A 288,358-nucleotide genomic window follows, 5' to 3' on the forward strand; every position below is an offset into this window, starting at 1 on the left:
CTCCCTCTTGATACACAGGGACCAACTTTTCAAACCAAAATTCTAAATCCTTCGCTCTCTTCTCCATCACTTTCTTCTCCTCCTCCGATGGAAAGGTGTTAATGCACGCATTCTTTGCATAGCCCCAGGTCACCAATTTGACATTGAAGTTGTCACTATGTATTACCTTTTGGATAAACTCCAATTCAACAGTGGATTTGAGAATACCTGTATATGACAGCTTAATCCACTCCCTTTCTTCCATAGGTATGAACATGTTCAGAGGACTCTTTACCTCCCCATCACCATTCTTCTTCCTTCATCACCCGTTTGATCCTTCTTAATTCCCATCAATGACACTTTATAAGATCTATCATAAAAAACTCGTTAAAAGATGTCGATTTATCTATTTCCCTCCTTGGAACGACTCCTAAAATCCTCGGCACATCCTCGTTACCCCCCTCTTTTCCTTTTGCGCTTCTCTTTTCTGATACTTCGCCACCGCAACAATTATCCTTTTCCTATCAATCGTAGCATTATTAAGCTTCTCAATGGCCTAGAGCATATCCACCTTGGTTTTGAAATGGACGAAAGCGAACGTCGCATCTCTGTACTTTGGCCTTCTATTAACAACAGGAATAAACACTCTATTAATCTTGCCATGGTGCTTAAACCGCTCCCATAAGGCACTCCTCGACACTCTTCTACTCAGATTATCAATGAAAACACCCCACTTTGCTCTAGTGGGAGCGAAGCGTCAGTAGCACTCATATTCCTCCAAAGGAAAATTAGTTCAAAACCAATTCATATTACAAAAGTTATTCAAGCATTTGTCTTCGAACAAGAGATTATCAGAAGAGTAGGATAACAAAAGCAAAAATAAAGGCACGTTCAATGTGTAATATAATGAAGAGAATAGGATAAAAATATCTCTATCCCACTATTAATGTTCACCTGATGAGCAATAGGATGAGAAATAGATCACCTATTATTCTTTTTCTAATAAGTAATTGGGTTTCATTAAAAAAAACCCTTCATAATCAACATCAAACCTTAGCTCGATGTCGGACAGCGAAAGGAGGAAAAGAGTACCCCAAATTTTATTATCACAATCCAACATTACGAGAGTTTAAATCACATTAATGCATCTAACTAGGAACTTACTTGACATCTATCTTAACAAGTTTAACGCCACGAGCATGTAAATCAGCTTCCTTATTGTCAAAAAATCCTTCAGGAAGAGCTCCCTTTACTTGCTTGGTTTCTGGAGCACTAGCCTCCTCTGATGCCTGTGTATTCTCCCTAGGAGGCTTCATAACATTCATAGGTAAGTTGGTATCATCTTTATCATAGAAGTCATCAGGAAGATATCCTTTCATTTGCTTAGTTTTGGTTTCTGGAGCACTAGCCTGCTTTGGTTCTGGTTTATTTTCCATAGGAAGCTTCATAACATTGATTGGTAACTTGGTTTCATCCTTATCAAAGAAGCCATCAGGAAGAGATCCTTTCACTTTCTTGCTTTCTAACTGTGTGACCTGTCTTGACTCAGGAGGCTGAGTCATCTTTGTTTGAATGGCACTACGTTGAGGAAAACTATCCTCCTCAGTCTCCGAATATAAAGACTCCTTTACACGAGTTTGCGCTGAAATTCCAGGCTTTTTGTTTGAATCAGGATCTGGAAAGATTGCAATGTCAAGTTACAAAAGTTAATTAGTTAAGTCAAGTCCAATTACCTATTATATTACCACAAATTACAATAATAAAAATGGCTTCTAAATATTTCGGAAACTAAAGTGCAAAACCAATGCCTAAAGTTGAGTCATGTCAATTTAGAAACAATAATTATTCTGAGAATACTTTAAAACCATAAATAGGAGCTTAAATTAAGTGGGTTCCAATTTAGTGTAATTAGCCTTGTGTTGACAAATTCTGATTTTTTTTATTCTTTGGCATACTGCATTAGAGGCATGTCTATATCAAACAAGGATATGGCACATTCGTGCTTCATAGAGCAAGCACCACAAACAATTAAGCAGATTAGAACATCCCCAAGAAAACACCCGTTACACCCCTACTTCTCTCATTCTCATGTATTTATATCTTTTCTGTAGATAACAAGATAAAGTAAAGCTTGACACTATTATCAAAAGTCAAGAAGCTACGAACATACATTTTCATTAGAGAATCAATCTAAATGCAGTAAAAAAACAAAGCAAAATCATAATGAATAGCTCTTACAAGATTTTCCCTTCTCTGTCCCATGATTATAAAAAAAACCTGAAGGCAGCCCAGATTGTGTATTGTTAGCCTGAGTACGCTTAGCTTTCAAGGTATTAATTGCCTGCTCCAAGATAAAGCCTCTGATAAGTATATTCAAATAAGATGGATAAAAGTATAAGTATGGCAGCAAAGAAATCACGGAACAAATAATCAATGAGAAATGAAAATACAGACCCTAGGACTAAAACCCAGCAAAAATGAATTAAAATAGCTATAACAAAATAACACAACTGCAGTATTTGAAGCTAAATGCCATCGCCAAAAATTGGATAAATACAGAAACAAAAGAGAGAGAAAAAGTTATTGTAGATTAAAAATTGGATAGAAATTGTAGAAAGTAAGGATTTAGGAACAGAGATCAAAGTGATACTCTGAATTTCTTGATTAATTAGAAGGGAAGTACAAGCCTCATTTAAATAGACTGAGTAGAAGAGTTTAAATATAACCACAATTACTCCTAGATAAGGTTCTATCCTATTTAGAAAATAAAAGGATAAAGTTATAGTTAATTATAACTAGAGAACACGTGTGCGATAGGAAGATAAAAAAAACAGTGCATGTTCTAGCTTTAATGTACTTGAACTTTTCCTCAACCTTGCCAAAGTGCACCAATATTTTGGCAACATAGATCAGATATCAGCTAATCCAACAAAAGTAATTCCTTAAACTTCAAAGATTATTTAAAAAGAACATGGCATATATATTTCAAATTAACAAAAAAGAAGTAATATCAACAACCTTTGTTATGTTGAACCATTTTTACAACCCCTATAAACAAGACTTATGGTTAATTGTCTCCGAGACTTAATCAATTACCTAAAGACTGCTCTCAAAGGCACTCAACATCATTACACATGTCAGGATTCTGAGTGTCATACACAAGGGGAGAGATTACCTCATGATGTTTACGAGAAGCTTGGTGTGCATCCCAATGGGATACAGATTTCAAAACAACATCACAGACCCGGCAGACAGGTTGGTCAGATTCATTGTACCTTCATGTGCAAAAGAAATTAAAGAGAAATTACTTTAGGAAAATAAGTTATAACTAGATATAGCAATAAACTTTTAGAAGATGAAAACCAAAACTGACATGAACCCTATATACATAGAGCAATGAGGCATATCGAAAGAAATTAAATCAAAAGAAATACCAATGCACGTCATATTTTCATCCATTCACGTGGTGCACTACACTTAATGAAAGTATAGGATTTACTCAAAGCTCCAAAAACATAGAAGCAATATCCTCAAGAAAAATTATTGAATTCTAGAAAATAAACATGATAATAACCATAACACTAAGAATCAAATAAACATTATGAAAAGCAAGACAAATTCCAATGCAAGCATGAAAAAAAAATTCCCCACACAAAATCCCTCCAAGTTCCAAAAGGCTGTATTTCAGACCAATCCTTTGGAAAACAGACACTAAAAAGCTAGCCCAAGACACTTCAAACAATTAAAAAATATATATACATTGCTAGAACAATAATACATTCATTTCATGGCTATAGTATATGGTAGTGAAGGGATAAATTTACTTGATAAGGGGATTATCCATGCGCTTTTCCTTCTTTTGTGCATTCAATTTGGCGCGAAACACCGCCTTGTTCCTCCCTTGGGCATCCATTTCCTCCTCGCAACCTTAACAACCAATAAACAAATTATTCTCCAAAAAATGCAAATAATTACTTCCTGAGAAAATAAATTTTATAATCAGTGTTATAAAAGCATAGATTGCCATAAAACATTGAGAGAAAGCAAACAAATAAGACAACAACAATAACAACAAAACACTATTCCCATATGTAATGGGGTTAAGGGGAGGTAGAGTAGTAGGTTGCACAACGCCAGATTGAGAGCAACTTCCGTGAATACCTCCGGCAAAGCAAAGAAATAAGACAGAAAGAACCAAAAAAAGGGGGGGGGGGCTAAATTAACCTGACTGGAAGTATAACTAGTGGGTTCAAATCCGATCTAATTCCCTATTTAATTTGAAAAAAAAAAATTCATAAAACGAAAAAATGAAAACCAGAGACGGAAGCGTATCAGAAATATGAAATATAAAACCAAATAATACAAAGAAGTAAACAAATTAATTCTAAAAGGCAGCTGAAAATGAAAAAAAAATCAATATAGAACAACGAAGAAAGAGTACCTGGCCTCTAGAGAAGTTGAAAAATGAGATATAGAGAACACGGAGAAGCAAGTGAAGTGTGAGCAATGAAGAAGAGGTAGATAAGTTGCGAGTAGAAAGAGAAGAGAAAGCTGCAGGTTAGGGATTGTGTTTTTTTTCATCTCAAAAATAAAATAAAATAGAGTTAATTGCAGATATAGTCCCCAAACTATGATCACATTCTAATTTTGTTCTTAAAATTTAAAATATTTTCCATCACTCCTTAAACAATCAATATCATATCATTTCATTTTAATCCATTCTCGTTAAGGTATCGTTAACCCTACAGACTTTTTAAGTTCCAAAAAATTGAACGCGTCATCTAAAAATATTTAATCTATTTTTGAAGGTCCTAAGTTCGACAACTACTAGAAGACGATGAATGTTGGTCCATTAATAGCTGAAGTTATAGCAGGAACAAGTTGCACTCAAGGTAATTCGACATCTCGAAAACTTCCATCAGAGCGCAATCTGAGTCCACAACCAGTAATAGGACATCGGATCAAGGAGCTAGAATGTGCAGCAATGGCGACAACAAGTACAACGCATGTTTCCTTCTTAGAAGAGTTTGATATATTTGAATGTCCCTTGTTGAAAAGTGTTCCACTAATGGGACAATGCTCTTCTCCTGGAAAGCTTCATATTTCCAGCCCAGTTGTACACAATGAAGCAAGATTGGAGATGGACCGTCAACCTCCACTTGTCTCGAAGGGTTATTTCTGTATCAGTGCCCATCTAGAAGGATTTCCCTGTCTACGAAATCGACCACTTGATAGCTGCAACACATTGGAAGTTCTCCCAAAAGCAGGAAGATGTTCATCCCTTGAAAAACTGGTTAGCAAATAATAATTTCTTATGGTCACTTTTCCTATCACTTTATGTTGCATCTTACTTTGCATCTTACTCACCTTACAGATGAAGAACTGGTTCAGCCATCAACTAGCTTCATTTATAAACCCTTTTTTCCCAAACTTTTTTCTATCGAATTTGACAATCGTATATTATAAACCGAGAATCAAAATTTATACTACCAGAGTCTAGTGCCTGCGAATTTGACAATCGTATATTATAACCTGTTGGAATAATTTAAAAAAGTCATTTTACAGCATGTCTCAATGTTGTTTCAACAGATAAAAGACCGTTTCAGGTCTGGGGCCAGTCATAATGCTATGTATTTTCGAAGCTTTTACAGTTCCCTTCTAATATCTTATTCGCACATAAAAAAAAATGATCAAACCTAAAAAAAACAATTGCCAAATTCCAGCAGGAACTTTACAATGACTTGCCTATCATGGAGCTCACATGGCTTGACAGGAAAAGCAAATACATATAAATTGTGTATATTTATATCTAAAGAAACAAATGGCATCAAGAAAGGCAATAGATTGAGCATTCTAAATTACCTTCTACTTTTGTTTTGTATTTTCTTTGATTTCCCGCACTCGCCAAACAATGAAAATTGTCTTGTTCTGCTAGATCGAACAGGTGTTCCCTTTACCTGTTAAAAGAAAAAATGAAACGTCTTTTCGCATAGTCTCGAAATCAATCTTGCAGGTTTTATATGTTGAGAGAAAGAAAAGCGTGAGTGTGGTGTGTGGGGGGGGAGGTCGCTGCAACGGCCTACCTTCGCCCTTTTAGGAGGCTTTGAGGTGTTCCAACAGAAAATCCCACTGCATCCTCTGGCTCCTGACCCTGATTCATATCCACTAAGAAAAAACCATGAATGAGCACGATGCATACATCACGAGAACAAATCGTAGTCTATTTCTTTACTCAGAGAAGAAAATAAATACCATCCAACCAGTGCTAACATTTTGATGGATGAAAATACTTCGGTCGGTTCGAACAAACAAAAAACAAATCCCTTAGTCTTACTACCACTTATGGAATAGTAAAAATGATTCAAGTTAAATACAAAGTCAAAGACTTGGGAGCAAGATCATTCCTGGATAGTTAAGCAAATAAGAAAATGTACAGTGGCCATCCGTTGCCTTCTAAAGCAAACCTTTGGATCAATTTCAACCAGATATCAAATAATGAATTAAAAAAAAACTTAATTCCAGAACACGTTGAAAAATAAACCATATATAAATGATTTAACTAAATTGAAAAGTTAGAAGTACAGCAACTGTTAGACATGATTCTGGTTTTAAGAGAAGTCAAAACCTTGTAAATTATTTTACCAAAGGACACTAAATAGTATTGGCTTCTAGCTATGATTATGGCCCTTTTCTTTTTCATTTTTAAAAAAAAAAAAGTCATTGCATCAATCTAACTAAACAGAAGTCTTTGAATCAACGTTTAATACTTGACGAGAAGGATTTGCTAAAGGGTGAAAATAATAGGCAAAACCAGTAATGGTATCAGACAAACTCACAGGTTCTCTTTGCTTAAGTTGCTATTGTGCAGCAAGCTGGGAGACTTGGGATAATAATCATCCCTTCTACCTATCTGGTCCTTCTGAAACTCTTGTCCGACATTTGTTTTCAAATTTTTAAGCTCCCGGTTTAGTTCCTCATCCCGTTGCTGAGACGAGAATGCCAACGAATTCACTGATCCCAAATTACTTTGACGATACACCTCTTGAGGCAGAACCTGATTCTTTTCGGGCTTCAACTGACTTAATGATCCAGGAGTGCCTTTTTCAGCAGCTTGTAACCAGGCGGTTTCTAACCTTTGCTCACGTATAATGGATTCAATTCTCTGCATTGGAATCTCTTGCCTACTCTCCTTTGAGCTATCAAGGTCATCTTTGCCTTCAGCTAGGAACTCAGGTGTTCTCACCATAGATTGTGATGAATAATTAGAATAATCTTGTACTCCTCTCAGTTTACCTTCCAAATCACTAAAACTTCCCTTGGATGCTTTAAGCAAATCCCGATGCAAGTCTAAACTAGATAAACCATCTAGCACATTCTTAGGAATGGCTTTTCTATCACTCCCCATTCCGGATGCAGTTTCGACCTGCTGCAGACTTTCCGGCATCTCAGCTGGATTTGTATGATTTAGAGAAACCCCAACGTCAGCCAAGAGAATTATTCGAACTTCTACATTACGTCTCATCACTAGTTCAATAGAGTTTGTAATACTGCTTAAAAACCTCTCAGCTCTAGACTTGATATCTCCATCCGCAAATGCGAGATAGGCAATTAGAACACCTGCCAGGAGAAAAAGAAAAAGTAATAAATAAATGAATAACATAAATTCTCTACATATTACAGACTATCTTGGTTGGATTTTATATCCATTCAACTTTCAGATCTGTTATAAGGCGTAGCAAAATTTCAAAGACTAGAAAGCCGAGGATTTCCCCCCGAAGGAGATGCATAAAACAGTTCATAGCCCGTGTAACATGAGTTACAGATCACCACATTGGTGATCTACCAGTTAATCCCTCTAAGTTGGACTACAATGTTATTTTAGAAAACCATTTTAAAAATTTGAAGCATGGTATATCAAATAGAAAATTTTACCCCAAAAAAACAATAAACCTTTAGTGGGGCTACAACAATGCTTGGAACATTGGACCCAAGACACCATTAATTCTCGTGTACAGAAAATTCATCAAATAAACTTCTTAAACTTTGAAGCGTATCCAATGCTTGATTGCTTTTAGGGTGTATTTCAAAATGAAAATGTATCATGAGATAAAATAAGTAAAACCATCAGTAAAATATATATACTCACATCTCAACATATGAGAGCACAAGTTCTAGGAATGCCGTCAGTAGAATAAAACTATACATGTGCGAGCATCCCGTTAAGAAATTTCCATCTCTTTGGTGTTGCATTAACAATTTATGCATCGTAGACCTTTATGGTCTCTCTCACAAATACATTTTTCACAGACAACAGGAAGATTGACATCACAGATTTGGTGTAACTTTATCAAGAATACTTGTCTCATTCGGTAAAATGCAAAATTACAAAAATAATCTCAAGTTTATAGCTTACCTTCCTTTTCAGAAAGAGACAAAAGCCTCCCATGTGCATGTAGCAGCTGTCTCAATGTCTTTGAGTGACACTTGTTAATACATTTTGCCCAGATGTCATCTAATTTTTCAGAATTTCTGCAGGCAAGTATCATACTTCCATTCAAATTATTGTCATGTGCAGAAGGAAATGCCCCGCCATCCATATATTGACCGTATGAAGTTCTGGAATTGGAACTATAACCATCAATCCTTGACACTAATTCTCCCTGAGGATTGGAATTTCCATTCACAGATTTGTGTAAGGATGCAGAAGTTGATCTCCAAGGCACACAATGAGTTCTGGACTTCAGCTTGTAAGCTATAGCTTCCCTTGAAATGCTTTGCAGTTCATCCTCAGTTGTCTTGGAGCTCTGCCTCCGGCTGCTGCCTAACTGAGTTAGATCTGGCGAAGGCAATGAACCAAGCTGCAACAGAGCAGCTGTAAACCATGTTGCGCGTTCACTTGAAACCCTTAGTTGTTTCTCAGCTTCGGAAAGAAGCTTTAAAGCATCTTTTAATCTCTCCACTTCTGCTTCAGTCACTGCAGCAGACACCAAAGATCAACATGTATATATTTCAAAATAATAAGAATAATGTAAGAATAAAAATAAATACGTAAAGCATTGCAAAAAAATTAGCACTCGAAGAAAATGCAATAGGGGCATCATCTTGATACAAGAGTATCATCTCTTTTACATCTTCACTACCATTGAATATTACCCAGGAAGTACATACACATACTGGCTACATGAAGCCAGCATGCCATTCTCATAGCTGCTGCATTCAATCACTCAGGTTTTTGGGTACAGTTTTTTAACTTTTACCTAAGCGATCGAAAACAATAATAGAGTGAGTGATGCACATTGGATCAAGCACGCGCCTTAGCACCAAGGCATGCTTTTTTTAAGGGCAAAACTAAAACTTACCTGATTGAAGTTCTCTTAATTTATTTTATTTTTACTTATTTCATTAACGGTGATTTTAAAAGAAGAAAAAAAAAAGGCCAAAATATTTGACATTTTTCCTGTAAAGAAGCTTTCTTTGGTAGAAGCTTTCTTTGCTGCCAAAGAAACAATAACAAAGTCATTGAATGATACTCACAAGCTCTTCCACCAAAGTGTGAGCTGCTGTACTTAGAATCAGTAATATTGTATGTTCCAGCAATGATGTCCATAATAAGGCTGGCCAATTGAGAGATCAAAATCATCGGATCAACCCCCGATTCCATCAATTCTCTAGCTCTTTTTACTGTTTCTGTCGTGTCAGATGACATTGCTAATTCCAGAAGTTCCAATAACTTCTCATCTGAAACAACCCCTACCTGCAGGGAGAAAGTTATGTAAACAATTCAAACTGTTAATATGTCAAAAAAAATGTTATATTTTAAAAAAAAAATAGTTCTTATTGCCGGGACTTGTCAAACATGTGATATAATATATTCCAATTTGTTATTAAACTAACCATAACTTTATAACATTCATGAAGTGACTAACTAAAACCTGAAAACGAAGTAACCATTCCTAGAAAGTATTTTCAAGCATACTCACAAGTTCATTTACAAGGGATGCAGTGATTCTTTTACCCAACAAACGTAGCTGGTCTAGCATTGTTTCTGCATCTCGAAGTGAACCATCTGCATTCAATACAATTAAATCTAATGCATCCGATTCAAGCTCAAGATTCTCATCGGTAGACATCTTCCTCAACCTTGCCATGATATCAACATCTTTTATTTTGTTGAAGAGATACTTCTGACACCGTGATTGCACAGTACGTGGAACATTGTCGAGATCAGTTGTAATGAATATGAACAAGAGACGTGGTGGAGGATCTTCATGGAATTTTAGCAATGCCAACCATATTTTGGAGGGCAACAAATGACACTCATCAATAACAAAAACCTTGTAACATGATGAGCTTGATAGGAGACCTGTTGACAGGCTTTTCAAAAGGTACCTAACTCTATCAATTCCTCTTTTATTGGTGGTATCAAATTCCCAAAACTCCTTGTGTTTCCCGGAAACAAACTCGGTGCATTCTGTACAATAGCCACAAGGCTTAGCATCTTCGGTAGTCTGACAATTCAAAGCAGCAGAGAAAATTCTGGCAGCTGATGATTTTCCAGTCCCTCGGGGACCTTGGAAAAGATAAAAGGGGACAATTCTTCCCTTCGAAACAGCATTCATAAGGGATTGTACCACAATATTTTGCCCAATCAGTTCATCAAAGAACATTGGTTTGTATTTCTGACTTAAGCACTTAATATTTTCTGGTGTACCCTCCTCCTCTGGTTCTCCATTAAGAGCTACAATCTCTAACCCATCTTGACTCCTACAGCTCGATGACCATCTCCTTCCATCCAATCTATTGAGGGCCTCTAAATCACGCTCTCCAAAATTTGTGGAGAGCTCATCATCACTACATCCGGTTCCAATGGATGACTTGCCTCTTCCATCAGCACTATTGCTAAGCAGCGGACGAACACCTTGAGCACTTCTCAAAGAAATTTTCCGCTTATTGGAAAGCGAGAATGATCGTCTATGTCTATGGTACATGGATTGACCACTGCAGAGAATGCTACTTCCTTTCCTTCTTAAAGTATCAGATAGAGAAGGAGAATAACAACTCCGATAAACCCCTCTATGCTTTGGGGTCCTCTTTGGCCAATAGCAAGGAATCCCACATCCTTGCTGACCTGGCAAATCCAAAGGGTCATCCACCTCGTCATACTCATCATTCAATGAAGTTGTGGTCGCATCCCATGAGCCAACAACGCTTGGATTGCAGTTGAAATACTTCTTATAAGAACTAGTTGACAGCGCAGGAGTACTATAGGAATAAGAAGAATCGTCCTTTCTGTCAGTTCTCAACAATCTAGAAGACGAATGTGACCAGTTCTTACGCTTGAGTTTGAGAAGCAGTGGGGATGCCCCCGAAATCTTGCGGAAATCCTCGGAATTACTATAATCTTCAGCGTCATCAGATTGATCAACAGGCTCATCCCTTCCTAAACCTAAAGCCAATGCAGGATGAGCCTTGAGTAATTTCCTCGAGTAAACCGAATACCTATTAACATCATTCTTTTTCGGTTCATATCTAGAAAAACCATCAAAATTAGAACTATTCTTCTTACTATTCTTGTTGAACCCCAACATTCTTTTGGCATCTCTACACCTGAACACCACCGACGCAGATCGACTCTCGCCTAAACAGGTATCGCACTTCGAATCCCCACACTTCCTAGCGTCGCTCAAGCTATTTTCATCCACACTACATTGAATCCAAGACGAAGACTTATCCCCATCATCCCCATCCTCATCGTCATCATCCACATTCACGGATGAAGATTTCTGACTCCTCCAATTATAAAGGAAACCCCTCTTATCTTTCTCACTCACGTTGGCATTCCCATTAGCAACACTACGACCATGATGACTGTTGCTTTCAACTCTAAAGGGTAACAAAGACAAATCCAAATAAGCATTACCATTTGACGTATTGAAACTTACACTACCTAAATGATTCCTCGAAGCAGTACAAGTAGAAGTCGAGCCTGCACCTGCTGCTGCTACAGATCTAGAGTGATTGATCGGCGATTTCCACGAAGAAGTGGTCCCTGGATCTCGCAAAACCCGGGCAGCTTTCCGGATTTGAGTCAGCTCCTTCTTCAAATGCAACCTGCTCGGATCAGCCATTCTCACATCCGACATTTTTTTTGCTTCTGGGGTCTCGAATCAACTGAAGAAGAATCACCCCAGAGCTACAGAATCTCTAAAGATTGTACATTTCACTCCCATTCATTGCATCCATGAATACATATGCAAAACTGAAGGGTAATAACTAATAAAAAGGAAATCTTTTTTAAAGAGATAATTATTACAAAGGCAAGGGAGATATGCGAAAAAAGTGGATCGAATAGTTATTAGTAGTTGATATATAGTGTTACCGTTGTCTTCCTTTTGGCTCTGTCAATAATGTTCTGTAAGATAACGAAAATGAAAACTGGAATTCTTTTAGGGTAAACGATATAAATAGTCCCCAAATTTTAAACATATTTCATTTTGGTCATCAAATTGGAAAACTTTTACTTAAAGTCACTAGATCATTAAACCATTAACAACAGTTAACATGAAACCTTAAAAATTTAACAATCATTGCTCCTCCTTTCCTCGTAATTTTTATTATCATTTTATAGTTTTCTAATAAAAAATATAATCGAGTTCTTCTTCTTCTTCTTCTCATCATTTATTTTTCTTTCTTTCGATTTAAATTCATAAAAAGAAACTTCTAATCTCCTCAAATCCTAATTGAAATTTAAAGATAAAACTTTGTAATTGGCTATCATCAATCATTAGATCAACTTGAAATTAAATTATATTAATCTTCTGATCTAATAGAGCCTTCCTACAATTGGAATTAATCGACAACTGTAACTTGGCCTTTACAATGGGTGTCAACTTGAAATCTTAATTTTTTTTTATAAGAAGACTTTTATCATCTTTTGCTAATGACAACTAATGATAACAACTGTAATAAAAAAATTAAAACTTTAGTGACTGTCATATATTTTTTACAAGTTTGATAGTCAAAGTGAAAGTATCATAAATATTTAGTGACATCAGTGTTGTTTATCTTTTTATGTTATTTTCTCTTTTATTACTATTTTCTAAGCACTTTCCAGTTTCCAGGGTTTTTTGTCGCCTTTCTGTTGGCGCCCCCTTTTAAATTTTATTTTGCTCGTCTTTTTGCTCTTTCTATGAAATGACTGATTATCTTGCTTTTAGTTTGGTCAAATTTTATATAAGGCTCTAGTATTATGCACTTTTTACAAATATAATCCCTCTGTTATAATTTAAGCTTTCAAAGTCTATTTGAATTTTGAAATATGTGTTTTCAGCCTATAGTTCAACTCTTTCTCTCGGGCTAAAATTGAATCATAAATTTCACGGGACTCAAATTGCAATAAAATAATTATCATTTTAAGGAGTTATAATATAATTTTATCATACACTAACTTATGTTCTTCTTTAATTTTAAATAATATTTTTTGCACAATTTTACCATTTTAGTAGGTCAAGACACATGTTGATTCCATAGCGCTCGTTCTTATTGAGGTAAATTAAACCTGTGACTGCTTAATTATCATTCATTTTTTTATTTTAATTATTAATCTTTTAATTTTGTCAATTAAATTACTTAACTATTAAGTATGGTCAATCAAGTCATTGACCGTTAACATTCAACGGAGGAACTGACGTGATTATTAAAAAATTAATATAATTGCACGTTTAGTTTTTAATATTTACACATTTCGTACACAATTTGAATTCGAAAATTTACTCAAATAAATAAATTATAACTTAAAAATTGATTTTTTTTCCATATAGAATCATATTTTTCTCCCCTTAAACTATATTAACCTCGGGTGCAACATCGATCTCTAATACCACTCCGAACAAAATTATTTCTAAAACAATAAATTAATAGGATTATAATAATTTTTTTTTTATTTTCTATATTTTATCATTTATAATTTTGCAGGCAAAAGTAAATACGCGGAAATATAAATTACAGAAATAATTTAATTACAATCGATCGCACCTTCCTTTCCAGATCTTTAGAAAGTGGTTATAATCTAATCTTGAAAATGACAACAGCTTTATCTCAAGTGTCTTATTCAGACATGATTGGATCATGTCCGAACTTATCCTCAAAGATTAAGACATGTTTGGACCATATCCAAACCATGTCTTAAACTTTTCCAAATCTTAATATTAATTTAATTTGGTCCTCCAATTAGATAAGTATTACATGATCCGATCCCAAGCTTAATCCAATAACAGTGCCTATTGTCGACCTATATAAAATGGTGGCAATAAGTTGATAAGCAATACGTTTTAGTAGGGTTTTAAATAAATCAAATCTAAAAGAATAAATTTTAGATGTTTGAATATTAATTTAGTTTAGACTCACGGTGTCGAGGTGAAGTGACATATGAAATTTGAGATTCGAACGATCATCATCTACGACGGTCGACGGTTATGTTTGGTCATATTCTATTTTTATTTTATATTTTAAATTATATTACATTAAATAAAAAAATTACCACATCATATGAAATAATAATAAAATAATTTAAAGTGATCAAAAAATGACTAATTCAAAAGTTCAGTGACTAATTCGCAGAGTTTATAAACGATAGTATTGTACATCTTATTAAACATATCTTTTGAGAAGAGAATAATGATTTATTGTAATTACTACTGGAATAATGAGTGGAGTGTAATAACTTGTACTCAAATTGATTCATTTTGTGGGATAAAAACCCGCACTGGAACTAATTCGACAAAAATATATAATTTTAAAAATACTATCTTCGTTAGGTGAAATAGAGACCTAATTGAAAATTTTTAAGAAATATAATTGTAATTATCTTTAATTATATAAAAATAGTTATACTATTTTGTCGAGTCTCAATAAGCTTTTTCATCCTAAATTCAAATTCAATTCGGCCTTATCTTTTTTTAAAATCTCCGACTCAAATACAAAATTTCAACAATAATAAAACAAAACAATCTTATAAAATCAGATCGAAACCATAGATTAAGTCAAATACCCATTTCCCACCCCTATGCAGATGAGTAATTTCATAGGGGTGAAGACCCATTAATTATTTTTTAAGTATTAATTAATATTAAATATATATATATATATATATATATATTTTTTGAAAAGAAAACTACCAACCATCAATTAAAAACTATAATTATAAAAAATAAAAAAAATATTTTAACCTTGTTATAATAAATTCTTAGTTTCATCTATGTCTATATCCATGATCAATGTCTTAAGAAAAGTAACTTACGCCGACGTCTGGTCTATTTAAGATCTTATACTCTTTTATGAAAATAGCCATCTTGTTGCTTGCTTTACAATGTTTGTAATTTTCTATGTGATACGTGCATGTTGCATATAAATTATTACAAATATAATCACTCTCATTCTACAATATTTTATCGATTCTTAAAAATTTTGAATTATCATATATTTAAAAATAATAATAATTTATTTTCTTACTTCTAAAAATTTAAAAAAAATCACTCTCTTCTAATATAAAATATTAAGTCCATCCGTACAACTCGTGCTACCATCTTAAAGTGGATTTATGAAGAACTTCCTCGTGAGATCTAGGATAGGATGTAAGTCATTTACTTTATACACCTGGGCTTCATTCAAGGCTTGTTTTTGCCTCTTGCTCGATTTTATTTTCTGATTAAAGTATCTCGTTATATAAAGATAATGAGTTATTATAAATGTTATTGAGTTCTTTTGATGTTGGTCTTCATTTTTAAGAGAGAATATTTTGTTTTTCTTCTTATCTTTTATGTTTAATATTTGTGTTTTTGGATAAAAATTTTGGTGACTATTGTCATCAATTTTCTCTCTATGTTTATGTTATTGTAAATCTTATTTGTTTCATTATTTTTTATTAATGAAACCCAATTGTTATCGTTAAAAAATGCTTAATACCAAAATAAGTGTTAAAATTATACATCTTTTTCCAAATAGGCACCTAAACTATTTTTTACTCATCTCAATGACTAACGTTATCAACATTACCCGTTTAGGTATCCGGTACATCAACGGTGTTAATTCATCTGTTAAGTGTCACGTGTCACAACTAGGGGTGTTAAAAAATACTCGACCCAGTTTACCCAACACGATGACCCGATGACCATAACTAAAAAAACTGGGTATTTATCTAAAAAAATTACATTGGGTTGAGCTCGGATAACAAAATTAGATTTTTTTCAGGTACCCATTTACTTTTTTTATAACTCATACATCCTTATGATATGGTATAGGGTTAATTACCTCATACATCCTTATGATACGGTCTAGATTTTAAATCATTCTCTAAACTTTGAAAACATTCAAAAACACCATCAAAGTATCAACATCATACTCTATTGATCAAGTCTTTTTCACATGAGATAAAGAAGTAATGAAAATTAGACACAACTAATTATCATTAATTAGAATATGATTCATAAAATTAAAAGTAATTATGAAAAATTATAAAAAAATGACTAAATTAATAAAAAAATATATACTTACATGTTGTTTTTAGATTGTTGGTAAAATAAAAAAAGAATTGGGTACCCGATTACCCGAATTACAGATACCCGCAAAATTTGGCTACATGAAAATCGAGTACCCAGATTTGAACACCCCTAGTTACAACCTAGTAATTTAAAAAAATAAAATAAAATTTTATATATATATATATAAGAAAACACAAATCTTGAAATAAATTCAAAACTTTGAAAACCTTCATTTCAACCCCTAAACCCAAGCCGACCGCCAGCTTTTGCTGTCGACAAAGCTCCACCCGGACTCTTATCCCCCGACGACAAAAACCCCCATGAAATCATGACCGATCGACGACGAATCAACATTTTATACCCTGCGAACCTTAAGAAGAAAATCGTAATTTCACACTATTCCGACAGCCAGTTGACGAGAACTAGGACGACGTATGAGTAGGAGGATAATAGGGACTATGTCGGTGGTCGTGGTCGTGACCGGAAAGGGCGGCGACGGTGGATTAAGGTTATGATTTGGGATTTTGGGTTGTTTTATAATATAAGAAAAATTAGTGTTTATTTTTCTTCATAATATTTTCAATATTTTTTAAAATAAATTTTAAAATCACCAGTTTGTGACATTTGTCACTTAACGTGGAAGATTAACGCTATTGACGGCCCAAGCACCTAAATGAGTAACGTTTGTAACATTAGGTATCTAGATGAGTTAAAAAATAGTTTAAGTACCTATTTAGGAAAAGCGGTATAGTTTGGACACTTATTTAGTATTAAGCCTTAGAAAAATAAGTTACTTTTAATCGGAGAACAAAGTTTCTTCAGCGCTATTTTGTTCTCATCCTCTTAAACACCAATTGGTAGATTAAGCATCCTACTTGGTGATGTTAAAGGTCATACCAACGAGAAGAAATAAAGAAGGGAGAGGTTGAAATCCCTGAATATGTGCCAAAACATGGCGAAGTTCTTGAGCACCGACCCATAACAGATTATGGCATTGAACCAGATCCCTCCACTTAACATAATTATCTACCACTGCCTACCTTTTTTTTTAATTGAAATAAGCCTAAAACAGTAGGATATGCGCGTATACTCTTATCAGTTTGCTGCGCAACAACATCGTCTAAAGCTAGGAGGTCTGCTAGCTCATCCAGGGGGAATCAAAATGAACCAAGTTGTAGTGTTGTCGTGAAGCTAGCTTTGCCATCCTATCGACAATATTGTTTCCATTCCTGCTAATCTATTGGATTTTTGTCACCCAGCATCCCGACTGTCAAAGTTTCAGAATTGCGCGAAGCAACAAAATATGGCTATCGATTGATCTACTTTCTCTTACCAATTTGACTGCTCTGCTGCAGTCAGACTGGATCCATAGCCTGTGAATGCCCAAGTTTATTGCAATGAGTAGACCTTCATAAATGCTCCAAAGTTCGTCGTGAAGTATCGATGTTGTGCCTACATTCTTTGTGAAACCTGCAATCCATTCTCCGTTAGAGTTACGAATAACACCACCAATTGAGTCTCGCTCATCAAGTGTCGTCACTGCACCATCCGTGTTCAAGCACATCCATCCTCGGGGTGGTGAAGACCACGTTGGATTTGTCACATGTTGTACCAGATATATGACATGGACTTTGGAGCTATTTGCATAGCATTTTGCCCAGTTATAGCTATGTAGAATCTGTTTTGTAAGTGGCACCCTTAAAAACATAGTCATTCATTTTTTCTAGATGTGCCAAATAAGAGCAGAAAAAATGAAGACCAAGGAGGATTGCTATCATTTACAGGTTGTTGCTTCTGAATATTTTGTGTGATCCATGATTGAAGATCAATCTCGAAGAAGCTAGCATATGAGGAATGTGGAATAACACGCAACCACAGGTTTCAGTTGGGTGGGTAATCACGCAACACATGAATTACAGATTCCATGGCTGCGCCACAAATCGCATAGGAGCAGTCATTTGTCAGCATTCGCCTTCCGCGTTCATAGTTTGTCATGATCTTTTCTTTATAAGCAAGCCATATAAACATGCAGACTCGTTGAGGAGCGGTGATTGACCAAATATTTTTTCAAACATTATTCTTTCTCTTCCATGAGAAAAGCGTAGGCCGATTTGATCGTAAAGTGATGTTCAGGATCCCATTTCCAGACCAGGGCATCGGATATATCGGTAGCCTCAGGCGGCCGAATGTTAAGCACATGAGGGATAGCAGCTAGAACAAGAACTTGGGATAGCACCTCCACGTCCCAATGATTTTATTCATCAATGAAATTGTGCAGCTTCTGAGTTGGGTGCACATGTGTGTCAGCTCATGCATAACCACATAATGGCCCCAAATGTGGTACCCATGCATCATTCCAAAACTTTTATTCTATAAAGTAATTCTTTTACATAAACATATTTAAAACCTTAACAGACTCTGTCAGAGCGTACATATATGTCATGACTTGGTTACATGCCAACATACTAAATTATATGACAATACATACTTTACAAAATATTTCTGATCTGAACTTTGTGCGGAGATATGCTGCTCTACGGATCTGAAGCTTGATCTTCTGACTGTTCACACCTACGTGTAAAACACTTACACGCTAAGTCATAGACTTAGTGAGACATGTAAATACATAAAGTAAACTAACAAATGCATGAACATTCCATATAACACATGTTATACTTATATACCTATTAAACCCATCACTTGCCGGTTTATCCTTACTTATTTCCTTATCATTGATTCAATTCCATCATATGAGCATATATTGAACATAAACATATAACATCACTTCAACCACAACAATAATTACTTATGATCATATCATACATAATCATATCACATCTCATATCACTATTACGCATATACACTTGTTACCATTATTATCATATAATCCTAACTTATCACTTATACATATCGCATATCACATATACCATTTCACGAGAAACACACATATCATTATATCAAATTATGGTTTTTTTTCAAAGCCCATGCACACTATTGAGAACTTAAGGTACGTGAGTACATAGAGGTTGTGCACTATACTGTCACCACAGCTCGTATAAATCCCACTAGGGGCACGTAGAATTTGACCCGAAGGACCACATAGATGTCCCGAAGGATCACATAGACCCTCGACTCTTGGCATGCCAACTATACCTATAGCTCTCATAACACATGACATTTGCATTATCTTTTACCTCATTACACATTCACATATTATGTAACATCCCAAACTATGAGTTAGTGACTAAATGATAAAGTTCCAGAAATTTGGTGATTAAAGTAGAAGAATTGATTAGTTCAATGATTTATCTAGAAATAAATCCTAAAAGTTGTTAGTAATTATCAAATAAAGTAGAGGCAAAATGGTCATTTGACTAATAAAGGAATTAAAAATAGATATGATAAGGATATATATGTTGAGGGGATAAGGATGAAGAGATATTCTCTTAATCTTCTTCTTCATGTACGAGAGAAATAAAGAGCCAAGCTTGCAAAGGTAAGATTCCTTGTTAGCTGATTATTTGTTAATTTTAAGAGTGAGTTTTGATCATTAGGTAATACTTAAGCTTATGGAAAGCTTAAGTTGTTCTAAAATCAAAAGATAAAGAAGTTATGAAAGATTAAAGAAAATGAGTTTCTTAAGGAAATTCTGGAAAAGAGTTAGTAAGTGAATTTTGAGGAATTTGACTTGTCATCAATCTAATTAAGGAATATGGAGTGTTAGAATTAGATTTAAAACATGTTAAAAATCTTGTATGATTCTTGAAGTTAATAAAGAGGATAGGATATTAAGGTTAAAGACGAGATAATTGATTATAAATGAGTTTAAACATGTATATGAAAGTTAGGAATATGAAAGGGGATGAAATATGAAGCATTTGAGTGAAGAGTTGATGATTTTCGGGTTCAAAAAGAGGTTATGGGCAGAGTGCATCAATGCACATTCATAGTGCATCGATGCATCAAGGTTAAAACCCAGAAATCGTTTGAAGGTATATCGATGCACAGGAAGTGCATCGATGCACTATTTTAAAATAAATACATCTAATGCAATTCGTGCATCGATGCATCCCAGTAATAATACAACATCGAATGCATTTTATGCACCGATGCATCAGTAGTTCATCGATGCATACTTTCATTGAAAGATGAAATTGTCATTTTTCTTAGTCTAAGGAGTGAACCATTAGAGTATATTAGCTATAATACTAATATAGATCTATGTATGATGATGTAGATGTAGAACGTGATCCCGTTCCGGATCAATTGAAGGATTATAATCGAATCAAAGCAAAGCTAAGGTGAGTGCAATTTAACTTGTACTTATATTATTGAATAAACATTTGGCTTGTGATGAGCCAGTGATGGAGTTACTATGGTAAGAAGTAACTCCTAAAATGTTATTTGATTGGTGATCAATGTTATGATTTGTGTGATTATGAGATATATGTTTACACATACATATGGTATGTGACCGAAGAGAATGAATATGTGATTATAAGATCAATGATTACACGTACATTTGGTACGTGACTGAAAAGAAAAGATATATGTTCATAAGAGAAAGGATATGAATAAGTAAATTGAACTGTTATGAATGTTAATGCCCATGTTATGTGATAAGAGAGCTAGTGGTATAGTTGGCATGCCAAAGGTCGAGGGTTTACCTATGTTCTTCGGGACATATGGATTGTTTACCTATGTTCTTCGGGACATATGGACTGTTTACCTAGGTTCTTCGGGATCTATAGACTGGTCCTTTGGGACGAATACTGAACTAAGGTTCGGTGCCCTATGAGGGAATTGATACGAGCTGTGGTGACAACATTAGTGCACAACCTCAATGTACTCACATACCTTAAGTTCTCAAATGTATACATGGGCTAATGCAAGGGCTTTAAAGATAATAAATAACTTGTTATGATACTATATATATGCTTTGTTGTGAAATAACATGGATACTCGATGGTGAGTATAGAAAGGTTCAATATATGCTTATATGATAGAAATAAATTAGTAATAATGATATGAGTACTGATAAGTATATTAATGATATATGTATAAGTATGCATTATGTTATATGAAATGGTTTATGGTTTTATTATATGTTTTATATGCCTCACTAAGTCAACGACTTAGCGTGTAAGTGATTTACACGTAGGTATGGAGAAGAGTAAAGAGCGATGTGGAGTAAGACAGGTCAGTTCTCCTTACTCAATGTCAGATCAGAAAAGAGGTGATTAATATGTACTTTAATATATAAAGTTCTAGTTGGCATGTATTCAAAAGAATATATTGTATAAACTCTGAATAGTTTTGTAAACGTTTTGAATAAGTTGAATGTTATAAAAGTTTTTAAATTACTCAATATTTTATACGAATAAATGTTTGAAAAGTCAATGTGACACTTCAGACTCGTATCTGGGTCGGATACGGGTTGGGGGTGTTACATATTCATATCACATAGTTCTTTCACATAGCTCTTTATCACATTTCATATGATCACATAGTCACGTAGTATTTTCCATTAAATTCACATTATCCATCCTTTTTACACATGATCACATCACATACCTTTTTCTCATATGCATATAACATATTATTTATTATCTTTTAACATATATTACATATGTATATAATCTTATGTCATATTATCAATATCTAATATATTTTATTATACTAGCCTACCATATAACATTTTAATAGAAGCATATATGGGTCATATTATTTTCATATATATGTTTTATCATATATTTCATGATCACATGACTTATTATCATAATACAAGCATTTACATAGTTCACACATAAAAATGCATTCAACAATCAAACATATGCATTTACTCATATATCATACATCTAACACCATATCACTACATGTTTATGCTTTAATACTTATATCATATAATATCGGAATTGGACTCATCGCAAGTCTTAATTCCTTAACATAACGTACACTTACTATCATGTACTCACCTGATCTCAATGAACCCTCTTAAACTCTTATTTCCGTTGCGTATCTTACTCTGTCGACCTATCCGAACTTTGCTTTCGATCGATGTCTACATAATCATGCATTGATACTATCATTATCTAATTAATATACTTTAATCTATCATTTCATAGACTGAATAACGATTTATTTCATTTCCCATTGAAGTGCATCGGTGCATTCTTTAGTGCATCGATGCATTCTTTAACATGTGCATCGATGCACTACAATGCATCGATACACAATTTACATTCGATGTTTCCATTTTAAGGGGATGCATCGATGCACTCCTCATGCATCGATGCACCAACTATACTCAATTTTTATTTATTTGAGAGTGCATCGATGCACATTGAAGATGTATCGATGCACACAACCCATAAAATACATTTTGAGCCCGAAAATTCTTACTTTGACCTCAAATTCTACTTATTATCCCTCCTTATGCCTTAAAACTTATCTATACATGTATCAACCTTCTTATAACACTATAAAACTTTACCATCTCTCATAATCCACCTTAATTCTTGAATCAAAGAATTTCATTAAATTTTCAATGTGTTCTAAATTCAATTCTATCACCTTTAACTTCTTAATTAACCCATTGACAAGTCAAATCCATCTTTAAAACTTAAAAAACATATTTATATCAAGAATTCATTTCTCAACCCTTAATCAAATTTCTTTTCTAATTATCTCATTTTGGTGTTTTAAACTTATATAAGCTTTCCTTAAGCTTATATAACACTCATGAAATAAAACCCAACTTAAACATTCAAGAATTAATCATAAAATCAAAACTCACCTTTGAGGTTTGAGCTTTAACCCACGAGAAGAAGAAATGAAGAAGGAAAAGAAGAGTTCTAGATCACTCTTCATATCCCACGTGTTTCATTCTTAATAAGGGAAAGAAACTATCTTTTTAAACTAATTACCATAATGCCCTCCATAATTATGATTTAATCCAATATTGAAATAATCCTATTTAAATTCTTGAACTTTCAATTTCCTTAAATTGATCCTCAAATTCCAAAAATTCTTATTTTAGTCACTAACCCGAATTTCGAGATGTTACATAAACCCAACCCTCCTCTATCAATAGGAGTGCATACCGTAGGTCAATTAACTAAGGATATTTTCTTTCTGAATAGTTCAGAACCCCAAATAAAGCGCCTAGTTATAGATTCTATCTCGTCACAGACCCTTTTTTAGAAAGACATGACTTGCATAAAATAAGTCGGTATGGATGAAAAGACCGATTTAGCCAGAGTAACACGCCCTGCCAACGAAAGAGTTTGAGCTGCCCAACCATTTAATTTACCCCTGAATTTATCGAAGATGAAGTCAAAATACGCAGCTTTCATACGACTATGAAGAACTGGCACGCCAAGATATTTGCCCATATGGTTAACTTCTTGGAACCCAAGACATGAAAGGATGGATGTTTTCGTTTCTGTGGTAGTGTTAGGCGAGAAGTATATATGAGTCTTTCATTTACTGACTTTGTGTCCTGTTTGAAATATTTGACCATTCATATATTTTTGAAGGCATTGTACTTGAACTGAAACTTCAAAAGATAATAATAATATCTTAACCATTGAAGTGATTTAGTTCATGCTACCATTGCATATTCATTGGGAAGTTCTGCTGTATGTCAGCCTAATTTAAAGTTAAGAAACAACATAGAATAGGTGCACCAAAAAATGTTATAAAAAACATAACATTATCAGTTAAACACAACCTAAAATATTAACTTTTTACATTTTCGATAGAATAAAAATGTTACGAAGAAAATTACATTAGAAAGATGTACAATAAAAATATATTAAAATAATTGACATTTTATGTTACGTCAAACTAAAAATATTATAATTTTATAATATTTTCGGTTGCATCATTCTCTATCATTTTTTAAACTTAAATACGTTAGACATTCCCCTTCACATTAGACGCGTCAGGAATTATCAGGCAAATCAAGAATTGTGTACAAGTCTTTATGTCGTGTACCTTGCCCTCATAGAAATCTCTATTCTCCTTTGAATCCTGTGCAGCCTGGTTTTGCCGTTTTAATTGGTTTATCTGGTTTCAAGTTCTGTATCCATTTTAAATGAGAGACGTTAACAATTCAATTAGTTGTTTAAGACTGCTAAAAATGATTCACCATGAAATGTGTTTTGAACTGTGTAATTAATTTCGTTGAAGATTCTACAGATATAAACAAATATCAAACCCATAAATTATACGTAATGTTTATGTTCCAAAGAAACTTCGTCCAAGCTAACAAAATGGAAGATCAAAATCAATCCCTTAAACTCCAAAAGCAGCAACCTTTAGATAGCGTGTTCAAAGAACAACCAAAGCTAAGGATAAAGCTCAAATCGACGTCGATTGCACGAATTAGGAACCCACCTTGCATATGCATCAGTTCACTTTAGTTCACTCTGAGCTCGTCTGCAACTGAATCTGAATCATATGTGTGAAATTGTAAGATGCGTTTTAAAGGATGATTAAAAAAATACTAACTTTTTGAAACAGTCTTGACTCGAAGCTGATGTATTTTCTTTTCAGTTTCTTCAAATCTCTTGCATCTTGAATTTTGGGTTGAATTGCCTGGAAAGAAACGATATTGAAGTTGATACTTTTTAAGAGACAGATTAGAAGCTTCGATGGGGGAGTTTGATTTTGAGTGAAATGGGTTTAAGACTTTTATTAAATTTATATTTTTTATTATTATTTTATTTCGATGGTCTGGATGAACCCTATTTTTTATCTAAAGGTTGCAATACAATTTACTAAAGTAGTGTTTGTTTTTACTGTGTAAGGTCTGCAAAGCTCTTATGTCTGCGCATCGCAGACCACGCACAGATATTAGGCTTTGCAGACCATTTGTTTTTTAGAAGATAGAAGCTCTTTTAACGTTTGCGCGGTGTAGACATGATCTTATATCTGCAGACGTATTCTAACCTTTTCAAAGAGGTTTTATATTTAATTTAATTATATTTGATTTTAATTTTAATATTAATTTTTTAAATAAATTAAATATTAATTTTTAATATTATATTATAGATATTTAATTTTATATCATATAAATTATTTTATATATTATTAAAACTTTATATTTATTTTAATTATTTTGATTTAAGTTTAAATATAATATTTTTTAAATTTGTTATTTTTAAATTATATTTAAATTTTTTATACAAAATGTAAGTATTTAAACCACATTGTTTAATAAAAAATGATTTCATTGTTTGATAATTAAGATTTTAAAATATAAAAAATTATAAATTATGTTTTTAAAATTTTAAAATATAATCACAATTAAATAAAAAATAATCATAAAATAATTTGATAAATTAAAAAATATTTTCTAAAAATATCATATAATTATAAAAATAAATTATGAATATATATTTAAAAAAATTAAAAGTATTACATAAAAAATCATATAATTTAATAATCATTTATAAATTTTATTCTATAAAACTTATAAAACTAATAATACATGTGATTATGTGAGATTTAATAGAATTAATAAGGTGGTGTTTATTTTTCTAAAAAATTATTATTGTAGTTTTATAAATTATTTAAATTTTAGTATTGTAAAACTAAAATTATTTAAATCTCAATATTACAAAACTCTTTTAAGTTTAAAAAATCAATTTATTTATATTTCAATTTATTTTAGCAGTCTACAGACATTAAAAAATAAACAGTCTTTTTCTTATAAACTACAGACTTTTGATCCACCCCTTCTATTATAAATGCTTGTAGATATGATCTATAAACTACAAACCTTTTACCTCTAAAAAAAAAAAAAAAATAACACCACCTAAGTTGCCCAGGAAACTTCGTGGAAACGTCCCAGTGGAAAGATGTTTTTTAAGGTCTCAGTGGAGCGATGACTCGTATGGGATATCAACGCAAATCCCTTGCCGGCCGTCGTCGTTTCGTTCAAAACTCAAGCCATCGGTGGTGGGATTTCCCCCCGCTTTTCTGGTAAAAGCCAAGCATCTAACCTTCTTTTGTTTTTTCGTTTGTTATTCTTCTTCTTCTTCTCGATTCTCAGCGTTTTACTCATTGCAAAAAAAAAATGAAGATCGATTTGGCCGTACCCGTACAAAATAAAGAATTAGGCATTTCTTGTTACTGTGACAGAATGATATTGGCAGCAAAGTCCTCCGCATTTTCTGGATTCTTCTCTAATACATATTCCTCCCTTGATCCTGTACGGTTTGCTGGTGTTTTGATTTTGTTTTTTTTCGTTTTTTTTCCGTTTTTTGTTTTCTAGTTTCGGAAACTAAAGAAGTTGAGGGGGAAAAAAGGAGTATAAATATTTGGGTTTGCTTCTGAATTCTGATAACATTAGGGTTCTTCTTTCTGTATTGCAGGTGGCACACCTTTGTATAAGGGGATTGTGCTGTTGTGGTCGGTCAGCCTGCCATCTCCCTTGCGACATTATTTCTGTTGAATTGTGATCGTCGTCATCAACATGACTGGCACTTCATCAGGAAATGGTCTCGTCCGCCTTAATGATTTGGAGGCTGGCCGTTCCAAGGACAATGATGATCTCGACAATCACTTTGATCCTGATGCCGACCCTTCCGATCCCTTTGACATTTCTCAAACTAAGAATGCTCCCCCCGAGACTCTCAAACGCTGGAGGGTAACCTCTTTTTCTCCTCCTGTAAAATTGTCTCCATCTGTTTTTCATCTCTCATTGTAATTGTAATACAAGTATTATATAGGATTTAGTAGCTATTAAACGAACTACATTTTCACTTGTGTGTTTAAGCTGTTTCTCTATTGTTGTCTTGTTATTCATTTTACGGGATGAGGGGGATTTATTTGATGATGCTTTCAATGTTTAAACGCAAGCTCAGAATGATCGCATTTCAAATTGTTATATCTTATTTAATGCTTGCTTGTACTAACATCAGAATGGAGGATTCGTTATGTCTGTGCTTTGTGGGGAACTTTTACCCAAGTTGCCATCATGTTATAAATATGCAAGCAGCCAGAATGGACTGAACTGAAGGATGGGTGAAATATTTAGCTGTTTTCGGCTATAATGCTGCATTCTTTGCCTTAACCACTGTAATGAGTAGGTGGTTTCCAATTAAGTGTAATGTAAGGTCTGAAAATGGCAGCTCTACATTTAGGTGTTCTTTTCAGGATAATTGCAACATCAATTATCCAAAGAAAGCATAATGCCTTGTTACAAAATTAAACCATTCAGCAAAAGTATTGCTACAAACAGGATACAAATTGAGAGGCTTTTCTTGCAATCCTCTGTTTCTTTCCCTCCAAAATATGTAGTGACCATGCTAGATTTAATATTGGGATGCTGTTGCAATTTAACCTCAATTTATCCTTTTCTGGATTTTATTGTTTTAAAGTATGATTCTAAAGCTAAAGCGTATTTGGGATTATGTTTGTTTAATCATCCGGAATTCAATTATAATGAGAACCGATTATGTGGTGGTAAGTTGGAACTTGATGTGTTAAAATCTCATTATGATTTAGATGCTCGCTGAATTAAATGCATGGAGTGCTTCTAAACTGATCACCTTTTCCTTTTGACCAAGTTTTGCAAATTTCATTTTATTTTTTTATTTGCAATCCCATGTTCAATTCATGGTTATATATAAATATGTTAATTGTCTGTTTGTTGTGATCTATTTGTCAGATGAGGAGTGGGGTTCTTATTTATCTTGGAGCTTGGACTGATCTATTTAATTTTCTTTTACAGCAAGCGGCACTTGTTCTAAATGCTTCTCGTCGATTTCGCTACACATTGGACTTGAAAAAGGAAGGAGAAAAAGAGCAAAGAAAGAGGATGATAAGAGCTCATGCGCAAGTCATCAGAGTAATTTTAAATATTTTAATCAACCTTTTAGTTTGATATTTTTGTTCCAGTAATGTTGAACTGATGTTTTTTGTTGCTCCAGGCAGCATTGCTTTTCAAATTGGCTGGGGAAAATGAATTTGGTATGCTACTTTTCCAACATTTTTACTTTAGTTTTTCTCACAATTCTGTTTTTGAGGACTTTCTTTGCTTTTGCTTTTTTCCCAATATCCAATTTCAGTAAATAGTGGAAATATCTTGAATTCATTCTCACAGACCTTGAAGTAGTTATTTTGGTTTTATTCTGATTATCTCGTGCAGAATAAGTAGTGCTTTCCTTAATCCAAACGTGCCTTGCAGCTATGGAGGCACACTCATCATTTATCCATTCATGGATTGGAAGTGCCATACCCCCTCACTGATAGTACTGCCCTTTATTGTTCTTTTTCTATAGGATACCATTTTATTTTTTATTTTCTCAATTATTAGGCATTTGATGAATAACTTAATTTAGTTTTATTCTGGTCGTATTATATTCCTGTTGAATAATTACCACTTCCATAAGCCAAATGAGCTTTATAGCTATGGAGGCTCGCTTCATCATTTATCTATTCATGATCGGGAAGTGCCATACCCCCTCATTGGTAGTACTGTTTTTTTTTATAGGATACCATTTTATTTTTATTGTCTCAATTATTACTCATAAGAAAGTTTGACACTTCCAGCTGGATATTCCAACAAAATGAATGTTTTATAGTTTTATTTGATGAAAACAGTGTTGTTATGAAGATGTAGATTGTTTGAATGTGCTAATATTCATTTTCTCTGCTGGGTCTCTTAACTTAAAAGCTGGTTTTAAATTTTTTTTTGATGTGTTATCTTATTGATTGCTTTATTTTGTATTGTTTGTTATGAAGGAGCTTGTTCTCAATTCTAAGACTGTTTTTCTTTTCCAGCTATTCCTTATTTTTTTGTATTCATGTTAACATATCTGTGCTATTCCAGTGTCAGATGCACCAGTTGCATCACCAGTTGATGGCGGTGATTACGCAATTGGACTAGAACAACTTGCATCAATGACCCGTGATCATAAGTTACCTGTACTTGAACAATATGGCGGAGTAAGTTACCTATCAATGCAACTTTCTTGTTTTACCTGGTGCTTTGTTTATTGTTCCTGCCTGTTGTTCATAGTGAATTCCTTCATCAGGTTAAAGGCTTGTCAGGTATGTTGAGAACAAATTTAGAGAAAGGAATTAATGAGGATGAGGCTGATTTGTCAAACCGGAGGAATGCATTTGGATCAAATACATATCCACGGAAAAAGGGTCGAAGTTTCTGGGTAAATTATTATTTTAGTCATTTTTTTCCAACTCTTGCAATTTGGTAGAAAATTTACTGATTGCTGATATTATCTGTGCTGGTCTGTAGATGTTCCTCTGGGAGGCGTGGCAGGATTTGACCCTTATTATATTGATTATAGCAGCCGCTGTGTCGCTGGGGTTGGGAATAAAGACAGAGGTAAAACTTCTTTTCTTTGAATTTTCTAATAGCATGTTTAGATTAGGGGGATGGAAGGGAAAGAAAGGAAAAGAGGGGATACTGGGAAAGTTTTCTCTTCATTTGGGTTTGCACTTGAATAAAAGGAAGGAAAGTGATGGGTGCTTTTTAGCTCTCCATTTTCTTTCCTTTCCCTTCCCCAAAATTTAGGTGAATTGACAAATATGGCCTCCATTTCTCTTAAAACTCCCATTTTTTAGTTCCATAAATTTGGAGAAAGAAGTAGGGAATGGAAAGGATTAATATTTTAAAAGCTTGATATTACTGTTATGTCCTTATTGTTTGCTCCAATCTTTTACTTCACATTGATTTTACTTTTTCTTTGTTCCTTGTTTCTTCTCCTATTGTCCTAATTGGTAATTGTTTTAATTGATATCCTTTACAGGGTTTGAAAGAAGGATGGTATGATGGGGGTAGCATTTTCTTTGCTGTTTTTATTGTTATACTTGTTACAGGTATAAAATTCATTATGTCTTCATAAATAGAATGGAATCATCTAAGTTCTACTGCAGCTTCCTATAATTACAATTTGGCTTGAGTTGTATAATTTTTTAGTGCTTTTATGACCAATGTTATTGTTATACTGTAGGAAGATCTATATCTAATTTTTTTTTATAAAATTATCAGCTACTAGTGATTATCGTCAATCTCTTCAATTTCAAAATCTAAATGAGGAAAAGCGAAATATACAACTTGAGGTATGTTTTACTTCTTGCAGTATGATGACATCCATTTCTATGGGCACCTTAAATTTGGTAAATTTTTTCAATACCTCTTCAGGTCATCAGAGGAGGTAGAACTGTGAGGGTTTCAATATATGATCTTGTTGTTGGTGATGTTGTCCCACTAAATATTGGTGATCAGGTGTGTCACTCAGTTTTTTCTTCAGGGCATTGATGATCATGTGCACACAGACTAAATATGGTTTGATGCTTTGGTTAGGTCCCCGCTGATGGAGTTTTAATCACTGGCCATTCTCTAGCAATTGATGAATCCAGCATGACTGGAGAGAGCAAGATCGTAAGTGGATTGTTTGATAATGCATTTATCTAATATGCAGGCTTTGTTGTTTTAAACGCTAGGTTTCTTGTAGGTTCACAAGAATAAAAAAGAACCATTTCTAATGTCTGGCTGCAAAGTTGCTGATGGTTTTGGTACCATGCTGGTATGTATCTTGCTCCTTTCCTTTCCTTTGATGTTCCTTGTTGAAAAATATGATGATCTCTGGTAATTTATTAGTTCTATCTGGTGATGTTTGCTATGTACACTGAGCTTTTGTCTTTCTTGCTATGGAGATTGTGGAGAAATATTGATCTGTGTTTTTGTTTTGACATTGCACTTATGTTTCTAATTATTGTTTGACCCGTCAATTATACGGTGACGTGTTTTATAGAGAAGCTGTGATAGCTGGTTTAATGCTCAAACTATCATGTATGTTTCAATTATTGTCTGATATGATTCTCATACAGAGGTAGTAGTTTGAGAAAGATTGGCAGTATTTCTTTATAAGTGGCAACTACATTTTGATTTGTTATATACATGTTAGTGAAATGTTCTTTGTTGGATTTGAAAAAAGTTATTTTTGATCTGCCAAAAAGTGTAAGGCGTACAGGATGAGTAATTTTTTTCAAGGCAAGAACTGAAAATTTTTGATGAACTTAATTTGGTATGCTCAACATTGTGACACTCGATTGTCTGGACACTACTTTTTGCACCTTACTATGGAGTTCATCTTGAGAAGAAATAAGACTTCTATAGATTCTGATCTTCATTTTCTGTTTCTTCTATATATTTGATCTTTCTTTAACGTCTTGGATAGTTTAGACCGGTTTGCTTTTTCACTCCCAAACCATTGACAAGTCATCTTTCTTAAATTATTTGTAGGTGACTGGCGTTGGAATAAATACCGAGTGGGGACTATTAATGGCAAGTATCTCCGAGGATAATGGTGAAGAGACCCCTTTGCAGGTTTCAGCTTAGTGCACCTTAACAATACCTACTTCCAATTCTTAAGTTGCATCCTAATCATTTTTAACACACTGTAGGTACGGCTAAATGGAGTTGCAACTTTTATCGGCGTAGTTGGGCTTTCAGTAGCTGTTTTTGTGCTTGCTGTTCTTTTGGCAAGGTACGCTAAGAGTCAATAAATTATTACTTATGCTAGATGAATTGCATCCCTCCTAACTTCTTACTTTTGGTTGGTTTCTAGATACTTCACTGGAAATACTGAAGATCCAGATGGAACCACACAATTTATTAAAGGACGAACTAGTTTTGATGACGCATTTAATGATGTTGTTAAAATTTTTACGATTGCAGTAAGTACACCGTAGTCCCTTAGATCATGTTTGGTATAGAGGGGAATGAGATTGTAATTATTAAGGAATATAATAGTGAGACTAAAATGGAATGGCTTATTACAGAGGTTGACTCGTTTAAAAAGAAATATATCTATAACTGTGTATGTTGTCACAAGTTAAGCGACACCAACTTGTTGAATTACAAAAAAAAAAGAAAAAAGAAATAATAGGTGGAAAGAAGTAAGAATATAACTGTTATTTTACCATCCTATAAATGAGGATTTGAGTCTCAAATTTTAATTGATTCCCCCCTGTAAATTTCATAATTCCACATGCAAAAGTAAACATAAAAACATGAATGACTTTTTGGTCTGAAATAGCACCGGAATAGAATGGTTAATTCCCATGAAGCAAAGGTGATGTTAATATCTTAATGTTCATTTAGTACAAAGTTTTCTCACTCTATAGTTGTGCAGGTTACAATCGTTGTCGTTGCAGTGCCTGAAGGGCTTCCTTTGGCTGTTACCTTGACGTAAGTTTAAGTCGTAGCTTTTGGTTTCTGTGCACTAGCAAATTTTTTTTTGGATAAGTATTGGCCCCATTAAAAACCCCCTTTATAATTATTGTGTTTTGAAACACAGTAATTATGGAAAGGGGAAAAGGGTGCCCAAAATTTTATTACCAAACATAAGATTACAACCAAACCAAATAAACCTTTTAGTACAATAAACTCATGCTTTGAATATAATTTATTCTTCTTTTCCTACTTATTGATTCATGGCACTGTTCTCTGCCTGAACTTTCAGTCTTGCATACTCGATGCGGAAGATGATGGCGGATAAAGCTTTGGCAAGTTCATTAACACTAATTTTTAAATGTTTTACTTCCATGACTGTAGTGTTTTGGTTTATTACCATCTTTATTTAAGAGGCATAGATTTACAGGTTCGTCGACTTTCAGCATGTGAAACAATGGGCTCTGCAACAACAATTTGCAGTGATAAGACTGGCACATTGACTTTAAATGAGGTTAGTTCTATGTGATTTTTGTTATACCACTATGATTTTGTGCTTTCTGTCTTATGATTTTAGCTAAACCATTGACAAGTCCTTGTGTCTTATCTCTCTTTTTTTCCTCTCTTTTTTTCTTAATGCTATATTTCCATCGAGGTTGCTCTTGTTCAGTCAATGTTTTTCACATGGTCATGTTTTTCACATGGTTTTAGAAGATGTTGGGTTTTTTAAAATTTGTTTAGCTGTTCAATTTTTCATCCTGCTGTTTGAAAGCTATAGATATCAGTCTGATTAACTAGTACCACAGATGACTGTTGTTGAAGCTATTGTTGGGAAAAAGAAGATAAATCCACCTGTAGATTCTTCCCTGTTGCACCCATCGGTCGTGTCTCTGTTGAGTGAAGGAGTTGCTCAGAATAGCACAGGGAATGTTTTTGTGCCTAAGGTAAGATTATTTCTGTTGTTCAACAAATTCATTATGCTAAGGTCAATAGATAAATAATTGTCAGGCATGAGAAAATGTGTTCTTGTCTAAGCTTAAATGTTTTGCATAGTAAATGACTTTTGCTTCTGACTTATCAATTGGTTCTGCTAATTACAGTTTTTCTTCTTCATAAGTCGCAGTGGAATCTCATTGAATTACATTCATTTTTCCAGGATGGTGGTAATGTTGAGATTTCTGGATCTCCTACAGAAAAAGCTATCCTTTCTTGGGCAATAAAAGTACCCCCAGAACTTGGGCCCTCATCTACTTCTGATTTATTTTTGTTTGCACACGCTAATCATTGAAAATTGTATTGCAGTTGGGGATGGAATTTGATGCTATCAGATCAGAATCCACTATTCTTCATGTTTTCCCTTTCAACTCTGAGAAAAAGCGTGGTGGTGTTGCAGTACTACAGGTAGTGGCTTCAGTATAACTTCCTAATAGTTTCTTATTTTGTTGATGTTAGTATATTGGGAGACTTAAAATGCAGTTATCACAAGTAACTGAAAGAACTAATGGCTCTTTGATGATTTCTCTCCTAGGATTACTGACATGATTGTGCGTGATAATGTTGCATTTGATTCATATTTGGTATTTTAACAGAAGCATGGCTGTTTCCTCAATTTTCCTTTTTCTTTTCTTTTCTTTTCTTAGGAAGATAAAACTGGTCAAACTTTTGATAGACAAGCTTCTTAGGTGGGAATTAGAATAAACACATTTTCTCCACCTACAACAGTACAGCACCTGTTTCTGCTTCAAGCATATCAAAGCATGATTTGGGTTTTAAGGGTGACTAAGAATAAACTCTATTAACTGCATTGAACGAACATTCAACCAAATCTTGTGAAATTAGAACACTTCAATTTCAATTTATAATTGATATTGTTACTTGATTATAGGACTGGAGTAAGAATATGAATGAAAGAAATATCTGTTGTCCAGGCCTTCATGACTAGGTAATGCAGGCTTGGCTGGTGGATCGGGAAATAAGTTGGCTAAACATAGAATGTTTTATATTTTGTGTTTTGTTGTTGTAATCAAAAGTGGAAAGCAAGTCCTTCAAAAAATTAGAGAGAATCTGGGAAGGGGGGAAGAGGAGAGAAATCTCTATGGGAATACTAATCCGGCACCCCACCATGCCGAACTGTGCTGGGTAGAGCTTAATCAGCTTTCTCCTGCTGTGCCAAAGGAGGCAGGAGCCTCATCTTGGCTAACTTGGCATATGGGATTGGAGGGATAAAGAAAGGAAAAATGAAAATAAGTTTATGGGGTTTTGGGCTATCTATGGGAAAAAAGTGATTCCTTCTCAGGTCTCTTTTTACTTGATCAAGTCTTTTCAGTTGATGGAATTAAAACTGAACTGCTGAAGTGCTCAGGTTCAAGTGCTTTTCAGTAGTATTTAGCTAAAGTGTTGCAGAACATTTAAAAAAGCAGCCTTTTTGCCTAATATTTTCAACTGGCAATACTGTTGATATTAATAATTTAGACAATGCCATTTAATATATATGTTTTCCTATGGCAGTCTGATTCTGAAGTTCATATACACTGGAAGGGAGCAGCTGAGATGGTTTTGGCCGCATGTTCTGGATATCTTGATTCAAACGGTTGCCTTCAATCCATGAATGAAGACAAGGTTAGTGATTATGTATATTTACACACAAACGCAAAAAAAAAAAATGCAGTACTGAAAGGTCTCCTGGGTAAAAAAGTAAAGGGAATTTCCTTCTCATTTGATCTCCATAATTATAAGTCTTTTTAGTTTTTACCAGTTGTAGGTTGACTCAGTGCTTTAGTAATAAGTATCTGATGATGTGCAGACTGATCATTAATTTATGGAAACCATATGTTTTGACTTGATGGCTGTTACCGATTTATGGAAACCATGTGAAAACATATGTTTTGACTTAATGCCTGTTCATTAGAAACTGTAGCTCGTGTTTAATACATTAGGAAAGAAAATTAAATTGCTCACTTTATGTCAAGTCTATAATTTAGTATTGCATGATTGAAAAATGGACTTTCTTTGTTTCTGATTCCTAAATCCTAGCATGATTTGATCAGCATATGCTTCCAACTTTTATTTTTCACCACCTTTCTGCAGGAATTTTTTGAGGCTGCTATTGATGAAATGGCTGCAAGTAGCCTGCGCTGCGTTTCCCTTGCATACAGATCGTATGAACAGGAAAAAGTTCCTAGTGATGAAGAGAGTTGTAATGATTGGGTCTTACCTGAAGATAACCTTGTTTTGCTTGCAATTGTTGGTATTAAGGTAAACATTTTTAGCAAGGATTTCCCACTTTTTACCTAATGGTATTTCCACATAAATGGTTGTTAAATCTATTAGTAGCTTGACTATCTTTTTTAGCTTTGACTTTGTGTTTGATGTTAACAAATTTATGCAATGCTGCGCTGAATGTTAATGTGAAGCTTTGTTTATGAAAGAAGGAAACTGCTCTTTCCCAAATTAAGTGCAACACTTTTATGAGATATATCACGAAACAAAGTGTTACACGCATGCACATCCAAGCAAATTGATCTGTTGTTGGAAACAAATTTGATATTTTTGTTGTCAAAATTCTAGTGTTTGTGTTTACCTGTATACAAATACAGTTTGGAAGTGTTTCTTCTGTTTTTATATGCCATTGAGAAAAAGTGGTCTTTGGGGGAGTTGCCATTTTGTTCGATTATTTGAATTGATCATATGATTATTCTTGTTTTATCTCTGTGCAGCCGCTACCTCTATTAACTAATAGAATCCTCCTTTTCAGGATCCTTGTCGCCAAGGTGTTAAAGATGCTGTGAAAATATGTATGGATGCTGGTGTTAAGGTAATTTTGTTGGCTTCGTAAGATTTGTTTTAGAAGTTATTATACTGTGTGTAGGATGCTACTTTTATATAGTTCATATTGAATGGTGTGGATTTCGTTTATTTTTCAAAGATTTTTAATTACTATAATTTAGAACAAATACTTGTAATTTTTAATTATCCTTATATATGACTTAAGTTTTTTAATATTTAGGTACGTATGGTCACCGGAGATAATATCCGAACAGCCAAAGCAATAGCTTTGGAGTGTGGGATACTTAGTTCTGCACAAGATGTTACTGAGCCTACCATCATTGAAGGAAGGGTATTCCGAGATTTATCTGAAAAAGAAAGAGAACAAATGGCTCAGAAAATAACGGTATCTATTACGTTTCTTGATTGTATTGCCTTTAGATCCTGATATTATTCTCAAGTGTCCAAACATATTTTGTTGATTAAAGCACGAAAGAGTGGCTAATGTAGAAAAAAGGTATTTTTGGTAAAGAGAATCATACAGTAATTAACAGTAAATAAAATACTTGTATTTACATGACTCCAATCTACATCTAATTGAGAGTTTATGCAGGTAATGGGGAGATCTTCTCCAAATGACAAGCTTTTGCTCGTTCAAGCCTTGCGTAAGGGAGGGGATGTTGTGGCTGTGACTGGAGATGGTACCAATGATGCTCCTGCACTTCACGAGGTTTGTTTTTGTGGTTAACTTCATTAGATTTATTTATTTTTCTTGTGATGATAGTGTTTTACGATGCATATTAGCTGTGGTAAGCATTGGCTTATGGTGTGTTTGATAAACTACTGGAAGTTAAAATTTTGAACGGTTTTATTTTTTCTGTATTTTAGGCAGATATAGGTCTGTCTATGGGCATTCTAGGGACAGAAGTCGCAAAAGAAAGTTCAGATATAATTATATTGGATGATGATTTTGCTTCAGTTGTGAAGGTTAGCATGCTTTTTTCTCTTTCACATGGATATTATTGTTTCCATTTTTACAATATCCTACTGCTGAATTTGAGGTAAGGCTCTTATCGAATTTCCAGAAATTGTATCTCAACTTTGTATCCTTAATGTAGGTTGTTCGCTGGGGTCGTTCTGTTTATGCCAATATTCAGAAGTTTATACAATTCCAGCTTACTGTGAATGTTGCAGCACTTGTAATCAATGTCGTGGCAGCAGTATCCTCCGGTGATGTTCCTTTAAATTCAGTGCAGGTACTGCTCTCTCTACTCTCATATTGCCCCTAGGTCTTGTATCGAATTTCTGACGAGAGGAAATGACAGCGGGGTAGAATTCAGTTTTATCTAATTTTCTGGATTATGATCTCGGGGTGCTGGGCCATGAATTATGGAACAGTTCACTGATAACGTTTTTTTCATTCCGACTATGTGGTGATTGCACTTAAAAACTAGTGTGTTTGCGAGTAGAATATACTCCAAAACTCATGTTTCTGTTGGGGTAGAGAAAGGAGAAAGCTGGTGGGATAAGTTTATGATGAGTTGAGGACAAAAAAATTGAATGCAAGTTCTTTTTCTACAGTTACTATGGGTTAACCTGATCATGGATACTCTTGGAGCACTTGCATTGGCCACTGAGCCTCCAACAGACAACCTTATGCATAGGACCCCGGTTGGCCGAAGGTCTGAATCCTTTTCTCATGTGAATACTGTGTACTTGGACTCATAGCACTCTAGTTCTATGTATTGATCATTAGAAATGGCTGAACTTATCAAGTTGATGTTTAATTGGCTTCTTGTATTGATCTAAATGTTTTATTTTCCCAGAGAACCTCTAATTACAAACATCATGTGGAGGAACTTACTCATACAGGTATCCGTTTCCCTCGGTCTTCACCATATGATTTTCACCCGTTAACATTTTACATGTCTTAGCTAGTGTTTTGCAATATTATTTGACCGAGAATTGTTAACTTGGACAGTCTGGGAATATAGTACAATGGTTCTATATCTTGTAATGTTTTCACATTTCATTTCAGGCTTTATATCAAGTTACTGTTCTCCTCGTGCTCAACTTCTCAGGCTTGACCATTCTTGGTTTGAAGGATGATGGTGACAAGGCTCATGCTCATGAAGTGAAGAATTCTTTGATATTCAATGCTTTTGTCATGTGTCAAGTAAGTACTTGATATTAGTGGTAAGTTGAGATTCCGGGGTCTATTTTTTTACATTTATCGTAAAGCTTAAAATTCGACAACTCTTCAAATCACAGATATTCAATGAGTTCAATGCTAGAAAGCCTGAAGAAATCAATTGCTTCAAAGGAGTGACTAAAAACTACCTATTTATGGGAATAGTTGGATTTACTCTCATACTTCAGGTGAACAAACCTCATCCTTTTTCATTTTCTCCATGCAATATTCGGCTTTCTTAGTGGTCATCATTTGTACTTGGTCTACTCATGATACTATTTCCAACTATTTCATAGATAATCATCATCGAGTTCCTTGGAAAATTTACCTCGACAGTACGACTCGATTGGCAGCTGTGGCTTGTATCCGTTGGCATCGGCATTATCAGGTAGGGCCTCTGGCTTTCATCACTTTTAGCCTCCAATAACCTTCATAGATCGTTGGGTTGCCGGTATTATTATTTACATGAAACTTCATCGACTGCTATTATATTTTTGAAGCTGGCCTCTTGCAATCGTGGGGAAGCTGATTCCAGTTCCGAAGACTCCGGCTTCGGCATTCTTCGTAAAGCCATTTCGACAATGCAGAAGGGCCAGGGATGATGCATGAATGGGGTATTTCTGCAATAAGTAAAAATTTGCTATCAAATCAAAGAATTTTCCAAATGTGTATATAGAAAGAGGCGGGCGGTTGCTTAAATCCTTTTTCTACACAAAAGGCAACAATTATGCTTGGCTGAGTCAAACTAAATTTATGTATTTTAGAAGGCTTTGGTGAAACTGAAACCTCAAGGATTTGCTTCATTTTATGGAGGCACGTGTACTTATGAAGCAATTTCTCATAGAATTTGAAAAATTAACGACACTAATGAAAATGTTTAGGAAATCAAGATCCAAATTCCCGATTAATTCACACAATTTTCAGAAAGCATAAATTCCAGAGCGAATCTCTCGAATGGCTACAGTATTACTTTAAAGAAAAACGAAATTCCCTAGGAAATGCAATAATAGTGTCTTACAAGAAAGACAAAATTCCATAGGAAGCAAACGATTCCACGGTCACTTTCATGCAATCGATGTGTGATCTGCCATTTTTTTATTATGGATTTTATTGTTTAGGAACTTCAGATTGTGATCTTCAGAATGGGGGAAGAAGAAAAGGTCAAAGACGAAGCCTTTTTTTTATATAGAGATCGACCAAAAATATTAATTAATGTTTTGTGAATCATTGAAATTAGGTGATTAGGTACAATATTAAAAAGTATATTCGATATTTTATTAAATGATTATTTTTATTTTTAAAGTATTTTAATTCTCAGATTTTCATTTTGGATTAGAATACTTTTTCTATGAATAAAATAGTATTAATTAAATAGTGATTAATATTATAAGATGATAATATTAAGGACACGTCAATAGAAAAAAAAATTAATTTTATAATAATGCTTCCGCATAAAATGTCGAGAGTAGGAGGGAAAAAACATGGGAGAATAGACTGGCCAGAATGAACAGATACTACTTCTCTGTTCCATTAGTACGAAGATACTGATTCTGAATTAACAATAAGAACTGTGCATCAACATGAACAGGCACAGCAGCAGAACAAACTCAAGCTCTATTCTTACTGGAGGAGCTCCTGCTCCTTCCGCATCAGAGTCGCCCTTAACCTCAGAGGTACCTTCCCTTTTCCCCCTTCTTCTTCTGGGTTTTTTTTAATCACTTAATTAGTAATTTCTTTTGGTTTCTGGTTTTTTTTGACAGGTCTGGATTATCAGTACATACCCGTTAACTTGCACAAGGGGGAGCAGTTCAGTCCTGGTCAAAAAATTTTAGAATTTTCTGGGTTTATTAATTTGTATCTAATTCATTAATAATTCAAATTAAAAACTTTGTTGAAAATTGGGAAATGGGTAGAATTCCAAAAGCTGAATCCTATTGATATGTACCGGTGCTGGTGGACGGTGACGTTGTCGTTTCAGACTCTCTTGCAATTTTCATGGTGATATTTTTTCTGTTTCCCCTTTCTTCTTTTCATTCGATTCAATTCTATTGTATTCATTGCTTAGCTTGATTTGTATGCTTTTAACGAATGTGAAATTAAACCAACTGTGTCTGGAGGAGAAATACCCTCAAATCCCCTTATTGCCATCTGATCTTGTTAAATAGGCACTCAATATCCAGGTCTCTGATGTCCTCCATTTCTTTTTTGTTTATGTTTCTTGTCACTATGTTAGATACAGTAATGAGTACTCACGCACTGTTTTATAGGCCGCGAATATCGTTTCCTCAAGCATTCAGCCTCTTCAGAATCTAGCTGTGCTGGTTTGTCTCCAAGTGAATTAGTTATGCCTTCGTTTTCGTTTTTGATGGGATCATTGAAAGATGCAGGGATTGTGTTTGATTTGCTGGTTTTGCCTTTGCAGAAGTACATTGAGGAAAAAGTAGAGTCCGGATGAGAAAATCCCTTGGGTAAAATTTCATGTAGGATAAATTACGTATTTAATACCTAAATTATCAGTGTTGGTTCATTTTAGTATCTAAACTTTTAATTTTTCAAATTCATACATAATATTTAGTTTTTGTTTTGTTTTCGTTCCCCATTGTTAAAATTTTGATGCGTTTAGTATCTAAACTATCAATTTTGGTCCGTTTTAATACATAATCTTTCAAAAAAAAAATTCAAAATTTAACGTTAAATTTTGAATAGAGGTATTAAAATGAAATAAAAATTAAACTTTAGGTATAATTTTGAAAAATTGAAAGTTAGGTATTAAAACAGATTAAAATTAATAGTTTGGGTGCTAAACACGTAATTTACCCATTAATGTGTTAAAGTCATATGTTTTGCGACTTGAGCATTAATTTAATTTTCTATAAAATTGAATCAATCTAGGGAAAAAGTATCAATCTTGTTAAGTTAATGCCCTAAAATTTAAATATTGGTACTAAATACGTAATTGCACCACATGTTCTCAAAGAATCAAATTGAATAAATCGAGGGAAAAAGTATCAAATTAATTTAATAGTTTACGTACTAAACACATAATTACATCACATGTGCTCAAAGTAGGAGCTTTATTTTAAATTGATCTTTAAACTTTTAAATATTTTAATGTCATCCCTAAACTATGATTATTATTGTACATTAGTCCTTGAACTTTTGATAAGTTTCATCCCCAAAATATGGCCTTCATTCTAAATTGGTTCCCAAGCTTTTTGAACATTTCAATTTCATCCCAAACTATACGTATATACTAATCAAACCCCTTGTTAATAAAATCGTTAGTCCAAATTATATTATTATATGTTAAAAACAATATTTAGGTTAAATTATGGTTGGAATTAACTACATATTTGGGGATGAAATTGAAATGTTCAAAAGTTTGGGGACCAAATTAGAAAGAGGGACATAATTTAGAGATGAAATTAGAATATTAAAAAAATTGAGGATCAATTTAGAAAGAGTGACATAATTTAAGGGTGAAATTAAAATATTCAAAACTTTAAAGACTCGTTTATAATGAGATTTATAATTTTAAGACATGTAATACAATTAACTCCGGTTATTTTGTTATTAACCTTTTCGCGTACAAAACCAAATCAAAAATAAAATATTCAAATTATTGAAAATGTAAAAGGAATTATAAAATTGAAAAAAAAAGAATAAAAATATTTGACATAAAGCTTAATAGGTTTGTTATCTTTTTTAGAATCGCAATAATCAAAGTCGATTTCAGTTAGATTAAATAAAGCTTAGCAGGTTTGTTATCTTTTCTAGGTAATTGACTAAAAGCTATGAAATGATAATCGAAGTAATTAAAGTTATCAACGGGGTTGATTTAAATGGTAAACAGTTTGATATTGTTTAAGTAAGATTTTCGGTTCGAGTTTTTGTGTATACATAAAATCTCCGTTGGAAGACTCACCCACCAAAATCAAGTGTGCGACTCGGATCAGTCCAAATTAGTTAGGACTAATCCTTGGAAGTGAAAAAAAAAATCAAAGTCGATTTCAATTAGATTAAATAATATTATTAACAGATGAGTTAACAATATTCCATCTTCTCTTAAATAGAATTTGATTTCAATTAGAGTAATTAATATTTGAAATTCAAAGACTTAACTGCATGGACCACCCTGCTTAGTTCTAAAAAGGAGAGGCAGCGTCCTCAATGAATATGCGGTTATTCTCCTCTCTCAATTAAACATGTTAAACATATATATAATCATTTTAATACATAATTTATATTTTAATCATATATTTCGGGTGAGTCTGGAATTGGGATTTGACTTAAATAAAACACGTTAGAGTCGCCACCGATCATTTTAAAAAAATATTTAGATTGATCTGATACCATCTTACATGATTTGCGTTTTTCCAGAAATATATCGGATTCGGGAGTCTGTTATAGTCAAGGAAGGACTAGCACCCTTGAATTGTCCTTTCGGTACCATTTTAATTTATCGGTTGTCTTAATTGCCAAAATTAAAAATTAAATCGAGATTTAAAAATTCGATTCAAATTTCTTACATTTGATCGATTAAAATTGTCCTAAAAATCAAATTATTGTTAAATAATAGAAGAAAATAAAATAAAGTGAAAAGAAAAAAAATAAAAAATATTGAAGAGATTAATGATTAAATTGAAGTTAATTGAAGGCTGTAAAGAGAAAAAAACAAAGCTTAGGGTACCAATTTAAAGTAAACAAAGAAATAATAAAGCGAATTAAATTGAAATAAAAATAAAATTTATGGACCAGATTGAAAATAGTGACCAAAATGATTTACATATCAAAATAGCAGGAACGACAGACAAAATTTAAGATTCTGCTAATTGCAAAATGGCCCTCGATATATAAATGTGCAAAACCCCCCATTTTCTCTTATTCTATGATTTCCCTCAAAACCAACTCTCCCCCTTTCTCCGAATTCTCTCAACCAACCCGATCGTCCCATGGTCAGCCACCCCCCAACGAAGCTCCTCCGCCGCCAGCTCCTCCGCCGCCAGTAGTCATGTCGGCTGCTCTGGCGGTTGAAAAAACTCCAAACCGTACTTAAAAGACTCTCCTTTACTCTCTGATACTGAAACCAAACCCCAAACCTCCAATAACACCACAAAAGATGTAGATCTAGGATTGAAGCTTCGGTTTTACCTAGTGACTTTTTGTACTCTGGTGTTTTTGACTCATCGCGATCACTCTTCCCTTATGTTTTTCTCACTGTTGTGGCTTGATTGTTTAGTGCTCTTTTTGTGTTGTTGTTCTGTGTTTGTAGCCCGTATGTTCTCGCTTGTGTTTTGTTTTCTTCTCAATAGATTGGTGAGGGTATTTATACCCCCACCAACGGTAGTTGTTTCCCGATCAAACTAGGATAGTGCATTCTCTATCCCCGTTTTTTTGGGTTATTTTCTGTTCGTGGCTTTTTGGTGTTATGGTTGTGGTCGGAGATCTTGGCTAGTTGTTGCAAGGTTCTTTGACTTTGGCCATTGGATTGGGTGCAGATCCAACGACCCAGGCTTGACTGCAACTAGATGGTACTTTGGGGTTTAGCAAACCCTAGTTTCCTGGCCGTTGATCTTCCCTTAATATAACGATCCTCACTTATGCGGTGCTTTCTCCTAATGCTAAACCCTAATTTGATTTGGACCTGAGCTAGGTCAGGCCTGCTGGTTCGATTGGGTTCAACTTGGACCCTTGGATTCGGACCTGGACCAAATTAAAATAAAAAATAAAGATAAAAATAATTAAATGAAATAAATAAGTAAATACAATGTAAATAAAAATCATATACTAAAAATTTACTTATTTCAAAACCCATATACAAATTTTCGAAAACGTTTTAAAAACATTTTCAAAATATTATATATTTTCAAAAAGGTTTTCAAAAACTATATATATATATATATATATATATATATGTGTGTGTGTTTCAAAAACTATATTATATATATATATATATATATATATATATATATATCAAAACATTTTTAAAAACTATATTTATATATTTTCAAAATATTTTCAAAAACTATATATATATATATATATATATATATATATATATATTCAAATGTTTTCAAAAACTATATATTATATATATTTTCAAAATATTTTCAAAAAACTATATATTATATATATTTTCTCAAAACGTTTTAAAAATCTATATCAAAATTTTATTAAATAGCACTCTGAGCGAAAATGAATGCCTACAATTATTATAAAATAGTATTTATTTATAATTTTTCTTAATTATGACAATGCGTATACACCCTATGAACACTACTCAAAACGGAAACACCTAAAAAGAACAATATTTCGCTTAATCACATTGATTGGTTTTATATTTTAGTTATATTATATAAGCACACAAACATGTTTTCACATTAAAAGTGTTTCATTTAGTTCAAATATCATATGATAACACAATCAACTTATCATATAGATATAATATGTACATGTAATATATAAACAGAAAGACAAATTAAAAAAATTCATAATAGTTGAATCAACAAAACTAACATATTTTTAACTTAATAAATATATTATGTCAAAAAATTAATAAATATATCAACAATCACTATACATTATACACATTATACACTTTTATCTTATACATATAAATAAGCATACATGAATTGTCTGTCCAGCTCAGTTGGTAGAGTGCAAGGCTCTTAACCTTGTGGTCGTGGGATCGAGTCCCACGGTGAGCAATTCATAATTCAGAAGTCTCCCACGGAAGCTGCTCTTAACCTGGTGTTGGGGCAGCCTACTATCCTACCCCCTTTACTCCATTACATATGAGAATAAGGGTTAGTTAATTTTTATATATATAAGCATACTAAACATATTTTCATTATCATACATTTAAATCATCAAAATTTATAGAAATTATTCTTACTAGATTAGTTGAGACTTAAGAATTTTAGATCCGAAATAAAATCTATTACAATATTTGGTATTTTATTCGGTTTTTATTTTAATTTTTAATAAAAATTTCTTTTGTCTAACTTTTTACTTGTCACATATTTTGCGCATGTTCGTCTACCTTTTTAGCACGTTTTAATTCCGTTCTTGTGTCTTGCTTTCTTTATCTTATGACACATTGTTCGTCAACCTTTGTGGTGTATTTACGATCGTGTAGTGATTCTAACATTGCTCGTATTTGATTTGTGATTGTTGGTGTGGTCTTTTAGTGATTAGATTTTCTTTTATGGTTGTTTGTCAATATATTCAGTTCTATTTTTGCGAAATAGCATGTAAATTTATTTTGGTTTTGTTCACCATTCCTTCGTCACCTCTAAATTAAACATTTAGTTTGACAGACAAAAAAAAGTATTACTGACGATTACAAGATTACTATGAGACGATGTAGATCAGATTCAAGGTTGTTTTGATTGCAATTGGATTGGGGAAATACATAATGGCTTTTAATTTCTTCCAATTCTAACACTATATATGACATGTTAAACTAAATGTATTCCTTTAGTTGGGTTGCAGCCTCACCCTACAACATATCTACCTAAACAGCAGCAACAAATAATCACTCTAAAGGAATAAGACCACCTCTACAGATTAGTAGTAATACATATAGTTTATATCTATATATATGTAGCAGCGGCGCCTACTTAAAAGGGTTGTTACCTTCCGGGATCGGATTCCACTCCCAAAGCCTGTCCAACAAGGTCATCGGGCTCGGTTGTGTCGCTTGTAGGACGTTCAGAGAAAGCTGTTGTGCCTGTGATTGTGCTGTCAGAGTCGAAAACTCCGGTTGCTGTTGTTGTTGATGATTATGGAGATGGACATGATTTGGATTGTAGTATTGCTGCTGGTTCAATGTAGGTTGTCGGAAGCTTACTTGCAGGTGGAGATCATCGACGAGGATGTTCGGCGGGACGGAAGAAGGGCCTAGTGGAAAGTGAGTGGTGGGATTGGGGAGTAAAGAGCAGCAGCCTTGCCTGGTTTGGTGGTTTGACAACATTCCTTCACCTTCCATTCCAGATGGTAATCCGAGTGTTGTGCTGATCGGAGGAGGAGCCATCGGACGGTATACGTTCCGCTTCGAGAGTCCGATAGTTGTTGTAACATCAGAGGCACTTGTGCTATTGCTTCCTTCGGTTTCACTTATTTTTTCCATGGTTTGTTGAGCTGCTGCTGCCTCTTGGGGATATCTCCTCTCCATCGATATTTGTCCCCTGGAAGAATCCGACGGCCGCCGCGTCGGAAGACAACGGGGTAGCGACGGGTGATCCTCCACGCCGGGTCTCTTGTACACCCGGCAAAGAGATATTTCCGCCTAAATGTTTTGTGGACATTGAGTGTAGGTTACAGTTATGATTCTCGTGACTGGAAGTAATAGTAGTATTGAATACATGTAAGGGTTCTTTTGGGGGTCATCGAATCCAAAGCTCATGCAGATACAGTAAAGAAATCAATTCATAACATCAAGACTAGAAGAAAAACCTTGCAATCATGAATTTTTCAAAAGAGAAATTAGGGTTTGGTGAAAGAAAAACATATACCAAGATCGTATCCAATTAGAATTTTTATCGGTCATTAACTACACTATGTAGATTCAGCTGATTAGACTCTACTTTGATCAACGTGAGATTTGGTGCATCAAATTATAAGTGGAAATAATATACCTTTCTGTAGCGTTCGGTTTCGTGGTGAGGCAGTCGATACTCGTTCATAATCCAACTGGATCGGATTCCCTTGGGAGCTTTACCGGAGTAGAAGACTAGGGTTTTTTTGAGACCAATGGATCGAGAGTTCTCGCCTCGAATCATACGGTCTGCTCCGGTTGCCTTCCAGTAACCGGACGTCGTAACACGATTCGGTCGATCCCCGTTTCTGTACTTCCGGTCTCTCGGCACGTAGAAGAACCATTCTTTCTCCCCAATTGCAGCCAAGGCTGAGATGTTCCGCACAAGAATTCAAACAAAAGATATACACATATATGTGTGTGTGCGTGTGCGTGTGATAGAGAGGAGAAGAAGGAAAGAAATGAAGAGGCAAACAATCAGAAGGATTTGCAGTTTTTTACCAGGAAGCTCCCAGGGGTCATAGCTATAAAGATCAAGGAAAGTGATGAGCTCGACATTGAAACGCTTGCCCTCGACCTTACGTCGAAGGTAGAACTCCACGAGTTCTTCCTCGGTGGGGTGGAATCGAAAACCAGGCATCACCACGTCGTGCTCGTGCTCATCTTCGCCGATGCTGCTGATGCTGATGTCCTGGTTGCTGTCGTCGTCCACTACGTTAATATTGGTATTATTATTATCGTTGCTCATGATTGCTGCTTCCGGTATTACTACTGCCATAAACTAATTAACCATCAAACTATCATGACTCATAACATACATATATACATATACATATACATTTATATGTATGTATGTATGTATCAGATCTGAGATATATGGAATTGGCCTCAAATGAAGTGGTAGGTTTAATTTTTCGTGGCTCTTTTAAAATGGAGGAGAAGAAGAATGAATGAATGAAGAAAACTAAAGAGAGCAAATTTCAAAGGGGGAGATTTAAAAAGATGAAGATAGCTTCGAGGGCCTACACTAATGGGAAGGGTACGCCCAGAGGCTGATTAAGACGAGACAGTGACATGTCAAAAAGACGACAGGTTGGCCATCACCATTAGAGCTTTGCGGTGCCCTTGGACCCTTCTTCCCTTTCCTCCATTCAATTTTTTTTTTTTAATTTCATCCATATTAACCACATTAAAAATTATGGTAATAAATGAATGTATCTAATTTAATGATCGATTAATTCAGAGATGAACTCGACATTCTCAATCTAATTTGTTCCATTAATAAATGTAAGGATTCAAACTCTTGATTTTATTTAAGAAATCTAATATCTTATGACCGATTGATTGTTAGTACATTCGTAAATTTTAAAATAATATATGGTTATTTTTCTTCCACTTATGATTAACATTAGAGTCGCCGTTATTATTAAATTCGAACATATATCTCACTATTAATTTTAATATTGCTGTCCTAATAATTAATTTCATTATATATATTTTTTAATCTGATCGAAATCAATTTGGACTCTTAATTAACAAATGTGGGACTTGAACCCATTAAACTCGAAGATATATCTTCCCTTTAGTCAAAGTTTTCAATTACCTCAATTTTGTATGAAGAAAAGTCTAATATTTTTCTTGATTACTTTAAAGCATTCCCCCACATGGAATGAACTTTCAAATAATAAATGTCCTCTTTATTTAAAAAAATGCAATTTCTATTTTATGATTTGTACGATTTTTTAATTCGCAGATCATTTTCTTGTATAAATTACATGTCTTTTACTAATTTAAGAGTAAATAAAAACTATTTTCTTGTAAAATGGGATCCTATGAACTTATTTTGTCCTAGGATAATAATAAGCTCCTTTGTTTTTTTTGTTGCCCTTTCAGTTCTCAGTCATCGTCTTAATTAATCTAGATCGACTCGGATTGCACACCTGACTTTAGTAGGTAGGTCTCCCTACATAGATTTTTTGCATGCATAAGAACTCAAACCTGAGACCTTACATAAGCGATATCAAACTGTTTACCACTTGAATCAACCTGGTTGTTATCTCCTTTGTTCTTTTACTATGTGAATAAATGTCTTTCTTTAATGTTTTTTTTCTTAACTTCTTAACTAAAAATCGTAATACATTAAGAAAATTATATATTTGAGTCTTCTACAATAGTAACACATTTGGGGATAAGAATTTAGAAATGTGCTAAAGGAATCGTAGAAGAATTTAAATCTACTTAAATTGTCACTAAAGGGAAGATTTGTCGATAAGGATGAATCGAAGAGGTTGGCGGGAGCGGTTGTCTCTCTTGAAAATTTTAAATTCTCGTATAATTTAGACATTTTATTTATGTTTTCTATTCATAATCTGTTTTCATTCCCTAAAAATCTATAAGTTTGTTCCCTAACATAAAATCTTACATGTGTTGATAATACAAAAAAAAAACATATTATCAACAAAAAATATTTCTATTATTCTACGAAAATGTTACAAACAAACATAATGGACGGCGTTCGTGGATAACTTCAACAAAAGGGTTTTCTGATAATGGACAACGTGTGTGGATAACTCAACAAACGGTGAATGATAAAAATAGAACAAAAATGTAACATTGTGTATGATTTTGAGAAAAAAAAGTAGTTGAGAGACTAAAAAACTAAATAATATGTGGGTGACCAAATAGGTAATTTACTCTTTCTAATAAGGGTATGCAAAACGCTTGACTCATTATACCTATATATATTAGTGAATTTTAGGTATACTGATGTATTATATTTAAAATAAATAAATTTAAATGTTAAAAATTATATTATTAAAAGAGATTATATTAAATGTAAATTACAAAAAAAATATTAAAAACATCAAAATTATGTACTTATACTATATATTATAAATAAACGTGGGTTATTAAAAACATAGACATAATAAATTTTATGTTATAAAAAATAAATAAATAAATAAACAAACAATAATAATTGCATCATACGTCCCCAATCTATGACTCTCATTTAAAATTGGCCCCTAAACTTTTAAACATTTTAATTTTATCCTTAAACTATGATTATCATTCTAAATTAGTCCTCAAACTTTTGAATATTTCATTTCCATCCCTAAATTGTGATCTTCATTCTAAATTGGTCCCAAACTTTTTGAATATTTCAATTTTATCCTAAATTAAATGTATATACTAATAAAATCTTTTGTTAATAAAATCATTAGGCCAAGTTGTATTATTAAATGTTTGAAAAAAATAAAATTTAGGTTAAACTATGGTTGAAATGGATTACATATTTGGACGGATTTAGGGATGAAACCGGAAGATGCAAAAGTTTAGGGACCGATTTAGAATGAGATTCTTAGTTTGGGGATGAAAATGGAATATTCAAAATTTTAGAACTAATTTAGAATGATGATCATAGTTCAAGGATAAAATAAAAATGTTTAAAAGTTTACGGATCAATTTAAAATGAAAGTCATAGTTTAGGAACGTACTATGCAATTAACTCAATAAATAAATAAACAATAATAATTGATGAGTAGGTAGGTGGAGATTGAGAAATAGAATGGTCAAGAGAAACCCGTGACCTCTCCTGTCTTTCTCCATTACTACACCCATTTTCTTTTACGTCCAAATCTTCAAACTTCATTCAAACCGATCCTCTATCTGCAGGAGAAACGGAAATTTGCAGAAACTTTCTGAGTAACAATGAGAAATGACCATCCAACTCAGTTGGTAGAGTACAAGGTTCTTAATCTTGGGGTCGTGGGATCGAGTCCCATGAAGGGCATTTCATAATTCGGAGGTCTCCTACGGAAGCTGTTCTCAACCTGGTATTGGGGGTAGCCTACTATCTTACCTATCTCTTACCCCATTACATATGGGAATAAGGGTCAGCTAAATTTTTTTCTGAGTAACAATGAAAGCATGTCTACCTCATTCTCTTTGTTAGACGAACATCACATGGCGACAAAATGGGGAGAAAGGCAGTGGTCGGCTTCGTTTTCTTTCGGCGGCGGAATTTGGTCACAAAGTTTGGGGGTTAATTTAAAATTTTCAAAAATTTAGAGTTTTAAATTAAAATTTTCAAAATTTTTGATGTGTTCAATTTATATATATTTTTTTTAAAAAATTTGGGGTCTCACTAATTTTTTTAATTGAGACTTAATGAGGATTTTTAAAAACTATTGGAGGGGTTTAACTAAGAATATTAAAAAAATTAAAACTTAATATGAATCTATAAAAAATCTGTGGGGCCAAATTAATAACTTTTAAAATTTTAAGAGTCTAAAATTAAATATTTCAAATTTTTGCGAGGCCATGACCCCACTATGTTTTGCCATTGTTTTCTTCGACATAGAAACGTGTCCTATTAAAACAAAAGGCATAATGACAAAATTAATTCTCAATATTTGTACAAATTATCACTTCACTTTTCATTCTTTTTAGAGTATTTTAAATCTTGACGCTTCAAATATTTTGGATGAAAACTATTAATTGATTAAAAATCAAATCAAATTAATGACATGATATTTTCTTTTCATGGTGACATGACATGTTAGGTGACAGAATACATATCACATTTTAATTTTATAATAATGTGATATGATACGTACCACATTAACAATTAACCACACGTGAAAATATCTAGTCAACAACTTATATACTTAGAATTTGTTTCGTGTTTGGTTGTGATCAAATTTGATTAAGTCAATTTTGTGTATCAGTGTATTGAGTTAGATATATACCAATTGAGTTTCTTATTTGACGTGAAATTAAACAATTAAAAAGTTATTTTCATTCTACGTGTTATGAGATTATTATTATCTTCTAAATAAGACGTGTATGATATGATATGGTTGTACTACCACTTTTTAATTTTAGCTTCTCTTTTTTTTTCCTTTCATTTTTGATGCGAAACTAATGTTTCTTTATCTCTTTAAACGTGACACGAATATCAAATATTAAAAAATTATTATCAACATATACTATTATCAATAAAAGGCACGACTGTTCAAGACAAAGATTTTGTGTATAATTATATCAAACTTGTTAATTATCACGTCTCTCTTTCTGTTAAATATTAACGAATAATGATTTGATTGACATCGTTTAAATAATTAAATAATTTGATTAATAAAAAAAAATTGTTAGTTAGATTAGAATCTTGTTTACCTTGATTTTTAACTTATTTAAGTTGAAACCAAACGTATTAGTTTAACAATGAAAGGGAGAGGCTAAATTCGGTGTACCCAAGAATCATAAGTAAACTCGTCATTTAGTGAAAATATCCAAAGAATTATGACGAAATTATCGGAAGAGATAAGATGAGAGGGGCCACCTCCGTAGGGTAGAATGATTTATTTGGTTTTTGTATTTTTTTAATAATTTAATATAAGTATAGGATAATATATGTTTAAAATAAATTTTAATTATATAACATTAAAATATTTTTTATACTCGAACTCGAGACCTTAAAAAATTAACAATAATTTATTTATCACTGAGATCGTTCGACTAGTGAAAAATCGTAACAGGTTGATTTCATAGGAAAGGGAGTGATGTTGAGGCGCGTCTGTCCTATTGCAACTAGTGGCTTACACTCTTTGGGCGGTTCTCAAAGTCCGAAATCATTGCAATTTGCAACTCATCACAATATCTCAAATCCCAGTTTCTGTGTCTCAGATATACAGAAGAAGATTCTTGTGAACACATACGATTATGGTACAAAACAAAAAGAAACCCAGTGATAAAATCACAAAATTTAATGCCGAAGAGAAGATGAGAGTGGACCCATACGGCTTCTGGGGGGTGCAGCCAGTCACCGACCTATGGAGGGCTCTCGAGCCGTCCAACCAATGTTGTGAGCCTCTTGAGCCCACGTCCCGACACGGCTCAACTTTTTGTCATTATTGCCCCCCACAAAACTACAAAAACCTGCTTTCTTCTTGTTCTTCCTACTGCAGCATGTGTGATTGGGATGACCATATGGACTTATCCCCCCTTTCCCAATCTCTATATGAGTCGATTTCATATATAATCCCTAAACTTGTGGCCGTCGTCTAATTTTACTCGTTACATAACTTTTCTAAATGAAAAATCTTTTTCTAAATGAAAAATGAGATTATGATATTTTTATACGTGCCATTTATTTCTTTTGATTTAAATAGAGAATTACGATTAATAATTCTATGAAGGGAATTAAGATAAAATAGATTGACCGAAGACAACGATGAACATTCATCTTAAGAGATGTAATAAGGGCTCCCGAAGAAAAGAGACCCCACTCTTTTCACGAGTCTTACATGATGACTTAAACAATAACTCTAAGTGTTGTCAAACATGAAATTATAATTGATTATTTATAGGTTGACTGATAAAATAAATATAATTGTCATACATTATATATTGATGGCCTAAATCTGTCAGAAGTCACTTGATGGTTCAGTCGGTGGCACCGACCTGTTGAGGACTATGTGACCGTGTAGTCTTGCTCTAGAGCCGGCCAAACCATTGGTGTTAGCCATTAAACGTTACAATCTAAAATTCATTGCCATCAAACTACAAAAACCTACTTTTTTTTATTCATCCTACGCAAAGCAGGTGTAAGAAATGACCATGAATCTATATGTGTCAGATTCATGTATGATCCCTAGGCAAGTGGCTCTTGTCTAATTTTGGCAAGACTAGAGAATGTCAAATTTTTCCGTACAACTCTTGGAATTTTCTCATGATTTTTAATCTCGAGGAATATATGTGTGCCAACATTTGAACCACTGTTTTGAAAAACAGATTGGATCGGTCGGTTCAACCGGTTTAATTGAGAATCGTTGTCTAGTCCGGTTCAATCTACACCGGTTGAACTGTTGCTAGTGAACTGGTCAGAACCGTTGAACCGTTCGAACCAGACCGGCTAAAAACCGAAAAAAATCAGAAAAAACCGCCATTTTTTTAATTAAACCAAACGACGTCGTTTGTTAAACGAGCCAAGTCGAACTCGAGTATTGCTGAGCTCGACTCGAACTTGAAAACTTTAAAAGTAAGCTCAACTCGACTCAAACTCACGAGCTAAAAATTATCAAGTTCAACTCGAACTCGAAATATAATATTGAAACTTGAACTCGAAAAGGCTTGAACTCAAAAAAAATTTAGAAGCTCGATTGAAGCCTAAAATTCGAGCTTGATTGAAGTGAAAGAATAGTTCACTCAATGCTCACCAAAAGGCTTCATGATTTTGAGTACCAAATTACATCTATTATTTATAGAAGTTAGTTGGGATGCTCTTCTATGTTTCTTAGCCATGTGTGATTGTTTTGTTTCATATTTTTACTCTTTAGACTTTTGGGATGCTCTTCTATGTTTCTTAGCTATGTGAGATTGTTTTTTTAAAAAATTAAACCAAACAATATCATTTTGTTATGATTTTTTAGCCCCAAATTTATTTTTTAATTATAGTTATATAATTATATTTATTATTTAATATGTTTTACCTTAAATATTATGTTGTAGTTAATTTGAATCATTTTGTTTCATTTGATTTTATGGTTTTTAACTTATATATGTTATGACTTGCTTTGAATATGACTTGTGATATAAAAAATTATTTTTTATTAAATATTTTTTGTATTTTTATTTAATTTTTTAAATAATTATGACGTCGTCCGGTTCTTCTGACCGGTCGGACCGGTTGGACCGGTTGAACCGGTGAACCAGTAGCATGGCCGGTTCGCTAACCGGTCCGGTTCTGAAAACCATGATTTGAACTAATTTATTAACTTCATAAAATACGAAGATACGAAGAGTAGAGGTACTTAACCAGCTGAGCAACTCGAATTCGAATAAGTCAAAGTTCGTTAAATATTTGATTCAAGCTCGAGTTCGAATTGAGACCTTAACGAGTTGAGTCGAACAAAGTTCAACTCGACTCGATAAGCTTACGAGCAGCTCGTTAATTTTCCATATATAATTTCAATGAGCTTAACGTAAGTTTGTGAGCAGCTCGTTAATTTTTCATATATAATTTAAATGAGCTTAACGAACAATGAGGCGAGCAATGAGAATCTAGCTTAACGGGTAACAGGCTTAATGAGCAATGAGTTTAACAAAGCAACGAGTCGAGCAACAAGTTTTCTTAACGAGCACGAATCGAACAAAATTTTAACGAGCTTAAAAAGCAACGAGTCGAGTAAAATAACAAATTTTTTTAACAAGCACGAGTCAAACACTACCCAACTCGTGATCGATAGACTCGTTCGATAAGCACCCTTAATAAGGATCAAGTTTTTACTATCCTAAAAGTTCTTTTTTTTTTATCTCAAGTTGTTATACCTCTTCCAAAGTTACTCCATGTTAGATAAAATGGTTAATCCGAGACATAAAATAATAATATTAAATAAATATTATTATATAATCGGACGAAGCAAATTAAATAAATAATTAAAGTAAAGAAATGAAATTGTTTATTTGTATTTTGACATGAAATCGGATGAGCGGAGTTAGATAAACAGAAGATGATCAATTTTGTTGAGGCTTGTATGTACAGTTTCCTTAAGACAGATTCGTTCTCTCATCGGTGCTTTTAGTAACATTGGATATCGGTCTCCCAGGATACAATAACAAACGATCACAACAGTAAGCCCAAGCGTAGTGATCAATTAAACACAATCTTGTCTTTCTCTATCACCGAAAAGAACGAATTTAGAAAGAATTTTCTAAGTGATTTTCTATTCCAAAGTTCTAGACTTGCATTTTGTAATTTGTGTCATGTGTCTCTAAGATTTGTGCCTTAACTATCCTATATATAGAGGAGAGTAAATTAATCAAAAGATTATGATCTTTTGATGAAAAGTTAAGACCAATTAAGGAAGAGATTTGTTGAAAAGTTAATAGGTATAATTAAATGTATGCAACTTTAAACCAAATAATAAGTTTATTCATCAAGTGACATAACTTATTATAAATGACATCAATTTTATTCAATTATTTATTATTTTTTTCAACACTCCATTCTTAACTTGTCCGACAGTTGAAGTCTCTAAAGTAAAAAAAAATGCCTCCAAAAGTTCTTTTGGTTGACTATAGACCCTAGGAGTTTGACACAATCCGATTAATCATCTTCTCTTGACAAGACTTTTGGTATATCCACATGATATGTTAGAATCAAATATATTGTCATATTATCGTATATATTCAACCAATTATGAGCATAGGCCTGACACTGAAAGTAAGGGTCACTATAAAACCTATCGATCAAGACTGAGAAAATGGACTTCTTCAACTTCTTTTCGCGCTCTCTCTCACAGTCTTCATATTTTCTAAACTAGGTAACATTGGCATACTTTAATTTCACCATGGACCACCGGTTGTGACTTTTCGTCTATACCAAAAAGGGTGAAAAATACCTATAGCTGCCACAATCCCAAATGTTACCATCAACAATGATATGGTGATCGAGCGCGAAGACATCTCTCGATAAAAAAAAAATCAATACGAATCTAAAAGTAAAATAATTAATCCTACTCCGTTAGAGGGTACAAGTTTTTGGATCGAAAATATGATCTTGTTCTCATGATCTTATAGTCTAAATCACACAATAAAGAAGTCCACTCATAAATTAAACTTATTGGTTAGTCTCATGATTATACGAGACGAAACACACTTTAGACGAGACGGGCTTAAAGTGCAAATAAACGAGATAATCTCAAAAAATGATGAAATGCGATCACATTATTTATTTTAACGAGTTTATACCATTCATAATATTAAAATTCAAATGTTTGATCTTGTTTTAAAAAATAGGTTTAAATATATGAAAGGTGTTCAACCTATGGCTTTGGTTCCAGTTTAGTGCCTAACGTTTATTTCGTTTCAGTTTGGTGCCTAACGTTTCATTCCGTTACTCATTTAGGTGCCCGGGCCGTCAACGACATTGATTTCTCCTTTAAGTGACACGTGTCACAACATGGTAATTTTAAAAATATTTAAAATTAAAAAATTAAAATTATATATATATTAAAAAGAAACCGCAAATTTTGAAATAAACCCAAAACTTTGAAAACTTTCATTTCAACCCCTAAACCCAAGCCGACAGCCGCCTTTTGCCATCGATGAAACTCCACCTGACCTTCCCTCCCCTCGGAGACCAAAACCCCCATGAAATTGTGATCGATCGACAGTAGATCGACCGTCGGAATCGCGTAGGATCGCGATTTTCATCCTAGGGATGTATCACCAAGGCATGCACAATTGACCAATCCTTTGAAGTGAGGAATAACAAGAAGGCATTGAAGAACGTTCTACCGAGCTTTGAAGGAGGAAACCTAGTTGCTTCGGAGTTGTCTCGACAATCAACTACTCAGACTTTCCAAACAGTTGTCACACCACTAATCACGATAACCTGACCTGCTCTCTCGCTTGATATTGGTATACTTTTATTTACTTGTTCATTTATTTTATTTGTTTATTCACTCTCCTACTATTACCAGTTTATTTCTTCTTAACAGTGCAAGAAGTTAGAATACAGAGTTATATCAATCTCTGTGGAGACGATATTTTTTATATACTATAACTTGCGACGTGTACACTTGCACCAATTGCGAAGCACTTAAATCACGCAACAGTCGACGACAAAAGTCGTCAGCCGACGTAGGTTTAGGGGTTGAAATGAAGATTTTTAAAGTTTTTGGTTTATTTCAAAATTTGTGTTTTCTTTTTAAAAAATATATATAATTTTAATTTTTTAATTTTAAATAAGGTTTTTAAAATTACAAGATTGTGACACATGTCACTTGACGGTTCGTTACGGCTTGACCCATTTTAATTAACGAAATAAAACGTAGACACTAAGCTAGAACGAAATAAACGTTAGATACTAAATTTAAACCAAAGTCATACATTATGCATCTTTTATATATTTAAACCTAAAAAATATATAATGTCTCATATTGAATATCACTAGACAAATAAAAAACTTAGTTAAATGATGGGGAGGGAGAGGTGAAGTTGCTGAAGTCATAATTGCAAAAGCAAGGTTTGGTGCAGTCAACCCTAGAATAATAGTACATCATCGAAGTGAATGTGGTCAGTCGCAGGCCACTCCTTTTATCAAATTCCCTCAACTACAACCTGTCAGTTATATGAAGATAAAACAAAATTATGAAAAAAAACAAAACATATTCTCCATTATTTTTCTGTGTTAGTTGAAGATATGTTGTTGCAGACTCATAATTGCAGATGGAATGCAGTATAAAAGAGGGCAGTGAACATTACATTGCGTTTTTGTAGTTTCTGGTAGTAAAACGACAAAGCAAACACACACACACAGTGGACAAGGTGTATCATCATTAATCATGGATCAAAAGAACATGGAGAATGGGATTTGGGAGGCCCACACCCACCGTTGGATTTTAATGGAGAAGTCAAAGTTTTGACCGTCAGATCAGACAAGACAGCAATGTTGACTCTCAGAAGATTTTGTTCCATTCATCTGTGGGTACAAAACTTTGTTTTGTGCATTGAATGTATGGGGGGCTGACATGAAAATTTTGTACTGTGCGTTATTGGTGGTGTTGTAGTGAGGAAGAAAGCAGGGTTAAGATAATGTTTGTAATACTAAAAGTAAATTATAGATTGTGATGATAATGTTCTTTTCTTTAATATATATATATATATGGTCTATCCATCCTTCGATTCATTCCTGATTATCTCCGATGATGGCGACAACTTCATATTAGGGTTTATTATCATTAATTTGCAACACATCTTCCATTGATGTTTATCCATGGAAACAATAAAAGAGCATCATAACAAAGGTTTCACCATCATAGGAAAGAACATCGATTTGTGTGATCACTAGTGGCAGAACTCACTCTTATTTACTGGGATTCCAATGCAAAATTTATCAGTTTTTTTTTTAAATATGTTATATTTGTCCTAAATTATAATCGGTAATTAATTTAAATTTTATTATAATTATAGTGGTTAAAGATTACTTGGTAATTAGATTTATTTAATAAAATAAATATTTTTAACCCAAAGTAAATATTTATTTTAAGATTACCCTTTGAGGGTAAGAATAATTATACATCTGTGACATATTTTACGTCTTCTTTTTCGGTCATTTGATCACTTCTTTTATTTTATGTTTTCTCAAAGTTGAATTTAACGACGTCGCAATTGATCAAAATAACGCTTATTTTTAATCATGTTGATCTTCTTCACTTTGGACAATCGGATTAAATTTGAATTAACAACTTTGCGTTTGTGGATAGTTTCTTATGACGTTAAGCTCTAATTTACAGTTTTTAATGGTCTTATAATAATTTAATCCCCTTTTGTGATTCATTTGTCGATATAACTAGATTTGTTTATATCTATTTTTGATTCGAGTCTTTTGCTGAGTTTCTTAGCTTTTCCATGTATGATCATTGTTTCGTATTCGAAGGATCACAACCTGAATGCTACTTCTATTCACCAGTCTAATAATTAATTAAACCACCAGACTTTTACTACTGCAGGTTGTTCCATTGCTCATCTCCTCTCTTGCCCTTTGAACTACTTTCCCTTTAATGGTCATTGAGGTGCCAAAAATATACTTCCAGAACACGAACTGGAAGCAGATAATGGATCAAAATGCATAGTTATGGCTTCCAAGGTGCCGGAGGTGGCGGTGGTGTGGGGAGCATAGGTGGAACTGCAGAAAACATGGTATTCTTGTCAATCCCGGTAGATTTGTCGCCGGACAATGCCACGAGTGCCGCAACCAAACCGGCGTTGCCTGCGAGAGTCGGCTCTGTGTAGTTGTAGTTGGTGCGAACGTCGTGAAATCCATCGTACCTGTCGGGTCCAGCAACCATGGCTCCCACGAGTGTGTTCGGGTTTGGCTTTTTCGAATCCCTCCATTTCCATCCCCCTTTACAGCTATATCTGATTTTGTTCTTGGGGATAGATGCACCTCTATGGTGAACATGTTTTGGGTAATGGTTACCGAAACCCACAACATAGCTCATTTTCCGAGGATTTTTGCCGATAATGTAATCAATCTGCAAAGTAACAATCGAAGAAACAAAATCATTGGCCACCGGCCTCGGTATGATTCACGGTTTAGTGGCCTGAACCGTTTAGCCTCGACTATCTTTCAGGGAAAAGAACCAACAACATACCTGGGTTTTCGCAAATTCACGCAAGACTTCAATTGAATAGAAATTTGGACCACAATACCATCCAGGAGTATCAGCAGCATCAAGATAATCACTGAACAATGTGGCTAAGAAGGCTGCATTGACAACATACTGCAGAGGCTGAGGCCTACCATGGTTTAACTGAATCAAACCTCCTGTGGGAATGTCCAAAGTTATAAAGGTCAAAACAAAAATATATAGCCAACACATTTAAGCATGACACGGTAAAAAAAAATAGGACATTTTACCTTTAGTTCTGTTAAAAGTAGTAAAAACTGGAAGGTATGAGCACATAACTATGCTGGTTTGGTTGTGAAACGTTCTCAATATTTCCTCGTACGGATATCCAGGACTCAAAAACAATCTCAACCGGCTCAAAAGCACCTAAACCACAAAACATTGGTTATATCAGTGAATATAAAAGATACTTCCACAAGGCTCTATCTTTAGACAATGAAAAAAGTGATTAAACCTTATATGGGCAGATTGTAACAGGTAGTAAATGTACAACTTGTTACCGCAAACAAAACACACTAACAAAATTTTATACGTCTAAGAAGTATAATTAGCAACTTTAACAGCCTTGAAGCTAGCTAAATCTGATCCAGGAAATAAATAATCAATGGTTAATTAACTACAGTGGAGACTGCCTGATATAGAAGACAAACAATGACAAAGAAACAAGAACTGGGATGTACATTTACTACAATGAACTAGGAGAGAAAACTGGAAGAAAATTTTCCAGATGGTAGACACAAATCTAATTGATTCTATCGAGAAAATTAATCCTAATTGCATTTGAATATCAGAGTGCAGCAAACCAAACCTAACATATAAATTCAGAGCAAACTTTCACCAAAAAAAGCCTTACATCAAATAACTAAACAGCAACAGAAGGTGCAAACTAGCAGACAAACAGCATAAAGTTACCTGAGCACCAGCAAGCTTGTTATCCCAGCTAAGAACGCCATAATCCGGGCCTCCCCAGAAAGCACCAGCATGCTTGGCAAGTTGAGGTTTAGTAGCCAACTTCAGGTACGTTATATTTCCAGTGGCATAGTATAACCAGGCTCCACCCCAAACAAACTCGTCCCAGTAACTGGAAGAGTTATAAAAGTGGGCAGGGTCAGAACCACCAGCACTATATCTGCCTCTTTGATCCCTGGAAAACTCAAAGAGGGTCCGTGCACCATGAACAAGCTTTTGAGAGTATGCCCTGTTGTCTTTGAAAACAACAGAAGCTGACGCCAAAGCAGCAGCCATTTCGGCAGCAAGATCAGAGCAGCTGTGACATTCGTAGACAGGACGCGGGTAATCAATGTCTTCAGGGCGCATCCAACAGTAATGATCGTTTGGTGTGGTACTGCCCCCAGATGTATCTCCTGCCCCAACCTACGAATTTATAACATAACAATTAGCATAGAGGATTGACAAAGAAAAGTGAAATAGGGAATAGTACCAGCATAACCATACCTGCGCCGCAATCTTATCTATTTTATCAGCTGAATTGTTGAAGGTCGTGAGCAGATAATCAGTACCCCATTTGATAATATCCTTAACATGATCAAGTTCCCCGGCAGCCTCGTATTTCGCACTGTACTCAATGACACTCCAGCTCAGCATGGTCATGGCAAAAGATGCAGGGAAGTTGAACTTGATAGCATCTCCAGCGTCGTAGTAACCGCCGACCAGATCCTTAATTGTAGAGGAGCCATCAGATTTTCCATCATGGAGGCAAGAATTTCCTCTCCACGACACATTATTATGCTTGGGAAGCTTCCCCGCTACAGTGCAATTTATAAAGTAGAGTATTACCATGATTATTATATATTTAACACTATTACAATATTAAACTCTAAAAAGCATGGATTTAATCATATCTAACCAATAAACAACAATTCTATATAGTTGAAATATTTTCTTTAAATCTTTTAATAATAAACCAATTTCGCAACTCTTAGCATTTTGTAATTTCAGAACACCTCAATTTCTGATATAATCAGAATAAAATCTTGCCTCCGTGCTAAAACTGAAATATAAACTTACAACGCTGAGCATTGAAGAACATGAGCGCCTTGTGAAGTGCGAGAGTGTAGTTATCGGGGGGAGGCTTGCCGTGGTGATGACGCGGAACCGTTTTCACGATTAAGGTGATGAATCCGGCGAGAAAGCCGGAGACGAGCAAGGTCCCAACCGTCCAAACAAAGATCTTGCGGCTGACGATGATGCACCCGAGATCGACGTACCTCTTCTTCTTCTTCTGCTCGCTGGGGCCAAGCAGCCAGCTCTGCTGCGTCTCGTCCAAGGGACGAGACAGCGCGGCCCTGTCCACGTCGTGCAGACTCCTGCTCCTGTCATCGTCGGTGGCGGAATCCGCCGCGTTTATTTCCAACGGACCTCCCCACGGATCTCTACCGTACATGCTCGCCTTGATGAACTCTTTCCACAGTGACAACAATGGCAGTGGCAGCACCGACAGATCCGATTCAAAATGAGAGGAAGATGGCGATTGATTAAAAAGGAACGGATGTAGTAAGTTGGGAGTGGCCGATTTTGGTTTCATCTTCTGTGCTTTATTGCTTTTCATGAGTCGAAAAGGTGGACTCAGATTGGATGCTAAGCTAACGCTGAGCTGGCTCGGATATTCCCGACTCCAAACATAGTAACATAATTTTCTATCTTGGTTCAATTCAATAAAACATCCTTATACTATGTTCTTTTTTGGATTTAGTCCTTGTTATAATGCGACCATTTCTTGTATTGCTACTTTTCTAAAATTGTATTTTCAATTCTGAAGAGTGGGGTTTCCCGTTTTTTCCGTGTAGATTTGAACTTCTCAAAAACAAATTATTTTTTGTATTTCGCGTTACAATCAGAGTTTTACAGGGGAGTTTTTATACAAGTATTTGTAAAGAGTTTATGATAGACTAGGGACTGTATTATCTACAAATTAGGATTCTAGAGTTAGGGGTTGTTTGTTTATTTCAGAATGATTAAGTGTTGAATGATTCAAATACTGAATGATTCAGAGGCTCTAGATGAATTAGCTCTGAATGTGACATGTTATTTGTTTATTGGCTCTGAATCATTCAGAATGTACTTCTGTGCTGAATCATTCAACATTGTTTTACTGAATCAGTCAGCACTGAATCATTTAGAGGTGCGAAACAAACGCGCTGAATGCTGAACGGTTCAGCATTCAGCGCTGAATGGTTCCATTAAGAGGTAAACAAACAGCCCCTTAGGGTACGTTTGGTTCACGGAATGTAAGATTACCAGGGAATAGGATTACTGAGAATGTTGTATTTTGTGTTTGGTTGGTTTAGCATGAATGTAAGATTACCATGTTTTGTTAAATGAATAAAAGATTATTGGAATGTATATTTGACCAAATTGTCCTTATTATATATTTGTATAATATTACAAATTGTAAAATATTTATATATTTTCTTTAAAAAATTAAATTCATAATATTTATATAATTTTTTTACAAAATTAAAAATATAAAAAAAGTTTAATGAAAGGGTAAAATTTTTTTTTATAAAATTTTAACCCCTAAACTTTATATAAAATTTTAATTATAGATTTTTTTTGTAAATCTAAAATAATTTAAGGATAAATTTGTAATTTAACCTTCGTAGAATTTTTATTATTCAATGACATAAGAAGGATATTTTTGAAAAAAATAAAAATTTAAGGGCATTTTAGTCCAAAATACCGGTAATGTTACAATACTTAAGGGAATGAAGGTAATGACATTCCCGGTAATATACCAAAATCTACTATTTGTAATAAAACATTACCGGGAATGAGATTCCCGGCCAACCAAACATGAGAATGTGGGATTCTACAATCCTTGAACCAAATAGCCCCTTAGTGTTAAAGTAGAAAACTAATATTTACATCTAACCATAACTCACAAAAAAATCCCTTCACATGCTCGTTGAAAAACACACACACACACAAGTTTTGACTACACAACATCATCTTAATGCATTTTGATGACTAAGTATAAGTTTTAGAATGTGGGATTTCAAAAATAGATTTCAAGTATGCTATACATTGTACTCTTTTCTTGTTTCCAGTCCCCTTAAATTTATCAAAATGTATACCAAGTATATGGAAGAAAACGATTGCTCATGTATTTGGGCAACCAACCAGATATGTAACCAACTTCAGGAGTTCTAATTTTGGGGTTGAAGATTTATTTTTTGGGGTGGGGGGATAACTTATCCTTCCACAATCAGTAACTCTATTCACGTGAAGGGCTTTTTATAGAGTTTCACAAGATGAGTTGAGTATGGCTGCATGGTAAGATACAAGCCTTCCAGAATCAGTCCTCTGAAGATTGATGTTTGAATTTACTTTTATTGAGATGAGAAATAGAAAATATATTTATTGAATGGGCTGATATTTGGACTCGATGTATTTATAAGCTGTTGCAAGTTTATCACATAATTTACCATGTGGCAGGCAAGTATTCATCCTCTGCAGGTTTCTTCCACCCTGTCCATGGAAAACTTTGCAACTTTACACAAGTGCATCAAGGAGGTAACCGACTAACCATTGACCCATCTTATATAACAATAACAATAACAACAAAACTCTATTCCCATATGCAATGGGGTAAGGGTAGGTAGGGTAGTAGGCTGCCCCCAACGTCAAGTTGAGAGCAGTTTCCGTAGAAGACCTCCGGCCGTCAGAAAAATAAAAATAAAGATAAAATGCATATATAAATAAATATATAAATACATAGTTGAACAGTCGTTATATGTAGTCTTTATATACGCGTTTGTAATGGGAAGTAATCCCTGCAAATGAGTCTCTGCGTAAAAATCTCTGCATATAGACAGAAACGTAAGACCTGACAAAATTTAAAAAGAGGAAACATGACAAGAAGGATACACAGAAGTGAAGTCAACGATAGCAAGTAACGAGAAAGAATAAAGTCAAATGGGTTAAAACCTAATCTAAGACAACACTACTCCGCTACCCTACATTCCAATTACAGAGACGTATAAAAAGTAGTAGTCATGGAAATTACTACAAATGTATTAAAATAAGACATAGAAGATACACTCTATGGATGTGACACGCACTATTTAGCTACCGTAATCTTAAGTCTTCATATTTTCCTATTAGAGGTCATGCCCTCGGTAAGGGCTAAATCCTTAAAATCAGATGTCAAGTAGTCTTCCCACTTTCTCCTTGGTCGTCCTCTCTTTCTAACACGGTCGACTGTAATCGACTCTACCCTCCTGACTGCATCCGACGATTGTCGCCTAAGAACATGCCTAAACCACCGTAGTATACCCATCTTGTGGTTGGTAAAAATGTTTGTTATAATTATGCATTCTTCATGGAAAATATAAGGCTAATAAATATCTGTAGGTTATTCAGTATGCTGTCGAAGTCGACGATGACAGCTGCCGTTTTCCTATTGATTGGTTGTTTCATTTTCGGTGGGGTAAAAAGTCTGGAAAAATTAACGGTAAGATACCTCTCAAACTGATAATCATGCGAAAAAAAATGATTTTACAGGTTATTGAAACAGCAGTTGAAGTTGGGACAGATAGTAATCAGTTCCCTAGTAATTGGATATTTCATTCTCGCGAAAAGAAGCCCGGCAAGGCTTTTGCTGATGGTCTGGCTCCTGAATTTTATGTGTCGTCTAGCATTATCTATTATCTCCTTTCATTGGATAAACTGGTAACTTCCTTCTAAATGCATGTGTCAGCTTTTATGCGTGCACAACATGCATGTTATTAGTGTTCATCTATTTCTTGATTTTATGTTGGCTATGTAAAAAGATATTTTCAGTCGTTAAACAGTGTGACTGTTTTCTGATTGATATCAATTTATGAACATTTCCATTCATGTTTATCAGGCATTACCTTTTATTTTTTAAAATTAATTTTTTTCCTAGAAAATAATATGGACTTCCTTCTAATGACAGGGAAGAAAATAGATTTTATCAAAGCTGGTGGCAGGGTAGGTCATTCTAAAATAGAATCCGTCGGTCCATCAATTGCTTTTTAACTGTTTCATGTTTCTGGTATAGACATCAGCGTATCTGCCGGAGTTTCTGAAGTTGAGTGGAACATCAGCTTCAAAAGCAGCAGGTAAACCTAGAAAGCAGGCTTTAAAGAGAAAAAGAGGTAAGGCCAAGGATAATGATGAAGATGAAGAAGAAGAAGGCGCTGGCAACGAACCTACGAGTGAGTAAGAGGAAACCACTAAAATTACCAAATCTAGAAGGGGGGAATCCTAAAGGTCGTGGTAAAAAACCTACCGTAAAAAGAAAACCCAAGGAGAGTGATGACGACGACGATGATGATTGTAGTGGTCAAGACTAAAGATGATTCTGTCAGTGGAGAGGATGATCAATATCCGAAAGAGAAAGCCGGGAAGGTAAAAAATAGAGCCAGTAACAAACGAGCAAAGGCTGCAAAGACATCCAAGCAAGCAGTGGGCAGCCAAAATGGTAAGAAGCCGAAGAGAGCAAAGTAAGTAGCTGATTAAACATCATTTAACAGCTCCGGAAATGCCTGACCGAGTTTTGTAAGAATGAAAGGGCAGTGTGTTGTTTTATTGTAAGGAGTATGCTTGTTCAGCCCTGTGTTTATTATTACAATCAGCTTTAATTCCGAACCGGGGCTACCTTGCCGGTGGGTATGTTGAAGGATGGTATTTGATTTGCTAGTTTCATTTATAAATTTTAAAGCACTACTACATATCCTATGCATGGCCTAGTTGCTGCTACGCCGGATCACGTACTTGCGATACCTTATCCATCTAGTCGGCATTAGTGGAGAATCAAGATGTTGGATAACGGAAAATTTAGAGCCCAGAATTTGAAGTCATTATTTCAATGTAAATATAATACAATAATATTAATAACGATGTATTTAATAATTTTAAGGATTATTATTAGGCGAACCTGCACCATAATTTTTTTCTTCACAAGTGAGATTAAAATGATAAATATTTCAACTTCTTTCACATCTTTTAACTTTTAAATTTACAATGACATTTGTCATGGTTTTATTGGTTGTCAAAAAAATTCTGATTTGCAAAAAGAAATTAATGAATTAAGATCAAAATCAACTAAGACTTCATGTAGAGCAAAACTCAATTTAATATGATCATCTTATAAACCCAACATGTTTTTATAACACAAAAATGGGCTTAAAAGTGTGTTCTTTTAGGCCTAAAAGTTTTTGTTTGACCTATAAAACGATGGTGACAAATAGTTGATCTGCACGACTCCCCACAAACGCTGCGTTGGGAGACGTGAAACCTCAACCATAAACTGATTAGAAACAAGTAATGGAGGAAGCAAAAGGAGTTGTGAAGCACATATTGTTGGCGAAGTTCAAAGATGACATAACACCTGGGAAGATCGAAGAACTCATCAAAGGCTATGCCAATCTTGTTAACCTCATTGAACCCATGAAAGCTTTCCACTGGTATGCTCTGCTGATGCTATCCCTTTTCACTCACTGGGTTTCTTTTTCATTTGATACCCCATCAAACCATTTATTTTTAATTTTAATTCTGGGTTTTGTTATAGATAAGTTTCAGATCCACTGCAGCAAGTGGTTTTGCTTTGGATCTTAGTCCCTTGAAACCCCTTGCCAGAACTTCTGGTTTTAGCCATTTCTCTAGTTGTAATTGATATGATCCAGAGTCTTAGGGGTGCTTATTGGGTAAGTTGATCCTGAGATGAGTAGTGTTTGACTTGTGCTCGTTAAAAAAGATTTTGTTGCCAGGTAAGTTCACTAAAATTTTGTTCGACTGTGTTTATTAAAAAAATTACTCCTCATCTCGTTGCTAGTTAAGCTCACCAAAATTTTTATCTGTTCTTTGAACCATAAGTAAAATTTACTTTCTTTTTATTTATTAGAAAATTAATAGTAATAATTAATCATTAATTTATTATCTTTCTTATTATCTATTAGTAATTATTAATTAGACCCGCTTTTTTAATTGAATAATTTTTTTAAGGTTACTACTAAAAATTTATATATAAAAAATTAACGAATTGTTTGCGAATTTATCGATTCGAGTTAGACATTGCTCAACTCAACTCGTTAAGATCTCAAGTCGGGTCAACCAAAATCAAGTATTGACTGAATTTGACCAAGTTCGAACAACTCACGAGTTACTCAACACATTAAGCACCCCTACATAGACTTAAACCTTCATGTGTGGACTTTACAAATAATAAGATACTGGCTGGTGTGGTGCTAAGATAATCATTTCAACTGAAACAGGGGCAAGGATGTTAGTATTGAGAACATGCATCAAGGTTTCACTCATGTGTTTGAATCCACATTTGAGAGTACCGAAGGGGTTGCAGAATACATAGCTCATCCTGCTCATGTGGAATTTGCAAACTTGTTCCTGCCCACCTTGGACAAGGTCATTGTATTTGACTACAAGCCCACTATTGTTCGTTTCTAACTTGAAAAACATAAAGATTATTGTCTGGATTTGGTATTTGTCCTGCATTGTTGTTTCCGAATCTGGTTCGTTTTTATGTTTCTGGTATCATGTCTGGGTCTGTTGAATAAGAGAGACATATGGAGATCTTGTGTGATATGCATATCGATTTAGGCTGGTTCTGTTCTAAAAGCACATGATTATTTTGTTGCAATCGTCTTTCGATGGTTACGCTAGATTCACCGAAGCAAGAGGAAGATCGACTTCGAGCTCGGCCTTTACACCAAGTTTCCACTTTCGATCTATTTACAAAGTGATATGAACAAAGTTTAATATAGACGTCAAAATCTATATAATGTGAACTGTTTGGGTGTGTAATTATATCTATTAACTTGACAATTATGAATTTTAAAGTTCGGTACGAAATTAAGGTTCAAGTTTTACAACATCAAGCTCCCAACCCAAACTAACCTAACACCAAGACAAAATCACAATTCAAGCATCAATAGGAACAAAAGCAGGGTTAGCTAGACAAACTAACTTGACACTTCTGAAAGACTGCAAGTGAAAACTGCAACAGCATCCTGTAAATGGGTTGATCGAAGGTCTTCCGGGATGGGGGGGCGCTGAAGACAGTATCATAGCAGTTTAACTGGTCATCACGCGTTTGACTTCCACTAGTATCGGAAAGCAGCAAATTGCATATCTCATCCGCCATCTTTGAATAAGCCACCCTGCACCAGAGTTTCACATAAACAGGTATCCAATCACACTACAGATCAAGACCCCAGAGTGTAAAATATATCGATCTAGTACATAAAAAAAAAAAAGAATACTGACCCTTCCGTGATGATACCTGGAACATGACATTAATAGGAAGTAAAGGGGGGGGGGGGGCTATTAACCGATTTAAGGTTAGTAACAAAATCAAGGAAATTTCGGATTTTGAAAGGAAAAAAGAGCAGGTAATTGAGATTTCTACATTCAAAATGAATAACACCAAGGTGGCAGAAACCAAGTTAGTCATTTGATATAAGGAGGCACATAGAACACCTATCAATGGCAAATGATCCAACTAAGCAGTTGATTCAACAGGGAATTGGGGTTTTAACTAAGCTAGTCATTTGATATATTCACACTCATAAGAAGAGATATCAACATAAATACCTCGCATCAACATGTAAATTGCCACCCCAAACTGCTGCAGACTCATTCAAACGGCCAAGAAAGTCCTTACAAGCTGCATTTTTGCTGTCAAGGGAATCCTGAAAAATTCACAAACATTCACTTGTAAAGGAAATACAAAAATCAAGTGTGCTGATATTCCACAAATTTGGTTCAACAGCTTAAGGGGGGCAATTACTTAATCTATTACGAAGCGAGCAGGAAGATGCAGGGGGAAAAAAGAAAAAGAGAAACATTCCAAGAAAAATGGCAACATTATATCCCAGCCGGTTCCAAATGTTGAAAAGTAAATCATGATTTAATTACACAGTCAATGATTAGCAATATTTTCTCGCCTGACAAGCTTTAAACTTTTCCACCATTTATGTTAATAGAATTAATATTTTGCATGCAACTTAGTTTAACAGCAATGCAGCTTTCAAGCAAATTCTTCCAAAAGCATTTAAGGATAGCATTCAGCATGACCACATGACCAGGAAGCGGTGTTCACAATAACAGCAATGATATGGTTCACTAATAAATGAAGCATCCAACAAGCTATACAGTTTATATTCAGATCCAGATTTTATGGCCATAATAAATTGCACGATTTTCTTACCAATTCAGCCATAGTATTGTTATCCTCCTGTAATGAGCTTCTTAGCACATAGAATGAAATATAAATTCCAGCTCCCAAATCCCAATTTTCGATTTCTGACTTGTGGTTCTCCATTGATGTTGCAATCCTCCATGTCTCTGAGTCATTGGCTGCATTGAAGAAAAAACATAAGACGTTGATTAACTATATCAACTGTATTTGACTCATCAATTCTTCGGTGACCCAAAATTGTGCATTACATTCTTCAATCCAACATTGGTACTTCCCCCAACTCCCCATACCACCAAATGAAGGAAAAGGAAGAAAAAAGTCGAGTGGTTTTTGAAACAAATTTAAACGACTAAAATTGACCCTAAGTGTTAGTCATAATTAGCATGCATAATCTACATGATTCTCAGTCTCAAAATAGTAAAGAGTATAGCGAGTCACCCACCTCCCACGTGATAAGACATATCAATGCATGGACAAGGGATTTTGTGCTCTAATATATTAATATGAAAATTCATAGAATGAATTACTATACTCCCTTGATTGCATAACTTAATCAGAATGATAAAGTTTTTCAAGAATAACCTATTTTCCCCTTAAAACATCATTTTACTGGTAGTATCAGAACTTTCTTTTAGTAAATGTTTTACAACACTGAATGGAAACTCTTAGAGGTGGGAAGAAGTAACTGTATATATAGATAGAAATAAAGATTCCTAGGTAATTCTGTCCTGCTATGAAATATTGTGTTTCACCATATCCATAATATACATAAAATTCCATTGAGGTCTAAACCAAATAAATTCAGGAGGTCGCATCATCGTTAAATTTTCGATGTGGTATAATTTATATCATGCTTTTTTTTTATGTTTTTTACTGGGGAAAAGTAAAGTGAAGACCATGATTTTGATTTCAAGTTACATCCACAAGGCAATAGAAAAGGAAAATGATAACAGGATAAACACTCACAAGGCATATATGAATTACTTAATTTGCAAGATCATACCAGACAAGAACAACGCATGAGCAACTGAAGTCATGAAAATAGAATGAGCCTTTTGCCAATTTTCACATTCCAGAAAGTGCTCAAGAGCCCTTGGCAGATCTCCATGGTAATTGAAATAAACTGCCTGCATCATAAGAGGAAAATTTTCTCAATTGGAAAACAACACTTGAGTTCCAAAGAATCATTCAGAGCTCTCTCCCTCTCTGTCATATCATACATCCACATCTAGACACAAATACATAGATGAGAATGCAGCAGGAAAAATCCAAAGTGCTAGTTATTTAAAAGGAGTTAATCAAAGAAAAATATGATATTTAAAGAAAACACCCAACATTTCAGAGCTCTAAATAACCATCTCCCCTCTCTCTCTCTCCATTCATGCATCTACACATGGACACATACAGAATCAAGCATACAGCAGGACAATCGAGATGACTAGCAATTCTAAAAGGAGTTCATCTTCAAAAAAGAAAAAGAAAGTAAGAAGAAAGAAAAGAAAGGATGAGATTCAAAGATCCTTTCCAACCGGAATGCTGACAATATGCCACTATGCAAAGAACCTAAATTAATGATAGATCTAACCCAAATAGAGCACCTAATCTACCAGAAAAGCTCCAAATTTTAGCATAGAATACCACTCAGGATAGACCAACAAGAAGAGAAATACAAAGGCTTCAGATGCACAAAGAACAAATCATCAAGAAAACCAATAACATACCATAGCTTCATGCAACCATTGCAATGGAATACCCAAGTCCTCGATAAATTGGCGCTGTGATTCTTGTGAACTCCATGATTCACAATACTGGAACAAAATTTCCCTGATAAGAATAGCTTGAAGGTAAGGATAATCATCACGGTAGGACTTGTGAAGGGCTACATAGATAGCCCAATGACACTGCTCCTGACATGGTAACTGGGATATAAGTCCCATGTCAAGAGCTTGAAGATCATTAGAATTGAAAGCATCAACAGCTTCCAAGATAGCACGCTGATGCCATATCATATGGTAGTCAAGTGGATCATGTGTTGAAGAGAAGGTGCTAAACATCGTTTTCAGAGAGCATAATTGACTATCTTCACTGGCATGCAGAAGCAAAAGACAGTATTTTTTTTTTATAGGAATAACAGGCCTCATTACAAACCTCCTCCTTGATTAACGGAGTCTGATAATCAGCTCCTTAATCTGCAGAGGGAGGAAGAGTGCCTTAAAACTTTTATTACTCATACGAACTTACATAATGTTTAACAAAAACTCCAATCTGAAAAACACAACATACTTAACCACTCAAGTAACAACCAAAAACCGAAAAACTCAAACAATAAAACCCACTGATAATGCCTAAAAATCAACCAATTCCCATCTTTGCTAAACTATCAGCCTCCCCATTACACGCCCTTGGAATCCATCTAACTGAGTGCACCCTATCCGAGAAGAGTGATGAAATCTCCTTAACTAAAGGTAAGATAAAGACAGTATGAAAGATCAAATATTTTCACTCTGCTCAAATTTGCTTTCTCTTCAACTGATCCTTCATCAATATAAATTGGAACGGGGAATGGAGCTTTTTCATCATCAAGAAGGTGCTGATAAGTTCGAAAAACAACAGGCAATGCAGTGTCTGAAGGTAGGTGATACCACATTAACAATCCTAAGAATCTCTTCCAGTCAATGTTAATACCACACAAAGCACCATGAATATTACCAGCAAGCAACTCATAAAGCCGAATCCTTTCCTTCTCAATGAAATTGAAGTCCAGACCATTACGTCTCCAAATATCAAGCAGTCCTGCAACATCAGAACGATGAACTTTTGATCCACCAGCCTGGCCCAGTAAACAAGCCAGTCTAACATCTCCTTTAGAAGCTGCCAGCTCCACAGCTGCATCAAGTTGTCTCCCAGTCAAGAGAAAGAATAAGTGTTCCAAGTAACCTGAATCATTCACTGAGCTTACTTCTTGTACATGATGACATACACTTTCTTGCAGCCAACAACTAAACTGAGCCCTCCTAATAAGAGAAAGTGCTTCCAAGTCAACTTCTGGAGGACCTTCCTTGATATCCTGCATCATATCTTCCTCAATATCAGCATCCATGGATTTCAGTTGACCAGTAGTTTCCCTTTCTGAAAAAAGAACTTTTATCAATTCCCATACCATCACCTAATGCATCAAAACCAAGCGAGCAGAAGAAGATAAACCAGGAACATCCAGCTGCCTCTCAATAATGTCTATATAGCTCCTACAAATGTCAGAAAGCTCTACGCGATTAGAAACAACCTTCAGAAGTTTCAATTGAAAGGATTCAACTTCCACTGCTTTTTCTTCATAATTTAGAGCTTTGTGAAGATTCAATGGGGAATCAAAAGAAAAGTCAACAAGTTCTTTCTTTATTTTACTATTTTCATCTCTAACTACTTTATCAATTGCCACTTTTCTACATTGATTACAGAAGATAATCTCTCTGGGCATCATTACTACCTACAGGTGCACCAGAGTGAACAAGAATGTCACCTGGGCCCCAACCTACACGAAATGACCTACCCATGAACAATGCTGCATCAACTATATTGTGAGAATGGCTTCCGGTGACAGGTGTCTCTTGTTTGATGTCCAGCTTGAAACCTTCCCTTTTAGTGATCTTTAGTGGCAAACACTTATTTTATTGTGTCATCAGAACGGTTCTAGATGAGCTTGAATCAAAAGTACCAGAGTTATACACAAGTAAAGCAACAGGGGTTTTCCGCACAACAGGTGGACTAGATTTATTGGCCATCTTCAGGTTAGAGTTATTCAAAGAGGACTTTATATATTCTTTCACAAGGCATTGTTTCTGATTAGAACCTGTCCCTCTAAAATCCTCAAGCTCCTCGTCTTTGTCAGCAGGAAACATCAACATTCTCATTTCTTTCATCTTCACAGGGTCCAGCCCGAGATGTGCAGGAAGAAAATGAGAAAGCAATGATCCATTACTATCCAATTGCATATCTTCATTAACCTCAGTATTCCCACCATCATCCATTATCCCAGGATCTTGTACAGCTCCTGTTGCACCGTCCATAATAATATCTTCCTCATCATCTTCACTCAACCCAAATCTGCTGAAATGGTTGACCAAGAATTTCCAATCACCATTTGTAGGGGCAAATGCAATGAATTGTGCCCCTTGACTCCTCTGTCTTAATTTCTTAACAATAGCATCTACTTCCTGCTTACCCAAGTGGCCAAGTCTAAATTTTTAATTTGAAGTCTCAAAGTTACCTCAGCAGTCTTGTTAAGCCCTTGACCAACCATGGGCTTGTTGCTTTCATCTTCATATACAATCACCTCATGCCTATGGAATTTCACAATTTGATCCAAGTCCAACCCTCTTACATCAGTTTTCCCAAAGAATTTTACACACCCATAACCAAATCTTCCAACCACAAAATCCGAAACTCGGCTGCAATAACCAGGATACAAGAGTTCCATTCTCACTGTATATTTCAAGCAAGGTTCCATATAATAATCAGGGGAATGTAAACTAGGTAAAGATTCTTCTATCCTTCTCAAAACATATGGCAAAAAATCAGAAATTGAAGATATCCTTCTCTTCTTGTACAGCGATGTAACCTGTAAATCACAATCTTCTGTGTTGAGATCTCTCCCACTCCTAGAAATTTCACTTGCAGTACCACGAGTTTCACACAAAGTCCCTGCAGATACAACTCAGATATTGAGTAAATTCACATAAATTAACTACCAAATCTAATTAGCTAAAAGATATTAACAGAAAAAAACAAGAAAACAAATGCAATAAATCCATTCTAAAATTACTAATCCACGTAGAACAAACACAAACATATGATTAATACCTACATAAAACTTTTAAACCAACAAAAACTGGGTATCAAACAGACAAGACCTAGAAACTAAATAGCTCATCGAAAACACAAGAACACCAAAAAAAAAAAGAAACCTTGAACTCTAAAAACCAAATGAAAGTAAAGTATTTTCATCCAAGGTGCAGGAATTCGATTTGGACTAATCCCAAATTCAAAACCCAGATACATTTTGAAAAGAAAAGAAAAGGAGAGGAAAATACCTGAAGCGGAAGCCATAACTGCAGAGTGTGGGTTTATTGAGGGGTTTTGGGTTCAGCAGCAGTAATAAATCCTTGGGAGTTCAATCACCAAAAGGGGAAGGTAGTGAAGCAAATGAAGAGAATGAGAAGTAGAAGGATATTGAAGAGAGAGAGAAGGATATTGAAGAGAGAGAGAAGGATATTGAAGAGAGAGAGAAGGATATTGAAGAGAGAGAGAAGAATGGGAAGGAAAGATTTTGGTGTTTTAAGAATTTAGAGAGTGAAGCAGTGGAGTGGAGGCTGAGGGGTTCGAGTTTCCGAATTCTGATTACATAGTCAAACCGAAGTGACAATGACCGGGTTTGGTCCATGAGTGTTTACGTTGGATCGGGTCGACCATTTTTAGGGTAAATTTCGCTTTAGTATTTAAACTATCAGTTGTAGTCCGTTTTAGTACCTAAAGTTTGATTTTTTTAAAACCATACCTAACATTTAGTTTTTGTTTCATTTTAATACATCGTTGTTAAAAACTTAATAGCATTGCATTTTATGGGTAAAGCACATCATTTTTCAATTAATTATCTTCTCACTCTTATTTTGGTGCTAAAGTTTAAAAGTTTTCGATTTAACTCAACTTTCAAATTGTTCTTATTTTAATCACTCTATTCTATTTGATTAATTTTTTTACATTACTCTGTTATTATTATTTTATTAATATATAATTAAAATAATAAAAAAATAAATTTGAAAGTTAGAGTGATTGAAATTTGAAAAATAAGATATTAAATTAAAAAATTTAAACTTTAGTGACCAAAATAAGAGTGAGAAGATAGTTGAGTGATTAATGATGCAATTTACCCATAAAAAGGTGTCACGTGCAAATCACCCGTTAAGTTTTTAACGGCGAGGTACTAAATCGAAACAAAAACTAAATGTTAGGTATAGTTTTGAAAAAAATTGAAAGTTTAGGTACTAAAACAAACCAAAACTAATAATTTAGGTACTAAATGCATAATTTATCCATTTTTATTAAACTAAGATGATTATAAAGTAATATACGTTTTAAATACTCAATCACGTTACTGTAGTAGTTGATACTCGAACAAGTGACCTCTAGGAATAACAATGATTCTTTTAACCACTTAGGTAAGTTGGTTCATGCTTAATTTTTATGTTGGTTTCTGACTATTGGTATTTTCTATTTTTTGTTAAATTTAAAATTATGAAGGATTTACGAGATATTTTAACAAAATCCATCATGAAAAACGATTAAAGCTATTGTTAAAATCTTTGCTCATAATTTTCTCAGCTATTTTCTCAAGAACTAAACGAATTTTTTTTACTTCGAACGAAAATGTCGTTAGGATACAAATGTTATACATAAACAGGCCTAGATGACATTTATGTGTGGGTCTCCTATATTTTATGACCATGTGACATATCACATGCTATACTTCTCATTGGACGGCTCGAGAGACACTATTTGTTGACATTCATACACTATGTTCATATAAAGTAGATTTAAAAAATAATAATTTAGGGTGATAATATTTACACATCATTGATAATATTTATTTAGATTTTTTTAATTTATTAATAATAAATGCACATATATTAGAGACGCAACTCCTATTATACTTAACAAGAGACCTCTAAAAATAGCTATACTTATTTTAACATTACACATTTCTTGAATACTTTTAGAGAAAAACAAAAGAAAATTGACCCCTTGATAATGGCTTAAGAAAAACGTGGGTAAAAGACAAGGTGATAGCCGAAGTACCTGGGCAGCGTCGACCAAGAGAGTCCCGCTCCTTCTCTCATTTACACTCAATATTCCCACAATTCTAATATTACATATATTACATCCCAACACTCACAATCAATCTTTCATCTTCTCCATGTACATTTTGTACTATACCAACCTAACTCATCAACTTCTTTACAGATTATTCACCAAAAAAAGGTAAAATTTGAGCTGTTCTTCATCTCATTTCCCTTGAATACTAACAAGGATTCAAGTAGCAGAACGTAGGGATAACACTTTACAACGTACTTTTTGCTTTGCATGCATGTACGCATGTATGCATGTATGCATGTATGCATGTATGTATGTATGTGGGTTGCATTTCAGGAGCGGATTCCTGTTGAAGAAGTGTTTCAAAAGTTGAAATGCAGCAGAGATGGTCTATCGAGCGAGGAAGGCCAAAAGAGGCTCCATATCTTTGGTCCAAACAAGCTTGAAGAGAAGCAGGAAAGCAAGCTTTTGAAGTTCTTGGGATATGTGGAATCCTTTGTCATGGGTGATGGAGATTGCAGCAATTATGGCCATTGCTTTGGCTAACGGAGGAGTATATATGTTCATCTCTCTTTTCTTTTTCTCTTCTGTTCTTCAATTAATAGACTTGTGGAATCCCTATAATTCCATGAATCGAATTCAGGGCAAGCCCCCGGATTGGCAAGACTTCATCGGTATCGTGGCGTTGCTGTTTATCAACTCGACGATTAGCTTCATCGAAGAGAACAATGCCGGCAATGCTGCTGCTGCAGCTCTTATGGCTGGTCTTGCCCTAAAACCAAGGTGTTTATGACTTGTTTCGAATGTTCTTTTAATGACGGTGATCGATGTCTCTAACCATTTGTGCATGTTTGAATGATTGAAGGTATTAAGGGATGGGAAGTGGAGCGAGCGAGAAGCTTCAATCTTGGTGCCTGGAGACATCATCAGCTTTAAGTTGGGAGATATTGTCCCGGCAGATGCACGTCTCCTTGAAGGCGATTCACTCAAGATCGATCAATCGGCCCTTACCGGCGAGTCTTTGCCTGTAAACAAGAATGCAGGGGACGAGGTATTCTCCGGTTCTACTGTCAAGCAAGGTGAGATCAAGGCTGTTGTCATTGCCACCAGCGTCCACACCTTCTTCGGTAAAGCCGCTCACCTCGTTGACAGCACCAACAACGTAGGGCACTTCCAGCAGGTAATTACTATACTTTTGTACTCTGTCTGATAGCATGTCTGGATATGAGTATTGAGATATGACCCTCAAAAGGACGTTTCAAATATATACAATGGAAAAAAACTTGAAAATACTCGTGTCCGACATATATTCGTTTCTCGTTCAAACACCCGAGTATGAGTAACATAGATTGTGCCTGATGTGGACCGAATGATGATTATTTCTTTAGGTGTTGACAGCAATTGGAAACTTCTATATATGTTCAATCGCGGCAGGGATGCTTATTGAGATAGTGGTGATGTATCCGATAAGTACAGAGATGGGGTTGATAATCTCTTGGTGCTTCTCATCGGGGGGATTCCGATTGCCATGCCGACAGTTTTATCCGTGACTATGGCCATTGGATCTCACCGGCTTTCACAACAAGGAGCTATCACAAAGAGAATGACAGCTATTGAAGAAATGGCTGGAATGGATGTACTCTGCAGTGATAAAACTGGGACACTATCTCTCAACAAGCTTACCGTAGACAAGTCCTTAATTGAGGTTGGTCCTAGAATTGAAGTTGAAACTAATTATGGATAAATGATGCAGTTAATCTCATCACCGGAACAGTCTTGTGAGATTTCAGGTGTTTGCGAGAAATGTCGACAAGGACATGGTTCTTCTACTCGCCGCAAGGTCTTCGAGGGTCGAGAATCAAGATGCTATTGATGCATGTATTATTGGAATGCTAGGAGACCCCAAGGAGGTTAGTGAAGATTGACAAAAGGGAATCCCTTTCATTATGCTTTCACTCTTCGGCCTTTAATGTCGGACAAGGATCTCTTTTGATTGATTTGCAGGCTAGAGCAGGTGTTACCGAGGTCCATTTCTTTCCCTTTAATCCGGTAGACAAGCGTACAGCCATGACATATATTGAGCCTGATGGTAGTTGGCATCGAGTCAGCAAAGGTGCTCCGGAGCAGGTAAAAGGATCGACTTGCATTTTACTAATGCTTTTCTTATCATATCCGGGATTTTAAATTACGGTCACGATTGTAACTTGTTACTTGACATCTCGACTAGATTATCGACCTATGCAATCTGCGAGGTGGTGCAAGGAAGAGAGCTCATGAAATCATCGCTACATTTGCTGACCGAGGGCTTCGATCTCTTGCTGTAGCTAGACAAGTAACGTTTTGTGTTTCTTTCTCCGGAACATAATTTGAATAAACGAAAGGTTATTATAAGATGAGTATTTTGATATTGTAGACTGTTAAAGAGAAAAGCAAGGATGCCCTGGGAGAACCTTGGGAATTTGTTGGTATATTGCCACTGTTTGATCCTCCTAGGCATGATAGTGCAGAAACAATTCGTCGGGCTCTGAATCTCGGTGTCAATGTCAAGATGATCACTGGTGATCAACTAACCATCGGAAAAGAAACCAGTCGTAGGCTCAGCATGGGAACAAACATGTATCCATCATGTGCTATCCTTGGTCAAAATAAGGGTGATATAATCGATACAATTGGCGCCGATGACCTTATCGAGAAGGCTGATGGCTTTGCAGGCGTTTTCCCGGGCAAGCTCAATAGCAATATTTTTTGGGTATAGTTCGATGCTCTTTGAATAACCAACAGTATTTTCCTAATTCAGAGCACAAATATGAGATTGTTAGTAGGCTACAAGCAAGGAAACATATTTGTGGCATGACCGGAGATGGTGTGAATGATGCACCGGCACTTAAGAAGGCAGACATCGGCATTGCAGTGGACGATGCGACCGATGCTGCTCGAAGTGCATCAGATATAGTACTAACAGAACCAGGACTGTGTGTCATTGTGAGTGCTGTTCTAACAAGTAGAGCCATTTTTCAAAGAATGAAAAATTATACCATCTACGCCGTCTCCATTACGATCAGAATCGTGTTGGGTTTCATGCTGCTCGCACTTATTTGGAAGTTCAATTTCTCGCCTTTCATGGTTTTGATCATTGCCATACTCAACGACGGAACCATTATGATCATTTCCAAGGACAGAGTGAAGCCATCTCCCATGCCTGACATATGGAAGCTCAAGGAGATTTTTGCCACCGGTATCGTCCTTGGTACCTATCTTGCTGTCATGACTGTCATTTTCTTCTGGGCGGCTAACGACACGAACTTCTTTTCGGTAAGAAAAAAATTTAAACACTCTTTACGTTCTTAAAACCATAACAGGAGACTTCTAAAAGTTGGTACTAAATGCAGGATAAGTTTAGAGTAAGATCCATTAGGTACAATCAAGATGAACTTACCGCTGCTGTATACCTTCAAGCCAGTACAGTGAGTCAGGCACTTATTTTTGTCACTCGTTCTCGGAGTTGGTCTTTCATTGAACGTTCCGGTCTCCTGCTCGTGGTTGCCTTCGTTTTGGCACAACTCGTAAGTTAAAATATAAAAAAATAGCTTTAGTTGGCTAGAATATAATGTATTGTTCTCGAGTTATAAAGTTTTCTGTTTTGGATTCAACATTTTAGGTAGCTACACTACTTGCTGTTTAAGCAAACTGGGGATTTGCAAGAATCAAAGGCATCAGCTGGGGTTGGGCTGGCGTTATCTGGCTCTATAGTCTAGTCTTCTACTTCCCACTCGATGTACTCAAGTTCGGAATTCGCTACTCTTTGAGCGGAAAGGCTTGGAACAATTTACTTGAAAATAAGGTATCTAATCACTTCTTTCGGTATTAACTTGTTATGTACGTAATCACGAAAAACACAATACCACCAAATGACATTGATTTTGTTCGTACATTCAATTCATAGACTGCCTTCAAAACAAAGAATGATTATGGAAAAGGTGAGAGGGAAGCACAGTGGGCTTTAGCTCAACGCACCATTCATGGCTTGACACCGCCCGACATCACAAACAAGGCGAGCAACCACAAAGAACTATCAGAGATTGCCGAACAAGCCAGGAAGTGTGCCGAAGTTGCGAGGTGATACATACATAAAATCCTTTGACATCTGAAACCAAAGATCTTATTTAAAACCTCTTGTGTCTTACCAGGTTGAGGGAACTTCATACGCTCAAAGGACATGTTGAATCCGTAGTTAAGCTCAAAGGACTGGATATTGACAGCATCCAACAGCACTACACGTTTTGAGGAGGGAAACAGGTGGAACTGGGGGGTTATTCTAATGCCATGAGACGAGGGTTCCGAAATCAGGCAGCCATCCTATTATGATATTGTTTTGTAGTAGGTTTAAGGCATGGTAATGGAGTAATGTTTTGACTAATTCAGTATCAGAGATTGTTGTATAGCTAACTCAGACAATCCTTGGCTGGAAACATGACAAGAATTTCGTTACACGGTTCGGTTTTTTCTCTTCAAAATCTTTCGTACCTGCAAGATTGTTGTACATTTTACATGCATTACAATGAATTAATGCTGGTCACTAAAGTGAGAGAAGCTTTTCTCTCACCTAAACCTTCCATCCAAAAAAGTAAAATGGATCCAGATGATAGATATTTGAAAAGTTATCCACGCCAATCCCGAATCCATCGCAGAAAATAACAGTATATGAGTCTAAATATCAGCTAAATCTATAATATCTGATTCTATATAAAAAAATAAATCAAATATCCATGATCATCCAAATCCGCATCTACAAGAGTATGATACACTATCAATTGGCTTCGTTAAGCCTCAAACATGGAGAACGAAAGCATACATAAAATAGCTAGCTGCTTATTGAAAATAAACTGTTCCTAATACCATTTCCAATGGTCAATCCCATGACTCTACTAACTCATTCTTTTCGATATAGAATAAATCAGAGATTGTCTTGTCCTGTATTTCTCTACACAAAACGAATTGCACCTCATAGTCGGTCAAGCTTCTGATGCTATAGAAATGTCGTTTCCATGTATTTCTTTGTCGAAGGCTCGAAGCCATTTGAGAGCAAGTTCTACATCAGAGGCCTTGTATGTGTTAATGTTATGTTAGTTGAATCCATACATAATAGGCTACCCTTTGCACTCAATATCAGGAGCAGATTAACTCCATCATTGTGCGACCAATCCTATCAGATGTACCTCTTCAAGTGCCAAAATTTCATAAACCGCTTTGCTATCAGTAATTTTGTATCACCAGTAGCCTCTGCAGGAGCAGGATCCATTCTTGAAATGATGGAATCGACTTGAGTCCCTTAATATGATTTCATTATCAATGATCATGGATATGTAAGTAATGGCATTATGGCAATCTCCACAGACATGCAAGTTCTTGGTTATATGGATAGGCGCCCCAGGAGTAGAGACTAAAATGCCATAAGCTAGAGCTAACTTCTCACTATGTTCAGATAGAAGATCACCTTTCTCTTATTCGTTCACATCATGAAGTGCACAGTTCGTCTCAGGAACATACCCAATTGCCTTAATGCGTTGAATTAAGTCCACAAGAAGCTCATATATTTGTTCAAATTGTGGATGAGACCTGTCACCCACATAGAAGATAGCAGTGCCTTTCTTTCCTTGAACCCAGCTGCAGCCCGGTCTCTTTTTAACCCCTGAATACTTCATCAAAGATCGGACCCTGGCCACATCTCTCCAACGCCTAGCATTAGCATAAATGTTTGAAAGCAATGTATATGACCCATCATTCTCTGAACCCAGTTCCCGAAGCTTGGCTGCAGCATATTCCCCAAGTTCCACATTTCCATGGATCCTACAACCACTAAGTAATGCAATCCATACAATTGTGGTTGGCTCCATGGGCATGTCATGAATAAGTTTAAGAGCTTGATCAAACCGACCAGCACGGCCTAAGAGATCAACCATACAAGCATAATGTTCCAATCCAGGGATAACATCATACTAGCTGTGCATGCTTTCAAAGAATCTGATTCCCTGATCAACCATTCCTGAATGGCTGCAGACATAGAGTAAAACAAGAAAGGTAATACCATCAAGAACAAAACCTGCTGTTTTCATATCATCCAACACCTTGATAGCTTCTTCTCCATAGCCATGCATGCCATAACCAGTTAGCAAGGATGTCCAAGAAACTGAATTTCTGTGTTGCATATTGTCAAACACAACTCTAGCAGCATGTATGTCACCAGATTTGGAATACATGTCTATGAGACAATTTTCCATAAACAACGTTACAGATTCGTATTGATTGCGTAATATGTAAGCATGGATCTGTTTACCAAACCTTAAGGCAGCCAAATGTGCACAAGCCATCAAGGCACAACATATGGTAAAAGTATTTGGCTTCATAGACTTACCATCTTGGAGCATTTCAGAGAAAAGCTTCAGTGCACCATTCGCTTCTCCACGCTGCGCATATCCACCGATCATGGCAGTCCAAGTCACGACATTCCTATTACTTGGTGCAACCAAATCAAACATGATACGAGCTACATTTGTACTTTTGCACTTAGCATACATGTCAATTAGACCATTAATCACCATGAGATCTTCTCCTGGATCATTCCAATCATAGTTCAAAACACTTTTGATGGCATAACCGTGAATTTCCTTCCCCTGAATTAATGCTGCAATAGAAGCACAGCCTGAAAGAACGGACACAAGTGTGACAACGTTAGGTTTGGAACCACAAAATTGCATTTCCCTGAATACACTCAATGCTTCATAACCGTGATCCTTTTGAGCATAGCCTGCAATCACAGTACTCCAAGTCACAACATCCAACTCAAATTTCTCTTCTCTCATCTTCTCAAACAAACCCAGAGCCTCCTCAAACCTACCAGCCTGAGAATACCCAGTAACCATTGCATTCCAAGAAACAACATCCTTCACCTTCATCCTTTCAAAAACCTTATTTGCCTGCTCAATCATCCCACATTTTGCATACATATCCATCAAAGCATTAGCAACAAAAACATCCTCGAATAAACCTCTCCTCACTGCAAAACCATGCAGTTGCATACCGTGTAAAGACGTGCCCAGAGATCCACAAGCAGGTAGCACATTGACGGGGCTAACAACATCCGGGCGGATTTCCAAATCAGAGGTCATTCTTCGGAACAACTCCACCGCACTTTTCGCATCCCTGCTTTGTATATAAGCAGCCACAATAGAATTCCAGGAGACAATATCACATATCTCTCTCTCACGCATTTCCTCGAACACCTGTCGCGCATCGTCCAACTCACCACAACAAGCGTACATTGCTACCAGCGCATTACAAACAAAGACACTCGAGTCCAAACCAAGGGTAGAAATAACCCCATGAACATATAATCCACTTCTGAAGGACGGAAGCACGCCACAGGCCTTGAGAACAAAAGGGAAGGTGTAATGGTTAGGAGCAAACCGGAGCCTCAGCATCCTACGGAAGAGAGAAAGAACGTCACAGTAGAACCCGAGGTGAAGGGAGCGTCGGATAAGAGTGTTCCAGCAGAAGACAACAGAGGCAGAAGAGGGCAAGCGTTCGAGAATGGAGATGTAATAAGAAAGGGCGTCGTGAGTGATGTAAGCGCAAACGAGGCGGGTAGTGAAATCTCGGTAGAGGCCTTGTACGAGGAGCTGTTGATGGATGAGTTTGGCTTGGGCAAGAGATCTGCATTTTTGGAGGAGTGTAGTGGCAATGGTGGTGACTGAGATTTGATCACGAGCATCGGAGGAAGAGAAGAGGCCGGGCCTTGGTGTGTTGGCACGGGAAAAGGAGCGGAGCATGCTCAGCTCCACCCGATGTGATGAAATTGGGAGTGGCGGGTTGATGATAGATGCAGAAAAAAAAAATAGAAGACGAAGCTGTTAGGAAATAGAACGAGAACAAGTAATTTTTCTATAGTCATATTAGTGAGAATACGAAATAAAAGTGGAAAATAATACTCGAAAAATTGATAACGGAGTTCAGCCAATGTGCTTACGTCTCCGGACTGCTGCAGATCTTTTACTGAAGAGAAAAATTACAAGTGTTTACAAAACACACTTGAGAGAGAACTAGAAGATTTTGGGATGATTTTGAAGCTAAATGAGCTAGGGTATTTATAGTTGAAACTTAGGGACTAATCTTTGAAAATACCCTAAAGTACAATGACTAAATGTGTGATTTACCCTTGCCCAAATTCAACAAAACACAACAGTCTCTATTTTTGAATTCAATCGGCTACCATCTAGAATGACAGCCATCTAGAATTTCAACAATCTCCCACTTGAAGACTGATTTTAATCTGTCTTCACACCTTGATCGATGCAGCAGTATTTCTGGTCTTTTATTCTAGCATGCCAACTGAAGCTGAACACAACTTCAATTTGTCCGTTGTCACCGTCTTTGTCAACATGTCTGCCGGATTTTGAGCTCCACTGATCTTTTCAAGTTTCAAAATCCCATCTTCCAGAAGAGACCGGATAAAATGATATCGCAATTGTATATGCTTTGTCCTGGAATGAAAAGACGGATTCTTCGCTAGATGGATAGCACTTTGACTGTCGCAATACAAGACATTGTTTTCTTGTTTCTTGCCTAACTCTTCCAAGAAACTTTGGAGCCAAACCATCTCCTTGCTGGCTTCCGTAACAGCGACATATTCTGCTTCGGTTGTGGAGAGAGCAACTATCTTCTGTAGTTGAGAAACCCAACTCACTGCAGTTCCTCCTAGAGTATAAACATACCCTGTAGTGCTTCTTCTGATGTCGACATTTCCGGCTAAGTCAGCATCTACATAGCCTGTCAGTATCGTATCTCCACCTTTGAAACAAAGTGCTTTGTTTGTAGTACCCCGCAGATATCTGATGATCCATTTGACTGCTTCCCAGTGTACCTTGCCCGGATTATTCATGTACCTGCTAACAGCTCCCACTGCTTGAGCAATATCTGGTATGGTACAAACCATGGCATACATCAGACTTCCAATTGCTGAGGCATACGACACCTTCACCATGTGTGCACGTTCTTCCTCCGTCTTTGGTGACTGTCCTTTGGAGAGTTTAAAATGAACACCTAAAGGTGTACTTACTGGTTTAGAATCTTGCATGTTGAATCTGGAGAGTACTTTGTTGATGTACTCAGCCTGTGATAACATCAAAGTCCCCGACTTTGTGTCTCTCTTGATCCTCATCCCAAGAATCTGCTTTGCAGCGCCCAGATCTTTCATTGCAAATTGCTTCGACAATTTTTGCTTCAAGTTTATGATCTCTTGCATGTTTGAGCCTGCAACGTGCATATCATCAACGTACAACAATAAAATAATGAAGCTATTGTCGAACCTCTTGATGTAGCAACAATGATCTGCTTGACATCTGGTAAAACCACTGCTACCCATGAAGTTATCGAACTTCTTGTACCACTGTCTAGGAGCTTGTTTTAAACCATACAAGCTCTTCTTCAACCTGCATACTAGGTTTTTCTTGCCTGCCTCTATGAAGCCTTCTGGCTGCCTCATATAGATTTCTTCCTCCAAATCACCATGAAGGAAAGCTGTCTTTACATCTAACTGCTCAAGATGTAAATTCTCTGCAACTACAATTTTCAACACCAGTCTGATTATAGACAGTTTTACGACTGGAGAGAAAACTTCATTGTAGTCAATACCTTCTTTTTGCTGAAAACCTTTGACTACCAATCTTGCTTTGTAGCGTTTGCTCCCATCGTTGTAACATCCTCCATGTCGGGTAAGTGATTAATTTGCAAAGTTTCAACATTTGGTGATTAAAGTAGAATAATTATATAGTTTAAAAAGTAAGGTTAGTAAATATGAAATTAAGGTGGGGACCAAATGGTCATTTGCAAGGATTTTTAATTAAAATAAAATATTATGGGGTATATAGGATACCCACGTGTGATTTAGATTCCAGAACCTCCCATTTCTTCTTCATTCTTCCTTATTTTCTTCTCCTCCTTCTCTCAACGTTGGGCTTGCAATTAAGGTAAGAATCTGAACTTGGTAGTTTCTTTGATGTTTTAAGATTGGAAATGAAAGCTTGGATGTTATATAAGCTAAAGGAAAGCTTATATGACATTAAAACAACAAGATAAGTGATTTAGAGAAGGATTTGGAAAATGAGTTTTTAGATGAAATTTTGATATGGATGAGTTTTTGATGTTTGAATCAGATTTTTGACTTGTCAATAAGATAACTAAGAAGTATGAGGTGTTAGAATTCAAATTAGAACATATTGAGAATTGGGTTGGATTCTTAAATTCTACATGGAGAATTAGATTTCTAAGTTTTAGAGGTATTTAATGGATAATAATTAGTTTAAGTAAGTGTATGAGAGCTAAGAGTAGTAAAGGGATTGAAATATGTATGTTTGAGTTGAAATTAGATGATTTTCGGGCTAAAAATAGGATTTCTGGGTTAGGGGAATCGGTACCCATTCAAGGGGAACCGATACCCCTTCAACAAATATGATTTCCAGAATGCTAGAGGGGAATCGGTACCCCCAGGGGGGGGAACCGATACCCCCTCATCGTATATGAAATTCCAGACTGCTTGAGGGGAATCGATACCCCTAAGGGGGGGAACCGATTCCCCCATGAGAAAAAGAAGAAGAAAGAAAAGAAAGCAAGACTAAACTATTAATTCTTTAAGTTAGTAAGCTATTAAAGCTTAATTGCAAGACATAGACATCTGATGATCATATTAAAAATTATGTTTATGTAGATACCGAGCCTACTCGAGTTCGGGAACAATCTACAAGTAGAATCGATCGAGGAAAAGGCAAAGAAGTATAGGTGAGTGCATATGCATAGCATGAATATAGTAGTATGTTCAGTTCTAGACTTGTGATAAGTCTAGATTCCATATTTTGACATATGATTACATTCCATATTATGATACATGACATGAATTTGTATTAAATGTATTACATGACATGAATTCATATTATACGTATTACTTGACATGAATATGCAGAAAAAGTTATATGCACTATGTGATAAAGGTATGTAAATGATATGCCTATGTGTTAAAGTTATGGAAATACTATGTCTACGTGATATGAACTACGGGAAATGTATAAGCCCATGTTATGTAGATGAGAACTATAGGTATAGTTGGCATGCCAAGGGTAGAGGGTATACTCGGTTCTTTAGGACACATATATCCTTTGGAACCTGTGTGAAGTCTTGAAAGACACATACTTGATCCATAGTATATGTATATGATTCTTAAGGAATTCTACGTGGTCCTTATGGACATAATTCTACGGGCACTTCGGTGCAATTCTACGGGCACTTCGGTGCAATTCTACGGGCACTTCGGTGCATTTATACGAGCTGTGGTGACAGCATAGTGCACAACCTCACATTACTCAAATACCTTAGGTTCTCAATATGCTATCATGGGCCAATAAACTTATTAATACTGAATAATGAATGTTACAGTCATACGCTTACAGGTATGGATATTGATAAAGTATACTATATTGATTAAGTACATGTTTGCATCGCATCTCATATGATCCTGACATTTTCATTACATTACATTGCCTTATTATTATTGCCTCACTAAGTCGATGACTTAGCGTGTGAGTGTTTCACACGTAGGATCCGGGAAATTAGAAGTGACAGGTGAAGCAGCTTGACAGTATTACTCCTGCAACCATCAGATCAGAAGCAACTTATCAGTAGGTTATTTTGTTATGTAAATAGCAGTTGGCATGTAATTAAAGAGTTAAGTTGTGTATGCTCTGAATATTTTTTGTAAACTTATATTACAGTATGTATATTATTGTATTTTCTTAATACAAGTCCCAATATTTTACTATTATTTATTAAGAGTTGTGTTTTAAAGTCAATGTAGTATCTCTGACTCATATCCGGGTCGGGTATGGGTTGGGGGTGTTACATTTAATGGTATCAGAGCTATGGTTTAGCCGATTCTAGGCATAAACCAGAGTCTATGGAGTCTTTAAATGGAATACATGCCAACAAATAGTGAGAAATACTGATCTGGTATAGTATGAGTATGATGTTTTGCTAATAGGATAATGTGTCTATTCTTATTAGATGTCCGGACATAATAGCTCCCGAAGTGAAGCGGGAGAAGAGGCATGCTGAAAGCAGTAATTCACCTGCCCTGGCCAGGCAAGGTGAAGAACAGGCATCTCAAGGAGTGCCTGTGCAAGATCAAGATACGTTCTTCAGAACGTTAGACGCTATTCTGACGCGTCTTCAACCTCCTGCTCCACTAACTCCCAGAATTAATGTAGCAAAAGAATTGAGAAGTTTAGGAGCTCCCGAATTTAAGGGAGAAGCTGAGGAAGGTCCGGTGTCAGCGGATCTTTGGTTGAATGATTTGAAAATCATGTTAGATGGTCTCCACTGTTCCGAAGTGGAGAAATTAGATGGAGCTGTGTCTTTACTAAGGGGTCAGGCGAGGATATGGTGGACGAACGTCACCATGAGGATGTCAACCGACCAGTTGACTTGGTCTTTGTTTTTAGATGAATTTAAAAGCAAGTATATTGGAGATCAGTTTATCCGCCAAATGAAGCAGGAATTTATGAGTTTGAAGCAGATGAGCCGCTCTGTGTATGAGTACGAATGTGAGTTTAATAAGCTGAGCAGGTTTGCAGCTGAACTGGTGCCTACTGAAAAAGATGCTTGCGAGTGGTTCGTGGAGGGCTTGCGCCCTAGACTTAAGGAAATGTTGATAGTATTAAACCTGTCCTCGTTCCAGGAGGTGATCAATCGTGCAAAAGCTCTTGAAAGGGCTCAGAATGAAAGATTTGGGGACTCGAGAGTTCAGACATCAAAGAGGACGACTACTTATTCTGGTTCAACACCAGCAAAAAGGGGAAGAGACTCGGGATTTCGATCACAAGCTAGATCAGAATCAGTTGCATCGTCTGCTAGGGGAGCAAGTCAGGCAAGACCTAGACAGACGCAGTCAGTGGAATCTGGTGTTGGGAGATCTACTCCGGGTCAAGGGAGACAGTGTCAGCAGTGTGGGAAAAACCATTATGGAACTTGTCGTATGGCAGCTGGGACTTGTTTCCGATGTGGAGAGGCCGGACATTTTGTCCGTGATTGTCCATTGATTATTGGTGAGCCGGCACCATCTGGAAGAGCTGGTTCTTTCTCACAAAGAGGACGAGGAAGAGGCAGAGGAAGGAACCCGTCTGAATTCTCTGCTCAACCTGAAGTTCGATCCACTGCTCGAGTATACAACCTAAAGACAAGTGAAGACCGTGATGACCCTGATATTATAGCAGGTACTTTTCAGTTGTATGATAAATTAGTATTGGTACTGATTGATTCGGGTTCTAATTATTCTTATATTACAAGTAAGTTAGTAAAGGAGTTGGGGATTCCCTTAGAAGCTACGAGTAATGAGATTATAGTAACGACTCCGTTAGGCCAAAGTGCCAGGGTGAATAAAGTTTGTAAGGGGTGTCCCATAAAGATTCAGGGAATTGAATTCCCTGCTAATCTGATGGAATTACCCTTTGACGAGTTTGAAGTGATTCTGGGAATGGATTGGTTGTTCCGGTATTATGGAGATGTTAGTTGCAGATTGAAAAAGGTAACTCTGAAAAGTCCAGACGGAATAGAGATAAGTGTGAACAGTGAAAAGTTTAATCCGTTAGCGAATGTAATATCAGTGATGTCTGCCAAGAAATTATTGCTACAAGGATGTCAAGGTTTTCTGGCAAATGTGATTGATTCAAGAGCTCAAGAGAAAAGGTTAGAGGAAATTCCAATAGTTCGAGAGTTCCCTGATGTTTTTCCTGCTGAATTGCCAGGATTACCTCCGGATAGAGAGGTAGAATTCCAAATTGAAATAATGCCGGGAACAGCTCCGATTGCAATGGCACCTTATCGGATGGCTCCGAAAGAATTGCAAGAGTTAAAGAATCAATTACAAGAATTGCTAGAGAAGGGATTTATCCAACCAAGTGTATCGCCTTGGGGAGCTCCGGTGTTATTTGTTAAAAAGAAGGATGGATCAATGCGCCTTTGCATTGACTATCGACAGCTCAATAAGGTGACCATTAAGAACAAGTATCCCCTTCCGCGCATTGATGACTTGTTTGACCAACTAAAAGGAGCTTCGGTATTTTCAAAGATTGATCTACGTTCGGGTTATCATCAATTGAAGATCCAGGAGAAAGATACTCCGAAGACAGCTTTCAGAACGAGATATGGTCATTATGAATTCATCGTAATGCCATTCGGAGTAACGAATGCACCTGCTGCTTTCATGGATCTTATGAACAGGATTTTTCAGCCCTACTTGGACCAGTTTGTTGTTGTCTTTATTGATGACATACTGGTGTACTCGAAATCCCATGAAGAGCATAGCACACATCTGAGGATCGTCTTGCAAATTTTAAAAGATAAAAAGTTGTATGCCAAATTGTCCAAATGTGAGTTCTGGTTAAGGGAAGTAATTTTCCTGGGGCATGTGATCTCGGCAGTTGGGATTAGAGTAGACCCTCAGAAAGTTAAAGCTATAATGGATTGGGAAATTCCTAAGAATGTGTCTGAAGTTCGGAGTTTTCTTGGACTTGCTGGTTATTATCGAAGATTCGTTAAGAATTTTTCTATGATTGTGCTGCCTCTAACAAAGCTAATGAGAAAGAACGTACCATTTGTTTGGACTTCTGAATGTCAAGAAAGTTTCGAAGCTTTAAAGAGAATTCTGACGGAAACTCCGATATTGGTTCAACCAGAATCTGGCAAGAATTTTGTAGTATACAGTGACGCATCCCATAACGGGTTGGGGTGTGTACTAATGCAAGAAGGAAAAGTGGTAGCATACGCCTCGAGACAGTTGAAACCACATGAAAGGAATTACCCCACACATGATCTAGAAATGGTTGCTGTAGTATTCGCTCTCAGGATTTGGCGTCATTATCTTTATGGGGAGCGTTGCTACTTATATACGGATCATAAGAGCCTGAAGTACCTGATGACTCAAAAAGAATTGAATTTGAGGCAACGTAGATGGGTAGAGTTCTTAAAGGATTACGATGTGATAATTGACTATCATCCCGGAAAGGCTAATGTGGTAGCAGATGCTCTGAGTAGAAAGACGTTTGCAGCTTTACGAGCTATGGATGCAAGATTATCTTTAACGGGAGATGGTGGTCTTTGTGCAGAATTAACCCTTAAACCAGCATGGGTGGAACGAATAGGAGAATTGCAAGGTAAAGATGAAATGTGTTTGAAAAGAATTGAGCAAGTAAAGAACAAAGAGATTAAAGACTTTGAGATTAAGTCAGATGGAAATCTATATTGTAAAGGAAGAATTGTAATACCCGACAATGAAGACTTGAAGAAAGAAATATTAACAGAGGCTCATTGTAGTCCGTTAACGATGCACCCGGGTGGAACCAAGATGTATATGGATTTGAAGGATCGATTTTGGTGGTCAGGGATGAAGCGAAGCATTACAGAATTTGTGTCTAAGTGTTTGATATGTCAACAAGTCAAAGCCGAGCATCAAGTTCCATCAGGATTATTGCAACCGCTTTTCATTCCTCAATGGAAGTGGGAAAATGTTACGATGGATTTTGTTTCGGGGTTACCCTTGACTCCGAACAAAAGAGAATCAATCTGGGTAATTGTTGATCGATTAACTAAGTCCGCGCATTTCCTCCCTGTTAGAACGGATTTCTCTATGGAAAAGTATGCAGAGCTGTATATTAGAGAAGTTATTAGATTGCATGGAGTACCTGTTTCCATAGTCTCTGATCGGGACCCTCGATTCACTTCTAGATTCTGGAAATCTTTGCATGGAGCGTTGGGGACTCGTTTAAACTTTAGTACGGCTTTTCATCCTCAGACTGATGGGCAATCAGAGAGAACTATTCAGATATTGGAAGATATGTTGAGAGCGTGCGTAATGGAATTTAAAGGATCATGGGAAAAGTATTTACCGCTGGCAGAGTTCGCTTACAACAATAGTTATCAGTCTAGTATAAAGATGGCCCCCTATGAAGCATTATATGGAAGAAAATGTCATACTCCATTAAATTGGTATGAACTCAAAGACCGAAGTGTTCTTGGTCCGGATTTAATTCAAGATGTAGAACAGAAAGTTCGAGAAATTCAGCATAACCTCAAAGTGGCCTCTGATCGGCAAAAGTCCTATTCTGATCTTAAGAGGAAAGAAATTGAATTTCAAGTTGGAGATAAGGTGTTTTTAAAAGTGTCTCCGTGGAAGAAGGTGTTGAGATTTGGTCGGAAAGGAAAATTGAGTCCTCGGTTTATTGGACCTTATGAGATTGTAAAGAGAGTAGGACCAGTAGCATATCAGCTAATTTTACCACATGAGATGGAAAAGATACATGATGTTTTTCACGTTTCAATGTTTCGAAGATATAGATCTGACCCTTCTCATATCGTGACACCAGAAGAGATTGAGGTTCGTCCTGACTTGACATATGAGGAAGAACCGATTCAAATCTTAGCACATGAAGTTAAGCAATTGAGGAACAAGACCATTCCTTTGGTCAAAGTGTTGTGGAGAAATCACAAAGTAGAAGAAGCAACGTGGGAGCGTGAAGAGGATATGCGACATCAATACCCTCATTTGTTCGTGCAATGAAAATTCGAGGACGAATTTTCTTAAGGGGGAGAGATTTGTAACATCCTCCATGTCGGGTAAGTGATTAATTTGCAAAGTTTCAACATTTGGTGATTAAAGTAGAATAATTATATAGTTTAAAAAGTAAGGTTAGTAAATATGAAATTAAGGTGGGGACCAAATGGTCATTTGCAAGGATTTTTAATTAAAATAAAATATTATGGGGTATATAGGATACCCACGTGTGATTTAGATTCCAGAACCTCCCATTTCTTCTTCATTCTTCCTTATTTTCTTCTCCTCCTTCTCTCAACGTTGGGCTTGCAATTAAGGTAAGAATCTGAACTTGGTAGTTTCTTTGATGTTTTAAGATTGGAAATGAAAGCTTGGATGTTATATAAGCTAAAGGAAAGCTTATATGACATTAAAACAACAAGATAAGTGATTTAGAGAAGGATTTGGAAAATGAGTTTTTAGATGAAATTTTGATATGGATGAGTTTTTGATGTTTGAATCAGATTTTTGACTTGTCAATAAGATAACTAAGAAGTATGAGGTGTTAGAATTCAAATTAGAACATATTGAGAATTGGGTTGGATTCTTAAATTCTACATGGAGAATTAGATTTCTAAGTTTTAGAGGTATTTAATGGATAATAATTAGTTTAAGTAAGTGTATGAGAGCTAAGAGTAGTAAAGGGATTGAAATATGTATGTTTGAGTTGAAATTAGATGATTTTCGGGCTAAAAATAGGATTTCTGGGTTAGGGGAATCGGTACCCATTCAAGGGGAACCGATACCCCTTCAACAAATATGATTTCCAGAATGCTAGAGGGGAATCGGTACCCCCAGGGGGGGAACCGATACCCCCTCATCGTATATGAAATTCCAGACTGCTTGAGGGGAATCGATACCCCTAAGGGGGGGAACCGATTCCCCATGAGAAAAAGAAGAAGAAAGAAAAGAAAGCAAGACTAAACTATTAATTCTTTAAGTTAGTAAGCTATTAAAGCTTAATTGCAAGACATAGACATCTGATGATCATATTAAAAATTATGTTTATGTAGATACCGAGCCTACTCGAGTTCGGGAACAATCTACAAGTAGAATCGATCGAGGAAAAGGCAAAGAAGTATAGGTGAGTGCATATGCATAGCATGAATATAGTAGTATGTTCAGTTCTAGACTTGTGATAAGTCTAGATTCCATATTTTGACATATGATTACATTCCATATTATGATACATGACATGAATTTGTATTAAATGTATTACATGACATGAATTCATATTATACGTATTACTTGACATGAATATGCAGAAAAAGTTATATGCACTATGTGATAAAGGTATGTAAATGATATGCCTATGTGTTAAAGTTATGGAAATACTATGTCTACGTGATATGAACTACGGGAAATGTATAAGCCCATGTTATGTAGATGAGAACTATAGGTATAGTTGGCATGCCAAGGGTAGAGGGTATACTCGGTTCTTTAGGACACATATATATCCTTTGGAACCTGTGTGAAGTCTTGAAAGACACATACTTGATCCATAGTATATGTATATGATTCTTAAGGAATTCTACGTGGTCCTTATGGACATAATTCTACGGGCACTTCGGTGCAATTCTACGGGCACTTCGGTGCAATTCTACGGGCACTTCGGTGCATTTATACGAGCTGTGGTGACAGCATAGTGCACAACCTCACATTACTCAAATACCTTAGGTTCTCAATATGCTATCATGGGCCAATAAACTTATTAATACTGAATAATGAATGTTACAGTCATACGCTTACAGGTATGGATATTGATGAAGTATACTATATTGATTAAGTACATGTTTGCATCGCATCTCATATGATCCTGACATTTTCATTACATTACATTGCCTTATTATTATTGCCTCACTAAGTCGATGACTTAGCGTGTGAGTGTTTCACACGTAGGATCCGGGAAATTAGAAGTGACAGGTGAAGCAGCTTGACAGTATTACTCCTGCAACCATCAGATCAGAAGCAACTTATCAGTAGGTTATTTTGTTATGTAAATAGCAGTTGGCATGTAATTAAAGAGTTAAGTTGTGTATGCTCTGAATATTTTTTGTAAACTTATATTACAGTATGTATATTATTGTATTTTCTTAATACAAGTCCCAATATTTTACTATTATTTATTAAGAGTTGTGTTTTAAAGTCAATGTAGTATCTCTGACTCATATCCGGGTCGGGTATGGGTTGGGGGTGTTACAATCGTGCTCTTCTTTGATCCTGTAAATCCACTTGTTATGGAGCGCTTTCTTGCCTTGTGGTAATTCAGCTAATTCCCATGTCTGATTTGACATAAGCGAGTCCATCTCATCTTTCATGGAAGACTCCCACTTGACTGAATCCTCCACTTGCATTGCTTCATCATAGCACTCTGGTTCACCATTGTCAGTTAGCAACAAGTAGTGCAAAGAAGGAGAATACCGTTGGGTTGGTTTAGGAATTCTGGAGGAGCGTCTCAGTTCTGGTGTGCTTGGTTCTTCTTGAACTGCTTCAGGATTGATTTGAACATCATTTCCAGGAATCTCCTCAAACTCAGCAAATTCCTTTGTTTCAGCTTTGGTATTTGAACTACTTGATTCTACAATTGACATGCCTTTGTACATCACATTCTCATTGAAAATGACATCTCTGCTTCTGATGATCTTCCGATTTTCATAGTCCCAAAACCGGTAACCAAACTCATCACCGCCATAACCAACAAAGGCACATTTGTTGGACTTAGCATCAAGCTTACTTCTTTCAGCAGAGTCTATGTGTACATAAGAAATACAACCAAACACTCTTAAGTGTGAAAGGTTTATTTCTTTCTTGCTCCAAACTTCCTCTGGTATTCTGCCATCCAAAGGAACTGAGGGCCCACGGTTGATCAAGTAAGCTGCAGTGTTGATTGCTTCAGCCCATAGAAATTTGGGCAAGCCGACATGTATCCTCATACTTCTGGCACGTTCATTCAGAGTTCTGTTCATGCGCTCTGCTACACCATTATGTTGCGGTGTCTTGGGATCTGTTGTCTCCATCTTGATCCCATTATTTGCGCAGAAATCTCTGAATCTACTGTCTCTGTACTCTCCTCCATTGTCAGACCTCAACCACTTGACTTTCAAACCAGTCTCATTTTCCACCATGGCCTTCCATTTTCTGAAGATATCGAAGACTTCTGATTTCTTCTTCAGAAAATAAACCCACACCTTCCTTGTTGAATCATCGATGAAGGTGACATAATATAGTGAGCCTGCAAGAGATGGAACTGGGGATGGTCCCCATACATCAGTATGAACCAATTCTAACCTTTCTGCCTTAGGTGTCTTGCCAATCTTTGCAAAACTGACTTTCTTTTGTTTGCCAAAGATGCAATCCTCGCATAGTCCGACATCTACATTCTTTAGATCCGGCAGCTTCCCTTTTGACAGAAGTATCTTCATTCCTTTCTCGCTCATATGGCCAAGCCTTTGGTGCCATAGGTTTGATTTTCCATCAGCATCTACTGCAACAATGATATTCTCTAAGTTTGAGGTTACATAGAGAGTACCACTCTTCTTACCACGAGCAATGATGAGTGCTCCTTTTGTAATCTTCCATTCACAGTCTGAAAAGGTTGTACTGTATCCTTCTCCATCAAGCTGTCCAACAGAAATCAGATTTCTTTTGAGGCCAGGAATATGTCTCACTCCTGTCAGCTTCCAGGTGGTCTGGTTTGGCAGCTTTAGTCGGATATCTCTTTTTCCGACGATCTTCAAGGTTTCATCATCAGCAAGATGAACCTTCCCAAAATCACCACTGACATAGTTCTCCATGATTTCTTGGCATGGGGTGGAGTGGAAAGATGCCCCTGAATCCAAGATCCATGATTCAATCGGACTGTTGACGCTTAGAATCATGGCATCACCTGTCTCCTCTGTCACGTTGGCAGATTCCTGTGCACTGGTATCTTTCTTCAGTGCTCGACAATCTCTTTTAAAGTGACCTTTCTTGCCACAATTATAACAGGTAAAATCTTTCTTTCCCGTTCTGGATTTTTCCCGTCTAGATTTTGATCTGCCACGATTTGAATATCTTTCTGAAGTTCTTCCTCTAGACTCCGTGTGCAAGGCTGAGGAGGTTGATGCTTCACCCGATTCTCTCCGTCGAATTTCTTCACTCAATACCATATCCCGAACATCGTCGAATTTCAATTTGCTGTTTCCCGACGAGCTGCTGACTGCTGTAACAGTAGCATTCCAACTGTCTGGTAAAGATGATAAGAGAATTAAAGCTCGAACTTCATCATCGAATTCAATTTCCACTGAACTCAACTGGGTTGTGATTGTGTTGAGTTCATTTAGGTGTTGTGCCATCGATGCCCCTTCCGTCATCCGCAAATTAAATAATCGCCTCATCAAATGAACTTTGTTTGAGGCCGATGGCTTCTCATACATACTGGAGAGAGCCGCCATAAGACCCGCCGTGGTCTTTTCCTTTGCTATGTTGAAAGCAACATTGCGGGATAACGTCAGTCGGATAACTCCGAGGGCTTGTCTGTCGAGAAGAGCCCAATCTTCATCCTTCATGCCCTCTGGTTGCTTTCCTGAGAGGGGTTGATATAGATTTTTCTGGTACAGAAAATCTTCGATCTGCATCTTCCAAAAGCCAAAGTCCGCACCATCGAACTTTTCAATTTTCACCTTCCCTTCGTCTGCAGCCATCGCTCCCACTCGAATATGGCTTCTTTGAATCGTTTTTGACAATTTATGCGAACCGCCATGTATTTGAACACATCCGTCGACAAATTCGTATCGCCGACAAAATTTCACTATTCACGAAATTCACTATTCACGTGAATAGTAACCCCACAGAAAAATTGGCAAAATTCACAACCAAAAGCTCATGATACCAGTTGTTAGGAAATATAACGAGAACAAGTAATTTTCCTATAGCCAGATTAGTGAGAATACGAAATAAAAGCGGAAAATAATACCCGAAAAATTGATAACGGAGTTCAGCCAATTGTGCTTACGTCTCCGGACTGCTGCAGATCTTTTACTGAAGAGAAAAATTACAAGTGTTTACAAAACACACTTGAGAGAGAACTGGAAGATTTTGGGATGATTTTGAAGCTAAATGAGCTAGGGTATTTATAGTTGAAACTTAGGTACTAATCTTTGAAAATACCCTAAAATACAATGACTAAATGTGTGATTTACCCTTGCCCAAATTCAACAAAATACAACAGCCCCTATTTTTGAATTCAACCGGCTGCCATCTAGAATGGCAGCCATCTAGAATGGCAGCCATCTAGAATGGCAGCCATCTAGAATGGCAGCCATCTAGAATTTCAACAGAAGCTGAATCAACAAGTTGATGGCTTTGCAATTTGCAAATGGGTTTTATTGTTTTCCCTCCATCAAGCTGAAGCTAATAATTTCCATCACTCCATATATATATACCTGTTTTCTTTATTAATTATTAAATATCATTAAAAAGATTAGAGTAAAGCATGAACTAAAGTGAGCTCTGTAGTAAAAGAAATGTTGTTATATATTGAGGACTCATGTTTGAATACTATAGATACTAAAAATGTTAAAAAATTAAAAATTTAAGTACTAAAATGAATTAAAACTGATAATTTAGATACTAAACGCTTAATTTACCCAAAAGATTATGTTAATTATTTAATCTCACCTATACAATTAAATAGAACATAATAATAAAATTAGTCCTAACGTTGACACATATAATAAATTTAATTTTTATTTATTTTTTGAAATATTTTAACCACTATCATTGCAGTTTTTCTGTTAAAATTGACCATGTTGTAATTTACTAACAATTTAACACGTGTTGTTAATATAAAATTTTTCCATGTGTTTAGTTGATGTATTATGCTACTCAAATTGATTATATAACATTAATTTTATCATTTAAATTGATGATGTAACGTATGTCATATTACTTAAATTGACGACTTAACATGTATCAGACTAAGGGTGTTTATCTAGCGAGTCAATCGCTAGTTGGACAATGCTCGATTAATACTTGTTAAAAAAATTTATTGTTCGACTCGACTGGTTGGTTGTTAAACTCATTAAAAAAATTTATTGTTCGAGTGTTTTGTTTTAGGGTTTTTAACATTTTCCTTCTTTAGTCCTTATACGATCTAGGTGGCTAATTTTTACCTCGATGATAATAGAAAAATGCATAATTATATTTTAAGTTTACAGTTATACTTATAAATTTTTATTGTAATATTAAATATTTTCTATTTTTAATAAAACTAACCACTTTTTATATATAAAAAAAAACTCAAATATAATATTTGAGTAATTTTACCATAATTCAAGTTTCAGAATAAGCCCTTTCGTGGCTATCGTGCGTCTGCACCACCGATATCGTATGAAAGCATATCGGCTGATGATCTGCATATTGCTGAAAACGTTGAACAACGGCTCACTACCCCTTTATGGCCTCAAGGAAACACAAGCTTTAGATACAAACTACAAAGGATTTTTCTTTCTTCATTTGAATAGTCTGGCGATAGTATCCGTTCAAAATTATATCGTTTGATCTTGTTTTGCTCTGGATTTTGCAGTAAAACATTGGTATCATTCGCTCAGCTAGTGATGGAACTAGAGAAGAAAATTATGAGGATGATTTCAGAGAGTTTTGGGGTTGAAAAATACGTGGATGAGCTCATTAACTCCACAAAATATCAGCTTATGAAGCGTCCAACACCAGCAAGCCAACCGCCGGGCTAGTTGAGCACCATGACCAGAATATGCTGACTCTCTTGTAGGGCTGTAAAATCAGGTAATCGGACATGTTTCAGTCGAATCTTGACAGGTCGGGTAAAATCGGGTACATATCAACTTAGGTTGATTTAACATCAGATTCAGATCGGGTTCAGGTCAGGTCAAATTAGTTCGGGTTATTTTCAGGTTGATTTGACACCAGATCCAGATCGTGTCATTTTCAGTTCGGATCGATGTCAGTTCAGGTAAAAACAACTCAGGTCTGAAGCAGATAAAGACCAGGTTAATTCAGGTTCGAGTGGACTTCAGTCGGATCTCGTTCAGATTGGGTCACATCATTGACAGATAAAATTCAGGTCGGATGTTTATCGGATACGGATTGAGTTCAGGTCGGGTCGTTTTTATTTTTTGGATTAATTATTTTGTCATATTTTGTGATTGTTGAATCGCAAGTTGTAATTGTATATGATTTCGAGTAAATTAAGAGAAAAATAAATGTTCATGATCAATTTTGTAAAAAATATAAATTTAATGACAAAATTGAAGAAATGTAAAATTACAAATAAAATCTTAAAATATAAATTAAACAACACACATAGGTAAGAGACTAAATCAAAATAAATTTAAAATGTGAGGTTTAAATTAATATAAAAAAGACTAAATTAAAAACATTTAAAAAATTATGGGCCAATTACAAAAATATAAATAAATAACAACTAACAATGGAATATGTAAATATAAATTTAAGGACTAAATTGAATACATATAAAAGTGAAAGACTTAAAATTTAAATAAATTAAAAAACATAAAAGGATTAAATCGAAATAAATGCACAATATGAAGAAAAAATGAAAAATATACTAACTTGCATTCATTTAAAAAATTAAAAAAATATAATATATACATATAATATAAAATTATATATAAACTATATTTATATTATAAATTATATATATAAATTATATTTATGTGAACTATATATATAAACTATGTATATAAAATTATAACTATATTTATATTATAAACTATATAATTATTATAAGCTATATATATAAATTATGTTTATGTGAACTATATATATAAATTATGTATATAAACTATATATGTATAAACTATAAAAAGTATATAGTTTATAAAATATTATTTATATTTATATTAATATAGTGTATATATATATATAAACTATATATGTATAAACTATATAAAACATATAGTTTATATGTTATAATTTATATTAATATAGTATATATATGTATGCATTAGTCTATTTAGGGTTTAGGGTTTCTATAAACTATATACTTTATTACTTTATATAGTTTATGCATAGTATTTCTATAAACTATATAAGTAATTTACTTTATATAGTTTATATATATATATATAGGTATATATATATATATATATAGTTTATATATACTATACATGGTTTATACATACATTAAGGTTTAGGATTTAGAGTTTATGGTTAGGGTATGCTTTAGGGTTTAAGGTTTATATAAACTATATACTTTATTACTTTATATAATTTGTGCATAGTATTTCTATAAATTGCATCGAATTGAAAATTTAAGAAGATATTTACAATTAAACTATGACTAAAATGAAAGAAATTAAAAATCAAATACAAGTGAAAAAATGATGATTGTTGGAGGAGCATGAGTCTAATTAGCCCAAAATATCTTGTTGGACACTATATTACGCCAACTTTCTAAATTTTTTTATTCCCTCTAAATTCATAGTTTTCCTATATTCTCAAAATTTCCTAATTTTCCTCTAAATTCCCAAATAAAATCAAAATTTTTCACAATAAAATCTTTCTTTTAAAAATTTTCTCCTACCACTCACTTGAATAATATATATATATATATATATATAAGTGTATACATAAATATATATATATATAATTAAACATAAGTGACTAAAATAAAAGATTCTAAAATTAGCATTAACATTTAATAATTAAGCACATTAAAGAAAGAAGGAAAAATTAAAAATAATTAGAATTTATATATAAGATGTTAATGAAGCTTGAAGTTTTCTTGGAGAAGACAAATCTTGGCCATTGGATATACTTTTGATCCAAGGGTTGGATTTTGTTGATACATTTAGCCATGAAACAGTGACATCACATAACCTAAAAGGTTAGGCTAACATTTAGTGCTTTATATTCTTTCAAAAACCAAAGTCAAAATTTTTTCCTCCTACGCCACACAAAACGGACGGCTAGGAGTTGTTTAGGTTTTTTTGATTTTATTTGGGAATTTATAGGAAAATTAAGAAATTTTGAGAATATAGGGAAATTAGGAATTTAGAGGGAAATTGAGAATTTAGAGGGAATAGAAAAATTTGGGAAGTTGACGCCAAATATAGTGTCCAACAAGATATTTTGAGTTAATTAGGCTCATGCTCCTCTAACAATCATAATTTTTTCACTTGTAATTGATTTTTAATTTCTTTCATTTTAGTCATGGTTTAATTATAAATATCTTCTTAAATTTTCAATTCGATGCAATTTATAGAAACACTATGCATAAACTATATATAAACTATATAAAGTAATAAAGTATATAATTTATTATAAACGATATAGTTTATACTTATATTATTTTTCATTTATGTTATAATTGTTAGATAATTTTTTGTACAAAAATTAAGCGGTATAGTTTATATTTATATTTTAGATAATTAATCACGTTTAATACTAATATTCATTTATTATCAAATTAATTATTATTTTATTGCCAAAATTATTTATATTATTAATGTAAACCATTAACATATATTACATAATAAATACTTTTATTATTAATATTATTTTTTCTTTATATAAATTAAACTATATTAATTTTCCCTTGCATTATTAATAATGTTTTATCTAATTTACATTTAAATAATTTTATTAATTTTATTAAATAATTTTATATTATAGGTAAATTTATTAATATAATTATCATAATAAATATTTTATTATAACATTTAAAAAGTAATCATATTAATATTTTAATTATATCATAAGTTAAAAAACTGATAATTTATAAGATTTCCATGGTAATATATAAGTCAAATAAATATTAGATCAGGTCATTAACAAGTCGGATCATTTACAGGTCAGGTTGAAAACAGGTCGGGTAATACCAGTTATTTACCAGGTCAATCTCGGGTTCGAGTACATATCAGTCGGATGCAGTTCTGGTTCGGGTATCATATTTTCGGTTCAATTCGGGTTCAGGTCGTTCTCAGGTCGGATGCAGGTCGAGTTCGGATCCACAATTTTCAGGTCCAAATCGGGTTCATGTCAACACCAATTCCGACTTGAGTCGGTTTCAGATCGCCACAGTACAGGTCAAAAACAATTTTGACTCGAGTCAGTTTCAGTCAGTTTTACAGGTCGGGTAAGCTTTTTACATCCTTACTCTCTTGTATCAAAACGAGGTCGATGGATTGGAGATCCAAAGCAAAGATGGGAAATGAATGAATATAAGCCCTTCACCCAACTCTCTAATTGTGATCATCGGAGAATCCCTTAGTGTAAGTCTTTTGTCATGACATAACAGATACGGTTTAAGATAGAGAGAACAAATGATGTATTTTTTCTTAATATATATTAAAAATGTTTTTGAATCCGTCGTTGTAGGTATGGCGAAATGGTCGATTGTCTTCGCCTCATCATCGGGTGATGATGACGGAAAACAAGGCCAGATATACTGTCGGAGTGTTTGCATGGACGGAAGGAGGCTACCTAGTGAAGACTTAAAATTCAATACTAATAATTACTTCATAATAAACTATATAAACGTAATTCCAATTCAATAGGGTAAAAAGCATGCTTCTTAATGCTGTTAATTACTTGGTATTTAACTCAAAAAACTGAGCGCCACCAATGCAACAACACTGAAACCAAAAGAAAAAGGAATAGTTGCATAATCCTAGTGCTACAGTTTTGAGCTGCATCAATGATAATAATAATTCAGGTCACAATGAATCCAATACGAGCCCCCATGGCCGTTCAGCCCTCCAACCTACATGATAGATTCAAACCGCTGGAATTATCTACTTGTAGTCTGTGAGTGTGTGACCGTAATTTGCTCCCGCCATAGGGTGTGTGAGTTGTACCAAAAAAGAAAAAGGCACAATGAAAAATCAGTTTCTAATATTTGTCTAAATGATCATTTTGGCATTTTAGCTCATGACATTTCAATTTGTTCTTACCGTATTTTTCTAATGCTTGTAGTAGTGATGTGGCATTCGCCGCATCACCAATTAAACACACGTATAAATGTCATGTCAACAATATGAATCGTTTGTTAATCAATTAACGGTTTTTATCCAATATGAGGTATTTTGACTGAAAATTAAAACGTTGGGAGCTAAAATACTCCATAAAAAAACGAATATGTACCAAAATGACGTTTAGACAAACATTAGAGACTGATTTTGTAATAATAAAAAACAAACTTACCAAGGCTGAAATGTTCACAAATCAAGATGACATGGCACCCTGTCTTGCCTTGAGCACTACTTCTTCAGTGGTCACACCAATTATATCATTAGCACGCGCTAATCCCACACAGGCATATTTCCCAGTATGATCCTGCATTTCATACACCATTTTATACATTCATCAACTTAGACCAAAACCAACGAATACCGTCTGTCTATCTATCTATCTATGTAAAACCATCTAGTCTGTGTGAACCTTAGTAAGAACTTTCAAGTTCTGTAGCTTTGCAAGTGCATCATCCACATCAAAGTTACAGCTCTCGCCAAACTCCTCTTTTAGTAGTTCCTCACACCTCTGATCCAATTCCTACATCCATATATCAGGCACATTATGCAATAAACTTCTTTACCTCTTCAAGTCGATCCTCATGCCCTATATGCATCGTACCTTGGCGGTGGCTTTGCCTTGCTCCATTAGTATAAAGAATGCAATGATCACCTCTTTCACCTGCACACAACATTATGTACATGGACTATGTTATGTTCATTGGTTTTGACAGGCAAATCTAGTTGAAATTGAGAGAAAGAAATCAGCTTACTTCCTGTTGGATCACATCATCACACAAGTGAAGCAAAGTTCCCCTTCCGCTGTCGAGTTGCTTTTCGTACATGGACTGTGTTATTAGGTTCTGATATGCAGCCATGTTCGCTTCGAACCTGTACGGCGATACAAGAAACAATCAAGCAAGGCCCCTGATGCTTTAACGTGTATACGATTTAATCGAAGATGGACGAAAATCGTACGTTAAGTAAGTCTTCGCACAGTAACCAACCACTGTTGACAGAATAGCAAAAATGACCCACAGATCAGCTTTAGGCGTTTCAAGAGAAGTGATCACTGCAACCTGTGGAATAGAGCTTTCCATTTCAATATAAATACAGTAAGAAACAGTGGGGCCTAAGATGAAACGAGCAAGAACGATAATTGCTTAACTGACCAGCCCCACTACAGCAGAGGCAATGAATGTGACCCAATCCATAGGAGTTAATCCAGGATTCTTCTTTTCAGGCTGTTAAAAAAGCATACAAAATGTACAATGATGCACAATATCACCATGTCGTATAACGACTTCGAGTCGCAAAAGAGCTAATAAGGGAGACTCACAAGGACTATTTCCAGATCTGCCATAGGAATATGTTTGAAATGCTTTACATGTATGCCCCGATCCTTTTCCTGTCCTTGACTCGATTTCCTGGAAGTTCACCATACTTTTTAGATGCAATTGGAAACCTGTATGATAAGATGCAATGGAAGTACCTGTAAACAACAATTATCCTCTCGAACGTCGGTTCCTGAATCGTAGTCTTGGTGATCAAGTTCCGAATGCTGAAAGAAGAAAGTTACAACACCAGAAGCATATAAAGATTTAAAGCAAATTTCAAGATTCTCATGAAAGACACTAGGCTCCAGATAATATGGTACATAGTGTTCATGAATGAAAACTGTTTTGCCAAGATAACAACCTTAGTTCCATTTTATCGAGACCGATGCGCTCGACATAGAATTCTTCACTAAGGTCCTCATCCTTCTTTGGCATTTCCTTATGCGCCCTTCTTGATTTTCTGCAGAAAATGTTGCCCAACCTGCAAGGAACACTTCCAAAAGTCTTCAGACTTACATCAAAGCAACAGAATGGAAAGATACATTCACCAAGAATAAGCCATAAACACTGATATAAGGAGATGACTGTCCATTACATACTCACCGAGTTTTCTTCATAAGAAGTGCCCAAAGCTGTGCAAGGATTATGTCTACCTTCTCCATGTAGAAAAAATTAGTTGTTCGATCAATTCCGATCCCACGTCTGAAGATGATGTACTAGACACAAAAGAATCATACTTAGCCTGACAAAGACAGTGTTCAAGCTGAATACTTGGAAATCAAATATGGTACTACTGAATAGTCTTTGCATTTCGAATATGTTCGATTTTATCGAGAATGATGCGATTCACAACCTTATCAGCAAAATCTGGAAGGTTATCTCGGGGATGATCAGCAAAATATTTCCTTAGAAGTGTATTGTCAATCTGAATTCAGTAAGAAAAAAACATGATGTAAGAAAAGAGAATACACATTGCAGTATTTCAAATGAAAGATTAATAATTTGAGCAGACAATTTGCATAACACATGAAGTTGCAGATGACCTTTGTTTCATCAACTGTTATGGGGAGATTAAGAAGATATTGGCCAGCAGTGGCAAGATCAATCTCATCGTCTGAAACTATCTTAAAATTGCTCTTTTCCATAACCTGTACACCAAACCAAGGGAATTTCAAGAATTTGTGCAATTTCATTTTTGTTCCAATAGAAGCAAGAAGAATACCTGAAATAAATATGTCAAGAAATTCTGCTCAAGTAGATCAATTTCAGCAGGAGTTAAATTCTGCTGCTGCAACTTTTGAGCCCCATGTACAGGGTCGAAGAGGGAGAATAATTGCTAAAAAACAAAATTCCAACTGAAATCAGAACATAAAGACATACAAGTAAGGTTGTAAATGAACTTGAGCTTGAACCAACCAAGTTATAATCGTGTTTGTTTGATTGTTTTTGGAAGAGTTTATGTTTGTTTAAACTTTTTAGTATCGTGTTTGTGTTCATTTATTTATTTTTGAAAGTGTTTGTGTTTGTTCGTTTGTTCGTAACAGAAAAGGAGACCCGTAAACGAGCTAATAAACGAGTTTGTTTGTGAACATAAACAATCGAACGCACCTCTGTTCTTGTTCGTTTATTAAATGAATATAAAATTTTTGTTCATACTCGTTTATTTAACATAATAAACAAACGTAAACTAAAGTTATACAAAATGGTTGAAGGTTTATGTTACCATCAAATCCTCAAACTGAAGAAGATACCAAGCTCGAACCGTGTACTCGACTCGCTTGCAGAACTTCACAAACTCAGCCCGATCTGTACTATGTTCTGCAACACGTGAAAAGAAAAAAAAACAGTAGTTTGAATCTCAAAGATGATTCCATTAAACGTGTCGATTACAAGAGAATGTAGGTACGTACGAATGAGATTGGACAAAGTCATGATGATTTTAGGCTTGAGAGTGGGAATAACGGATTCACGCTCCAAGCGAACCACTTCCTTCTTGATGTCATTGGCCCTGGCCTTGAACATGTTGCTGCAGATTGAACAAGTGAGCAAAAACCAGAAAAGAAAATGGTGGAACAAACTAGAGAAGTGGCAATGGCAGTTTTATTATGAAAATTGTTTCATTGCAAGGGGCGTAAGCCAAGGCTTGGAGGTCGGGTCCTTTCGTAAGACTCGGAACCAACATTGTAATAATAATAATAAGGGTAAACTATACTGGATACCACTAAACTAGGGTCAAAAGTCAATGTGATCACCGAACTATTTTTTGTCTCGATCAGACCACCAAACTATTTAATTGATTCAATCAAACCAACGGTCGTTAATTTTTAACAGAGTTGGTGACGTGTCCATTAATAAAATTAGCATAATTATATATTTAGTCTTTAATATTTACATATTCTATCAATTTAGTCACTATTTTAATTCAATTAAATAAATTTAACTATCTAATTATACCATGACACGTGTCAATACATGATTGTAATATTTTATTTATGAATTTTAAATTATTTAATTAAATGATTTTTTAACCAATCAGGTGGTGACACGTGTCACCACCAAATTGAAATGGAAAATAGAAGAACAACGATGCGCACAAAGAGATTCGAACCTGCGTCTGAGGGGGAGAAGAGTAACCAGGCACGGTGCATAGGCCGCGCCTTCTTGCGAAAGGTGTTAGATCGGTAAATAAAGATGAAAGAATGTCAAACAAGTAAATAAAGTTGGCCAGGTGATTTTTGGGAAAAATCGCCCATGATCTCATAAACAATTTCCCCACTGTCCTTTGATCATCCTGCGACAACGTTCTGACGTGCCATGCATGCTCATCCATCCCGCCCATTTCTGTTATGGTGATACCGAACCAACTCTATTAGGAGCAGGAATTTACAGATGCATATGAGACTATGATCTATACGCGATAGTCATGTTGAGATCGGAAGATCATTTGCTGTGTAATTGATGGGAATTGTATAACACCGAATTTTCCTTTTTATATTAGTACCCAATTACTATTATAACACTGAGTGTTATTATTATATGATGTATGCAATGTATATGATGATGCATGGCTTCCGCATTATTGAGACTAGAAATCATAATATATTTATGACTAGGACTAAATAGAAATAATTATTTATATACACAATATTTCAATGTAAAGTGATAGTACTAATTTTATTAATTTATGAATATATCATATAAAATTAGAATTCATATGCTATATTGCACCTTTGACTTAAAAGTTCATGTGTAATTTTGATATTTATCAAAAATAAAAATTAAGAGATGAGAAGGGTATTGAAGTAATTTTACAGTATACAAATCTGGATTCGGTCAAGATGTGGTAGATTCTCTTACTTTGCCGAATGGGATTTGGAGCAGAAATAATAATGTGATGCGTGAAAAGGCCGTAGGTTAAATACGCAAAAACAATCGCCGAGCAACACACGCTCCCACATATCCCCCCAAAGCGAAGCTCTGAAGATTTTCATGTCCATCTTGCCCTCACAAGCTCAAGGTTCCAAAGCGTCTTCTTCCTCTCAACCTGTCCCTCAAAACGCTTATCCCAATCATGACAACAGCCCCCAATCCTCTCCTCCTTCCGCTCTTCCCATCCCCTTCGGATCTCTGCACATCTCCGATCCTCCTCCCTTGTCTCTCTCAACGTCCCCTCCAGGTATTCCCCTCCTTCAATTTTCCCTTCGTTTGAGTTCTTCCTCGGATCCTAATCTGGGTTTCTCGTTTTATGTTGTTTTAGTGCTGTACTAGGTCGTAATAGAACTTCGTATTGAAATCTGAAGCTTCTAATCATAAAATTTGCTTCTTCTTTTTTTATTATTATGGCAGGCACCTTGGATTCCGATGCACACGTTTCAGCTGGACCCTCCAAAGGGGTAAAATTTTCATACTAAAGCTTTTGGATCCCTTTTTTACCCTCCTGAATGCTGTTTCTGTTACGAAAGTTGGTGATAAATGGTGCAACTTTACAACTGTTTTGTATGCGCCTTTGTTAACTATTTGGGAACTCAGCACATGAAATATTGGAATCGAAGATATATGATGTTTGAGATGTAAAAGTTTCTTTCTTTATTTCTAGTAAGTTAAAATTGACCTTCTTTTCTGCTAGGGTCAGCTGAGTGAAGTAGACACGTCCAATGCTAAGAGGACTTCAGTACACAGAAACAGGAGGACTAATTCTCATTCTAGAGGGAAAATGTCCGAAGACATGGTTTCTACTCGAAATCAAGGCACTGTGGCTCATGAGGGTACTACACATCCGGCAGGAAAAAGAACTCAGATGACGAATTTTAACGACTTGCTGAATTTTCATTATGACCCTATTGTCCGCTCTCGTCCGCAAATACGGGGACCTCCCCCGAGAAGGCAGCGAAAGATTAAGCCTTATAACAAAGATTTATTCCTTCAGGCAAATTTTAAGTTTGTTGTGTTGGATACTGGAAATTACGCACCTGAACCTGAACTGATGGATCCAGATAAGAATTTACTATGGGAGGATATTGTTTGTGTGAGGTATTCGACCCCATTTCCGGTGCAGTGCCCAATTTGTTTGGAACATCCCCAATGCCCACAAATAACTTCATGCGGTCATATTTTTTGCTTCCCGTGTATTCTGCAATACTTGTTCATGGGCGAGGAGGATCAGAAACGCGAGTGCTTCAAAAGGTGCCCTTTATGTTTTGTAATGGTATCCCAGAAGGATCTTTACACCATCTATATTGAGAATGTTAGAGAATGTTGCGTGGGCAATACGATAGAGTTTATGCTTCTATCGCGGCAAAAAGATTCATTTGTGCCATCTCAGAAAAGTAAAAAAGAGACAAGCATCATGCAGTGTGGTGAAGAGGACATGTATGATCCATTTTCAAAGTTTATATTTACTTCAGATGTTGATCTGTCGGTCAGACAAGCTATATCAGATTTAGACAGCTGGCTGGCTAGAGCAGATTCAGGGCTTGTTGATGATTTGGAGAAGCTTCCGTATGTTTGTGCTGCAATGGAACAATTAGAACAGAGGAAGAAGTACTGGAAGGAGCACCGAGCCACTGATAGCAATAAAGCTAGTATAAACACTGTTTGTAAGGTGGAGTCTGATAGATTTACTTTAAATGCTTCCAAAGCTACTGGTAATATGCACAGTTCTGGAGGGAGAACGTTATCTTCTGGGGATGATGAGAACAATATGTGTATCTTTAACTCAAAAACAGATGGGTCAAACGGAGGGAATGGTTTGAATGAAAGTGCTGTTGTAGTTGAATCTGTAGAAGTCGAAGACTCATCTTTATCAAATGAAGAAAGCAAGAATTTGCAAGTGTGCTTAGAAGGTTCCAAAGATGCAAAGAACAACGACTATTACAATTTCTACCAGGTGACTATAATTTAAGATGGTAGTTTTAATTCTTTATTTCTCCTTTCTTATTGCAATTTCATATTTTCTGGGAAAGGAAGCTAGTTTAGTTGTGAATCAGTTAACGGGAGTTCACTACTTGGCCATTTTCCTGTTCAATAAAGTAGGAAATGACTTTTTATGGTCTTTTTCTTTTAATCATATAAAATCATATACAATTATTATGCTGTTTTAGAGATCTTCTGTAGTAATTAGCTTGCATAGGTTTGGTTTATTTCCATGTGTTGCCTTCTTGACTGTTAGCTTTTGCCTCGTTTGGTACTGCTGATAGTGAACGATGGCATAAGTCCTAGCCACTTTAGTTCTAAATATTTACCTGTTCAAGGCACTGTACTTATGAATTATTTTGTTGGAGTTAAGCCTGTGGCCACTTTCCTATTCAATTAAGCAGGAAATGACATTTTATGGTCCTTTTTAGTAAAGTACAATATATATATTAGTTATTATTCTCTCTGAGGGATTTTTTGTTCTAATTAGCTTGATTAGGTTTTACTTTTTCTATGATGTTGCCCTCTTGAAAGCTTAAGCATTTGTATCTGCTTATACCAGTGATCATGAATTATGGTATGATGCTTAAGCAAGCGAAAGCTAGAAACATTGTTAAATGTATACTTTTTGTAGTTTCTTTTCTTTCACTTCATCTGTTTCAGGCAGTGGATGGGCAGCACATCATTCTCCATCCTTTAAACGTGAAGTGTCTTCTACACCATTATGGAAACTATGATTTTTTGCCACACAGGTTTGAGGAAATGCTTTATTGACTACCATGAATATTAAGATATGGGACAATGAAATTTAAATATGTAGGAATTATTGAATGGGAATTGAAAGAAAAAAGGACCATTTGAAAAATTACTTTTAATGGTGCCATCTTTTTTGTGGTTTGCATGCTAATAAGGCTTGTAGAACTATTGGACTTGCCTTTGTTCTATGTGTTCCTTACCAAATGGTTAAAAAAAGTGCATTAATACATTTTCTTTTTGATGGAAAGTGTGTTTCTGTTTAGTCTTGTTAACTATAACTTCTTGAATTTCAGAGTAAGTGGAAGGATTTTAGAATTGGAAACTGTCACTCAGTCTGAGGCAGTGCGGAGGCGTTATCGATACTTAAGTCATTTTTCCTTGACAACAACTTTTCAGGTATGGTTTTGTTGCTGCCTGTTCCATTTTCAGTTTTAGATCTTGCTTTGTGTGTCATTCTTAAAAGTAGCTTTCTGTTTCAGCTTTGTGAAATTGACTTGAGTGGTATTCTTCCATCTGATGCTTTGCTTCCCTTTATGGATGAAATCAAGAGGCGTGAAAAACAGAGGAAGCAGCTAGCTAGAAAGGTACTGTTTTATCGACGTCATCATATACTACACTTTTGACGTGCAAGGTTAAATTTTATTGGGTGGAATCAGAGTCTATTTGGTGACTGTTGAGTTTAGCATTATAGCATTGATTGACATCATTTTGGCATTAAAGCCATTTACATTTGGAGTCAACTGTGAGCTTTTTTAATTTGTATGGATTGTCACAACGTTCAGTTCAAGGTTTTTCTTCTAAGATAGTAATAATATTTTTTTTTTTGAGAAAGGTGTAACATGAGATTGTACGTGCTTTCAGATTCAGATATTTTATTCTTATCTGTAGGAACAAAAGGAGAAAATCAAGGCTGAAGTTGCTGCTGCAGTGCAGTTTACGCCCTTTATATCTGGCTTCGGGCACTCTTCTTACAATGATTCCCCTTCATTCTCTATGGAAGACTTTGAAGGTAATATTGTGTTAATGACTAATATCCTGTATTTGTCCTATAAATATACCTTGCAATTTATTTTGGGGTTTTCACTCTTGTTTGAACTATACATTTTGAGGAACTTGTACTGTGTGCAGTGGTTTTTAATTTAAGGTGGTGGGTTCTAAATTTGCCATGTAAGAGTTGTTCTAGGTGGTCTATTCTTTGCTACCTTTTGAACACAAACTTATATTACGGTTCGGTGTTCTCCTATGTCAGCCCTTGGAAGTTCTAATGTGATATCATCAAGTCCCCCGATCACCCGGGAGAGAAAACTGTTTTCAAATGTTACTAGGCTTGGTTTTGCTGCTGCACATGATTCTCCTTCATTGAAAATTGAGGAAGGAAATGGTACGCAGAAGAATGAGGTGGCAACCGATTCCCCAGCTGCAGCCGGTAATGCTTTGATGCTAATATTTAGTATTTGTTTGTTCTGCTTCATATTTAGAGAAGGATATTATCAATGTCTCCTATTTCTCCAGTTCTGCGGATATTGATGTGTTATAAAAATCTGTTTCTCAAATTCTCAAACCCTCCCTAGGCTAACCTGCTCCTGTTTGTGTTTGTTCAGGCTCTAGAAATTCAGGCACGGCTTCATTTGCCAATGTTATATCAAGAGCAACGGCTGCTGAAAATTTGCAGACGCCTAAGATGAGCGAGATGGAAAAGAAAGGAAAGAAAGGAGGTCGGGTTCTTTTGTCCACGGCTGGTGGTCGACGCTATTGATATCTTGGCCTCGACTCGAAACAACTCAATTTTGTTTGGCCTTCATAACCAAACAAAGAGAATAACACTGTGTAGTAGCCTATTTCTATCTCATCTTTGTGAATTTAACCCGACTGGCTCTAGGAGAAAATTGGAAGAATAAACATGTAAAAACTAACATTGCAACATTTCTTGTTATGTAAATCCTTGATGCTGTGGCTCTTCCGTTTCAGAATTAAATTACGTGTTTTAACTTCTTCCTGTATTGAGTGTTTACAAGCTCCATCACCAGACTTCACTATCGAAGAAAGGGCATTCGGAAACTCTTCCACAATTTGTTTCTCATGTTAAATTACGGAATTTGAGTCGTTTGGGAACGCTTATGGAAACGTTCTTTATCTAAAATTTCGTTTGAAGTGCATAAACATCTCCAAACAACTTATTTTCGATTAAAAAATCAATTTAAAAAATGATTATTAACTCAAATTAAGAAGTTAGAAAAAATGGTGTCTTTGAGCTAGAAAGTTCTTTTGGAGAAGCATTCCCAAACGAAGTCAAAATCATTGTCAGATTCAATTGGCAAGCTAAAGCGTTTGATATAATTTGATGCCTCGTGAAATTATATGAAGTTACCAGTCCCTATTACTCAATTCTACCTCTTTGAAGAATTAAGATTAGGGGAGAAGAAAAAACTACACAACTTAGGTAGGTTGATATTATCATCTATATATTACATAGAACACGGGATTAAACATGGTTAAACATTACGGTCACGGAGGTGCAGAGAGCACGGACAAGTTCCCGAAGGAATGAAAATTTTATTTAACTTGAAAAGGCTCCCAGAAGAGGGCGTTGGGTGTCTCACAAGTATGAAGGAATTGTCATTAGGTCCCTTCTCAATTCCCAGGTCTCGGTTCCATTCACCATCTTAAAGCAATGGTAACTGAACATGGAATTCGAACATGAAAAATGGAATATGTTGGAAGAAGAGAATAAACCGATTCTATTTCACAGAACAGTAAAGTTTCCACAGCATACATTTATTATATAGTAAATGTCCTTAAGCCAGAAGTATTGCAGAGCATGAAACTTAACCTCAAGATGACTTTGGAGTTGAATAAGTATTATGAGGCAAACTAGTTGTTGGAGGTGAGGAAGTATTGACATTTCTTGCATGCCTGATGTTTGGCTTAGTGAACCAAGTTGTATACAGGAATTGTTTGTGAGGTCCCACATGGTTGCGTATTAGCTTAATATTCTGTCTCTCTCTCATCCATCTCAGCACAATCTTCATATGACTCTTGCCTGTAAGTCCTCTCAATCCAACCTCCTGAACTCATACACCATTTTTACTTCATTATGTCGAAACTCAGACCAGCAAAGCATAGCAATCATACAACAGTTAATACACCACCTATGCACCTACATCACAGCTTCTAACTCTGCATTTGTTAAAAGAAAATAATGCATGGAATGTTTAATTTGTGGTGATTATGAATTACGAGAAAACGGACCCTGACTCGTTCCCAAGTATCGCTGACAGTGAGGGGGCCATGCTCCTTGAGAATGTCAAAGGTGACTCTGGTTATGGTCTGCGTTTGCTCAGGCGGCGTTGTCAGCTCGATTGGCTTCATTTTTGGTTTGGGTTTCGTCGAAAAGTACCGAATCATACTCCCAAACATCTTATATCTGTTTCTACTCCCTAAAATTGCAGTAGAGTAGATGACAAACCCTGTTTAATTTCATTGAACTAAACTAAAGCATGTTTAGTCACAGAGAGAGAACAAAAACAAAAGCAGAAACAGAAACAGAAAAAATTACCTCCTTTACACTATTATTGCAACTTTAGATTATCGGTTGTCAATAATTCAAATGAAAAGAAGCCATAAAAGAAAGAAAATGAAATGGGCGGTAGGCTTGTTGATCGGTGCAAGATAGACATAGTAAACTTAATAAAAGTGAATGGTGTCACTCGGGGATAGTTCTCTTTGGGATTCTTTACAAAAGAATGAAGTGATTGTACTTGTTCTGAGATTAAATTTTGATTGCTCGTCTTCCCCCTTCGCATATTGTTCCATTTTTCCTAAGAATTTTAGGATCCATAGGGAGCAATTGATCCAGTTTTGGATAGCTGAAGGCTTTCTTCAACAATCCAAAGGAAGTTGCAACTGGCATTGGTGGATACAGTACTTCAATGATTTGTATTCTAGAGTTTTAGAAAGTTGAAAAACATTATAAAAGAAATACAAATCCCGTAAAACCATTGGTTTTTTTTATCACTATCGTTAATCCCAAGCCCAGGAAAAAAATGAGAACAAAGAAAGGCATAAAATTTCAGGCATATGAACAAGAATGAACATCCTATTAAAAGACGAGTGTAACCAACGTTGCTTCACTTCCAGATAAACACCGAAAACTAATTCAGCACAAAGAACAAAAGGGTATACAAAAGTATCAAACTTTAATCCAAATCATAAGAAAATGCATCAAAAGAGAGTTAAAATATGACCAAGGAAAGGGAAAAAATGGGTTTTGAATGAAGAAAGAGAAGATGCGATACCTGAAAACCAACACCCCGCGAAGAAGACAAAATATTTGAGCAGCGCAGTGAAAAGGAAAGAGATACTGAAACTTTTGCACAGCCAAGGAACGCTGAGTTTTACAAAAGCTTTTATTTATTTGTTTGTTGTATTACTAGTATTGCAGCAATTTATATTTATATTTTTAAATACTTTTAAATTCGTTATTTTTTTTATTTTTCAAATATCAATATATATATATATATATAAAATTAAGTTTATTAAATTAAAAAATATATATAACTCATTTTTAATATCTCGATTATAAGATGTTGCTTTATTGAGTTCGACTATTGAAAGTTATAAAATTGTCTATTGACCAGAAGACACTATTTTGTTGAGTCTTCCAAGTTCCGACTATCAAAAGTCTGGACTATTCATATGTTTCAAACTTATCATTTTTTTGTTAAAAATTGGCAGTTGGACGTTAACCTACTTACTGAGATATGATAAAATCTAATCACAGAACTGTTTGAGCTATATTTTCTGGATTAGTCTTTGTTTATATTATATCATCAAACTAGTGCTTGAAACATTATGTTGTGTTTGAAAGCAACGAAAATGTTGATAGAAGTCATTAAAATATAATTTTATCATACATCGATCAACATATTAACATCCAGTTCAGACGACCATCAATTTTTAATAGAAGAGAACGAGTTTAGAACATAAGAATAATCAAGTGACCATTTTATTATTTTAATAGTCGATGGATTCAACAATATAATACGTTATAGTCATGAACAATTTTATAATTTTTAATAGTCAATGAACTCAACAGAATAACTATTTATAATCGAGAAGTATTTGTATCTAAAGCCTTACAAATTTTAGAAAAAATAACTCTACCCTTAAACAACTCTAGTCTTAGTTTTAAATCATTATGAGTTTCACTTTTAAATTGAAATTAATATTTTGGCTTAATATAAAAATAAGTGCTCAAACTATATATAGGAAAATGTTTTAGTGTCTAAATAAGTTTTCGTTAAAAATAGGTGTCTAATGTTTCCAATGTTAAACTTTTAGGTGGTTGGGCTTTAACCGTCATTAAAAATCTATGTTAAGTGACATGTGTCACGTTTTGTTAATTTTGATAATTTATTTAAAAAATTAAAAAAATGTTAATTTTTATTAAAAACTATAATATCCCAAACATTGGGCTAGTGACTAAAGTATAAGAATTTAAAATTTAGTGGTTTAATTTTGATAAATTGAGAAATTCAAGGACTTATTTGGAATTTTTTGTCTAGGACCTATTGTCAACGATTGAAGGATCGAAGGGTAAAATGGTCTTTTGTCATGAAATGAATTTAAAATTCATTTGTAAGATTATTTAAGCATGTAAGGAAAAAGGGAAAAAAGAAAAAGAAAGGCCTAGAATTCTCTTCATCTTCTCTTCTTCCTTTTCCACCGTGAACTCCATGGTTAAAGTGAGTTTAAAGTTGGTTGTTTCTTTTATTTTTGATTTGGTTTTGAGTTCTTGGGTGATATAGAACCTTAAGAAAGCTTAAAGATGAGTAGAAACTAAGGGATTAAGGATTTAATTGTGATTTGGTGAAATGAGTTTTTAAGGGATTTGAGGAGATTGATTAGTATTTGGATTTTTAAAGATATATTTGACTTGTCAAATGTCTAATTAAGGTGTTTGAAGTATTAGAAAGGATTGAGAACATGTTTTAAGAATGGGTGTGATTCTTTGTTTTAAGTATTCTATGGAGAATTTCAGATGTTAAAGGGGTTTTAATTGATGTAAGTTTGTTGGAATAAGTGTAAATGAGTTTAAAGGCATAAATGGAGTTAATAGTAAGAGATTTAAGTGAATTTTGGGTAAAATTCGAATTAAAATAAATGAATTATGGGTAAGGGTATCGGTACTAGAAGAACAATACCGATACTATAAGGGTATGCTACTTATTTTATATACGATTTGATGACGGCTTGTGATGAGCCAACCTCAAATGTTTTTGAACAAAATGATTAATATTATGTGGCGGTTTTAGCTAAATTGTATTTTAAAAAGCACTATTTTGATTTCATTGCTATGAGTATATATATCCTAGGTGAAATACTATAAGTATATGATTTATGTGAATATGATCTATGAGAATAAATGATAAGTTGAATAATGCTATATGAAATGCTATGAGTAATTGTTCTATGTGAATAAATAATAAATTTGTGTAATTCTACGTGAAATACTATGAGTACATGTTTTATGTGAGTAAATGATACTTTGAATAATGTAATGTGAAATAATTATATGGTTAAAGACCAAAGTATATGTTATGAGAATTAGAGGTATAGTTGACATGCCAAATATCGAGGGTTCTACGCGGTCCTTCATGATAATTCTATGTGGTCATTCGGGATAAATTCTACGCGGTCCTTCGAGACAAATCTATTTGGCACTTCGGTGCAAATTCTACGCAGCAATTTCGACTGCAATTATTGTGCACAACCTCAATGTACTCACATACCTTGAGTTCTCAGTGATATACGTTGGACTAATTAAACAAATAGATATGAATTAAACAATGCTTAAAAGTATATGTTATATGTGATTAAAGATATTGTGTTTTTGTATTAAATGCTTCTCCTGAAAATATTTACATAAATGTTTTATTGTTGTATTATTCTCATTTATGTCTCACTAAGTCCAAGACTTAGCGTGTGATTGTTTTTACACGTAGGTTCACGGAAGGCAGCAGAGTAAGCAAGGGCAGAACAACATCTCTTGGAAGAATATCATATCAGAATGTTTTGAATATGTGATATCATTATTTGAAATTTGTTGGCATGTACTATAAATGTGTAAATAGCAAATGCTCTGATATGTCAAATATTCAGTATTTATTTTGAATGTTAAATTTTAGTCGGATTTTCAAAGAGTCAAAGCGTTGAAAAGTCAGTGCATTATAAAAACCCTAATACGAACAGTCCGTGCCCGTGCTCCCCTCCCCTTGTCCCCCCTTTCCCTTCCCTTTTCATAGTCGTCGGTCAACTGTGACCGTAGCTATCACCTTCATTAACACCAATGTCGACCCTTGATCAAACTCCTGTTGGCCTTTCATCGTAATCTGCCACATTTTTTCATGGAGTAGCGTTCAAAGGTTCGTCAGATTTTAAGCCACCATTGGTGTTCTTCGTTGATTCTGTCCGATCCTTATGTTCATAAGCCACACTGGCACCACTATTCGAACTACTGTGCAATTCCGATCAAAACCCAAGTGGTCGTGCTCCTCGTTGTCACTCCGTTGCTGCTCTTCCGTCGTTCCATCGTTGAGATTAGGATTTTAAAAGATTAGTGAATTGGATACCGATGATTTTAGAGATTTAGGGGATTTGGCTGACAGTAAGGGCAACGATTGATCAATTGGTGAGCGACGATGGGTGGGTGAGCATTCGGTGATTAAATGTTGATTACTGAAGATGGTCGGCGACGGCTGATAATGAGGATTGAAATAAGAAATTTTAGTTTTTAGAGTTTTTTTATAATTTCACTAAAATTTTGGGTGTTTTATAAATAAATTAAGTTTTTTTTTTTAATTTTAAAAATAATATTTTATTATAAAAAAAACAACAATAGGTATCTAAAAGTATAACTAAGAAAATGTTAGACATACTTTTTTAACAAAAATTTCTTTAGGCACTAAAACATTTTTCGAAACATAGTTTAAGTAATTATTTTTGTATTAAGCCTTAAATGTTCTGTAACCTGAATGATTAGAGCTTGGATTGATACAAACTAGGTTTCAGGCTTATAAATGTTTTATCAGCTCTAAAAAATCTTTAACTAAATGTATGATTCTCATCATACGAAGTCAAATAATAAAATTTTACTTAACATATATAGTGGTTATCGTTTGAGTCATGATCAGAAAGTTTAAAGATTGAGAATGGTCAAATTAAAATATAACAATGATTACATTCATAATTTACACATAATACAGGGACTAATAGGAAAACATACATTTAACTTTTTGATTTTTAGGGTAAATTATGCATTTAGTACCTAAACTATCAGTTTTGATTCGTTTTAGTATTTAATTTTTTTTTAAATCCATATCTAACATTTATTTTTTATTTCATTTTAGCACATCACCGTTAAAACTTAACTCGTTCAGTACCTAAACTATCAGTTTTGGTCCATTTAAATAACTAAACTTTCAATTATTTTCAAAACTTAACATTAAATTTTGAACGGGGAACTGAAATGAAACAAAAATTAAACTTTAGGTATGATTTTAAAAAAATAGAAGTTTAGGTACTAGAAAGATCAAAATTAATAATTTAAGTACTAAACGCATAATTTACCCTAAAATTTTAATGTATTCATGCAGCATGCCCAAACCGAAGTACATTTGTCTCGTCCCCACAGAACACCCTCCATTTCATCTTCTTCTTTCCATCTCTCAAATCATTACAACCAACTCGAGAATGGGCTCCACCGAATCCCAACATGTAGTCGAACAAGAAGAAAGCCAAGACGAATACGACGAGGTAGAAGAAGAAGAAGAAAATGAAGAAAGACCCATCGCCGGAAAACTCCAAAACAATCTCTTGGTCAAGAAAGTGCTGGAACAAGAACCCGAAATCTCGCCCTGCCATGCATCGGCGGCATCCCCGCTTTCTCCCCAGCGATCTTCATTCGGCGCTCCCACGACGGATCCTTCGGCCAAAGCCTGGGACTCTGACAATGCGTTAGCCCCGCCGCCTCCTCCGGTTCTCACGCGCGGCCCCTCCTCGAGTGATGATCGGATGGTGATCGAGGTTTACCTGATAAGCCACGGCGAGTGTGAGTTGAATTTGAGGCCTGATGTCGTGGGCAGTAGATACGACGCTGCCGCCTTGACCTCAAACGGGAAACGCCAAGCCAGGGCGTTGGCCGTGTTCTTAAATTCCCAAGGGGTCAGGTTTAATGCCGTCTATTGCTCCTCGTTGGATCGGGCTAGATCCATGGCTCTTTATGTTTGTAAGGTAAACCCCTCTCTTATTTTTATTCAATCTTCTTAAAAGAACTAGGGAAATTGATATATGAATGGGGCATGGAGTTGTTAACTGGAAAGAAATTTTCCAGCTTTAATTGTTAGTTGAATAAGGTAGTATATGATATCGTTGATATGATCCTGGTACGACCAAAGTCAAACGCAGGATTTTATGTTAAAGGTAATTATATAAAATAATGTATGAATTCTGATATTTGATCTTAATTCCGTCCTGATGATATAAGGTGAGATTCATGTATTTTCCCTCGTATATATACTTACTTTTTCCTATCCTTTAAAATCATGCAGGAGATGAATTTCGCAGAGGCGCATATACAATCATCTGATGTACTTATGGATCTGGATATGGGGCACTGGGAGGGACGCCTCCGATCGGAAATATACACACCTGATGTCCTGAGCCTAATGGAAAGATACCAACCCGATTTCGCTGCACCTTCCGGCGAGTCTCTCCGGCAACTCGAATTCCGAATGGTTCAATTCTTGAACGGGAAACTCCTCTGTCTTCCTGAGAAGTTGAGGTCTGATTGTTTCTTACGCCAAAACGAGACCCGAGGGTTCACAAACCACAACACCACCACCCGTGGTGTAAACACCTCGGTTCACAGGCAACCGAAGAAGAAGTCCGGTAAGAGCCGGCTAAAGACCGTGTCGAACATCGTGGAACACGATGCCGATGACGAAATGTCTCCAAAGGTGTCCAACAATCACCCCAGACTTCATGACATAAACGTCATGAATTCCTCTTTCCCCTCCACCAACACCTCCTCGGCCTCCTCTTGTGTCGGCGTTTTCACTCATTCGCTGCCGATTAAATGCCTCGTCACTGGCATCCTCGGGTGCAGCCCCGTAATGTCGAATAAGATCTGCGTAGAAGACTCTTCTGTGACCGTGCTGCAGCATTCGTGGAAAACTGGCTGGCAGATAAAATCGTTGAATGATACTGCACATCTTCGGCTTCTTTAGCTCAAGTTTGGGGACTTGATCGGTAAATTGAATTGATAATTGATGGCTACAATACAACAATATACATTATCTTGCACCGTATATGTGTATTGTAGCATTCAAATTTTGATATTATTTAATTCAAAATTCACGGTATCTATATCCAAATGGTATAATGATAACAATGTCTCATAATATTTGATTAAATAGTCACTTTGATCTTTATTTTTTAGAGTATTTTGACGATTAATATTTTGTTTTACGACTAAAAGGTCTCCTTTTAGATGAAAAATGTTAGCCAATAAACTATCAACGCTCTCAAATATGTAGATTCTCTATGGTACCAGCGAACAATAATTTTATAACTTCAATCGAAACTTTGTTGCTTTATTTTTCAAACTTTAGGTTTGTTGGTGATCCAAAAATTCTATGGAAGTAGTTAACCTAAAACTAATCCCTCAAGATAATGTATATTATTGTTTTTAATGACATTTTGAAGCCCTAGTATTTTGGATGAGAGTCTATTTATTTGATTTGTCAATTAATCTTATGATGTAATGCAAAAAGATATATTTTTTTTTATTCTAGTTGATAATAGATTTTAGGTTTAATTAATTTTGAATTGAATTAAAAAGTTTAATCCTTCTAATTTAAATTCAACTTAAAAAATTAACAACTTTAAGTTGTTTAACTCGAACATAAATAGAATTTAAAATACTCTCAACTAATTTAATAAAATGAGGTATTGAATATATTAAATAATATCCATTTTAATTTTTATGTTATGAAAGAAGTAAATTGGATTAAAAAGTTAATTGTATAATTATTATTCTTAAATTAATGATTTTCTTTTGTTTTCGAGAGTTTGAAAAAAGCAAATTTTGAGTAATTAAAAAGCAAGCAAGTAGGAAATATATGGAAAATGAATAAAAATTGGGATGCCAACCCCACCAACCAAATACCAAGCATGCCCCTAGACCAGTCGCCAACCCCAACCCATACGCACCGAATATCAAATCTTCTTCCTTCCCAGAAACATTCATTTTCAGGATATCCTACTAATTTCCAGCCTCTGCCAACTCCAATCAAACATGGCTACATGCCCTCTAATGTCGTTTTCGCTTCAGGCCCTTATAAATATCTGACAAGTTCAATTACACAGTCGCAAGTTTGTGACCAACATCCAGCTGCTGCAAGCAATCCTTTGTTACTGCAACAATTCTCTATAGTTCTTTCAGCTTTTTTCACATGGTTTGTTTCCTCAGAAATGAACAGATTCTTCATTCATATGCATTGGCTATGGTGTTGGTTTTGTTTCTCAGGTTTTTAAATGTTTATGGTCTGATAATTTCTTGGTTTTTATGATTTAGGGTGCCGAAACTATTGAAGGTTGTGTTATAATGGACAAGTCCAATGGCCAAGTGTCTCGTCTTAGCGTGAAGCAAGGCGAGCCGACACTGGTTTCTCCGGCTGAAGAGGCCGAAAAGGGTCTGTACTTTCTGTCGAATCTCGACCAAAACATTTCCGTGATTGTTCGGACCATTTATTGCTTCAAGTCGGAAGAGAAGGGGAATGAGAATGCTGCTCAAGTGATCAAGGATGCCTTGAGAAAGGTTCTTTCTCATTACCATCCACTTGCCGTACGGCTAACAATCAGTTCGGAGGGTAAACTGATCGTAGACTGCACCGGAGAAGGGGCGGTATTTGTTCGAAGCCGAAGCGAATTGTAAGATGGAGGAGATTGGTGACATAACAAAGCCTGAACCCGAGACTCTTAGGAAGCTGGTTTATGACATTCCTGGTGCTAATAGCATAATAGAGATGCCACTTCTAGTGGCTCAGGTATGTTTAATTACGAGTCCAATGTATTGAACTTTGCTCTCATGCAACATTGAATTATTCCCAATATATATTTGAATCGTTGGTCCAGGTGACCAAATTTCAATGCGGGGGATTTGTGCTTGGCTTGTGCATGAACCATTGCATGTTTGATGGCATTGGTGCTATGGAGTTTGTCAATTCATGGGGCGAAACAGCCCGAGGTTTGCCGCTAACCGTTCCTCCATTCTCCGATAGAACAATTCTGAAAGCACGAATCCCTCCGGAGATCGAGTACCTGCATCGGGAATTCGCTGAGATAGAGGACAAGTCCAGCATTGATGAACTTTACAATGACGAAATGCTCTATTTATTAACTTAAAAAACATTTTATATTAACTTTTAAATACTTAAATTCATAATATTTTTTTATATATTAACTTAAAAAACATTTTATATTAACTTATTAAATATATTTTATTATTAACTTAAATTAAAGATATGTTATTTTTATTTAAAAATATATATTTTATGTTAAAATTCATTTAAAAGTATGACTAAATTGAGAGAATTTGTAAATAACAATGACCGAATGTGTGATTATACCAACTATCACGTCACATATTCTATTAATTGTTAACAATAATTAACTCGTGATGATCACATCTTAATTAAATAAAAACGAAAGTAACCACATCTTAATTAAACAGAAACGAAAGTGACCATATCTTATGTTTTTTGAAATCAATGACTAAAAGTGGACAAAACAAAAATACAAATGATCCTCCCTATAGTTAACCCAATATTTAAACGACTAATTAAATTGTGATATATGGTACTTAATTACGAGTACGCATACACATTTAATATTTATATTTGTTCAAATTTGAATCTCTAATATGTCACTTCTAGGAATAACAATAAATTTCTTAATCACTAAAATCGTTTGTGTGTTAAATAGACAAGAAATATGGGTGCATGTTTCTTTACTATGAAGGCACATTTTAGTTCAAACCATCCAAGGCAAACAGCTTAGTTTACCCTCTAAATCAACAACACATAAAAAGAAAAAAGAAAAACTAGCCAACCAATTATTCGTACAAAAGGTGAAGGCTAAAAATAATTTAATTTCATTAACCTGAATTGTTGAAATTAATTACTTTCTCCCATCGGACAGTTCATCAATGTAAGTCTCTATATCCTCAGGCTTGTACTTGATGTACTTCTCTGCTTGTCTTCCAGGATCCAAGTAGCCAGAGTATCTTCTGGTAAGCCGGAATCACCACCGACACTATCGACACTCTCAGCTCCGATTGAAGTTGCTTGTCGTACACCACCCACGTGCTCTGTGTCCGGTGTATTTCATCTAACATGGCGTTGAACATCTTGAATTTCTCTTTCAGCACCGGTTTCACTACCTTGCCTCGCACGGTAAGTCCCTGGTTGCTTATACAGCCCAAAAGCTTGATCCACGTCTCTCTGGTAACTCTTGTGGTGGTTTCAAACGTCGGACGATCGATTGCGGCACCAATTGTCACTGATGCAGGGGGATCTGAGACAGATGATGCTGAGCTGTCAGATTGCACGTTGATGGCGCTGAGATACCATGAGTTGGCAGATCAGCGCAAAGGCGGGAATTGATTGTGACATGTTCCTTATTGGGGTCGTTTTGAGTATGTTTCAGTCTTTTGGCCATAACTTTGGCTACAGGTGTCAGAATCGCGCATAAGACCCCAATCCGGAAAGCTCTTTTCGACGCGCACGCTCTCCACATTGAGCTACGCTCCATGTGGCCTTTTTTTCAACCTCAAATTCTGCCGTTTTCCCCTCCGAATCACTAGATTTAGTTATTTTTTACTATTTATGGTAATATTTCGATTGTTAATTAGGAAGTCAATTTAAATCCGATTTAGACCGGATTTTTGGGAGATTGCTTATTTTATTTCGAATTTCAATTTAGAGTGATTTTCGGGATTTTGCTATTTTTGGCAAAATTCGAATAAATACGATTTTTGCTATTTTTGGCAAAATTCGAATAAAGACGATTTTTTTAGCTATAACAGTCCGGCTTGTGGACTGCTTTTGACAGTTATTGATTTTATAATATTTTATTAAACCCTAGAGACTTTTTTTTCTCTGGTTTTTGGGCGAATTTTCTCTTGTGAATCGTCTGTCGGAGCTAGCCTACAGGATAATCACTATTCTGTCTGGCGTCAGTTGGTGTCAGAGCTTCAACATCTTCTTGGGAAATTTCACCAGTTTCAATGGCTGGAGGTCGTGGTCGTGGTCGTCGTGAGCAGGTTCCGAATGAGGAAGCCCAACGCCGTGATCGCAGCGTTCAGGATGTGATGATTGCGGATTTGCAGAGGCAAGTCGCAGAATTAACCCAGCGCCTAGCGGCGCAGGATTTAGAGGATCGTGAGGCCTCTGATCACGATACAAATTCCACTTTCGAAAACCCATATCACAATCGCGCAGGATTCCGGGGCGCAGGATTCCGGGAGCACCGTGGTCGGGAGGAGCGTCATGGAGACCTCGGTTTTCGGGTCGATCTCCCTGAGTTTTCTGGTACATTACAGGCCGAGGGATTCGTGGATTGGATTAATGAAGTGGAGCGTATTTTTGAATATAAGGAAGTCCCCGATCGTGTGAAAGTGAAACTGATCGCCATCAAACTCAAGGGCAGAGCATCTGCGTGGTGGGAACAGTTACGACGTTCACGAGAAAGACAGGGCAAAGCCAAGATCACTGATTGGGAGAAGATGAAAAAGAAGATGAAGGGCCACTTCCTTCCCTTCGGCTACACGCAAACCTTATTTCAGCGACTTCATGCGTTGAGGCAGGGCGCGCGATCAGTCGATGATTACACGGAGGAGTTTTACCAATTGGTCGCCCGGAACGATTTATCTGAGACGGAGGAGCAGATGGTGGCGCGATATTTGGGGGGTTTACGCCAGCCCTTGCAAGATGTCCTCAGCCTTCATTCATTGTGGAGTGTTTCGGAAGCATACCAGCGTGCACTTGCTGTTGAAAAACAGCAAAACAGGAGACCAGTGATCAGGAGCGATCACAACAGTCGACCAGTTCGCCCTCAAGAGTCCCGTCCTGCTCAGCAGCCACCGCAGGGTAATTCTAACCCTACTATTAGATGTTTTCGTTGTGGTGAACAAGGGCATAGGGCGACTGATTGCAGGAAGCCTGCTAGTCAAAAGGGCAAAAATTTGTTGATTGAGGAAAACGTGGAAGACGAGAATGAGGAGATTGGCGAACCCGTGTATGACGATGATGAGACTGATGATGTGCTGTATGGAGATGGTCATGAGACTCTGGTCGTTCGCAAGAGTCTACTTACCCCCAAGGGCGATTCAGGGGACGATTGGTTGAGAACCAATATTTTCCACACGACTTGCACAGTTGCAGATAAAGTCTGCAAAATGATCATTGACAGCGGCAGTTGTGAGAATGTAGTGTCCGAGGAGGTTGTCCAGAAATTGCAGTTGAAGACGGACCGTCATCCTAAGCCATACAAGTTGTCATGGCTAAATAAAGACAGTGAGGTAACAGTTGATAGGCGATGCCTGGTGTCTTTTTCAATTGGTAGAAAATATTTTGATAATGCCTGGTGTGATGTTGTGTCTATGGATGCGTGTCATATATTGTTGGGTCGACCTTGGCAGTATGATCGCAGTGTCATTCATGATGGACGGAAGAATACATATTCCCTTAGCATCAAGGGAAAAAAGATTGTGTTGGCACCCCGGCGGGAAGGACTTACTCCTACCCCAGTAACCCATAATACTAATCTGCTTTCTATGTCCAGGTTTTTAGATGAGATTGAGCATGGCGACGTGGTCTATGCCTTGCTACCTTGCGAGAACAATGCAGTAGACGTGGATACAGATTTACCAGTAGAGGTGCAGCGGTTGCTAGCAGAATTCTCTAACTTGATGCCAGAGGATCTTCCTCCTGGACTACCACCTATGAGGGATATTCAGCATCAAATTGACCTTGTTCCTGGGTCAAGTTTGCCAAATCGACCAGCATATCGCCTCAGTCCCAAGGAGGCCGAAGAGTTGCAGCGACAGGTGGAAGAGTTGTTGGAGAGGGGCTATATCCGAGAGAGTATGAGCCCATGTGCAGTCCCTGCTCTGTTAGTGCCAAAGAAAGATGGTTCTTGGCGTATGTGTGTTGACAGCCGAGCGATCAACAGAATTACAGTGAAGTACCGGTTTCCGATTCCCCGTCTAGATGATATGTTGGATCAGCTATCTGGTTCTAAGATCTTCTCAAAAATTGACCTTAAGAGCGGCTACCACCAAATCAGAATAAGGCCTGGAGATGAGTGGAAGACGGCGTTTAAAACGCCACAAGGGTTGTATGAGTGGATGGTCATGCCTTTTGGGTTATCCAATGCGCCCAGTACATTCATGAGATTTATGCATCAGGTCTTGCGGCCTTTTATGGGGAAATTTGTTGTAGTTTACTTCGATGATATCCTCGTTTATAGTCCGACATGGACTTCACACTTCGATCACCTCCGTGCTGTTTTTGAGATGCTGAAAACGGAGTGCTTGTTTGTCAATCAAAAGAAGTGTTCTTTCTTCACTACTTCTGTGACTTTTCTTGGTTTTGTTGTGTCTACTGATGGTGTTCATGCAGATCAGTCAAAAATAGATGCAGTCTTGGAGTGGCCCAGACCAAGAACATTACATGACATCCGAAGTTTCCATGGCTTGGCGTCTTTTTACCGTCGATTCATTAGAAATTTCAGTACTCTGATCGCCCCTATCACAGAGTGCCTCAAGGGGCGTGATTTCCAGTGGTCTGAGGAGGCAGAGGCCAGTTTTCAACTGGTCAAGCAGAAGATGACCGAGGCTCCAGTTTTGGCACTTCCAGATTTTGACAAAGTGTTCGAGGTAAATTGTGATGCATCTGGCGTTGGCATTGGTGGTGTTCTGAGTCAGGCAGGCAGTCCCTGAAGCATTGGCGTCACTACCTAGTACAGAAGGAGTTTATTCTGTTTACCGATCATGAGGCCTTGAAGTACATCAATGGCCAACACAAGCTGAGTAGACGTCATGCCAAGTGGGTAGCATACTTGCAAGAATTCACTTTTACGCTGAGGCACCAAGCAGGGAGTTTGAACCGCGTCGCAGATGCCCTGAGCCGTCGTACCTTACTTCTCACCACCATGAGTACTAAAGTTGCAGGATTTGAGACGTTCACAGATATGTATGCAGCTGATCCTTCCTTTGGAAGGATATTTCAGGAGGTAACTGAGGGTCACCGTCATGATTTTGTTTTGCATAATGGGTATCTGTTTCGTGGATTACAATTGTGCATTCCAGATTGTTCATTGAGGCAGCAAATTATAAGTGAACTCCATAATGAGGGACACTTTGGCCGAGATAAGACATTGGCCCTTATCTCTTCTGAATTTTATTGGCCCAAGTTGACTAGTGATGTGGCCCATTATGTGGACCGTTGTTATGTGTGCCAGCGATCTAAGGGAGTTCTCACCAATGCGGGATTGTACACTCCCTTACCTGTTCCTGAAGCTCCTTGGTTCGATGTCAGCATGGATTTTGTACTAGGCTTACCCCGCACCCAAAGGGCCTCTGATTCTATCTTTGTTGTGGTTGACAGGTTTTCCAAGATGGCTCATTTTGTAGCTTGCAGAAAGACTATGGATGCTGACCGGATTGCCCATCTCTATTTCAAGGAGATTGTGCGTTTACATGGTGTTCCTCGATCCATCACTTCAGATCGTGATACTAAGTTCATCAGTCATTTCTGGAAGAGCCTGTGGGGGAAACTGGGAACGCAGTTGAATTTCAGTAGCGCCTACCACCCCCAGACGGATGGCCAGACTGAGGTGGTGAACCGAAGTTTGGGAAACCTTTTAAGGTGTTTGGCAGGAACGAAGCCGAAGCAGTGGGATTTGGCATTGCCTCAGGCAGAATTTGCCTACAACAGATCAAAAAACAGAACCACAGGTTTAAGCCCATTTGAGATTGTCTATGGTCAGAACCCATCCGGGGTGTTGGACTTAGCCCCTATTCCACGTATAGGACGTTTCAGTCCTAAAGCAGATGAGATGGCAAAGTATCTTCGGGGTATCCATGAGCAGGTGAAACAGACCATTCATGAGAGCAATACCAAGTACAAGACTCGGGTCGACAATCATCGTCGTCAGGTACTTTTTGATGTTGGTGATTTTGTTTGGGCTGTATTAACTCGTGATCGTTTTCCTGTTGGTGAGTATAATAAGCTTAAGGATCGGAAGATTGGACCTTGTGAGGTCGTGCAGAAGATCAATGATAATGCTTACAGGTTGCGACTTCCCAGTCACTTGAAGACTTCTGATGTCTTTAATGTGAAGCACCTGAGTCATTGTTTTGTGGATCCTGATGACACTACTCTGAACTCGAGGACGAGTTCTTTCCAACCCGGGGCGACTGATGCAGGGGGATCTGAGACAGATGATGCTGAGCTGTCAGATTGCACGTTGATGGCGCTGAGATACCATGAGTTGGCAGATCAGCGCAAAGGCGGGAATTGATTGTGACATGTTCCTTATTGGGGTCGTTTTGAGTATGTTTCAGTCTTTTGGCCATAACTTTGGCTACAGGTGTCAGAATCGCGCATAAGACCCCAATCCGGAAAGCTCTTTTCGACGCGCACGCTCTCCACATTGAGCTACGCTCCATGTGGCCTTTTTTTCAACCTCAAATTCTGCCGTTTTCCCCTCCGAATCACTAGATTTAGTTATTTTTTACTATTTATGGTAATATTTCGATTGTTAATTAGGAAGTCAATTTAAATCCGATTTAGACCGGATTTTTGGGAGATTGCTTATTTTATTTCGAATTTCAATTTAGAGTGATTTTCGGGATTTTGCTATTTTTGGCAAAATTCGAATAAATACGATTTTTGCTATTTTTGGCAAAATTCGAATAAAGACGATTTTTTTAGCTATAACAGTCCGGCTTGTGGACTGCTTTTGACAGTTATTGATTTTATAATATTTTATTAAACCCTAGAGACTTTTTTTTCTCTGGTTTTTGGGCGAATTTTCTCTTGTGAATCGTCTGTCGGAGCTAGCCTACAGGATAATCACTATTCTGTCTGGCGTCAGTCACCCACGACTTCATAGAGCTCGGGCGTTCCTTTGATCTTCTGCATCGTGTAACATCCACTGTTTATCATGAAAACGCTTTTCAATGAAACATCAATGTAGAGATTCGACTTTGCGTCGATTGACTGATCCAACAAATCCATGATTCTCATCAACTGTTCTTGGAACGGTGACCGGTCTTCTCCCGCGTCGTTTTTCTTGTACTTTCCGATCAATCGGCTCTTTCAAACTTGGAGTGGTCTTTAAAAACTTGCTCTATGGTATCTTTACACTCACATGCATACTTGAGATAATTCATAATGTAGCGTGTCAAAGGGTGAACCGCCCCACGGGGGACTGGTGTTTTCCCTGTATTGGACTTGATCGAATTCTCGAGATCGCAAAAAATTCAAACCGCGGCCTTGCCGTTCCTACAACGGCATGACGTGATTTCGGTCTTGAGCTCTTTGGCTCATGCCCTAGTCAGCACACTATCGACGGGGGAAAGATTATCTCGCAAGGCCTCGTACATGTCGAAAACTTGAACAATTTCTCGGGTGTAAGCTTGCAAAAAGCAGCTGCTTCCGGAAAACTGAGGAATTGAAGGAACAAGCAACGTGCAAGGTCGGTGATGATGCTATCGGATAAAAACGGATAGTCGGAGAATATGATCTGAACGAGCTTACGCTCGGTGGGAAAGTGCACATCGGCACATTGTTGAACATCATGATCCATGGAGGAATGTCCCTTTCCAATGATTCCCATGGCTTCTTTTGAGCCTCATCTATACTAATTTTCTCGTAACAAAGATTCTTCAATGTCTCCCCAAGAACATTCCTCCTTGTGACCGTGTAAACCTCACAGCACTCCAATTCATGTCCTCCTGTGTGAGAATGCTGTCATGGAGGAGATGACCGAATGAAGCTTTTTATTAATAGTCAACAAATACTCTGCATTACACCAGCTTATATAATAGCTGTGCCTTCAAGTTTACTCTACCTCTATAACAGATTCAAAACAGACTCCAACATTCATAACAAACTTTAACAGCTCACTCACACACACAATGCTCATATTAGGAGCATATGCACACATTGCATATTCTAGAATACAATCGTGTATTGTAGATACTCTAATATCCTGTGATCAACTCGAAGACTATTTTATTAATGTTGGCCAGAGCTTCCTCGGAATATTCCTCGAATTCGGGTTCCTCAACAGCAGGCTTGTTGTCTTCACCAGGTTCAGTGGATTGATCTGCATCTTCTTTTTCATCCTCTTCTGCAACTTCTTGTACAGCCTCTTGTTTCTGATCGGTCTCTTCATTGCGTTCCTCTTCGAGGAGAAATCTGAATTCGCCTTCGAGATAACACATTGCTCGGTTTAGAATCGTGCTGGTGCGGTTGATTAGAGGGCCTTGTTTCGAATCTGGTTTGATGTGTGCTGATAAATCTTTATACAACTTCGTCATCTGCCCAACAGCTTTGAAGAACAATGGATCATCATCGGGAATTAGATAACCTTTCACTCTTGTGTCGCATGATTCAAGCATGGATAGTTTCTCTTCAAAAATATCCAAATATTTTTCCATGAACTCCGGAATTTCTAAACCTGCATCTTGAACCTCCGCCTCTTCCTCTTCCTTCTTCTCCGCCACGTTATTCTCATTCTCCTTCTCTGCTTCCACCTCGGCCACCTTCTCCTCAGCCTCCTCATTTTCCTCTACATTGTTCTTGGCCTCGTCCTCCGCCTCCGCCGCCGCCTCCTTCTTAATGATGGAGGAGAAATTTGACAAGAACTGTTCAATATCTTCAAAGGTATTTTCCAGGGTATATGGTGGAGGAACAGTTTAAGTTCCACTCCATTTTCCATCTCTTCATGTTTTTCTCCGGTTTCAGTTTCATTTTCCTCTAGTTTCTCCGTTTGGTCATCTACGGGCGCTGTCGTCTCTCCGTTCTCTTCCTTTGTTGAATCAAGGAGAAGAAAACATTGAACGACGTTGTAGGAGAAGGTAACAAAATGGAGATACTAAGGTTTGGACAAAACTATGGCTGCATTGTCTGATTCTTTCTTGAGAAACAAAAATCACGTTCTTTTTTTTTTTCCTTTTCTTTTCTTTTTGTTATTTTAATTTCTATGACATGAAAATGGAAATTGAAATGGTCGTGGTGGTGGAGAAATGAAGGGACGGGAAATATGATAGGGAAGGAATTGTTTGGTGTTTCATCTGTTTACTTTAGGAGGATTGACTAGAGATAGGCATGGTTCAGGTTCAGGTCAGGTTTCTGTTAACGAACCCGACCCAAATATTTTGCATCATTCACCCGATTCGATTCGACCCAAAAATTATACATCCTCCACCCGATATGAATTCAACTTAATTTTTTAAGATAAAATTCAAATCTGACATGAAATAATATATTTATTAAAAATATTTTTTTTATTTAACAAAAATAGGATTTAATTGAAAAATAATTTAAATAAAATATTAAAATCATTTTTATTTTGTGATTTAAATTCTCTAAATAATTTTAATATAATTTTGTTTTTAATATAATTTATATATTATTATTTTAAAATAATTATAAAAAATAACTTAAATAAAAATATTAAACTCATTTTTATGTTTAAATTTTATATTAAATATAATTTTATATATATATATAATAAAATTTACTTATTAGATTTATTTTAATAATTATATATATACTTACACACGTGTAAAATAACCTTAAACACAATATATCAAAAGTTGTGCAACTAAGAACCAAATAAATAATTTGGTCTAGTGGCAAAGGCTTGACTAGGGACTCCTTAAGGTCCTTGGTTTGAATCCTCCCAATCTTCGTTATAAAATTAATATGTTTTCCCTTCAGTTGTGACGTGACACAATTTGATTGGTAGGAGAAAATTATTTAATTAAAATATTAAAATTATTTAAATTCAGTCTCCAATCGTATAGTATGATATCTTCAAAGTGAAAGATTAAATTTATTTAATTGAATTAAAATATGTGAATATTAAGCACCAAATTATACTAATTTTAAATATTAAAATTATTTTAAATAATGACTAGATTAATATGTTTTCCCTTCACATAGGTGGTGACATGTGTCACAACTTGATTGGTGGGAAAACTTGTTTAATTAAAATATTAAAATTATTTAAATTCAGGCTTCAATTATATAGTGGTACATGATACCTTCATAGTGAAGGATTAAATTTATTTAATTGAAATAAAATAGTGACTAAATTGATAGAATATGTGAATATTAAGGACCAAATATAGAATTATGTCAATTTTATTAACTGTCACATCATTACCTCTGATAAAAAATTAACGACTAGTAGTTTGATTGAACTATTTAAATAGTTGTGTGGTCTGATTGACCGAATCAAAACATTATTGGTCAAAATGAAAAGGGACCACCTGTGTAGTTTACCCAAAAAAACATTGATGTAAGCACTCGAGAATAGCTATGAATGACGTTATGTATATCTCAGTTTACATAGTAACCCCATTCATTTGTTCGAATAACATTTGTCTCAAAAACACTGATTTATGAATTAAAAAACGGTTTCTGTTTTGTTGATTGAGTATTAGTTGGAATCTTTTCAAGGTTATGGGTTGGAATAGTTTTTTTAAAGTAATTTAAGGTGATTATATGATAATATTTGTTTGAAATATTTTTAATTATTTGAAAATAAACGCTCAAATATTCTCACATATAAAGTGTTCGAGTCCAGACTCTTTAAGAATAACAATCATCTCTTAACTAGTTAACAATTTAAATATTTCAATCAAACCACTGACAGTTAACTTTTAACGGAGGAGTTGACATAACAGTTAAAAAACTTGTTATAATTACATATTTAATCATTATTACTTACATATTCTATCTATTTGATCTTAATTTTAATAAAATAAAATAAAATTGATCCTCCACGGCACCTTGAATCATTAGTGTCAAATAACACGACATGTATCACCTAGTGATTAGTTGAATAAATTTAGGGTAAAGTATAGTAATGGTCACTGAACATTTTTTAAGCTTGCATTTAGGTCCTCCAACTTTTAAAACTTGCAATACAGTCCCCTAATATTTATTCCGTTTGCAATATGGTCCCCCAACTTAAACCACCGTTAGAAATTAGGGTAAATTATATAAAAGGTTATTGAACTTTTTAGACACTTGAATTTAGGTCCCCCAACTTTTAAAACTTGCAAAACAGTCATCAATTTCATTCTAAACCCCAATTTCCAAAGTAATTCAATTTCATTCTAAACCCTAAATTCCAAAATAATTCAATTAAATTCAATTATGTCAGATTTATTATTATTTAATTTCATCTTATTTCATGTGATACGTATTTTTTATATAAATATATTAGTATAATTCTTATCTGTTGAAGAAATTTTTTAATTAAAAAAAGTAGTTAGGATATAGAAGAGGTTGAAAATAATTCGAATTTTAAATTTATAAAATGTTATTTTGACGTATAAATAAAAGTGTAAACTACTAGGTTGACAACTTAACTATCTAGCCCTTTTTACTTTTGTCATCGATCTTTTAAATTTATCAATCATACAACATAATTATTTAACTGTTTCAACTAAGCCACTAGTCGTTACCAATTGATACAAATGATGAAGTGGCAGTTAAAAGGAATTGACATTATTATGTTGGTAATGCTCAATCCCACATAGTGTTGGAAACACTATTAGGAATGGTATTTAAGGCTTGACATTCCACTTCCTTGTTGAGTGATAGAGAACAAGGGGGGCTCTCGCGCACCGCCGCCGCCGTCCGTCCGTCTCGTCTCGGCTCGGCACGGCACGGCACGGCTCGGCTCGGCTCGGCTCGGCTCGGCTCGGCTCGGCTCGGCTCGGCTCGGCTCGGCTCGGCTCGTGGTCGTGGTCGTGGTCGTGGTCGTGGTCGTGGTCGAGGTCGAGGTCGTGGTCGTGGTCGTGGTCGTGGTCGTGGTCGTGGTCGTGGTCGTGGTCGTGGTCGTGGTAATACGTGTCTTCGACACGTCCGCGCGGATACTATCTTTTTAGAGAAAATTCTTGAGGAATTTCTCTTTGAAAGAAACAAATGGAAAATGTGAAAGATATCAACTGATATTTATAGGCTGTTGAGGACTGTTTGAATTTCAAATAATAACAGCTGAATTATTTTTTATCAGAAATTAAACAGTTTATTCCTAAATTAAATCAGAAACGTTAAGATGTACCTGGACTGATTTACAGCTTTGTACAGAGGAGACAAGCTGTTAATATCAGGAGTTACAGGAGTTATTTGATTTAATTCCAGGGGTTACATGATATAATTTCGAGAGTTATAACAGCTGAATAATGATACAATGAACCTGGACTATTTCTGAGTCAGGTTCATCTAGATGTTTCAGCTGTTACAAATAAGAGGTTTAATCCTGAAATTTCATGGACGATTTTAACCCTATTTCTAGCCTATAAATAGAGAGCTATATTCAACTTCTCAACTCACTCAAAAACATTCACAATTCACTTACAAAGTGTTTTCTAAAGTTCTCTCTATGAGTTCTCTCTTAGTGCTTTCCGATCAGAAGTGCAATACCACCAGCAGTCCACTCCAGTTTCAGGTGTACGAAATTCGGAGCGACCGTGTTAACCTTGGGGGACGGTCCGCCTACTGCAGCGATTACACACATCGAGGCGAATTCGTTTCTAAGGCAGTGGTTCTTACCACGACACGGTTTACGAATCTGTTCTTCTTAATTACTGTTTATATTTTCAGTCAGTGCTAACGGTGTAGTTTTGCAGTTCATATATCCAACAATTTAGAAACGAATTTTCATAAACTGCAATCATGTCGACACCTTTGAGCAAACTCATTCCCGATCTTTCCAAGCTCGATGCACTTGATGGAAAGAACTATAGAAGGTGGTCCCAAAGAATTCTGATATTCTTCGAGCAACTTGATCTTGATTACGTGTTGCTCAAACCACCACCTACCATGCCGCCAACCCTAGCTGTCGGTAATGATGCGGATGCGATCCTCAATGATGATACCTTAGCAACTGCCGCCGCCGCTCTCGCTACCTACGAGAAATTCGAGAAGGATAACAAGACGGTACGAGGACATCTGCTCAGCCACATGTCAAATAAACTATTTGATATGTTCCTTAGAGAAAAGAGTGCCAAAGCAATATGGGACACTCTCGACAAGAAGTATGGTGCGGATGATGCGGGGATCAAGAAGTACGTTGTCGGCGAATGGCTCAAATTCCAGATGACAGACGACAAGCCAATAATGGATCAAGTCCATGACTATGAGAACTTAGTCGCTGACATCATCGCTGAAGGGATGCAAATGTGTGAGGTGCTGCAAGCCAATGTACTCATTGAGAAGCTGCCCAAGTCCTGGTCCGATTACCGCAACTCTCTTAAGCATAAGAAGCTTGAAGAACTTGTGGGCCATATGAAGATTGAAGAAGCCAACCGTTTAAAAGATAAGCTTACTAATTCTATGAGTTATTTATCTTTTAGAGCTAACTTGGTTGAGTCCAAATTTAAGAAGATCATGAAACGTGGGAATCAAGACAAAAAGACGAAACCACAGAAGGCTACCAACTTCAAGAAGTCAGGAAAGGCCAAACCGGAAGGAAAGACGTTCAAGTGTTATGTCTGCGGTTTACCTGGCCACAAGGCTTACCAATGCCAACACCGCTCAGACCGCCAGAATGACAACAAGCCACAGATGCACGTTGTAGAAGAAGATGATGAGATCATTGCTGCGGTGGTCTCAGAAGTTAATCTGGTGGAGAACAGTTCAGAATGGGTAGTTAACACTGGCGCTTCGAAGCATTTCTGCGCAAGGAAGGAGTTTTTCACCGAGTTCGAGGATGGAAACACTGGTGAACGTGTGTACATGGGGAACTCTAGCAGCTCTGAAGTGCTAGGCAAAGGCAAGGTTTTACTCAAGCTGACTTCTGGTAAAACTCTGGCTTTAAATAATGTTCTGTATGTACCTGCCTTGCGTAGAAATTTGATAAGTGGTGGGCTTCTGAATAAGGCAGGCATTAAGTTAGTTTTTGAGGCAGATAAACTTGTACTTTCCTGAAATGGTGATTATGTGGGGAAAGGGTTTTTAAGCAATGGTTTATTTGTCATAGAAACTCAATTTAATGAAAATAAAGCTACCACTTCTGCTTATATTGTTGAATCCATTGATATGTGGCATGCTAGATTAGGACACGTGAATATTCATGCTTTAAAGAAATTAATGAATATGAATGTTCTGCCTAAACTAGACACAACTAGCTTTAACAAATGTGAGATTTGTGTAGAAGCTAAGCATACTAGACCTCACTTTAAGACTGTTTCTAATAGAAAGACTGAACTGTTAGAACTCATTCATACTGATCTAGCAGATTTTAGAAACACTGAAAGTAAAGGAGGAAAACACTACTACATAACTTTTGTAAATGATTATTCAAGATATACAAAAGTTTATCTCCTAAGAACTAAAGATGAAGCTGAAAACTTCTTTCTTATTTATAAGGCAGAAGTTGAAAATCAGTTAGATAGGAGAATCAAACGAGTTAGATCTGATAGAGGTGGTGAATATGGATCTAATTTCTTAAAAGATATTTGTGAAAAGAATGGCATAATTCATGAAACATCAGCCCCCTATTTTCCTCAACAGAATGGTATAGCCGAAAGGAAAAATAGAACTTTAAAAGAGATGATGAATTCTTTACTAATAAGTTCCGGGTTATCTGATAACATGTGGGGGGAGGCCATTCTATCGGCAACTCATATCTTGAACCGAGTTCCTCATAAGAAATTAGATTCTACCCCATATGAATTGTGGAAATGATACACTCCTAATTTACAATACCTGAAAGTGTGGGGGTGTCTGGCTAAAGTGGGCTTGCCAGACTTTAAGAAGTCAACCATCGGACCTAAAACCGTTAATGCAGTGTTTATAGGGTATGCTACGAATAGTGTTGCATACAGATTCATGCTTTTACAAGATTATTCTATTTGTGAATCAAGAGATGCTGTTTTCTTTGAAAATACTTTTCCTTTAAAGGAACCGAGAATAAATATTGAAACACAAATAGAATATATTCCATCAACTTCTTCTAGTAAACCTGCTAGGTCTTCTGAACAAATTGATTTTGAGCCTAGAAGAAGTAAAAGGCAAAGAGTTGAAACCTCTTTTGGACCAGACTTTATTACTTCCTTTATTTCTGAGATAAATGATTTAGACTTCATTTCAGATCCTATAGCTCAAATTTTTCTATTAGATGAGGATCCTAAAACTTTTGAAGAAGCTATAAGATCTATCGATGCTAGTTTTTGGAAAAGTGCTGTTAATGATGAACTAGAATCGATAATGTCTAATCATACTTGGGAATTAGTTGACTTGCCTAAGGGATTCAAACCAATCTCCAACAAATGGGTCTTCCGGAAGAAACTAAGGCCAGATGGTTCGATTCAGCGGTACAAGGCAAGGTTAGTCGTCAAAGGGTTCACTCAAAGGTTTGGTTTAGACTACTTTGATACATACTCTCCCGTTACAAAAATCTCAACGATTCGTGCATTATTTGCACTAGCCTCTATTCATAAGTTGCAGGTACATCAAATGGATGTTAAGACCGCTTTCTTGAATGGGGATCTAGATGAGGAGATTTACATGGAGCAGCCACTAGGTTTTGAGGCACCTGGTATGGAAGGCAAAGTTTGTAGACTCAAAAAGTCACTCTATGGACTTAAGCAGGCTCCTAAACAGTGGTATGAGAAATTTCATAAAACTATTCTTAGTTTTGGTTTTGTTGTGAATGGTTCGGATGCTTGTGTGTATTCGAAGATGTTTGAAACTGAATGTGTTATCATAAGTCTTTATGTTGACGACATGTTGATTTTCAGTTCTAACATTGAGTCCATTAACAAAGTTAAAAATTTCTTGTCCACTAAGTTTGAGATGACAGATTTGGGAAAAGTAGATGTAATCTTAGGAGTCAAAGTTACCAAAATTGAGAAGGGATTTTCTTTATGTCAAGCACATTATATAGAGAAAGTGCTAAAGAAATTTGACAGTTTTGATGTCGTCCCTGTTCGAACTCCTTATGACCCTAGCATACATCTAGTTAAGAATAAAGGAAGTAGTGTTTCCCAAACTGAATATGCTAAATTAATCGGAAGTTTAATGTTCTTAATGAACTATACTCGGCCTGATATTGCTTATGCTGTGAGTAGACTAAGTAGATATACTCATAATCCGAGTGGTGAGCACTGGATTGCGCTTAAACGCTTACTGAAGTATCTTAAGGGTACTGTGAATTGGAAACTTGAGTTTGTTGGCTTTCCTACGGTATTGGAAGGATATTGTGATGCCAACTGGGTTTTTGATAATGATGAGGTAAGCTCTACGAGCGGGTATGTTTTTACTTTGGGTGGAGCAGCGATCTCGTGGAAATCATCAAAGCAGACTTGTATTGCTCGTTCTACCATGGAGTCAGAGTTTATAGCTCTTGACCTAGCTGGGCAAGAAGCCGAGTGGCTCAGAAGCTTGTTAGCAGATATTCCGTTGTGGGGAAGACCGACTCCTCCAGTTTCATTGTTGTGTGATTCACAAGCTGCAATATGTGTGGCTAAGAACACAATGGTAAGAAAAGACACATTCGCATAAGACATGAATCAGTTAGACACTTGATAAAGAATGGAGTGCTCTCTTTAGAGTATGTGAATTCGGAAAGGAACCTAGCAGATCCACTTACCAAAGGGTTAAGTCGGAAGCTGGTCCTAGATTCGTCGAGGGGGATGGGTCTAAAGCCCATTGGTTGAGGAATTCATGGTGGATACCCAACTTAGTTATCTAAGTTCCATGTGGTCAAACGAAACCATGGAAAGACTCATAGTGCACATTCCTACTGCCTATCCCTATGATGAATAATGTGCATGCCCAGTATGAGCTTAATTGCTCTTAATAAATTCATAGCCCAGGCTTTGGGTGGTCTTAGTGAGAAAGACTTGATGAATTTACCGATTTTGGCTGAATATCTATTCTTAATAAGTTCATAACCCAGAGTGAGTGGGTAGGAAATGATGAACTTACTGACAGAAAGGTTGAGTTTGTTAAACTCTTAATAAATTTAAATCCAAGTATTTGGATGGTTCTAGTGAGAAGGACTTATTGAATTTACCGATAAATGAGGTTGAATATTTATTCTTAATGACTTCTTAGTCCAGAGTTTGGGTGGTTCATTTATAATGAACTTGAAAAAAGTCACCAAACCCTTTGTGAGGTTGAGCTATTACAAAAGCTCTTAATTATTTCATATTCCTTTTTAAAGGGTGGTTTATGTTGAGATAAACTTGATGAAATAACCTATGTAAGTGAGAAGGGTTAGCCGCCTTCTATGAAAAATGTTGGGCTATTTTTCTAGCACACTTACTAGAATCCTGAGGTAAGATGGCCAAATATATACTTTTGTATATATATATCTTACACATCGAGGACTCAGGTGGATGAAGGGGTTAGTTGTGTGTTATGAGTTTACCCTGATCTTAGAAAGTTCCAGACTAGTTTCACTTATCTAAGAGAAGGATTGCTCATCATCACTATGTACTAGTTCCAGATATGTTCACTAGTGCTTAAGCAACTAATCTCGCTATTACTCTTCTGGAAAACTTGTTTTCGAGTTTTAGAAGATTTCTTTCGCATTAGTGGGGGAATGTTGGTAATGCTCAATCCTACATAGTGTTGGAAACACTATTGGGAATGGTATTTAAGGCTTGACATTCCACTTCCTTGTTGAGTGATAGAGAACAAGGGGGGTTCTCGCGCACCGCCGTCGCCGTCCGTCCGTCTCGTCTCGGCTCGGCACGGCACGGCTCGGCTCGGCTCGGCTCGGCTCGTGGTCGTGGTCGAGGTCGAGGTCGAGGTCGAGGTCGTGGTCGTGGTCGTGGTCGTGGTAATACGTGTCTTCGACACGTCCGCGCGGATACTATCTTTTTAGAGAAAATTCTTGAGGAATTTCTCTTTGAAAGAAACAAATGGAAAATGTGAAAGATATCAACTGATATTTATAGGCTGCTGAGGACTGTTTGAATTTCAAATAATAACAGCTGAATTATTTTTTATCAGAAATTAAACAGTTTATTCCTAAATTAAATCAGAAACGTTAAGATGTACCTGGACTGATTTACAGCTTTGTACAGAGGAGACAAGCTGTTAATATCAGGAGTTACAGGAGTTATTTGATTTAATTCCAGGGGTTACATGATATAATTTCGGGAGTTATAACAGCTGAATAATGATACAATGAACCTGGACTATTTCTGAGTCAGGTTCATCTAGACGTTTCAGCTGTTACAAATAAGAGGTTTAATCCTGAAATTTTATGGACGATTTTAACCCTATTTCTAGCCTATAAATAGATAGCTATATTCAGCTTCTCAACTCACTCAAAAACATTCACAATTCACTTACAAAGTGTTTTCTAAAGTTCTCTCTATGAGTTCTCTCTGAGTGCTTTCCGATCAGAAGTGCAATACCACCAGCAGTCCACTCCGGTTTCGGGTGTACGAAATTCGGAGCGACCGTGTTAACCTCGGGGGACGGTCCGCCTACTGCAGCGATTACACACATCGAGGCGAATTCGTTTCTAAGGCAGTGGTTCTTACCACGACACGGTTTACGAATCTGTTCTTCTTAATTACTGTTTATATTTTCAGTCAGTGCTAACGGTGTAGTTTTGCAGTTCATATATCCAACATATTATACATTCAGTCTTTATTATTTATATAATCAATTTGGTCCTAAATTAAATAGAATTTAATAAATTAATCATTTAATTAGGATCTGACATGTGTTAGCACATGATCATGACACGTGTCATTGGTAACACATGTCACCACCTAATTATTTATATATGCTATCAATTTGGTCATAAATTAAATAAAATTTAATAAATTAATCATTTAACCAGGATCTGACATGTGTTAACACATGATCATGATATATGTTATTGGTGACACATGTCACCACCTAATTAGAAGAAAATTAAGTTACAAAGAAGTAAAATTTGGGTCTTTGGCAAACTCAAACCTGAGTCACGTAAATGAAAGATAAAGGGTGGAGCCACTAAGCTAACACCATCGTTTGTGTTAAGAGATATACAATAATACATATACTAATAGTATGACCAATGCCAAAAAAAAGAATATAATGGAAAATGAAAATAATGAGATTTGAACTTCGGCAAAAAATTTGAAAGCAATAAATGATGGGAAAATATTATATTTTTTTACAATAAAAAATATTATATTTGATAAATTGTTTGAAAGATTTAATATATTTTTTAAATATTAGTTGATACAATATTTTAAAAGAATAAATTTAAAATTTATATATTTTTAAACTAAATTTAATAACTATATTTTTCATATTTATAATTCATGATTATATATATAATCTTAAGTTGAGTATTTCTAATATAATTAATAATTTTAATTTCTTATTAAAAATAAAATATTCAAAAAATATAAATGATTCATACATTAATATATGAATATATTTTTTTATTTATACATCTAAATATAAATATACATTTATATAAATATATTTTTATTCGTATATTGAAATATTTTGATTAAAATATAAACATATTTTAAATACTAGTTTTTACAAGAAAAATAAAATATATCAAAAATATAAATGATTCATACATTTAAATATAAATTGAATCATTTATATTTTCTATACATCTATATTTAATAAGAAAATAAATTATTGGGGGACTGTTTTGCAAGTTTTAAAAGTTGAGGACCTAAATTCAAGTACCTGAAAAGTTCAATGACCGTTTATATAATTTACCCTAATTTTCTAACAGTGATTTAAGCTGGGGGACCATATTGCAAACGGAATAAATGTTGAGGGACTGTATTGCAAGTTTTAAAAGTTGATGGACCTAAATGCAAGCTTTAGAAATGTTCAGTGACCATTACTATACTTTACCCTTAAATTTATTTTAGTTAACTAGCCTTTGAAACGAGGATATCACTCAAATTATAGATATTTTTCTAAATACATTATTTTATATCGTAAGTGGATGCAGTTTTTTATCAATTGAAAAAATAAATATTTATACGTGGTTGTAATAAAACTTAAATATTGTTATGATAGATATCTTTATTTTTCCAATGATCTGCCCTGTAAGGTTCGAAAATTGTTGTCTAAGGGATCCTTTTCTAAAAAAAGTAGAAAATGATGTTGGAGTTAGCATAATGCATCATCTCTTCTTCTTCTTAAACTTCGAAAAAAAACCACATTAATTCCCTATAAATCCGCCATTGCAGATGTAACTTTGATCAATCAAAGTAGAGCTACAACGATGGAGTATTTCGATTTAGTCGCAGCAACATCAACTGTTGCACTAATTGCTTTTCCATTGCTGCTCTCTCTTCTCTCTTTTCTATGGATACCAAAAACTGTCTCAAGAAACACAAGCCAGAAGAAAACAGCACCGGAATCCGGTGGAGCATGGCCTATTATCGGCCATGTCCGCCTCTTAGGCGGGCAGCAACCACCCCACGTAACCTTGGCTAACATGTCGGACAAATACGGAACGATCTTCACTATCAAATTGGGTGTGCGTAGAGCTTTGGTCGTGAGCAGCTGGGAGATTGCTAAAGAATGTCTCACCATAAATGATAAAGCATTCGCCACTCGTCCAAAGCTATTAAGCATGGAACTCTTGGGATACAACCGTGCCATGATCAGCACCGCGCCGTATGGGCCTTATTGGCGTCAAGTGCGCAAGTTCGCCACTATCGAGCTCCTCTCGAATCACCGACTCGACTCGCTTAAACATGTCCGGGAATCCGAGATAAAGACGTCTCTGCAGCAATTATACGAGTTATGGAACAGGAAGAGAAGTAGTAACTCTGATAAAGTATTGGTGGAGATGAAGAGATGGTTTAAAAATGTTACTCTAAACGTAATTCTGAGAGTGATAGTAGGGAAGCGAATACCTGAATCCAGTGAAGGAGATGATGAAACCGAGAAATGGAAGAAGTCGTTAGACGACTTCGTGGAAATGAGTGGGAAGTTCTCGGTATCTGATGCGCTGCCGTTTTTGAGATGGTTGGACATCGGCGGAGACGAGAAGTTCATGAGGAAGATAGCCGAAGAAGCGGACCGAGTTATCGATGGATGGCTGCAGGAGCACAAGCAGAAGAGAGTGGAAGATGAAGCAAATAGCGTGAAAGATTTCATGGGAGTAATGCTATCTCTTCTTCGTGACGCAGAGGAGCACGATGCCGATACCATCAACAAAGCTACCAGTCTGGTATGTTCATATTTCTTAATCAAATCCTTAGTTTTAATAAACTCATCATTGATATTTTAATGCTACACGATCAAACAGGTTCTTATCTTAGGAGGAGAAGATACAACATCCGTTACAATGACATGGGCATTATCTCTATTACTCAACAATCCTGATGCCTTGAACAAAATCCAACAAGAACTAGACATCCATGTCGGTAGGGACAAGTTGTTCGTGACAGAATCAGACACCAAAAACTTAGTGTTCCTTCAATCCATCATTAAGGAAACGCTGCGCCTATACCCTGCTGTCCCACTCTCCGTAATCCACGAAGCCATCGAAGAGTGTACGGTTAACGGATACCATATTCCAGCCGGGACTTGGCTTATTCTCAATCTGCAGAAGATTCAACGTGATCCACGTGTATGGGAAAACCCTACTGAATTTCGACCGGAAAGGTTCATGAGTGCCAATGAAGGTGTTGATGTGAGGGGACAAAATTTCCATCTGATTCCGTTTGGGAGTGGTAGAAGAATGTGTCCTGGAGTTTCGTTTGCGCTTCAGATTTTGCAGCTTACGCTGGCTAATTTGCTGCACTGGTTCGAGTTTGAGAGCCCATCGGGTGAAGCGATCGATATGCCGGAAGCGGCGGGATTAACCAGTTCTAAAGCAACGCCACTGGAAGTTCATACAACTCCTCGTCTTCCTCCTGCTGTTTACGACTCCACCAGCTAGATATTGGTGTTAATTAAATTTAGCCTGTAATAATCAAAACTAGTGTCTAAGCAAATGAAGGTTGTTTCAACCTCGATTTCCCGCTATGCGTAACCATTATTATTTCTAGGGTGTATCTTGAGGAATGTGATTCAAGCAAAAAGATTGCATCCAAATGATTGAGATGAAGAGGAGCGGTAGTTTAAGTTCAACCTCCTATGCTGAAAAAGGAGATGTCACCTATATTTCATATCTCTTCTAGTCCCTTTCTTCGTCTGTTAATATTCGAGAATTCAAGAAGAAACTTTAAAGTTATTATGTCAACGAGGGGATTAAGTCATTGTTTACGATGTTGAGCTAAAAGTTATGATACGTAAGAAGTCTGTATTGTCCATGTCATTATATCATTATGAGTTAGTTCTTTCATACATATGTCATAACCAATTTTTTTACAACACATTTATTTATTATTTTAAAAAATAGTTATGATTAATTTTTTTTTATTTGTTGATCCTTTCGAAATGTTACAATATGTTTTGTTCGATACGTTTTTTTTATTATTACATTATTTTTTTTCACCAAAAAAATATGAAACCCCTACAAACCGAGAGCCCCTCCTTTTTTTCTGATCCCTATCCAAATGCTCCCTCTCAGGGGTGGACTTTCATGGTGCCCAGGATATCCCAGGCAACCCCTCATCCAGAGGCGGACTTCCATGGTGCCCGGGGTATCCCAGACAACCCCTCCACAAGTGTCACTTCTAATACAAGTGTCATCCCTCAAAAGTGCCACTCAAGTGTCACTCCTAATACAAGTGTCACCCCTCAAAAGTGCCACCCCTAAGACTTTTGCAATCCCTGAATTTTTATCCTAAATTCGAGTATGCTCCCTCTTGTCCCCCTCCTTGCTTCCCACCGAATCCCCTCTTTATGGTTGCATGATTGTATTTAGTGGGGAATTAGGTATGATTTACGTGAAGTGATGGAGTTGTTGAATGATGTTGGCAGGGCATGGGTGACTCACTTGGTGATGCTTCACGTGGGATGCTACAAAACATTGTAAACAAAATTAATAATAATAATATTTTTTTAAGTCCAGACAAAAATAATTGTCTACAACATACATATATGCATACGTATACAATGTGATCATACGGATTAGATGCAAGCTTATCAATGCATGAATTGTTTTTAAAGCCAACCTATATAGTAGAAGCTCAAGAGAAGGAACTTGAAAGGTTCCTGAGAATTAAATGAGAAAAAAAACATTTTGATGCAGGGCAAGAGTTCTTACATCTAGATAAATGGAGTTAGTACTGTAAGGGAGACGAGACAGATCGCGAGCAATTCGAGATCGACTCGATTAAGGTTTGATAAATACTCGGATCAAATAAACTTGCCTTCGACTCGAGTTTTTAACGAGCCGAAACGAGCTACTTGATATTCGACCCGAAAAGCTCGTGAGCAACTCGAAATATAATATATTATGATTGTTTTTTAAATAAATTATTAATAATATTAATATTTATGTATTGATTTTTTAAAATACAATAAGATTTTCATATATTTAAGGTTCATGTTCGAGTTTGAGCTTGAGGTTTCAATCGATTTAAGTTTAAGATTTTTTTTCATTTCGAGCTTTTTCGAGCTGCTCACGAGCTTCAGTTTAGGATTTCGAGTTCGAGTCGAGCTTGAAAATTTTAAGCTCGTGAGTTTTCGAGTCGAGTCAAGCTCCATTTTATAATTTTCAAGTCGAACTCAACAATACTCAAACTCGACTCGACCCGTTTACGCCCCTAAATGGAGTTACACACGGCAAAGAGTTAAATTTATTCTAGTTAACTATTTCATTTTAATTATAAGTTGGAAAGAAAACAGTTAAAATTTAAAAATTTATAAGAATTTGGTCCCTCAACTTTCAAATTAAATTTAAAAATTTAAATCCAATTAATAATATTACTAGAATTCTTTCGTTAAATTTATAGATGTGACACATTATAATAAAAACAATATAATGCCTTGAAATTAACAAAATAATTATAACAATTTTAAAAAGTATCATTTAACTTTAATTTTATATCTCCAATTAAGATATTAAAACAAATAAAAAACTAAAGATCATAAAGGAGAATAAAAGCGCTAATATCTTTTTACTTCAAAATTGAATCTTTGTCATATGCGGTTGTATCAGTTTTAATGTTGATCGTCGATTATCGATATTTATTATTATTTTATTTATTATAATATATTTTATTATTTTTTTAATAATTTTACTTTTCGGTCACTTAGCCGTTATTTTTGTTTATCATTTTTTTAGAGTTGGATTTGACATCGTCACAACTGATCAAAATGACGTTTTATTTGTTATCATGTTGATCTTCCCTGCTTTGGATCCTCAGATTGGATTTGGATACGCGATTTGCATTCACGGATAGTATTTTCAACTCATTCAATTAAAATTTGCAATTTGTCAGCGGTCTTTCAATTGTTTCATCTCCTTTTGTGGTTCGTTTATCAATGCGATCAGATATGTTCGTATCTATCTTCTATCGAAATTTATTTGGTTTGATTTTTTAACATTTTTCTTATATTGTCCTTGTGAACTTAAGTGACTAATTTTCTTATGTTTAAAAAAAATATTTATTATGTATTAGTTTACAATTGTGATTGTGAACTTTTATTACTGAAGCTTGCATTTAGGTCTCCCAACTTTTAAAACTTGCAATACAGTCCCCCAACATTTATTCCGTTTGCAATATGGTCCCCCAACTTAAATCACTGTTAGAAAATTAGGGTAAATTATATAAACGGTCATTGAACTTTTCAGGCACTTGAATTTAGGTCCCCAACTTTTAAAACTTGCAAAATAGTCCCCCAATAATTTTATTTTCTTATTAAATATAGATGTATAGAAAATATAAATGATTCAATTTATATTTAAATGTATGAATCATTTATATTTTTGATATATTTTATTTTTCTTGTATAAACTAGTATTTAAAATATGTTTATATTTTAATCAAAATATTTCAATATACGAATAAAAATATATTTATATAAATGTATATTTATATTTAGATGTATAAATAAAAAATATATTCATATATTAATGTTTGAATCATTTATATTTTTTGAATATTTTATTTTTAATAAGAAATTAAAATTATTAATTATATTAGAAATACTCAACTTAAGATTATATATATAATCATGAATTATAAATATGAAAAATATAATTATTAAATTTAGTTTAAAAATATATAAATCTTAAATTTATTCTTTTAAAATATTGTATCAACTAATATTTAAAAAAGAGAAAATCGCCTCAGTGACCAAAAATGCCTTATAATATACGATTTTAACCAACTTTTTTTGGATTTGCCAAAATGACCAACAAAATCGCAACGCGAAATAAAAATCGCAACGCGATCCCCAGAATCGCAAATCAGTTTCCAAAATCGTAACGCGATTCTTGAAAATCGCAATGCGATAGTACAAATTCGCATTGCGATTTTCAAGAATCGCAACGCGAATATGAAAATCGCAACCCGAACACATAAATCGCAACGCGTATCCGTAAACCGCAACGTGTATCCGTAAATAGCAACGCGTATCCGTAAATCGCAATGTGTATCTGTATATCGCAACGCGTATCCGTAAATCGCAACGATAATCCGTAAATCGCAACGAGAATCTGTAAATCGCAACGATAATCCGTAAATCGCAACGAGAATCTGTAAATCACAACACTGAAATTTTGGGTATATAACTACGCAACAGCAGCAAATCATAAACTAAATCCCTAAATCGCAACTCATTCCATCTCCATCTATCACTCTCTCCGGCGACATCCGTTCCTATATCCAACGACATCCTTCCCAATCCGGCAACAGGTTTTAGTTTCGCAGCTCGTCTGTTTAGTAAATTAATTTACAACCATGAAATCATCTAATGTTGATCATGTTTGGATAGATTTGTGTTTTGGAGGGTCATGGGATAATGTTCATGGTGTTTTACAATATATGCCTTTACCCATGAATCTTCAACTAAAATTGTCTTTACAAAAGTTAACTTATGAAACTCTAATGCTACGTGTTTCTAATAAATTGAATTTAGAGCCCCTAAGTGGATTTAGGCTATCTTATCAGAGAAATGGTAAAGTTTATTTGTTAACCGACAATGAAGATGTTGAACGATTCATTGCTTACATTAGTGTTTCACAAGATGATGTTACATTGTATGTTGTTGAACCTAGAAGTAGTATTGTTGGGTCAGTAGCGGGTAGTAATCAACTAAGTTTTTCTCAAAACCCACAACCTTTCTCTAATCCCAATCCCAATCAACTTTCAGCACCAAATTCCGGTTTTCGTATTGACCAGTTAGACGATGATGAGCCAACAGAAAAAATTGTGAGTACTAGTCAGTATTCGAAATTTGGTCTTGGTCAATATCTGGACTTTGATATTGGTCAATACACGGATTTTGATGATGTTTCAGAAGAAGAAACAGACCCTGCATGTAATGATTTTGATATTGGTCAATACCCGAATTTTGATGATGAAACAGCCGTTGCCGAAGAATGTATTGTTGATGATAATGAGGAGGAAGTTACGACTATGAATGAACATGTTGAACATCCATTCTGTAATTCATATAATCCTGAAGAAGAAAAAGAAGAAGAAAAAGTCCCCGAAGAAAAGAAAATGCCACGGGCGTATAACTGGAATATGCCAGAATTACTTCAGATACCGGAAGAAGAGTTGGTAAAGAAAGCAGTTGATTGTTACACAAAAGTTATTCGTATCAAGAAAGATGATTGTTTTGATACAAAGGAAGACTTGAAGATAGCTTTGTATACGAAATGTGTGGAAGATGGCTATCAACTAAAAGTTAACAAATCAAGCAAAGATCGTTTCGAAACAAGGTGTATGATTGACAAAAACTGTACGTGGCGTATGATTGCAAAGAGAATAAAAGATTGCGAAATGTTTCAAGTTAGGACTTTTATTGATAAACATACATGTTCAAGAACCCAAGTTTTTCCTCACCATAGACAGGCAAACAAAAAGGTGTTGGGTGGTTTTCTGGCTGAGTTAATGTTTTTGAATGGCAGGGTATATCGGGGACATGAAATTATGACTGACATGAATGCTCGGTTCAAGATTAGTATATCATATTCTCAAGCTTGGAGAGCCAAATGTTATGCCTTGGAATTGTTGAGGGGGTCGCCAGAAGCATCGTTTGCCCAACTGCCGACTTATTGTCACAATTTAAAGCTGAAAAATCCTGGGTCGGTAACTCATATCAAAACAGATAGAGATGGACACTTTGAGTTGCTATTTATCGCCATTGGTGCTACGGTTAGTAAATCAATATAATTTTGTTGACTCATTTTTGTTAGTTACATGCATTTCACATTTAAATGATTATATTTCTTGTGTATATTATTTGTAGATTCGTTCGTTTATTACTTGCATGCGCCCAGTTATTATAGTTGACGGAGCACATTTGAAAGGTCGATACCTTGGAGTAAACTTATTAGCAGTAGCCATGGATGCTAACAATGGGATATTGCCAATAGCTTACGGGGTTGGCAAATCTGAAACCTCTGATTCATGGACATGGTTTATGGGGCATCTTAGGGATTGCATAGGTCCTATTAGCAATCTGACAATCATATCCGATAGGGCAAACTCAATTGACAACGTTGTTAGAAGGTGTTTCCCAGATGCTTTTCATGGACTTTGTGGTGTTCATTTGTATAGAAATCTAAAATCAAGGTCTGCTGGTATAAAAAAGCACAAATGGACATACTGGAAGGCTGTAAAAGCTTATCGGGTGGATTTCAATAAGCATATAAATTGTTTAAGACGTGTTTTGCCTCAGTGTGCTCAAACACTAGAAGATGTCGGGTTTGAAAGATGGTCAAGAGTACATCAACTTGGAGCAAGATATGGTTTCATGACGTCTAATAGTGCAGAATCAATCAACGCTCTAAGTCGTCATTCCCGGAAATTACCCATTACTATGTTAATGGAGTTTTTTCGAGCCTCTATTCAACAGTGGTACTACAAGAAAAGAAACCATGCAGGTATTATTTCTTTGAATTCGTAACTTATCATATTTATATATTTTACTAAGTATTGTTTATTTAAATTTACAGGAACATTGGAACATCGTGTTACACCATGGACTGAAAAAAAGATAACGAAACGTGTTGTGAAGTCAACGTCATGGAGAGTTGAACCATGTTCAAACACTTTGTTTCAAGTACTGGATAATAACTTAAATGGGCTAGTCGATCTAAATGCAAATACGTGTAGTTGTATGAAATGGCAAACATCTGGTTATCCGTGTGGCCATGTTATAAAAGTTGCTCTTCATTTAAACCAAGATGATTCAAGCGCATACGCTATGGATTGCTACACTACAGAAGTTTATCGACAGACTTATGCCGAGATTGTCTACCCTATTCCACATCCTTCTGAGTGGGACATACCAGATGACTTACAAACAGTTTTGCCACCAGCCATGGATAGAAGGCTACCTGGCCGACCAAAAAGTCACGATCGTATACCGTCTAAGGGTGAAGAGAAGAAGAGATCGACATGTAGTCGGTGCAAGGAAAGTGGTCATACAAGGTTGACATGTGGATCACCAGTGCCATCAAAATCATCTTTTCCTCTACCAAAATATGGATCCTCATCAAAATCCAAAGCTCATATGGTGTCAAGCAAAAGGCAATCATCTTTAAAATCCCAATCACAATTGGCTTCACCTTTTGGGACTGTTAACTTAGGTGATATTTAAATGCAAACGTTGTATTATGTGGATTTTATGTGTGAACTTTTAACATTTTCAGTTGAATTAATGACTCAGGCCAACCATTTTGACTTAACCAACTCTTGTTATTCAGTTGTTATCACTTATTAGGCATGCATTTGACTATCGCAACACGGAAATTACAATCGCAACGAGAGAATCGCAATGCGAAATGAAAATCCCAACATGAAAATCGCAATGCGGAAATGAAAATCGCAATGCGAAATGAAAATCGCAATGCGAAATGAAAATCGCAACGAGAGAATCGCAATGCGGAAATGAAAATCGCAATGCAAAATGAAAATCGCAACGAGAGAATCGCAATGCGAAATGAAAATCGCAACGAGAGAATCGCAATGCGAAATGAAAATCGCAATGCGAAATGAAAATCGCAACGAGAGAATCGCAATGCGGAAATGAAAATCGCAATGCGAAATGAAAATCGCATTGCGATTCTCTCGTTGCGATTTTCATTTCCGCATTGCGATTTTCATTTCGCATTGCGATTCTCTCGTTGCGATTTTCATTTCGCATTGCGATTTTCATTTCGCATTGCGATAGTCATTTTTGCCTTCAACATAATGCAGATTGAAATCAACAAAATCAACCATTACATTTCAATCAATTAAACAAGCACAAATAAGAATTATGTTCGCATCAATTACACAAATCAACTTTTACAAATCATCTTTTACAAATCAATTAAACAATCAAAAAATAAGCAATAATTCTTATTTCCAATCATCTACTATTGAATCAACTTTTACAAATCAATTAAACAATCAAAAAACAATCAATTAAACTATTGAATCAACTTTTGCAGCCATACATCATTTTCACGCAGTTCACTTCTGAGATTAACCTGCAGAAACCAAACATTTGCTCAAACAACACTTTCTACACATCTAAAACCTACAAACAGTAAATTATTGAATTCTAGGTACTTAACCAAACATTTTCAAACCAAAAGTCTATAAACTTACCAATTGTTTATGGACATTTTTATAACGCGGATGCAGGTAGGCAGCGTCTCGTATATATTGATTTAGCCATATAATGCCGAAACCACAAGCCTACTGTAGCTCTATCTCTATCGGTGGGAGGTAGATACTTGGTGCTTCCCGTCGTCAAACGCTCCAACGCCAAGCATACGAGAGGACCACAATCTCCTCTGGCTCCTTCCGTTTGTTGTGGCGCGATCTCGTCTCTAATAACTGTAATATTGAGCTTCTTTGGCTTCTTGTTTCCAGAACGAGTCCAATAATTGATCGCATCCAAGAATTTAGCCAAATGAGAGCTCCATCCCTTAATAATATCTCTTAAATCAGCCAATGATATGTAATTTATCATGCTGTCATACACTATTGTCTTAAGGGATGGGAGCTGAAGCTCGACGAGAATCCAATGTTTATGTTCCAAAACAGGGATAAACACCTGCAATCATAAGTAATAATTCATTCATTTGCGCACTTATTTCATAAAACCTTTAAACTCAATCTAAAATAAATACTAACCTTATCGACCTCCCACCATGCAGGATAAAGTTTAGCTTGTCCATTGCCCAAATCAAATGATTCATCTCATGCATTCTTCAAGTGAACGGCGTTAAAAGACGTCGGCATAATTGTATATCGTATATTTTTATTTTTCTTAAGTTTTCTTATTATTAGAAGACGTGTCACCCACGCATCGATATGCTGTTTTACAAAAAAAGACATATATTAGTGACTTACATAAATTTAAAAAAAATTAATCAAATTGAAATATAAGAAAAATATAAGACTTACCCCCCCATCGAAATAGCCATTGTCTTCGACCCCTAATAATACGCCCCACCAAGACCGATCAAGCAACAAATAGATATCATCGGTGAGCTTGCATATGTCAGTGAAACACCCCTGGCTCCGCTCATGTAGATAAAAATCAACTGCGGTCTTAGCCCAAAGGGTGTTATCCAGAATTGTGTCTGGTAGTTGTCTCCTCTCCACTTCCGATACCGGAATGGTACTGGCCGGTAACTTATACGAGAGCCAACTCTCATCCATTATGTCCGGCACGTCAGAGGGTTTCTCAAGAAGCCTACATATGACGCCATGTGAATCGGGCTCTTGAATGGTGGGAGGGACCTCTTCAATGATGACAGTGGCCTCTTGAACGGTGGGAGGGGACTCTCGAGGAATGATAGGGGGCCTCTTCAACGATAGGAGTGGACTCTTGAGGGATGACAGGCGAGTCGGGCTTCTTCTTGCGGTGTCTTCGTACTATTGGGGTGTACGGAGACTTAATAGCACGTGCACGCTGTCTGATGCGTGAACTCCGTCGTGCAAGCATAACCCGACGTAAAGCATCCACTCTATCGGGCCGCTAAATAATTAAATACAAAAATCAGTAAATAAACAGACATGATATTTAAACAGTGAAAACAAAGACAAATATGTTTCAAACTTGCATTGTATTCACCCAAGTCATTATTCTATCATAGTTCACAAAATGCATCAGATAACAAAGAAAAATATGTTTCAAACTAATACCCTGAAGTTAGTATTTGTCTTTGTTTTGTCTATTGGTTGAAGTAATGCAATCCATTCAAGTTTCAATTTGCAGAAGAAGAAATAGTTTACTTTCGCAACACGAAACTTAAAATCGCAACGCGAAATGAGAATCGCAACGCGAAACCAAAATCGCAACGAGAAACCAAAATCGCAACGCGAAATGAAAATCGCAACGAGAGAATCGCAACGCGAAATGAAAATCGCAATGCGATTTTGGTTTCGCGTTGCGATTTTGTCGTTGCGATTTTGGTTTCGCGTTGCGATTCTGTCGTTGCGATTTTCATTTCGCGTTGCGATTCTCTCGTTGCGATTTTAAGTTTCGTGTTGCGAAAGTAAACTATTTCTTCTTCTGCAAATTGAAACTTGAATGGATTGCATTACTTCAACCAATAGACAAAACAAAGACAAATACTGACTTCAGGGTATTAGTTTAGCAGAATTGGCAGCAACCGAACAAATTTACTTTCAACCAAAAGATAAAACAAAGACAAATACTATTTCACAGTGTTAAAGAATACACAGTTTAACAGAATTGGTAGCAACCGAACAAATTTACTTTCAACCAAAAGACAAAACAAAGACAAATACTATTTCACAGTGTTAAAGAATACACAGTTTAGCAGAATTGGCAGCAACCGAACAAATTTACATTCAACCAAAAGACAAAACAAAGACAAATACTATTTCACAGTGTTAAAGAATACACAGTTTAGCAGAATTGGCAGCAACCGAATAAATTTACTAAGCAATCTAAGTGAAATGGCTAATCTAAGTGAAATTACGAGTAAATTTATCATTAAGTTAAATATGGAAAATCTTAAACTTACCTCGTTGAGTAGAGTATGAACCTCATTCTGCAACGATACTATCATCTCACGTAGAGCGGCAACCTCACCATGTAAAGTTGACACCTCCACACGCCATGCACCATCGTTATCGCGTAGAGTACCGATCTCCTCACGCAAGGCATTGACCTCATCACGTAACTCATCCCGTGGAGGTGGAGAACAAGGAGATAAATGTCGTGGCCTCTTTACCGGTCGCCTATCATGAGGTGATGGTGGAGAAGAGGCTCGATGATGTGACGGGATAGGTGATGGCTCTCGTTCTAGAGGTGTATAGTCGGGTCGATCGGGTGATGGCTCTGGGTGAGGTGATGGCTCTCGAATTGGAGGAAGTGGATGCTGCTCATCATCCGTGCCATCAAAAAAACTCTGACTAGCTTGCCACCAATCAGTGGCAAGCTCTTCCTCCGTGGGTGTCAGTCTTTGTAATGGAATGTTGGCCTCCTAACAATATAAAAACTCAAACAAAGTTAAACGTCTACTATTAATAACTTGTTTATATATTATATGAAAGTATTTGTGTTAACTTACATTATTTATTGTCGCATATGGTATTAAGTCTTCCCAATCCAACAGATTTTCCCTCTTCCAGGAAATAGCCCTGGGAATATCATTTGACGTTTTTATTGCATATGTACGCATGCTGGGGAAAGCCTCGAATATCCAAATCTACAAACAATATAATAACAAAATTAGTAATTGTTAAATAATTAATTATAATTTTAGAAACATTATATAGAAATTCTTACCTTAAAGGCCCAAACAAAGCCTGATAAAGTGTATTTCGACCCATCGCCACGCAAACTTTTGCGGTCATCAAAGGCAGTAGACAACTTAGTCCAGGTAGCTTTCCATATATACGAACCCCACAGAAATAGATTCCATGCATTCAGGTCATCTACCAATATTATTAGCTCCCGAGGAATAGGTTGTCTGGCCTCTCTGCCTAAAAAGCCGGCATACACAAGTAGTAGAAGGCATACTCGGACAACATCGACGTCATCCATCCGAGTGAAACCAACTTTCTTATTAAACAATTTCTTCAGGTCGTCGACGTGTAGGTTTGGCTTCTCCATTGACTCATCTGGAAAAACCCGGGATAACCATGATGGGCGGGCGATATGACGAGTGTACCGGCCTATATCATCGTGTCCGAATCGTAGACCAGTGATTAAGCAGAACTCCTTCCGCCCAAAACAAGTATACGCTGGTGGAAAATGAAACCATATCTCTTCCTCACCACGTTGTATACTGTCGGGTAGATTTGATGTCATGGTCTGAAGCCACAAATGGGTCAAATTAGCATCTCCACCCGGATGATGTACTCTCAGCCATGGCCCGAAGCAGGTTTCCTCAAACTATTGTCTTTGTGCAGGTGAAAGCTTCGAAGCAATTGTAGTGGCTAGGCTAACTTTATTCCTTAATGTCAATGAAGCCGAAAAAAATTTCTACACAAACAATAAACATACCAAGTTAGATATACCAAAAACTACACTGTGAAGATATACCAAAAACAATAAACATAAAAAGTAGTAGTTTATTCTTGAAACTAAAATTTGCAACACTGTTTTGTCTTTTGGTTGAAATGAAAATCGCAACGAGAGAATGACTGTCGCAACGAGAGAAATGAAAATCGCAACGAGAGAATCGCAACGCGAAATGAAAATCGCAATGAGAGAATCGCAACGCGAAATGAAAATCGCAATGCGATTTTGGTTTCGCGTTGCGATTCTCTCGTTGCGATTTTCATTTCGCGTTGCGATTCTCTCGTTGCGATTTTCATTTTTCTCGTTGCAGATAGTCATTTTCACGTTGCGATTTTCATTTATCTCGTTGCGACTCTTCTGCAAATTGAAACTTGAATGGATTGCATTACTTCAACCAAAAGACAGAACAAAGACAAAGACAAATACTAACTTGAAAATCGCAACGAGAGAATAGCAACGCGAAATGAAAATCGCAACGAGAGAATCGTAACGCGAAATGAAATCTAAGTGAAATGGTTAATCTATTATTGAAATGACCAGTAAACTTATCATCAGTTTCAATATGAAAAACCTACAATAATGCAAAAATTTCAAAATAAAAATAATTAAAAAAACTAACCCTCGGAGGTTGATTTTCCATTTCTGAATATTGTGAGGGATTTCTGACCGTGAATGGTTGTGAGGGATTTCGCCGGAGATGGGGACGGAAATCTTCGGAGATGGGGACGGATTTAGCCGTAGAGAGTGAGAGATGGAGATGGGACTGAGTTGTGATTTTAGGTTTTAGGTTATGAGTTGCGATTACGGGATTTTGTCTTAATATTCGTTTTTGTAATTTGAAAATAAAATACGCGTAGCGATTATAATGGCGCTTTAAAAATCGCGTTGCGATTTACGGATACGCGTTGCGATTTTACGTATTGTCGTTGCGATTTACGGATACGCGTTACGATATACGGATACGCATTGTGATTTACGGATACGCGTTGCGATTTACGGATACACGTTGCGATTTACGGATACGCGTTGCGATTTATGTGTTCGCGTTGCGATTTTCATATTCGCGTTGCGATTCTGGAAAATCGCAATGCGAATTTGTACTATCGCATTGCGATTTTCAAGAATCGCGTTGCGATTTTGGAAACTGATTTGCGATTCTGGGGATCGCGTTGCGATTTTTATTTCGCGTTGCGATTTTGTTGGTCATTTTGGCAAATCCAAAAAAAGTTGGTTAAAATCGTATATTATAAGGCATTTTTGGTCACTGAGGCGATTTTCTCTTTAAAAATATATTAAATCTATCAAACAATTTATCAAATATAATATTTTTATTGTAAAAAAATATAATATTTTCCCATCATTTATTGCTTTCAAATTTTTTGCGGAAGTTCAAATCTCATTATTTCCATTTTCCATTATATTCTTTTTTTTCTGGCATTGGTCATACTATTAGTATATGTATTATTGTATATCTCTTAACACAAACGATGGTGTTAGCTTAGTGGCTCCACCCTGTATCTTTCATTTGCGTGACTAAGGTTTGAGTTTGCCCAAGACCCAAATTTTACTTCTTTGTAACTTAATTTTCTTCTAATTAGGTGGTGACATGTGTCACCAATAACATATATCATGATCATGTGTTAACACATGTCAGATCCTGGTTAAATGATTAATTTATTAAATTTTATTTAATTTAGGACCAAATTGATAGCATATATAAATAATTAGGTGGTGACAGGTGTCACCAATGACACGTGTCATGATCATGTGCTAACACATGTCAGATCCTAATTAAATTATTAATTTATTAAATTCTATTTAATTTAGGACCAAATTGATTATATAAATAATAAAGACTGAATGTATAATAATGTCAATTCCTTTTAACTGCCACTTCATCATTTGTATCAATTGATAACGACTAGTATCTTAGTTGAAACAATTAAATAATTATGTTGTATGATTGATAAATTTAAAAGATCGATGACAAAAGTAAAAAGGGCTAGATAGTTAAATTGTCAACCAAGTAGTTTACACTTTTATTTATACGTCAAAATAACATTTTATAAATTTAAAATTCGAATTATTTTCAACCTCTTCTATATCCTAACTACTTTTTTTAATTAAAAAAATTTCTTCAACAGATAAGAATTATACTATTATATTTATATAAAAAATACGTATCACATGAAATAAGATGAAATTAAATAATAATAAATCTGACATAATTGAATTTAATTGAATTATTTTGAAATTTAGGGTTTAGAATGAAATTGAATTACTTTGGAAATTGAGGTTTAGAATGAAATTGAGGACTGTTTTGCAAGTTTTAAAAGTTGGGGGACCTAAATTCAAGTGTCTGAAAAGTTCAATAACCTTTTATATAATTTACCCTAATTTCTAACGGTGGTTTAAGTTGGGGGACCATATTGCAAACGGAATAAATGTTGGGGGACTATATTGTAAGTTTTAAAAGTTGGGGGACCTAAATGCAAGCTTCAGAAATGTTCAATGACCATTACTATACTTTACATTTTTGAAGCTTGCATTTAGGTCCCCCAACTTTTAAAACTTGCAATACAGTCCCCCAACATTTATTCCGTTTGCAATATGGTCCCCCAACTTAAACCACCGTTAGAAATTAGGGTAAATTATATAAAAGGTTATTGAACTTTTTAAACACTTGAATTTAGGTCCCCCAACTTTTAAAACTTGCAAAACAATCCTCAATTTCATTCTAAACCCAAATTTCCAAAGTAATTCAATTTCATTCTAAACCCTAAATTCTAAAATAATTCAATTAAATTCAATTATGTCAGATTTATTATTATTTAATTTCTTCTTATTTCATGTGATACGTATTTTTTATATAAATATAATAGTATAATTCTTATATGTTGAAGAAATTTTTTAATTAAAAAAAGTAGTTAGGATATAGAAGAGGTTTAAAATAATTCGAATTTTAAATTTATAAAATGTTATTTTGACGTATAAATAAAAGTGTAAACTACTAGGTTGACAACTTTACTATCTAGCCCTTTTTACTTTTGTCATCGATCTTTTAAATTTATCAATCATACAACATAATTATTTAACTGTTTCAACTAAGCCACTAGTCGTTACCAATTGATACAAATGATGAAGTGACAGTTAAAAGGAATTGACATTATTATACATTCAGTCTTTATTTTTTATATAATCAATTTGGTCCTAAATTAAATAGAATTTAATAAATTAATCATTTAATTAGGATCTGACATGTGTTAGCACATGATCATGACACGTGCCATTGGTGACACATGTCACCACCTAATTATTTATATATGCTATCAATTTGGTCCTAAATTAAATAAAATTTAATAAATTAATCATTTAACCAGGATCTGACATGTGTTAACACATGATCATGATATATGTTATTGGTGACACATGTCACCACCTAATTAGAAGAAAATTAAGTTACAAAGAAGTAAAATTTGGGTCTTGGGCAAACTCAAACCTTAGTCACGCAAATGAAAGATACAGGGTGGAGCCACTAAGCTAACACCATCGTTTGTGTTAAGAGATATACAATAATACATATACTAATAGTATGACCAATGCCAGAAAAAAAAGAATATAATGGAAAATGGAAATAATGAGATTTGAACTTTGGCAAAAAATTTGAAAGCAATAAATGATGGGAAAATATTATATTTTTTTACAATAAAAATATTATATTTGATAAATTGTTTGATAGATTTAATATAGTTTTTAAATATTAGTTGATACAATATTTTAAAAGAATAAATTTAAGATTTATATATTTTTAAACTAAATTTAATAATTATATTTTTCATATTTATAATTCATGATTATATATATAATCTTAAGTTGAGTATTTCTAATATAATTAATAATTTTAATTTCTTATTAAAAATAAAATATTCAAAAAATATAAATGATTCATACATTAATATATGAATATATATTTTTTATTTATACATCTAAATATAAATATACATTTATATAAATATATTTTTATTCGTATATTGAAATATTTTGATTAAAATATAAACATATTTTAAATACTAGTTTATACAAGAAAAATAAAATATATCAAAAATATAAATGATTCATACATTTAAATATAATTTGAATCATTTATATTTTCTATACATCTATATTTAATAAGAAAAATAAAATTATTGGGGGACTGTTTTACAAGTTTTAAAAGTTGGGGACCTAAATTCAAGTACCTGAAAAGTTCAATGACCGTTTATATAATTTACCCTAATTTTCTAACAGTGATTTAAGTTGGGAGACCATATTGCAAACGGAATAAATGTTGGGGGACTGTATTGCAAGTTTTAAAAGTTGGGGGACCTAAATGAAAACTTCAGAAATGTTCAGTGACCATTACTATACTTTACCCTAAAATTAACCACATCTATCAAAAAAATTGAAAAAAGGAGAAACTCTAAAAACAAATTGAGAACTTAATAAAATTAGACCTAAAATCCAAAATATAAGTGTCGAAATTAAATAAATTCCACGCCCCAAACATGACGAAATTCTAAAGCAAATGACAAATATTTGGTATTATTTTTAAAAGAAAAAATAAATTGTCCTTTGATTCAGCTACAACCAGCTCTACCGTGGAAACACATCATCCAAACCGACTTATAATAGGGTGTTTATCGAACGAGTCGATTGCGAGTTAGACAATACTTGACTCGTACTTGTTAAAAAATATTGGTACTCTACTCGTTGCTCGTTAAACTCACTGTTCGATTTGTTACTCATTAAGCTGGTTGATTGACTCGTTTTCCATTGCTTGTTAAGCTCGCTGCTCGACTCATTACTCGTTAAACTCACTAGAAATTGGTAAAATCTACTAATTTTATATAGAGTTTAAAATAAAAAATTAATAAATTTACTAAAAGAGTTATCAAAATAAAGTATGAAGCAATTTCAATGTCTAAACTTCAAAGTAACAATCCACAAATACATAAAATTAACATATTAAAACTAAGGTATCAATTATAGGGGTGAGCAAAATTCGACTCGACTTGAAAAATAGATTTTTTTTTTAATTTTGAGTCAACTCGAATTATAAATTCAGGTTTCAAGTTCGAGACGAGTTGAAATTTTGAATTTTTGAGTTAATCGAAAAATCAAAAATTTGACCCAAAACTTTGATAGTTTTACGATTTAGTCACTGATTTCATTATTTCTTCAATTCCTCCTTCATTTTAAGTTTATTTTTACTATATTTGAACCACATGCTCCTAAACCATAATAGAATACATGTGTACTTTTAATTCCTCTTTTTGATAACAAATTTTTTATTTTTCAAATTAGTCTTTCAATTTTTCATAATCTCTTTATTCCTTCAATTTGTCATTTATTTTAAGTCCATTTTTACCAAATTTGAGCCACATGCTCCTAAACCATGTTAGAATACATGTGTACTTTTAATTCCTCTTTTTGATAACAAATTGTTTATTTTTCAATTTAGTCATTCAAATTTTCATAATCTCCTTATTCCTTCAATCTTTATTTATTTTAAGTCACTTTTTTTTTATCAAATTTGAACCACATGCTCATATACCACAATAGAATACCTATGTAACTTTAATTGTTATTTTTTAACTAAATATATACTATCTTTTTATTTAGTCCCTAAACTTTGCATTTTGCTCAATTTGATCTTTTGACTACAATTACTTGCAAATTCTTTCTTTTCATCAATTCCTTGACTCATTTATACTCTCATCAATATTTTACCCTCAAAAGATTTTCTTTAAAATATAATATTATGAATATATTTCATAATACTATCAATAATTATAATAAAATTAGTCAAAAAATTGGAACAAATCATTTCCATAATACTATCAATAATTATAATCAAATTAGTACAGAAACTCGAATAACTAGACCTGAATTTCTTAAACTCGACTCGACTCAAAATAATTTCAAGTTAAGTTCGAGTTGTAAAATATGACTTGTCAACTCGAATAACTCGAAATTTTTTTACTCGACTCGATCAAATGCTCACCCCTAATCAATTCACAAATACATCAAAGTAGCATATTAAAAGCATTCTTAAAAAAGAAGTTCAACGACACATAATCAATATTAAAAATAAGGAATCAACATCACATCACATCACTTCAATTCATTTATTGTTGCTTTTAATCGTCAAATCACTAAAAAATATAAAATAAAATAATGAGATGCTCACGAACTTATCGAGTTGAATTGAACTTTACTATGCTCAATTCATTAAAATCTTGAGTTGAGCTCGAGTTCAATTCAAATCAACCCGAAATAAGCTTTGACAGAATTTTGACCGAATTTAATTTGAACAACTCACGAGTTACTCCAATCCCTTGTACGTTTGGTACATTTAAAATTTAGTCCTCTTAATTTTATTTTGTAACCCCTCACACGTCGGCAACTACATAGACAAGATAGACACAAGTGGACTCAAAATGACGCAGAAAACATGATGGTGCGGCAGGTGTCAAAAACTGAACAATGGTCAGCGATGAAACGTCGATTAAAGATTTCCTTCTAAAAGAGAAAAGGTTGAAGAGAGAGAGAGGAAAAGGGTTTAAACTTTCCAAAAATAGAAAGTTTCTGATTTTTTGGGCTTTAAACCCACATTTAGAAAGTTTTAGTTGCTTTATTAATTTGGATCCAAATCTAATCAAAATCTCATAATGGTCCCCAAATTTAATTAAAATTTTAATATAGTCCTTGAAATAAATTTTAACAAAATTTTAGGCCCTAATTTGGGGTGTGATAACTCTCCCCTTTAAAAGAAATTTCGTTCTCGAAATTTACCTGATGGAAATAGATGCAGAAACTGAACCTCCATCAACCCCAATATCTCCCAAGTAGCATTTGAGAGGCCACAATTACTCCATCATGTCGACCAGAAAGATCTCCCCATGTATCTCTATAGGACATCCTCTAAAAATACGATCTAACTCTATGGACTAACCTACGGGACTTTGAATTGTCATCGAACTATCAGTATTCTTAATCGAAATATTAAGGCCCCAGAAATGGAACATGACACATAGGAATGGGTATATCTATTATCAAATAAGGAAAAGTAGGGAATTGAATGAATAATAACAATATCTGCAATCACATCAGACTCATCGCAGTCTTGTCAACGTCTAGCAGCGTAAACCAACCCATGTTGTCATGCCTCAGATCTGGCTGGACCCCTACTTTGAGAAGCTCGGCCTCTACTAGTCTATCCCGATGCTCTCTCTTGACTATAACCTCTATTTAAACAATTTACAGAAACCTACGAGTAACTCTCGAAGAACGCTGATCGAACGGGTCTGAAGGACGAGAAACACTAGATCTAATCAACCCTCGGTCAAGGGAAATACGAGTACCTTCATAAAAATGTATACTTAAAACAATTCCATAATCAAATCTCAAATAAATAAGCAAAAATGCTAAAAATTATAAGCATTTTTGAATTAATGGGTTCGATTCAGAGCTTTTGGATCAGAATTTGGTAAAATGGATAGCAAAATCAGACTCATGACGTCGAAAAACGTCAAGATAGAGGTTTTTAGAAAAAGTCAACGGCAATCAACGGTTCGATTCAGGTTGGACCGAGTCGGGTCAGATCGAGTCGAACAGGTGGGTCGGGTCGGGCAGCTTCTAAAAGCCCACCAGGCGGTGGACCTTCCCCACCAATACACTAAAATGCTCTCCTCGATTCATCAGTCACGAAATCAAAGCCTATTTGTCCTTAAAAGGATTCTATGAGCGTAAATCTAAGTTGGAAGCCTCGAAGTTTACCTTTACTGATGATAACCTTTCGACTACCGATAACCGTCCTTACCCTGAGCCACGACCGAAGCTTCTCCTTTGTTCTTTTTGTGATTTTTCTTGCGATTTTGCGAGTGGTTTTTGTGTTGTTTTGTTTGTGTTTGCTTTCTACCGAATACTATTCATTTTTTGTGGCCTTTTCTTGTTTGGTGCCTCGATGGATTTTTTCTTGTTGTTGTTTCCTTTTTTTCATGTTCCTTTCGTTCGACTTTGCAGGGGCTTATAAAGTCGTTTGCCGGAGAGATTTCCGGGGTTGTTTTCGTTAGCTTCGGGGGTCGTTTACCCTCGTTTCCTGATTTACTTGGGGTTGATGGTTGTTGTTGGCCGACTAAATGGGATGGAACAGTCCCGATTTAGTCGGGATTTTTTTGCATTGTCGATTTTTGGCTTTTCTTTCGGCATTGGTTGTTTTGTACACGGAAATATCGGCCGATCTTGGCGGCGCTCCTTGGCTGTTAACCTCCTTTGGCTAAGCATGAAACCCTAATTTGATTTTTGGGATGGGTCAAGCCCTTAATCGTGTTTGCTGGGTCAGACTACCCGGTTGGGCTTATTGTTGGACCTTTGCTGGACTGTTGGACCCGGTTGGACTATTGGATTTGGATCGTGCCTTTGATTCAGACCTGAAATGGTTAAAAAATATATAATAAATAATAATAAAATATAAATATATAATATATAATATATAATATATAAAAATAATAATAAATAATATGATATAATAATAAAAATTATATAATACTATATTTTCAAAAATATGTTTTCAAAAATCGTTTTTAAAAAATATATATATTATACGTTTTCAAAACCGTTTTTAAAAAAACATATAATATATGTTTTCAAAATCATTTTTTTAAAATTATATATTATACGTTTTCAAAATCATTTTCAAAAAACTATATTATACATGTTTTCAAAACCGTTTTAAAAACGATATATTATACGTTTTCAAAACTATTTTAAAATATATATATTATACGTTTTTAAAATTATTTTAAAAAAACTAAATATTATACGCTTTCAAAATCATTTCAAAAAACTATATTATATATGATTTTTAAAAAAATACGTTTTCAAAAAATATATATTATATATTCACAAAAACTATATTTACATATTATGCTATAATATAATAACGACCTCGGACGGAAATATGTGTCTACACAAAGCAAGTCGATTGTTTCGTGGGATTAAACCAAAGCATCGTTGTTCATGCTGGGAGGGAGGGGACGAGGGTCGGCAGGGAACAATGGGGAGGGTTTTTTTTTTAAATGTTTTCTTAAATAAAATATTCAAAAAATTAAATAAAATATTTAAAATTATAAGATTATGACACATGTTATTAAACGGGCGAAATTAACGCCATTGACGGCGTCATATAAAATAATAATGTTTATAACATTAGACATTGAGATAAATCAAAAAATGATTTAGAATATATTTGGACATTAATTTTTGTATTAAGTTTTTTTTATTGAGTAAATTATATGCTATCATTTAACTTTAGGTATCCTATCATTTATACTATTTAAGTTTTAATTTTATTGATTATATTAATAAATTTTTATTTTTATTTCAATTAACCATTGAATTATTAAATCATTAACACCACGACAACTGACAAATGTCTATGTAATTAACAGGTGCCGACACAATAATCACATCAAATTATATAGTTTATCTTTTTAATATAATCCTAATAACTTTTTAATCACTAGCGTTATCAAAATCAGAACTTTGAAGCTAAAGTCCTCGAAAGGACAAAATACAGAGCTAGTCTAAGAAGAAAAGAGCGGTGATGCATCATGCTAACTCCAACATCATTATCTACATTTTTGACAAAAAGGGATCCCTTAGATAGGGCTGTAAATGAGACTCGATCAAGGCTTAATAAATACTCAGATCAAATAGACTCGACTCGAGTTCGACTCAAATTCTTAACGAGTCGAAACGAGCTACTTGATACTCGACTCGAAAAGCTCATGAGCAGCTCGAAAATATAATATATAAGATTATATTTTTAAAAAAATTATTAATATTTATGTATTGATTTTTTTAAAAAAATACATTAAGATTTTCATGCATTTAAGGTTCAGGTTCGAGTTTGAGGCTGCAATCGAATTAAGTTTAAGAATTTTTTTTCTTCATTTCGAGCCTTTTCGAGCTGCTCACGAGCTTCAATTCAGGATTTCGAGTTCGAGTCTAGCTTAAAAATTTTAAGCTCGCGAGTTTTCAAGTCAAGTCGAGCTCAGTAATACTCGAGCTCGACTCGACTCGTTTACACCCCTACCCTTAGAACACAACCTTTGAAAAGTAAAAATATTTAAGTTTTTATTACAACCAAGTATAACTATTTTTTTCCCAATAAATAAGAATTTATATCAGTTTACAATATTATACATCAATGACTGAAAAAATATTTATAACTCGCGTACGTGATCGGTCGAGAAATCAATGGATATGCCATGGAGACAAAAACACACGGTTCTTCCATGCTAGTACCATGCAACGAAGAAGGATAAATTACATCCCAAAACTTAAGCGACAAGACGGTAGCTGGTGCTCGAAATAGGAGCAACTGAGAGCTATGGCAGTAGACTTTTACAAACAGTTATTCTCAAGCTCCAAGGAAGAAAATCAACAGTATGATGTTAAAGGCCAATTTGCATTTAACCAAGAGAACTTCCAGGAGGAAATCAATCGACCAATCACAGATGAAGTCAAACAAGTGGTTTTTGACATGGCGCCGTTAAAAGCACCGGCAGTAGACGGATTTTACGCTCTCTTCTACCAACGAAATTGGAACGTGGTAGGAAACAACATCTGTAGGTTTGTAAAGGACATTTTTGCAGGGAAACCATTTGAGGATGAACTAAATCGAACGCTTATTGTGTTCACAAAAAAGGTCAATGGGCCAAAGACGATCACCCAATTCAGGCCAATTAGCCTCTGCTCAGGTCTTTATAAAATTTTAACAAAAACCATAGTCAACCGACTCAAACCATACATGACACATTGGGTTTCACAAAACCAAACAAGTTTCGTACCTGGAAGATCGATCATAGAGAACATCATTATCGCATAAGAAGTTATGCATTCTATGCGCTCTAAAACCGGAAAGATAGGATTTATGGCGATCAAGATAGATTTGAAAAAGGCTTATGATCGATTCGAATGGTCATTTATAGATGATAACCTAAAGGACATTGGATTACCAGAAAACTTGTGTCATTTAATTATGCGTTGTGTATCGACAGTATCGATGCAAGTCTTATGGAACGGAACTGCATCCGAAACTTTCAAACCGACGAGAGGCATTCGGCATGGGGATCCGTTATCCCCATATCTATTTGTTTTATGTATTGAGAGGCTTGCTCAAGCCATCCGAATTAGTAATAAGATGGAAGGATGGAAACCAATTCGTTTATCACGTAATGGACCGGAGATCTCACACTTATTGTTTGTCGACGATATGATTCTCTTTTCAGAAGCAACGGTTAATCAGGCAACCATTGTCAAGGATATTCTCGAAAAATTCTGCCAAGCTTCAGGACAGAAAGTGAGTATTGCAAAAATAAACATCTTGTATTCGAAGAACGTTGACGAGCACTGTAAAGAACAATAAATGGATTATGCGGATTCAGAGAAGTTCGAGATCTAGGACGATACCTCGGAGTACCTCTACTACTTAGTCGAGTCACAAAAGCAACTTATCAGCATATCGTACAGCGAGTACGCGATAAATTGACAGGATGGACGGCCAAGTACCTATCGCTAGAAGGCGGATAACATTGGAAAAAGCAGTACTGGCAACAATTACGTTTTACTCAATGCAATCTACCATGCTACCGAAAGGAACATGCAAGGAAATTGAGAAGATAATTCGAAACTTCCTATGGGACAAGACAGATGCAAATCGTGGAATAAGCCTCGTAAATTGGGAAACACTATGTAACCCGATTGCAGGAGCTGGTCTTGGATTTAAACAACTAGAAATACAAAACGATGCGTTTTTAATGAAGCTTGCCTTCAACTTAATAACCAACTCAAACCAATTGTGGGCACAAGTACTAAAAACGAAATACAAATGGAACGGCGTCGTCCCGCAAGATCAGGCCAAAATGCTCACGTCTATGGAAGGGCATTAGTCTCGTGTGGGGAGAAGTCCGAGATAGTCTAGTTTGGACGATTGGAAACGGAGAATCTATAGATTTCTGGAGAGAACCATGGCTAGGGGATATTGGAACACTAGACGGCCCAAGTAACAGATCGAGGAAGGAGGGCGAAATTACCTGCAATAACGGTGACAGAAATGGTCGATGAGAATGGCGATTGGAAATGGGCATTAATCAACGGATTGCTTCCTCTTCATATTATACTTTGATTAATGGCTACAATGACCCCAAAAAAAGTTAAACCGGGATGGAAATGGAATCCGACCCGAGCTTTTACCGTAAGATCCGTATATGATCTCCGAACGGGTTATAACTCAGAAGCGACAGAGAAACTATGGAAAGCAATTGATCAATTCAAAGGAATACAGAGTGTAAAGATATTCTTATGGTTGGTGGCATACGGAAGATACTTACAAACAGCGAGAGAGTACGTCGACACATGGACACCGATAACAAACGTGGAATCTGTCGATCCAGTGTGGAAACATTGGAGCATCTGTTTCGGGAATGTCCAGCAGCTATGGAAACATGGAAGCCACTTGTCAAACCAGAAAAGTTCAATGAATTCTTGGAGATAAACATCAAAAGTATGGATGCTGGTTAACCTGGAAAACCCAAAGTATTTTGCGAAGGAGACAACAGAATGGGATATTCTTTTTGGTTCGCTACTGTGGACGATATGGAAACATAGAAGTAAAAAATTATTTGAACCAGAAAACACGAGAGATCAACAATATATGAGCAAGGAAAAAGACTTCAAGCAGAATGTAGTCGGTTCAACATATTCAACATAGGAACAAACCTGAAGGCAAACGAAAACCGCCACAATGGGAGGCTCCACGAGTCGAATGGATCAAGCTCAACACGGACGGAGCAAGGGACCAAGCAGATGGATATGCTTCTTGCGGCGGTGTAATTAGGAACAATACTGGCGAATGGATACTCAAGAGCAATAGGAATTTGCACAGAAGTTGAAGCCGAACTATGGGGTATCGTAGAAGGATTATCACACGCATAGAACATAGGTGCAAGGAAAATAATCCTAGAGACAGATAGTGGGGAAGCACATCGCCTGCTGACTCAAAAGGAACAAGGAAGGACATCACCGACCATTTTACAACACATACGTGAATTATTGGAGAGAACATGGACAATATCCATATTACAGGTGGAACGTAGAGCTAATATGGTAGCAGACAAAATGGCGAAGCTAGTGGAGAAAGCAGATTTTAATGGAAGAACTTTTCTGGAGCCACCAAACGCAGTAATGGCAACGTTGCATAAAGATAAGTTAGGAATAGCAAGTTGATGAACTCTTAGTTTAGAAACAACCTTTATATACCAAAAAAAAAAACTCGAAGAAAGAAAATGTTAAAAAATCTATTTAAAAAACTCGAAAAAAATTAAAGATGTGAATAGATCTAATTATTTTGGCAAACGACTATAATATGAGATTAAGTTATTAAAATATCACTAAAAATCGCAAACCAAAGTCGAAGGTCGTGAGAAATTTATCTACGAATGCATACGTATCTAACTTACCATATGTCGAAATTTATTCTAGATTCAAAGCAGGATACATCAATATAATAACAAATAAATGTCATCTTGATAAATTACAACGATGTTAAGTCAAATCTTAAAAAATTAAACAATTAAATCAATTAAACATCAGGTAAGAAGATCAAAACGTGCCAAAACAGACGAAAATATACTATAAAAGTAGAAAAAAAAATGTTCCGTAAAAATAATATTAAAACTAAAAACGAAAAATCCAAAATATAAAGAGGAAAGAAAAACCGACCAGCACTAAAACTAGTGCCGCCGACAGCCATCTAACCAAGACAAGTCGCGCAAAACGTAAGAGAACTTATCTGTAAGGCGAAGAAAAGTCAAATACAGAAGTGAAAAAGATTTAAGAACTGATTCACGTCACACAATTCAAACTCCAAATCTAAAATTAGGTTCAAGTAGAATAAAATTAGAAAGAAAAAAATATGGTAACAAGGACAAAAAAAAAGAAATAATATTTAAAGTAAAATTTCTCCTAAAAGAATAGTCTCAATATCTTATTATATTATTACTTATTATTTTTTAGCTTCATTCTAAAATAAGTGTCGAAACTATAATGTTTTTCATAAATACGTGCTTAAACTCTTTTTTTTAATAATACAGGTGTTTAATGTTATAAACACTATCATTTTATGTGCTTGGACTGTAAACTCCGTTAGTTTTCTTTGTTAAGTGACATGTATCACATTTATGATAATTTTAAAAAAATTATTTAAAAATTAAAAATAAAATTATTTTTTAAAAAACATAAAAAAAATTGAAACAGTCCCAAAACTTTGAAAACCCTCGTTTCAACCCTTAAACTGACATCAACCACAATTCTTTGCCGTCGACGAAGGTCCACCCGACCTCACATCCCCTAACGATCAATAACCCTATGAAATCGATATCAATCGATTTTTGCACCCCATGAACCCTAGGTTGAAAATCACGATCCGACGTGATCTCAACGGCCAATCAGCGGTAACTATGGCGATGTATGACTAGGAAGATGGCAAGGACTACATCGGTGGTTGTAGTAGTGGCCGACAAGGGTGACGATAGTGGGTTAGGATTATAGATTATGAATTTTTAGGGATTTGTAAATTTTAATTTAAGAGAAATTAGGGTTTTTTTTAATAAATATAAGAATTTTAATTAAAAAATAAAATTATAAGAATGCAATACATGTCACTTAATGAAGAAAACTAACAACAATTACGACCTAAACACCTAAAGTGATAACGTTTATAATGTTAGGCGTCTGGATCATTCAAAAGAAAGTTTAGGCACTATTTGTGAAAAACACTATTGTTTAAGGAGAATTGTATGTCCAGCTCAGTTGGTAGAGCGCAAAGTTCTTAACCTTGTGGTCGTGGGATCGGGTCCCAAGGTGGGCAATTCATAATTGGAGGTCACCCACGGAAGTTGCTCTCAATCTGGCGTTGAGGGCAGCCTACTATCCTACCTCCCCTTATCCCATTACATATGGGAATAGGGTCAGCTAATTTTTGCTATTTTTTAAGTACTTATCTTATAATTAAGCCTTATTTTTGTTGTAGTCATTTAAAAATTCATCATATTTACTTTAAATATTTTAAATAATTAAATTTAATAAAAAAATATTGAGTTAAATATTTTTAAACATATTGTTTATTAAAATATTTAATAAAGATTAATTTTAGTAAAATTAAAAAATATAAACTAAAAATTCCCCTAATGTCATTCAACCATTAAAAGGGGAGAATTTTGTTCAATCCAACTCAAAATCGACCCAAATAGTTTAAAGTTGAATTTAACTTAAAATTTCATAATCTTAAAATTATCAAACTCGGCTCGAACTCAAAATTAAAAATTGAAAGTTGATTTGAACTTTAAAAAAACTTGAACTCGAAATATTTTCATACTTAGCTCGATTGAAGCTTAAACTCGGGCTCGATTCAAACTCGAAAATGAATCTTAAACCCATGAAAATCTTAAAATGTTTTTTTAAATTCTAAATGTTTATATTATTAATAATTTAATTTAAAAAATAAATTTTAATATATTATTTTTTCGAGTTGCTTGCAAACTTTTTGAGACGGATATCAAGTAACTAGCTTTGGCTCATTAAGAACTCGAGTCGAATTCGAGCTCAAATCGAATCATTTCAATTTGAGTGTTGACTAAACTTTAACTGAATCAAACTCGAATAACTCATAATAAACATTAAGGATAGCGACGACGATTATTTCATGGTCAAATTTCAACCACCGATGGTTATACCAAAAGTCTCTTTAATGGTCATATAGATTGTTTTCGATAATGAAAATTTGCATCATTAATCTGAATTAATCATTAAGTTCTAAGATTAAAATCAAAGATTTATTATATCGGATTGAATATGAATTATTATTCATTGTTTGTTATCACAAATATTTTTGGTCATCTTAAAGAATATGTACTCTAATTCACTGATAGATTTAAAAATATTTTTGAAAGTGAATATATATATATATATTGATAAAATGATTTTTATGTGGGATGTATAGCAATAAAATTTTAAGATGATTACACTCAATAAAATAAGTAATTAATCGGGCTAATTATTTAACCCAATACCGTAAGTTGGTTAACTATTTAGGGATTTACGACATTTACTATAATGACTTGAAATTTATCACGTTGGCATGACGATTTCAATAAAATATATTTTTTATTCTAAAAAGTTAATATGAATTTAAAGAAAAAACACTGTCTATGTCACGGGTGGAGTGATATATAATTGATTCCACTTGAATCTAAAAAATTCTTAAATTAATGAAAAAAAGTTAGTTCGGTATAATTAATTTTATTTCAAAGTCGATTTAATTTAGGTTTAAAGGAAAATATAATTGATTAAGTTCATTTTTTATATTTTCCAACTCATTCGACTAATTATTCACCTCTGCATGTAGTTTTAGTGTAATATCTAAATATTTTTCTTTCTACATAAATATTTCAGTTGTCTTCTGATAACATACATTTACCAATTATTAATTGATGTATAATATTTAAATTTAATAAAATAATTGCACAGTACATGAACATGGACTGATACAATTAATTAAAGGAGGAAATTATTAATATTATATATATATATATATATATATATATATATATATATATATATATATATATATATAAGAAATGAAATGAAATGAAAGGACTCGTTTTGAGAAAATGAAGAGCAAACATTCATGCATCTTTATTATTAGGGATGGGCATGGGTCGGGTTTCGGCCAATCAGACCCGACTCGAAAATTGTACATCCTTCACTTTACTCGATCGACTCAGAAAATATATACCTCCACCCGACTCAAATCTGGCCCGACTTTTTAAGATAAAATTTGAATCCGACTCAACCCGAAATAATAAAAAATATTATTTTTATTCAATAAAAACAATGATTTAATTGAAAAAATAATATATAGAGGGTTATTATTGTAATTATTCTTACATATATAAGGTAAAATTATATATTTTTTTGGGACTGGTCGGATCGGATATTTTTCACCTAAACCCGAATCTAACCTAACCCGAACATAATCTTTAAAAAAATCGAGTCCCATGCCTATCCCTATTTATGATTGCAACATTATTTTTGTATAAGCAAGCGAGGGGACATTTTTTTTTATAAAGGGGGCAAATTACTTATAAGGAAAATGTTTCTTTGGAGTATTAGAAAAGAATAAATAAGATTAGGAATGGGCTGAGGAGAATGTTAAAAATATAAAATATTTTTTGAAAATTTTAAATTCTCATATAATTTATTTTATTTTATTAGTGATCAAATTTTAAAACTTTAGCTATAAAAAAGTAATTTCAGGAGTACAACATTTTATAATTTCAAATCTTGAAATTTCTATTATAACTTTTTTAAAAATTTACACTTTTGAATAAAATCATACATATATATATATATATATATATATATATATATAAAGAAAACTATTATAGTGACAATAATGTGAAAGAACTTGACACATAATAATTCATATATATTATATTGTATTATTCCTAATCGCTTGACCAATTTGTCTACTTCAAGGATATATAGCCTATAATATAGGACAGAAAGAGTCCCTCTCTATGTCTGTGATTGTGTCCACAAACATGGCCAATTCTCATTGAAAAATATGTGTTCAAACACGCATCTACACGTCTTGTGCTCTACAAAAAGTTGAATTTCAAGGTCACAAAGAAGAAGAAAAAAATCAAATAAAAGACATATGGGACCATATTTATGGTGTGATTTTATAATTATCCTCATCAATATTGCCATTATAATTTAAGTCATTAATTTGACTTGTTCTTGGGGATGGATGACTGCTAATCTTGCTTTGTTTTGAAATGGGTTCTTGGTCGTTTTTGGAAATGCAAACTCTTCTTTTGAAAATGCAAAATTGGGTGGCTCGATCTTCATGAATTTACAAATAAACCAATATATATATATATATATATATATATATATATATATATATATATATATATATATATATATATATATATGATTTTTTTAATAGTTTTGGAGGATTATAATATAGTATCTATGGACGGAACCTAGATTTTGTGTTGGGGGCAAACTTGAACTTTTAAAACTCCAAGAGGCTGAATTTTATCTTATAAAATTTCAGGGGACGAAAACAGAATTTCAATGGAAAATACATAGAAAAATATAAAATATTTAATAATTTTAAATATTTAGAGTGGCGACAGCCTCCACCCTTCAGTCCATCTCTAGTAGTATCTATTCACAATCTTTTTTTTAGTCGTTGACAATGTTCAAACACTTTACAAACATAATTATTTAAACCTGAAATTTTAAGAAAAACAAGAATTTATTTTAGCACTAACACTACTTAGTGAATATATATATAAGGAATTTTCTGACAAGTGTCTAACGTATCATTAATTGGAAGTATTTTAGTGGAGATTATGAGTTAATTATAACATGACTAACCAGGTACGCTAAACCTTCCAAATTTAGTAGCAGATCGAGAAATACTTTTTAGACGAATATAATATGTAGTAATAACAAAAAAATTTCGTATGAGATGAACACAAATAAAATTTAGGATGAAACACTTTTAATATAATGAACAAATAACATAAAAAATTCGAATTCCAGTGTAGACATTGGATTCTACATGCATCCGCCACTGTCCAAAAATTGGCTGTCCCTTTTTTTTCATATGTATGGGGTAAGGGAAGGTAAGATAGTAGACTGTCCAAACTAGGTCATAAATGTTGACACGGTATTTGGTTCCGATGTGGGAAGGCTACGGGAACCGGTCACTACTAGTTCTCAATTGCCTTGCATGGGATAATTTAGGATTCACATGGGGTAAGCGACAACCATGCTAGTTTTGGTCGCACCAAGTTGAACACAAAATGTGATTGCCAATACAAAAATGCATAATCCAAAACTAATTTGGACCCATGAAAATAAGATATTCATTTAGCTATTCATGAGAAGGGTAAATTACACTATAACTCACTGTATTATAAGCGAGTTTATAATTAGATTTTTATATTTCAAATAAACAATTTAATTACTCCATTTATTGCTTGTGATAACTAATTTTTTTATAAATTAGATAAATACAAGACAATATTTGTTTAAAGATAATTCTTAACTATTTGTCATTAAACTTTAACTCTAGTAGAAGAAAAGGGGACCACGAGGGGGGACATGAGTTCATAGACCAAAAACAGTCTCAATTTATTCTTACACGTTTGTCTAAGAAGCCACCCCTCGACGTAAAGAAAACAATTGGTTTTGGTTTTCCCAGTATATAAAGGAACCTATCTGTGTCTATAAGCACATTAAACCCACACATGGTCTTTTGTTTCTTCTCTTTCACATGATTCCTTTGCTTGATTTGAGCTAAGCAATCTCAAGCAATCTCAATAAGTCTTAGTATTTTTGTTTTTCAAGTATGGAAAGTGGAAACTTTGTTGTGAATGGAGGGATCAAAATGCCAATTGGCTTCAGATTCCATCCGACAGATGAAGAGCTTGTGGTTCATTACTTGAAGAGAAAAGCTTTGTATCTCCCGTTACCTGCTTCTGTCATTCCCGAGTTCAATGTTCTCCACACTGATCCTCGGAGCTTCTCAGGTTTGTTCACCATTAGTTCCTCAAAACACTTTCAATTTTCCTTCGAAACCCAGCTTTGTTTTCTTGTTTTTCAGGTGATTCGAAAGAAAATAAGTATTTTTTCAGCACCAGGGATGGTGATAATGGCAGTAGCAAAAAACGCAAGAGAATAGCTGGTTCTGGGTACTGGAAACCCGTAGGCAAAGAGAAGCCGATTTTAGCTTCTGGAACCAATGAAGTAATCGGGATGAGGAAAACTCTGATTTTCAGTGAAAGCGAGTGTTCTGATGGGACCGAGACTCGTTGGGTGTTGCACCAGTATCGCCTTGTTGACTCGGTTGCAACTCTTGATTCAACTCAGGTAATACAACAAACACAAGTAGCTAGCAGTATCAAAATATTTTGATTAAAATCATCATCTTAACTATGGGTTTTCCCCCCATATTTGCAGATGTCCATTGGAGATTGGTTAGTTTTCCGAGTGTTTCAGAAGAAGAGAAACAAAAGACGTAAAAACCAAGGAGTCAAGACATCTGGTGCAGTGAACATGGCAAGTTGTATTGATTTTACAGTGGAAGACAGGTCTGTCTTTGGTCCTCCTCCACAACCTACTTCACCAAGTTCATCCCATGGATTAGATGAGGAAGATGAAAACAGTGGTTTAATTACTAGCTATTCGAGTTGTTTGTTGTATGAGAAAGCAGTAATAAAAACCTGTATCAGTGGAGTTTGAATCAGATATCATTTAACTGTGTGCTTGCTTCAGTTAAATTATACTAGATACCACTAAATCTTAGGTGATGAATCATTTATACTACTTCGATTTAATTGTTTCAATTATAATTAAATTTTGGTTTTGACTTCAATTATACCTCCGGGAGTAGTGTTAAATTTTAATGACAAATGATATGGATAGATTCTTTTGTCACTTTGACGACATAGCTAAACCGACATCGTTTTGATCTGACTATTGATTTCAAAATGACATCGTTTTAGGCACTGAACTTTAGGAATGTGTCGGTCTGTTGTTTGTCTTCTCGAAATAATGCTTCTTAATGTTCGAGTTTTCGAACAAACACCCTAAACTCCTCAAATCAAAGAAAGTCTCTAAAAATGAGAATAGTTTTTTTGTTTGTTTAATTTTATCGATTTTATGTGGGTTTCGTGAAAAACTAATCCCATGAGGAAAAAAATGAGTGAAATTCAAACATTTTAATACTAATATTGTAGTGAAAAGCAACCAATGACCGGCAATAATTCAATGTCAATGATGACAAATAAAAAGTACAATACCAAAAAAACTAATTATTTAAAAGTTTAGTGGTGAAATTGATATATCACTAAAGTTTAGTACCTAAAAACAACACAATTTTAGGCATCAATAACCACATGATCAAAATGATGTTGTTATGTTCATACCATCAAATTATTTGGATTTTAACGGTCCAATGTTATAATTAAAGTCAACTAAAATTTAATATTATAATTATAACTATTAAAAGTTTAGTAGTATAAATTGTTCGTCTAAAATTTAATAGTATCTAGTGTAATTTACCGCTACAATTACCATAAACTGCATCCCAATTTATAATCGTGTAGAAAGATAGTTAATGGAGCAAATAACATCAAAATAATTCTAGTTATTTTACCAAACCTCAAACTCTGCCTCCACAGGTTATCCCATCAAATATCCAAGTGAAAAAGATCCATAAAAAGGGCAAAACTAAAGGGAATATTACAAGATGATAAACAGAAAAATGGGTGGGTTAGTTGATGATATGATGAAATACCTCGTCAAAGATGATCACAAGCGTGCAATCTGCTCTTCTACAAGGCCCATCATCTTTAGGGGTGATTTGAGAATATTTATGAAAGTGCTTTCGGTCCAAAATTCAGTTTAAAACGTTATTATTTACTCAAACCAAAAAGTTAGAAAAACAGTGATTTTCCATTAAAAAAGTTCATTTGAAGAAATATTTCCAAACGAAACCTTAGTAGGACCCGATGCTTGTGCCGAGTCAATGACAACTCACATGTAATATACAAAGGACAACTCTGAGATGATGATTATTGGGGTTGTTTGATTCGGAGAATATAAGATTATCATGGGAATGGAATCCACATTCTCCCATTTGGTTGGTTGGGAATCTCATTTCCGGTAATGTTTTATTATCAATAGTGGATTTTTTGGGGTATATTACCGGGAATGTCATTACCCCCTTTCCTTAGGTATTGTTGGATTACCGGCGTTTTGGACTAAAATGCCCTTAATTTTTTTTTTCAAAAATATCATTCTTTTGTCATTGAATAATAAAAATTCTACGAAAGTTAAATTACAAATTTATCCATAAACTATTTTAGATTTACAAAAAAGTCTAATTAAAATTTTATATGAAGTTCAGGGGTTAAAATAAAATTTTACCCTTTCATTAAACCTTTTTATATTTTCAATTTTGTAAAAAAATTATATAAATTTTATGAATTTAAACTTTTTAAATAAAATATATAAATATTTTCCAACTTGTTAAAAAAACAACTATATAATAAGGACAATTTGATCAAATCTACATTCTAATAATATTTTATTCTTTTAACCAAACACGGTAATCTTACAATCCTCTAAATCAACCAAACACAAAATACAACATTCCAAGTAATCCTATTCCCTGATAATCTTTTATTACCACTGGTAATCTTATATTCCGTGAACCAAACGCACCCTAAATACATTGAAATAAAACCATATATATAAAAACCTCTCAAAATTTCAAAAAATTTAGTTATACTCTAATATTTTTTGAAAAAATATAAATTAAGCCCTTTAAAATTTTTGAAAATTTTAATTTAAAATATTTTAAAATTTGAAGTTACCCCAAAATTTTAATTTAAACTTTAAAATATTTTAAAGTTTTAATCGTATATTATTCCATACTAAATAGATTTCATTTGCATGAGTAAGTTGAACAAGGATAAGTGGTCGCTAATGGAATGATGCAAGGGTGACTAAAAATATTGTTTTCTTCTCTGTGATTTACGTGGATATGAAGAAACCAATTTGGTACAAGGGAAGTATAAGAAGTTAAGCTGCGTTCGACTGCTACATAACTGCCGACCAAAGTTCCTTGGGCCGTTGGTTTAACAATCATAATCTCATTGCGTCTTCCTTGTTAAAACACGACACCAAGGAAGGAAAGGTGTGGGGATATATTAGGTTTGATTTATTTATTTTTAATAAAGAACAAAATTTGTATATTCGGATAAATACGGTATTAATAGATTATTTTTGAATTTATTCAGATACTCATTAAAGACATTACTTTTCAAATTATATTTTTATTAATTGATTATTTCCGAATTTATTAGGATACTCATTAATGATCTTACTTTTCAGATATTTTCTAATTGTTCTCCCATGAGAAACTCTATAAATACCATGTAAACCTACTAGGTTAAACACAACTCAAAAACTATATAAATTTCGGTGATAGCCTCTGGCAAGATATAGTTTATTTATTATCTCGTTGTTGTATCCTTGGAGACAGAAGACCAAAGATCTCGAGCACTAAAAAGTGATCGAAAATTTATCTTAAAGAAACTATATAGTTATAGGCCTCAACTAGTTTCAAGTTCATTATTTTGTCGAAATTCTGGGTTACTTTCTTTAAACTGTATTTTTTATTTATTAATAAAATATTTTTCTAATTTTTTCTTCTTCGTCTCGAATTGTTATATTTGTAACATTTTATAGTTTACCCTAAAAATTAGTAGATGTGGTGTGGAGCTGGCTTGCGGTTCCATTCCGTTGGATACCTTGCAATTAAGCCAACAACCCTCGTATCTAGAAAACATAAGATAGCCTAATGCAAGTAATCAAACAGTGTTAGGCCAAGCCTGCTGTAAAAATCTTCAACTAAAGAAGGGGAAAAAAAGAAACATGTTAACATGAAATTGGTTACGATTAATTTAGCAGTCAATAAGATGATCAAGTTGTCAAACCCCAAATATGCAATTCAATCCCACAATTCTCGTTGGATCTCTAGTTTCATCTTCTATCTTCTTTTTTTTCATGCAAACTTCAGTTTCTTCTATTTAACATGACAGGCCCTGGACACTTTCCCTCTATCCACCTGAGCTTGAATTAAACCCTTGCTTTAATGGGTTGTGGTATCTCGAAGTTCGACAACCCCAAAGGAGGTGACGCCTCGCATCGGTCGGACGAACGCGATAGGTTCCACTCGTCGAGAGAAGAGGCCTGCACTGATAAGGAAAGCAGTAATGAGGAGGATTTATACGACGGAGACGATGGAATTTCGTACTTGCGGTCGCCTAGTTTCAGGGTATATTGCGTACCATCTCAGCTCGACGACGGAATTACTGAAGGTGATAGTACCCCAGAGGAAATAAAGGATGACCAAAAGATGGTTGCTAAAAACTTCAAGAAGAAGGTAATGAACCCTAAATTTTAAAAATATTTTTAACTAAACCTTCAAAAGTTATATACGATGTGGAACCTGTTATAACATACGGATCAAATTTTAATATGGGTTCAATTAAGTAGGGTTAAAGTTTTGAAAGTTTTTTTTTTTTTGAATAATACAAGGTAATTACAAGTTAGTGTATGTTCAAGATCTTTCTTAGCTATTGATAACGTATAAATCTTGCAGATGCGGCTGCTTGAATCTGAGATCTTTAAGAGATCAACGCTTCCTTTTATAGAGTTGCCCCCTAAAGTATTTGTCGGGAGTGTGGACAGGGTGGTGGTGTTGGGAGGGTGGACGGTGGAGTAGGAGAAGGGAGGGGTATTTTTGACATATTATATGATTTTATTTTTTAATTGATTTTTATTTATTCACATAAAATAAATTAAAATTAAATGGTGATGTGGTTCTAACATAATTAACATTTAGGGACAAATGGAGTAACATTTTATACTTTAGGGGGCAAAACATCCCGAAAAATACTTTATGAGACAATTCTGTACAAATTGTATATTTTAGGGGGTAACGGTGCATTTAAGCCTATGTTCAGGATCTTTCTTAACTATTGATAATATATACATCCTGCAGATGTTGCTGTTCGAACCCGAGATTTCTAAGAGATCAACACTCTTTTTACCAACGAAATCACTATGTAAATTCTAAAATTTTAAATTTTAGAATTTAAACCCGACCCGCATTTAAATGAGCCTATTTTCCTTTGAATAAGCTAGCGCAAGATTGATGGAAGAACTTTGAAGTTTATATACACACACACCCATTCTTTATGGAGTTAACAAAGTATTTGCATTTGCTTTGTTTAAGCAGGGATGGAGTGGTGGATTTGGGAAGACGAAAGGCCCAAGCAGAAAGGAAAAGAAGTCTTATAGGAGTCGATTCGTTCGACATATATTCCATTAATTCCTCATGACAGAATCATCATCAAATTAAAAGGCTCGTTTGCTGATACAACTGATTATTATTAATGTTCTTTCACTTCAAGAATTCGATCCCCCTAAGCTTCATTCTTTTTTCTTTTCTTGTGTATGATAACAGTGCAGGGAAACTGACGTGTATCATGTATGTGAGCTCAGTTCTTAATGAGATGCAGCCATATTTCTTCACTGGATCAGGTTTTCTGATTTTATTAATGCTTCTTTGTTCACATTAGTTTCTTGATAGGATTAATAAACAATGTTCTTAAATAATGATAAATTTTTTAAATTTTTCTTACTTTCAGATCGTGATAGATTTAGAAATATTTTTAAAGGTGTGTATACAAATAATAAGAACACGATATTTATACGAGATGAGTACAAGTAATATTTTAAGGTGAGACAATCAATAAAATAAAGAGAAAATAACTTAAGTGACCGAAAATGCCTTATAATATACAATTTTAACTAACTTTTTTTGGATTTGCGAAAAAAACCAACAAATTCGCAACGCGAACTCCAATTTCGCAACACATATCTCCAAATTCGTGACGCGGTTCTCCAAATTCGCAACGCGATTTTCAAATTCGCAACGCTAATTACCGATATAGGTAAACACAACTATTCACAACTCAGTTTTCAAATTCGCAAAGCGAATTTTGTTTTCGCAACGAGATTTTTTACTAATCAAAATTATACGTGTGACCACTATATTGAACTAAAAAAATCTTCTAATCATATTGAACTAAAAAAATCTTCTAATCATATTGAACTAATTGTGATTAGTTACTCACTTTTAAAATTGACAAAGATCAAAATAATTATTTACTAACAATTTTTTCTTTAAGAGGCGAGATTTTATATTTCGCAATACGAATTTGTCAAATTCGCAACTCAATTTTTAAATTGTCGAATTCGAAATTTTTACCGGATTTTTTCTATCGAATTTACCTATATCGGTAATTTAGTTGCGAAATTGAAAAATTCGAGTTGTGAAATTCACGTAGCGAAAACAAAAGTCGAGTTGCGAATTTGAAAACTGAGTTGGGAATAGTTATGTTTACCTATATCGGTAATTAGCGTTGCGAATTTGGAGAATCGCGTTGCGAATTTGAAAACTGAGTTGCGAATAGTTGTGTTTACCTATATAGGTAATTAGCGTTGCGAAAATGAAAATCGCGTTGCGAATTTATTGGTTATTTTCGTAAATCCAAAAAAAGTTAATTAAAATCGTATATTATAAGACATTTTCGTTCACTGAAGTTATTTTCTCTAAAATAAATAACTAATAAAGAAAAATTTGAATTTTAAGACTACCATAATTAATAAAATTTTTATACGGGATAATATATATATATACACACTATTATTGGATTATTATTTTTGCATTTTTAATATTTTTATAGTTTTTTATTTTTTATTATTCAAGTATATTTATAATTTTTAGAATTTTTTAAAAAATTAGAAAGTTTTTGAGGTAGATTAAATATAAAATCATTATTTAAAGAGATCTATATGATGTCTTAATATTATTTTAATACAAATTAGATATTAATTTTTTATTAACGTTAGCATATCATTAATTTAGCGGAGATGATAGGAGAGTGATCATTTTGTTATACTAATAGTGACTAATTTATTATTTTTTAAACTTCAATGAAGTTACAGACATTAATAAAATATTAGTGACCATTTCTGTAATTTATACTTTTTAAAATCTCTTCGCTTCCAAGGGAATGGATGTGAAAATGGAGCGTGAATCAGGCTTTGCCATGGCCCGGATTTTCCTGAGTTGAAATTTGCATAATTTGCTTGGATTTTCAATTTGTTATTCTCATGAAAGTTTGATTCTCCGAGGAATTAAAAGGAGTTCACAAATTTTCGCTCTCTCTCTCTCTTCTTCTTTTTTTCGTTCATTGCGTAGGGCCTTTCTCTCTCTCTGAAATGAAGTCTTCGTGGGGTAAACTTCGAAGATATGCGCTCCACAAGAACTATGGCAAGGATAAATTAGATTTTTTATATTCAGCTCATTTGGATGAACTCGCTCAAGCAGCTAAGGTACTTTTATTTTGTTTTTCATCTCTCTTTAAAATTATGTTTGAACTTTGGTTTGATCTAAATTCTGATTAAGTTTACTTTGTTGATTGGGAAATAAATCGGCTTCTCTTGTTTCTATTTCTGAAAGTGCAGAAACGATTTTAGGTTATTCCAACTGTGATTGAATGGATCGAGTTCAGCTAGGTGAAGCGAGTTTCTAATGCGTAATTTCATAGAAATTAGAAAATATGTATGGAGAATTATTGCTCTGGGAGAATGGTAGAAATTTTAATCCATTAGGTTTTAAAGACTCTAAATTATGAATCTTTTTTTCTTTGTCGATATTTTGAAACAAGATTAGTCTAAAGGCTTAGTTCAACGTTAAGAAAATGTGAAATGCTTAAGGATTGGAGAGAATCTAAATCCGGATTAGAATAGTGGAGTACTTTTAAGCTTTAGCTGTGAAATATGCTATACACCAATTCAGATAACTATGCCTCGAGTCCATCCTTGTTTGGAACCCTAAATTGATTGCTGCTCAAATAGGTTATTAACTGTCATTAATTGAAGATTTTACTTACCAGTGACCACTGCCACTCTGAATATCCGTGGTAATTATTCTGTGTTTTTAGTTTATTCAGTTAATTCAATAGTTGATTATTATTCCTTGTTATTGGTAGTAAATTAGTAATTAGATTTAATATTTAGTTATAGCTTTATGCTTTTGTATTGCTATGTGACAACTTCCAACTTACTCCTCTCAATGACTAAGCTTCTTGTAGATTATCTTTGATCTCAATTTGAAAGATTAAAATTAGATTTTGCTTTTTTCATTTGGCTGCATTTACAGGATACGCAAGATATGAGAAATTGCTATGATAGCTTACTTTTGGCGGCTGCAGCAACTGCTAACAGTGCATATGGTAAACATGATATTGTTATATTGTCATATTGATTCATGGTATCTCTATGTTGTCACCCTTTGCATTTCTAAATGGTTGGCTATGCCAATTACATGTTATATGGCGCTTTTTCAAGCCAAAAGCAACTGGTAGGTTTTGAAGAAAAAGTTGGATTCAGAAATAAGATGATTAGGGCTTCAATATCAGCTGTTGTGTAGTCATGCATGTTTGCAGATGTGGAATCCATATTAATCTATAGGCAGTAGGCGCATAAACAGCACACAAAAGAATTTAAGTTGTTAGATTACACTAAATCAGTGAAACTTAAGCTTTATGAATCATAGTGTTGAATGAATCTACCTTTGATTTTTATTCAGAATTCTCGGAGTCACTACAAGAAATGGGCTCCTGTCTGCAAGGAAAGAGACTGCTACCTGATGATGAAGAAAGCCGTAAGTAGTCCTTTGCTTCCTTAAGTTGCGTGCACTTTTAGATCACCAATAGGAACATATGTTGTGTACAATTTAGCCTGAAATTTTGAAGACTTGAAAAGCTAAACCAAATTATGCAATTGAACATTTCTTTTGAAATGTTGTAATGTCGCTGAATGAGGCTACAGATCCCGTGTAGCAGTAGAAATTCCAATTGATTCAAGCAACATCTAAACAACTTGAGTCATGTCATTGATTTGTTCGAGTCTCACCCTAAACACGTCCATTATGTCTTTGTATTGATGAATATCCCCTCCCAATTTGCATGTGCACATCTGCATTCCTGGATATCCCCCTCCAAAATATAAAAGAATGAAATGGATCAGAATTTCTGCTTGAACATAGCAACTTCTTGTGGACATGGCATGATGTGCCTTATTCGATGTCTTAGGCTTCATAGGTTATGCCTTCCATTAAATTCATCAATCCTATATTCCCTTAATGTTTGATTTATCTTGAAAAAAAGTACTTGTCCTTCATTAGGGAAACAATGTCATCAAGTAACTGTGCATTTGCATACTTCGGTATCAATTGTTACGTTCTTTTTGATGGAATAGGGAGCTTCAGAGGATGGTGCCGACCTATGTTATTGTGGTATAATGGTTCTGTTTTAAACAATTACATTGCACTTATTTGCAGGGAGGATTCTGTTAATGTTGGGGAACTTGCAGTTTGAACTCCGAAAACTCGTGGATGACTATGTGAGTATTAATCTTATTCAAAAATGGAAGAGAATAAACTTTTCCTAGAAATTTGTTGTATGCTGCGTATTCTAGTAATCCTTTTGCTTAGTCTTCTTGATGCTCTTTGTGCCTCAGCGCTCACATATATTGCTGACAATTACAAATCCATCCGAGTCACTTCTCAATGAGCTTAGGACTGTTGAGGTTTGTTTGCTTGAATCTCTATTGTTTATTTAAGAAATTTTCAACGTCATTTCCCACGTGCCAATGTCACTCTTTTACCATCGTTAATATTCTGTTAAAACTATCATGCTTAGCAGCCTTTATCTTGTTTGCTGGTGCAGGATATGAAGCTGCAGTGTGACGAAAAAAGGTGCATCACTTTTTCACTGCATGCTTATTTTGATTGGGTTATATGCAAGTCTTTTTCTGAATCTTGTTAACGATCTTCAGAAATGTCTATGAATACTTGGTGGCACAACAAAAGGAAAAAGGAAGGTCTAAAGGTGGAAAAGGTGAAACTTTCACTTTGCAGCAGTTGCAAACAGCTCGTGATGAATATGATGAAGTGGCTACTCTTTGTGTTTTCCGGTTGAAATCTTTGAAGGAAGGTCAATCCAGAAGTCTTGTAACACAAGCTGCTCGTCACCATGCAGCTCAGGTTTCTGAATTTATTTCTAAAAGTTTCACATGTCTATGGTTTCTGCCTTATCATAAGTTCAATGCTGATAACCTCCTCCCCTCTTTTCAATTCTGTTTGTCTTGTGAGTGCAGTTGAATTTCTTTAGGAAAGGGCTTAAATCACTTGAGGCAATTGAACCTCATGTTAGGCAAGTTACGGAACACCAACACATTGATTACCAGTTCTGCAGTCTTGAAGATGATGGTGGGGAAGATGGTGAGATTTCCTATGATCTGAACAAAGATGGGGAATTAAGTTTTGACTATAGAGCAAATGAGAAGGGGGTTGGTGTTACCTCTACATCAAGGAATTCAATGGAGGTCTGATCCTTATGCTATTGTAAATTTATTAAGTCATTTTTGAAGTTTTTATGGTTGTAAGCAAGAGTTCCACCCTTAAACATAAAGGCTTGAACAAATGAGGATCAAAGCTAGTCATGTTTCACTTTTTCCTCCTTATTCCTATTTTAGGAGGGGGTAACATTATTTTCGTCGCTGTTATGCTTTTAAGTAAGAGCTGCACCCTTAAACATAAAGGTTTGGAAAAATGGGGTCCAGAACTTGTCATATTTCACTTTGGCCGCCTTATTCCGTATTTTCCCCCCATATTGAAGTTCGAACCATTAGTAGGATTGGTTTCTTCATCCAGAATTCCATACAAATCATAGTTTATTTTGGCCTGTTTAGTGGTTCAATTCATTCTAGTTCTAGAGGAGGGGGATGATGTCATTGTTGTTTGTGTGATATTGTACATTGATCTTTTCTCATAATCCATTTATGTGTTGATAACTTCCTTTTATTCCTAAAACATGGTGGTTTATTCTCCAGGTAGATGAAGTAAGTTCTTCATTTCCCCAAACTTCAAAGATGGAAAATGCAGAGGTATATCTCCGTTCATTCAATTGTCATTTGTCCCTATTGGAAAAAATCAACCCATAGGCTTTTAGAATCATGAATTTTCAACTTGTTGGTTTTGCTTGTAATATGAGTTTCTTAAAGTATATATTTTATTAGCCTCTGCTGTCTGCCTGTAGGTAAACCCTGAGAAAAGCCATGGGGATGTTCAGGTCTCAAGTAGGGAGCACAAAGTGGGTAGCCATTCAGCCCCCATATTTCCAGAAAGGAAGCTTGATCCTGCTGAAAGAGTAAAACAGATGCTGCAGTCATCTACAAGGAGGTCTAATGCTTATGTGCTTCCAACCCCAAATGATTCAACGTTTGCAGCTTCTTCAAGAACAAGTAGCTCTGTTTCCCACTCGAGACCAACAAATGTAGCTGGACATCCACACAATTTATGGCATTCCTCCCCACTAGAGCAAAAGAATCGAGAGAAAGATTCCCGTGATGGTCAATCATCATTAGAGTTTACCATCTTGAATTCTGAGTCAGTTCTTAAGGAGAACAGCAGTCGTAATAATATCGCTATGCAACTACCCCCTCCTTTGACTGAAGTACAAGAATTTGCCCTGCTGGATATCTCCTCCGAAGGCAAAATTATGAAAAGAAAATCTGTTTCTGGTCCATTATCTAGTCAACAATCGTTAACAAAGCCTGTTCTGCCGGCAAGCAGTTCTATTCCACCTGCCAAACTTCCCAATTTAGCTTCTGCAGTATTTTCTCATTTAACAATTCCTCGATCGTTGTCACCTCCCAAAGTATCCCCAAGTGCATCACCTCCCTTTGTTTCTTCACCCAGATTAAATGAGCTTCACGAGCTTCCGAGGCCTCCTGATAATTTAGCTGCCAAATCAGCAAAACCTCCTGCCTTGGCTGGTCACTCAGCTGCACTAATCTCAAGAAATCAAGAGCTTTCTGCTAGTAATATTCCTCCACCGGCAGCAAGCGGAGCATCTCGCCTTCCAACTCCACCTTTGATAGTACCTCGAAGTTTCTCTATGCCTTCTCGCCATCAAAGAGCAATGGCGCATAATTTTTCCAGGCTTTTGGAGGCTCCGCAAGTTCCAGAGAAGGATGGAGAAGCTGCATTGCCTTCGTTGATGCCCATGAAACCAATACCTGGCGTTCCCGAAGTGGCGTCTCATTCTGACCAAATCAGAAGTAATTAGAGCTTCATAATCATTCCATTACATTTGTTTTTTTCATACGAGTTGGTATTTGATTACCATTTTTCATGTTTGAGACGCATGTGAAATAATGTTCGAGTTTATGCAGGCGGAAGCCGAGATAGCTGATTCGTTTGCAGCTGATCGAACCTTTATCCGGATAGTTTTAGGTGAGGAGCAGTGCGTAAATACGAGGTTTAGTGATGCGTTAGCTAAGTTCGTGATCCCAAATCTTGGTTAGGCTGGTGCGCTGGCGTATTTATTGGTTGTTGAGGATTAATGATAAAGAAGTTCCCACGATTGTAGTGATCGTTGTTTTGTATTGTATCACATATATTGTCCACTGTTCACATAAGGAAATTGCTTTTGTTGCTTGATCCGAGATTGCATGTGTGCTGTCATTAGCAGCATGTGCCCCATGAAATGAATTGTTAAGGAAAATGATATTGATTAGTCTCTTGGGGTTCCCTTGAAATAAGGCTTTATATATCATTGGCGTATAAACTTATACACCAACGATAAATTATATGTTATCTATCTTAACATTTTCAATTAAAATATTCATGTGAAATTTTAAAAGATAGGGTAAATTACTTATTTGGTATCTCATCTATTCTTGTGTTTCTATTTTGGTCATCCAATTATTTTTTGTATTCAAAAGCATTCTAGTATTATGTTTTGTTTTTATTTTGATATCTAGCATTAAAAAATTAACATGATGCAAAAGTGATATTTTGTTTTTAACATTGTTCTCTCTCTTTTAATCAATAACTCACGTCATTTTTGAAAATTATTTTAAAAAATAATACATGTATTGTTGATTAGGAGAAATAAAATAACATAAAAAAATCAAGTCAGCATCACTATTAATTTTTTTAACTGTGAGTGTCAAAATAAAAATAAAACATAACGTTATGTATAATTTTAAAAAAAATAATTGAATGACCATAAAAGAAATATGAGAATAAATGAGTTACCGAATAAGTAGTTTACCCTTTATTTTCTTCATAGGGCGTATTATCCTATGCAAATTTGGATTTCTAATTTTCTTTTAGTGGGAAACGACATCGTTTCGAACAAAAATAGGGGGAAAAACCAATGGCTGCTCTTGTCTGTTTATTTCAACTCTATTTCTAGACTTCCATAATTCCATTTCTTATTGAAGTTAGCAAGGTGAAAAAAAAAATCAGCTCTTGCAGATTCATGGCGACGCTTATGGAAAATCTACTGGTCAAGGCATTCTTTGTTTTTTTTTCTTGATTTCGGAAGCCACCGCCGTCAGCGACTCCTTTATCATCGCTCACAAGAAGGCATCGCTCACCAGACTCAAATCCGGCTCCGAATGCGTCTCCGTCTCCATCGACATCTACAACCAAGGCTTCTCGTGCGTTTCTATTTCCCTTTTTATTTTTCTTCTTTTTGATCCTTTTAGTTCAGATCTGGCTCTAACCACTCCATCGAGATGGAAAAGTTGGAACTCTGAATCGATAATTCAAGTATGAATTTGACCTATCCTTATTATCTCATGTAGCTTACGATTTCGTTTTAGGCTTTGCATGTCCGAGAAAAGATCAAATTTTACTTTCTTTTTGCTGATGATTCAGTTTAGAGAACATAAAGAGAAAAAATCAGTTTAAATCTACTTTCTTTCCATTTTAACACTCGGATCTGAGATGACTGAAATTTGATCGATTTGGAAATGTTACTTTGGCATTTTTATCTTATTTTCTTATATGTTTTTCTGCTGTAAAATCTTGCCTGTTTCATATATTTCAATTTTCTTTCTGTTAATTCATGTATAAGTCCGTTGACCATCAATCTATAATTGGAGGTTGATGTTACTACACGATCTAATATAATACTCGAACTATATTTTATAGGGCATTCATTGCCTATTTCCCCCTGTGCTCCCGTGTGAAGAATTTTTTTTTTAAGTTTCTCATTCATTTTATTTTGAGAGTATATATAATCTTACTTGAGGAAAACTTTCTGAAAAAAATTTCAGCACGGCATATGACGTGAGTGAGTCTCGTGGATCATAGCTGGCCCCAGGATGAATTTGATGTCATCAGTGGCAATATTTCAGTCATGGGAGAAACTTGTTGCGTGAGTATTTCCTTTATGTTATTCCATTTAATTTGGTTGTTCTTGATTGCATCTTAATTAAATTCCAAAACTCTAAAATCTGCAGTGGCGGTGTTCTGCCACATTCATTTGAATTAGAGGCCAAAAGACGAGGGATGTTCTATGGTGCACCAGCGGTTATCACTTTCCGCATTCCCACAAAGGCCGCCTCACAGGTTTGAAATCCATTTTCCATTCTTAAAATTTAAGGAAAAGGAAAGAGAAAAGAAGTTGTGAACAAGCTTTGATGCTCTAATTTGCTCGGTGTTTTAGGAGGCGTATTCAACTTCAATCTTACCGTTAGATGTCCTTGCCGAAATACCTCCTGAGAAGAAGTTTGACTGGGTGAGTTCTTTTTGGAATAACAATAAGCAAATAATTCAAGGTTATTGAATTTCTTTATCCTTGTTTCCATGTTACTAAAGCCTGTTTGTTTGTCTTTTGTGCAAGTTGTGATGGTCGGGACTAAATATTGAAGGCTAAGGTATGAATGATTATTGGTACATCTGTTAAAATAATCATGCTTCTGAATCTGTATCAAAATAATGCATACAACCCCGCTACCTTTTATTGAACATCTTTGTTGTCGGGGTTAATATGTAGTGGTTGAGTGTTGCTTCTTAGATAACGAATAAACAAAGATGGATCCTTGGTGAGCCACATTCCTAGTTCTTAACCTTTTTGGTCTTATTTACGTTGTCCATAAAAAGCGACTAATGTGAGTGTTATCTTGTGCAGAGGTTGCTGGCTAAGTATGGATCTCAAATCTCTGTGATATCAATCGTGGCTCTATTCGTCTACCTGATGGTTACCCCGTCGAACTCCATTGGTGTAACAGCAAGCAAGAAGAAGCGCAAAGTATTTGTAGCTGAGCTGACTACGCCAACTTTTCTTTCTGTTTGCAGTTCAAAAGGTGTTTTTCACTTGTTTTAGAACATATTTGTTGGCGGAATTTTATAGTTAGATGGATGCTAAATGAGTTTAGCGTAAGATGAATCAACTAATTCACACTTCTTAGGCCTAGACTTCAATTGATATATTGGGTTTGAGTTTTAAAATTTACAACATTTTACGTTCAGCCTTTTCAGTGTGTTTAACAGAGATGTTGGCTTACTTTCAGCACTTGCATTCCAATTTTCATCCTTAATTTAATTTCCTTCATGTCGATCACTTGTCTATTAAATGTCCAATGCCATTAAATTTCTCTCGATAAATTTATGTAAAAATTACATTGAAACTTTATTTTCAAACCAAATTTCCAGTGTCTTTGATTCACCGATATAATCATTTTTTTCTTCTAAATCCAGAAAGTGAAGAGGTTCATAAAAAGAAAAATGAGATATACATTAATTCTATGCTCTGATCAAATGATATAGATTATAGATTCGACTAAGATAAACCAAAATTTTGATCCGAATTTTATCAATTTTAAATGAAATTTGAAAAAGTTAAAATGATGAGAAGAAAAAAAACATATTAATAATAGTTATGTAATAAATGATGGTTGATGTCCATAAAAAGAATTTCAACTATGAAAAAAATTAAAATTAAAACTTATCCCATGATCATTTTGAATCAATCTAGTTGGTTCAAGTGATAAATAATTTGATATCACTTAAGTAATTACTCATGTTCGAGACTCACACACCAAAAATAGGTGTACGATTCGAATCGATCCAGATTAATCAGGCTAAACTTTAAAATTGGAGGTAAAAAAAAGTATCAACGAATTAATTTTTTTTTGTAACGAACGTAATTTTTTTTAAAGTTTAGTTACATAAATATAAATACGGAAAATGCAAGAGAATTTGTTTCATTCCATTGTGTATTGGATTTCGAGAAACTAGTAAAAGACAGAGAAAGGGAAAGGTAGGAAGAAAACGATAAAAAAACATAATCAAAATGAGTTACCAGAGAGTTCCTCAAGATCCTTATCCTCCTCCCGGTATGAATTCTCTTTAATGAATCTTCCTTTTCTTCATTCCCTGTTTTCATCATTTGATTCTCTTGTTTGTTTTCTACAACAGGTTATAATCCTTATTTCCCACCACCCCCACCAGAGGGCCACCCGTCAGCCCCACCTCCGCCATCTTTCGAAGGCTATCCGCCTCCCCCACCGCCTGGGTTTCCCTCTTATCCTCCTCCACAACCGCCACAACAACCGGCTTACGAGGGTTACCAAGGGTATCTTGCTGAAGGGTATCCGCAACCTCCAGGTGGTCATCCTCAATATCAACAATGTCAACCCCAGTATGAGCGGTACAATAACCAGGAGGACTAATCTGATGCTGGATGTTACGCTTTCTTACAAGGCTGGTATGTCTTTTTTTCTTCTTCTAAAATTGTTCCATTGGCTTGATTCTTAATTCGTTGATTTTAAATTGGAAATTTTAAGCTTTTAGTTTTATTATTGGATTACTGAGAAAGGGTTCTGTTTTCCCATATGTGATTACCTGTTCAATATGGATCAGTTTTATATTGTAGAGACTAGGTTTTCTTTATAGAAATGTAGATAAAAATCCTTGCATTGATGAAAGTTCAAAATGACAATCATGGAATATAAGCTTGATATTATTGTTATGGAGAATACCACCCTGTTTGATATCACTGTTGTAACATCTTCCATGCCGGGTTAGTGATTAATTTGCAAAGTTTCAACATTTGGTGATTTAAGTAAAATGATGGAAGAGTTTAATGATCTATTTGAGTTATTTGGTGTAGGATTGAATTATAAAGAAGGAGAATTAAGAGGGCAAAAGAGTAATTGAGTAAATGAAATAATTAAATATTCCTTAGGGTGATATTATAAATCACGTGGGCATTTGAGATAAGCATTCCAGAGTTTTCTCTTCTTCTCTTCCTTCTCCAACCGTGAAGCTTGCAAGTAAAGGTAAGAATCTGAACCTTGGTAGTTTATTTGATTTTTAGATTGGAAATGGAAGTTTGGATGTTATATAAGCTAAAGGAAAGCTTATATGACATTAAGACAACAAGATAAGTGTTTTAGAGATAGATTTGGAAAATGAGTTTTTAGATGAAATTTTGATATGGATGAGTTTTTGAAGTTTGAATAAGATTTTTGACTTGTCAATAAGTTAATTAAGAAGTATGAGGTAATAGAATTGAAATTAGAACAAGTTCAAATTTAAGTAAGATTCTTCAATTCTATATGGATGATTAGTTTTTTTAGTTTAGAGGTATTGAATGGATAATAATTAGTTTAAGTAAGTGTATGAAAGCTAAGAGTATTAAAGAGAGTGAAATATATATGTTTGAGTTGAAATGAGATGATTTCCGAGCTCAAAATAGGATTTCTGGGCTAGGGGAATCGGTACCCATTCAAGGGGAACCGATACCCCCTCAACGAATATGAATTTCCAGAATGCTAGAGGGGAATCGATACCCCCAGGGGGGGAACCGATTCCCCCATGTATAAAAAAAAAGAAAGAAAAGAGAAAAGAAAGAAAGACTAAACTATTAAGTCCTTAAATTGGTAAGCTATTAAAGATTAATTTCAAGACATAGACATATGATAATCATCTTGGAAATTATGTTTATGTAGATACCGAGCCTACACGAGTTCGGGAACAATCTACAAGTAGGATCGATCGAGGAAAATGCAAAGAAATATAGGTGAGTGCATATGCATAGCATAATTATAGAAATATACTCCATTTTAGACTTGTGATAAGTCTAGATTTTATATCTTGGTATATGAGCATATTCTGTATTATGAGACATGACATGAGTTCATATAAAATGCATTATATGACATGAATATGTGAGAAAAGTTATGAGCTATGTGAAAAGGTAAGAATTTACATGTCTACGTGATATAGACTACGTGAAATGTAAAAGCCCATGTTATGTAGATGAGAACTATAGGTATAGTTGGCATGCCAAGGGTAGAGGGTCTACGCGGTCCTTCGGGATATATGTATATTCTTTGGAACATGTGTGAAGTCTTGGAAAGACACATACTTGATCCCTAGTATATGTATATGATTCTTAAGGAATTTTATGTGGTCCTTATGGACATCATTATATGGCACTACGGTGCAATTCTACGTGGTCCTTTGGGATATATGTATATTCTTTGGAACATGTGTGAAGTCTTGGAAAGACACATACTTGATCCCTAGTATATGTATATGATTCTTAAGGAATTCTATGTGGTCCTTATGGACATCATTATATGGCACTACGGTGCAATTCTACGCGGCACTTCAGTGCATTTATACGAGCTGTGGTGACAGCATAGTGCACAACCTCACATTACTCAGATACCTTAGGTTCTCAATATGCTATCATGGGCCAATAAACTTATTAATACAGATTCATGAATGTTAAAGTCATACGCTTACAGGTATGGATATTGATGATGTAGACTACATTGATTAAGTACATGTTTGCATCTCATTTCATATGATCATGACATTTTCATTACATTGCCTTGTTATTATTATTGCCTCACTAAGTCGATGACTTAGCGTGTGAGTGTTTCACACGTAGGATCCGAGAAAGTAGACGAGACATGTGAAGCAGCTTGACAACATTACTCCTGCAACCACCAGATCAGAAGCAACTTAATCAGTAGGTCATTTTGTTATGTAAATGGCAGTTGGCATGTAATTAAAGGGTTAAGTTGTGTATGCTCTGAATATTTTAGTAAACTTATATTACAATATGTATATTATCGTATTTTCTTAATATAAGTTCAAATATTTTACTATTATTTGTTAAGAGTTGTGTTTTAAAGTCAATGTAGTATCTCTGACTCATATCCGGGTCGGGTATGGGTTGAGGGTGTTACATTTAATGGTATCAGAGCTATGGTTTAGCCGATTCTAGGCATAAACCAGAGTCTATAGAGTCTTTAAATGGAATACATGCCAACAAATAGTGAGAACTTCTGATCTGGTATAGTATGAGTATGCTGTTTTGCTAATAGAACAATGTGTTTATTCTTATTAGATGTCCGGACATAATAGCTCCCGAAGTGAAGCGGGAGAAGATAGGCATGCTGAAAGCAGTAATTCACCAAAGAATTAATGTAGCAAAAGAGTTGAGAGGTTTAGGAGCTCCCGAATTTAAGGGAGAAGCTGAGGAAGGTCCAGTGTCAGTGGATCTTTGGTTGAATGATTTGAAAATCATGTTAGATGGTCTCCACTGTTCTAAAGTAGAGAAATTAGATGGAGCTGTGTCTTTATTGAGGGGTCAGGCGAGGATATGGTGGACGAACGTCACCATGAGGATGTCAACCGACCAGTTGACTTGGTCTTTGTTTTTAGAAGAATTTAAAAACAAGTATATTGGAGATCAGTTTATCCGACAAATGAAGCAGGAGTTTATGAATTTGAAGCAGATGAGCCGCTCTGTATATGAGTACGAATGTGAGTTTAATAAGCTGAGCAGGTTTGCAGCTGAGCTTGTGCCTACTGGAAAAGATGCTTGCGAATGGTTCGTGGAGGGCTTGCGCCCTAGACTTAAAGAAATGTTGATAGTATTAAACTTGTCCTCGTTCCAGGAGGTGATCAATCGTGCAAAAGCTCTTGAAAGGGCTCAGAATGAAAGATTTGGGGACTCAAGAGTTCAGACATCAAAGAGGACGACTACTTCTTCTAGCTCAGTACCAACAAAAAGGGGAAGAGACTCGGGATTTCGATCACAAACTAGATCAGAATCAGTTGCATTGTCTGCTAGGGGAGCAAGTCAGGCAAGACCTAGACAGACGCAATCAGTGGAATCTGGTGCTGGGAGATCTACTCCGAGTCAAGGGAGACAGTGTCAGCACTGTGGGAAAAACCATTATGGGGCTTGTCGGATGGCTGCTGGGACTTGTTTTCGATGCGGAGATGCCGGACATTTTATCCGGGATTGTCCATTGATTGTTGGTGAGCCTGCACCATCTGGAAGAGTTGGTTCTTCCTCACAAAGAGGACGAGGAAGAGGCAGAGGAAGGAACCCGTCTGAATTCTCTGCTCAACCTGAAGTTCGATCCACTGCTCGGGTATACAATCTAAAGACAAGTGAAGACCGTGATGACCCTGATATTATAGCAGGTACTTTTCAGTTGTATGATAAATTAGTATTGGTGCTGATTGATCCGGGTTCTAATTATTCTTATATTACAAGTAAGTTAGTAAAGGAGTTGAGGATTCCTATAGAAGCTACGAGTAATGTGATGATAGTAACTAATCCGTTAGGGCATAGTACTCAGGTGGACAAAATCTGTAAGGGGTGTCCCATAAAGATTCAGGGAATTGAATTCCCTGCTAATCTGATGGAATTACCCTTTGACGAGTTTGAAGTGATTCTGGGAATGGATTGGTTGTTTCATTATTATGGGAATGTCGACTGTAGATTGAAAAAGGTAACCCTGAAGAGTCCAGAAGGAATAGAAGTTAATGTGATCAGTGAAATGTGTAATCCTTTAGCAAATGTAATATCAGTGATGTCTGCCAAGAAATTATTGCTACAAGGATGTCAGGGTTTTCTTGCAAATGTGATTGATTCAAGAGCTCAAGAGAAAAGGTTAGAGGAAATTCCAATAGTTCGAGAGTTCCCTGATGTTTTTCCTGCTGAATTGCCAGGATTACCTCCGGATAGAGAGGTAGAATTTCAAATTGAAGTAATGCCAGGAATCGCTCCAATTGCAATGGCACCTTATCGGATGGCTCCGAAAGAATTGCAAGAGTTAAAGAATCAATTGCAAGATTTGTTAGAAAAAAGATTTATTCGACCAAGTGTGTCACCTTGGGGAGCTCCGGTGTTATTTGTTAAGAAGATGGATGGATCAATGCGTCTTTGTATTGATTATCGACAGCTTAATAAGGTGACCATTAAGAACAAGTATCCCCTTCCGCGCATTGATGACTTGTTTGATCAACTAAAAGGAGCTTCGGTATTTTCGAAGATCGATCTACGTTCGGGTTATCATCAATTGAAGATCCAGGAGAAAGATATTCCGAAGACAGCTTTCAGAACGAGATATGGTCATTATGAATTCATCGTAATGCCATTCGGAGTAACGAATGCACCTGCTGCTTTCATTGATCTCATGAACAGGATTTTTCAGCCCTATCTGGACCAGTTTGTTGTTGTCTTTATTGATGACATACTGGTTTACTCGAAGTCCATAAAAGAGCACAGCACACATTTGAGGCTAGTTTTGCAAATTCTCAGGGATAAAAATCTCTATGCGAAATTGTCTAAATGTGAATTTTGGCTAGACGAAGTAATTTTCTTAGGGCATGTGATCTCGGCAGTTGGGATTAGAGTAGACCCTCAGAAGGTTAAAGCTATAATGGATTGGGAAGTTCCTAAGAATGTGTCTGAAGTTCGGAGTTTTCTTGGACTTGCCGGTTACTATCGAAGATTCGTTAAGAATTTTTCGATGATTGTGCTGCCTCTAACAAAGCTAATGAGAAAGAACATACCATTTGTTTGGACTTCTGAATGTCAAGAAAGTTTCGAAGCTTTAAAGAGAATTCTGACGGAAACTCCGATATTGGTTCAACCGGAATCTGGCAAGAATTTTGTAGTATACAGTGACGCATCCCATAACGGGTTGGGGTGTGTATTAATGCAAGAAGGAAAAGTGGTAGCGTACGCATCGAGACAGTTGAAACCACATGAAAGGAATTACCCCACTCATGATTTAGAAATGGCTGCTGTAGTATTCGCTCTCAGGATTTGGCGTCATTATCTTTATGGGGAGCGTTGTTAATTATATACGGATCATAAGAGCCTGAAGTACCTGATGACTCAAAAAGAATTGAATTTGAGACAACGTAGATGGGTAGAGTTCTTAAAGGATTATGATGTGATAATTGACTATCATCCCGGAAAGGCTAATGTGGTAGCAGATGCTCTGAGTAGAAAAACGTTTGCAGCTTTACGAGCTATGGATGCAAGATTATCTTTAACGGGAGACGGTGGTCTTTGTGCAGAATTAACCCTTAAACCAGCATGGTTAGAACGAATAGGAGAATTGCAAAGTAAAGATGAAATGTGTTTGAAAAGAATTGAACAAGTAAAGAACAAAGAGATTAAAGATTTTGAGATTAAGTCAGATGGAAATCTATATTGTAAAGGAAGAATTATAATACCCGACAATGACGACTTGAAGAAAGAAATTTTATCAGAGGCTCATTGCAGTCCGTTAACGATGCACCCGGGTGGAACCAAGATGTATATGGATTTGAAGGATCGATTTTGGTGGTCAGGGATGAAGCGAAGCATCACCGAATTTGTGTCTAAGTGTTTGATATGTCAACAAGTCAAAGCCGAGCATCAAGTTCCATCAGGATTATTGCAACCGCTTTTCATTCCTCAATGGAAATGGGAAAATGTTATGATGGATTTTGTTTCGGGGTTACCCTTGACTCCGAACAAAAGAGAATCAATCTGGGTAATTGTTGATCGATTAACTAAGTCAGTGCATTTCCTTCCGGTTAGAACGGATTTCTCTATGGAAAAGTATGCAGAGCTGTATATTAGAGAAGTTATTAGATTGCATGGAGTACCTGTTTCCATAGTCTCTGATCGAGACCCTCGATTCACTTCTAGATTCTGGAAATCTTTGCATGAAGCGTTGGGAACTCGTTTAAACTTTAGTACGGCTTTTCATCCTCAGACTGATGGGCAATCAGAGAGAACTATTCAGATATTGGAAGATATGTTGAGAGCATGCGTAATGGAATTTAAAGGATCATGGGAAAAGTATTTACCGCTGGCAGAGTTCGCTTACAACAATAGTTATCAGTCGAGTATTAAAATGGCTCCCTATGAAGCTCTTTATGGAAGGAAATGTCGTACGCCTTTGAACTGGTATGAGCTCAAAGATAAAGAAGTGCTTGGTCCTGAGTTGATTCAGGAAGTAGAAGAAAAGGTCCAGATAATTCAGAGTAATCTCAAAGCTGCAGCAGACAGACAGAAATCATATGCAGATCTAAAAAGGAAAGAAATTGAATTTCAAGTTGGAGATAAAGTGTTTTTAAAAGTGTCTCCATGGAAGAAGGTGTTGAGATTTGGTCGAAAAGGAAAATTGAGTCCTCGGTTTATTGGACCATATGAGATTGTAAAGAGAGTAGGACCTGTAGCATATCAGCTAACTTTACCACCTGAGATGGAAAAGATACATGATGTCTTTCACGTTTCAATGCTTCGAAGATATAGATCTGATCATTCCCATATCGTAAATCCAGAAGAGATCGAGGTACAACCGGATATGACTTATGAGGAAGAACCGATTCAAATTTTAGCACATGAAGTTAAGCAATTGAGGAACAAGACTATTCCTTTGGTCAAAGTGTTGTGGAGAAATCACAAAGTAGAAGAAGCAACGTGGGAGCGTGAAGAAGATATGCGACATCAATACCCTCATTTGTTCGTGCAATGAAAATTCGAGGACGAATTTTCTTAAGGGGGAGAGATTTGTAACATCCTCCATGCCGGGTTAGTGATTAATTTGCAAAGTTTCAACATTTGGTGATTTAAGTAAAATGATGGAAGAGTTTAATGATCTATTTGAGTTATTTGGTGTAGGATTGAATTATAAAGGAGAATTAAGAGGGCAAAAGAGTAATTGAGTAAATGAAATAATTAAATATTCCTTAGGATGATATTATAAATCACGTGGGCATTTGAGATAAGCATTCCAGACTTTTCTCTTCTTCTCTTCCTTCTCCAACCGTGAAGCTTGCAAGTAAAGGTAAGAATCTGAACCTTGGTAGTTTCTTTGATTTTTAGATTGGAAATGGAAGTTTGGATGTTATATAAGCTAAAGGAAAGCTTATATGACATTAAGACAACAAGATAAGTGTTTTAGAGATAGATTTGGAAAATGAGTTTTTAGATGAAATTTTGATATGGATGAGTTTTTGAAGTTTGAATAAGATTTTTGACTTGTCAATAAGTTAATTAAGAAGTATGAGGTAATAGAATTGAAATTAGAACAAGTTGAAATTTGAGTAAGATTCTTCAATTCTATATGGATGATTAGTTTTTTTAGTTTAGAGGTATTGAATGGATAATAATTAGTTTAAGTAAGTGTATGAAAGCTAAGAGTATTAAAGAGAGTGAAATATGTATGTTTGAGCTGAAATGAGATGATTTCCGAACTCAAAATAGGATTTCTGGGCTAGGGGAATCGGTACCCATTCAAGGGGAACCGATACCCCCTCAACGAATATGAATTTCCAGAATGCTAGAGGGGAATCGATACCCCCAGGGGGGGAACCGATTCCCCCATGTATAAAAAAAAAGAAAGAAAAGAGAAAAGAAAGAAAGACTAAACTATTAAGTCCTTAAATTGGTAAGCTATTAAAGATTAATTTCAAGACATAGACATATGATAATCATCTTGGAAATTATGTTTATGTAGATACCGAGCCTACACGAGTTCGGGAACAATCTACAAGTAGGATCGATCGAGGAAAAGGCAAAGAAATATAGGTGAGTGCATATGCATAGCATAATTATAGAAATATACTCCATTTTAGACTTGTGATAAGTCTAGATTTTATATCTTGGTACATGAGCATATTCTGTATTATGAGACATGACATGAGTTCATATAAAATGCATTATATGACATGAATATGTGGGAAAAGTTATGAGCTATGTGAAAAGGTAAGAATTTACATGTCTACGCGATATAGACTACGTGAAATGTAAAAGCCCATGTTATGTAGATGAGAACTATAGGTATAGTTGGCATGCCAAGGGTAGAGGGTCTACGCGGTCCTTCGGGATATATGTATATTCTTTGGAACATGTGTGAAGTCTTGGAAAGACACATACTTGATCCCTAGTATATGTATATGATTCTTAAGGAATTCTATGTGGTCCTTATGGACATCATTATATGGCACTACGGTGCAATTCTACGCGGTCCTTCGGGATATATGTATATTCTTTGGAACATGTGTGAAGTCTTGGAAAGACACATACTTGATCCCTAGTATATGTATATGATTCTTAAGGAATTCTATGTGGTCCTTATGGACATCATTATATGGCACTACGGTGCAATTCTACGCGGCACTTCGGTGCATTTATACGAGCTGTGGTGACAGCATAGTGCACAACCTCACATTACTCAGATACCTTAGGTTCTCAATCTACTATCATGGGCCAATAAACTTATTAATACAGATTCATGAATGTTAAAGTCATACGCTTACAGGTATGGATATTGATGATGTAGACTACATTGATTAAGTACATGTTTGCATCTCATTTCATATGATCATGACATTTTCATTACATTGCCTTGTTATTATTATTACCTCACTAAGTCGATGACTTAGCGTGTGAGTGTTTCACACGTAGGATCCGAGAAAGTAGACGAGACAGGTGAAGCAGCTTGACAACATTACTCCTGCAACCACCAGATCAGAAACAACTTAATCAGTAGGTCATTTTGTTATGTAAATGGCAGTTGGCATGTAATTAAAGGGTTAAGTTGTGTATGCTCTGAATATTTTAGTAAACTTATATTACAACATGTATATTATCGTATTTTCTTAATATATGTTCAAATATTTTACTATTATTTGTTAAGAGTTGTGTTTTAAAGTCAATGTAGTATCTCTGACTCATATCCGGGTCGGGTACGGGTTGGGGGTGTTACAACTGTTGCATACAAGTTTTCTATTAATCTAATACCGCTATTGGCTTTTCATGTCAAATTCTTGAATGTCGTTGGAGCCTATGCTTGAAGACTGTTACGGACATTTAATTGATAATTCCTGCTACAACACATTCTTAGCTGTCAAGTCGTGTATTTCGGAGTTCAAGGGCATTTCTCGTTTCATGCTTCTGAAACTTTACGTACCACAAGCTAATGTGGCATTTCCCAATAATCGATTGTTGAATTGGTTATGTATCTTTTAGAAGGAAAAAGATGATCATGCACGTGAGTTTCTAGAGTGTAGCACGGAATCAGAACATTCAGCATGTGGAATTTCATTTATACTGGTGGATTGCACACTATAGTTTCCTTTTGACAACCTTAGGCCATTTGCTCATTAGCTACTTGGTGTTCGTTTAATCCTTTAAGCTATGCTATAAAGTGGTGTTAGGCTTCTGTTGGCCACTTTTTGGCATTTATCATTGATAGACCATAAATTGGATAATATATATGTTCTTGAAGCTTTCCTTGCTATCATATGTGATTATTTACTGATGGTGTAATGCAGTTTGGCGGCTCTCTGTTGCTGCTGTGTGTTGGAGGAGTGCTGCACATGATAATTCGTGAATGATCGAATTATGTCATTTACATTTCTGGTTTTTCTATGCTTCGTTTCTACTGTATGGAGGGAGAAATGCAGCTAATAATGAGTTTTACCCTTCGTTAATGGTAGTTGTTACTGTTCTATAAAGAGTCGTATACGTGTAGGGGTTCCATCCAAATCCTACTTGTAATAGTTTTTATCCACTCGAACTTTGTAAACAGAAGTTTTCATTATAAATACATATCTAAGTTATCTTGGTCGATCGATTATTTGTGTCTTTTTGCTTGGACATTCATCATGATGATGTTTCACATTCTTTATAAATTCCTTTCTCTTACGACTTTCCATGAAGGATAGTTTTTGTAGTCCTTTTAAAAATGGTATTTTCATTTGAGGAACTTGTATATTTGCATTTTGGGAAGAATGGTATTTCGAAGTTTGATCAAGGTTCACCTCAAACAGTTCATGCACGATCATTTTATTTGTTAGCAGACTGCAATTAACATATCTGCAGAAATTTCAGCAACTAAAACACATATGCTCGTTTTGTTTCGTCACTGCAAGCGGAAATAGAACAAAGATTTGTTGAGGGAGCAAATGCGGTTCATCCTTAGTGGCTTGAGTTGAGAGTCATTGTGAGAGAATGATTGTTGGCCAATGTTAATGTTCTCTATCTCCATGGTGATACAACAGAGAATTAAGGGTGAGGTGGTTTTATTTCGTCTCTCCATCATGACCGATATGTTTCATAGTGCCTCTTGAAATTTGTACCAATAGGGTCACGATTGCTACCTATAGGGTGGCAAGCTAGACGAATATAATCAATTGGCGGTAGATTAAGTTATGAGTTAATTACATATACACGTCAGAGGTATGTCAAGGAGTCGTGATTTCTCAAGAGATGTTAAGCATTCGAGAATTTTCCTTCAGAGATGTTCCCTTTATGTTTTCTGAAATTCTCAAGGCACGAGAGATTCAAAAATGCTTCTAGATTATGTAGAGGTCCTTAGGTACGAAGTATATATGCGAAGGTCTTTTGGCAGAGATACAATATTTATCTCCTAATTGTCGAAGAAATATCATAGAGTGACTTTGAGATTTTACTATTGAATCATTCCAAACAAATGAAATGAATGCCCCCCCCCCCATATTTGTTGCAGATTGACACTCTTTTGCAAATGAAAAAAGATTAAGGTCCAGTTGGTCAACCAACGGAATCCAAGCAGGCACCGGCCTGTAATCCTTCCACTGCCGAGAGCGGGAAGTTTTCGCTGCTCTGTGAATCCAGCCTCACGCGCTGACTTCCATAACCTTAACGCCCCCACTTGGGTTACAAGCTCAAGTTACCAAGCTCGGCGAACATTTATGCTGCCTACACTGTATTTAACCAAACAACTTCAATAACACCCGAGCGGTGTGGGATTTCTAAATATTTTCGATAGGATTCGACAAGCACCCTCTCTCTGCTGCCTTTAGCACCCAAATTGTACCTCTCCAGTCTTGATGTTAACTGTTACTGTATTTTTGTACTTCGACCGGTTTCTTGTGTCCCGGAAAAAATGAAGCAAGTGCAAATTTTTGGAGGAGAAAATGAAGGCAATGCCAGTGCTGACCATGGTCTTCCTTGAAGAAGATAAATTCTCACAATCGACCTTTTGGTAAGCTTTTAATTTTACACCTTTTAAGGACGTTATGAACTTATGACTGAGGTGACTATTACTTTGTCGATAGCATTATAACATTGGCAACTCCAAAGAGTGATCTATAAGCTGACAGCATATTCTTGGTTCCTTGTTCTCATGATCTCATCTCTCCTACCCTTCATTTTGCTTTGAAGTATCTGTGTCCAATATCTATAGTGGATACACCCTTCCATTCGTATTCAAATCAGAGTAGCACAACTTGTTATATATGATTTCCAAACTACTCATCTGTCCATTCAATAACCAGTATGTATTTGATATCAAGTCTTGTTAGTGAGTCTTCTTGAGTGATGAAAGCGTAAGTGATCACTCGATATAATGTATAACTCGCATAATAAACATATAAACAAAATCAAAGCCAAGCAAACATTCTAGTTTATTATTACAAGCACCTCAGATGAGATCATTACTTATTGTAAACTACGTGTAATGTATATGTGGTTAAACAGTAGAGATTAATCTCATCATAGACAAGAAAAAAGAGTTGCAGCACAAGCATAACAATGGCACCATCAGACTTAGATGAACAGCCGAAACTCTTCCCCGCAACCTCACCCAAGCTCGGCGCGGGTGTAAAGGCTTCTTAATCTGGCCATTGTGGTGGAGCTTCGGTAGGGAAAAATGAGGACATATCGAGTGCATTCACGCTAGGCAAAATGGCTGGAGAGGCTGAAAATGAAGGCTCATTGATGACAGCTTGAAAATTAGACAAGAAAATGGCCAACGGTATAACAGCAACAAACAATTTAGAGCTAGTAGTAGCCATGGATGTAGTCTGAGAATTTCAGCTGAAAACTGAGGGGTATTTGAATCTTGTGAAGGGTGGTGGCTTGGCAGAAGTAGAGAATTTTTAAACAATCAAATAACACATCCAAAGTTATATGCATACCAAGTGAAAGTCCCTTATTTGTTCAAGCAGTGAGGGGATACAAATCCCATACATAAGAAATGATCAAGGGATGAAAATTTAGGGTTAAACAAAGAAGGAAATAAGCCGAAACAGTGAAAAAAGAGAGTAAGATCAGCATAAAAGAACAACTTTAAAGTGATGACAAAACCGAGACCCTAATCAAATCAACATCCAACACCTCAAACTATCAAACCGGTCCATGTCCTTTGAAAAAATCATCTGCTTCCAATAGAAAATACAGAGAAAAAACTTAAAATATAAAAGAATTTAAAATTTCTAGGGTACGGTCACACCCCTCGGTCCATCTATGGACATGACTGTTGGTAAGACGACATGAGCATGTCAATAATCATGCTAAAAATTATAATTGGCCGAAAGATATGAAACTGTAAAAGTTATCAAATTAGAAAAGAATAACAGTGAGGGAGTGGCCTTGTATAAGTGTACAACTACTAAAAGAGGTCCTTTGCTCAGGAAATTTAGAGTAGTAACATGTATCCTCGTGATCGAAGGAATGTCCTAAATGACTTGAATCAAAATTTTGTGGAAGAAGGCACTTGTTACTAAAACAATCTAAGCGAATTTTGTTTTAACGCCTATATATATATATGCAACATAAAATATTTTACACCCTCGAAAATAATAATGAATCTAGCACAAACCAAAGTTGACAAATTTAATGAATCTTAACATTAAGTTGTATTATTTTGGGGTGCAATTAGGCTGCCTAATTCTTGAATTTGACTTGGAAAGCCTTGTATCCTATTCATCATCGCCCTTCACAAATCTAGAAACGTAGAATCATTGTAAGAAGCAAAGGGACATACCTTAATAAATGAAGGCCAAGAGACTATTGTAAATGGACATGTGATTCATCTTATCTATCGTAAATGAAAATGCAAATCGTTTAACTAACTCACATGGATACAGCAAAACCAAAACGATAACAGGTTGAAGACCTGTTTGTGGAAAAATCCAAGGCCCGTAAAATCATGTGGCAGACAAGCAAGCATTCGCCGACAAGATCATATGTATAATACAAGAGAAGGGAATCTTAAACCCCAACACCAAACAAATCAAGTGAAACCAAACCCGAAGAGGCTTTAATAATTATGCCTTAAATTATAGGTAGAAAAATTTAACACTCCCACAGTGTATCTCGTGAGATGCACCAGCCAAGCCACCACCCTTCACAAGATTCAAATACCCTTTAGTTTTCAGCTGAAATTCTCAGACAACATCAATGGCTACTTCCAGCTCTAAATTGTTTGTTGCTCTTATGCCATTGGTCATTTTCTTGTCTAATTTTCAAACTGTCGCCAATGAGCCTGCAATCTCAGCCTCTCCAGGTGTTTTGCCGTACGTGAATGCACCCAATATGTCCTCATTTTTCCCTACTGAAGCTCCACCGCAATGGCCAGATTCAGAAGCCTTTGCACCCGTACCGAGCTCGGGTGAGTTTGTGGGGAAGAGTTCGGGCTGTTCAGCTAAGTCTGATGGTGCCATTGTCATGCTTGCGCTGCAACTCTTTTTCTTCTCTGTGATGAGAATAGTCTACTGTTTAACCTAACCTCACATACATTGTATGTAGTTTACAATAAGTAATGATCTCATCTGAGATGCTTGTAATAATAATCAACTAGAATGTTTTGCCCACTTCGTTAGGCTTTGATTTTATTTATATGTTTATTATACGAGTTATAGATCATTCTTTGGAGTTACCAATGTTCCTATAGCATTCATCTCGGTTGTAACGTCTTTAAAAGATGAAAATTTAAAAGCTTATCAAAAGGTCGATTGTGAGATTTATCTTCTTCAAGAAAGACCATGGTCAGCACCTGCGTTGCCTTCATTTCTCCTCCAAAACTCTGCAGATACTACATTTTTCCCGGTACACAAGAAACCGATCGACACACAAAAATACTGTAACAGTTAACATCAAGACGGGAGAGGTACAATTTGCGTGCCAAAGGCAGCAGAGAGAGGGTGCTGATGGCTCCTGTTTCTATTAAAAAAATATTTAGATCAGTAGCGAACTGTTAATCTAGTTGATCTTTTCCGATCATCAAATGCTATTCAAAGAAATCATTTTATGTTTCTTGTAAGAGCACAAAAAAATATTTAGATCAGTAGTGGTTCATATGAACGGAAATATTTCTCGTAAAACCGATTTTGAGATTCATACAAGCCATTTACTGAAACCAAACAACTTATTGTGAGATTTTCGTCTTAAAATTCATTACTGGAAATACATGAAAGAACAGACACATGTACAGAATCCAATGAACCTTCCACTTCTTACAATACACTTCCATACAGGCACTGATGCAGCTTGCAGCATATCATAGCCAGTGGTTTTCCTAATCAACTACTCAGAGATGGACCAAAGTACATGCAGATAGGCGGATTGATCATGATAGAAAGTATGGCTGATGGTATGGTCCAAATACCATCACCACAAATTAAACCTGAAGCGACCACACCTGCGTAATCCTCTGCATCCTTCTGGTTAATCCGTTCCCATACGTACAAGATTACTGTTACATACGTACAAGATTACTGTTACGACAAACATGTCGACCGCAAAGTAAACTCCAATATAGAGTGGAATTGCCGTAGCCATTGGAATAGGAATGAACTGTGAAATTTTGTCGGGGGTCACATCCCTCAGGCAACACAATATTTAATGGAATTGCCGTAGCCATTGGAATTGCCATGTGGGATTCACATGTTCAACATCAAATCTGGGTTTGATTCAGGCAACACAATGTCATGTGTAGTGCATTCTTTGCTCTTGTCCTGGAATTAGAATGCAATAATTGGGGCAATCCAGTCACTTTCTTCCAAAAACGACTACGATGACATTATTGCATGGTGAAGTCGAGGTTTTTCAATTTATGGAAGCTGCAATTTGTAGAGATCTATTAACAGGATCATTCACAATGAAACAAAGAAATACAAATCATAAAGTGAAACTTGCCTCTGCCCTACATCCCATATGAGATGTACAGATGTATTAGCATGATCGTTCACAATAAGAAAAGCATAGTAATACAAATTATACAGTGAAACTTGCCTCTGCTGTCCCATATGAGTGTAGATGTTTCCGTTTTAATTGGGTCTAAAATTATAACAAATTACGGAACATGGTATCAAATAAATCATTAACATAAATTTAAGCAAATGCATGATTATGGTTTATCATCTGCCAACAGTTTAGCAATGTTGCAGATTTCACCAAGCTTCAACTGAAAGCACCTCTGAAGCCAATAATTGTAGTTCCTAACATATAAGATTATTTGAGATATTTTAGCTGGAAAAAAAACCACGTTGACATCAGTACAATAGATGGGGACCTTTTCGAGGTAGATACCTGTATGTATGTCCTACCATAAAGTTCCAGTCCCCGTAATGGTGGTAGCACCCTATAACAAAATACATGTCCTAAAGTAATCATACAAGTACACTGAAGTGAACGTGTCTACGCATATGAATATGTTTGCATGCTTCTCAATAAACAATATATGATCATCTGATATAGGATAGACATGATAAACTCATCAACATCAAGAATTAATAATAGTTGATGATCAATGGCTATGCCGATCTTGCATACGTTCAGGTAGCCACGGACATACAACAATGCATTTAATGCAGGACAGAGATGACACTCATGGAGTCGAGTGTCTATGAATCACTCAGTTTTTCAATTTGATATTGATATAGTGCAGCCAACCAAAATCTGTATTTTTCTACTTGTTTCTCTCCACTCAATAGCCATCTCATACCCTTCAAGCGATCACAAGCTCATTGATTGTTACAAATAATGATGCAAAAATCCTAGACGTTTCTCTATTTATTCATCTAAAATATCTATATCCACAGTTCCACACCGAATTCCTATGAAAAACCAAAACAATCTGACATCAATCAAGCTCTTCAAAACAAGAACAAAATGAAGGTAACTCTCAAATTTATTAGATTCTTACAGTTGTTATTTGATAACTCCGTAAAAGGTCACATTTTGGGACCTTTTCACTTAAGTTATTGAGTGTCTAATAGCTCATTTAGACCCATGTAGATGCATTTAGAAGCATTTAGTTTCATGTGGTGGAATTCAGTTTGCCGTGTCATTTTATTTTTAAAGCGGTGCTGCCTTATGGGAAAGGTGTTTGTTAGATGATGTGCAGAAATTGAAAGCAAGGAGATTGCTGAGCAAAATGAAATTGCCAAGTTCGACTGGCATTTCGATAGCGCTTAAAGTGCTAGAAGATATTTTTGAAGCCAGCTGTCTCCGACTTTCCGAGAGCTCTGCCTGAGGAATCCACCTCGAAGATCCGCCTGGAGGGACCGGCACTGCAACCGCCGGTTCTGCTGATGACGCCGCCTGACCCTACAGATCCTGTCTGTCCTTGGGCGCCTGCAACGGGATTATGCCAGTCACTCAGTCAGTTACCCAGGCTGTATCATAGCCTGTCCTGTCCGACTCCCAAGCAATTTAACCATGGTTTTGAGGTTTCCTAGGAAAGTCAACAAGTCCTAGGATTAGTTTTCCCCTATAAATAGAGGATAAAGCCACATTGTTGAAGACTTTGGTTCCACCTAGAATTGAGCTTAAAAAGTTAGAGAGAGAAGGTCTCATCTTTCTCCGTCAATCCTACTTGACGTGGCATTTCTTCCAGACAAGCCTGAGGGAGTGGCGTCCTGAGCATCCGAGAGGAGCCAGTTCGCTGGGAGCAGTTTTTTGGTGGCCGAGGGAAGCATTGGGCAGTGCACGTCGAAGGCTTACTCTCCTCCCCTTTGTTCTTTGCTTTCATATTTTGTTATTGGGTTGTAAGGAACGAATGAAACTTGCTTTGTGCTTGTTTATTTCTAACCCCACCATGAACTAATCCTATTTGGTGGGAGTTCGCTTGGATGTTTAAGTTTATATTTCAATGAATGGTTGTTTTTCTATGCTTTAACCTGTTTTGTTTATGAAACTTAATGCCTTAAGGTTGTAGGAGCTACGAGAGTAGCCTTTCCTTAGGAGGTCTTGAGGGTTCGAGAGAATGTCTTGGCAAATTATCCTTAGTTTCAAGAGAAACTAGGGAGGAACTACATAAGCAAGGGTTTCTAGGTAGTAACTAGGCCTAATCCACATTAGAGATAAGGTTAGGATTTCATTCGACTAAAAGGAGTTGTGCAAAAACGATAGGTTAGATGTTAATGTTGTCACAAAAAGGTATTGTCGAGACATATCCTGTTATCTAGACCAATAGGATTACTGTATGGGTTTACGCCAATTGGTTATGTCAGGGCATCTTTAATCTATCGAGTCTCGTACTAGAGATAGCATAGGGCACCTTAGTATACTATGTTGGGCAGGCTAGGCATAGAAGAAATATCATTCGGAGAAATGCCCTCTGTCGGGTTCTCAGGGATCAATGTCCGAGGTCGGAACACACTGTAAGTTCAATATGGGGTTAATGGCTCTACAACTGCAAGTTCAAATGGGGAGCACTGGATCAAAACGGATGCAGACTGTAAGTATCACGCACCCCCTGAAAAAGATATAATTGGTGCATATTCCAACTATTTCAGGCATTCACTTAGTTGCCAATGTTTAAATGGTTGATTCCAAAGTACAAACCATAAAAAAGTTTAAACCAAAAAATTCAATAATGATGTTGAAAGGGAAAATGATTAAATGAATAATCATCACAATGCTGAACAGATCAAGGTTTTTTCCCCCAAAAAAGTACACACGCGCAAACATATATATAATTAAACTAATATTTAATACACCGTTAGAATTGTCATTCATATTTAACCAATGAATAGACAATTTTTTTACATATTCAGAAATATATTCCTAAACCCATTTATTATTGTGATGTTAACATATAGAGTAGCAAAATAGATTGTATTGAGCTTTGCGAATTGCGATCAAGTAATTGAGTAACTAGTTTTTTATAACATGTCTGCCCATCTTATGCTGCTGCTATTGTAGACTTGGTGTTGGAGCTGTAATGAAGGAATGGCAACAAATGCTTACTAATAGCTTTCAGCAATCTTGTGGCTTTACCATTTCAGCTCCGTCGTAAAGTGTTCGAGTGTGTTAACAGTCTCAATAAAAGAAGCCTATTAGGAGAAATATGCCTCATCCCTCTGGGTGTCATAACAAAGTTATGCAATTAGTTTTTTGTAGACTTCTGAAGATGTGTTTATGTGCACTTTTTAAGTCTTGTCTGAATTCTTTCTTGAGAAAATCTGGGTCCGCATGTAATGCACCTCAAGGAATTGCATCATTGAGATACATCAATACCTGAATCTACTCAGAAAACTTGAAGGAAAAGAGAGATTATAAAACCTCAGAAAGAAATGTCAACCAACCAGGCAATGTCCTATACTAAACAACTAGCTGCTCTTCCCTCAGAAATCCACCCATTTCCATCCTCCAAGATCGATCAACGAAATCTTCTAACTCTCTGAAAATAAACCAAAAACTCCATAAGCTGAAAGTATAAACACATGCTATCAAAAGAGAATCATAAAAAACAAAATTTGATTTATTGCATCTTGGATCGGATCACTAAGATCATAAAAGGGGTTCAGGTACAACATATGTCAGCTTGGTTTGGTTAAGTTATACAAGTCATTTATTTGAAAAAGACCTGTTAAAGGACAGCAGACAGCATTGAGATCGAATGAATCGATTAAGGTTTATGCAGTTGTTTTTTCCCCAGTTAAGACATCATATGCTATATATTGTACAATTAATATAGCATTCCAATGGAAATAAACTAGAATGGTAAATCAGAAGCTAAGGCTTACTTGAGATCATGGCTGACAACAAGTATAGTTAATTCTTTCTTCAGATGCTTCAAAAGTTTCACAACATCTGCACGTGCCATCCAATCTGATTTTGCCGAAGCATAAGCAATGGTAAAATTTAGAAGGTAGAAAAAACTGAAAATGAACTATTTATAGATCATGTCAAAGTTAAATCAATTAGCAAAAATTGTTGGTTATTCTGAAATCACTTCACAAGTAATGTTCCATCCAGGAACTCTAGTTTCTAAACTATATCATGAACAGAAGATAACAGAAATGTAAGGAAAAACAGAATAGAAAAAAGCAATGTCATACCGAGACCAGCAAGAGGCTCATCCAATATTAATAAGTCAGGGATTTGTGCCTTCAGCCATCAGATAATGAAAAAGGGCATAAAATAAGAACAACAATCAGTGACTAGAAAACATGTTATGATATAAATAATCACACTTGAATTGACATAGTAAATGTCATTGTTTAAAAATTGCACTTCACATCGCAAATTACTATCTTCAATCCTTACTAATTGAATTGCAAGAGCAAGTCGGCGTTTGTAACCACCACTCAATGAGTGAGGATCTTTATCCAGGGTGATACCATTCAATCCAACCTGACATACTTTAAAGAATCCATCTTAGATTAGGCGAAGATGAACACTTTAAGAACAAATACCCACTAAATGTAGATAGGTGAGAGGTAAAGTTCAATGACAACAAGTATATTAGAAAAATTATATGATCATCAATTCAACCTAACATCATTTAAAGAATTCGTGTTAGATTTGGCAAAGATGAAGCCTTTAAGAACAAATCCTCACTAAAAGTCATATATAGGAGAGAGGAAAAGTTTAATGACCCCAAGGCCCAAGCAGATAAAAAAAAATATACTAGCATGCCCACCCAATTAAAGGCTCTTTGGAGATTTAATGCAAGATGCTCCTTCAACTGAGGTCCACCCCTTTGCCTTGGCCAGCCAAATGTAACTTCATCAAGTACATTGTCCGCTACAAAATACCTGCCAGGAACATACCATAAAACAATTTTCAGAATATATAAGAACATGAACTAAGATACAGATCAGCTTAAGAAGATGAGTTCAAATTACTAATTGGTCTTAAACCTAAAAAGCATTAACCAAATAAAGATTCATGTTGCTCGATCGGCATAAAATATTGCATTAATTACAGAAGCAAGAGTTTCCATTAACAAGTACAGAACCAGAAAAAAAACATATACGTAAATAAGACAACTCTAAAAGATTGCCAAAACATGCCTACTTCAGAAAACTCAAAAGTCCAGCGAACATGCAAAAGAAGACTCATGAAGAAAAAAATTAAAAGTAGGCAGCAATCAAGAGATCCAAAACCCTAGAAAACAAAAAAAGGACAAACAGTATTTTATAGTTGATATGAGGTACCTCTCTGGGAACTGGAAGACAATACCAACTCTTTGTGGGACTAAAGATTTCGGAGATTGATTTGGTTTGCCTTCATCTGTATATCTCTGAATACAAATAGAACCTGACGTTGGTTTGCTCAACCCTGCAAGTAGCTGAAAGAATAAAAAAAAAAGTAAGAAGACATACAAGGCATATAAAACGAATGATTAAAAAAACACACAAACATATATGGCAGACCTGCAAGAGGGTAGTTTTTCCACTTCCACTCTGTCCAAAAATTAAGCCAAAGCTGCAGCAATTCACACAAACCATTTACTACAAAACAAAAGGTCAACTTTGAACCATTCATTCTATGATGCAACTTTAGATCTGCTTCAACAGAGTAGATGGTTGACAGGATATTCAAATGTCTTATGACCATTCTCTTCGTCTTTTTTAAGAGCTTCATCAGATCAGCTGATAATCATCTAGTGTTCCTAACAGTATTCCCTATGCAACATTAATTTTAAAATGGTATTTTTCTATTGTTTACAAGCATTTACCTTTTCTCCGGAAGAGAAAAGCTAACTCCATTCAGAAGGTTAATCTGTGTCCCTGGAGGTCGATAATAAACATCCTTAACCTTGAAATGAGAAGTGTTATACCAATGTAAGTACCAGAAAGAGCATCAACCAAGAAGATTACATGGTTTCAGCAAAGTCCATCAGTTTCAATATTACCATTCAATCAAAACAAGCAAACCCCATTAACAACAACACAAAAATAAAAGGTTAATACATCAAAAAGAAACAGTCAGTTCCTTAAAATCATAAAAAACTTTTAAATTAGTGAGAATTTAAATTCAATTAAAAAGAAGAAAAAACTTACTTCCAAGCAAGAGTAATCACATGAGATTTTAATCAGTGGAGTTCTTTTGAAGTTCAACCTGCCAAAAAAAAGTAGTTTGCACAATTTCCTTTATTCATAAGGATTAGTGACATTATGCTGGTTAAGACGCTTACATGGACGGCGGTTTCGAGGAGATTAAGGTTAATGGTTCGCTAATTCTCGAACCGAACAAAGACGAAGCTGAGAAAGCAAAAGCCGCCATCCTGGGCTCCAAAATATGGTAAAATTCAATATTAAGATTATGGAAATAAAGAGATGTGAATCGACTGGTAACTACGTGGTGGAAGAGTGGAGGAACGCGGTGGTCGACGGCGGTACAGCGGGCGTTTGGCGGGACTGAAAGTGGATGAGCCTTTTATTTATTTATGGTGGGTTTAGGATTCGATTTAATGGACCAAAAATTCCATTGGATCACTACAGAAAGCCCAACACCTTTTTTTAGCAAAAGAAAAATCGAATAAAAAATTGGTATTTTTTATGCATTATTATATTATAATTTCAAAAATATTTAATAAAAGAACCCTAAACATTTTCTTCTTATTTCAAGAAATTTGGGTTCCATTTGGTTCTAGAAAATAGTTTTCTGTTTTTACTCTTATAAAATAGTTTTCATTTTCAATTTTTTGAAAATTATAAAACATGTTTGGTTAATATAAATAAAAGATGAAATTCAAAAATAAAAATTTTGAAAATATATTTGGTATCTAAATTTTTAAAATAGAGATAAATAAATAGTTATTAAATAATTAAAATATAATTATTAAAAATTTATTACATAAATTTAACATGTGAGTTTTGCAAAAACAATAAAATTGATAAGAAATTCCATAACACAAAAAAATCTATTTAAATTTTTGACATACTGAATAAAATCTTCAAGACGATTAAATGACGGTTCACAAAGTTTACATGATAATCTACAATATTTATATGACAGTTCATTATATTGTTGTGTAGAGCACGATGGATAATGATGTGGTAAATGAGTTTAATTGATTTTTTTTATTATGTTTAAGGGCCTAATTAATATTTTAGACAATTTGAGAACTTATTTAATTTTTTTTTAAAATAAGTTATTATTTAAATTTAAAATATAAAATATAAACATTTATTAAGATATTTAAAACATTAAATATAAAATTGTTAAAAATTAAATTTTTAAAAAAATTAGTTTAATAACCACATTGAGTGTAAACAAAAGTTTAAGAACCATAGTGATTTTTTCCAAAAGTTTGAGGATTTTATATACCATTAAGTCAAAAAATTATTGTTAGAAAGATTTAAACATGTGTAAGTTAAGTTAAAAATCTAAATTTAGTATTTTTCTATTTTCAATTTTCCAAAATAATTTTAATGAAAATGCTTAAAACATCTTTTTTATGTTTTAATATTTTCACTTATTTTTGTTTTTAATTTATAGAAATCATTTTCTAATTTTACCATCAAACATGTTTTTTTCAATGTTTTCTATTTTCTAAGAAATAAAAATAAAATAGCCTATATTTTCTTGAACCAAACGGACCATCGGTTACTTTAAATAATTTCATATATTGTGGAACTAAATTTTCTTTATTTTCTCCTTAAACTTATTGTGATTTGGTAATAAATTTTAAATATGATGCATTCATTTTTTAAAATGTTTATACTTTTTTGTTTAATTACAAATATCTGATTTATTGATTGTCTATTTCAAATTAGATTTTGTAAAGGCCTATTATGAGAGTAACCTTGTAAACCCAGTTTATTTCATTCGTAAATATCAAAATTTGAACATCTGATATTGCTTAAGGGATTTAGTGTCTCATCTACTAGACCAATTGGTTGTTGGTTTTAAATGTTCATATTTAAATTCCTAAATTGACCGATAAAATATTATTTTAATTTACATCCGCAAACACTAGGATGAAAATATCGATCTCACGCGATTCCAACAGCCAATTGACGGCAACTATGATAATGTATAACTAGGATGATGGCAGAGACTACGTCGGCGACGGTGTTCATGGTCGGAAAGGACGACGGGGGTTAAGTTTAGGATATGAGAATTTTAGGGATTTTGGGGCTTTTTTATAATTGATGAGAAATTAATATTTTTTATAAATATAATAATATTTTTATAAAAATAAATTTTAAAATTATCAGATCGTGACATGTGTCACTTAACGGAAGAAATTAACGTCATTGACACCTGAACACCTAAAATAGTAACGTTTGTAACATTAAACTCCGAGATGAGTCAAAATATACTTTAAGCACCTATTTGTGAACGCTATAGTTTGAGTACTTATTTGATATTTAACATGTAAAAATTAAATTATCCAAACAATATGTACAAACATATTTAAAATTTAATCTATATAATTTAAAAGAAAATTATTTGAAAACGTATTGTGTAAAATTTAATTTACACATTCATGTCCATTTCAATGCTATTTGTATTATTTAAGATTTAGTGTTTAAAGTTTTAAGATTATAGTTTTGAATTTGAGTCTAGAGGTTAGAATTTAAGGTTTGATGTTTAGGATTTAACATTAAAATAATTAAGATTGTGTATATTTAATTACACATTTTTTATATTTAGAATATTTTTTATATTTAGAATATATTTCATATTAAATGGGAATTGAAATTTAATGTTCGATCTAGGGATGGCCGGATGGGCAAGGGTCGGGTTTTTGGTCCACCCGACCCGAGAACAAGGAGTCTTTCACCCGAGTCCCGACCTGACCCGACTAAAATAAGTTTTCCCCCGACCCGAACCTGACCTGATATATAAATTAAAAACCCGACCCGAAACAATAAAAAAATTATTTTTATTCAATAAAAACAGTTACTTAATTGAAAAAAATAATATATAGAGGGGTATTATTGTAATTATACCTAAATATATAAGGTAAAATTATATATATTTTCGAGCCGGGTCGGATATTTTTACCCTAAACCCGAATCCGACCCAAACAACACATTAAAAAAACGATCTGATCTGATCTGATCCGATCCGACCCGAACTTCTTTTTAAAAAAATCCAGCTCGATTATATCTGATCAGATCAAAATCCGTCGAGTTCGATCCCATGCCCATCCCTAGTTCTATCGGATAATTAATTTTAAAAACCGGATATAGCTTGAGAATCTGTGGTGCAATTCAGCCTAGGAATCGATGTGTTAATTCAAACACCCAATGATTCTTTACTTTTACAAGGATTTTTCCTTGGTGTTTCCCCTTGTGTTTGACTTGAACGATCGGGCAATGAATAAAACGAGGCCAAATGTAGCAAGACATTTGATGGGAACAACCCCCCAATATTAGTCTAGATTCAAATGATTAAAATTGTTAGTGGGATAACCATTGTGCCGTCAATCCATTCTCATTCTTCCTTTTCGGCTACCCACAAAAAGATTTTCTTTATTTAATGGGTTAACTACACGAATGATTACTTATGTTTGTATTTTATTCACTTTTAATCACGGGTTTCAAAAAACATAATATATGATCACTTTCGTTTTTATATTTAATTAAGATGTGGTCATCACATGTTAACTGATGTTAACAATTAACAGAATATGTGCGTGAAAGTTGATATAATCACACATTTGGTCCTTTTATTTACATATTCTCTCAATTTAATCATACTTTTAAATAAATTTCAACATAAAATATATATTTTTAAATGAAAGTAAAAATAAAATATTTTTAATTTTAATTAATAATAAAATATATTTAATAAGTTAATATAAAAAGTATTGTTTAAGTTAATATATATAATATTATGAATTTAAGTATTTATACACTAACATATAAAATATATACACCATGTTGTCTACTTTAGACCAAACAATGGTCTTGGCTAGGGATGACAAACGGGTACAATTTCGTGGATTTCGCATCGCATCCGCTCCAATTGGAGCGGGGATGGGTATAATTTTAGCGGGTAGTAGGCGGGTGTGGATTTATAAAGTGGTACTCGTCGTGGGTGGTGGGCGGGTAATGGGTTTGAGACATTACCAGCCTCGCATCCGCCCGCCCAGCTAAATATCTATTAAATTTTGGACCATTATGAATTTAGGTGTAATTTTAGAGACTAATTTATAAATTTTAATATTGTATAATATATAACATATAATTTTAACCAAATATTAAGGATATTTAGTCTTTAATCTGGTATTTAATTAGGGAAATATTCGGCTCTTTGATTAAACCCATAATCCCACTAACCACGTCACTTTCCATGTTCTTTAGCCCATACTGCTCATCCAAACACAAATTAGCCGTATTATATGCATTAACATCAAAAGCAGCAATTTCCATGTTCTTTAGCCCCTCAAAACCCATATTAGGTGCACTATGAGCATTAACATCAAAAGCAACTCAACAATCCAGATCTGTAACTACATGCTCCCTACAATTTGTCTCTATAACATTCGTAGAGCCATTCCTCTGACAAATTGAAGCATGCGTTGCTACCCCATCACGAACTATATGGGAACCAACTCCAACATCCCATTAGTTTGCTGTCAGGCGGGTCTAGATGAGTATGTCGCTAATGGATAGTGGGTGTGGGGATGGATTTGAAAATGTACCCGCGTGGGCGGGTGTGGATTTGAAAATTTGTACCCATCATGATGGTGGGCGGGTGGTGGAATGAAAAATATTAGGTGGGTATGGGGATGGGGGAGGGGGTATCCGCACCCGACCCGCCCGTTTTCCATCCCTAGTCTTGGCTTAATGATTGGATACATGTTTAGTTTCTTAAGTGACAAAAGTTTGAATCATTTTTGCCCCAATTTGCTTTTTCTTTGTTTTCTTTAAACCAGATGGTGACACATGTCACACTCTAATTGGTGGAAATAAATATATTAAATTAAAATAATGTTAGTCCTCCAATCGAATGGTGACACATGGCATGACATGTGGCATCATCCGATAGGAGGATTAAATTCATTTTAATTTATTAAAAGTATGATTAAATTGAGAGAATATGTAAATAATGTGGACCAAATGTGTGATTATATCAAAATATTTAACTGTTGTTAACAACAGTTAACTCGAGGTAATCACATCTTAATTAAATAAAAGAGAAAGTGACCATATTTTTTTAAAATCAATGACCAAAAGTGGACAAAACAGAAACATAAGTGATAATTCGTGTAGTAAACCCTTATTTAATTATCGATATTTAATATATTAATCAATTAAATCAAATAAAATATTATCATTTCTTAAGAGTTAAGATCTATTTAAACAATACAATTTGTTTTAGTTTTACACAGATTTAAGATACTTGAATGAGTGACAATAGACGGTTGAAAATAAAATTAGGAAATGAGAAGATTTTCACTGATCCAACGTTCTCAACATCAAAATTCAGACATATAATCTTATTTAAAATATTTAAAATATTATTTTATTTTTCGAATAACCTAGAGAAAATATAAAATAATATATGTTTAAAGTTGCTTTAATCTAAAATTTATGGAAAAACAATATTTATTTTTCGAATAATCTTGAGAAAATATAAAATAGTATAGGTTTCAACCTCTCTCTTTATCTGGGAAAATAAATAAATTATTACACCATTCTAGATTACTGTTAATCATTCAAAAATGGCAGCTGTTTATTGGAATTCAAGCCCGATACAAACGGCAATGAAAATTGAATTATGAATTATGAATTATGAATTATGAATTTGGAATTTAATTTTGTTACTTTATATAGTCGTACGTTAAAAACAACATTTACTAATATATTTATATTTAAATTTTAATTTTAATATCTTTCTCTTGTTCTTATAGCATGCTATTCTTTGATATTAAATTTTAATATTAATATCCTTTCTATTATTCTTGTAGCATGCAATTCTTTGTTATCAAAAAATCAAAATATTTATAAATTTTATTTAATCTATTCATATTATTTTTATTTAAAGTATATATTTGATAACGACAATCCCTAGAATAAATGATTAAAATGTTCTCAATTGACATTTTCATCTTCTATAAATTATGACTTTAATATCCATTAAGAGTTAAAGTTATTCTTTTTCCTCTTTAGATAAAAAATAGTTATAAAAATAATAATAATCGATAAATTTGAATTTATATGTTTAACATCATCAAATACTTTCTTCGAGTTTAAGCTACATATCAAGACAATCCATTGTCATCTTTTTCATAGCCAGTCTTCTTCTTTGACTGCCCTTTGGCCCGGGGCCACTGCCTCTCCATTTTTTTATTATTAAAAAAATATATGGGAAAAATATTAAATTAGAGCTCTAAATTTTAGTTTATTTTGATTTTGTTCATCTCATTTTATATGGTTAATTATACTGTGTCCCCTTCATTTTTATGATTAATATACTTTGCCCCCTCGAGTTGGAATCGTGGCTTCGTCCTTGTGTAGAAGCATTAGATTCTCTTGCGAAGTTTATTAATTATCATGGTTTTCAAAACCGATGGTTTTCAAAACTGGATCGGTTAGCGAACCGGTCATGCTACCGGTTCACTGGTTTAACCGGTCGAATCGATCCGACCGGACGATGTCATAATTATTTAAAAAATTAAATAAAAATACCAAAAAATATTTAATAAAAAATAATTTTTTATATCATAAGTCATATTCAAAGCAAGTCATAACATATATAAGTTAAAAACCATAAAATCAAGTTAAACAAAATGATTCAAATTAACTACAACATAATATTTAAAGTAAAACATATTAAATAATATATAATTATATAACTATAATTAAAAAATAAATTTGGAGTTAAAAAATCATAACAAAATGATATTGTTTGGTTTAATTTTTTTTAAAAAAAAATCTCACATGGCTAAGAAACATAGAAGAGCATCCCAGAAGTCTAAAGAGTAAAAATATGAGAACAAAACAATCTCACATGGCTAAGAAATATAGAAGAGCATCCCAACTAACTTCTATAAATAATAGAGGTAATTTGACATTCAAAATCATTGAGCCTTTTGGTGAACATTGAGTGAATTATTATTTCACTTCAATCAAACTCGAATTTTAGGCTTCAATCGAGCTTCTAATTTTTTTTTGAGTTCAAGCCTTTTCGAGTTCAAGTTTCAATATTATATTTCGAGTTCGAGTTGAATTTGATAGTTGTTAGCTCGTGAGTTTGAGTCGAGTTGAGCTTACTTTTAAAGTTTTTATGTTCGAGTCGAGCTCAGCAATACTCGAGTTCGACTTGGCTCGTTTAACAAACGACTTCGTTTGGTTTAATTTTAAAAAAAATAAATTAAATTGGCGGTTTTTTCCGGTTTTCAGCCGGTCTGGTTCGAACGGTTCAGCGGTTCTAACTGGTTCACTAATAGCGGTTCAACCTGTGTATATTGAACCGGACTAGACAGCGGTTCCCGGTTGAACCGGCCGATCCAGTCCGATTTTCAAAACACTGTTAATTATACTAATTGAAGATTAAGTTTACTAATTAATAATTCTTATAGAATAAGATTCTTTTATGATCAAGTTCTTGACGCTACAAACATAGAGAAGATCTTGACCTTTATAATTAGAATTATGAGAAATGGAATTATTAGAAAACAATACTTTGAAATTTTTGTATGAATGATGTGTTTTTTAGGCATGTTGATAGAATTTTAATAATATATCATGTTTATTAAAAATATATCGAATTTTTAAGATACGAAGAAGTACTTATACTATTTGTAATATGTGTTGTATAACTGATTTTTCTTCTTCTCCCATCCATATTGATAAACATGATCAAACTATGTTTAACTTCATATTGTATATAATTTATTTCATATTTATCTCGTTTTCTTAATTTTTAAAAATCATTTATCCAATCATATAAGCCTTTGTATATTTTGTGAAGGTATGATATTTGATGTTTAAACATTCACTTTTTTTAATAAGGAAAGATATGAACCGTATGAATATTCTTTAATAAATTTTAGAATATAATCCGAATTCCGTAAAATATAAAAGAATGGTGTAGGATCTATTGATTTGGTGAGATTCATGATTCTTGCATGCATGCATGCATACATACATACATACATCCACCCACCCACCAAACCAACCATGAGTGGAAAAAATAGATAGATACGCCACTAATGTATGTTTCTATCTTAACGTCAAATTTACAACTCAAAAAATCTAGATTTCTATTAATTAATTCCAAATATAAAGTATGCATATAATGTAGTATATTAAAATTTTATCCTATAAATATATCGAATGAATACGACCAGGGACGGAAGTTTGATTTTATGCTAGGGGAGAATTTGAACTTTTAAAATTTTAGGAGGTGAACTTGAACTTATAAAATTTCAGAGGGGCGAAAACATATTTTCAATAAAAATATACATAGAAAAAAATCTAAAATAGATAGTATTTTTAAATTTTCAAGATAACTGCCTCACCCGTCCCCTCGGTCCATCTCTAAATACGATTATGTATCATCAATAAATTAGATGATAACCCATCATAAAGGTTTGAAGTTAATTTAATGTTAAAATTTTATGATTATGTTTGAATATTTGATTTATTCAAAATACATAAAATTATTCACTATTTTATAATTTCAAGTCAAATTCCAATATAAAAATGAAAATTCAGATAATGAATATATAAGAAATAATTATTTTTTCATAATATTTTTATATATATTTTTTCTCAATATTTTTGTGTTGACTTATTTTTTCTATTGATTTTTGTTACTATCTTAACATTGATTGTCGGCAATAAGTGTTTATTAGTTATTTTTTATTATGTTTTTTTATTTATTTTTTATTTTTTTCGATTTTAAATAAGAATCTTTGTACTTGTGACACATTTTTTTATGCTTTTGTGCCCCATGTTTTCTATGGTTTTGTGACACAATTCTTATGGCTTTTGGTTTGCATACTTTTTTGATCATTTTGGTGCTCGCATAAAGACCCTCACGACATTTATTTTCTGATTGATTTGTCAGTGGTCACATACAGTCAGATCTCGACCTTTTTAATAAAATGTTGTTTGTCGATATAACAAGAATTGCGTAGCGAATCAACCTGACAGATAATTTGATTCGCTCACCACTCTTTTTATCACTTTGTAAACATTTTTTTATAGAGACAAGAAGTTTTTATTAGTATTATTGGCTTATTTTGATATTGATCGTCATTCTCAAAGAAATATTTCGTTTATCTTCGTATCTTAGGTTTAATATTTTTATTTTCGTTAACTTTTTTTAATGATTATTGTCTCCATTTTTCCTCTATGCTTAGATGCATTGTAAATTTGACCTATTCCATTATTTTTATCAATAAAATTCAATTTCTATCGTTAAAAGATAATTTATATCCGATGATGTGTATCGATATCTATTTCAAATCCACACAATTTATAATTTTGATATTTTAATTTATAAATTATCTAAATTTATAATAATATGAATTTAGAAAAACTAAATCAAATATTCATAAATAAAGGAGTCTTAATCATCATCTCATAGTAAACCGGCCGGCTGTTTTGTACTCCTAATTTCTTTTAAGGAAAAAGAGCTACATTGATATAGCATTAACTTTGATCATCTTTCCAGGAAAGAGAGGAGGAGGCGCAGTCCCACCAGCCGAAAATTTTTAAATATATATAACTAATAAAATTAGGAAATTTCTTTTACACGTGTGAAATTACGTCATTTTAATTAAATTCAGATTTATTTATTCGTTCAATTGAATGAATCTAATTTACTTTAAATTAAATCTTAAATATAAATATATAAGATTCAAATAGATCGAGTTTAAGGAACAATTTCATTAACAAACAATAATATATCACGAGACTACTACACAATATTAAAAAAAAACCAAGTTTAAATCGTCTTATTATTTAGGTTAAAGTTAAATTATTATATATTTTTAAAATTAAATAATAAAAGGGTAAATTACACGTTTAACATCTAAACTATCAGTTTGATATATTTTAGTATTTAAACTTTTATTTTTTTCAAAATCATATCTAAAGTTTTTATTAGTGTGATGCTTAAATGAAACAAAAACTAAACATTAGATATGACTTCGAAAAAATTGAAATTGTAGATACTAAAACAGATAAAAACTGATAGTTTAGATATTAAATGCATAATTTATCGGTAATAAAACATATATTTTAAATATTTTAAAATAATAAAATTGTGGGGTCCACCACGACAACTATACCCCATAAATATGCCTTTGTTTTCTTCACCTTCTTTTACTAATCCTTCTTTGTTGAGTACATGTAAATCTTTTTAGCCTTCATTTCAAGCCCGCCGCCTCTTCTTTTGCAGTTGATCTTCTTCTTCTTCTTCATATGGAGAATTATCAAATGTTCTTTCCTGTGTCATCACCATCAAACATGGAGAATAATTTTTCTCAAGTGCTTTTCGATAATTTTCATGGGGATACTTCGATTGGGTTGTTGCCGGATATGAAGACAGGCAGGTTCAACCAGGTAGCAGAAGTTAAGGAACTTGTCGAAAACGGCAGATTTGTCGGGCCTGAAATTGAGATAAAATCAACCGGCGGTGATTGTTGCAGAAAGAAGGGGAAGAAGATTAAGAAGCATAGATATGCTTTTGAAACAAGGAGTCGAGTTGATATTCTTGATGATGGATATCGTTGGAGGAAATATGGGCAAAAGGCTGTTAAGAACAACAAATTCCCAAGGTTTTAATTTTGCTTTTCTTTTTCATGATTTTCAGCTAATTTTTCTTACATCTTTTGTTACATCACATGTAATGATCATCTTGCATGCATGCATATGGAATTACTCAGAAAAATTCAACATACTCACTCGTATTATACACATTTACTCGAATTCGAGTACGATTAATCCCATTAATTTAGTTGCATGCATGGTTTTGAGCTCAGTTGGGTGATGATATAATGTTGCATGTACATACAGGATGGATGGAGAGGGTTGGCGAGAGAGCAGTGTTGAAAATTTTAAATTCTCATATAATTAAGATATTTTGTTATGTATTTTATATCGATAATATATTTTTACCCTCCCATAAATTTTATAAATTTACTCTCCCAACACAAAATCTTACGTCTATTTCTGTGTACAGAAACTACTATCGATGCACACATCAAGGATGCAATGTGAAGAAGCAAGTCCAACGTCTAACCAAAGATGAAACTGTGGTTCTCACCACTTACGAAGGGGTTCACACGCATCACATAGACAAGCCAATCGACAATTTTCAACATATCTTGAATCAGATGCAAATTTACACGCCCTTTTAGTTCACATGCATGAAATGATGTATGTATACTTTGGTGAGGAGCCGTAGCAATCTTGAATTTGATCTTTCCATTTGAAATAATAAACTAATGTACTTTGGAATCTTATAAAATTTCTTTTGTTATTGAATGTATATTAGTTAAACTGGCATCGTTATTAAAATGTCTTGAATATATGTTGGTTTCAGTGAATTTAAAGTCGGATTTTTACCAACAACTAATTGGTTTAGTGGGATGAGGTACTAGGTTCCTTAAGCAAGGTCAGGGATTCGAATCCTGGCGTTTGAGAATGGAGCAAACTCATTGCTTGCCTTAATTTCTAAATTTTTCCATTTTAATCCATGTACTTTTAATTTCTTTTAATTTGACCTTAAAAATACAAAAAAAATAGAGTAAATTTGTCATAATTTAACTTGAATTCGCTATATGTAAACCAAAACCAAGAGATTTTCTTAAAAGGTATGAAATTCTTTTGAAATATATTGTGCATTATACAAAACTAGTTACAACTTACAACTCATATTTTGCTGTTTTAGAACTAGGACAAATTACAATAATGTGTAAAGGATAAAGGTTAAGAAATGAATTTATTATTATTCTAATTTTATTAACTATCACGTCATCTTCGATTAAAAAATTAACCAGTAAGGATTAATTTATTACTTTTTTAAACAATGTGATTATTTTGTACTTTTTATAGTTGGGGGACTAGACTAAAAATTTACCCTATTATTATGAGGACTATTTGCTTATTGTACCTATCTATCTATTTGATGGTAAAGGCATTGTTTATTAATCCCCCAAAAAAAACTACCTTTAAGCTATTTCCCTTTTATTTGTATAAACATTGAATCATTTATATGCCTTACCCACCCTTTAAACTCAAACCCTACTTACTCACCAATTTGTATTGGAAGAGACCAAATTCTCTCTCTCTAAAAAGAAATCTTTAAACCCTTTGCTTCGAGTGTGAATTCGAGAAAAAAGTGAAAAGAAAGAAAGAGAGAAATAATGAGTGTAGACTGGGGACCGATCATCATCGCAGTCAGCTTGTTCATCCTCTTGTCATCGGGTTGCTCTTCTAGCTGCCGTCGAAAACTCGAGTGATAGAATTCGGAAACATGTGTACAAGTGGATAACCATCATAATCCACGCCGTGATATACTTCTGCATAATCACCATCTTGATCATTGCCATTGGTATTCACATACATGTCGAGTGATGTGCACACAAAAATGCATCTCAATATGTTCTACCTTGTTTCTTGTAACTATTACCGACGGACTTTTTCATCTCTAGCGACACTCTCCTCTGTCGGTATAGTTTTTTACCAAAGAAAATTTCATTGCAAGTAATAATTTCTTTAGACATAATGTATTGTTAGCCACTTAAAGCTTATTTCCTGACAGTGTGCTTACATTTGTATGAAATTTTTTATGGTGTAATACGGTGTTTGATGATTTTTACGTTCTCTACTACTACTGTTTGCTAGAATTGAAACCTCCATTAGGACTAAATTAAAATGTTTGTTAAATATTGAGGACTAAATTGAAATATTGCTAGTCCATTTTCATCAGTTTTTTTTTCTTTTAGTTTTATTCAACGGCTCACATTCTCTCTTTCACTCCCGTATCTTATTTTAACGGCTCCTATTCATTTACCTCAAGTTGCCTTTCTTAGAATTCTACCCTTTTAATAGATCCACAGATCTTAAAATTTCCTGAGTTTCTTCCAAAGACCAAATCAAACCAGAAAGGGGGTTGAGATATGGACGCAATTGATTCAGTTTTCGATCCGCTAAGAGAGTTCGCTAAGGATAGCGTTCGTCTTGTCAAGAAATGCCACAAGCCTGATCAAAAAGGTTACTCCTTTCTCATTTCTAATTTTAGGTTTTGTTTGATCGTTCTGAATTCTGATTGCAAGATTTTTTTTTCTTTGTTTTGTTTCAGAGTTTACGAAGGTGGCGTTTCGTACAGCGATCGGATTCGTGGTTATGGGATTTGTGGGTTTTTTCGTTAAGCTCATCTTTATCCCCATTAACAACATTATTGTTGGATCTGGTTAGGTGCGGTTTGATTCCTTCCATTTCTATTTTGTTTTTTCATGTTACTTTGTTGGTTTATTGTATTATTATATGTTATTGCTTTGCTATTGATCTTAATTTATTCGAATTAAAATGAATAAAGCACAGAGAACCAAAAATCTCTGAATTTTTGAGAAAATGGTTGTTGATTACTCTAGGAAAATGGAATTTGACTAAATATTATAGGTTTTTTTACTGTTTGAGAGATCTGGGAAATTGAATTAGTTTTCTTAACCAGATGTATTATTTTATTTATGAATCCATTTTTGGCATCTCAGTGTGCTTGATCTTTTCTTTATATGTTGATTTTATTCTATCTTGGAGACATAGTGAACTCAACGGATCAATGCAATTGGTTTTTTAATTTGCAGCTTTCAGCAAAAATGGCTGTAAAGAGCCAATTTTGTTTGCAATTACTAACGAGCAATAGATTCAAACTTTCATTTTAGACAAGATAATGAAATAGGCTGAAAAGAGTAGAAGATAAGCTGCCTCTTGTATGTTTGTTGGAGTTCGGTGTGTGTCGGATAGGATGTGTATGACACGAGTATGTTCAATATTTTTTTCTATTTTTTCATGTATTTAGAGGATATTATGTTTATGGGGGTCTTATCCCTCTGCTCCTGTCACAAATACGTTGGACATGGGGGTCGACGGGTCGAGTCTAGGTATGAGTTGGAGCAACATAGATAGACTGTGTGGGGTTAGGTATGGAGTACGCTGGATGGAGTTGTTTTTGACTCCTATAGCTGGATGGAACCTTCCTCAAGATAAACCAAATAGTGGTAGCTTAACAAACTGATACACATACATTAATTTCTCTACTTCGAATGCAACTAACTCTATTGACAAGCACCTCCATCTATGAAAAGTTTTGCCATGGTTGATAGTTCATATGAATCTTATTACTGGCTTGCAGGAAGCGCGGCAATCGGTATGAATTTTCAGCATGAAGACCAAAAGATAGAACAGCTGGATGGCTATATCTGAATTCATTAAAGTAATTCAAATTCAGACATGGTGGTTTTCTAGTTTTCTTTATATTCACTTTTGTTGGAAATTAAGTTTGTTTTAGTTGTTGAAATAAACACATCCATTGTTACTTTTGGTCCATTGAGTCGTATACTTCATGCTAACCCTTCCTTCTAAAGGTTGAACTTCAATTGAATATGTCAATTTTTTTATTAGCATTGTCCTCTGGGTTGCATTTCTTGGTGTATGGTACACTTAAATTATAAGGCATGGAATCGTTGTATCATGCTCTGTTATGTCGAGGTGCATCGGTATGCCGATGAAACTGAGATTAGTTGGCAAAGAAAGATATGCAAGATACAGAACTGAAACTATACAAATTGGAATGCATTTTCAAAAACAAAGATCAAAGATCTAATGGCAACACAAGCAACTTGGGAATGTTTTCCTACATGATACTATTCATTTTCTCAAACACACAGTTAGGTTGAAAGCAATGCTGTCTAAAAAAGGCTAGAAATTTAGGTACTGCAATTTTACCTATTACTTTAGTTCCGTATAATATCATTTAAAATTAAATAAACAATTTAAAAATAATATTATTTCAAATAAATAAATGATATAATTTTAAAAATAAATAAATTTTTAAAATATTTTCATAATATTATAAAAATATATATATAAACAATTTATTAGTTATTTTTTTTATATTCAAATAGAGTGAAACTTATTATTTAATTTAATAATGATACATGTAAGTATTAAGTATGATATAATAAAAATAGATTCACATTGTAGATGAATGACCAAGCTTTCGATCATTAATTTAATGTGTCGCATATTTGAATTTTATAATCATCATAAAATATTCGAAACTATTATATAAGCTAAATATAAAATATGGTAAAATTAATTTAAATGACTAGTTTAATTCAATGGTTGAGTGCGTTGAAGCATTTCATGTAAGAGGCTTAGGTTCAATTCATGCTAAGAGCAAAAATATTATATTTTATTGTATCCCTATAGTTGGTGACATGTGTCACCATTTAATTGGTTAAACAAATAAAAAAATGTTACCGAAGAAATAGAAAAATGATATGAAAAAAAAAAATTGACATGTCATGCCACATCAACCTTGTCGTTAATGGTTTTAAAAAATAAAGTTTAAGTATTAAAATAAAACGAAATAATATTACTTTATAAGCATAATTTAGCTAGTGACATGTTTTTATATATCGATTTAGTGATATGTTACGAAGTGCGACGTGTCCCATAAACTCGTCCCAAAATGAATACCTTTCGATTGGTTAGAGATCTTGTCGAAACTAGTTAAAAAGTTTCAGAGCATTTATAGTTTTAATGACGGTTTAGTAACCCATTACACCGCAATTTGCGAATCCGATTCAACGATCAAATCATATTGATCACCCTACTCGGATTCAAAGAATATATCATGGGCTGTTTTCACAGGAATCAGTTTTGTATGGACTGTCTGTCACATCTCAAATTGAAGTTAATTTTTTTAAATAATTTGGGATAAGTATATGACAATATCTATTTAAAAATAACAATTAATTTTTTGACATTGATCGCTCATATCCCTAACATCTAAGATGCTCGAACTCGGATCTTTGAGGAATAACAATAATTCTTTTACAATTGAGGTTACTTTGGTTTGTGTCAAATTGGAGTTAAATTTAGCAATCAATTTTGTATGGTCTGTCACATCTTAAATTGAGGTTATTTTTTCTATCTTTAAGTGGGGTTAAATTAGAGTCTTTGTGAATTTTTGGTGCTTGGTTGAAAATTTCTAAAACGTGTAAGTACATGCTGTGTAATTAACCCAAGCGGACGGACGGCCAGAGGAAGATATCGCTCTTTCGAGATGAAGTCCCCAGTCTCGTGGTCTCAAGTCACCTTTGATCATTTTCAGGGAAACTTGAGGACTTTGACAGTGAGACAACTCCAGTAAAGCTCCGGCCCATCTGGTCAAGTTCAGCCAGAAGAAAAGGAAAAAAGACCTAGCCAAAAACACATTTTAATTGGGGAAAAAAGAGAGGAGAAAAATAGATCGAAGGAAGGAGGAAACCGAACATCGGCGTCGTTAGGATCTGAAGCGTAATTGGCTTCGGAAATTTTACGAGCTTGCTCAAAAAAGAGCAGTCGATCAAATTCGTGTTCGTCCGACACTTCCATTGCTACTCCTTGGAACTTTCTTTGTCTATAGGATTCCGTTACGGATCAACAAAGATTAAGAAGTGCAAAATGAAGACAAAAACTGAGAAAGAAAGAGCGACTCTCTGCCTTCCTAGTGAAGACCTCGTTAGCAGCCATGAAGTTAGGAACAGAATATTTCAGTTTTTCAATGGAAACTGGTTCAAGAATTTAAACCGGGTTTTCTTTATTTAAACCAGAATCGAAGCTCAAATAATATCAGAGTTTGAGCCCAAATAGAGTTCTGTCATCGTCTGCTCTCGGTATATGCGGGTTTCATTACACCAAATATATATAGAATTCGTTTATATTTATAGAGTGTATGAATCAATTTTACTACTAAATTAAAAATCGACACTATCTTAGGATCAAGAAGGAGCTGAATGGCTTGTTGGTTATCAGACTGAATTTGCACGACTTCAGTACCGAAGTTCCATGCTATTTGTAACCCTGCGTAGATGCTCCATAACTCTGCCATGAGGGGTGTCCTTATCCCAGGTATCGATGGAACCCAGTGAGCCAATCACCTTGGTTCGTTCGAAGCACACCACCGACAGAACCAAGACCAGTTCTGATATCAACCGAAGCATCGACGTTGAGGCAGCTTCAAGTGTCCATGGGACCATGGGAGGCTTCCACTCGAGTATTATTGAGTGTCTATCTCTAAAACAGGCAAGGGGGTGGCGACGAGCAGTATAGTAAGAAGACCAGGAGATACTTTGTCGGAGAATATCATAGATAGCTTGAGTATTGGAATATAAAGCAATTTCGACGCTTCCATATCTGCCATAGAAAGGTTGAGAAAAAAGAAGCCCAAGAAAATTCCATACCTGTAAAGGTGCCATCGTGCGTGAGATTGGTCTTGATCCAATCAGACAAAGAGGCTGAGAAGAAGCCTTGCTAGAGAGCAGGAGGAAGGAGCTTCATCCAGGTAGTCTTCACAGGCACACAGTCGCGCAAAACATGTAAAGCAGACTCAGCATTAGTGTAACAAAGAGGACAGAAGAGTCGGTGGAGAGTCCTCGACGACATCACTCTTGATTAGTTAATAAGTGATCTCTAAATGTTAAATAGAGAAAGATTCGGATACGCTGCAGGATCGACAAAGACCAAACAATCTTCCATTTCTGATCGAAATATACGGTACAATGGTGGGCGGAAATCGAAATTTGGCGTGAAAGCTCCTTTACATCCCAGTTTCCATTTCTATCAATGAAATCATGAAAGCCATTGTTGACGTTGCTATTGGGTGAAGGGTTCAATTGACTGCATACGGGGCCACCAACAATCATCCCAGAATTGCACAGTATTTCCGTTAACTGGCAGCCATAGAAGGTTTTCGCGAAGACTATCCCAGGTTTGAGATAAGGCTCTCCACAATGGTGAGGTCCAGCAATGGAAACAGGGCAAAGATCATTCATACGATACTTTTGTCAAATCGCTTAGACCCAAAGAGCATTCGGTCAAGCAATCAAAGTATAGCTTTTTTTTATAACTTCAACATTTCTTTATTATATCCTATGGCGTGTTTACGTATCAATATTCTTTACGTAATAATAACAAAATAGACAAAATCTAGTATAGCTTTTGTATTTGTTGGATAGGCCATTCTCGTTTTGTGTTTTCTTTTATATCCAAAATTACCATACGATAGATTACAGCCAGGACAAGCAAACAACCAGGACCACGGCCTATGTTGCTCCAAATTCTTCAGTTTCAGTTTTCCAGACCAAGAAAATATCCACTAAACTCTTCATTTTTAACTTTTCCTGTTTTGGACATAAATTTAAATATATGGCCACTTAAAAAGAAATACACATACCCATGTTCATGTTAAACATGTCCCATATCTGATACTCACACCCTTGTCCAAGCATCATAGTCCAGGAGTGTGCCATATACATATTACAAATAGAAGAAAATCAAACTCTCATGCTAATTTCTAATGTCTAATTTAAAAGGGTTTGATGATAATTATGCTACTTCCTGTTCTACATCCCTCTAAATCCCCATTCAACAACATTACAATTCTAAAGGATCGGTATACAGACAGTTCAGTTGATACATGATTCAAATCAATGGAAAACCTAGCAAGTCATCGATATCTTCAGAGACTGCGACGCTTTCTCCCTGGAAAATCAATTCCAGCAGCTGGTTTCCATGATTCATGAGCTTTACTTCTGCAGCAGGTGGCTTTGCATTATTCTTCAGCTTCCAGAAACATCACTTGCAGCAGGTGGTTTACATGATTCGTGTACTTCCTGGAGCATCACTTCCGGGAGGTGGCTTGCGATTCAGATAACGGATAACAGCATCTTCAACCCTATCGGAATCACCAGAAAAGAACTTGATTATGTTGATCAAAAGATTTAAAGATCAAACGTCAAGGCTTAAACAGGATACATTCATGAATGAATTAACACATGATGACCCACCACCCGCATGTCTATTGTTTCACATATGAGCTCCGGAAAATAAAAAAAAATCTTATGTAATAATATTTTACGGTACTAGGCAATGAGAGGGAAGATCTGATAAATGCTTTTGACAAGGCGCGAGCAATAAGGTTGAAAGGTCGATCTAGTACTCAGGTTTCTACCAAACCAATCACAATTCAAGACGCAAGATATTGTCAGTGGCAATGGCCGCATGTCTATAAAGTGATAGGCTAGGTTGCTCTAAATGATCCATAACACAACAAGAGTAACTGCAAGTCTAAAAAAAAAGCTTACCATTGTTGGTTAAAGAAATCTGATTGCCGCTCTTTTTCAGCACTTCGACTAGGTTCTCCAGTTACCAATTTCAGATCCCGGGTCTGAGACTGAACTAAAGCATTTATAAATTCTACTGGAGATTGACTGAATCCTAGAAAAAATGCACGCCTTCTACAGTGGTCATGAATTTTCCTTATAGTAGCACATATTGATTCATCACAAGCATCAATCTCTTTGGTCTTTTCTCCATTTGTCAACAGAGCAGACAATTCCCTTTGTATAGGAAAGGGTATGTCGACTAACACATCATAGCATGCATTTCCAGCAGGACTATTCCCAGAAAGCTTGATTTTATGGTCCAAATGTATGGGTGGTGGTGGAGACAAATGCTGCAATATCTTCTGTGGAACCATGGTAAATTTCACTCTGTCTTCCCCAAAAACTTTCTGAAGCTGTGCATCACAATTAAAACAAGACGGATCAATTGGGTTTTGAAGTTTTCTAGCTTTCACATAATGCCAAATTGCAGCTAAAATTCTAGGGCGTGTATCAACCTCAATACCAAGGACTTCCATTAAAGCTGAAGAAAGCTTGAACTTCTCGGGAACATAATTCATTTCTAACCGAATATTCACAGTGAATTCTTTTTCCCCCTTTCTCTTCACCTCAAAACCTTCTTGTGGTGCGGGAGATTGAGCATGCTCCCATATAATGATATGATTATTCGGATACAGTCTCTGGTCTAAAGAGATAGTCACTCTTTTGAAGAAGGATGAAAACTTTGGGTACAACGGGTTCGTTTTATGAACAAACCCAGGCTGATCAGGATCTATCCCATCTTCCAAGATCTTCCCAATAATCTTAAGGGTCCACACCGGGGGCTCTGCGTTAGGCTTCTTTGGAATTGTCTGAATCTGATTAGCAAATGTGTTGAAAACATATATTCTAAGAGTTTTCTGAACACTAGGTGGGCTTTTTAGTGCCTCTTGGATGTCAACTTTTTTCCGAGCAACCGCAGCATCAACTCGTGCCTCAAAATCAAGAAGCTGGGTGTACAAAGCGGATTCGGGAAGAATGGTAGCCACTCTTTCTTGTAGCTGTTTGTCAGGAACCTTCTGCTTCTTTCTTCTAGCTGCCTGTGTAAGTTCCACTGTTCTCAAAGGGGACATAGTGTTTGTCATCGGAACAGTAGGAGGATACATGGGGGGCCTTTGAAAGATCCTCCTTGCACTTGCACTGCCAGGAGTAGACATGGATGGCGATGACGAACTTAAATTACCAAGGCCAGCATTTTGAGTTTGGCTAAGGGCCAAACTTTGAGCTTGAAGTTGTGCTTGGAATTGGGCATGAACAGACTGCCCTTGAGCTCGAGCATGGGCCAGAGCTTTCAACTGAGCCAGAGCAAGGGCCTGAGCTTGTGATAACTGAAACTGAGCTTGAAAATCAGCACTTAGTTGTGCCTGTGCCTGCGAGAATGCAGGATTTCCAGACATCGATGGAGCTACCATCCCCGCATTAGCAACAGGCGACGAAGACGCCCCAAGGCTCTTGGAGGGATTGTTATTGTTCATAGACATCACTAATCTAATTCACTTGGGAAAAATATCGAACACCTACCAAACCTAAAGCATTCAGGGGAAAAAAGCAAACCCCAAGCAATCTTAGCATATACTCAATAATCAAAAGCACCAAAATAAACAAAAATTCCCCTTCAAAATCGAACCTTTAGAAGTTGAACCCCAAAGGTACAAAACCCCAAAGCCCTAATTTTCCAAAACCCGCAAAGACACTGAATTAGAACCAAATCATACACAAAAAAAAGTCGGATTCTAAACAAGAAAAAATGAGGAAAAAAAAGGGAAAAAACAAAGATAGGAAGTGCTAGAAACGAAGAATTTGAATTACGCAATCAGATTAAGGGGAGAGAGTTGAAACCAAAAGAGAGGAATTAAGAGTGAAACAAAAAAGTAACAATTAAAAGAACAAAATTGCAATAGTCTTACAAAAGATTGAATAGATTTGAAAGATTTCGATTGTCTTCCAGCAAACGAAGATGATCAGCGAGAGAGAGAGAGAGAGAGAGAGAGACTCCGCTATGGCTGCCTTGTTTGCTACTCTGTCCGTACCATTTACCAAACATCAAATTCCGGATCCGATCCAAAAGATCCGGGCTTCTGCAAGTTTAGTTGCCCAAGAAAAAAGCCCATGCATTGTGTCAAGAGCTTGATACAGAGATTGAGTTGTTTCGTTTCCAAATTATTTTAAAATTTAGTTTCGTTTTTTATTTTATTTCATAAATTTAATTTTTATACTATTTTTATTTAAAATTATTGAGTCATTCTAAACAATATATTATCATCCAACTTTAAGAGGTGGATTCATAAATATAACTTAATATAAGATTAAAGAATGATGAAAAAAAGTTGATCATTCAAAGGTTTAAAAACCGTAGCTGCTCTTTCTTTCTTCCATCTCTTCTTCTCCTTTTTTTTTCTCTCTCTCTTTATAACTTTGTCAATTTATATAGATTAAATCAATTTTTTCTTTTTTAATTTTGTTTAACCGGCGACGACACCGATTTTGATATTAGTTATCGACCCTAATTGTCTTTTCTCTTTATTTTTTCAGTTTTTTAATAAGAATAATTCTGTCATTGTAATATGTTTATCTCTGTTTTCATGACACGTTTATCTCTGCTTTTATGACACGTTCATCTATTTGTAGAACTTTTTCTATGCCTTTTGGTAGTTTTCGATCGTTTAGTTGTTGTTTTCGTTTATCTTTTTTCTCAGGGTTGGATTTGACATCGCCACGACTGATCAAGATGACACTTATTTGTTATCATGTTGATCTTCCAAGCTTTGGACCATCAGATTGATTTGGATACTAGTTTTGCGCTCGTGGATAGTTTTCTCACGTCCTCTGACTCTGATTTGCGATTTTCGATGATCTTTCAGTAGTTTCATCCTCTTTTGTGGTTTATTTCTCGATGCTCTTAGATTTGTTTGTATCTTTATTTTGTTCGAGCATTGGTTATGTTTTTTAACCTTTTCCTTCTATGGTAATTGTTCATTGTATGATATAGGTGACTAGTTTTTGTGTCAATGATTATAAGAAAATGTCTTAATTATAATTTAGTTTATGATTGTGCTCGTAAATCTTCATTGTAATTTTGAATATTTTATATTTTTAATAAAACTAGCGGCTTTCTATAAAAAGTAAGTACAAACTAAAATATTATAAAAATATAACTTTTTTTTATTGAGAACAACATAAAATATTATAATTTTTATAATATTTTTATTATCTTAATTTATTATCATTCTTTAATCTTAAATTAAATTATCATATTGAATAAATACTCGTCATCACCAATTTATTCATGAAAAGGAAAAAAAAATGACACACAAATAAAGTAAAGAAAAAGCTCCCATCTAGCCAAGAAAACCTTAGCCGACAGTTCCAAAAGCTATTTTTTTGACAAAAAAATCACCGTATAAATAAAATATTACATGTCAGTCATTGTTTCCCAAATATTGCTCGATCTAACACCTGAAAGAAGGAGACGCGTTCGATGAAATGCGCTTTAGGATAAAGGTGCGGTTGGTAGGAAATGCCTTAGTTGAAAATCGTTGATACCCCTAGAAGGCGCATCCCATTGGGCACACATTCCCCCTCCCGCCTCGATTTCCCGCTAAATTCTCCCGCCTATTTCCCCAACTGGTTACCTATATAAACCCTCTTCTCCAACTCACATAACAACAACAACAACAACAAAACCCAATTCCCATATGCAATGGGGTAAGGGGGAGGTAGGGTAGTAGGCTGCCCCCAACGCCAGGTTGAGAGTAGCTTCCGTGGAAGACCTCTGGCAGTCAGAAAATTAAAAATATAGATAAAATGCAATGCATGTATAAATAAATACATAAATACATAGTTGAACAATATTCATATGCAGTCATTAATATCATTAATATCATATGCGCGTTTGTAATGGGCAGTAATCCCTGCAAATAAATCTCTGCGAAAAAATCTCTGCATATAGACAGAAACGTAAGACCCGACTAAATTTAAAAGTGAAGATAATGTTACACAGAAGTCAACGATAGCAAGCCCAGTTCTAAGCCTTCATAAATACCAATAACAGAAACGTATAAAAAGTAGAAGTCATGGAAATTACTACTAAGGCATTAAAAGAAGACAGAGATGATACACCCTAGAGATGTGACCCACACTACTTGACTACCCTAGTCTTAAGTCTCCATACTTTCCTATCAGAGGTCATGTCATCGGTAAGGGCTAAATCCATCAAATCAGATCTTAAGCAGTCTTCCCACTTCCGCCTTGGTCGTTCTCTCCTTCTGGTACCGTCAACTGTAATCGACTCTACCCTCCTGACCGCATCCGACAGTAGTCGCCTAAGGACATGCCCAAACCACCGTAGTCTTCCCTCCCTCAATTTTTCAGAAACAGGCACCACCCCCAAGGACATCCTAATAGCAGGGTTCGTTGTCATATCCCACAGAGTCCTACCGCATGTCCATCGAAGAATTCTCATTTCTGTGGCCTCTATCCTCCTTACATGATCATTCTTGGTTGCCCAACATTCTGATCCATACAACAGCGCTGGTCTTATTGACATTCTATAAAATTTTCCCTTAAGTTTTAGAGGCACCTTCTTGTCACACAAAACTCCAGTAGCGGCCCTCCACTTTAGCCATCCCGCCTTTATACGGTGTGTAACGTCATCATCTACACCCCCATCTTTATGTATCATAGACCCTAGGTACTTGAAACAATCCTTTGAGGGGAGAACGTGTCCTTCTATGCATACTTCTACATATTCATCGTTTTGGTCCCCACTGAAGTTTGAACATAAATACTCTGTCTTTTCAATATTGATCCTTAGACCTTTTTCTTCCAAAGCAGTCTTCCAGGTAGCCAGTCTACTATTAAACTCAGATTTTGTTTCAGCAACTAGGATAATGTCGTCAGCGAAAAGCATACACCATGGTACACCGTCTGGTGTCGCACAATAGATGTCGTCCATAATCAAGGCGAAGATGTAAGGACTAAGAGCCAACCCCTGGTGGAGTCCGATTTCCACTGGGAATGCCTCGGTGTCACCAACTGTAGTCCTGACGTGTGTAGTAGATCTACAATACATATCACGAATCGCCCGAATATAAGCAGTTAATATGTATTAATTGTTGTTAAAAAATAGAAGGCGCTTTATTACGATTGGATGTTGATCATATTTCGAGTCATTTTGCCGTTACAGTAAGAATACGAAACTATATTCTTTTTAAATTTATGAATATTATGAAATCGATGATATATTATTTAAATTATTAGAATTTATTTATTTGAATTTATTTAAATAATTTTGAAATAATAGTTCAAATTTTAATTGTTAGAATTTATTTCTTAGGAAAATAATCGTATATTAAAAGTTTTTGTTTGCAATAAAAAGATGGAAACACCGAGACGTATATGGTCATATTTGTCTATGGTTGGATTCGGTTAGTTAGCCAAAATTGAAGGATGTTATAAACTTGAACATGCCCTGATTTTTGCACTAATTGAGAGATAGAGGCCAGAGACACACATGTTTCATCTACCATGTGGGGAGTGTACCATTACGCTAGAGGATGTTTCAATGCAACTAGGCTCCCGGTAGATGGAACTGCCATTTTTGGTATAGAATATGATGATTGGGGGTTTATGCAGGGAGTATCTTGGAAGTTGCCTGCCTAATTTCAATGGTGGCTGAATAACATTAGGGTGGCTGAAAAGTGAATTTAAATATTTAAGCGAAAATTGTTTGGAGGACGAGGCAAAACCATTTGCCTGGGCATATATACTACAACTCATTGGATGTATATTGATGCCTGACAAATCTCAAAATCAGGTCCATTGTATGTGGTTGAGGCACATGATCTATTTTGAAGTAGCCGACACATTAAGTTGGGGGTCTGTAGTGTTGGCATTTTTATTTAGAGAAATATGTTGGGCTACGAATTATAGAAAGACTACTATTGGAGATTGTCTCATGCTTCTCCAAAAGTGGGTATGGTATCGTATGCCTTTTTTGTGCCCGATCGTGAATGAGTCATATGTCTTTCTATTACTTTCAAGGTATCAATAGTAAAATTATTTTTAAATAATGTTTTTGATTATTATAGAATGACATATGTACATTTTTATATTAAATAGGTGAGCAAGTAATAGGAAAAATAATAGTTATATCCCACAAGAATTACAAGATATATGATTACTCATTGACCAGAAAATTGGTGTAGAGGTACTTTTTTTTTAAATTTTTTTTATTTAATTGTATTTATATAATTTGAATTCCATTTTAATTTTGATAAGAAATCAATATTTTTGTTTTAGTTCAAATGGTTTTCATATTTGGATGACGAATTGAGGGTTTACATCCCACCTAACATGAGTGGGATAATGGATGTATGAGTAATGGTTGTGCCCCTTATTTGTTCTACTATTATTGAGTGGCATCCGACTGATCGTGTGCTTCGTTAGTTTGGGTTTACACAAGTTCCCTATGACGCACATTCAAGGGAGCCGCATTCTATAGGACGCGCCATTCATAAAAACCATGGAAGGAGCTTTTCATGCGACACGACTTTCCTCCCCCGACTAAGGCGCGTCTCTTGTCGTGTGCTTCCTTATTTCTTCTGAAAAAAGATGTTATATCGTGAAATAGTTAAGAAAGAATGATTGATAGGTAATATTTTTTTAATAGGGTGATTTTTTGGTCAAATTACCTTGAATGCAAGGAATTTCATAAATAAATAAATAAATAAGCAATCTTTTCCCCCCACTATTTCCTTTCTTTTCCTTCCTTTCTCTCTCTATATATACATAACACCACCACATCCACTGATTTTAGCCATCGAAACAGCCAAACCATAACTGGCAAAGTTATGGCTCGTCCTCCCGAGTTGGTCAGTCTGGCATCGTTAATCCTTTTACTCGCCTTGGTGGTCGAGCCTCACGGAGCATCTGGCTCGACCCGTGGTTTGTTCGGCCTCAGCAATGGTGCTTCAGAAGTCGCTGGGATATGCGCCACCTCGGTCACCATCCATGGTTACAAATGCCAGGAACACCAAGTATATGAACTATTTATCAACATTGATACACGGAGTTTTCTTTTTCTGGTGTTATTTTTAGGTTAAAATTGATCATTGTTGCAGGTGGAAACCAAAGATGGATATATCCTTAGCATGCAAAGAATCCCAGAGGGACGTGTTGAGGGGAACGGTGGTGCTGGAAACACGAAGCAGCCGGTACTCATACAGCATGGCGTCCTTGTGGTGAGTCATCTATCATTTCCGAGTAACTCAAGCTTGAACAACTCGAGTTAACCAGTAAGATAAATTCAAGTATCCTTCTCGAGTAATTCGATTTTTCTAATAATTTTAAATGATTTCTAGGTAATATATATTTATTTTTTTAATCATCGAATGCATACATTCTACCGACACAATTACTTAAATTTCTATATTTTAAAAATAATAATATTCAATCTTTATCTCAAATCAAAATCAGATTTTTAAACACCGGTGGTCTTTTTAGGTGTGAACTTGACTCCATGCGAGGAAAATTTGATGGCTAAAGTTTAAGTTAAAACGCTCGAGTAAATGCATGTGCCGCGCACTCTTTTGGAGGGCCTTTTTCTAAGGAAACTTTTTCACTTTATAGGAAAGATTTGGCTTAATTTTCGCACCAAGATTACATTTTGTGAGAGTTTTTAAGTAATATGAATAATATAATAAATGCACTTTTATGCTTGAAAAAACATGTTGTAAAAAATAAAAAAGTAAGGGTTTAAAATGCTTTCCTAAGGGATTCAATCATGAGATTAGAGTCACCTTTTTTGCATTGTTTTTGCTTTGGATGCAAGTTAAACTATGCACGGAACATGCCATGATGCATGATTATTGCTTCTTTAAGGTAAATTTTTTACCTTTACGTTCATGGCCTAATTATAAATTCGGGTCGGTTGAACTGAAAATCGATGATAGGCATTATACCATTAAATAATTGAATCAATCGAATAAAAAAATGGAAAATCGAAAGCTTATAATCTTGGTTGTCAGGATGGAATGGCATGGCTCCTGAATTCACCGCAAGAGAATTTACCAATGGTTTTGGCTGATAAAGGTTTCGATGTGTGGATTGCCAACACCAGAGGGACCAGATTCTGCAGGGAACATGTTTCGCTCGATTCCAGCCAGCCGGTTTTTCTTCTGACCTTTCTTCGTTTCGTAATAAAAGTGTCGACAAACCTGGAAACTTGAATATGAACTTTACAGGGTGACTTAAACCGATAGTTGAAAGTGACAGGAGTTCTGGAATTGGTCGTGGGATGAGCTGGTGAGTTTCGATCTACCGGCTGTTTTTGACTTCGTGTTCAACCAGACACAGCAGAGGATTCATTACATCGGTCATTCCCTGGTGAGAAATCATCTAACCGCAAAAAATGAAAAGTCGAGACAACATAGATAATGAAACAGAATACGAAGACCTTAATGCAATGTGTGCATTCTGATCGACAGGGAACTCTTATAGGTCTGGCATCTTTCTCCGAGGGCCATCAAGCGAACACACTGAAATCTGCAGCATTTCTAAGCCCCATCGCGTACTTAAGCCATATGAATACCGCACTCGGTACGGTAGCCGCTAAAGCCTTCGTCGGCGAGGTCCGTAAGGAACACTCTCTTCACCATCACTATTATTAATCTGCTAAAAGATCTTATTGTTTTTTTTTTGGCAAGCAGATCACTACATGGTTCGGGGTAGCCGAATTCAATCCAAAAGGGTGAGAATCAAGAGCAGAGAACCGGTTGTTCTCTTCTGTACTAAAGATTGAACCTTTTTTTAGCTTCAAGATTTGAATTTTCTCTGCTCTTGACAGACAGCAAGCATCAGTCTTTCTCAAGTCTTTATGCAATTACCCTGGAGTGGACTGCTATGACCTATTAAATGCAATCACCGGTACAACATCCATACTCAAGTTCTTTCAATCTTAATGCTTGTAATAGACTAAACAGATTAACTTTCTTACTCTACCGATCTATGTCATTCGAACTCGAACACATGTATCAGGTATGCATATATCGAAATAGAATTAATCATTCTAAGAGAATTCTGAATTCGTTTTGTTATTGTAAATTCAAGGAAAAAATTGCTGTCTTAATTTCTCCACGGTTGATCTTTTCATAAAGAATGAGCCTCAATCCACAGCAACCAAAAACATGGTGCACTTAGCTCAGAGTAAGTCTATGAAACCAAACTCTTCTTCTAGCATCTCATCCATGTTGTTTCCACATTTCCGAATGTCGTTCTTATGTACCGGATTCATCATCGTTCTAGCGTATACTTGCATTAAAGGTGAGTGTACCCGATATGTAATTCGACATGACAAGATGTCCTGGAACATTGTTAAGTGACTAATACTAGAGGCTTCGACGAAGCTGAAATTGCAGCTGTCCGAGATGGAGTTATAGTGAAATACAACTACGGCAGGCCAGACTACAACGTGATGCATTACGGTGCGGCCAAACCTCCGGTTTACAACATCTCCAACATCCCTCGCGACCTCCCCATCTTCATCAGCTACGGCGGCAAAGATGCACTCTCGGATATTCAAGATGTTCAGCTATTGCTTGACAGCCTCAAGTTCCATGATGTCAACAAGCTCATGACTCAGTTCATCAAAGATTACGCCCATGCCGATTTCGTCATGGGAACTAACGCCAAGGATGTTGTGTATAATCAAGTCGTAATGTTCTTTGAAAATCAACAATGATGCCCCTCGAATAGGCCGGTCTGATCAGTTCAGGTATTAGAGCCAGTAATGTAAACGTCTACTACTATGTGCTGGAGCATTAGTATGATTAATATGAAAATTACTCACAAATTAATTCATACAAAAGTTGTAATTTTTCATTTTTTTCCGAGTAGGGATGTGCATATTACCCGAACAAGATGAGTTTCGATCTGACCCAATCCAGTAGGGTCAGTTTTTATTTTTGAAAATTTGGGTTAGGGTCGAGTCATTTTTTTTAAGGTGAAGCTGATTCGAATTCAAATTTATGATGAAAAAAACTTGACTCGACCCGACTTAATATTATAATTATCTATTATATATTTAGTGATAATTGTAATAATACACATTTCTATTTTATTTTTTCGATTAAGTCATTATTTTACCTAATAAAATGAATTATATATAATTAGGTCGGGTCATATGCAAATTTTAATAAAAAAATGGTTGGGTCAAATTTTAAGTCAAATAAGAATCTTTTGTGGTTAGTATTTTCTCTTCGCTCAATTTTAATTTGCGATTTGTCGTTAGCATTTCAATAACTTCATCATCTTTTGTAGTTCGTTTACCGATACGATCATATGTGTTCTTATCTATCTTTTATCCGAGTTTATTTGGTTAAGTTTTTAAACCTTTTCCTTGTATGATCATTGTGATCTTAAGTAACTAGTTTCTCATGTTAAAAAAGAATTATTATGTGTTTAGTTTATAATTGTGGTTGTAAAATAAAAATAATAAAATAAAATAAATAAAAAAATTATTAATATAATATATACTATATATATTTTAAAAAACTTATATTTCAAAGATTATATATATTTAAAAAAAAATTATATATAATATATTTTCTTAAACTGTATATATATATATATTCAAAAACTATATATATATATATTATATTTTTCAAAAACTATAATATATACACATTATATTATAGATATCGTATAATAGACACCTTTAGAGTGACACGAATGAAAATAAGTGTCTACAATCGTGATATATGGTGGAAATATGTGAACCTTAGATTAAAGCTAAGGTATTAATTGGTGTTGATATAATTACATATTGTTTTTTCACGGGCTGGCACTGGGGGATCCATACAAAGGTTTCCCTTCAGCATATTCCTTCATGGATAATTGAACAAGTACATATCCATGGGACCTTTCCTTAGGTTTATTTATGATTATATTTTGTAGACTTATTATGAATATCTGGTTTGTAGTATTTGAAACTCCAATTTTGTAAAATTAAATTATGTTTATTTGTGTTGGATTTAATACTTACGACTTTATAATTTGAGTAAACGACTTCAAAAAACAACTAGTTACTTCGATGATTTTGTGTGATATTCTAATCTTCCGAACTCGATCTAGATCAGATTAGGATCATGAAAATGATGATTTTAGTCTAGGCTTTTTTTTTCAACGTAAATTCAAGCGTGACATTACGATAGAGTGTTGGTGGTGACGATGGCGGTGGCGATAATCGGAGGTGGGTTCAGAGGGCTGGTTTTGGCCTATGTTCTGGCCGAAGCCGGTGTAGATGTGGTGGTTTACAAGAAAGAGGAACAATTAGGTGGCCATGCCAAGACTCTCAACTTCGATGCCGTTGATTTAGACCTTGGCTTCTTGTTTCTCAATCCAGTAAGGCTTTTTAGCTTTGCTTTTCATTAAAGGTTTAATTGATCATTTTGATTCTTTATTAAGAGTTTTTCGCTCCTTTAACTTAAGATGATGGAAGCAAATGTATGGATTCTAATTAATAGACTTGACAAATTTTATGCTTTTGTATAAGAAAACAAAGTATAAACCTGTGGATAACTTGATAGGCAAGTTTGCACCATTGTGGGAGATGTTTGATAGCCTTGGAGTTGATGTACAGACATCTGATGTTTCATTCTCCATAAGCCATGACAAAGGCAATGGCTATGAATGCCGCACCCATTATGGTTTTTCAAATTACTTTTAAAAGAAGAAACTCTTGAATCCTTTCAATTGGCAATACCTCAGAGAGATTATCAAGTTTGGGAATGATGTCGACAGGTTCCCAGTCCCGCATTCATGATTTAAGATTTCTTTCAGCCAAACCTTAAAATTTCATTCTTAAGATTTCTTGTGTTGCAGCTATCTTGAATCGCTTGAGAAGAACCCAGACATTGATCGTAACGAAACCTTGGGACAGTTTATAAAGTCAAGGGGTTACTCTGAAAATTTTCAGAACACTTACCTGATGAGCTGCTGAAGAACTTATATATATTCATACCAAATATAGGAATTAATCAATGAAAATATTGAAATTCTACTGGCTCCCATATGTGGTTCAATGTGCTCCGGCTCCAGAGAAGATGTTATGAGTTTTTCAGCCTTCTTCGTTCTTTCATTCTTTCGCACTCGTCATTTATACTAGGTGTTTGATTGATTGCCAAAACATAATATACTTGGTCATTGTATAATTCATGCAAGCTTTACCTAAGGCTATCACCATTATTTTGTTTGTTGGTTTTCCTTTTCACATCCATCTGCAGCTATTTGCGCAGCCGCAATGGTTGACTATCATAAGGCACTCATATTTTGTTAGAAGGGTGCGTATTTCTAGTTTCTTATATTTTCATATTATAGATGTAGTAAAGTGGGAACTAATTAGAAGTATATTCCAATTCAATAAAATCAGGTCAGAGATGTGCTGAAGAGTAGGGGTTGCCTATTTAAACTTGGCTGTCAAGTTCTGTCTGTTTTGCCTGCTGATAATGGTGAGTACTGGCCTTGTCATGTTTCTGTACTAATTTTGTAATAAGGAAAATTTCAGGGAAAGTGAAATCCATCCCTCATTTAATGGAAAATATGACTTATTCTTTTCTTTGATCACCATTTTGTTGCAAGTTCCAAGGATGATTGTATAAATGAATTAACAGGTACCACTTTGGTCTGTGGAGATGGTTTCCAAGAAACATACAATGGATGCATAATGGCTGTTGCTGCTCCCAAAGCCCTAAGAATGTTGGGAAACACAACATTTGAAGAAATGAGAGTATTAGATGCATTCCAATATGCTTCTAGGTACTACAATTTATACTCCCTTTTATTTGGAAGTCCCCATTGTTTTCTTGATGCTTCTCATGAGTCATGATGTAGATGCCATTATATCTGATTTTTCTCCCTTTGTATCATTTTCAATATACTTTCTTTTACAGTAGAACATTAATCATATAATAATGGCTATCAAATCTAGATGTGAGAGCCTCTCTTTGGAATTAATAAACATTGATTTGATGTACTTTCTAAAGCTTAAATGATATATTACTTCACAATGACAGTAGTTTAATGCCTAAGAACAAATCAGCTTGGAGTGCAGTGAATTTTCTAAATAGTAGAGAAAACAAAGCATGCTTACCAGACTGGCTGGATTCGCTACAGGTATGTGTTAAGTTCTCTGAGTAAACTAGATCTTAGACATATGATTGTTAGAAACAGTTCGATCTTAGACATATGATTGTTAGAAACAGTTCAGTCTTTGAAGATACCATTATATCATCAGAATTAATAAAATACTTGGTTTTTTATCGAGTTATAACTTGAGTCACTCTGACTGGTTCTTGTTTACATTTCTTCAGAATGTTGGGAAATCACATCAGCCATTTTTTGTGACTATAAATCCGGACCATACCCCAAAAAATACCTTGCTTAAGTGGTCGATTAGCAGTGCCATTCCCTCTGTTGCTGCATCAAAAGGTTCAATTGAGCTTGGTCAGATTCAGGGGAAGAAAGGAATCTGGTTCTGTGGTGAGATTTTTCCTAAATGAAATTAGATGACTATATTACTTTTTATTACTCGGCATTTTGGGCCATAATTTAATGAGATTAATCCATTTTGGGGAAAAGTAATCGATCAGCGGAAGAAACTGGCTCTGTCGGTACTCTTCTAGATCATGTAGACTGTCAGTGAAGTATTTTTCTTTGTATTTTGCTTTTATTAGTATTGGCCTTATAAGGTAAACACATCATGTCAACTAATTTCTGCTTATTTCCAATTCTAACTATTCATTTTCATTTCAGTAAGGTAAATGCCTTTTATTTACTCTGCAATGAACTTACAAATTCAGTAATACTATAAGAAATTGTTTCTGTTATGGATCTTTTCTTATCAGGCTGGTATTGATGCTGCATATGATATCTTGGGAAAGCATTCTTCTGTTATGTACAGTCCAAAGCATATGTCACCTTCTTTCATGGAAACAATGGCACGCCTCTTTGTAGCTAAATTGTTTCAACGGTATGCGTCAATGGGCTGCATAATGTGAGTTCTTAGACGTAATCATTCAATTGTTTTACCATTTTTTTATTTCACTGCATGGTTTTCTCCTAGAATTTGACATGATTTTACTGTGTGGGGCATTCACCAGTTTCTTAGAGGAAGGAATTAGAATTTTCACTTTCAAAGGAAACATGGAAAAATGTCCTCTTAAAACAGTTCTGAAAGTGCACAATCCTCGGTTTTACTGGAGGGTAACACTTGACATTACTTACCCCTATTTCATGTTTTTTGCTACAATTTGAATATTGGTAAAGGAAGGTACAAAATTTTTTGTCACTGACTCACCACTGCTGATCAGTATTGCATGTGTTTTCCCTCAGATTATGAAAGAAGCTGATCTAGGCCTAGCAGATGCATACATCAATGGGGATTTTTCTTTTCTTGATAAAGACAAAGGTCTTCTTAATCTTTTCCTGTTAAGAAAAAGTTTATTGGGATCTGCTCCTACAAACACAATGCAATTTAGGTACTGAAAACTTATCAGAATCATCACTGATAACTTTGCAGATACTTGTTGCCAATATAAATGCCTCAGGATCGAATAAAAGAAGGTTTTGTTATAGCTTGAAGAAGAATCTGGGTTAATATAAATAATTCCGGTTTGTTAAGCTTTGAAAATGAATTGGTTGCAGGACTTGGTTGTCGCCTGTACTGTTCACAGCGAGTGTATCATCCGCAAAGTATTTCCTAAAGCATGTGTTGAGGGGAAATAGTGTTACACAGGCTCGCAGGAACATTTCTCGTCATTATGATCAGGTAAGTTGTCATGATTCTAATTTCAAGATGTTAGAATTACTTTCAATGGGTATTTTAGCGTTTTAATGTATAAGGATATTCATTATACAATATCCACTTCTTAATCCAATTCCTTGCAAATTGTGTTTGCAGGGTGATGAACTTTTCACTCTATACTTAGGTGAAACTATGCAATACTCTTCTGGAATTTTTAAGGTCAGGATCCCAACTTTTATGCTTCTGTTTTTCCTGAAAAATACATGAACGAAGGATTCTTCTTCGTGTTACACTAATATTAAATGACTTTATAGACCAGAGAAGAGCATTTGGAATTTGCACAGAGACGAAAAACAAGTTCTCTAATTGAAAAAGTAAGAACTCATAATGGTGTAATCCTCATTCTTCATTTCCTTTGGCCATTATCATTTATCCGATTGTGTCATTTCCTAATGCATACAGACAAGAATAGAGAAGTGGCACGTAGTCCTCGACATCACTCTATCAGAGCTGCAACTGAAATATGCAGAAGAATAAGTGAAAGAAGCTGGACTTCAGGTATTCAGTTCTAAATTTGGCTTTGGTCAGCAAATAACTCTGTTAATTGCTGTTTTTTCTTGTAGTTAACAGGTTTTTATCATCAGGAAACATCAAATTACTCCTTTGTGACTATCGCCGGTTACCTAAGACAAACCAATATGACAGGATCATATCTGTGTAAGTTACATATTCCCTTGTCGATTCATATATGTATTCCTTTTTTGTATTTTTATGTCCATGTTTGGAATTCGGGTTTGTTCCTCCTAACAATGTATTCAATTCATATTAAATTAGTAATTATAAGACAAATGGTTCTAATATTTGCCATTAAATTGTTTAGAGAGATGGTAGAACATGTTGATGAAGCATATATTGATGAGTTTTACCGATGCTGTGAACAATTATTGAAAGAAGATGGGCTTTTCGTTCTTCAGGTAACGTTAAAATACTGGAAAACAGAATTTTTGCATTTGTATTAGCTTTAATTGTAACTTCAACGTTCCTATCATCGGTTCTCTCTGTGTTTCCTTTTTCAGTTCATAACAACTCCAGAGGAGCTTGCCACAGAAGCCCAGCAAACAGCAGGCTTTATAAAGGAATATATCTTCCCTGGTGGGCTACTGCTTTCTTTGAATAAGCATTTAAGAGCAATGGCTACTGAATCAAGATTAAGGTGCATAGTTATAATTATATGTGTGAACACTTATATACACACACTTTAGTCTTACACTCCTTAATCATGTCAAACAACAAGAACTCCATTGATGTTACAGTACAAGTAGTGAATTCAAAACAGGAAGAAAAAAAGAAGGTTTAAATTCAAATCAACTATGGGATGCAGGTAGAAAGGAGAGTCTTTGAATACTTAGTATCTTGTGTTCCAATACTTATACGATAACATCTTGATAAATGGTGGAAATATGTAGATCTTAGGAGATGATTCTAATTGACCACTGAACTAGAAGAAAACACGTCGATTATTTTTTACCTTTTAATTACCAACGCAGACTTCTGTTAACGGGTTAACGGCAGTTAGCAGCTGAAGGAATAAAATCAAACGGATTGATAACATAAGGTATCAAAATTACTTTTTTTAGACCGATGACCAAAATCGGACGGACCGAAATATAAGAGATAGTCTGTACAATTTACCCTTTTATAGTCATGGGGATTATCAGATGGTATTTATTCATAGATTTTTTTTAGAGAAAATAACTTCAGTGACCGAAAATGCCTTATAATATACGATTTTAACCAACTTTTTTTGGATTTGCAAAAATGACCAACAAATTCGCAACGCGATCTCAAATTCGCAATGTGAACTCCAATTTCGCAACACAGGTTCCAAAATCGCAACGCGAATAGTAAAATCGCAATGCGATTTCCAAATTCGCAACGCTAATTACCGATATAAGTAAACAATACTATCGCAACGCGAACTCCAATTTCGCAACACAGGTTCCAAAATCGCAACACGAATTACCGATATAGGTAAACAGTACTATCGCAACGCGAATAGGAAAATCGCAACGCTAATTACCGATATAGGTAAACACTACTATCGCAACGCGATTTTTAAATTCACAACGTTATTTTCACAAATTGAATTCGTCAATTTCGCAACTCAATTACCGATATAGATAAAACGGTAGAAAAAATCCGGTAAAAAAATCCGAATTCGACAATTTGAAAACTGACTTGCGAATTTGGTAAATGAATTGAACAAACACGATCGAGGGTATGTTCATGTTCGTTCGTTCGTTTAACTTTAACCAAACAAACGAACTGTCGAAATGATTTTTTCTTTAAGAGGCGAGATTTTACATTTCACAACACGAATTTGTCAAATTTGCAACTCAGTTTTCAAATTGATGAATTCGGATTTTTGTTTGGATTTTTCTACTGTGTTTACCTATGTCGGTAATTAAGTTGCGAAATTGGCGAATTCAATTTGTGAAAATAACGTTGCGAATTTAAAAATCGCGTTACGATAGTAGTGTTAACCTATGTCTGTAATTAGCGTTGCGAATTTGAAAATCGCGTTGCGATTTTCCTATTCGCTTTGCGATAGTACTGTTTACCTATATCGGTAATTAGCGTTGCGATTTACCTATTCGCGTTGCGATTTTGGAACCTGTGTTGCGAAATTAGAGTTTGCGTTGCGAATTTGTTGGTCATTTTCGCAAATCCAAAAAAAGTTGGTTAAAATCGTATATTATAAGACATTTTCGGTCACTGAAATTATTTTCTCTTTTTTTTATTCATTGATAATGTATATACACTCTACAAACGTAACTACTTAAACCCGATACTTTCAAAAGAAAATAGAACATACTTTTAGTTGAATTCCAATTTTATATATTGTAAAAGTGTCAAAACAAATCAAATAAATATATTTGATTTATGAAAAGTATGAAATAAAAGCATTCAGATTAATATTCCCACTTTTCCTTAAATTTTCAGGGTATTGATTTTCAAAAAGAAATCATTAAAAATAAAGAAAGAAAAGAAAAAGTGTATTATTGCATCTTCCCACGTTTTTAAATAAAGTAGTTGAGAAATGACCATGATATTTTAGCATGATGAGTGGCCAACAAATTACCTCTCCTTAAACTGGTCCCACCCACCCAGCCATTGTAGACGAAAGAGAATAAAGTAATCTTTAATCCTCAATTTAACAATTTCATTCAGTTTAGTCTTTGAATTTTTAAATTCAAAATGATGTATTTTTCAAACATTTTATCTTATTGGTAACGGCAGAACACTAAAAAACCTCAAAAGTATTTTTTTATATAGTATTTTTAACTCAATTTATCATTTTCTTTTTAATTGTAGTTTTTCCTTCTCAATTTAAAGAGATTAGCGCATAAATGGATGTCCCTTGTTCCCATATGTAATGGGATAAGGGGGAGGTAAGATAGTAGACTGCCCCCAACACCAGGTTGAGAGCAGCTTCCGTAGAAGACCTTCGAATTATGAAATGCCCTCCGTGAGACTTGATCTCACGACCTCAAGGTAAAGAGATTAGCGCATGAATCTATCAAACTAGGCCCGTAATCAAACTGAATGAACACAAACGATGATACATTTATATTCCTTCGTTTAATTTTAGCCTAACAAATGAACGAACATGAATTATCAAACGTAAACGAACATAAATGTATGGATTACCGAACATAAATGAATGAATTATCAAACGTAAACGAACATAAACGAATGGAATAACGAATATAAATGAACAAATTATCGAACATTCACGAACGTAAATGAACAAATTATCGAACGTTCACGGACGTAAATGAACGAACGAGTCATTTGTTTGTGTTCATTCATTTAATTAAACGAACAGAGAATCTTGTTAATATTCATTCGTTTAATAAACAAACAAATACAAACGAACTTCCCGCTGAACGATTCGTGAATCGTTTGCTGAACGCTCGGTCCGTTTAGTGGGCTATATGAAAGTTGTTAACTTTAAAAACATAGTGTTTCAAAAATAATTAGGTTATTCATAAATTTATGAAAGTTGCTATAATTCATAAATAGTCCCAATATAAAAAAAATTGTACCCAGTAACACAAATTCACATGTCATCTTTCATTACTTGCTTAGACAAATTATGCAGAAAAAATGCATAATATTGTTTAGAAGGCAACGTCAGCTTTCATTGTGGAATGGATTTTAGAAAATAAATAGACTGAAGAAGATTGCAGTTGCAGTTGCAGTTGCAGAGCATCCATGATTCATTAAGTAAGTTCGATGACAGAGGTAATGGTGATTGATACTAAGGATGGCGATGGATCGGGTTTTCAATTAATCCGAGTCGATTCGAGAAACATACCTTTCATCGGAATTTGATTTGATCCAAGTTTAGAGAGGTTTTATTTGAATCAAAATTTGATTCAAAGTTTAAGATAAAAATGTGCATATGACCCGAAATGAATATAAAAAAAATCTTAATTTTATTTGACAAATAGGGACTTAATTAAAAAAAGTTATAGAGAGTAATATTATAATAATTATATCTAAATATATATAAGAAAATTATACTATCAGTCCAAATCTAGTCAAGTTAATTTTTTTTCTTAAACCTAAACTCGACCCAATTCATCTTCACCCTTTTGCAAAACTTAATCTGACTTAAATTTAATTTTAAGAAAATCAATACTATCAAGTCAAATAAGATTGCAACTTAATAAATTCGAGTTAAACTGTCATCCCTAATTGATACTATGATCAAACAGTTATACCAAAAGGGAAAAATGAGATTATGAAATTATACAAGTCAAGTCTACATTAGTATTTGTATTATGATAAATTATACCTTCTATTTGAACCTGATCCGAAAAATATACACATTCTATCTGAACCTGACCTGATTTGAAAAATATATACCCTCCACTCAAACCCAGTCTGACCTGAAAAATATATATACTATGTCCGAACCTCATTTATTGGAATATAAAGCCGACCCGATCCAACATAAAATAAGGACCTAATAAAAAATTAGATAGAGGGGATATTATAGCAATTATCCATAAATTTATATGAAAATTTACTCTATTACCCTCGGGTCGAGTCGGAGGTTTTCACCCTCCACCCGAACCCAACCCAATCTCATCTTATATACAATTCGATCCGAACCCGATTTTTTTTTTAAAATTGATCTTATGGGGTCAAAACCCGTCTATTTTGAGTTAAATTGTCATCCTTATTAATACAAGGGATATTGTTCAGTTAAGGACTAAAATTTTAAAATTGAAAAGGTATGTGGAATAAAAAAACTTAGAAACTAAATATATAGCTTACACATAATATAGGGACTAATACAAAAATTTGATAAAGTATATGGACTTATGATGAGTCTATGAACAATGACTTTCCAGGGTCTCCCACCAAGCTTCTGCTCCCATTTGAGTGGATTTCTTGGTTTTTGTCATTTCAATTATTATAAAAATCCAATATTCCAATTTATACTTGTGCCAGCTTCCATTAACTCGAGAAACTCTGATTCAATGGCGTCTACGAAATCATCTCCGCTAAGCTTTCCACTGTTTTTAGCATTTATGTTTCTGTTTCTTCAACCCCATGTGTCATCATTCTCAATCAAAGAAGCAACTGTGCAGGATCTCCAACTCGCTTTCCGGAGAAAACAACTCACCTCAAGGCAACTCGTTGAGTTTTACATCGGGGAGATCCATAGACTCAACCCGCTCCTCAAAGCGGTCGTCGAGGTTAACCCCGACGCTCGGTCTCAAGCCGATAAGGCCGACCGGGAACGAAAGGCTAAAGCAGCAGGGTCATTAGGTGTCCTGCATGGAATCCCTGTTCTTCTCAAGGACAACATCGCAACCAAGGATAGAATGAACACTACTGCCGGTTCGCTTGCGCTGCTAAGATCCGTTGTTCCTCGAGATGCAGGCGTCGTATCGAAACTGAGGAAAGCCGGGGCTATAATTCTCGGAAAGGCTAGCTTGAGTGAGTGGGCTCACTTCAGAGGCTATTCTGCACCCAGTGGCTGGTGTGCTCGGACTGGACAAGGAAAGGTGAGGTATAAAATAAAAGTCCAACTTTCTTTTCATACAAATGAATGGTTATAACTTATAACACTCTTTTCTTTGTCATTCAGAATCCTTACAATATTTCACAAGATCCATGCGGGTCAAGTAGTGGATCAGCCATAGCAGTAGCCTCGAATCTGGCAGCAGTAACACTCGGGACCGAGACCGATGGCTCGATCCTCTGTCCATCTAACAATAACGCCGTTGTCGGCATCAAACCCACCGTTGGTCTCACCAGCCGAGCCGGAGTCATCCCCATCACTCCCAGACAGGACACCGTCGGGTAATGTGCTTATTAATTATGTCGATCAAGAAAACGTTAGCTGTAATGAAACTGTCTCATGTTGTGTTGAATTGAAACAGGCCCATGTGTAGAACAGTGACCGATGCCGTGTACGTCCTGGATGCCATTGCAGGCTCAGATTCTAATGATAATGCAACAGTTGAAGCATCAAAGTACATTCCACGAGGCGGCTACAAGCAATTTCTGAAGATGGATGGTCTCAGAGGTAAAAGATTGGGCTTATTCAGGAATGAATTCTTCAATTTTGGCAATGGACCTGTTTATGCTAAAGCTTTCGAGCGCCATTTCACCATTTTAAGGAAAAGAGGTGCAGTTTTGGTTGAAAACGTTAATGCATCCAAGTATTTGGGTGCATATAACACCGACACAGACTATGAAAATCTCGCAATGACAGCCGAGTTCAAATTGGCCATAAATTCTTACCTAAAAGAACTTGTGGCATCTCCGGTACGATCCTTGAGAGATCTCATTGCTTTCAACAACAAATTTGCAAAACTGGTGAGTATTTCGAGTTGCATATTGAATGGATATGATCGTCGGACCATTCGAGCATACGAAAATATTTGATGTTTGGGTTTTGGGAACAATGCAGGAAAAAACCAAGGAATATGGTCAAGAGTATTTCCTTGATGCAGAAGCAACCAATGGCATAGGCAAAAAAGAGAAGGCTGCCATACTAAAATTAGCAAAGATGTCTAGATACGGTTTCAAGAAATTAATGAAGGAAAACAAGCTGGACGCCTTGTTATCACCATTTTCATTAGCTTCGCCAATGCTTGCAACGGGTCAACACCCGGGTATTATTGTGCCGGCCGGATATGGAAGCGATGGGGTGCCGTTCGGCCTTTGTTTCGGTGGATTAAAGGGCTCGGAGCCAACCCTGATCGAGATAGCTTATGGCTTCGAGCAAGCTACTAAGATTCGAAGGCCTCCTTCAATCAATCACTGATATTATTAGTGGTAGCTTAGGTTGGTTGAAGCAATAGGTCTATCCATGTTGAATGTTTCACGTATCCTGCATCCATTATGACGCCCTTGTCTCAAAATAAGGATCTCACAGTTTGATTCGGACATGAAAGTAAATTATATTGAACTTGCATCTGATATGAACTAAAGCGTTTTATCTTGGATCCAGATGAGCTTTTTATGTCGATTCCAGCGCACGTGAGAGACATCCATTGGTTAAAATAATGGTTAAAATATGTCCCAAAGTCCCTTTCATTTCGATCCAAGTTAATATATTCAGTGTCTCACATGTTTTCACCTGCAAATTAGGTCCTCTTTAAGCATATATAGTTCATCGATATTTGAATCTATGGAGAATTTTAAGATAACGATATATTCCTTTGTCAACTTTAATCTATGTACCAGTTGTTCAAATTTGTCGTTAACGAAAAATAAAATTAACTAAGCTTTTCCTCTTCTTCTTCTTTGGTTCAATAATTAACTAAGGTTTTAGGAAACTGGTTTTGGGAATCATGGATTTCAAGTGGACTTTGGTTTTTGTTATAACTTTGCTTAACCTTCAGCCATCGTCAGCCAATGGTAACGGCACCGTATAAAGGAAAGTTCATGTTGGGTTCATTGTTGATACGCAATCCTGGATGGGAAAAATAGTTGATAGCTGCATTTCAATGGCTCTATCCGATCTTTACCTTCGAAACAATCATTATCGGTTCAAATTAGTTGTGCATACCAGAGATTCCCACGGTGATCCTTTCCTTGTTTTATCCCAAGGTACTGTTTTGGTTTTTGATAAGGAAGATTTTCTCCTTTTTATGAAGGGGTCCTCAAAGATTCACTATTGAATGGCAGCCTTGTCTCTCCTGCAAAGTGCCGAATTGGATGCCCTTATCGTTGCAGAAAGTTCAGGTGGAGTGAAGATTTTAGCAGGGCTTGGATCAAGGGTCAAGATCCCAATTATTTCCCTCTTTGCAGCTGCACCATCACTCTCCTTCTCCCAGCATCCTTACTGGATTCGAATTGGTGAAGACGAGTCCTCTCAAGCCAAAGGCATTGCTACCATTGTTGAAGAATTCAGGTGGAGAAGTGTTATCCTCATTTATGAGGACAATGATTCTGCAAGAGAATTTCCTTCCTCGAATATATGATTAATATACGGCGTTTTCGGATACATTAAAAGATATTTAATAAATTCGGTTTAACGTTACCTATTATGTTGACAGACTAATAATGTTTTAAGTAGAAAACATGAAAAATTATTAAAAAATTTGATAACCGGTAAACTTTGATTATCGATAAGTATCTATACATATATGTAAGTGTCCATACTTATTTTACTATGGAAAACATTAATTTAAGGTTATCTTTTGAGTGAGTTTTAAGATATTAATTTAGTAATTATACGCATCTAATGATTTATTTTTATGTTACGGTATATATTATTATTAAATTAAAATAATAAACATAGATATTACATATTTATTATTATCTTTGGTTAAAATTATTAAATTTAAATTCTAAATAATATTTTATAAATATCTAAACAATTAAATAATTTTTTGTGTAAATGAAATTATTAAATTAATATTGTAGGTGGAAAACATGAAGCACTATTAAAAAATTTTGAAACATAAATTACATAATTTTCAATAAAGTATCGATACATGTACAAAAAGTATCTATACTTTCAACATATCAGGTAGTTCTTTACCGGTTTTGTCATAATGAAAATGGTTTTGTCATATTTTTACATGTTATATTGTAAAGTATCGATACATTTTTATAAAAAAATATCGATACTTTCAACATATCAGGTAGCTCTTTACCGGTTTTGTCATAATGAAACTGATTTTTTCATACTTTTACCTATTATATTGTAAAGTATAGATACATTTTTATAAAATATCGATACTTTCAACATATCATGTAGCTCTTTACCGGTTTTGTCATAATAAAACAGGTTTTGTCATATTTTTACCTGTTATATTGTAAAGTATCGATACATTTTTATAAAGTATCGATACTTTCAACATATCATGTAGCTCTTTACCGGTTTTGTCATAATGAAATTGGTTTTATAATATTTTTACATGTTATATTGTAAAGTATCGATACATTTTTATAAAGTATCGATACTTTCAACATATTATGTAACTATTTACCAGTTTTGTCATAATGAAATTAGTTTTGTCATATTTTTACATATTATATTGTAAAGTATCGATACATTTTTATAAAGTATCGATACTTTATAGGCGCTATTACTGCTTTTCTTTTAAATTCCAAAAGTGTCGATACTTATTTAAATGGAATCGATACTTTCAACATATTCGGTAGGTAGTTTAATGTAATATGTAGCGCGTATTTTTTTTACCGTTTACATTATTAGCAACCTTAAAAAAACGGTAGGTATTTTAATGTAATAGGTAGCACTATTTTTTTACCGTTTACATTATTAACAACCTTCAAAAAAATCGGTAGGTATTTTAATGTAATAGGTAGCGCCTATTTTTTTTACCGTTTATATTATTAATAACCTTAAAAAAAACCGGTAGGTATTTTAATGTAATTGGTAGTTTAAATTTTGTTAACATTTATTCCTAAGGTAAGTTTATCATAAGTGATAACAAATTAAGTAAGTAATTACCTATTTTGTTACATAAGCGCTATCTAATATGTTATTATGCTTAATAATGTTTCTTGTTATTAACCGCTTATATTATCATTGGTAACATTTTATGTGTTACCTAATATGTTGTAATAACAAATTAAGTAATTAACCTATTTTATTATATAAGCGCTACCTAATATGTTATCGTGTTTGATAATATTTCTAGTAATTAACCGATTATGTTATCATTGGTAACATTTTAGGCATTTACCTAATATGTTGTAATAACAAATTAAATAATTAACCTATTTTATTATATAAGCGCTACCTATTACGTTATATAAGCGCTACGTAATATGTTATTGTGTTTGATAATGTTTCTAGTAATTAACCGATTATGTTATCATTGGTAACATTTTAGACGTTTACCTAATATGTTGTAATAACAAATTAAATAATTAACATATTTTATTATATAATCACTACCTAATATGTTATTACATTTGATAATATTTTTAATTAAATAATATAACATAATCAATCTACATTTTAACCAATTATTTATTTAACCAGTTTTCTAAGTGTCGCACAACATAATTTCATGTGACAATGATTTTTCAGATTATATACTTTTTCAACACGCTATTAAAAGAGAGTGAATTGGAATGTTGGTCTGGATTCTATTTCTATGTGGTAAATGTCACCCTCTAGAAGTGCGCGTGGGGTTAAAGTGAAAACAAACCTTGCCTTCTGTCTCGTTGGCTCTTCCCGCCGACAGACACCGTTGTTTTTCACTATCATTTTTAGGGTCGTAAATGAGATAAGATATATAATGAATTTCTCATATTCGTTCGGTCAAAATTTAATAAATACTCTATTTGAATGATTTTAATTCAAGTATTTAATAAGTTGAAACGAACTACTTATTATTTGACTTAAAAAATTTGTGAGCAATTCAAAAATATAATATGTTAAGATTTTATTTTTTTAAATATTGTTTTGACATTTTTATTTTAATGTGTAAAAGACCCAAAATGATGGTCGTTTTGCTTGATCCCTACTTTTCTTAGTTAAACTCAAATTTTTCCTATTATTTTTTTCTCTTCCTTCTCCTCACCTGCATCTCTTTTTCCATAGTTTTCTTGACAACCAAACATATTTTCCCGACAAACACAAGGTCTTCAATTATGTTAAGGCTTATGCAAAGCACTTCGAACAAGGGTTCAGTGGTGTGCCAAATATCCCAAAATTCCCTCCGAACAAGGGTCCCGAAGCATTTCACGGCAAAATGATACATTCCATGGACTACGTAGCCATGGAAGATGCAAAGGCGGTTGATTAATGTTTAAATTATACATTATATTATGATTAATTACTCATTTATTAGATAATTTTAGTTGTTAACTTGTGTCTTTTCATTTATTTTCGATGCAGGACATTGAATTCTAGAAATTATGCTAAGAACAATAAAATCGTGCAATTTTTTATTTTTTCTGTATTCATGGTCGGATTAATGGGCACGCCTTGGGACATGACACACCCGACATGGCATCTAGTTAACGGCTGATGTGGTAACAGATGTGGTGATGATGTGGTAGGTGCCGTGGCACTCAGTCAACATCTTCTAAAAGGCTCAATCAGTAGCTTCTAGAAGGCTCAGTCAGTAGCTTCTAGAAGATACAATCAACAGTGGCGTGGAGAAAGACACTTAGCCGAATTTTTTATTTTAAATTATGATTTATCTTTTTTTTATTTTTAGGAATTATATTTTGTTTTGAATATTATTTTCTAGGGTTTTTGAGGACTATAAATACCTCATTGAGATAAGCCTCAAAGCAGATTCAACTCATCACTTAAGCATTCAAACTCTCTTATTTATTTTTTTTCTTTAGATTTATAAAAATTTTTATTTTTTTTTATTTTTCAAGTTACTTTATTTTTCTTTCAAAATGCTAAATATTATTTCTACCATGCTTAGCTAAGTTTTCTATTGCCAAGGGCTAGAGCAATGACTCGATTCTAAGTCGTAATAATCGAAAAGCGCTTCATACCCTCGAGGGTTACATTTTCAGTTTTCATAAATCAAAGATCAGTAGTTGACCATCCTTTTACAATCAAAGCGATTTCATTTAAAAAAAGTGCACTTTGGAATTGAATTTCGGTTTCGATTAATAGTTGGGAGGAAGGATTGGCCTGTGACGCATTCGACTTCCTGTGAACACACTTAGTGGTGGTCCGCTAAGGGAAACTGAAATCGGGTTAGATTCTCAATTGAGACAGTAGAATCTGACTTCCTGTGAACACACTTAGCGGCGGTCCGTTAAGGGAAACTGAAATCGGGTTAGATTCTCAATTGAGACGATAGAATCTGAGTTGAGTTTTTCCAGAATTCAAAAGCGTTGAATTAATAAGCGATTGACACTATTAACTCACAAAGAGTTGAGATCTGAAAATTGATTTTAGGTTCTCAATTCATTTCAGAAAAAAACAAATTATAGGGGTTGGGCTATATAGACTCTAATCGGTGTGAGTCCGAAAATAAAATCCTATTCGATGATCTATTCAAATCGAGGCAAAAGCTTTAGCCCAATGCTAATTTATACCAATTGAATTTTACCATTTTATTTTATTTGAAGCGCTTCTCCTTGGTCTTTTAGCCACAGCTCTTGCACCTCTGGTAAACTTCATATCAAATGGCATGGCGTTTGTATAGATTTTTTTTCACTTTTGGTTATTTGACATAGATAGGCGTGTTCGAAATTTGTGACATAAAAAGGAAGCTTCGTTTGGCGAAGAATGACATCGTACTAACGCACAGTTTCCTCCATGAAATCTGTTTGGTTGCCTAGAAAACCACAGAAAAGAAGATGCAGATGAGGAGGAAAAAGAGAGAAAAAATAATGGGAAAATTTGAGTTTAGTCCCTAAGAAAATTAGGATTCAAGCAAAACGACATCATTTTGGGTCTTTTAAACACTAAAATAAAAACGTCAAAACGGCGTCATTTAGATAAGGCATCCACGTCAGCGACGTCACGACATGCTATTTCCATGTCATCATGTCGTTAAATCATTAAAGACAGAGTGTTATAATTGCACTTAAAAGTAATGTTAGTATTAAAATTGACAAAATTAAAATATTAATTGTATAAACGAGCCAGTGCTTAAAGGTTGGTGATATTTGAAGTAGTTAACTCAAATATAAATATTACTCTTATTTTTATATCGGAAACTATAACTGTAATAATAGAGTGATATGTGGAGTAATACGTTAGAGCTATATTAATACGTGACAGATTCAGAAATTTTTTAAGGATGGGTACACTTATAGTGATAATATAAATTTTTTTATACGATTAAATTTTAGAGTAGACATCATAGAAATTCAGGTTGAACACAAATGTATTAATGTAAAAAACTTCGAAATTAAAAAATAAATCGAATTCTAAAAGATTTCAGGTGGAACATTATCATCAACGTAGGTCGGATTTTTCATCTTCCAAATATTTTCACCTTGAAGACCTGAAGTAGCCTTTTACAGAGTCTATACCACAGTTGAGGTAGGATTTGAAGTTGCTGACCGAGATGGATCTTCGTTTCTGAAAGAGGCATACAAGCAGAGCTGCGGAGGAAGAGACGGCGGTCACAAGAAATAAACCCCCAAAGCTATGAACGCTTAGTCTGCTGGTGACAGTACTTGCTGAGTCTTGGTTTGATAAGATTGGCTCGGTACTGTTAAACCATTTATCCTCCATCATCTTCAGCTTTCCTTCCTCCCTTAGCCTCAAAATTGCACTCGACATGTCTTGGACAAGTGGGGAACCTTTAGGGAAAGCCTACGGATTCAATAACATGCAAAAATGAATCAGCACCATTGCTGCAAATCGATGAAAGATGAAGATCATGACGGATTAGAGGGATCTTACGAAACCAAAACCGCCTGTTTTAGCCATGGATTTGGTCATGGTGTAATCGGAAGGGTACTTAGCAAGGAATATTTGAAGGTATGGTATTTCATCAATAATGGCCGACACACCGCCGTTCTTGCTTCCCCTTGTCAAAGCATCTGCATATTCTTCTGGCTTATGGTATGGCTTGATCGCGGGATTTTCATATGTGGATTTGTTAACACCTCTTAAAAGCAAAAAATCAGCACTGGTACCTACACCGGCGTTTCTTGAGCTCGATTGAATCTGCTGGACTGTTAACATGGAAGTCAAAGTTGCAGTGTAGCTTGAGGTTATTATAAGCACAGCAAACACCCATACTATCACCACAAACTTTGACAAGTTGCTCAACAGCTTCTCCTCTGCAGTTTTGAGTACACAGTTATAAAAATTTACATTTAACTAAGTTATCTAAGTTGAACATGATAGAGTACTTACTGTGGGCAAATACTAGAGTTGAGAATGAGTACCAAAAGACGGTTCCGATTTGCTCAGATGGTGAGCCTTGGAACTCATCGTTGATGCTATGCTCGATAAGCCAAACCACAATGCCAGTGAATATGAAAAAAGCAGCAGTTGTTATCCACAAATCTACCGAAAGAGGCTTCAGGAAAATCCAGATGCTGTTGTTGTTGATTTTCGGCACTACGACTCCGATGCCTAAATCGGTGAACGGCTGTGTGAAATCGACGTACGGAAATCTGCTGGCAAGGATTGTTATATCCCCCACAACAGCATCGAAATTCTAGTCCATTGATCACAGAAAGAACATGTAAATATCACATTCAAGAACAGGAACGTATACATGCATATATAAGGGCTATAAGCCCATAAATTCAAGTTTCTAGATGTAGCAGTTGGTTTCTTACCTTCTGATAAACCCCCAGGATAAGCTCGTCGTAAATTATAGACTGTCCTCCGTCGACATTAACAGACGGGATAAACTCGTGATTTACTTCATAATCCAAACTTTTAATGGCTTCCTTAAACACATCAGCACAGAATCCAGTTACAGTTGTTTCATTTGTTTGGGGATCACGAATCACTCTAATTAATTCTTGGAATCCAATCTTTACTGGAACCGCAATCCTCAACCTCTTGCCATGTAGAAACAAACCTTTTGGAATGGCCTTGGTTCCTCCATGCCAAATAACACTTTCAAGCTTACTAGATGATGTCAGTTTGGTTTCAATATGGTTTTCTTCCTTCAGTATTGAGGTAATCCCGTTTTCTGGATTCCAATAACCAATTGTTCTTTCTCCCCTGAATACGTTTACGATCTCGAATTCCTTTTGGATCAGCCTGCCATCGGTTAGTCGAAAGGCACCACTTATGCCTTGGAATCTACTCTGCAACATCTCTTTCATAAGTAGGAAACCACTTTGAGAGGTAAGGATGGTGGTGAAGTTCATACTCAATCTGGTTTCTTGATGTAGGATGTGAGGATGTCGAGTCGCCAAGCTTTCTGCTGCTGTTGCGATAGCCTGAATGTTGGTCAAAATGCAAAGCAGCCGGCGGCTTAATTAAACAAGTGGGGGGCTGCTAAATTGTTTAATTAAAATGTAATAGGATTAATTACATTTTTTAGTCATTGAACTTTAGGGTATTTACAAAGATTAGTCCCTAAGTTTCAACTATAAATACCCTGGCTCATTTAGCTTCAAAATCATCCCAAAATCTTCTAGTTCTCTCTCAAGTGTGTTGTGTAAACACCTGTAAATTTTCTCTTAGTAAAAGATCTGCAGCAGTCCGGAGACGTAAGCATAAATTGGCTGAACTCCGTTATCAAATTTCGGGTATTATTTTTCCGCTTTTATTTCGCATTCTCACTAATCTGGTTATAGGGAAATTACTTGTACTTGGTTTATTTCCTAACAACTGGTAATCAGAGCTTTTGGTTGTGAATTTTGTCAATTTTCTACGAGATACTATTCATTACTATTCACGTGAATAGTGAATTTCGTGAATAGTGAAATTCGGTCGGCGATACGAGTTTGTCGACGGAGGTGTTCTAATACACGGCGGTTCGCAGAAATTGTCAGAAACGATCCAAACGAAGCCAGATTCGAGTGGGAGCGATGGCTGCAGACGAAGGGAAGGTGAAAATTGAAAAGTTCGATGGTGCGGACTTTGGCTTTTGGAAGATGCAGATTGAAGATTTTCTGTATCAGAAAAATCTATATCAACCTCTTTCAGGAAAGCAACCAGAGGGCATGAAGAATGAAGACTGGGCTCTTCTCGACAGACAAGCCCTCGGAGTTATCCGACTGACGTTGTCCCGAAATGTTGCTTTCAACATAGCAAAGGAAAAGACCACGACAGGTCTTATGGCAGCTCTCTCCAGTATGTATGAGAAGCCATCGGCCTCAAACAAAGTTCACTTGATGAGGCGATTATTCAATTTGCGGATGACGGAAGGGGCATCAGTGGCTCAACACCTGAATGAACTCAACACAATCACAACCCAGTTGAGTTCTGTGGAAATTGAATTCGATGATGAAGTTCGAGCTTTAATTCTCTTATCATCTCTACCAGACAGTTGGAATGCTACTGTTACAGCAGTTAGCAGCTCGTCGGGAAATAGTAAATTGAAATTCGACGATGTTCGGGATCTGGTACTGAGCGAAGAAATTCGACGGAGAGAATCGGGTGAAGCATCAACCTCCTCAGCCTTGCACACGGAGTCCAGAGGGAGAACTTCAGAAAGAAATTCAAATCGTGGCAGATCCAAATCCAGACGGGAAAAATCCAGAACGGGAAAGAAAGATTTTACCTGTTATAATTGTGGCAAGAAAGGTCACTTTAAAAGAGATTGCCGAGCACTGAAGAAAGATACCGGTGCACAGGAATCTGCCAACGTGACAGAGGAGACAGGTGATGCCATGATTCTAAGCGTCAACAGTCCGATTGAATCATGGATCTTGGATTCAGGGGCATCTTTCCACTCCACGTCATGCCAAGAAATCATGGAGAACTATGTCAGTGGTGATTTTGGGAAGGTTCATCTTGCTGATGATGAAACCTTGAAGATCGTCAGAAAAGGAGATATCCGACTAAAGCTGCCAAACCAGACCACCTGGAAGCTGACAGGAGTGAGACATATTCCTGGCCTCAAAAGAAATCTGATTTCTGTTGGACAGCTTGATGGAGAAGGATATAGTACAACCTTTTCAGGTTGTGAATGGAAGATTACCAAAGGAGCACTCGTCATTGCTCGTGGTAAGAAGACTGGTACTCTCTATGTAACCTCAAATTTAGAGAATATCATTGCAGTAGCAGATGCTGATGGAAAATCAAACCTATGGCACCAAAGGCTTGGCCATATGAGCGAGAAAGGAATGAAGATACTTCTGTCAAAAGGGAAGCTGCCGGATCTAAAGAATGTGGATGTCGGACTATGCGAGGATTGCATCTTTGGAAAACAAAAGAAAGTCAGTTTTGCAAAGATTGGCAAGGCACCCAAGGCAGAAAGGTTAGAATTGATTCATACTGATGTATGGGGACCATCCCCAGTTCCATCTCTTGCAGGCTCACTATATTATGTCACCTTCATCGATGATTCAACAAGGAAGGTGTGGGTTTATTTTCTGAAGAAGAAATCAGAAGTCTTTGATACCTTCAGAAAATGGAAGGCCATGGTGGAAAATGAGACTGGTTTGAAAGTCAAGAGGTTGAGGTCTGACAATGGAGGAGAGTACAGAGACAGTAGATTCAGAGATTTCTGCGCAAACAATGGGATTAAGATGGAGAAAACAGTTCCCATAACACCGCAGCAGAATGGCGTAGCAGAGCGCATGAACAGAACTCTGAATGAACGTGCTAGAAGCATGAGGATACATGCCGGATTGCCCAAATTTCTATGGGCTGAAGCTATCAACACTGCAGCTTACCTGATCAACCGTGGGCCCTCTGTTCCTTTGGATGGCGGAATACCAGAGGAAGCTTGGAGCAAGAAAGAAATAAACCTTTCATACTTAAGAGTGTTTGGTTGTATTTCTTATGTACACATAGACTCTGCTGAAAGAAGTAAACTTGATGCTAAGTCCAAAAAATGTGTCTTTGTTGGTTATGGCGGTGATGAGTTCGGTTACCGGTTTTGGGACTACGAAAATCGAAAGATCATCAGAAGCAGAGACGTCATTTTCAATGAAAATGTGATGTACAAAGACAGGTCAACCGCAGAATCAAGTAATACCGAGGCTGAAACAAAGGAATTTGCTGAGTTCGAGGAGATTTCTGAAAATGATGTTCAAATCAGTCCTGAAGCAGTTCAAGAGGAAGAACCAGGCACACCAGAACTGAGACGCTCCTCCAGAATTCCTAAACCAACCCAACGGTATTCACCTTCTTTGCACTACTTGTTGCTAACTGACAATGGTGAACCAGAGTGCTATGATGAAGCAATGCAAGTGGAGGATTCAGTCAAGTGGGAGTCTTCCATGAAAGATGAGATGGACTCGCTTATGTCAAATCAGACATGGGAATTAGCTGAATTACCACAAGGCAAGAAAGCGCTCCATAACAAGTGGATTTACAGGATCAAAGAAGAGCACGATGGGAGCAAACGTTACAAAGCAAGATTGGTTGTCAAAGGCTTTCAGCAAAAAGAAGGTATTGACTACAATGAAATTTTCTCTCCAGTCGTAAAACTGTCTACAATCAGACTGGTGTTGAAAATTGTAGCTGCAGAAAATTTACATCTTGAGCAGTTAGATGTAAAGACAGCTTTCCTTCATGGTGATTTGGAGGAAGAAATCTATATGAGGCAGCCAGAAGGCTTCATAGAGGCAGGCAAGAAAAACCTGGTATGCAGGTTGAAGAAGAGCTTGTATGGTTTAAAACAAGCTCCTAGACAGTGGTACAAGAAGTTCGATAGTTTCATGGGTAGTAGTGGTTTTACCAGATGCCAAGCAGATCATTGTTGTTACATCAAGAGGTTCGACAACAGCTTCATTATTTTATTATTGTACGTTGATGACATGCTCGTTGCAGGCTCAAACATGCAAGAGATTATACACTTAAAGCAAAAATTGTCGAAGCAGTTTGCTATGAAGGATCTGGGCGCTGCAAAGCAGATTCTTGGGATGAGGATCAAGAGAGACACAAAGTCGGGGACTTTGATGTTATCACAGACTGAGTACATCAACAAAGTACTCTCCAGGTTCAACATGCAAGATGCTAAACCAGTAAATACACCTTTAGGTGTTCATTTCAGACTCTCCAAAGAACAGTCACCAAAGACGGAGGAAGAACGTGCACACATGGTGAAGGTGCCGTATGCCTCAGCAATTGTAAGTCTGATGTATGCCATGGTTTGTACCAGACCAGATATTGCTCAAGCAGTGGGAGCTGTTAGCAGGTACATGAATAATCCAGGCAAAATACACTGGGAAGCAGTCAAATGGATCCTCAGATATCTGCGAGGTACCACAAACAAAGCACTTTGTTTCAAAGGTGGAGATACGATACTGACAGGCTATGTAGATGCTGACTTAGCCGGAAATGTTGACATCAGAAGAAGCACTACAGGGTATGTCTATACTCTAGGAGGAACCGTAGTGAGTTGGGTTTCTCAACTACAGAAGATAGTTGCTCTCTCCCACAACCGAAGCAGAATATGTCGCTGTTACGGAAGCCAGCAAAGAGATGGTCTGGCTCCAAAGTTTCTTGAATGAGTTAGGCAAGAAACAAGAAAACAATGTCTTGTATTGCGACAGTCAAAGTGCTATCCATCTAGCGAAGAATCCGTCTTTTCATTCCAGGACGAAGCACATACAATTGCGATATCATTTTATCCGGTCTCTTCTGGAAGATGGGATTTTGAAACTTGAAAAGATCAGTGGAGCTCAAAATCCAGCAGACATGTTGACAAAGACGGTGACAACGGACAAACTGAAGTTGTGTTCAGCTTCAGTTGGCATGCTAGAATAAAAGACCAGAAATACTGCTGCATCGATCGAGGTGTGAAGACAAATTAAAATCCGTCTTCAAGTGGGAGATTGTTGGTCAAAATGCAAAGCAGCCGGCGGCTTAATTAAACAAGTGGGGGGCTGCTAAATTGTTTAATTAAAATGTAATAGGATTAATTACATTTTTTAGTCATTGAACTTTAGGGTATTTACAAAGATTAGTCCCTAAGTTTCAACTATAAATACCCTGGCTCATTTAGCTTCAAAATCATCCCAAAATCTTCTAGTTCTCTCTCAAGTGTGTTGTGTAAACACCTGTAAATTTTCTCTTAGTAAAAGATCTGCAGCAGTCCGGAGACGTAAGCATAAATTGGCTGAACTCCGTTATCAAATTTCGGGTATTATTTTTCCGCTTTTATTTCGCATTCTCACTAATCTGGTTATAGGGAAATTACTTGTACTTGGTTTATTTCCTAACACTGAACTATATCATAGGTCCATATACCATACACACATTTAGTTCTATTTCCTGCAAATTTTGGTTTCCATCAATATTTTTACTCCACCTGATCTCGAATCTGCGAACCGCCTTGGACGATGGAACGTAAGGTTTGAATCGCACCACCCCCTGCATTGCCTCAATGACTGATGGATCCATTGAGTTCACGAAATTCGTAATCATAGAAGTCGTTATCCAGGCATACTCTTTACCGATCATTCCTAGCCATTTGGCGTTTAAGAAAAGTCGAGATGCGAGAATCGGGGACGTATGCACCACATAAACACTCGTATGCAAATCCATGAGCTTCTTGAGCTGATCAATGATGTCTCCATCAGTAGACGACGTTAAAAGCGCAATATGCAGGGCGATACGAGTATCGGTCTCTTCGAAAGAAGTGATCAAATCAGGAAGGAATTCTCTTGCAGAATCATTGTCCTCATAAATGAAGATAACACTTCTCCACCTGAATTCTTCAACAATGGTAGCAATGCCTTTGGCTTGAGAGGACTCGTCTTCACCGATTCGAATCCAGTAAGGATGCTGGGAGAAGGAGAGTGATGGTGCAGCTGCAAAGAGGGAAATAATTGGGATCTTGACCCTTGATCCAAGCCCTGCTAAAATCTTCACTCCACCTGAACTTTCTGCAACGATAAGGGCATCCAATTCGACACTTTGCAGGAGAGACAAGGCTGCCATTCAATAAGTGAATCTTTGAGGACCCCTTCATAAAAAGGAGAAAATCTTCCTTATAAAAAACCAAAACAGTACCTTGGGATAAAACAAGGAAAGGATCACCGTGGAAATCTCTGGTGTGCACAACTAATTTGGTCCGATAATGATTGTTTCGAAGGTAAAGATCGGATAGAGCCATTGAAATGCAGCTATCAACTATTTTTCCCATCCAGGATTGCGTATCAACAATGAACCCAACATGAACTTTCCTTTCTACGGTGCCGTTACCATTGGCTGACGATGGCTGAAGGTTAAGCAAAGTTATAACAAAAACCAAAGTCCACTTGAAATCCATGATTCCCAAAACCAGTTTCCTTGGAGAAGAAGAATAAGAAAAGCTTAGTTAATTTTCTTTTTGGTTAACCACAAATTTGAACCACAGACATGTTGATTAAAGTCGAAACACGAATATATCCTTTTCATTAAAAGTGGATTTGCCCGGAAGGCAATTAATTCATATTTCTGAAGCATTTTTCAGGAAGCAAGTCAAAACTAAAATATTACACAAATATATACTAGAAATTTAAGATATTTTTTTCTGTACAGAACTTTCATTCATTATTATTACTTTTAATAATTTATTTTTATTTATATACTAGAATTTGGGTAAATTACACGGATCATCACTGTACTTTTCTTTATTTCCTATTTCACTAACTGTACTTTAAATCTATTCAATTTTATCACTGAACTTTATACGTTTAGCGTTTGTGGTAACCAAACTTAATAAAATTAGTTTTTGGGTCATTGAGCTGTTACCTCCGTCATCTTCCCCCATCATCCCTCTTCTCTCCATAGCAAACTGAAAACTTACCCACGTCGGAGGTAAGACGCATGATGATAGAGCGACGACGAAGAGACACTACCACCTGGGTTTCGGTATGAACTGGACAAGGAACTCGTTGGTGAAGGCATTGAGGTGTAACGGCAGCGGAATCGGCTGAAAATCACAAAAATAAGCAGCAGCTTCGTTATGGGTTTTTGCGAAAATTCGATCAATCCTTGACAGTGAATGGCGACACTTCATGGAGCGGGGTCGGTAGGGGTTTTATCAGAACACGAAGACACTTCCGATGCCATAGGCGGTGACACTCACTGACGAGTTTTACCGGACACTGTCATAATGCCGTTTGTGGGAGAAACGACTGAGTGGCTAAATTTGTCAATTATATTAAATTCAGTGATGAAATTGACCAATTTTAAAGTACAGTAAGAGAAATAGGAAATAAAGAAAAGTATCTGTGCAATTTACCCTTAGAAATTTTATATGGCATTAAATGAATCTCTTACTTTTTCTGTATAAAGTTATATTCGTTGGTCATTGCTTCACATAAATGAAAGAGTTATTCTTTTGTTTTTAATTACATGGAGGTCACTTTGGCATCGGGATTTCTGCATGAGTTCTACTCATTTTTTGGGTAAACGACATAAATGGTCACTTATATTTTAATAAGGTTTTCTTTTCTCCATTAATGTTTCAAAATTCACCATTTGATCATTAAAATTATCGATTTATAAAAGATCGATTGCTCTTCGTTAATAATTATTATTAAAAATTACATAATGTTGATGTGACGTGTTAATCAGCTGCATGCAAGATTAATCATTGGACTCCCTTATATTGTTCCTCGTATTACATATTTTCTTAATTTTCTTCCTTAATTTTTTATGTATTTAATTAGTCCATTACAGAAAATGTATGTTACAATTATGGGAAACTACATAATGACATAATATATATAGGGAAAACTACATATTTATTATCTAAACTATTATTTTTTATTTAAATGTTTTATTTTTTTTAAAACTATACTTAACGTTTACATTTTATTTTATTTTACTACATTGGTATTAAAAACTTAAAGAGATATTTTTATGAGTAAATTATAATATTCATCACTCGTATTTTGGTCATTAAAATTTAAATTTTTTAAAATAAACTACTCGATTTTTAAATTACTCATGGTTGAATCACTCTAATTTATTTTATTCATATTCGGGTTTATCGGTGTTATTACCTTGATCATATTTGGCACGATAGAAATGGTCGATTGCATGGGGTTCGATCTCGCGGGGTTTTGTTGATTAAGAGCACAGTCACATTGAGGTTACGGGGAAGTATTCGTGGATATTTTCTTTCTTCTGTGCTTGCCACGGAATGAGGTTTGGTATAGGCTTTTGTTCATTCTTTATTTGATGTTTTATAGGTGACTGTTTTTGTAAATTTGGTTGTATAGAGGTTCTTTTGGATGAAATAAAATTTCAAACATTTATCCCCAAAAAAATACTGCTAAACTGAAAAAATATAATGCTTGAACATCAGATCCGGCTCCTATAAACCCAGTATGCTGTTGATTTTTCGGCTCAAATTAGCTGAGAAAAAACAAGAATTTTTACAATGAAGATATTGAAAAGGAAGAAAGCAGCTAACTTTTCACTTTGTATACACCGAATGTGGGGAGAAAATTGGAACTAAAGAAACGGGAGAGCTTAAACGCAACCTTTCAGGGTGGAAGAAGAATAAAAGCACTTTTCTTGGGGTGCAGAAAGGCTGGCAAGCTCTACTGCCGACTGAAAAAGAAAGAGGGGAGTGATTGGACTCCGTGTGGGGTTCAAGTGAAAACAAGCCTTGCCTTTTGTCTCGTTGGCTTTTCCCACCGACGAATGCCCTTGTTTTCCACCATCGCTCTTGAATTTTAGTTCGTTTTCATTTCTATCTCTACCGTAACTTCAGTTCGTTAGCGTTCGATCGATTTGAGTAAAATTTTTTTAAGTTATTTTAATTAACAAGTCATATTTTACAATTTGGATTTTAATTTAAAAAAATTCGAGTTGAATTTTCGTGTTTATATTCAAATTTCATTATCAATATTTATAATATTATAATATTATTTAATTTCAATTTAAATGATTTTTTATGATTATATACAATATATATATAACAATACATTTCAGTGTGATTTTTTATAAAAAAAATAATATATATTTCTTTCATATGTTATATATATATCATATAAAATTAAGAGACACTACTAAAATTTAAAAGTTAATCCGCTAATTACTAAAAATTACCATAAGGGTCTTGCCAAAGAATATTTTAAGGTATGGTATTTCATCAATAATGGCCGACACACCACCATTCTTTCTTCCCTTTATTAAAACATCTGCATATTCTTCTGGTTTCTGGTATGGTTTATTCTTCTGGTTTCTGGTATGGTTTATCATGGGATTTCCATAAGTGGATATGTTAATACCTCTTAAAAGCAAAAGACTAGTGGTACCTACACCAGCTTCTCCTGAGCTCGATTGAATCTGCTGTACTGTTAACATGGAAGCCAAAGTTGAAGTGTAGCTTTAGGTTATTATAAGCACAACAAATACCCACACTATCACAAAATACTTTGACAAGTTGCTCAACAGCTTCTCCTCTGCAGTTTTGAGTAAAAAGCTCAAAAAAGTTACAGTTAACTTAACTCAATATGGGAAGGTACAGGCATCAAACAGAAAGGTTATCTAAGTTGAACATGATAGAACTTACGGTGGGCAAATACTAGAGTTGAGAATGAGTACCATAAGACGGTTCCAATTTGCTCAGGGTTCCAATTTGCTCAGATGGTGAGCCTTGGAACTCATCATTGATGCTATGTTCCATAAGCCAAACCACAATGCCAGTAAATATAAAGGAAGCAGCAGTTGTTATCCACAAATCTGCAGATAGAGGCTCCGGAAAAATCCAGACGCTGATCTTGTTGATTTTCGGGACTATGACTCCGATGCCTAAATCAGTGAACGGCTGCGTGAAATCAACAAATGGAAATCTACTGGCAAGGATTGTTGTGTCCCCCACAACAGCATCGAATTTCTAGTCCATTGATTACAAGAAAGAATATGTAAATATCACATTCAAGTACCAGATAATCTGAATTCTCAGAAGACGAGGAACGTATACATGCATATATAAGCCCATAAATTCATATTTATTACCTTATGATAAACCCCATAGATAAGATCCACGTATGTTCCTGCCATTCGTCCGTTGTCATAAACAAACGGGATAAACTCATAATCTACTTCATAATCCAAACTTTTAGCGGCTTCCTTAAACACATCAGCACAGAATCCAGTTACAGTTGTTTCATTTGTTCGGGGATCACGAATCACTCTAATTAATTCTTGGAACCCAATATTTACTGGAACCGCAATCCTCAACTTCTTGCCATGTAGAAACAAGCCTTTCGGAATGGCCTTGGTTCCTCCGGGCCAAATAGCACTTTCAAGCTTACTAGATGATGTCAATTTTTGTTTCAGTATAGCTTTCTTCCTTCATTATTGAGGGAATCCCCTTTTCTGGATTCCAGTAACCAATTGTTCTTTCTCCCCTGAATACGTTTACGATTTCGAATTCCTTTTGGATCAGCCTGCCATCGGTAAGTCGAAAGGCTCCACTCAGGCCCTGGAATCTACTCCGTAACATCTCATTCATAAGTAGGAAACCACTTTGAGAGGTAGGTATTAGAGTGTTATATAGCTGTTAGTAGCTGTACTGTAACTGTTTTTAGTTAATCTGTTGTAACTGAATTCTAGTCAGTTGGGCCATTCAGTTGGGCTAGTTGGTTAGCTTTAGTTGTATATATAGTGGGCTTGTCCACTATTAATGAGAAAAGTTAAGCATTTTTTGTTTTTTTCTCAGAACATTGTATTCATTTCTGATATTCAATTCACTTCAGTAAACGTCATACTCTCCCTTTAGTTTTGGTTATCTCCTTCCTTTCCAGTTTATCATTGATAGCTGAGTTTGTCATTTACTTTGTCATTTACTTTCATGGTATCATTCGCCTAAACTTCTTGCGACTGTTTTTCTTCTGATTCTGCGCGGAGCTCCTGATTTTTTGTGCTTTTCGTTTGCCCTAATTTTTCAAGCTGGTGTTAAATCCCTAATGTTGCGCTCCTAATCTCTGCACTCCGGTTGATTGTCGGTTTGCTCCTTTGATTTCAGGCTGCGTCTTTGCGTCCTGTTTCTCTGCTACTTCTTGTTTGGCTCTTCAATCTTCAAATCTGGTGAGATCGCTCCTTTAATGTTCTCGGTTGTTTTGGCATATTGTTTTTCAATTTACGGTTATTGCTCTCTATTAGTCTGGCATTCTGCTCTTCGAGTTGTGTTTATTGTTCTCGGTTGATCTGGCATACTGCTTCCTTCCTGTTTCTGAACTGTTTTACTGCTTATGTTTCGTTCTGGTTGAGAGCTTGTGTGCCTTATCTTCTGCCTGCTTGTTTCCTCTATGGCAAATACTGCTGATGACAACGCTCTTAACTCTGTTATCTCTGCTTCTGTTGTTTCCTCTAGACTATTTTCTACTAAGAAAATCAATGTGACCTTAGATGATCAAAACTACCTGTTATGGCATCAACAAGTGTTCCTTACTATTAAAACTCATAGGCTTCAAAAATACATAGATTCTAACATCTCTTGGCCTACACAATATGTAACTAGAGATGGTGTTGTTAGTCTCAATCCTGAGTATGAACTTTATGAAGAGCAAGATGGAGCGCTTGCTTCCTGGTTGCTCTCCACTGTTAGTGAGGAAGTCCTACCACATCTCATAGGCCTTGATACTACTGCTGAGATCTGGAATACTCTTCATAGGTTATACAGTGGCAAAACTACCTCTAGGTTGATGTCATATAGGAGAATGCTTCATTCACAGAGAAAGGGAGATATGAGTATGAGAGATTATCTGATGAAAATTAAATCTGTATGTGACAATTTAGCTAGTTGTGGTGAGATAATTTCAGAACATGAACACATCACTGCTATATTGAATGGTCTGCCACCTGAGTTTGAGTCAGTTATCACTATTATAACTGCTGCCCCCACTCCTCCAGATTTAAGGTCTGTCAGTACCATATTACTGGATGCTGACATTAGACAATCTCAGTCCTTTAATCATGTCACATCTTGTGCTCATGTTGCTACTCAAGCTACAAATGATCAAGTGACCGCCAATAATACTTCACATGCTGAATATCAGTATAAGGGTGAATTTGTTGATAATACTGGTCAAAATTTCAATAACAGTAACAGCAGTAATAGGGGCAGAGGTCGAGGACGGGTTTCATCCTCTAGACCACAATGTCAATTATGTGGACGGATGGGACATCTAGTTGAAAGATGCTATTATAGATTTGATATGAACTACAAAAATGAATCCTCTCGACCTACACAAAACACTAATACTAAAGTCTATTCCAATATTCAAGCCAATGTTAGCTCGTATGGTCCTAGCAATGACAACTTCAACTCTTATAATCCTGTGTATTATACACGTTCTGCACCTCAAATTCCCCAATTTTTTGCACCTCCATTTTCTGCACCTCAAATTCATCAATTTTCTACACCTCAATTTTCTGCAGCCTCTCAAGCTCCTCAAGTTTCTGGTTTTCGATCACAAAATTCTCCTGTTAATATTCAACAACAAATCTGTTTGAATCCCCACAACATGTCTTCATTTCCTACTGAAAATTCAAATCAGTTCACTGCTGTTACACAACCACAAATCACTACTCAAGCCTATATAGCTACACCTGAGACAGTAGATGATAATGCTTGGTACCCAGATTCTGGAGCAACTCATCACATAACGAAAGACTTGAACAATCTGCAGATTAGAGACACTCACCCTGGAACAGGTAGTGTAATTGTAGGCAATGGTAACTCACTTCCAATACAGTGTACTAGTCAGTCACATTTCTGTGTTAATTCTAATAAGTTTCACTTAAATAAGCTGCTATATGTTCCTAACATTACTAAAAATCTGTTGTCTGTTTCTAAATTCACTCAGGACAATCAGGTTTTGCTTGAGTTTTATCCTAATTTCTGTCAAGTTCGTGACCTGCAATCTCGGAAAGTGCTATTGAAAGGAAGTCAAGATGGAGGATTGTACAAACTCAATATTGCTATGAATAATACTGATAATGCATGCATGACTACTGGTGATAAGTTGCATATTAATAATGCTGATAATAATTCTTTGTCTTCAATAAACTGTTACATTGTGAATACTAGGGTGCTTGTAGATGTGTGGCATAAAAGACTTGGCCACCCTTTTAAAGAAGTGTTACTTTCTGCATTAAAACATTACAATATAACTTCTTCTGATATAAATAAAGAACAGATATTGTGCAAAGCATGTCAGCTTGCTAAATCACACAAGCTGCCCTTTTATGAGTCACTTACTATGTATGAACAACCATTAGAACTTATAGTGTCAGATGTGTGGGTCCTGCTCCTGTGTATTCTAATGGGTTTAGGTTTTATGTTGCCTTTACTGATGCTCACAGTAGGTATACTTGGATTTATTTCTTGAAACATCTGCTTTTCTTCAGTTTCATAGACAGTTGGAAAGGCAATTTGGTGTCAAACTCAAGGTTTTTCAGTCAGATGGAGGGGGTGAGTTTGGTTCTCTTCAAGCTTACATGAAAGAACAAGGTATTGTACATAGGCTATCTTGTCCTCATACTTCAGAACAAAATGGTTTAGTGGAAAGAAAGCATAGGCAGATTGTTGAGGTAGGTCTCTCTATGCTAGCCCAGGCTTCTATGCCTTTAAGTTTCTGGAATGATGCTTTCTCTAGTGCTGTTTTTCTTATTAATCGGTTACCTACACGTGTGTTGTCTGGTCTGTCACCATATGAGAAAATTTTTCATAAAGCACAAGATTATAGTTTTTTAAGAGTTTTTGGTTGCACATGTTATCCTTTTTTAAGACCCTATAATCAGCACAAATTTCAGTTTCGTTCTTCTGCCTGTGTCTTCTTGGGGTATTCACCTGTTCACAAGGGATATAAGTGTTTAGACTCTAGTGGTCGTGTCTATGTGTCGAGACATGTTCGATTTGAAGAAAATGAGTTTCCTTATCAACAACACCAAAGTTTTCCCACTATTTCTGGTAAGTCGGTATTAAACAGTCGAAAGCACTTAAGTGTCAACAATATTTCTCAAAATAACTTGTTTTATCCTTCATTTCTTTCCATCCCCACTAGCACACACAATCACAAATCTGTCTTACCATCTACTACACCATCGACATCATCACCTTCATCTCATTCAAATTTACCATCAACATCATCACCTTCACCACATGTATCATCTCCATCACAAAATTCATCTCATTCAAATTTACCATCCACTACACCATCAACATCATCACCTTCACCACATGTATCATCTCCATCACAAAATTCATCTCATTCAAATTTACCATCCACTACACCATCAACACCACTACTATCTCCACCTCCATCAGTACCGCCTCCACCTTCACCATCTCCACCTCGTCTAGTTCAAAATGCTCATCCTATGGTCACTCATGGCAAAGCTGGTGTTTTTAAGCCTAAAGTGATGCTTGCTGAGACAAGTCCTCAAGAGCCAGCAAATGTCTATGAAGCATTGCAACATCCTGCTTGGTGTGAGGCTGTTCAAAGTGAATATGATGCTCTTATGAAGAATGGTACGTGGGAATTAAAGCCTCTGCCACCAGCACGTAAAGCAATAGGCTGTAAATGGCTTTTTAAAGTAAAAAAGAAGCCTGATGGGTCAGTTGAAAGGCTTAAAGCTCGTCTAGTGGCCAAGGGGTACTCTCAAATGGTGGGAAGAGATTTTTCCGAGACATTCAGTCCAGTTGTTCGAGCAATTACAATAAGAACTATATTGGCAGTTGCTGTCATGAAAGATTGGCCACTTAGACAAATTGACATCAACAATGCATTTCTCAATGGGAGGCTAACAGAGGAAATATACATGTGTCAACCTCCAGGTTTTGAGAAAAAAAAAAGTGAAGATGGGAAGGAGTTGGTATGTTGCTTGAAGAAGGCTCTTTATGGGCTTAGACAAGCACCTAGAGCATGGTTTGAGACCTTGAGAAAGTTTCTGGTTGAAAGCTTGAACTTTGTTGCTTCAAAAGCTAATTCTTCTCTGTTTTTCAGGAACTCAGCATGTTCTCAAGTGTTAGTAATGGTATATGTAGATGATATAGTTATCACGGGAAGTCAGGTGATAGAAGTGGATGCAGTAGTGCAAGCGATTAATAAGGAGTTCTCTCTTAAAGATTTGGGACAACTAGAGCTGTTTCTTGGAATGCAGGTTGAACATTCTCAAAGAGGCTTGTTTTTGAATCAGAACAAGTATATCTCTGAGCTACTAAAGAGGTCAAGCCTAGATGAGTCAACTCCCACACCTACTCCCATGGTTGTTGCTCCTAAACTCAAAGCAAATGATGGACAGTTGTTTGGTGATGTTCATCTTTATCGCAGCATTGTAGGAGGTTTGTAGTACATATGTTTAACAAGACCTGACATAGCCTATGCAGTTAATAAGGTTATTCAGTACATGAACAGTCCATGTGATACTCATTGGAGGGCAGTGAAACGTATATTGAGGTATCTCAGTGGGACACTTGAGTATGGGCTGTTTTTCTCACAAATTAAAAATTTCAGTCTTGTCTGCTACACTGATGCAAACTGGGCAGCCTCGGTGGAAGACATGCGATCCACAACAGGCTATTGTGTGTACCTTGGAGGTAATCCAGTTGCATGGTGCTCTAAGAAGCAAAGCGTTGTCTCCAGGTCTACATCAGAAGCAGAGTATAGGAGTCTTGCTAATTCTGTTTCTGAGTTGGTTTGGATTGAACAACTACTTGGTGAAATAGGGATTAGTGTAATTGGAAAGCCAGTTGTGTGGTGTGATAACACCTCTGCAATTTCTATGGCAGCAAATCCAATGCATCATGCTCGAATAAAGCATGTGGAAATTGATATTCACTTTGTGAGGGAAAGGGTTTTGGCTGATCAACTTAGTGTAAATTTTGTTCCTTCTGCAGAACAGGTAGCAGACATGCTCACCAAACCGTTGCCACCTGCAGTATTTGGTGACATGCGCTCTCGTCTTGGTGTAAAGTCTTGGGCAGAGATCAATGGTACCAGTCATGTGAAGCAAGTCTGAATATGTCAGGAAAATGTTGAATTGGAAATTCAGAACAGTAGAAAACCTAGAGAATATTAGAGTGTTATATAGCTGTTAGTAGCTGTACTGTAACTGTTTTTAGTTAATCTGTTGTAACTGAATTCTAGTCAGTTGGGTCGTTCAGATGGGCTAGTTGGTTAGCTTTAGTTGTATATATAGTGGGCTTGTCCACTATTAATGAGAAAAGTTAAGCATTTTTTGTTTTTTTCTCAGAACATTGTATTCATTTTTTATATTCAATTCACTTCAGTAAACGTCATACTCTCCCTTTAGTTTTGGTTATCTCCTTCCTTTCCAGTTTATCACTGATAGCTGAGTTTGTCATTTACTTTGTCATTTACTTTCAGTAAGGACGGTGGAGAAGTTCATATTCAATCTGGTTTCTTGATGTCGGACATGAGGATGTCGAGTTGCCACTCTTTCTGCTGCGGTTGCAATAGCCTGAACTATGTCATAGGTCCATATCCCATACGCATTTGATTCCATTCCCTATAAATTTTGATTTTCATCATGGTTTTTACTCCACCTGATCCCGAATCTGCGAACCGCCTTGGACGATGGAAAGCAAGGTTTGAACCCCCACCTCCCCTGCATTGACTCAATGACTGATGGATCCATCGAATTCACGAAATTTGTTACCATAGAAGTCATGATCCAAGCACACCCTCGACCGATCATTCCAAACCGTTTGGACCATAGCTTCTACCCCATTCGACTAAATAATCTCTCAATACCATTATCTCACAAAATTTATTTTCCCGATGCAATATTACAAAAATTTAGCCGTATATATTTCAAAATATAAATAAATAATAAAATCAAAGTCCTAGGGTTTTGCATTAATTTTTTTAAAGTATATATAACTATCAAATTGTTTTTCAACTTTAAATAATCTGAAGGGTAAATTATAATTTTGGTAATTGAACTTTATTCTCTCTTAGTTCATTCATTATATTTTTCACTTTTCAATTTAATCACTAAATTTTATACATTGATTTTTTAATCACTCCACCGTTTTCTACAATATGATGACATGAGTTTTTTTAATTAATTTTTGAACTAACTATTATTTTTTTAATATCATTTTTATTATTTTCATCCCAACAGTCCAGCACCCCTTTTTCCCTTTCTTCAACGATTAAAGTTTTAGCACGAACCAAACTACATTAATAGTTAAAGAAATATTTGTTATTATCAGAAATCACAGGTTCGATAATAGAGACTGCATGTATTTGTGCTCAGATAACGAGTCTTTATAACATATACTATTACTAAATCTCAGACGTTTGTTAAACATGATTCCATGGCTTGATTGCAGGGATATGGAAAGTCTCTATGGTTAATGCATCAGATGTTTAGATCCAACTAAGGGTGTGGGTAGGTATGTGAAAAAGACTTTTTGATGAAAATGGATGGGTCCAAATGATAGTTTTTTTTTTATGCAAAAGCAAAATTGTAGGTGAAGAAAATCTTAAAACGGATAACCAATGAAGTTCTATAAAAACTAAAAAAAAAAAAAGAATCCTCACCACCATTGACGTTATCTTTATTCCACTAATTTCCCTTCCCATGTTACCCATCAGGTAAAAGTATACATAGGAGATGGATGGTATTTAGGTTTTAAACAAAGGCACTTCAATGTTTGGTCTCCACCAGAGTTCTGTACTAGGGTAAGCATTTCTTTCTCGCACCACCTGACCCACAAGACACTCGCTTTCTCGACTGCAGGTTGGCAAGTGTCATCCTCATAACCAAAGTATCTCCTGCGATGACTGGTTTCCTAAACCTTTATCTTATAAAGAGGACTGTGATGGGACACTACTAACTACAGTCGATAACCTTTCAAGGAGTCTCACAACCGCTCTCCATCACTAAAGAAGAGCTTTCGACTAGCCTAGCTTTCACTAAAGAGCTTAAAGAGGCGAACTCCATTTAATAAGCTAAAGGTCAAGCTTTGAGTTTAGAGAAAGATGATTTGGTACCTATACAAGCAATTTCGATTGAATCTGAGCCCCTATTGTTTACTATTATTACACAAGTAGAAAAAGAAGTTCTTTCAACTCCGGCAAAAAAGAAGTTTTCCCAAGAACCCCCCACTTCAGGTTGCAGCGTAATAAGACCTCTAACTTGTGTGCCTACACCAAGAAGACACTACGGATAGCCTATATTGATACTGAAAATGAAATAAACAGTTTTTGCCTGAAGGCTCTCTGGTGCTCGTAAAGTCATGTTAACTTGGTTTCATAAAAATTAAGGTGTTTTTGAGTTAATCTGTGCAGTCCAAGGTCAAAGAAGACATTGACTTGGTTCCTTTAATGGCTAGTATTTTATCAGTTCAACACGTCATAACACTGTCAGAAATTTAACGGCTGAGAGAATATAAAAATCATTGTATAAAGTTTGGTGACTAAATTGAAAATATTAAAAGTATGATAATTGAAATATGAGAAAGAATAAAATTCAATTACTAAATTTGTAATTTAACCTAATTTAAAATACTAATATTTATATTTTCGAGCTCCGTAAACACAATACCAATTGCATTTGATACCGTAAATTTATTCTTACTAATCTTATTTTTAGTATTCATTTATATAACCATAAGTCCATAACTGAGTAAAAAAAAGTCCAAATTAACTTATTATACAACTTTCTTTCTGTTCCTTGGAAATCTCGTTTACCTTAACGGCCGAGACTAAGAGCAGCCTCGACGTCGAGCCGCCATGCAAAACCACCGCGATCCATTTTCCAGACATCACAGGGCAACATTATCGTGGAACACTTGTTCTGCCACGTGAACTGCAACCTCACCTTGCATGAAAATGCAGTGCAAAATTTAGGTAAATCTTCTTTAATCACAAGCCAAACCTTTATCTCCGGCAACGACACCGGCGGCAGCCGCACCTTAAGCCCTTCCGCCGCCGTCAGCATCCTCTTATATGCCCCGTTAACCCACCGAACCCTATTCAAACCGTCGGATATAAACCCTGGACACGTGTCGGTCTCCAGGTTCTTCATCTTCTCCACATCAGTATACCCTAGCTCCCTCCCTACCATGCAAGTATCCGTCACGCATTCCACTGTTACACAAGAATCAACCACCGTTTGAACTACCGCGGTCGTACGATCAGGTTCCTCCAAAAGTCCGACACGATTAATGCAACGGCTGTTCGAGTTCGAGTTCGAGTTCGAGTTGAACAAAGAAGGTAGTAGATCTTGATCATTTTCCTCTGAAACTGCACTGTTTACATAGTTGATTGAACCGTTCGCTTCAGTTTTCTCCGGTAATAACTGCAGAGTCACAATATTTTCGATTTTATTTGAAGCTTGTTGACGATGATCTGGTGTTGATGATGATGATCTTTTCTTTCTCTTGATATTATTCTTTCGAACCCTAACGTACTTTCTTTTAGCTCTTGGCTTACAAAGCAACGAGTTTTTGTTACCAAACTGACACCCACTGGAATCAGACTCTCCGGTCACCGGTTTCGGAGCGATTGGACGGAATCTTAGCAGTATCGGATTGATATTCACCGTCTGTGAACCCCATGTGTAGCTTACAAAGCTCCCTTTCTCACCACTGTTATTCATCTTTTCGACGCCGGAAAACGCCACAAACTCTCTGCACTCTTTTCTCTGCTCGTCTCTTCAAGCTCTCAATCTTTTTTTTTACTTGAATTACAATTTTAATTTTTAAGGGTTTTTTTTTATGAGAAGCATAATCATAGCTGCATAACAGAGAATACAACACGTGTTTAGTGCAACTTATGAACAGATGAGACGTTTGATTGGATAGAACTTTAGATAGATAGTATATTAATCATAGCTCCATCGTAATAGAGGTTTTAAACGGCGCATTTACGACACTTTTGTCTGTAATATTTTTTTTTACATATATTGATTAATATTTTTTGAAATAGTACTATTTAACTGACGTGGTATAAAGGTGTATTTTTGGGACACGTCATTACGTCACGTCAGTCGAAAATATATTACTTCAAAAAATATTAATTAACAAATATTAAAAAAAAAATTATAGATAAAAGGTGTCAATTAAATAAATGCGTCCTTTTAAACTTCAACAGAAGTTAACATTCAAAAAAAAATACTATCTTATCGTATGGTAAAAAAATAAAATAAGTACCAAAATTTTGAAATATAATAGGTAAAACCGGCTTACTTGAAACAATTATTGAAATATATTAAATAATAAATATGAAATACGAGATATAGTGTACCGAATTTTAGTTTACAGCTCCTAAAAGAAAAATTGTTCATAGTGAAGAAAGAGACAAGATTTTACCAACCTAGTTGGTGGGTGAAAGTAAAATTAAAATGAAAACAATAAATAATTACTTAAATTACTGTGTATATTTTCAATGTTGAGTAATATTTTAGAAACTATGTGATCTTGTATTAAAAATAAAATAAATTAATTTCTTTTATTATACTATTTAATTTTGATTAATTAAATTGTGAAAAAATTTTACTGCTAAAAATCTATTATTAAATAGTTTGTAAAAAACGATGAAAATGTAAAAGAGAGCTGGAGATGGGCCCACGACGAAAGCCAATCAGAGAGAGCTTAGTGTTGAGTAGGTGGAGAAAGAGACGGGATACGTGGACACCGTCTTGATAAAGGAGCCCTGAGTTTTGAAAAGCAGCATTAACGGGAGGTTCGAGACAGTGCTTACGTGGTCTCACTTCATTACGCCTCAATTATTACTCACCGTTACCGTTATTCTTCGACTAAGAAAATTAGGGTTAGGATTGACTTATTTTTTTATACTATATTGATTGATTCAAATAAAAAATATATAATTATTTAATATTAATTGAAGAGATCGTAAGATATATTTCCTTTTTCAAATTCCACGTATGAAAATCCTAATTAATGTTAGACCTGAGACCTATTGTCTCAGAGGTCCAACCATAAGAGTATTAATATCTACAAAAATATGGGACTTCGAGTGAATCGTGAGGGGAGATATGATTTTTGAGGGACATCTTCGAAAAATATTTATAATTATAAATAATAATGAATAATTATCTTTTATTAATATAGTATAATAAATAATTTTATTTTAAAAATGTTACAAAAATAAATGAAAATAACTTCTTCCATAAAATTAGGGTGATATCGTACATTTAATCATTTTATATTGAATACTAACCTATAGTATATTATAGGCTTAATATTTTCATACCCTAAATTGTCTCAAAAATTATAAAAACTATCAAATTAAATGATGACGTGTGTCATCGTATGATTAGAGGATTAAATTTATGGAATTAAATTTAATTAGAATTAAATTGATAGAATGTATAAATATTGAGAACTAAATATATAATTATGTCAATTTTACTAACTGTTACGTCAATACTTAATGACAAGTGACTTGATTGAATGCTTTACATAATTGGATAATTAGATTGAATAAATTTGAAATACAGCTATGAAAATGAAAGAAGGCAATAATTTGGTGTCAATAGTATAATTTACCCTAAAGTTTGAGAGATCTCAGTAGTCATTCCACCAAATGTCACGTGATGAGTTCTTAGTGTGCAGATCATCCAGTATAATCGCACTGAAGTGCGTGAATCCAAAAGCTTTTGTATTAAAATAATAGAATAAATTACACAAATAATCTCGTTGCTATTCTTAAGATATAAGATATTATTTTATTAAATTTGTTACTATAAAATGTTTGAAAAAAATATTTTTTGATTATTCATATATTTTTTACTAATAAGGTACGAATGGATCGAAAGAATTGGCCGATCAATTATCTTTAAAAATTTTATTTTTTATAATTTAGATATTTTCTTTATACTTTAATTGATAATATATTTTTATCCTTTAAAATTTTATAAATTAATACCTCTAAAATTTTATAAGTTCAACTTTTAATATAAAACTATATATTCATCCTTGATTAAGATTTAAATTTATTATTATATTAATCCCATTAAGTGTCGTGTCATTATTCATTTTTTCTTTACAAAAATTAACAAAACTATTATTTTTCTAAACTATAAAATTAATTTATAATTATTTATAGTTAATAGATTTAAAATTATTTATTTATTTTATTAATCTACAATGATTATGTGATCCTATTTTTTAAAAGAATTTTAATTATTTAAAAATGAACATTTAAATATCCTTACAGGCAGTGAATTTAAATGACTTAAAATTATATTTAAATAAAATTGAATATTTAACAAACAAAAAAATGTTATACCAGCTCCTAAACCTTGCACCGAGTTATTTAAGGAACGGTGTGAAGCACGCGCATAGGACTGAGAGTGGGGTTAGGCAAGAAGTGCTTGAACTGATTGTGATACGGAAATGACTCGTGGATGGTCGGATGTGAGCGAATCTTTGGATAGATTTTGTTGTGACGTGAAAGAATCATAAGAAGGAAAATAGGGAGATGGCTGGGTCCACGTGTCCCCTAATTTAGCAGCTTTGTCATGCAATGAAACCA

At 35.2% G+C, this 288,358-nt stretch overlaps 23 protein-coding genes, 1 long non-coding RNA gene and 9 pseudogenes across 34 annotated transcripts; 19 read left to right on the top strand and 14 right to left on the bottom strand.

Moving 5' to 3' along the window:
* Positions 1–1,596: 1,596 nt before the first annotated feature.
* On the bottom strand, positions 1,597–12,304 carry LOC120137971 (protein STICHEL-like). 2 transcript variants are annotated; one of them, XM_039153610.1, is made up of 10 exons: positions 9,960–12,304; positions 9,514–9,733; positions 8,393–8,953; positions 6,816–7,596; positions 6,063–6,144; positions 5,842–5,936; positions 3,804–3,906; positions 3,155–3,254; positions 2,218–2,301; positions 1,597–1,654 (listed from the first exon to the last, which is right to left on the bottom strand). In XM_039153610.1, exons 1-7 carry the CDS (start codon positions 12,120–12,122, stop codon positions 3,816–3,818), a joined length of 3,993 nt encoding a protein of 1,330 aa, XP_039009541.1. In that variant the 5' UTR covers positions 12,123–12,304; the 3' UTR covers positions 1,597–1,654; positions 2,218–2,301; positions 3,155–3,254; positions 3,804–3,815. The 2 variants fall into 2 exon arrangements, with proteins under 2 accessions (XP_039009541.1, XP_039009542.1); XM_039153611.1 differs by lacking the exon at positions 1,597–1,654 and having other exon boundaries at positions 2,299–2,320.
* On the bottom strand, positions 1,777–26,744 carry LOC120137974. Its single transcript, XR_005517469.1, has 3 exons — positions 26,624–26,744; positions 17,851–17,858; positions 1,777–1,787 (listed from the first exon to the last, which is right to left on the bottom strand). It is a non-coding gene; the product is annotated as an uncharacterized LOC120137974 (long non-coding RNA).
* On the top strand, positions 26,401–39,489 carry LOC120137972 (calcium-transporting ATPase 9, plasma membrane-type-like). 2 transcript variants are annotated; one of them, XM_039153612.1, is made up of 35 exons: positions 26,401–26,507; positions 26,667–26,736; positions 26,900–27,174; positions 28,261–28,377; positions 28,460–28,499; positions 29,362–29,477; positions 29,567–29,698; positions 29,788–29,877; positions 30,302–30,371; positions 30,544–30,614; positions 30,697–30,780; positions 30,859–30,936; positions 31,010–31,081; positions 31,801–31,884; positions 31,962–32,044; positions 32,126–32,234; positions 32,693–32,748; positions 33,023–33,065; positions 33,161–33,244; positions 33,537–33,674; positions 33,887–33,952; positions 34,033–34,131; positions 35,239–35,349; positions 35,818–35,985; positions 36,485–36,544; positions 36,737–36,901; positions 37,109–37,225; positions 37,384–37,482; positions 37,614–37,751; positions 38,077–38,177; positions 38,322–38,367; positions 38,534–38,671; positions 38,767–38,874; positions 38,983–39,074; positions 39,187–39,489. In XM_039153612.1, exons 3-35 carry the CDS (start codon positions 27,001–27,003, stop codon positions 39,293–39,295), a joined length of 3,258 nt encoding a protein of 1,085 aa, XP_039009543.1. In that variant the 5' UTR covers positions 26,401–26,507; positions 26,667–26,736; positions 26,900–27,000; the 3' UTR covers positions 39,296–39,489. The 2 variants fall into 2 exon arrangements, with proteins under 2 accessions (XP_039009543.1, XP_039009544.1); XM_039153613.1 differs by lacking the exon at positions 26,667–26,736 and having other exon boundaries at positions 26,408–26,507.
* A 339-nt stretch (positions 39,490–39,828) lies between these two features.
* LOC120137768 lies at positions 39,829–41,210 on the top strand (annotated as a pseudogene).
* Positions 41,211–46,177: 4,967 nt separating this feature from the next.
* On the bottom strand, positions 46,178–48,146 carry LOC120137957 (NAC domain-containing protein 35-like). The gene is made up of 3 exons (XM_039153593.1): positions 47,727–48,146; positions 47,326–47,594; positions 46,178–46,976 (listed from the first exon to the last, which is right to left on the bottom strand). The coding sequence occupies exons 1-3, from the start codon at positions 48,001–48,003 to the stop codon at positions 46,305–46,307; spliced, it is 1,218 nt and encodes a 405-aa protein (XP_039009524.1). The 5' UTR covers positions 48,004–48,146; the 3' UTR covers positions 46,178–46,304.
* Positions 48,147–59,677: 11,531 nt separating this feature from the next.
* Positions 59,678–62,919, bottom strand: LOC120137956 (endoglucanase 25-like). Its single transcript, XM_039153592.1, has 6 exons — positions 62,450–62,919; positions 61,877–62,187; positions 61,334–61,795; positions 60,652–60,787; positions 60,386–60,558; positions 59,678–60,265 (listed from the first exon to the last, which is right to left on the bottom strand). Exons 1-6 carry the CDS (start codon positions 62,823–62,825, stop codon positions 59,864–59,866), a joined length of 1,860 nt encoding a protein of 619 aa, XP_039009523.1. The 5' UTR covers positions 62,826–62,919; the 3' UTR covers positions 59,678–59,863.
* A 4,769-nt stretch (positions 62,920–67,688) lies between these two features.
* LOC120137920 (stress-response A/B barrel domain-containing protein HS1-like) lies at positions 67,689–69,003 on the top strand. Its single transcript, XM_039153558.1, has 2 exons — positions 67,689–67,872; positions 68,680–69,003. Exons 1-2 carry the CDS (start codon positions 67,733–67,735, stop codon positions 68,867–68,869), a joined length of 330 nt encoding a protein of 109 aa, XP_039009489.1. The 5' UTR covers positions 67,689–67,732; the 3' UTR covers positions 68,870–69,003.
* Positions 69,004–69,217: 214 nt separating this feature from the next.
* On the bottom strand, positions 69,218–75,869 carry LOC120137921 (annotated as a pseudogene).
* A 1,959-nt stretch (positions 75,870–77,828) lies between these two features.
* Positions 77,829–81,908, top strand: LOC120137733 (annotated as a pseudogene).
* Positions 81,909–82,358: 450 nt separating this feature from the next.
* On the bottom strand, positions 82,359–85,384 carry LOC120137723 (annotated as a pseudogene).
* Positions 85,385–105,378: 19,994 nt separating this feature from the next.
* Positions 105,379–108,541, bottom strand: LOC120137703. Its single transcript, XM_039153401.1, has 15 exons — positions 108,412–108,541; positions 108,225–108,319; positions 107,724–107,837; positions 107,545–107,649; positions 107,355–107,426; positions 107,105–107,217; positions 106,863–106,982; positions 106,657–106,725; positions 106,504–106,591; positions 106,337–106,408; positions 106,143–106,243; positions 105,938–106,055; positions 105,787–105,846; positions 105,595–105,705; positions 105,379–105,489 (listed from the first exon to the last, which is right to left on the bottom strand). Exons 1-15 carry the CDS (start codon positions 108,521–108,523, stop codon positions 105,379–105,381), a joined length of 1,461 nt encoding a protein of 486 aa, XP_039009332.1. The 5' UTR covers positions 108,524–108,541.
* A 1,347-nt stretch (positions 108,542–109,888) lies between these two features.
* On the top strand, positions 109,889–114,623 carry LOC120137945 (RING finger protein 10-like). Of its 3 annotated transcripts, none has more exons than XM_039153578.1 (9): positions 109,889–110,177; positions 110,348–110,394; positions 110,628–111,887; positions 112,577–112,665; positions 112,963–113,065; positions 113,149–113,253; positions 113,558–113,678; positions 113,919–114,095; positions 114,271–114,623. In XM_039153578.1, the coding sequence occupies exons 1-9, from the start codon at positions 109,991–109,993 to the stop codon at positions 114,423–114,425; spliced, it is 2,244 nt and encodes a 747-aa protein (XP_039009509.1). In that variant the 5' UTR covers positions 109,889–109,990; the 3' UTR covers positions 114,426–114,623. The 3 variants fall into 3 exon arrangements, with proteins under 3 accessions (XP_039009509.1, XP_039009511.1, XP_039009512.1); XM_039153580.1 differs by having other exon boundaries at positions 110,634–111,887; XM_039153581.1 differs by lacking the exon at positions 114,271–114,623 and having other exon boundaries at positions 113,558–113,731; positions 113,890–114,054.
* Positions 114,624–115,451: 828 nt separating this feature from the next.
* LOC120137731 lies at positions 115,452–116,145 on the bottom strand. Of its 2 annotated transcripts, none has more exons than XM_039153423.1 (2): positions 115,925–116,145; positions 115,452–115,734 (listed from the first exon to the last, which is right to left on the bottom strand). In XM_039153423.1, exons 1-2 carry the CDS (start codon positions 116,084–116,086, stop codon positions 115,501–115,503), a joined length of 396 nt encoding a protein of 131 aa, XP_039009354.1. In that variant the 5' UTR covers positions 116,087–116,145; the 3' UTR covers positions 115,452–115,500. The 2 variants fall into 2 exon arrangements, with proteins under 2 accessions (XP_039009354.1, XP_039009353.1); XM_039153422.1 differs by having other exon boundaries at positions 115,453–115,734; positions 115,919–116,145.
* A 5,208-nt stretch (positions 116,146–121,353) lies between these two features.
* Positions 121,354–122,970, top strand: LOC120137832. The gene is made up of 2 exons (XM_039153484.1): positions 121,354–121,960; positions 122,278–122,970. Exons 1-2 carry the CDS (start codon positions 121,421–121,423, stop codon positions 122,953–122,955), a joined length of 1,218 nt encoding a protein of 405 aa, XP_039009415.1. The 5' UTR covers positions 121,354–121,420; the 3' UTR covers positions 122,956–122,970.
* Positions 122,971–124,116: 1,146 nt separating this feature from the next.
* LOC120137769 lies at positions 124,117–125,134 on the top strand (annotated as a pseudogene).
* A 700-nt stretch (positions 125,135–125,834) lies between these two features.
* On the bottom strand, positions 125,835–135,638 carry LOC120137770 (annotated as a pseudogene).
* Positions 135,639–145,180: 9,542 nt separating this feature from the next.
* LOC120137961 (cytochrome P450 CYP82D47-like) lies at positions 145,181–147,192 on the top strand. Its single transcript, XM_039153597.1, has 2 exons — positions 145,181–146,212; positions 146,291–147,192. Exons 1-2 carry the CDS (start codon positions 145,256–145,258, stop codon positions 146,924–146,926), a joined length of 1,593 nt encoding a protein of 530 aa, XP_039009528.1. The 5' UTR covers positions 145,181–145,255; the 3' UTR covers positions 146,927–147,192.
* Positions 147,193–178,019: 30,827 nt separating this feature from the next.
* On the top strand, positions 178,020–179,046 carry LOC120137834 (NAC domain-containing protein 83-like). The gene is made up of 3 exons (XM_039153486.1): positions 178,020–178,325; positions 178,400–178,665; positions 178,756–179,046. The coding sequence occupies exons 1-3, from the start codon at positions 178,145–178,147 to the stop codon at positions 179,035–179,037; spliced, it is 729 nt and encodes a 242-aa protein (XP_039009417.1). The 5' UTR covers positions 178,020–178,144; the 3' UTR covers positions 179,038–179,046.
* A 6,460-nt stretch (positions 179,047–185,506) lies between these two features.
* On the top strand, positions 185,507–190,979 carry LOC120137633 (uncharacterized protein At2g33490-like). 2 transcript variants are annotated; one of them, XM_039153331.1, is made up of 11 exons: positions 185,507–185,772; positions 186,602–186,674; positions 187,031–187,105; positions 187,784–187,845; positions 187,963–188,031; positions 188,172–188,200; positions 188,281–188,488; positions 188,602–188,829; positions 189,337–189,390; positions 189,543–190,566; positions 190,681–190,979. In XM_039153331.1, exons 1-11 carry the CDS (start codon positions 185,659–185,661, stop codon positions 190,698–190,700), a joined length of 1,956 nt encoding a protein of 651 aa, XP_039009262.1. In that variant the 5' UTR covers positions 185,507–185,658; the 3' UTR covers positions 190,701–190,979. The 2 variants fall into 2 exon arrangements, with proteins under 2 accessions (XP_039009262.1, XP_039009263.1); XM_039153332.1 differs by having other exon boundaries at positions 185,507–185,768; positions 186,598–186,674.
* Positions 190,980–191,759: 780 nt separating this feature from the next.
* On the top strand, positions 191,760–193,757 carry LOC120137634 (annotated as a pseudogene).
* A 771-nt stretch (positions 193,758–194,528) lies between these two features.
* On the top strand, positions 194,529–205,176 carry LOC120137635 (basic salivary proline-rich protein 2-like). Its single transcript, XM_039153333.1, has 3 exons — positions 194,529–194,640; positions 194,723–195,011; positions 204,902–205,176. The coding sequence occupies exons 1-2, from the start codon at positions 194,598–194,600 to the stop codon at positions 194,974–194,976; spliced, it is 297 nt and encodes a 98-aa protein (XP_039009264.1). The 5' UTR covers positions 194,529–194,597; the 3' UTR covers positions 194,977–195,011; positions 204,902–205,176.
* An 8,218-nt stretch (positions 205,177–213,394) lies between these two features.
* LOC120137966 (ABC transporter I family member 11, chloroplastic-like) lies at positions 213,395–217,004 on the bottom strand. 3 transcript variants are annotated; one of them, XM_039153604.1, is made up of 12 exons: positions 216,930–217,004; positions 216,766–216,855; positions 216,632–216,689; positions 216,307–216,386; positions 216,002–216,053; positions 215,783–215,916; positions 215,266–215,380; positions 214,890–214,976; positions 214,682–214,730; positions 214,367–214,451; positions 213,926–214,020; positions 213,400–213,823 (listed from the first exon to the last, which is right to left on the bottom strand). In XM_039153604.1, the coding sequence occupies exons 2-11, from the start codon at positions 216,852–216,854 to the stop codon at positions 213,942–213,944; spliced, it is 828 nt and encodes a 275-aa protein (XP_039009535.1). In that variant the 5' UTR covers position 216,855; positions 216,930–217,004; the 3' UTR covers positions 213,400–213,823; positions 213,926–213,941. The 3 variants fall into 3 exon arrangements, with proteins under 3 accessions (XP_039009536.1, XP_039009534.1, XP_039009535.1); XM_039153605.1 differs by having other exon boundaries at positions 213,395–214,020; positions 216,766–216,832; XM_039153603.1 differs by having other exon boundaries at positions 213,398–214,020.
* Positions 214,332–231,174, top strand: LOC120137969 (protein transport protein Sec61 subunit gamma-like). 3 transcript variants are annotated; one of them, XM_039153609.1, is made up of 6 exons: positions 214,332–214,343; positions 228,885–228,890; positions 229,670–229,765; positions 229,854–229,969; positions 230,907–230,954; positions 230,991–231,174. In XM_039153609.1, the coding sequence occupies exons 3-4, from the start codon at positions 229,672–229,674 to the stop codon at positions 229,967–229,969; spliced, it is 210 nt and encodes a 69-aa protein (XP_039009540.1). In that variant the 5' UTR covers positions 214,332–214,343; positions 228,885–228,890; positions 229,670–229,671; the 3' UTR covers positions 230,907–230,954; positions 230,991–231,174. The 3 variants fall into 3 exon arrangements, with proteins under 3 accessions (XP_039009540.1, XP_039009539.1, XP_039009538.1); XM_039153608.1 differs by lacking the exon at positions 228,885–228,890 and adding an exon at positions 215,207–215,211 and having other exon boundaries at positions 214,339–214,343; XM_039153607.1 differs by lacking the exons at positions 214,332–214,343; positions 228,885–228,890 and having other exon boundaries at positions 229,576–229,765.
* LOC120137967 (probable WRKY transcription factor 75) lies at positions 226,900–228,034 on the top strand. The gene is made up of 2 exons (XM_039153606.1): positions 226,900–227,325; positions 227,730–228,034. Exons 1-2 carry the CDS (start codon positions 226,970–226,972, stop codon positions 227,905–227,907), a joined length of 534 nt encoding a protein of 177 aa, XP_039009537.1. The 5' UTR covers positions 226,900–226,969; the 3' UTR covers positions 227,908–228,034.
* LOC120137771 lies at positions 228,916–229,126 on the top strand (annotated as a pseudogene).
* Positions 231,175–235,297: 4,123 nt separating the features above from the next.
* Positions 235,298–237,935, bottom strand: LOC120137958 (SWI/SNF complex component SNF12 homolog). Its single transcript, XM_039153594.1, has 4 exons — positions 237,611–237,935; positions 235,906–237,509; positions 235,432–235,496; positions 235,298–235,346 (listed from the first exon to the last, which is right to left on the bottom strand). The coding sequence occupies exons 2-4, from the start codon at positions 237,462–237,464 to the stop codon at positions 235,339–235,341; spliced, it is 1,632 nt and encodes a 543-aa protein (XP_039009525.1). The 5' UTR covers positions 237,465–237,509; positions 237,611–237,935; the 3' UTR covers positions 235,298–235,338.
* Positions 237,936–242,834: 4,899 nt separating this feature from the next.
* Positions 242,835–245,722, top strand: LOC120137773 (triacylglycerol lipase 2-like). Its single transcript, XM_039153444.1, has 9 exons — positions 242,835–243,020; positions 243,105–243,224; positions 244,011–244,151; positions 244,258–244,368; positions 244,470–244,613; positions 244,692–244,732; positions 244,829–244,908; positions 245,092–245,187; positions 245,400–245,722. The coding sequence occupies exons 1-9, from the start codon at positions 242,835–242,837 to the stop codon at positions 245,720–245,722; spliced, it is 1,242 nt and encodes a 413-aa protein (XP_039009375.1).
* Positions 245,723–247,209: 1,487 nt separating this feature from the next.
* LOC120137774 lies at positions 247,210–256,240 on the top strand. Its single transcript, XM_039153445.1, has 19 exons — positions 247,210–247,383; positions 247,535–247,688; positions 247,864–247,901; positions 248,265–248,321; positions 248,411–248,489; positions 248,652–248,796; positions 249,024–249,153; positions 249,351–249,511; positions 249,793–249,796; positions 249,885–250,009; positions 250,140–250,242; positions 250,372–250,517; positions 250,684–250,807; positions 250,940–251,002; positions 251,098–251,341; positions 251,407–251,500; positions 251,664–251,757; positions 251,860–251,996; positions 256,210–256,240. The coding sequence occupies exons 1-19, from the start codon at positions 247,210–247,212 to the stop codon at positions 256,238–256,240; spliced, it is 2,103 nt and encodes a 700-aa protein (XP_039009376.1).
* On the top strand, positions 256,240–258,399 carry LOC120137835 (probable amidase At4g34880). The gene is made up of 4 exons (XM_039153487.1): positions 256,240–256,869; positions 256,953–257,167; positions 257,248–257,686; positions 257,781–258,399. The coding sequence occupies exons 1-4, from the start codon at positions 256,339–256,341 to the stop codon at positions 258,135–258,137; spliced, it is 1,542 nt and encodes a 513-aa protein (XP_039009418.1). The 5' UTR covers positions 256,240–256,338; the 3' UTR covers positions 258,138–258,399.
* Positions 258,400–258,755: 356 nt separating this feature from the next.
* LOC120137775 (glutamate receptor 1.4-like) lies at positions 258,756–259,299 on the top strand. The gene is made up of 2 exons (XM_039153446.1): positions 258,756–258,925; positions 259,004–259,299. Exons 1-2 carry the CDS (start codon positions 258,793–258,795, stop codon positions 259,297–259,299), a joined length of 429 nt encoding a protein of 142 aa, XP_039009377.1. The 5' UTR covers positions 258,756–258,792.
* Positions 259,300–264,225: 4,926 nt separating this feature from the next.
* LOC120137718 (glutamate receptor 2.8-like) lies at positions 264,226–266,190 on the bottom strand. The gene is made up of 4 exons (XM_039153414.1): positions 265,577–266,190; positions 265,146–265,452; positions 264,687–265,069; positions 264,226–264,596 (listed from the first exon to the last, which is right to left on the bottom strand). The coding sequence occupies exons 1-4, from the start codon at positions 266,117–266,119 to the stop codon at positions 264,270–264,272; spliced, it is 1,560 nt and encodes a 519-aa protein (XP_039009345.1). The 5' UTR covers positions 266,120–266,190; the 3' UTR covers positions 264,226–264,269.
* Positions 266,191–284,549: 18,359 nt separating this feature from the next.
* LOC120137776 lies at positions 284,550–285,458 on the bottom strand. Its single transcript, XM_039153447.1, has one exon. The coding sequence runs from the start codon at positions 285,456–285,458 to the stop codon at positions 284,550–284,552; it is 909 nt and encodes a 302-aa protein (XP_039009378.1).
* A 131-nt stretch (positions 285,459–285,589) lies between these two features.
* LOC120137777 overlaps positions 285,590–288,358 on the bottom strand; it is an 8,726-nt pseudogene continuing 5,957 nt past the window's right edge.

This window comes from Hibiscus syriacus, unplaced genomic scaffold (assembly GCF_006381635.1).
Source record: "Hibiscus syriacus cultivar Baekdansim isolate YM2019G1 unplaced genomic scaffold, ASM638163v2 tig00110676_pilon, whole genome shotgun sequence".
In the NCBI taxonomy this organism is placed as follows: domain Eukaryota; kingdom Viridiplantae; phylum Streptophyta; class Magnoliopsida; order Malvales; family Malvaceae; genus Hibiscus; species Hibiscus syriacus.

Bases quoted from the DNA above. Each gene is read 5' to 3' on its own strand.
- LOC120137971 (XM_039153610.1), bottom strand. From the start codon at position 12,122: ATGTCGGATGTGAGAATGGCTGATCCGAGCAGGTTGCATTTGAAGAAG. The intron at 7,597-8,392 runs GTAAGCTATAAA...TTCTCCTGGCAG, and splicing joins GTCTCTTTCTGAAAAGGAAG to GTGTTCTAATTGCCTATCTC. The intron at 3,907-5,841 runs GTAATTTAGAAT...TTGGTTGTTAAG, and splicing joins ATACAAAACAAAAGTAGAAG to GTTGCGAGGAGGAAATGGAT.
- LOC120137972 (XM_039153612.1), top strand. From the start codon at position 27,001: ATGACTGGCACTTCATCAGGAAATGGTCTCGTCCGCCTTAATGATTTG. The intron at 28,500-29,361 runs GTATGCTACTTT...GTGCTATTCCAG, and splicing joins GGCTGGGGAAAATGAATTTG to TGTCAGATGCACCAGTTGCA. The intron at 37,483-37,613 runs GTTAGCATGCTT...TCCTTAATGTAG, and splicing joins ATTTTGCTTCAGTTGTGAAG to GTTGTTCGCTGGGGTCGTTC.
- LOC120137957 (XM_039153593.1), bottom strand. From the start codon at position 48,003: ATGGCAGTAGTAATACCGGAAGCAGCAATCATGAGCAACGATAATAAT. The intron at 47,595-47,726 runs GTAAAAAACTGC...GGAACATCTCAG, and splicing joins TGACCCCTGGGAGCTTCCTG to CCTTGGCTGCAATTGGGGAG. The intron at 46,977-47,325 runs GTATATTATTTC...CAAAACATTTAG, and splicing joins AAACCGAACGCTACAGAAAG to GCGGAAATATCTCTTTGCCG.
- LOC120137956 (XM_039153592.1), bottom strand. From the start codon at position 62,825: ATGTACGGTAGAGATCCGTGGGGAGGTCCGTTGGAAATAAACGCGGCG. The intron at 61,796-61,876 runs GTATGGTTATGC...ATAAATTCGTAG, and splicing joins TAGATAAGATTGCGGCGCAG to GTTGGGGCAGGAGATACATC. The intron at 60,559-60,651 runs GTAAAATGTCCT...ACATTCCCACAG, and splicing joins TACTTTTAACAGAACTAAAG to GAGGTTTGATTCAGTTAAAC.
- LOC120137920 (XM_039153558.1), top strand. From the start codon at position 67,733: ATGGAGGAAGCAAAAGGAGTTGTGAAGCACATATTGTTGGCGAAGTTC. The intron at 67,873-68,679 runs GTATGCTCTGCT...CAACTGAAACAG, and splicing joins CCCATGAAAGCTTTCCACTG to GGGCAAGGATGTTAGTATTG.
- LOC120137703 (XM_039153401.1), bottom strand. From the start codon at position 108,523: ATGTTCAAGGCCAGGGCCAATGACATCAAGAAGGAAGTGGTTCGCTTG. The intron at 106,726-106,862 runs GTTGTTATCTTG...TTCTTCTTTCAG, and splicing joins CTCGATAAAATGGAACTAAG to CATTCGGAACTTGATCACCA. The intron at 106,592-106,656 runs GTACTTCCATTG...GTGAACTTCCAG, and splicing joins AGGATAATTGTTGTTTACAG to GAAATCGAGTCAAGGACAGG.
- LOC120137945 (XM_039153578.1), top strand. From the start codon at position 109,991: ATGTCCATCTTGCCCTCACAAGCTCAAGGTTCCAAAGCGTCTTCTTCC. The intron at 113,066-113,148 runs GTATGGTTTTGT...TTTCTGTTTCAG, and splicing joins CCTTGACAACAACTTTTCAG to CTTTGTGAAATTGACTTGAG. The intron at 113,679-113,918 runs GTAATATTGTGT...CTCCTATGTCAG, and splicing joins CTCTATGGAAGACTTTGAAG to CCCTTGGAAGTTCTAATGTG.
- LOC120137731 (XM_039153422.1), bottom strand. From the start codon at position 116,086: ATGTTTGGGAGTATGATTCGGTACTTTTCGACGAAACCCAAACCAAAA. The intron at 115,735-115,918 runs GTCCGTTTTCTC...GTATGAGTTCAG, and splicing joins ATACTTGGGAACGAGTCAGG to GAGGTTGGATTGAGAGGACT.
- LOC120137832 (XM_039153484.1), top strand. From the start codon at position 121,421: ATGGGCTCCACCGAATCCCAACATGTAGTCGAACAAGAAGAAAGCCAA. The intron at 121,961-122,277 runs GTAAACCCCTCT...AAAATCATGCAG, and splicing joins TGGCTCTTTATGTTTGTAAG to GAGATGAATTTCGCAGAGGC.
- LOC120137961 (XM_039153597.1), top strand. From the start codon at position 145,256: ATGGAGTATTTCGATTTAGTCGCAGCAACATCAACTGTTGCACTAATT. The intron at 146,213-146,290 runs GTATGTTCATAT...ACGATCAAACAG, and splicing joins TCAACAAAGCTACCAGTCTG to GTTCTTATCTTAGGAGGAGA.
- LOC120137834 (XM_039153486.1), top strand. From the start codon at position 178,145: ATGGAAAGTGGAAACTTTGTTGTGAATGGAGGGATCAAAATGCCAATT. The intron at 178,326-178,399 runs GTTTGTTCACCA...CTTGTTTTTCAG, and splicing joins TGATCCTCGGAGCTTCTCAG to GTGATTCGAAAGAAAATAAG. The intron at 178,666-178,755 runs GTAATACAACAA...CCATATTTGCAG, and splicing joins CAACTCTTGATTCAACTCAG to ATGTCCATTGGAGATTGGTT.
- LOC120137633 (XM_039153331.1), top strand. From the start codon at position 185,659: ATGAAGTCTTCGTGGGGTAAACTTCGAAGATATGCGCTCCACAAGAAC. The intron at 186,675-187,030 runs GTAAACATGATA...ATTTTTATTCAG, and splicing joins AACTGCTAACAGTGCATATG to AATTCTCGGAGTCACTACAA. The intron at 188,032-188,171 runs GTTTGTTTGCTT...TTGCTGGTGCAG, and splicing joins ATGAGCTTAGGACTGTTGAG to GATATGAAGCTGCAGTGTGA.
- LOC120137635 (XM_039153333.1), top strand. From the start codon at position 194,598: ATGAGTTACCAGAGAGTTCCTCAAGATCCTTATCCTCCTCCCG. The intron at 194,641-194,722 runs GTATGAATTCTC...TTTCTACAACAG, and splicing joins AGATCCTTATCCTCCTCCCG to GTTATAATCCTTATTTCCCA.
- LOC120137966 (XM_039153603.1), bottom strand. From the start codon at position 216,854: ATGGCGGCTTTTGCTTTCTCAGCTTCGTCTTTGTTCGGTTCGAGAATT. The intron at 215,917-216,001 runs GTCTGCCATATA...TTATTCTTTCAG, and splicing joins GAAAAACTACCCTCTTGCAG to CTACTTGCAGGGTTGAGCAA. The intron at 214,731-214,889 runs GTAAGGATTGAA...TGATGGCTGAAG, and splicing joins TTGCTCTTGCAATTCAATTA to GCACAAATCCCTGACTTATT.
- LOC120137967 (XM_039153606.1), top strand. From the start codon at position 226,970: ATGGAGAATTATCAAATGTTCTTTCCTGTGTCATCACCATCAAACATG. The intron at 227,326-227,729 runs GTTTTAATTTTG...TTCTGTGTACAG, and splicing joins AAGAACAACAAATTCCCAAG to AAACTACTATCGATGCACAC.
- LOC120137969 (XM_039153609.1), top strand. From the start codon at position 229,672: ATGGACGCAATTGATTCAGTTTTCGATCCGCTAAGAGAGTTCGCTAAG. The intron at 229,766-229,853 runs GTTACTCCTTTC...GTTTTGTTTCAG, and splicing joins CCACAAGCCTGATCAAAAAG to AGTTTACGAAGGTGGCGTTT.
- LOC120137958 (XM_039153594.1), bottom strand. From the start codon at position 237,464: ATGTCTATGAACAATAACAATCCCTCCAAGAGCCTTGGGGCGTCTTCG. The intron at 235,497-235,905 runs GTAAGCTTTTTT...TGATTCCGATAG, and splicing joins GATTTCTTTAACCAACAATG to GGTTGAAGATGCTGTTATCC.
- LOC120137773 (XM_039153444.1), top strand. From the start codon at position 242,835: ATGGCTCGTCCTCCCGAGTTGGTCAGTCTGGCATCGTTAATCCTTTTA. The intron at 244,152-244,257 runs GTTTTTCTTCTG...TGAAAGTGACAG, and splicing joins CGCTCGATTCCAGCCAGCCG to GAGTTCTGGAATTGGTCGTG. The intron at 245,188-245,399 runs GTAAGTCTATGA...CTGAAATTGCAG, and splicing joins CATGGTGCACTTAGCTCAGA to CTGTCCGAGATGGAGTTATA.
- LOC120137774 (XM_039153445.1), top strand. From the start codon at position 247,210: ATGGCGGTGGCGATAATCGGAGGTGGGTTCAGAGGGCTGGTTTTGGCC. The intron at 247,902-248,264 runs GTAACGAAACCT...ATCCATCTGCAG, and splicing joins GAAGAACCCAGACATTGATC to CTATTTGCGCAGCCGCAATG. The intron at 248,490-248,651 runs GTGAGTACTGGC...ATGAATTAACAG, and splicing joins TGTTTTGCCTGCTGATAATG to GTACCACTTTGGTCTGTGGA.
- LOC120137835 (XM_039153487.1), top strand. From the start codon at position 256,339: ATGGCGTCTACGAAATCATCTCCGCTAAGCTTTCCACTGTTTTTAGCA. The intron at 257,168-257,247 runs GTAATGTGCTTA...GAATTGAAACAG, and splicing joins CCCAGACAGGACACCGTCGG to GCCCATGTGTAGAACAGTGA. The intron at 257,687-257,780 runs GTGAGTATTTCG...GGAACAATGCAG, and splicing joins ACAACAAATTTGCAAAACTG to GAAAAAACCAAGGAATATGG.
- LOC120137775 (XM_039153446.1), top strand. From the start codon at position 258,793: ATGGGAAAAATAGTTGATAGCTGCATTTCAATGGCTCTATCCGATCTT. The intron at 258,926-259,003 runs GTACTGTTTTGG...ATTGAATGGCAG, and splicing joins TTTCCTTGTTTTATCCCAAG to CCTTGTCTCTCCTGCAAAGT.
- LOC120137718 (XM_039153414.1), bottom strand. From the start codon at position 266,119: ATGAACTTCACCACCATCCTTACCTCTCAAAGTGGTTTCCTACTTATG. The intron at 265,453-265,576 runs GTAAGAAACCAA...TCAATGGACTAG, and splicing joins TCCTGGGGGTTTATCAGAAG to AATTTCGATGCTGTTGTGGG. The intron at 265,070-265,145 runs GTAAGTACTCTA...TCAAAACTGCAG, and splicing joins AACTCTAGTATTTGCCCACA to AGGAGAAGCTGTTGAGCAAC.
- LOC120137776 (XM_039153447.1), bottom strand. From the start codon at position 285,458: ATGAATAACAGTGGTGAGAAAGGGAGCTTTGTAAGCTACACATGGGGT.